The sequence below is a fragment of the Colletes latitarsis genome, chromosome 10, assembly GCF_051014445.1.
Source record: "Colletes latitarsis isolate SP2378_abdomen chromosome 10, iyColLati1, whole genome shotgun sequence".
In the NCBI taxonomy this organism is placed as follows: domain Eukaryota; kingdom Metazoa; phylum Arthropoda; class Insecta; order Hymenoptera; family Colletidae; genus Colletes; species Colletes latitarsis.
In genome coordinates this window covers 27,648,769-27,872,313 of record NC_135143.1, presented here as the reverse complement: position 1 = coordinate 27,872,313, position 223,545 = coordinate 27,648,769, and the positions used below count along the sequence as shown (strand labels likewise).

At 39.4% G+C, this 223,545-nt stretch overlaps 9 protein-coding genes and 1 long non-coding RNA gene across 33 annotated transcripts; 4 read left to right on the top strand and 6 right to left on the bottom strand.

Annotated features, from left to right (window-relative positions):
* The first annotated feature begins 60,416 nt into the window (after positions 1-60,416).
* On the top strand, positions 60,417-170,429 carry LOC143346874 (fibroblast growth factor receptor homolog 1). Of its 3 annotated transcripts, none has more exons than XM_076775465.1 (11): positions 60,417-61,018; positions 140,786-140,927; positions 161,737-162,093; positions 162,341-162,733; positions 165,803-165,990; positions 166,639-166,774; positions 166,848-167,333; positions 167,685-168,183; positions 168,254-168,394; positions 168,467-168,572; positions 168,641-170,429. In XM_076775465.1, the coding sequence occupies exons 2-11, from the start codon at positions 140,843-140,845 to the stop codon at positions 168,746-168,748; spliced, it is 2,499 nt and encodes an 832-aa protein (XP_076631580.1). In that variant the 5' UTR covers positions 60,417-61,018; positions 140,786-140,842; the 3' UTR covers positions 168,749-170,429. The 3 variants fall into 3 exon arrangements, with proteins under 3 accessions (XP_076631580.1, XP_076631581.1, XP_076631582.1); XM_076775466.1 differs by lacking the exon at positions 60,417-61,018 and adding an exon at positions 113,217-113,667; XM_076775467.1 differs by lacking the exons at positions 60,417-61,018; positions 140,786-140,927 and adding an exon at positions 159,468-159,489.
* LOC143346896 (uncharacterized) lies at positions 141,957-175,050 on the bottom strand. The gene is made up of 3 exons (XR_013080524.1): positions 174,773-175,050; positions 174,593-174,676; positions 141,957-142,043 (listed from the first exon to the last, which is right to left on the bottom strand). It is a non-coding gene; the product is annotated as an uncharacterized LOC143346896 (long non-coding RNA).
* L(3)73ah (polycomb group ring finger 3-like lethal (3) 73Ah) lies at positions 171,436-174,062 on the top strand. 2 transcript variants are annotated; one of them, XM_076774072.1, is made up of 5 exons: positions 171,436-171,554; positions 171,967-172,260; positions 172,331-172,476; positions 172,552-172,695; positions 172,759-174,062. In XM_076774072.1, exons 2-5 carry the CDS (start codon positions 171,984-171,986, stop codon positions 172,882-172,884), a joined length of 693 nt encoding a protein of 230 aa, XP_076630187.1. In that variant the 5' UTR covers positions 171,436-171,554; positions 171,967-171,983; the 3' UTR covers positions 172,885-174,062. The 2 variants fall into 2 exon arrangements, with proteins under 2 accessions (XP_076630187.1, XP_076630186.1); XM_076774071.1 differs by having other exon boundaries at positions 171,440-171,632.
* Positions 174,931-183,996, top strand: LOC143346880 (uncharacterized). Of its 3 annotated transcripts, XM_076775481.1 has the most exons (8): positions 174,931-175,151; positions 178,958-179,104; positions 180,798-180,925; positions 181,009-181,132; positions 181,199-182,126; positions 182,199-182,439; positions 182,510-182,746; positions 182,905-183,996. In XM_076775481.1, the coding sequence occupies exons 1-8, from the start codon at positions 175,072-175,074 to the stop codon at positions 182,967-182,969; spliced, it is 1,950 nt and encodes a 649-aa protein (XP_076631596.1). In that variant the 5' UTR covers positions 174,931-175,071; the 3' UTR covers positions 182,970-183,996. The 3 variants fall into 3 exon arrangements, with proteins under 3 accessions (XP_076631596.1, XP_076631597.1, XP_076631598.1); XM_076775482.1 differs by lacking the exons at positions 174,931-175,151; positions 178,958-179,104 and adding an exon at positions 179,115-179,523; XM_076775483.1 differs by lacking the exons at positions 174,931-175,151; positions 178,958-179,104 and adding an exon at positions 179,541-180,753 and having other exon boundaries at positions 180,823-180,925.
* Positions 183,989-187,050, bottom strand: Srp72 (signal recognition particle 72). Its single transcript, XM_076775480.1, has 8 exons — positions 186,759-187,050; positions 186,529-186,646; positions 186,181-186,436; positions 185,629-186,108; positions 185,184-185,546; positions 184,781-185,085; positions 184,479-184,691; positions 183,989-184,397 (listed from the first exon to the last, which is right to left on the bottom strand). Exons 1-8 carry the CDS (start codon positions 186,856-186,858, stop codon positions 184,262-184,264), a joined length of 1,971 nt encoding a protein of 656 aa, XP_076631595.1. The 5' UTR covers positions 186,859-187,050; the 3' UTR covers positions 183,989-184,261.
* A 1,043-nt stretch (positions 187,051-188,093) lies between these two features.
* Positions 188,094-191,284, bottom strand: LOC143346773 (general odorant-binding protein 56a-like). Its single transcript, XM_076775238.1, has 5 exons — positions 191,126-191,284; positions 188,934-189,012; positions 188,772-188,863; positions 188,392-188,497; positions 188,094-188,315 (listed from the first exon to the last, which is right to left on the bottom strand). Exons 1-5 carry the CDS (start codon positions 191,171-191,173, stop codon positions 188,236-188,238), a joined length of 405 nt encoding a protein of 134 aa, XP_076631353.1. The 5' UTR covers positions 191,174-191,284; the 3' UTR covers positions 188,094-188,235.
* A 2,751-nt stretch (positions 191,285-194,035) lies between these two features.
* Positions 194,036-208,921, top strand: Mgat2 (alpha-1,6-mannosyl-glycoprotein 2-beta-N-acetylglucosaminyltransferase). 11 transcript variants are annotated; one of them, XM_076775490.1, is made up of 9 exons: positions 194,074-194,379; positions 194,936-195,040; positions 201,004-201,287; positions 201,567-201,750; positions 202,003-202,425; positions 203,812-204,121; positions 204,939-205,217; positions 206,229-206,479; positions 206,728-208,921. In XM_076775490.1, exons 3-9 carry the CDS (start codon positions 201,281-201,283, stop codon positions 206,954-206,956), a joined length of 1,683 nt encoding a protein of 560 aa, XP_076631605.1. In that variant the 5' UTR covers positions 194,074-194,379; positions 194,936-195,040; positions 201,004-201,280; the 3' UTR covers positions 206,957-208,921. The 11 variants fall into 11 exon arrangements, with proteins under 11 accessions (XP_076631613.1, XP_076631605.1, XP_076631603.1 ...); XM_076775488.1 differs by having other exon boundaries at positions 194,925-195,040; XM_076775491.1 differs by having other exon boundaries at positions 194,074-194,391.
* Positions 208,922-209,061: 140 nt separating this feature from the next.
* On the bottom strand, positions 209,062-210,500 carry LOC143346891 (protein D2). The gene is made up of 5 exons (XM_076775520.1): positions 210,424-210,500; positions 210,236-210,345; positions 210,004-210,124; positions 209,432-209,645; positions 209,062-209,230 (listed from the first exon to the last, which is right to left on the bottom strand). Exons 1-5 carry the CDS (start codon positions 210,440-210,442, stop codon positions 209,092-209,094), a joined length of 603 nt encoding a protein of 200 aa, XP_076631635.1. The 5' UTR covers positions 210,443-210,500; the 3' UTR covers positions 209,062-209,091.
* A 623-nt stretch (positions 210,501-211,123) lies between these two features.
* On the bottom strand, positions 211,124-212,353 carry LOC143346132 (protein D2). Of its 8 annotated transcripts, none has more exons than XM_076773930.1 (3): positions 212,204-212,353; positions 211,622-211,873; positions 211,124-211,542 (listed from the first exon to the last, which is right to left on the bottom strand). In XM_076773930.1, exons 2-3 carry the CDS (start codon positions 211,815-211,817, stop codon positions 211,190-211,192), a joined length of 549 nt encoding a protein of 182 aa, XP_076630045.1. In that variant the 5' UTR covers positions 211,818-211,873; positions 212,204-212,353; the 3' UTR covers positions 211,124-211,189. The 8 variants fall into 8 exon arrangements, with proteins under 8 accessions (XP_076630045.1, XP_076630040.1, XP_076630042.1 ...); XM_076773925.1 differs by having other exon boundaries at positions 212,200-212,326; XM_076773927.1 differs by having other exon boundaries at positions 212,036-212,297.
* Positions 212,354-214,432: 2,079 nt separating this feature from the next.
* On the bottom strand, positions 214,433-220,521 carry LOC143346124 (M-phase inducer phosphatase). Of its 2 annotated transcripts, none has more exons than XM_076773905.1 (3): positions 220,093-220,521; positions 218,815-219,001; positions 214,433-216,981 (listed from the first exon to the last, which is right to left on the bottom strand). In XM_076773905.1, exons 1-3 carry the CDS (start codon positions 220,140-220,142, stop codon positions 215,431-215,433), a joined length of 1,788 nt encoding a protein of 595 aa, XP_076630020.1. In that variant the 5' UTR covers positions 220,143-220,521; the 3' UTR covers positions 214,433-215,430. The 2 variants fall into 2 exon arrangements, with proteins under 2 accessions (XP_076630020.1, XP_076630021.1); XM_076773906.1 differs by lacking the exon at positions 220,093-220,521 and adding an exon at positions 219,078-219,214.
* Between the last annotated feature and the right edge of the window lie 3,024 nt (positions 220,522-223,545).

The following is a 223,545-nucleotide window of genomic DNA, read 5'->3' as shown; positions in this document are numbered from 1 at the left end:
GGTTTATCGTTCGAGGGTTTTAGATTAGGCTTCGATATAAAAGATAGTTGATAAGATTGTACGGTTTCTTGCGTCGAAACCAATAGATTTTTGCCAACGAAACGCGTACGGAATCCTATTATGGTGAAATGAGATTGGCGATCGTATAATACGATGTTTTGTCGAGCATCCTGTGCAAACGCGAGACCCTCTTGCGGTTATTGATAAACCTACACCGCGTTGGATTTTTGAACGCAGTTATTGCGGTCGACAATTTTTCTCGAACAGGAATGCGGATTCATAAAGATTCAGAAATATATTCGATTACGGGAGATTGAAATCTGTTGATTCTCGTAGAACGGTTTACTGCGCACGTACCTTGCGCAGCGTCCGAGCGACACTCCCCTGGCGGCGCCACCGGTCATCAACGACCGCCACTGCACCGTACATTGTAACGCTTCGACAAACTGACACGTGGAGACGCGACAATCGTGGGTAACAATTTCCACGACAGAAACGTAATGAGATGGGAATAAACAGTGCGTCGAATCGACTGTTTCCAGCGATACCACGGTGCAATCAGCCGTGATGCACCGTGATTATCCGTCGCTCGAGATCGCAGATAATCCGCGAAGCACGCCATAGTAATTCCGCGGGGAAAATAATTAAGCGACGGAGGGGGCGTTCTGGACGCGAAACGATTGACGGGAAACGGCGTCTACGTGTATGAATCGCGTTCCCGTGTCAAGTTCTTCCCTGAAACGACCGTGAAACGTTAAGCGAGAAAGCTGGACGTTCCCATCGAACGATTATGCCCTTCGTTTCGTCTTTTTCTTTTTTTGCTTTTTTTAATTTTCTTTTCGTGTTGCAAAATTATCCGTTGCCTTTCACGACGCGAGAGACGCTACATCGAGGATCGCCGATCGCCGTAAAGACGCTTCGAGATGGGGGAGTCCAGAGTCTGTTTAAGTTGCAAGCAAAATGAAGTCTATTAAGAATGATAATTTTAAACGGGCCTATTAAGTTAAGTAGGGAAAATGGGAATGCACGAGGAGGATAGGCGAATAAATTACGGATCGTGCTGTCTACTGGTGGATGGACCAAGATGGAGGTGGAAAAAGACAGATGGCGCGTCAAGAGCGACTTTTTGGTCGCGGAAAATTTTACACCTTCTCGAATTTTTTTCTCGAAAATGAGCACGATTTCAGGGATATGTCTATTCACCAAAAATGATTGTAATTGACCCCCGCAACCGAAAATAATTTTTCCAAAACGATTTAAAATTTTTTTTTTCGACGAAAAATTTAGGCACCTACCCCCTGTCGATTTTTCATAAGAGTTTGTTTTTCATTTTTGATCAATTTGTTTGACACTGTACGGAAATGTTGTCTAATACTTTTTTGTAGGTATTCGTAAGCTCTACTTCGAGGCTAAATTTCAATGAAATCCATTAACTATTGTAGGAGTTATGGTCGTTTGAAAATTGGATCATTTTTATGGGGGTTTTCCCACTTTACGGGGTTAAGGAGCAACTTTTCGGATATTTTTTTAATTTTCACACTTTCTGTATCAAAATACGCGTTGTTTGCCTTTTGAAACTTTAAAATCCTCCAATACGTTCAGGAGTTATGAGATTTTAAAGATTCGCATGAAATTTCAGGGGTGCATTTCTGGCCTCACATTAGATTTTCGGTAAACAATTTTTTTCTCGAAAATGCGTAGGATTTCGAGGGTATGTCTATTCACCAAAAATGATTGTAATTGACCCCTTCAACTAAAAATAATTTTCTTAGGACGATTTGAAACTTTTCAATTTTGTTGAAAAATTTGTCTACCTACTCGAATTTTTTTCTCGAAAATGCGTAGGATTTCGAGGGTATGTCTATTCACCAAAAATGATTGTAATTGACGCCTTCAACTAAAAATAATTTTCTTAGGACGATTTGAAACTTTTCAATTTTGTTGAAAAATTTGTCTACCTACTCGAATTTTTTTCTCGAAAATGCGTAGGATTTCGGGAGTATGTCTATTCACCAAAAATGATTGTAATTGACTCCTGCAACCGAAAATAATTTTTTCAGGACGATTTGAAATTTTTGAATTTAATTGTTAATAACTTTTTAATGAAGCCTCCATCGACAAATTGATATTCTTGGTTTTCGTCTTATTTTGGTCTCTAGAATCCCGCATTAAAATTTTTCCCAGGGGTGGCCGAACACCCTGTATTAGAAATTGAATTGCCCGCCAAATCTGTTGTACACCAAAATGGCGGAGGAGTCAAATTAAGTGCGTTAATAGCGATATTTTGAAATAGATCTTGAAGAGAAAATAGGAAAGCGTAAAATGGATGGTTAGATTACAAATTATATTGCCTGCTAAGGCCATTGTATACCAAAATGGCGAACCAGAGATGGTACGTCGACTTTATAGCGAATTACTGACCGCTACTAAGATGGCTGAAGATAGTTATGGGGGAGTTAAGGAGATTATATGTATAAGTTGTAAGCAAAGCGGAGTTCATTAAGAATGATAATTTTAAACAGAGCTATTAGATTAAATAGGGGAAAGTAAGCGTGCATGAAGAGGATAGTCGACTAAATTACACGCTATATTGCACACGTCTTGCATGGACCAAAATGGCGGAGGAAAAGGGCAACTGAGATTGCACAGATCGTGGCTCATTACGATCGATACTGGCGAGCAAACATTTAAGTAGGAACGACGAGAACCACCTGTCACGTTAAAATTACTGCAAAATGGCGAGGAAAACCATCGAATGACATACGAGGATCGCGTGTCTCGCGTTGAAGGCGGAAAAATTGACGGGGAGAGGAGTCGAGTGGTACAACAAGTCTTCCGCCAAGTATAAAATAACAGTGTTTAAACTCCATAACGAAATCGAAGAGTCAACATCACAGTTAAAGGAGAAAAATAGTTTATCGAATAATATACTTTCATAAAAGTGAACAGTTTCGTTGGAGCCGCGTTCGTAAGTTACGCTAAAACGATATTAAATTTCTCGAGAGCACTTTGGGGTTCGATAATTCCAGGAATTTCAGACGACCGCGCGTATGACTAAATTGACATCGATAACGTTCGATAAACAACGATTGGAAGGGGTTTTTTTTAATCGGGACTCCCCTAATGGACCCGCGTGGATCATACTCGCGGTATCGCAGGAAACGACCGCCCCGTGGGACGTATCGCGTCACGAAGACACCATGATTGCAAATTCCGCGCGTGCCATTAATGTACACAGAGCAATTCGTGCGTGATTCCTTTTCACCGTGGCCGTTTCCAGCCATACGGGAAGCATAATTCCGCAGGGCGGGACAATTTTCTAGCGCGCTGGCCCGAACACCGGAACACGCTCCGTATATTCATCGAGCTGGCTAGGGTACAAGCCTGCTAGACGCGTACAAGATGGTGGAAATTACTGTTCGCCTCGTAAATCGATGCAACGTGCAATTTACACCGCGAAACCGACGCTCCTCGCGGTCATAAAGACCCATTACCGCGTTCTAAGAGTCGGCAGACATTAATGCAGGATCCTTCCTGGGGCGTACTGTACTCGATTACGCCATTTTGAAACCCCTAGTCTTCTACAACTTCCCCAACTTCATCCAAAACCCTTTCGAATCGATTTCTTCTTTCTGAATGTCTAATTTTTCGATCAATTCCAAGTTTCAATCGTATCTGCAACTTGTGAGGCAGGTAGATGGAATTTTATTTGTTTATTTTATTTGTAAAACATCAAATTACATTCCGATTACTTCTATAGAGGTGTTTGGCCACCCATGGGAGATTCTGGAGGCCAAAATAAGACGAGAAACAAGAATATTCTTGATTGAGGCTTCGTGAAAAAGTTATTAAAAAATTAAATTAAAAAATTTCAAATCGTTCTGGAAAAATTATTTTCGGTTATGGGGGTAAATAACCAACATTTTTGGTCATTAGACATACCCTCGAAATTCTACCCACTTTCAAGAAAAAAATTCGAGGTGTGAAATTTTTCAACAAAATTAAAAAATTACGAATCGTTCTGGAAAAATTATTTTCGGTTATGGAGGTTAGTTACAAACATTTTTGGTGAATAGATATATCTCCAAATTCCTACGCACTTTCGAGAAAAAAAATCAGGAAGGTAGACAAATTTTTCGAGGAAATTGAAAAGTTTCAAATCGTTCTAGAAAAATTATTTTTGGTTGCGGGGGTCAATTACAATTACTTTTGGTCATTAGACATACCCTCGAAATCCTAACCACTTTCGAGAAAAAAATTCAAGAAGTTGCCTAAATTTTTCGACAAAAAAGAAAAATTTCAAATCGTTCTGGAAAAATTATTTCCTGTTGCGGGGGTCAATTACAATTATTTTTGGTCATTAGACATACCCTCGAAATCCTAACCAGTTTCGAGAAAAAAATTCGAGAAGGTGCCTAAATTTTTCGACAAAAAAGAAAAATTTCAAATCGTTCTGGAAAAATTATTTCCTGTTGCGGGGGTCAATTACAATCATTTTTGGTCATTAGACATACCCTCGAAATCCTAACCAGTTTCGACAAAAAAATTCGAGAAGGTGCCTAAATTTTTCGACAAAAAAGAAAAATTTCAAATCGTTCTGGAAAAATTATTTCCTGTTGCGGGGGTCAATTACAATCACTTTTGGTCATTAGACATACCCCCGAAATCCTAACTAGTTTCGAGAAAAAAATTCGAGAAGGTGCCTAAATTTTTCGACAAAAAAGAAAAATTTCAAATCGTTCTGGAAAAATTATTTCCTGTTGCGGGGGTCAATTACAATTATTTTTGGTCATTAGACATACCCCCGAAATCCTAACCACTTTCGAGAAAAAAATTCAAGTTGCCTAAATTTTTCGACAAAAAAGAAAAATTTCAAATCGTTCTGGAAAAATTATTTCCTGTTGCGGGGGTCAATTACAATCATTTTTGGTCATTAGACATACCCTCGAAATCCTAACCACTTTCGAGAAAAAAATTCAAGAAGTTGCCTAAATTTTTCGACAAAAAGGAAAAATTTCAAATCGTTCTGGAAAAATTATTTCCTGTTGCGGGGGTCAATTACAATTATTTTTGATCATTAGACATACCCCCGAAATCCTACGTGCTTTCAAGAAAAAAATTCTTTATCGAAAATATACCGTGTGGCCAGAAATGTATCCTCGAAATTCCATGCGTATGTTAAAAAAATCACAACTTCTGGCCGGATCGAAGTATTTTAGTGATTCAAAATGCAAATAATATGTATTAATGGAGCTCTAGAGCCCCATAAAAATATTTGCAACTTGAAAAGTAGGTGGATAAAATTTCCATATTTTACGAATAAATTGCACAAATAAAACGAAGCAATTTATTTCATAGCTGTTTCCAACATCGTTTTTGCAATCACGCCGCTTCCGATTAAACTACACATTTGACAGCTCGACGATGTTATCTAATTAATAAAATCGCATAAACGAAACTATGTACGATGTACCGACAATTTCGCTCAGATTGTATCTCCGTAAAAGTCGCTCGATTCAAGGTTTCTGTCCTTTTACGACTATACGCCTAGTAACTACAAGCTGGATCAACTCTAATTGCAACTGCAGGCTACGCTAATTACACTTGCAATCGGGATATATTCTAATTATACCTGAAATCAAAAGCGAAACAACTGCACATCGCGGCAATTATACTTTCAATCATAAGTCGGGATGACCGTCAGTTGGGACTATCCGTAATAACAACCCCGAGTTGAATTAATTACGTCTGCGAGCCTGAATTACATTAATTATACTCGCGATAATACCTAAAACGACCGCGAAACTAAACGCGGTTGCAACCATGCGCAAAATTAACGCGACGTAACCAGCAAATATCCCAGGTTATATATATCCGTATTACCGTTAAAATAATCGAACGTCAATAACAACGCGAGCATTACCGTGGAACGTGTTGCTGGAATTAAATTTTAAATCCCGCAGAAATTGTGCAACATTTGACGCCGTTCCCGTAACTCAAAATTTTATGGACGCTTATCTGCCGTGACCGAACCGCCAAGCAAAACCGATACGATTCTTTACGGGAACCGTAAAATCTAATTCTGTTTAATTTATCGATCAACTTGGTATCTACGATCGAGTCGAGCCAACGCGACCGATTTAATCTCCGCTGACACTGCCATAACCTGAAATCCCATGAAGCTTATCCGGTGGCTGTGATCGAGTCAATTTTTATCCATTTTGTATGCTGCTGCTATTACGTAACAATTTGCAAATGACGGATTTTTAGTTGCTTTCGTCGAACGCAGAAAACTAGATACGCCACTGTCCCGAATTCCGAATGGCGGGAGATTCAAACGCATCAGACGAGGGGGGGTGAGGAGTCAGCGGAGGATCGAACCGCTGACGCGCCGCGGGCCATTTTTATAAATAATTCATACCGTCGCCCGTTAATCCGACTTCTCGCGTAAAAATACGGAGATAATTAAAGAGTCGTTAAAGAGTATCGACGGTAAATACCCGATGATTAATCGGAAATTACTTAAGTGATGGTTATCGATGGGAGGCAGAGAGTGCCGCTTACGAGGTGTTCTCGCGTAATTCAGGCACCCATCATTTCCTTAAAGGGGCACGATAATACGATACCGGTATTACGGATCTCGTGCTCGTATCGATCGAGACTCGCCAATTCCGCTCCCTCGACCATTCCTGGCTAATAAAAACGAACGTAACTTTCGCCTTTGCAAAATTGAAAGCGAATTATCGTGAAGTAAAACCTTCCACTTGCGAGCGTGGGGCAAATTTTGTAAAGTTTTGGCTCTGTTAACGATCACACCGTATTAAGTTCGTCCCCCTGGCGCGCTGTCGTTAAACCTAACCTCAATTACCGTGGCGCTGTTCTCGCGACGAAAATAATTTTGCTAACTCGGTGAATCGGAACATCTATATCTGAATTCTAATTACGCGAACTGAGATTGTCTGGCCTCGACTGTACGAACACGAGAATACGAGTGCAATAAAAAATATAAGGTTGAGAGATAATTGCACATTGTAGCAAATATGTTTTACAAATTAGGCGAATCGGTGTTCGCGCGTTCTCGATCTGATATCAGCACACGGAGAACTACCACACGAAATTTGCAACGCAGACCGGATTACGTGGCTCTAATTAGTCGTTAATTTTTGTTTGTTTTTTTTTTTTGCAACACCGGAATGGAACAAACTGCAAACGTTGGGTCTTTGCAAAGCTGACGGAACTAATTTCGCAAATTGAGCAAATTAGCGTTACCGAATTCGCGACGTCAGTAAAACTGATAGGTCGTACGAATCACGAATTTATAAGCAGCGGGAAAGTAATTATATAGACCAGGCGAATTATCGTTCACGGGGTTTCCAAAGCTGGCGGAACTAATTCCGCGCGTTAGATAAATTAACGCTCCAAACTTGCAGCGCCGGGCAGAACTGACTCGACAGATCGGACAAATTGGTTTGACTTCGGCTCGACTGGGAACGGAGCTCGTTGCTATGGATTTCGCGGAAATTAGTACGGCACGCGTTCTAGTTTCTTCGCTACGGATTTCTTCTTTCGACGCTGAACGAAATTCACAGAAAGTTTCGAAATGAGATTCTTACCTTCAAAGCGGTGGCTTGCACGATTAAAAAAAAACAAGTTTGCGATGGGAGACTTGAAATTGGCACTTGAGGACGCACGAGACACTTAATTTATTAAAATAATTAAACACTTTGAAAGTCTGCAACATACTAGGGATTATTTTTTTGAATAGAAGAAGGAATGGTTGGAATTGCGAAGGAAGCAGAGGTTAGGTATGCATGGTATAATAGGAAGATCGGAACTAATAGAGACTAGACTAGAAACTAACATTAGAAATTGACACTTGACGATGTACGAGACGTTTTTAAATTCTTAAAATAACTAAACACTTTGAAAGTTTGCAACGTAGTAGGAATTAATTTATCGAATAGAAGAATCCATGGTTGAAATTGTGAAGGAAGCTGAGGTTTGGTCTGCGTGTTACGACAGAAAGATCGGAACTAATAGAGACTAGACTAGAAACTAACATTAGAAATTGACACTTGACAACACACGAGAGACTAAATTTATTAAAATAATTATTATATAACACGTTGAAACTTTGCAATGCATTTCTAATTAATTTACTGAATAAAAGAAGTAATAATTGAAATTGTGAAGGAAGCAGAGGTTAGGTATGCATGGTATAATAGGAAGATCGGAACTAATAGAGACTAGACTAGAAACTAACATTAGAAATTGACACTTGACGATGTACGAGACGTTTTTAAATTCTTAAAATAACTAAACACTTTGAAAGTTTGCAACGTATTAGGAATTAATTTTTCGTATAGAAGAACCCATGGTTGAAAATGTGAAGGAAGCAGAGGTTAGGTCTGCGTCTTACGACAGAAAGATCGGATCTAATAGAGACTAGACTAGAAACTAACATTAGAAATTGACACTTGACAACACACGAGAGACTAAATTTATTAAAATAATTATTATATAACACGTTGAAACTTTGCAATGCATTTCTAATTAATTTACTGAATAAAAGAAGCAATGGTTGAAATTGTGAAGGAAGCAGAGGTTAGGTATGCACGGTACAATAGGAAGATCGGAACTAATAAGAGACTAGACTAGAAACTAACATTAGAAATTGACACTTGACGATGTACGAGACGTTTTTAATTTCTTAAAATAACTAAACACTTTGAAAGTTTGCAACGTACTAGGAATTAATTTATCGAATAGAAGAAACCATGGTTGAAATTGTGAAGGAAGCTGAGGTTAGGTCTGCGTGTTACGACAGAAAGATCGGAACTAATAGAGACTAGACTAGAAACTAACATTAGAAATTGACACTTGACAACACACGAGAGACTAAATTTATTAAAATAATTATTATATAACACGTTGAAACTTTGCAAGGCATTTCTAATTAATTTACTGAATAAAAGAAGCAATGGTTGAAATTGTGAAGGAAGCAGAGGTTAGGTTTGCGTGTTACGACAGGAAAACTGAAACTAATAATTAAAATTTGGCACTTGACGACACACGAGAGACTAAATTTATTAAAATAACTAAACGCTTTGAAACTTTGTAACATACTAGGTATTATTTTTTTGAATAGACGCAATGGTTGGAATTGTGAAGGAAGCAGAGGTTAGGTAAGCACGGTACGATAAAAAGATCGAAACTAATAGAGACTAGACTAGAAACTAACCTTAGAAATTGGCACTTGACGACGTACGAGACGTTTTTAATTTCTTAAAATAACTGAACACTTTGAAAGTTTGCAATGTACTAGGAATTAATTTGTAGAAACCATAGAAGAAACCATGGTCGAAATTGTGCAGGAAGCAGAGGTTAGATATGAAGGTTGAAACTAACAATTAAAATTTGACACTTGAATATACACGAGACACTAGATTTATTACAATACCTAAACACTTTGAATGTTTGCAACGTACTAGGAATTAATTTGTCGAATAGAAGAAGCCATGGTCGAAATTATGAAGGAAGCAGAGGTTTGGTCTGCGTGTTACGACAGAAAGATCGGAACTAATAGAGACTAGACTAGAAACTAACATTAGAAATTGACACTTGACAACACACGAGAGACTAAATTTATTAAAATAATTATTATATAACACGTTGAAACTTTGCAAGGCATTTCTAATTAATTTACTGAATAAAAGAAGCAATGGTTGAAATTGTCAAGGAAGCAGAGGTTAGGTTTGCGAGTTACGACAGGAAAACTGAAACTAATAATTAAAATTTGGCACTTGACGACACACGAGAGACTAAATTTATTAAAATAACTAAACGCTTTGAAACTTTGTAACATACTAGGTATTATTTTTTTGAATAGACGCAATGGTTGGAATTGTGAAGGAAGCAGAGGTTAGGTATGCACGGTACGATAAAAAGATCGAAACTAATAGAGACTAGACTAGAAACTAACCTTAGAAATTGGCACTTGACGACGTACGAGACGTTTTTAATTTCTTAAAATAACTGAACACTTTGAAAGTTTGCAATGTACTAGGAATTAATTTGTAGAAACCACAGAAGAAACCATGGTCGAAATTGTGCAGGAAGTAGAGGTTAGATATGAAGGTTGAAACTAACAATTAAAATTTGACACTTGAATATACACGAGACACTAGATTTATTACAATACCTAAACACTTTGAATGTTTGCAACGTACTAGGAATTAATTTTTCATATAATAGGAATCATGGTTGAAATTGTGAAGGAAGCAGAGGTTAGGTATGCATGATACAACATGAAGATCGAATCTAACAATTAAAATTTGGCACTTGACGACATACGGGAGACTAGATTTATTAAAATAATTAAACACGTTGAAAGTTTGCAACGCATTTCTAATTAATTTACTGAATAAAAGAAGTAATAGTTGAAATTGTGAAGGAAGCTGAGGTTAGGTGTGCACGATACGACAGGAAGGTCGAAACTAACAAACTAGACTAGAAACTACCATTAAAAATTGGCACTTGACGACACACGAGACACTAAATTTATTAAAATAACACTTTGAAAGTTTGCAACGTACTAGGAATTAATTTGTCGAATAGAAGAAACCAAGGTCGAAATTGTGCAGGAAGCAGAGGTTAGGTGTACACGGTACGACAAGAAAGTCGAAACTAACATTAGTAATTGCCACTTGACGAAGTACGAGACACTATATTTATTAAAATAACACTTTGAAAGTTTGCAACTTACTAGGAATTAATTTTTCGAATAGAAGAAGCCATGGTTGAAATTGTGCAGGAAGCAGAGGTTAGGTGTGCACGGTATGACATGAAAGTCGAAACTAACAGAGTCTAGACTAGAAACTAACCTTAGAAATTTGCACATGACGACGTACGAGACACTATATTTATTAAAATAACACTTTGAAAGTTTGCAACTTACTAGGAATCAATTTGTCGAATAGAAGAAACCATAATCGAAATTGTGAGGGAAGCAGAGGTTAGGTGTGCACGGTATGACAAGAAAGTCGAAACTAACACAGACTAGACTAGAAACTAACCTTAGAAATTTGCAAATGACGACGTACGAGACACTAAATTTATTAAAATAACACTTTGAAAGTTTGCAACTTACTAGGAATCAATTTCTTGAATAGAAGAAGCCATGGTCGAAATTATGAAGAAAGCAGAGGTTAGGTTTGCATGTTACGACAGGAAAACTGAAACTAACAATTAAAATTTAGCACTTGACGACACACGAGAGACTAGATTTATTAAAATAACTAAACACGTTGAAAGTTTGTAACGCATTTCTAATTAATTTACTGAATAAAAGAAGCAATGGTAGAAATTGTGAAGGAAACAGAGGTTAGGTGTGCACGGTATATCAGGAACACTTTGAAAATTTGCAACGTACTAGGAATTAATTTTTCATATAATAGGAATCATGGTTGAAATTGTGGAGGAAGCAGAGGTTAGGTATGCATGATACAACATGAAGATCGAATCTAACAATTAGAATTTGGCACTTCACGACACACGAGACACTAAATTTATTAAAATAACACTTTGAATGTTTGCAAACTTACTAGGAATTAATTTTTTGAATAGAAGAAGCCATGGTCGAAATTGTGAAGGATGCAGAGGTTAGGTGTGCACGGTACGACAAGAAAGTCGAAATTAACATTAGAAATTGGCACTTGACGACGTACGAGACACTAAATTTATTAAATTAACACTCTGAAAGTTTGCAACGTACTAGGAATTAATATTTCGTATAAAAGAAGCCATGGTCGAAATTGTGGAGGAATCAGAGGTTAGGTATGCACGGTATGACAAGAAAGTCGAAACTAACAGAGACTAGACTAGAAACTAACATTAGAAATTGGCCCTTGACGACGTACGAGACACTAAATTTATTAAAATAACACTTTGAATGTTTGCAAACTTACTAGGAATTAATTTTTTGAATAGAAGAAGCCATGGTCGAAATTGTGAAGGATGCAGAGGTTATGTGTGCACGGTACGACAAGAAAGTCGAAACTAACATTAGAAATTGGCACTTGACGACGTACGAGACACTAAATTTATTAAAATAACACTTTGAAAGTTTGCAACTTACCAGGAATTAATTTTTCGTATAAAAGAAGCCATTCTTGAAATTGTGAAGGCAGCAGAGGTTAGGTGTGCACGGTATAACAGGAGGGTCGAAACTAACAGAGACTAGACTAGAAACTAACATTAGAAATTGACCCTTAACAACGTACGAGACACTAAATTTATTAAAATAACACTTTGAAAGTTTGCAACTTACCAGGAATTAATTTTTCGTATAAAAGAAGCCATGCTTGAAATTGTGAAGGCAGCAGAGGTTAGGTGTGCACGGTATAACAGGAGGGTCGAAACTAACAGAGACTAGACTAGAAACTAACATTAGAAATTGACCCTTAACAACGTACGAGACACTAAATTTATTAAAATAACACTTTGAAAGTTTGCAACTTACCAGGAATTAATTTTTCGTATAAAAGATGCCATGCTTGAAATTGTGACGGAAGCAGAGGTTAGGTGTGCACGGTACAACATGAAGATCGAAACTAACAATTAGAATTTGGCACTTGACGACACACTAGAGACTAGATTTATTAAAATAATTAAACACTTTAAAAGTTTTTAACGTACTAGGAAGTAATTTGTCGAATAGAAGAAGCCATTGTTGAAATTGTGACGGAAGCAGAGGTTAGGTGTGCACGGTACGACAAGAAAGTCGAAACTAACATTAGAAATTGGCACTAGACAACGTACGAGACACTAAATTTATTAAAATAACACTTTGAAAGTTTGCAACTTACCAGGAATTAATTTTTCGTATAAAAGAAGCCATGCTTGAAATTGTGAAGGCAGCAGAGGTTAGGTGTGCACGGTATAACAGGAGGGTCGAAACTAACAGAGACTAGACTAGAAACTAACATTAGAAATTGACCCTTAACAACGTACGAGACACTAAATTTATTAAAATAACACTTTGAAAGTTTGCAACTTACCAGGAATTAATTTTTCGTATAAAAGATGCCATGCTTGAAATTGTGACGGAAGCAGAGGTTAGGTGTGCACGGTACAACATGAAGATCGAAACTAACAATTAGAATTTGGCACTTGACGACACACTAGAGACTAGATTTATTAAAATAATTAAACACTTTAAAAGTTTTTAACGTACTAGGAAGTAATTTGTCGAATAGAAGAAGCCATTGTTGAAATTGTGACGGAAGCAGAGGTTAGGTGTGCACGGTACGACAAGAAAGTCGAAACTAACATTAGAAATTGGCACTAGACAACGTACGAGACACTAAATTTATTAAAATAACACTTTGAAAGTTTGCAACTTACCAGGAATTAATTTTTCGTATAAAAGAAGCCATGCTTGAAATTGTGAAGGCAGCAGAGGTTAGGTGTGCACGGTATAACAGGAGGGTCGAAACTAACAGAGACTAGACTAGAAACTAACATTAGAAATTGACCCTTAACAACGTACGAGACACTAAATTTATTAAAATAACACTTTGAATGTTCGCAAACTTACTAGGAATTAATTTTTTGAATAGAAGAAGCCATGGTCGAAATTGTGAAGGATGCAGAGGTTAGGTGTGCACGGTACGACAAGAAAGTCGAAACTAACAGAGACTAGACTAGAAACTAACATTAGAAATTGGCCCTTGACGACGTACGAGACACTAAATTTATTAAAATAATACTTTGAAAGTTTGCAACTTACCAGGAATTAATTTTTCGTATAAAAGAAGCCATGCTTGAAATTGTGAAGGAAGCAGAGGTTAGGTATGCACGGTACAACATGAAGATCGAAACTAACAATTAGAATTTGGCACTTGACGACACACTAGAGACTAGATTTATTAAAATAATTAAACACTTTAAAAATTTGCAACGTACTAGGAATTAATTTACCAAATAGAAGAAGCAATGATTGAAATTGTGACGGAAGCAGAGGTTAGGTGTGCACGGTACGACAGGAAGGTCGAGACTAACAGTTACGGGTTACGGAATGAATCTTTGTGTAAACGTTCATCAAACGTTCGCGGAAGGCGAGGCGTGTATCAACAAACAAACCTAACCTTCGCCAGTAATTCCTATTTCTGAGAAGAATGTTATGGTCGACGCTCACTTTAGCTTCCTCGAGGGGACAAGTGTTGCAATCGAAGATCCTTTACATTCTCTATTAACAAACCAATTGTTTTCCATTGATAAAATTATTAACAATATTCTACTCTAAACTGTTATATTGTCAATGTATTTTACAATAAAATTAATATACCCCAATCGTACAGTGACATCAGTATAAAAAAATGCTAAGAATAAGACAAAAACAATGAATTGTTTTCTAGGGGAATAACTAAATAGCGATGCATCATAGCTTGCAAGTATTTTCAACGACCTTAAAGGCGCAACTGTTACACGAATCGCCCGATAGTGTTACACAAAATCTCGCGCGAGGAGTAAATTACCGTCAGTGTATATTTTACGGGCATGTTCAGTGGGCCGTCCCACGACAACTACCGCAAATTTACGATGACATTACGTATCCACATTTTTTGTTTCGCGCGAAACATGCCGCGATACGTGTTCTTGCAACCTTACAATCCAATTTTTCTACAAACACTTTCCCCGAGTAGAACAACCTCCTTAATCCCCTTGTAAATTTACACTTTTTCTTTTTCTACTCCACGGTTGCATCATACTACGAAATTACACTTTAGTTACATGTGGGTAAAATTTTATCACTTATCCGTTCTAAAAATTCTATCTAGGGATTACTGTTATTTTTCCATTACTCTTGAAGCTTCCTAAAAAACACTCTCGACTAAAAATAAAATGATTCGTGATGAGTTTGAGCGCCACTGATCCGGGCCACGTAATTTTAGTCCCTCTTCAATCTTTCAACGCAAAATTTCTCGTCCCCCTAAGCGAAACTAGAAGACCCAGCCTCGACCCAAAAACCCCGAGCTCCGGTGCTTTTCTAGACTCCCGCATCCGCCATTTTATTCGAGGAACCGTTGCTAGCGATGGCCCTGTTACGCGATCCGCGTCAGTGGCGACTCACCGGCGTTATTTCTGCAATTACTGGTCGCAGGAACGGTGTCCACCGCGGTCCACGAATTCGCTGGCGATAAATTCCCGTCAGGTTGTATTTTATCGAGCCTGCGGGCCGCGAAATTTACGAGCGTCCGTGCACCGGCCGCATTTTTGTCACGCCCCCGACGTTTACGCGCAACCGGCCTCCGAGACGAACACCCGGGTTCCTCTTTCGATCGCAAATCATTCGCTGTTGCTTTAATCGTCATTGTTTTACGGCAAACGCGCAACGCTCACCCCAAACGCCACGAGTGACGCGAGCAATAACTTAGTCCGCGTATTTGCGGAGTCGAGGAAAGACTGGTGCTGCCGCCATACGATGCGCGCGCACCTGGGAACTCCCGACAAACGCCGTGCGTGCGCAGCAACCTTTCATTTCACTAATTCTATCTTTATTACAGAGTTCCAGATTGTTTTGTATCAATAAAAATACGGAACCACGTGTAATTTTTAACAACGAGAGGTGAAAGACTGATTAAAATTGTGACAGAAGATATACACGATTTTTTCGTTCGAAACGATATATTATAACTATCGAGGAATAGATCGAGAGGCACAGACGACGTACTCGCGAGCGACAGAATCCCAGAATCTTCATTTCCATTCATAAGTCACTCAGGGTGATCGAATGAAGACATTCTCGTGCGGTAATAGCCATTGAACAGAGAGATAATACGCCTTCGGAGCACGCCGCTTCCTTTACGATTCCAAGAATCGCAATAAACGATTATTACTTCATCCCTACACTTGTAAGGAATGAGAATCGCTCGGCGGCGCTTCGTGTGTGGCGGTGAATCGATTCGTGTCTCCCTCGAAGCTATTAAAATTACACGAACGAAACGCATATCGTAACGAACAATTACAAAGAGATTTCTGGTGCTCTATCGAAGTTGTTTTCTAGCTATAAAACTCGACAATCGCTTGCACTTTGCTCTACAGGGTGTTCGAGCAACACTGGGAAAAATTTTAATAGGGGATTCTAGGGGCCAAAATAAGACGAAAATCAAGAATACCAATTTGTCGATGGAGGCTCCCTTAAAAAGTTATTAACAATTAAATTCAAAAATTTCAAATCGTTCTGGAAAAATTATTTTTTGTTGCAAGGGTCAATTATAAGCATTTTTGGTGAATAGACATACCCCCGAAATCCTACGCATTTTCGAGAAAAAAATTTTTTACCGAAAATCTAATGTAAGGCCAGAAATGCTTCCCTAAAATTTCATGCGAATCTTTAAAATGTCATAATTCCTGAATGGATTGGACGATTTTAATGTTTAAAAAAGCAAACTACGCGTATTTTGGTGGAGAATATGTAGAAATTACAAAAATATTTGAAAAGTTGACCCCGTAAAATAAGAAAAACCCTATAAAAATGGTCTAATTTTCAAACAGCCATAACTCCTACAATAGTGAATATATTTCAATGAAACTTTTTTCTGAGGTAGAGCTCATGAGTACCTACAAAAAAGTATTACACAACTTTTCTGTAGAGTGCCAAATAAAATTACTAGAAATCAGAAACGAATTTTTAAGAAATATCGACAGGAGGCAGGTGCCTAAATTTTTCGACGAAATTAAAAAATTTCAAATCGTTCTGGAAAAATTATTTTTTGTTGCAGGGGTCAATTATAAGCATTTTTTATGAATAGACATACCCCCGAAATCCTACGCATTTTCGAGAAAAAAATTTTTTACCGAAAATCTAATGTAAGGCCAGAAATGCTTCCCTAAAATTTCATGCGAATCTTTAAAATGTCATAACTCCTGAATGGATTGGACGATTTTAATGTTTAAAAAAGCAAACTACGCGTATTTTGGTGGAGAATATGTAGAAATTACAAAAATATTCGAAAAGTTGACCCCGTAAAATGAGAAAAACCCTATAAAAATGGTCCAATTTTCAAACAGCCATAACTCCTACAATAGTGAATATATTTCAATGAAACTTTTTTCTCAGGTAGAGCTCATGAGTACCTACAAAAAAGTATTACACAACTTTTCTGTAGGGTGCCAAATAAAATTACTAGAAATCAGAAACGAATTTTTAAGAAAAATCGACAGGAGGCAGGTGCCTAAATTTTTCGACGAAATTAAAAAATTTCAAATCGTTCTGGAAAAATTATTTTTTGTTGCAAGGGTCAATTATAAGCATTTTTGGTGAATAGACATACCCCCGAAATCCTACGCATTTTCGAGAAAAAAATTTTTTACCGAAAATCTAATGTAAGGCCAGAAATGCTTCCCTAAAATTTCATGCGAATCTTTAAAATCTCATAACTCCTGAACGGATTGGACGATTTTAATGTTTAAAAAAGCAAACTACGCGTATTTTGGTGGAGAATATGTAGAAATTACAAAAATATTCGAAAAGTTGACCCCGTAAAATAAGAAAAACCCTATAAAAATGGTCTAATTTTCAAACAGCCATAACTCCTACAATAGTGAATATATTTCAATGAAACTTTTTTCTAAGGTAGAGCTCATGAGTACCTACAAAAAAGTATTACACAACTTTTCTGTAGGGTGCCAAATAAAATTACTAGAAATCAGAAACGAATTTTTAAGAAAAATCGACAGGAGGCAGGTGCCTAAATTTTTCGACGAAATTAAAAAATTTCAAATCGTTCTGGAAAAATTATTTTTTGTTGCAGGGGTCAATTATAAGCATTTTTGGTGAATAGACATACCCCCGAAATCCTACGCATTTTCGAGAAAAAAATTTTTTACCGAAAATCTAATGTAAGGCCAGAAATGCTTCCCTAAAATTTCATGCGAATCTTTAAAATGTCATAATTCCTGAATGGATTGGACGATTTTAATGTTTAAAAAAGCAAATTACGCGTATTTTGGTGGAGAATATGTAGAAATTACAAAAATATTCGAAAAGTTGACCCCGTAAAATGAGAAAAACCCTATAAAAATGGTCCAATTTTCAAACAGCCATAACTCCTACAATAGTGAATATATTTCAATGAAACTTTTTTCTCAGGTAGAGCTCATGAGTACCTACAAAAAAGTATTACACAACTTTTCTGTAGGGTGCCAAATAAAATTACTAGAAATCAGAAACGAATTTTTAAGAAAAATCGACAGGGGGCAGGTGCCTAAATTTTTCGACGAAATTAAAAAATTTCAAATCATACTAAAAAAATTATATTTAGTTACAGGGGTCAATTATAAGCATTTTTGGTGAATAGACATACCCCCGAAATCCTACCCACTTTCTAGAGAAAAATTCAGTACTGGTGGAACTTTAAACGTTAATAACTTTTTAACGAAGTCTCCATCAACAAATTAGTACTCTTGATTTTCATCTTATTTCGGCCTTTAGAATCTCCCATTAAAATTTTTCCCAGGGGGTGGCCGAACACCTTGTATTTTATTGCTCTAGAACACCGCTAGAGTTCGAACGTCGCTATAAAAATGAACTGGAACTCTATTCGACGTTGAATATAGTAAACGCCCCAAACAATCCAAGTCTCTGCTATCGTGTTTTCTCGTAGAATAATTAACCGAATCTTTCGAACGAAAATCTCACAATTTTAATGGGCAACCACCATTTCTACGATATCAGATAGCTAACTACGATTGGATCGACGATTGGAACAGGATTTGTCCTCGAACCGATGCGTCTGGAATATCTCGAGCACTTGGAAGCGTTTCCAACGAGCTCCTCGAACCGATGTGACGTTTCAGTGGACATCTACCGGTTGGTTAACTTATTCATACGAGACGTGAGATATTGCAACATCGAATTGACGTTTGGAACAAGCTATGTCCCCCAAGAGAGACGCGATCAAAACACGACTAATCGATTTGTCTCAATCCCTTTCGAAAATTTCACGTCTCGACTATTAACGCAAGACTCCGCTGCTCTATAAATCTATTTTTCTCAACGTGCTATATCCATCAACCCGCGTAATATTAAAATCTCTTCTTGTCAGATCTTATCGAAGTTGTATAATACTTGCCCTTGCACGAGATTCACGATCGATTAACGAGATAATACTGTGCCATTGCGAACCGACATTAAATCAACAAAGAACGACGAATGGTTTCTTTCGCGACGCGTCGATCTCTCGATAGCCTATAATTTCAACTCGCGCTGGCATGAGAATCGATGTGACTCGCCGCGTTTATTCATCGGCCAGACCGAGAAATCCATCCAGGGGCGGGGTGCGCGGTCGTTTTAAAAAATCGAATCGCCGCGACGTTAATTCGAATCCGCAAACGGAACGATCTATATAGCAACGCTGGGGCGAGATTTGCATTTAATCGCCGGTATTGCGTCGACGCTCGACGCTATTACCGATCCCCGTCTCGAAGACTGCGAACGTCATTAATTACCGTCGGTGGTGATGCGGTGGACGCGTATTAATTGCCACCGCAGGCTATATACACAGCACTAATCCCGGGCGTGTAATTAGTAACACTTCGATTGTAATGCATCGCGGCTCCTAGAGCTATCGTCCTTAGATAACCATCGTCCCATAAAGTACTCGCTGTGGCGAGCCAACCTAACCGATAATCTATATTCACGGCGTGGCGTGCCCTGACGAGCGTAGGTGACAATTACACGGGCGAAAATTTCATCCGCCAGCGAGGCGTAATGTTCCACCTGAACGTTTCACTTCCGATTTTTACCGTTTCCTAACTACCAGGCTAGGCTGCCGCTAGGAATCTGATACGGTGGGTCGAACAGGATTATACGCTCGCCTAATGTTCCATTCTTTCGATATACTCTAATTCATGGGCTCTCATAGCGGTCCACTTGCAGAATTCTACAGAATTGCATGGAATTTTGTTTTTAAACGGTGACTTGATAACTGATATTCGAAAACTGACGGTGAAGGAGTAGTTATACTTCCTATTAGTTGGCAAGATTGTTGCCTCAATAAGATATACTCTAACAATTTAAAGGCATGGGGGAAAGAACTTGTGCTCAAATCGAGTCTGAATGGCGCTATAGAAACGAACTGGTGCTCTAATGGGGGTACAATGTAACTATAGATGTGGTCTAGTGCTCTATGGGAGGCTCACTGTTGCTATAGGAACGACTGGTACTCTGCTATAGTTTTAATGGGGCTATAGAAATGTTCTAGTGCTCTATTAGACATTGAATGGTGCTATAAAAACGAAACACTGCTCTTTCGTACTATAAATGTTGCTATAGCAAGGAACTAGTACTCTATGAGAGTCTCACTGAGGTTATAGGAACGACTGGTACTCTGCTATAGTTTTAATGTGGCTATAGAAATGTTCTAGTGCTCTATTAGACACTGAATGGTGCTATAAAAACGAAACACTGCTCTTTCGTACTATAAATGTTGCTATAGCAAGGAACTAGTACTCTATGAGAGTCTCACTGAGGCTATAGGAACGACTGATACTTTGCTATAGTTTTAATGTAGCTATAGAAATGTTCTAGTGCTCTATTATACACTGAATGGTGCTACAAAAATGAAGCAATGCTCCACCAAAGTTAGAGTGCTGATAGAGGTACTTCTATCAGAGTATTCATATGAATATGTAACTCTAGTAACTATAAAACTGGGCTACTGCTGTACTACATTTCAAGTAGTGCTATAGAAATGAATTTGTACTCTGCTACAGTTTTAATGTGGCTATAGAAATGTTCTAGTGCTCTATTAGACACTGAATAGTGCTATAAAAACGAAACACTGCTCTTTCGTACTATAAATGTTACTATAGCAAGGAACTAGTACTCTATAGAAGTCTCACTATTGGTATAGGAACGACTGATACTCTGCTATAGTTTCAATGTGGCTATAGAAGTGTACTAGTACTCTAATAAGACGTTGAATTGTTGCTATAAAAATGAAGCAATGCTCTACCAAAGTTAGAGTGCTGATAGAGGTATTTCTACCGGGGTATTAACACTAAGTTTACGGTACGCCTCAATTTGACGCATTCAGATTCTAAACTTAACGTTATAGGACTCATAAATATTATTTGTTAGCAATTTATGTCGAATTGAATTGATATAATGATATGGATGTATCCTCTAATTAAAAGAAAAACTGCATTTTAACGCAACTGTTAGCGTAGTGAATTATAATAAAAATATGTGCAGCAAGTGTCCGTAAACCTAGTGTTAATATGAATGTGTAACTCCAGCGACTATAGAACTGAGCTACTGCTGTACTACACTTCAAGTAGTGCTATAGAAATGAACTTGTACTCTGCTATAGTTTTAATGTGGCTATAGAAATGTTCCAGTGCTCTATTAGACACTGAATGGTGCTATAAAAACGAAACACTGCTCTTTCGTACTAAAAATATTGCTATAGCAAGGAACTAGTACTCTATGGGAGTCTCACTGAGGCTATAGAAACGAACTAGTACTCTGCTATAGTTACAATGTTGCTATAGAACCAAAGTACTACTCTCCATGACTTTACAACCGACATTACTCGACAACTGAGGCTGGTGGAGTAATTATAGACACTTCCTATCACCTGGTAAGATTATTAGAAGCTAAGATTGTCGCATCGAGCCTCTTCTCGAGATCCTGAGGCATTACTAAAACTACCAAGCTAAGGCGAGTTTCTGATATACTAGTAGACTGAACTAGTCTTGCCAGTTGCTAAGATAAGCTTAGGAAGACCTGGATCAGCCATCCTGCAGGTAGATTCTCTTCCCCGTTCTCACGCTCGAGTATCTCAAGTACGCAATAGGTGATGGAAAAAGATCCTAGGTAGGCTCTTCTCGACTATACAGCTGACATTAGTAAAATTGACAAGTTGTCAGGACGTGGGAGCCTCCGTGCCCTCGGGCGGGCTCGATGCCTTTTGCAGAGCGGACTAAGTCCACCTCGTTAATTGCGACTTTAATTAGTTACGCCGTGGCGAGGTGTAACGAGCGGTTTCTGAGGGACGCGTCGCAAAAAGGCGGGTATTTGCATAAAAGCGTACGCGTCGTTGCCGGGTGTAGGATTCCGTGGGGTGCAATTATGGTGAATTTATTAGGGAAGTGGTCGCCGGGCGTGCGCGTAATGGCCGTTTTCTAAATATAGGACGGCGGAGCAACGAGGACGGCCGCCCGTGGCAGGAAGAGGTGTACGACGAACGTGTCGTAGGAAGGCTTCCTGCAATTCACGGCCCGGAATGAGGTATTCGTATGACGGGACATGTGTCTGCCCTTCCATTGTGATCGACACTACCGCCCCCCCAGCCCGCCACCGGTCGTGAGAATCGATCGACCGGTTAATTAAAGGATTTACTTTCGCCACGAGCCGCCATTCATAATCTGGAAGACGTGCTACGGGATCGTGATTCCGGTGCTCACCTGCTTTGGTAATTGAAAGAGGAAACTGGTTGGGGTTTTGGCAGTTTGTTGAGGCTGCTTCCTCTATGGTCGAGTGTCGTGAAAATTAACCGAACGATGGCCTCGAATGGTTCAATTGTTATTCTATCGGGGGAGTTTCTTGTATTACAAGTTTCTAAATTAATATCTGCTAGACGTGCACCGAAGTTGTGATTAGGCTATGCTTGTTCCATGTTGTATTTTTGGGGGAACATGATATTTTGGGTATCTTACAGAATACACAATTCTTGAATTTGGAGGAATTATTTTGTGGCGGAAAACGAGGAAGATCGTAGGAGGTAGGAGGACACTGACTGATCAGTCGAGGAGCGTATACAGGGTGTTCGGCCACTCTTGGGAAAAATTTTAATGGGGGATTCTAGAAGCCAAAATAAAACGAAAATCAAGAATACCAATTTGTTGATGGAGGCTTTGTTAAAAAGTTATTAACGTTTAAAGTTCCGCCAGTTCCGAATTTTTTTCTCGAAAATGCGCAGGATTTCGGGGGTATGTCTATTTACCAAAAATTATTGCAATTGACCCCCGCAACCGAAAATAATTTTTCCAGAACGATTTGAAAATTTTTTTCCCCGTCGAAAAATTTCACACCTTCTCGAATTTTTTTCTAGAAAGTGGGTAGAATTTCGAGGGTATGTCTATTCACCAAAAATGATTGTAATTAACCCCCGTAACCGAAAATAATTTTTCGAAAATGATTTGAAATTCTTTTTTTTCGTAGTCATCTAATTAGATTTTCGGTAAGGAATTTTTTTCTCGAAAGTGCGTAGGAATTCGGGGGTATGTGTAATGACCAAAAATGCTTGTAATTGACCCCTGTAATTAAATATAATTTTTTTAGAACGATATGAAAATTTTTTCCCCCGTCGAAAAATTTCACACTTTCTCGAATTTTTTTCTAGAAAGTGGGTAGAATTTCGAGGGTATGCCTATTCACCAAAAATTATTCTAATTGACCCTCGCAACCGAAAATAATTTTTCCAGGACGATTTGAAATTTTTGAATGTAATTGTTAATAACTTTTTAACGAAGCCTCCATCAACAAATTGGTATTCTTGATTTTCGTTTTATTTTGGCCTTTAGAGTCCACCATTAAAATTTTTCCCAAGGGTGGCCGAACACCCTGTATATAGCAACGGAGGGGTCGCTCGAGCGCTTGCGAGAGAAACAAGAGCGTAGCCCTCTAGTGGCGAGTACGAGAGGTGACGCCACAACTGGTATGGCAAGTTAATTTCACAGTTAATGCTTAAGGATTTTTTTAGTGGAACACTGATGTTATGGGAGATAAAAGATGCTTTCAGCATCCTCATTCTGAAGGATGAAAGCTAATTTCTAGACCCTCAGTGTTTAGACCTTTGATTTAAGTTCCTAGATTAATATCTAGGGAACTGGCACCGAGGTGGCAGCTATTTTTTTCTGAACGAAAAGAAAGGATACCGGCAGATGGCCATGCAATTAGAATGTGTTTCGAAATCTGCAGTCCGGGCCAACCACTCACGCGCAACGAAGAGAGTCGCCGCGTACGCGTGGAATAATTAATTAGCGGCGTTCGTTTCGGCAATCGAAAACAAAGATGGACGTTTGTATCCGTCGACTGGCGAGGGCGTCCCGTGCATCTCAATTGCCACCTTCCTGTATCGAAACATTAACTAAAATCATCGTAACTATATCACATCGTACGCATAAATCCATCAACGTCCACCGACGACGCGTGAGGAAAATTTTTCACGAATCTCTGTACGCAAAGTGTTCGAAGAATTTCTAGGAACTAAGTAAAATTAAAATGTCGAATCGAAGATTGCAAAAATTGGTACTTAGGGGGAGAAATAAGAACTGGAAGCCACGCGTACCGCCCCTCCGCCGGCCAAACAAGCGAAAATGGCCGCGCATCCGGCACGACTGATTCCGAATTCCGCGCGATCGTCAGTCGCACGTTGACATCTTGATTTTCGAGTGGCCCTCCGACCCTTTCCACGAACCGATGAATCCTGATTTCCAATTCGAAGGGGTTGACCGTCCGTCGACGTGAGAATCCTGCCGATCTCGTCGAGATCTCCGCGAGATCGTTCTTCTCCATCGCGAGCCAACTGCGAGCAAAGAATGCCCCAAGGACGAATTATATTTAGCCGCCGCGGAGACACTGCATCCTACGATGTGATTCATATTGATGCATCGTATTTAATTTCGCCTACACCCACCGTCCAAATCGATTTGGACATTTAACTTTTCTTCCTTCGAGAAGAAGTAGTCGTGTGGAAGGTTAAATGGAAGATGTTTCACGTTTCTTCAAAATGAAACACTGCTCTTTGATACTACAAGTGTTGCTATAGAAAGGAAATGGTACTCTATAGGAGTCTGTAGCTATAGAGTAGCTCCCAATGTTTGAATGTCGCTATAGATATGTACTAGTGCTATATTAGACATGGAACGTTGCTATAAAAGTGGAACACTGCTCTACTAACGTTAGAGTACCGATATAGGTACCTTTAACAGAGTATTAATATGAATGTATAACTCTAGCGACTATAGAAATAGGTTACTGCTCTATTATACTTCAGGTACTGCTATAGAAACGAACAGTTGCTCTACTAAAGTTTGAATTTAGCTCTAGAATGGAACTAGTTCCCACTCACGATTCTCTAAAATACATAATAATAATAATCTCTTCTTCCTTCGAAAAGAAGTAGTCGTGTGGAAGGTTAAATGGAAGATGTTTCACGTTTCTTCAAAATGAAACACTGCTCTTTGATACTACAAGTGTTGCTATAGAAAGGAAATGGTACTCTATAGGAGTCTGTAGCTATAGAGTAGCTCCCAATGTTTGAATGTCGCTATAGATATGTACTAGTGCTATATTAGACATGGAACGTTGCTATAAAAGTGGAACACTGCTCTACTAACGTTAGAGTCCCGATATAGGTACCTCTATCAGAGTATTAATATGAATGTATAACTCTAGCAACTATAGAAATGGGTTACTGCTCTATTATACTTCAGGTACTGCTATAGAAACGAACAGTTGCTCTACTAAAGTTCGAATTTAGCTCTAGAATGGAACTAGTTCCCATTTACGATTCTCTAAAATATATAATAATAATAATCTCTTCTTCCTTCGAAAAGAAGTAGTCGTGTGGAAGGTTAAATGGAAGATGTTTCACGTTTCTTCAAAATGAAACACTGCTCTTTGATACTATAAGTGTTGCTATAGAAAGGAAATGGTACTTTATAGGAGTCTGTAGCTCTATAGTAGCTCCCAATGTTTGAATGTCGCTATAGATATGTACTAGTGCTATATTAGACATGGAACGTTGCTATAAATGTGGAACACTGCTCTACTAACGTTAGAGTACCGATATAGGTACCTTTAACAGATTATTAATATGAATTTATAACTCTAGCGACTATAGAAATGGGTTACTGCTCTATTATACTTCAGGTACTGCTATAGAAACGAACAGTTGCTCTACTAAAGTTCGAATTTAGCTCTAGAATGGAACTAGTTCCCACTCACGATTCTCTATGTTGGATTTCCTAACCGTCTTGTTATGTTACAAAAATCATCTCCAGTGACGATTGTATATGTCTGGAGTTTCCTTCAGTTTTGGCCATGGGTTCTACGAACTCATGGTGTTTATTATACGAAGATAAGAGTTCGTCGCTAGGGCGAACTGCGCTTCACTCTCGTCTTTCTTCTGCGGGTGAAGTCACAGTCTCGAAACAGATCTCATAGAGAACGGTTCAAAACTCTGAGATATACCTTAGCGTATTTAATAAAAGCATTAATAAATTTACCAGTAATCATTGTCGTTTTAATCAATCATACGTCCCACAACCCTACCTATTCCAATACTCTAAAATAGTAAAAATTCTTCCTTCGAAAAGAAGTAGTCGTGTGGAAGGTTAAATGGAAGATGTTTCACGTTTCTTCAAAATGAAACACTGCTCTTTGATACTATAAGTGTTACTATAGAAAGAAAATGGTACTCTATGGGAGCCTGTAGCTATAGAGTAGCTCTACAGTAGCTCTCAATATTTGAAGTCGCTATAGAAATGTACTAGTGCTATATCAGACATCGAACGTTGCTATAAAAGTGGACCACTGCTCTACTAACGTTAGAGTCCCGATATAGGTACCTCTATCAGAGTATTAATACGAATGTATAACTCTAGCGACTATAGAAATGGGCTACTGCTCTATTGCACTTCAAGTAGTGCTATAGAAACGAACGGTTGCTATACTAAAGTTTGAACGTAGCTGCAGAATGGAACTGGTTCCCATTCACGATTCTCTGCAATACATAATAATAATAATCCATTCTGTCCACTTCGTCCAAATCGATTTGGACATTTAACTTTTCTTCCTTCGAAATGAAGTAGTGTGGTAAGATTAAATGGAAGATGTTTCACGTTTCTTAAGTATTACGGAGTCCCATAATTTGAAATACGACTCCTTTAAAAAGAACGTTTTTGCTCCCGGTCCTTTATGATCGAGAAACTAATATTTCTTGTTTAATGTTTTCTGTCTCGTATTCATTCACAGCGCCAGGAGGGATGTTTGAGAATAATTGAAACGCTGCTCGTTTATGGACTCCTGCTGGACTCATTAAACGAAATTAAATAGGAATTCCTGTGGCAAGGAATGGTAACCTGGGTCAATGATTGAAATTGCCCGGTTAATATCACGGTACTTACACTCACTGGGACGTGTAATAAATAATAAACGCCCTGGTCCAGGATCCTACAGGACGTTTCAGAACTAAAGACACTAACTTAAGGAATTTCTCAATATTTTCTAAAGTATTTTTCCCCCATTGTTTCTACAATGTTAAATGATGAATAGAGAGTATGGAGAAGCATAAATATTGCGTTTAATAATCTTATCAATTTCTCGGCGTTGCCTGGGCTATCTTAAGTACCATTAGTTTCCCCTGTCAGACTTTTCAAACATTTCGACACGCACCTTTGACAAGCTAATAATGACTCGACCGACTAAGGAGACTCTCTGTTCATGAATCAACTTAGGTTCGCAGGTTTTATCGCGATTATCTTCCAGGAAGTACCGAACAACGGGTGAAAAATCGACGTGGGCAGTCATCGCTCGCAATAATTATCGCCCTCGCCATTCTATTTCCGTGGTCCTTCTTCCTTCCTTCAGAGAGGCCCTTCCCGAAGGATTTCGGCGTGGGCGGCGCGAGATTTACGACGTATAACGACCTGTCACGATCTTTTAAGGCGCAGCGCGCCTTCGATGCCCGAAACGTTGGAATAAATTCTAAATCTGGCGCGATTCGAGACGTCCTTGGCCCGAGGATCGAGAAAAAATCGCGCGGGCAGACGCCATTGAACAGGGGCAGCGTTGGACATATTTTATTTACACGTTGGAACGTCCATTTAAGACATTTTTGATTCGAAAATGAATTTTTAAATTTCAAAATTATTTTCAGATACGTACAATGTTACGTTATGTTGATCATAATTTTTTTTTATATACGCGTTGAAACCTCCATTTAAGACATTTTTGATTCGAAAATGAATTTCTAAATTTCAAAATTATTTTCAGATACGTACAATGTTACGGTATGTTGATCATAATTTTTTTTTATTTATGCGCTGGAACCTCCATTTAAGAAATTTTTGATTCGAAAATGAATTTTTAAATTTCAAAATTATTTTCAGATACGTACAATGTTACGTTATGTTGATCATAATTTTTTTTTATTTATGCGCTGGAACCTCCATTTAAGAAATGTTTGAATCGAAAATGAATTTCTAAATTTCAAAATTATTTTTAGATACGTACAATGTTACGTTATGTTGATCATAATTTTTTTTTATTTATGCGTTGGAACCTCCATTTAAGAAATTTTTGATTCGAAAATGAATTTTTAAATTTCAAAATTATTTTCAGATACGTATCATGTTACGTTATGTTGATCATAATTTTTTTTTATTTATGCGCTGGAACCTCCATTTAAGAAATGTTTGATTCGAAAATGAATTTTTAAATTTCAAAATTATTTTCAGATACGTATCATGTTACGTTATGTTGATCATAATTTTTTTTTATTTATGCGCTGGAACCTCCATTTAAGAAATGTTTGAATCAAAAATGAATTTTTAAATTTCAAAATTATTTTTAGATACGTTATGTTAATCATAATTTCTTGTGACTGATAGAATTTATCGAGAAAATGATCGGGAGAAATGCATTAATGTCGGTGAATAAAAATACTGTTTGGAATTTTTGCATTGACGAAATAGGAAATTCTATGTAAGATTAAATGGAAGATGTTCCACGTTCCTTAAGAATGAAACACAGCTCTTTCATGCTATACATGTTGCTATAGAAAGGAACTAGTACTCCGCTACAGTTTCAATGTGGCTATAGAAATGAAGTACTGTTCTAGAGAAATCTACTAGTGCTCTATTGGTCGTTGAATGTTTCTATAAAAATGGATTACTGCTCTACTGAAGCTAGAGTGACAATAGAAGTACTTCAACCAGAGCATTAACATGAGTGTGCGACTCTAGTGACTGTAGAAATGGGCTACTGCTCTGTTACACTTCAAGTAGTGCTATAGAAATGAACTAGTACTCTATAGAAGTCTCTTAGTAGCTATAGAAGTGAACTAGTACTCTATAAAAGTCTCTTAGTAGCTGTAGAAATGAACTAGTACTGTATAGAAGTCTCTTAGTAGCTATAGAAGTGTACTAGTACTCCATCAAACGTTAAACGCCGCTATAAACATGGAACACTGCTTTATTAAAATTAAAGTACCGATACAGGTACTTCTACCAGAGTATTAACATGAGTGTGCAACTCTAGTGACTGTAGAAATGGACTACTACTCTATTACGCTTCAAGTAGTGCTATAGAAATGAACTAGTACTCTATAGGAGTCTCTTAGTAGCTCTAGAAACGAACTGGTACTCTGCTATAGTTTCAATGTAGCTATAGAAGTGTACTAGTGTTCTATCAGACGTTTAATGTTGCTAGAAACATGGAACACTGCTCTATTAAAGTCAGAATGCCAATACAGGTACTTCTATCAGAGTATTAACATAAGTGTGCAGCTCTAATGACTATAGAAATGGACTACTACTCTATTACGTTTCAAGTAGTGCTATAGAAATGAACTAGTACCCTATAGAAGTCTCTTAGTAGCTATAGAAACGAACTGGTACTCTGCTATAGTTTCAATGTAGCTATAGAAGTGTACTAGTGTTCTATCAGACGTTTAATGTTGCTAGAAACATGGAACACTGCTCTATTAAAGTCAGAATGCCAATACAGGTACTTCTATCAGAGTATTAACATAAGTGTGCAGCTCTAGTGACTATAGAAATGGACTACTACTCTATTACGCTTCAAGTAGTGCTATAGAAATGAACTAGTACTCTATAGAAGTCTCTTAGTAGCTATAAAAACGAACTGGTACTCTGTCTTATTTCTCAATGTGGCTATAGAAATGTACTAATGCTCTAAGAAACGTTGAATGCTGCTATAGACATGGAATACTGCTCTACTGAAGCTAGAGTGTCGATAGAGGTACTTCTATCAGAGTATTAATATCTATGTGTAAGTTTAATGACTATAGAAATGGTCTACGAGTGCTATATTGGACGTTGAATGTTGCTATAAAAATGGAACACTGCTCTTTAATACTATAAGTGTTACTATAGAAAGAAAATGGTACTCTATAGGAGCCTGTAGCTCTAGAGTAGCTCTACAGTAGCTCCCAATGTTTGAATGTCGCTATAGAAGTGTACTACTGCTCTATCAGACGTTGAACGTTGCTATAAAAATGGAATACTGCTCTACCAAAGTTAGAGCAGCGATACAGGTACCTCTATCAGAGTATTAATATTAATGTATGATACATTCGATGTTAAGTTACAGTAATTGTCATTTGTTGCGATTAATAGAGTTTAGATCCAGAAGAATGTTTTAATATTACTGAATAAAAACACTGTTCGGAATTTTTGCGTTGATAAAATAAGAAATTATCTCTCAATTGTCAATATTGGTCGCGTTCCAATGGAGGTCCCAGACGCGTCGCGGTCCCAAGACGAAAATTACAATGGTAAATGGCTTTGAATACAATGAAGAGTCTATGAAAACTTTCAAAATGGCCGACCATCCCGTAATGGAACAGCGAAGACGCCTCCCGACGATCTTAATTTCGATCGTCATGAATTTAAATCGCCCCTAACGTCGACTCCTTAAATAAAAACGATCGCGAAAACGTCTGGTCTTTTACGATTTGCGTTTCGAGTCGTTAGGACCTAATCCTTCCCTCGGTCGTTTAGAGAAGCGCTAAGAAAGCCTCGTTTCGCTTGAAATCGTCTCTCGAGCTGATTTATTCCGCTCGTCGAAAGGAATGACCAAGCGTTTTATCGCGAGGAATTCTTCCTGGACTTCTTAGTGGTCTTGGCTCGGGTTAGGTAATTTAGATTTCAATGTCGAGCATCGTCGGTATGAAACATGAACGCTTCAACGACGTCAGTGGCTAATCTATTTACATAATATCAAATTAATGCGAACATCGAACGAAAGTGTAAGATCAGGTGTAAAATTAAACGCGTTAAGAGATTAAACTAACAATTTACTTTTTTCGATTCGCAATCGTCCGGATTTTTCCAGCGAATCGGTAATCGATTTAATACCGATCGTTTAAATTACACACTTGTCCAATTTTCTGATTACATTTAATAACGATAATTCATCGTACAAACCGAGATTAACGTGAGATAAGATTTCCATTAACTCGAACGTACCTGAGCACACGTATCGTTTAATAAAAGACTCATTATCCTTGAACTTAATTTTACCTTAAGGCGCCACCATGATTGCGATTTATCGAGTGGTTTCGGTCACCGAGACGCGAAAATTCGTCTTAACTCAATGACTGGTGGCACTGATTCCTCGTTAAGCAAATGCAACGATTATCGTTGGGGATCGTTCCTAAAGCTGCTTTCTAATTACAATTTATTATGTTGGTCGCGGTTTATGCGCCGGCTAAATTTCAACGGGAGTTATCCTTGAAATTAAACACCCGGCCACCGAGCCGGCTTTCTAATTACGATTTATTATGTAATTCCCATTAACACGACGCGAAACTACACGAAGCTCATTGGTTTACACGATTGGTACACGGGCTGGCCGGGTGTCCGTTGCTACGCTTCCGGTTCGGTTCAGAATCGTAGGTGGCTTCCCCGGCGTGCCTCGTCGTCGCTTTTACCAACGGCTTATTTATAAGCGAATGAGAAATGGTCCTTTTTCAAACGTGAAACTAGTTAACGAATAAATTATTATACCCTTATAGTCGCAGGCACATTACAACAATAAATAATACGATAATAACTGCTTTCGCGAGGATCGGAAATCGATAAACTCTCCATAATTGAGCTAGCTAAATAACGTATATCGAACAATTAACGTTTCCGAGTATTTAATTACTACACGCGATTAAAAAACAAATACTATCCCTAGTAAATATATTCAGATCGCGATTGCGGTTCTAATTACTTTATTCTGTGTCAATGGTTTTATTTACTGCAACGAATAATACATGATAGATGGGTATCCGTACTTGTCAAGTTAGAATCTTGCTATACAAATGTAGTGGAACTCTATTAGACTTTGAGTGATGCTATAAAACTCAATTATAGCTTGCACTTTGCTATATGAATGGCTCGGAACTGTATTTTATTGCTATAGAATGCCAATAGAGTTCGAACGTCGCTATAAAATTGAACTGGAACACTATTAGACTTCGAGTACTGCTATAAAACTCAATTATAGCTTGCACTTTGCTATATAAATGACTTGGAACTGTATGTTATTGTCCTAGAACGCCAGTAGAGTTCGAATATCGCTATAAAAGTGAAGTGGAACTCTATTCGACTTCGAGTGCTGCTATAAAACTCAATTATAGCTTGCACTTTGCTATATAAACGACGTGAAACTATATTTTATTGCTCTAGAACGTCAGTAGAGTTCGAACATCGCTATAAAAGTGAACTGGAACTCTATTCGACTTCAAGTGCTGGTATAAAACTGAACTGATGCTCTATCAAAGGTGCTCTCTAGCTATAAAACTCGACAATTGCTTGCACTTTGCTATATAAACGACGTGGAGCTATATTTTATTGCTGTAGAATACCGCTAGAGTTCAAACGTCGCTATAAAAGTGAACTGGAACGCTATTCGACTACGAGTGCTGCTACAAAACTCAATCATAGCTTGCACTTTGCTATATAAATGACTTGGAACTGTATATTACTGCTGTAAAACGCCAGTAGACTTCGAACGTCGCTATAAAAATGAACTGAAAGTTTATTCGACTTTGAGTGATGCTAGAAAACTGAACTGATGCACTGTTGAATTTGCTCTCTAGCTATAAAACTCAATCATAGCTTACACTTTGCTATATAAATGACGTGGACCTATATTTTATTGCTGTAGAATACCACTAGAGTTCGAACGTCGCTATAAAAGTGAACTGGAACTCCATTAGACTTCGAGTACTGCTATAAAACTCAATCACAGCTTGCACTTTGCTATATAAATGACTTGGAACTATATTTTATTGCTCTAGGACGCCAGTAGAGTTCGAACATCGCTATAAAAGTGAACTGGAACTCTATTCGACTTCGAGTGCTGCTGCAAAACTCAATCACAACTTGCACTCTGCTATATGAATGACTTGGAACTGTATTTTATTGCTTTAAAACGCCAGTAGAGTTCGAACTTCGCTATAAAAGTGAACTGCAACTCTATTAGACTTCGAGTACTGTGATAAAACTCAATCACAGCTTGCACTTTGCTATATAAATGACTTGGAACTGTATTTTATCGCTCTAGAACGCCAGTAGAGTTCTAACGTCGCTATAAAAGTGAACTGGAACTCTATTCGACTACGAGTGCTGCTATAAAACTGAACTAGTGCTCTATCGAAGTTGTTCTCTAGCTATAAAACTCGACAATAGCTTGCACTTTGCTATATAAACGTCGTGGAACTATATTTTATTGCTCTAGAACGCCAATAGAGTTCGAATATTGCTATAAAAGTGAACTGGAACGCTATTCGACTTCGAGTGCTGCTATAAAACTCAATCATCTCTTGCACTCTGCTATATGAATGACTTGGAACTGTATTTTATTGCTCTAGAACGCCAGTAGAGTTCGAACATCGCTATAAAAGTGAACTAAAAGTCTATTTGACTTCGAGTGCTGCTATAAAACTGAACTGATGCTCTATCGAAGTTGCTCTCTAGCTATAAAACTCGACAATAGCTTGCACTTCGCTATATAAACGACGTGAAACTATATTTTATTGTCCTAGAACGCCAGTAGAGTTCGAATATTGCTATAAAAGTGAACTGGAACGCTATTCGACTTCGAGTGCTGCTATAAAACTCAATCATCTCTTGCACTCTGCTATATGAATGACTTGGAACTGTATTTTATTGCTCTAGAACGCCAGTAGAGTTCGAACATCGCTATAAAAGTGAACTAAAAGTCTATTTGACTTCGAGTGCTGCTATAAAACTGAACTGATGCTCTATCGAAGTTGTTCTCTAGCTATAAAACTCGACAATAGCTTGCACTTCGCTATATAAACGACGTGGAACTACATTTTATTGCTCTAGGGCGCCAGTAGAGCTGGAAAGTCGCTATAAAAGTGAACTGGAACTCTATTAGACTTCGAGTACTGTTATGAAACTCAATCATAGCTTGCATTTTGCTATATAAATGACGTGAAACTATATTTTATTGCTCTAGAACGCCAGTAGAGCTGGAAAGTCGCTATAAAGTGAACTGGAACTCTATTAGACTTCGAGTACTGTTATAAAACTCAATCATAGCTTGCATTTTGCTATATAAATGACGTGAAACTATATTTTATTGCTCCAGTACGCCAGTAGAGTTCCAACGTCGCTATAAAAGTGAACTAAAAGTCTATTCGACTACGAGTACTGCTATAAAACTGAACTGATGCTCTATCGAAGTTGCTCTCTAGCTATAAAACTCGACAATAGCTTGCACTTCGCTATATAAACGACGTGGAACTATATTTTATTGCTCTAGGGCGCCAGTAGAGCTGGAAAGTCGGTATAAAAATGAAACTCCACTCGACTTTGAATATGATAAACGTCAGAAACAATTCGAGTCTCTGTTTATCGTGTTTTCTCGTCGAATAATTAACCGAACCTTACATGTCATTTAATAAATATTCAATGGACGAAAACATGAATAATGTTAATTTATCGCTGAAGTATTCGACGACCGTGTACCTAATAAGGAATCGAATATATAATGAGCGTGTCGCGGTGCAGCGAGAACACGCGAGGAGTTTGTACGGTAACGCGATCGCCTCGGAAACGATCGGAAGTATAAAAATCCGCGCGGACAGGCGATTCTCCCATCTAATTTATCGCGCCACGCGAATCCTTCGCTGAACGTTTACGTTCGTACGCGGACGATTACGCGATAAAGCCGAACCGTTGAATTAAAATAAGCACCTCATTGACAGCGCGCGGCAGACACACGGCCGGCCATAACCAACACAATGATTACACATTACCGTCGGTGCCGTAAATCAGGAGAAATTGCAACCTGTTGATCGCGGCGTTCCATCAGCTTGTACTGCGCCTTATTTGTAAGAAACGCGGCCTGACGCGCCGTCTCGAGACAATCCGCGAGCGAAAATTGCGTCCTGTCCGTGGACGGAACGTGGGAAAATACGAAACGACCAATCCGGCCGCGCGGCGTCGCGATCGATCGACCCTCGCGTCGACTGGTCGTTCCACGTATCGATACTCGAAACAGCCACGCTATTCGATGCATCGATAGTTACGATCTCGCAACGTTTCTAACCTGCGAACGTGGAACTTTTCCAGATCGCGGACTGGACGAAATGAATAGCTCGATTCTACTGAAATATCTTTCACTTAGATCTTATTTACCATCTACTAAATACGCCTTATCGCGAGATCTCGTTACGTTTGAAACGAGAAGAGTCAATCGTATCTGTATCTACGATCGTTTTCGATGTAACGTTACTTTTATCCATTCGATATCAGCGATCCAAGTGACCAGCTACATCCACCATTCTTTGCAGCAACGTTCTGTTTGACATGGCGATATTGTTGCAACCGTTACGAATCACTTAACCGTACTGTCCGTGTCTATTACTGTCAGTCGACGGGTTGCTAGGTTGATTTATAAACGCAAGAAACAGGAAGACTTGGAAGCTTTCACTCCGGGACTGCAGTTAGTCTAGACGCTCGCGATGGAACAAGTTGTGGTATATACTTGATCGATGGATCGTGTTTCTTAAATTTTATCGATCCTACGGCGCTAAATACGATGCAAAGAACTGAACAACTTGTCCAGTTGGACGTTACGTATTGCCAGGAAGTGGTACAACGACTAGTCGATCATAATATTTACTCTGAGCGAGTCTTCATCTTTTATTCACGATTTATACGCTCTTTCCGTACGACATTATTCTGCAAATTTAGTACTGTAAATATACGAACGTCGAACAAAATTAAAGTCACATGAGGCAACCAGGAATTTATTATAGAGGCAAGGAAAAATGAATTGGTGCCCGAATGGAGTCTGAATTTGTTATAGAAATTAACTGGTACTCTAATACAGGTTCAATGTAACTATAGAAATAGACTACTGTCTCTTTCATGATATAAATGTTGCTATAGAAATGAATTAGTACTCTGCTATAGTTTCAATGTGGCTATAGAAATGTACTAGTGCTCTAATAGATGTTGAATGTTGCTATAAAAATGAAACACTGCTCTTTCATACTATAAATGTTGCTATAGAAAGGTACTAGTACTCTATTGGAGTCTCATTGTAGCTATAGAAATGAATTAGTACTCTGCTGTAGTTTCAATGTGGCTATAGAAATGTACTAGTGCTCTAATATGGCTCTAAAATGGAATACTGCTCTACCAAAGTTAGAGCGTCAATAGAGGTGCTTCACAGAAGTAGCTACAGAAACGAACTGGTACTCTGCTATAGTTTTAATGTAGCTATAGAAGTGTACTAGTGCTCCAATAGAATGTTGAATGTTGCCATAAAAAAGAAGCAATGCTCCACCAAAGTTAGAGTGTTGATAGAGGTACTTCTACCTGAGTATTAACATGAATATGTAATTCTAGCGACTACAGAAATGGACTACTGTTGCATTACACTTCAAGTAGTGCTATAGAAATGAACTAGTACTCTATAGAAGTCTCTTAGTAGCTATAGAAGTAAACTAATACTCTATAGAAGTCTCTTAGTAGCTACAGAAATGCACTAGTACTCTATTGGAGTCTCATTGTAGCTATAGAAATGAATTAGTACTCTGCTGTAGTTTCAATGTGGCTATAGAAATGTACTAGTACTCTAATATGGCTCTAAAATGGAATACTGCTCTACCAAAGTTAGAGCGTCAATAGAGGTGGTTCACAGAAGTAGCTATAGGAATGCAATTGGTACTCTGCTATAATTTCCATCTGGCTATAGAAGTGTATTAGTGCTCTAATAAGACGTGGAATGTTGCTATAAAAGTGAAGCAATGCTCTACCAGAGTTAGAGTGCTGATAGAGGTACATCTACCTGAGTATTAACATGAATGTGTAATTCTACCGTCTACAGAAATGGACTACTGTTGTATTACACTTCAAGTAGTGCTATAGAAATGAACTAGTACTCTATAGAAGTCTCTTAGTAGCTATAGAAATGAACTAGTACCCTATAGAAGTCTCTTTGTAGCTATAGAAATGAACTGGTACTCTGCTATAGTTTCAATGTAGCTATAGAAGTGTACTAGTGCTCTATGAGACGTTGAACGACGCTATAAAAATGGAAAACTGCTCTACTAAAGTTAGAGCACCGATAGAGGTACTTTTGTCACAGTATTAATATGAATACACAACTCTAGCAGCTATAGAAACGAACTGGTACTCTGATATAGTTTCAATGTGGCTATAGAAGTGTACTAATGCTCTATGAGACGTTGAACGACGCTATACAAATGGAATACTGCTCTACTAAAATTAGAGCACCGATGGAGGTACTTTTGTCACAGTATTAATGTGAATACACAACTCTAGCAGCTATAGAAACGAACTGGTACTCTGTTATAGTTTCAATGTAGCTACTGAAGTGTACTAGTGCTTCATCAGACGTTGAACAATGCTATAAAAATGGAAAACTGCTCTACTAAAGTTAGAGCACCGATAGAGGCACTTCTATCAGAGTATTAATGTGAATATACAACTCTAGCAGCTATAGAAACGAACTCTACTGAAACATGAACGTAACTCTAGAATGCAACAGGTTCCCATTCACGATTCCCTACGATCCATAATACTTTCTAGCTTATCCCTTCGTGTCAAGCTGTATTTTATCATCCCGTCTCGCCTCTAAGTTACATTACAAGTGTAGGATTACTCTGCAGAGCTTCGCTTTGCCCTCTCACCTTGCACTCTCTATCAATGTCCCTTGGACTCGTATTTTTTTATCTCCTCGTGAGATCCTGGGGATCGGATGGGGAAAAAGTGACGAATAAACGGATAAATGCTCACCTACGATTCGAAAAGAATTCCGCACAATCGAGTTGTCCCGTTCCAGCTCGTAATCCGCCATTTTCGTACTCCCCTCGCGAACTGGAACAAAGAAGGGTCGTGTGAACTGGGTTAGAGGGTCGCGCCCACGGGTTTCGTCCCCGAGAAAGGATTCCGTCGATATCCCTGAAAGCAACAACCGACTCGACGTATACGTATCGCGCCCAGCTAACGAAGGACGAGCCTTTCGAGAGTTTCCATTATTCGCGCGGAAGGCAGATGGTCCTTCGAGGACGGAAAAAAAGGAGAACCTGTCCCTGGTCGAGGGCTAGTGAAGAGGCGACTAAACCCGGCAACAGCCCCAGCGATTAATCGACAGGAAACGGACACGACCGTGTACAAATTGAATCTCATAATCAGCGGAAGAAATATCGCGAAAAAGCGTGACCGGCGCGAGCAGCGAAGCCCAGCGGTTGTTGGAAATTTTTAATCGGTCCGTGTACAAGTTGTCTCGTATGTTTCGACTGCCATCGCGATTATTAACACGTTCCGCGCATTTTAAGATCCCTCGCGAACCAGAGGCGTTTCAAAGTAAATAAACGATAAACAAGTCCCGGATAGGTGTCGAGATTATCACGGTTTATTCTTTATTTCTGTTAATACCTGCTTTAAACGGACGTTCAACGATTAATAGAGTACTGGCTTTCATATCTAAGCTCTATTCGAGTGCTAGAGCGATTGCTCGTGTCTATAGTAGCAATGGAACTCGAATAGAGCACCGGTATATTTTTATAGCAACGTTCTAACTATAGCAAGGTAAACCTACACCGTTTTAGAGTATTTGTTCATTTTTATAGCAGCAATGGAACTCCAATAGAGGACCAATTATACTCTATAGAGGACTCCTCTTTAATATTCAAGCTCTAGTCGACTATTAGAGCGATTCTTCCTGTCTATAGCAGCAATGGAACTCGAATAGAGCATCAGCTAGCGCACTTTTCTGTCGTTAACGATGCTTCTTACAGGCTCGATGAAAGTTTAAAAGCCTCTCTATGATTCCATCGAACTTCGACGTGAATTTGGTTTAGTAAAACGCGCGTGTAACGAGTGCCGAGAGACGGCGGAATAAAATTTCGGTACGATTCCGATCTTGATTAACAATTAAGGGGGAGAGCGTTGATAGTGACTGAAACGTTGAGGCGACCCCGTCCATCTCGCCGGTCGACGAGTATGGTTATCTGGTGCGATCATCGTGCCGGCGTCCCCGACGATGAAAGTGAAGCCGTGTTTCACGATACCACCGGCCGTAATCGGCGTTGGTTAACGCTAATTAACAGTGAACTTGACACTGGCGCAGGAGGTCAGCCGGTTGCTCACCAAAGGTAAACGCGCACGACGTAATCGCACGCGCGTAATTGCACGTGCGTAATTGCGAGCGCACGCGAGCACTCCTCGGCTGACGTACGTTCCGAGCACCGCGCGGTTTCTGTTTCGTTGGCCAAGGTATGCCTCGTACGGTGCGGCATCCTCGACCATGACGCGATAATTACTCCTGCACGCTCGTCCCTCCGCGTTCCTCGTACGAGCCACCCGTTAGACGACGGATCGAACAATTTCGTTGCATCGTATGCCAACCAGTCGACCAACGGGGCAGTGACTGGAAGGAAAAGATCAAAGTCCGCGTTGTTAATTACCAGACCCATTCACCTGCCGGGCCTGTCGGAGAAAATGCAACAAATCTTGATGGAGAATTTTAACAAAATTCAAACAGTATTCACCAGCTTTCCTTGTTAGTTCCACTGTTATGGACTTTGTTGTGAACTACTGCTCTATTACGCTTCAAGTAGTGCTATAGAAATGAACTAGTACTCTATAGAAGCCTCGCTAGAGCTATAGGAACGAAATTGGTACTCTGCTATAATTTCAATCTGGCTATAGAAGTGTACTACTGCTCTATTAGATATTGAATGTTGCTATAAAAGTGAAGCAATGCTCTACGAAAGTTAGAGTGCTGATAGAGGTACTTCTACCAGAGTATTAACATGAATGTGTAATTCTAGCGTTTACAGAAATAAACTACTGTTATATTACACTTCAAGTAGTGCTATAGAAATGAACTGATACTCTATGAGAGTCTCACTGAGGCTATAGGAACGACTGATACTTTGCTATAGTTTTAATGTGGCTATAGAAATGTTCTAGTGCTCTATTAGACTCTGAATGGTGCTATAAAAACGAAACACTGCTCTTTCGTACTATAAATGTTGCTATAGCAAGGAACTAGTACTCTATGGGAGTCTTACTGAGGCTATAGGAACGACTGGTACTCTACTATAGTTTTAATGGGGCTATAGAAATGTTCTAGTGCTCTATTAGACACTGAATGGTGCTATAGAAGTGAAGCAATGCTCTACCAAAGTTAGAATGCTGATAGAGGTACTTCTATCAGATTATTAATATGAATGTGTAACTCTAGTGACTATACAACTGGGCTACTGCTATACTACACTTCAAGTAGTGCTATAGAAATGAACTTGTACTCTGCTACAGTTTTAATGTGGCTATAGAAATGTTCCAGTGCTCTATTAGACACTGAATGGTGCTATAAAAACGAAACACTGCTCTTTCGTACTATAAATGTTGCTATAGCAAGGAGCTAGTACTCTATTGGAGTCTCACTGTAGCTATAGAAATGTACTACTGCTCTATTAGATGTTGAATGTTGCTATAAAAATTAAACACTGCTCTTTCATACTGTAAATATTGCTATAGAAAGGTACTAGTACTCTATTAGACTCTCACTGTAGTTATAGAAATGAACTAGTACTCTGCTACAGTTTCAATCTGGCTATAGAAATGTACTAGTGCTCTATTAGATGTTGAATGTTGCTATACAAATGAAACACTACTCTTTCATACTATAAATGTTGCTATAGAAAGGTACTAGTACTCTATTAGACTCTCACTGGAGCTATAGGAACGCAATTGGTACTCTGCTATAATTTCAATCTGGCTATAGAAGTGTATTACTGCACTATTAGATGTTGAATATTGCTATAAAAGTGAAGCAATGCTCTACCAAAGCTAGAGTGCTGATAGAGGTACTTCTACCAGAATATTAATATGAATGTGTAACTCTAGCGGCTACAGAAATGGACTACTGTTATATTACACTTCAAGTAGTGTTATAGAAATAAACTAGTACTCTATAGAAGCCTCACTAGAGCTATAGAAACGAACTGGTACTCTATAGAAGTCTCCTAGTAGTTTTAGAAATGAACTAGTACTCTATAGAAGTCTCTTAGTAGCTATAGAAATGAACTGGTACACTATAGAAGCCTCACTAGAGCTATAGAAACGAACTGGTACTCTACAGAAGTCTCTTAGTAGCTATAGAAGTGTACTAGTGCTCCATCAGACGTTGAACGACGCTATAAAAATGGAAAACTGCTCTACTAAAGTTGGAGCACCGATAGAGGTACTTTTGTCACAGTATTAATGTGAATACACAACTCTAGCAGTTATAGAAACGAACTGGTACTCTATAGAAGTCTCCTAGTAGCTATAGAAATGCACTAGTACTCTATAGAAGTCTCTTAGTAGCTATAGAAATGAACTAGTACTCTATAGAAGTCTGTTAGTAGCTATAGAAGTGTACTAGTGCTCTATGAGACGTTGAACGCGGCTATAAAAATGGAATACTGCTCTATCAGAGTTAGAGCGTCGATAGAGGTGGTTCTACCAGAGTATTAGTACGAATGTGTAACTCTAGTAGCTATAGAGACGAGGTATAGGTATAGGTAGGAATAGAATTTCGTTCGAACGAATTCCGACGCGTGATAAAACCATAAATTATTCGTTCGGCAACGAATAACTCGAAACACTCTGAAGTAAGTTGCGATCTCCGGCTTCCGTTCGCATGTTTTACAAATATTACACATTTCCTCCGCAACCCGCAGCCTTCTGATCCGAGCACGCTGATTAACCATTTTGCTTCGCCTGTGCAACGAAAGTGAGCAGCGTATTCAATGGCTGCACGCAAAAAAGCTTTAATTGCACGGAAGTGAAATTTAAAAATTCATTAAAGAGTAATCGTACAAATCGCTGGCCGGTCGCTGGTTGAAATTAACGCTGCTCGTCTACGCGGGCTACGAATGCCTGTCGCCATCTTGAATGTTTCGCTAAATTCGTTTCTTCGCGAGCTAACGAAAATATATCGCGTTAAGAAGAATAATACTATTCGTAGAGTATTTGGTAGAGTATTTCGTAGAGTACAGAAGTAATGTTTATCCCTTTTGGAATAAAGTATTTTTTATTTTGACATTTTTTAAAGACGTTCTAATAATTTTGAAAACTGTAAATTCTAGCTGGAGGAAGCTTCGTATCGTTTCGAGGCGCGAAAGAAGAAATACGACACTGACGGGTGGTTCCGACGATCTAGAGAGAAACTAAGAGGGGAAGAGGTTGGTACGACTGCAACGAGCTCGAACGAAATGTATCCAAGCGATGACAACGAGCTGACGAGCGCCACGCTGCGACAGCTTTACACTTTCGTCGTGTTTTCCCTCGCTCCTCACGACCGATTTCCGATTTCTATAAATTATTCGATAAGCGTTCCACCTTCTGGGACAACACCGCGCGAAGAATAATATTTTCCTTGCCTGCTACCGAGCTACACGGTGCCCTTCTTTCGTCGCGATGACATGTATTAGGATAGGTTCGTTATTGTGAATAATACAATGGTAAATGCATAGAAGGAAGACAGATTCTTAACAAAATTAATCTTGCACTTTCCTTTGTATAATTCTGAATTAATTATTAGCGAAAGGAATCCTTTATTGAGGTTAAGAAAAATATCGAATTAAATATTAATATTATATAGACTGTTCGGCCACACCTGGGAAAAATTTTAATGGGGGATTCTAGAGGCCAAAATAAGACGAACATCAAGAATATCAATTTGTCGATGGAGGCTTCGTTAAAAAGTTATTAACAATTAAATTTTAAATATTTTTAAAAAATTTCAAATCGTTCTGGAAAAAATATTTTCGGTTGCGGGGGTCAATTACAATCATTTTTGGTGAATACACATACCTCCGAAATCCTAACCATTTTCGAGAAAAAAATTCGAGTAGGTACTGAAATTTTTAGACGAAATTAAAAAATTTCAAATCATACTAAAAAAATTATACTTAGTTGCAGAGGTCAATTACAATCATTTTTGGTCATTACACATACCCCCGAAATCCTACGCACTTTCTAGAAAAAAATTCGAGAAGGTGTGAAATTTTTCGATGGAAAAAAAAAATTTCAAATCGTTTTGAAAAAATTATTTTCCGTTGCGGAGGTCAATTACAATCATTTTTGGTGAATAGACATACCTCCGAAATCCTAACCATTTTCGAGAAAAAAATTCGAGTAGGTACTGAAATTTTTAGACGAAATTAAAAAATTTCAAATCATACTAAAAAAATTATATTTAGTTGCAGAGGTCAATTACAATCATTTTTGGTCATTACACATACCCCCGAAATCTTACGCACTTTTTAGAAAAAAATTCGAGAAGGTGTGAAATTTTTCGACGGAAAAAAAAAAATTTCAAATCGTTTTGAAAAAATTATTTTCGGTTGCGGGGGTCGATTACAATCATTTTTGGTCAACAGACATACCCCCGAAATCCTACCCATTTTCGAGAAAAAAATTTAGTATTGGCGGAACTTTAAATGTTAATAACTTTTTAACGAAGCCTCCATCAACAAATTGGTATTCTTGATTTTCGTCTTATTTTGGCCTCTAGAATCGCCCATTAAAATTTTTCCCAGCGATGTGAAGTGGTGATCGGTGTTTCTCACATTTTATTTTCCTTTTCGTTAAAGGGGGAGTAAAATGGTCATCGATCGGTGGAACCCCAGTCGTCTGATACTTTTTTCGTCGTTGGGACACGGAGGACATTTTTTTGTGAAAGGACCACGAGGCCAGAGGACGTTTTCCGGCCCGGTGCAGAATCCAAGTCGACAGTTGGACCAGTGTAAAGCTCCCGCTGTGACTTTTATGGGAAAGATCTTCTTCCGGTGCATTTCCGCGCGGAAGAATGCGACACGCCCACGGAATCCCACGCTACACATCGTAGAAATTAGGCGAGACTCTCTAGAAATTGTTATTCTTCGAAATAAACTCCGTTACTTCAAACTAAATTCAATTCTTAAGTTTTACAATTTACCTACTAAAATATAGATAATTGTAAATACTCGAACCAGAGTTAACCGATGAATTAAAGATGGCGTACAAACTTTGCAACGAGAGAAATAGCTGATCGTTTTATGCTCGACGTTATCAACGCGTGTGAGTCATCTTTTATTCATAAACTATTTTTAAATTAAATATTTCCAATTTTAACATTAACATTTTAAATTGAAAAATCTTCGTTCAAAAATGATTTTTCAGTTTAAAAAAAAAACTGTATAATCTGAACAAGAAAACCGTGAAATTAATGCAACGCGCATTAAAATATGGAGATACGAATGTTACGAAGGTTTCGTAAAACGTTTTCGTAAGTGTTTCGAAAGTATAAAGTAATAAACGAATATTCCAATAAATTCCTTTATCTAATTACTTTTCGACCGAAGGAAGTAAACTAAAGGGGGAGATTTTATAAAACCCTTTTTTAATTATCCTAAACATTAATTCACTATTTATACAAATACAATGTACCGAGGAAACATACAAATCAGGCAAGTTGTGACAGAAACCTCCACGCTAAATTATACGTCAATTAAAAAAGAGGAAGTATACGATTAAGCCTAGCTTCGAAGAAACTGTTAATTAAGTCTCACTATCTAATTAAACCGAAAATAAATTTTCCACGGTTCTGTGGCCGCAGAAACTAATTTTTACCTATATCGTAAATAAATATTTATCAAAATGCACTGCACATTGCGGTACCACAAGTACGATGAACCGAAATTGCACCAAGTTACGTAAATTGAATTTCAGAAGAACGGTCTTCCTTGTTTTTCTTTGTCATTGTTGCTAATTGCAACGAACCAGTGTTATCAGAACAGATAAATGGATTATTCTTTCGATAAATTTTTATTTGTAGATTCATGGGTTTTCAAAAAACGATACTATTTTAAAAAATTTTTTAAAGGGTTGCTTTCTCCCTTAAAATAAATATGGGACACGAACTAATTATGTTTAAATTTTCGAGTGTTTGTTCAAAGTTTCGCATAAACAATTATTGCTTTAGGGTTTAGTTTTTCGAGTTCTCGTTTTAATTTCATTAATTTTACGATAGATTCGCCCCTGGTTGCATCCTCGTAGGACGCCTGGTCTCCTCAAGAGTATCCTCACGAAGTCCCAAGGACACTCTTTGGCTATCCTCGATCGAGACAACACGAGGAGCCTAGCAGGAGAGTCTCCAACCGGAAGCGATGTATCTCCGCGGATATGACTGCTGCATCGCAATCAGACAGAAATTTCGACTCTCCCCCATGGGCCACGGCCCCTCGAGGGTTGAATTCGAAATTCGTCGGGACACTTTCGGTCTTCTCACGTACCTTTATCGTTTCGTTAACCCTGGGACAAGCATGTCGAGCTCAAATTGTCCCCCGTCTCAATTCCCACTTCGTCCCCATGTTTTACATAATTCTCTATTTCGTAAATATAACGTGCACACGTAAAAATATACACCAAATCTTACTTATTTCGAGTTATTTCGTTGCGTCCATTAAAAACCGCCATTCCAGACTTAATGGAAGTCTTCAAATCCTAGTAGAATCGTTTCCTCCGAGGAAAAAAAAAACGTCCAACCCAGCCGACAATTTCACGCAAGAGTAAATCTCTAAAAAATGAAAATTACCGCAAAGATCTAGTCGGTAGTATTTTTAAGATAGCGTACATGGTCGAAGGTGTTGATCACGAGGTCCGTACCGTGAAATCGTTTCCGGTTCGAGGCTGCTGGACCAGTAACGCGGCTGGACATGTGCTCGCGGTTGGCACGGTTTTCCCATGGGGCTCTTATGGGATCCACCTGACCGAGGTGTCCGCTAAGCACGGGGACAGGTCATTAGCGATGGAAGGAAGCAACGAGGATGACCGGAAACCACGCACGGAGATGTGACTTGCGCGGCTGGGGCCTTCTATCGACAGGGCCGCCCATCGCCGTGCAACGGTCAACAACCGAAGATGCCGCGTGCCCCTCTATTACGACTTCTTTTCCCGTCGATACAACTCCATCGATACCTCGATCCCCTTTGCCCGTCACCTATCGATCGCCAATCACCAATTTCGACATATTTATTTCATCTATCCATCGACTCATTCGTTCACTCACTCGTTCGAGTGTTTGTTTGTTTATTATTTTACTATTTATTATTCTAGGATCGACAATCTCCCCTTCTCTCTACAGTATACTTGACTACTAATGTTTCATACTGTAAATGTTGCTATAGAAAGGTACTAGTACTCTATTGGAGTCTCACTGTAGCTATAGAAATGTACTACTGCTCTATTAGATGTTGAATGTTGCTATAAAAATTAAACACTGCTCTTTCATACTGTAAATATTGCTATAGAAAGGTACTAGTACTCTATTGGAGTCTCACTGTAGCTATAGAAATGAACTAGTACTCTGCTATAGTTTCAAAGTGGCTATAGAAATGTACTACTGCTTTATTAGATATTGAATGTTGCTATACAAATGAAACGCTACTCTTTCATACTATAAATGTTGCTATAGAAAGGTACTAGTACTCTATTAGACTCTCACTGTAGCTATAGAAATGAATTTGTACTCTGCTATAGTTTCAAAGTGGCTATAGAAATGTACTACTGCTTTATTAGATATTGAATGTTGCTATACAAATGATGAAACGCTACTCTTTCATACTATAAATGTTGCTATAGAAAGGTACTAGTACTCTATTAGACTCTCACTGTAGCTATAGAAATGAATTTGTACTCTGCTATAGTTTCAATGTGGCTATAGAAATGTACTACTGCTTTATTAGATGTTGAATATTACTACAAAAATGAAACACTGCTCTACCAAAGTTAGAGAGCTGATAGAGGTACTTCTACCAGAGTATTAACATGAGGCCACACGAGGCAATCAGAAATTTATGGTATTATAGAGGCAAGGACAAATGAATTGGTGCCCGAATGGAGTCTGAATTTGTTATAGAAAGGTACTAGTACTCTATTAGACTCTCACTGTAGCTATAGAAATGAATTTGTACTCTGCTATAGTTTCAAAGTGGCTATAGAAATGTACTACTGCTTTATTAGATGTTGAATATTACTATAAAAATGAAACACTGCTCTACCAAAGATAGAAAGCTGATAGAGGTACTTCTACCAGAGTATTAACATGAGGCCACACGAGGCAATCAGAAATTTATGATATTATAGAGGCAAGGAAAAATGAATTGGTGCCCGAATGGAGTCTGAATTTATTATAGAAATTAACTGGTACTCTAATACAGGTTCAATGTAGCTATAGAAATGAATTAGTACTCTGCTATAGTTTCAATGTGGCTATAGAAATAAAGTATTTCTCTCACAACGTTTGAACACCACTATAGAAATGTACTATTGCCCTATTAGATGTTGAATGTTGCTATACAAATGAAACACTACTCTTTCATACTATAAATGTTGCTATAGAAAGGTACTAGTACTCTATTGGAGACTCACTGTAGCTGTAGAAATGAATTAATACTCTGCTATAGTTTCAATGTGACTATAGAAATCTATTACTGCTCTATTAGATGTTCAATGTTGCTATAAAAATGAAACACTGCTCCTTCATACTGTAAATATTGCTATGGAAAGGTACTAGTACTCTATTGAAGTCTCTCTGTAGCTATAGAAATGAATTAGTACTCTGCTATAGTTTCAATGTGGCTATAGAAATAAAGTACTGCTCCCACAACGTTTGAACACCACTATAGAAATGTACTAGTGCTCTATCAGACATTACACGTTGCTATAAAAATGAAACACTGCTCTACTAAAGTTAGAGTATCCATAGAGGTACTTCTACCAGAATATCAATATGAATATGCAACTCTAGTAGCTATAGAAACGAATAATTACTCTACAAAATTTTGAACATAGCTCTAGAATAAAACTGGTTCCCATTCACAATTCCCTAGAGTCCATAATACCTTCTAGCAAGTCTAGAATTATTTAACAATGCTTTGGTTCGCCCTTTCACTCGCTCCTGTGTTTATTTATTTATTATTATACTATCTGTTATTCTAGAATAGAAAAGTTGAAGAATTTTCCGTTTTCTATAATATATACTCGTTTGTGAAAATAATTTCTATACAATCTATAGGTATATTACATGGATCCAAGAAACCCCGATTCGTTTTCGGCCAAATCGACTCCATATTGCGGCGCCAACAGGCCAATGAAACGCAACGATTGTTTTCGCAAGTCGGAACATTCGAATCGCTTCCCTGCAGTCGTCTGGGGAGTTTCGGCGGTCAAACGGGCATTTCTCGGAAAACTGGAGGCGTATTATGACAGCGTTTAACGCGTGCGGGTTAAAAAGAGTCCGCGAGACCGGGCTTTTTCACCAGCCCGAATACCTGGAACCGCTGTTTAGTCTGTTATGGCTCTGCTCTCTTCAAAGGGGTATATGTCTCAATTCGAAAGAGTTAATAATAAACGCGTCTGTGCGCTGAATCCGCCGGAAGGCTCGCTTACGTTCATGCACGCTCTTTTGGAAAAATTATTTCGACGAGTACCGTTTCGTTGCGCAACGCGTTACCTAACCTCTTGGCACACGATTTCATTCCACGTAATTTTTCAAACGCATACTATTTAATTTCGTTTAAAAGAATAGATTTGTTTTGCAAGTACCTCGTGAATGTAAAAATGTGTCGACGACGAGCGAGTATAGCCTGATGATTGTGAAACTTTACAACAAGAACTCGCGACGAGTCAGACTCACGAATCACATCCTATAAATGGAGGATTTGCTAACGCCACCCGTGGAGAAACATCGAAATAGAACTACTATGGACGTTCAGTCCCGCGAGAAAAAGAACATTTTAAAAAATTTATTGTAAACAAACCGCTCGATGGTTTAATTCTTGTTTTGTTGGGAAAGGGACGTCTGTATACACAGTACGATGTTTTTGATCCGATTCCAAATTGCAACTCAGTAGCCCGTCGCTAGAAATTCTCGTACGCTTCCTACGATTGTTCCTGAATCCCGTCTAGTCGCCTCAATTACGTACGTAGTGTCGTCGGCCAGCAACGAGCCACGATTTCGCGGCTCATTAAATCGCAGCCGACAGTATAATCATTGTCGTTCTCTATTACTCGCCTCGGACACGTGTGCCGATCAATCCCGCGAAAATAGCCAACAGTGTCCGGCTGTTTCCACAGACCAACCGAGAATCCGATTCTAGGGATTTTCGATTCTACATAAACGTTTCTTTCTCTGAATTTTATCAATTAATAAATAGTACACAAAGCCTGAAACGCAATGTCGTTATTCTTAGTTTTCAACCTGAATTGTGCCCCGTCGCCAAGCAACCAAGTAAACAACAAAGATGGACGCCTCCTAATTCTGTTTTCCGTCGCAAGAGGGCCACGATTCCCTCCGTTTCGCATCGTACGTTCCACCAGGCGAAATCGTGGGCGATTTTTCAACATCCGTCAAAACAGTCGCTGTTCAACGGTGACTTTTACGTCGTATTTATGAAGAATGAACGTCCAGAGTCGAATTTATCGAGAACACGAACACTGGCGTGCAAATACCCACCGACTCGTAACTTTGGTCGAGTGCATTTCGAAGGGGCGTCGTTTGTTGGATTAGGTATGGCCGGATTTAGGTGGCTCGCGACGGAATTCGCCCGCCGAGCGAAAAACAATGTTCTAAATTTACGCGTGGATCTCGCGATCGACCGTTGCAACCTTCGATTTTATCGCGTGGCCATTTTCGTCCCAGGAGCGAGGCGAGGTTAGGAATGCTCAATTATTATCGTTTTGATGGACTCTTTGACGATCGGGATGGCGCCACCTGTCTCTACAGACATAATTCTGAATAATTTATTGTTTCAAACCATACGCAGCGATGATAATTATATTCCAACTTCGCTCGTTCCATTCTTCTGCGCTTCTACCACAATTTTTTTCCTAAATTTATCTTCATTTTCTTTGATCATATTCCCTACGTGTATCGTAGAATTTAATAATATTCTAAAAACTCTCGCGACTTTTTTCTAGTATTTAATTTCAGATATCGTGCAATATTAGGCCATAACTTTAATTATTACCAGTATTCCGGTTGTAAGAACTAGCAATTAGCGAGCAGCAATCAGATGAACGAATATAGATTAAATCATGCTGAAATTCATGGCGAAAGATATCACGGTTTCCGTAACACTCGAGCGGAACGTCAAGTTAATTTAATATTAACATCGAGCCCTGATGGTATGCACGCCAGGAATTGTTAATTAATATCTCCCGCTGCCTTTAAGGTCCCGCAAAAATATTTATCGGGAGAAATATCGTCACGAAGCGGCGCGCGGACCTAATCAACACGATCGCGAGTAATTAAAAGCGAAAGCAACCTGTTTTCCGTGGTCTTAATCACGAACCCTTTATCGTTGACTTGGTCGAAAATAAACAATAACTGCCGGGGTGTTGATTTTTAATGGAAATTGACAAATCGATAATTAATAGTGACTTAATTGCATATCAAGCGGCGTTATCTGCTCCGTCGAGCAATTGAAAGTATTTAAATCCCCTTTTTATTCCATTTTCTTTTCAACTGTCCAGACAATTTACGCGACGAAGATTTATATAACCGCAATTGATTATTCGTGTAAATTATACTTTCGTCAGAGTGTGTTTCCTCCTTCAGTACGCTATACGATAATTATTCTTCACTTGGGAATTACTAATTTGTCAACGTAAATTTTAATGATTAAAATTTAACCACCCCTGGGAAAAATTTTAATGGGGGATTCTAGAGGCCAAAATAAGACGAAAATCAAGAATATCAATTTGTTGATGGAGGCTTCATTAAAAAGTTATTAACAATTAAATTCAAAAATTTCAAATCGTTTTGAAAAAATTATTTTTGGTTGCGGGGGTCAATTACAATCATTTTTGGTGAATAGACATATCCTCGAAATCCTACGCGTTTTCGAAAAAAAAATTCGAGAAGGTGCCTAAATTTTTCGGTGAAAAAAAAAATTTCGAATCGTTCTAAAAAAATTATTTTCGGTTGCCGGGGTCAATTACAATCATTTTTGGTGAATAGACATACCCCCGAAATCCTGCGCATTTTCGAGAAAAAAATTCAGAACGGGCGGAGCTTTAAACGTTAATAACTTTTAAAGGAAGTCTCCATCGACAAATTGATATTCTTGATTTTCGTCTTGTTTTGGCCTCTAGAATCCCCCATTAAAATTTTTCCCAGGTCTGGCCGAACACCCTGTATACATTCTGTGTGTTTGTGCTATCCTTATAACATCTACTATTTTTGTTCGATCTGGATGTAATTTTGTTTACATGTTCTTTGTGTTACAACGAAAACTATAGGCTACATAATTTGCGAAAGTATTAGCAATAATTAACCTACTCGAAAATATTCCAAGAGTGTATATGAAGTTCAAAAAATCGTACATCTCTCGTTTAAAGATGAATGAAGAGGCTCGACGATTTGAGGGAATAATATAGTGACGTTTTAATTTTTATAGGGAATTTGATGGAAATCGTAATGGTAAATGCGTTTCATCGACAGGGGGGACTCTCGGTTCGCGTATTGCAAATGTAATGAGTAATCAGAGCACAGATGGACACTGCATAGGTTCAGGGGAATTCGTTTTGCAGCGTGTTCCTTGAAGCGATCGCAGGATGCAATTAACAGCGGATGTTGAGCCACTTGAACCGCGAATGGAAAAAGAACCGTGCTGGAAATACAACCGCGAAGTGGCCACTTTGCGTCCCCTCTTCGATAATCGTTTAACATCGAGCCTACCATTAAACTTTAGAGAAACAGTTTCGACCCGTCCGTGAATCTTTCTTGCGTGGAAACAGTACGATTGTACCAACCGCCTAGCCCCATAGGGAATTCTAAGCGCCCAGAAGAAAAGTTCCTAAACGAGAAATACGAACGAAATTTGTAAACATACGTGTTGTATCTAAAAGAATTATTTTCCCAACAATTAATGTAGAATAATTATAACAACGATCGTTATAAACTTTCTGCGACGAGTTTCTAACAAATTCGAATTTAAACTAAATTTAACTATTATCAGCCACGCAGCGAAATTCCGTTGTTTATAACATTAAACGTAGAATCGACTTTGGGTGTGGCGTGCAATACGTTCGAGAACGTCGAGTTCCTTGAAAACTTCCGCCATTGCTTCGCCAAACAATCGATCGTTACAATTTACCTTGGACTTTAAATACAATTACAACACTGGTGTTCTGTTTCCAGTTGCCTGCTTTCTATTTCTAAACCTAACCCCACATGCATCCAAAACTTTTACATTTCCAAGTTCAAACTGTATACAAGTGTACGAAAATACATGCTTTTGGTTAAGATGTGAATATTCAGATGATCACAAAAATCTTTCAATTGGAAACTTGTATAATAAACTTGTGTTATTTATATAATACACACAATACTAAATGTGTATGTCTGTTAGTGGAATAAATAGTAATTTTAAGTTCAAACTGTACTAAATTACATGCTTTTGATTAACATGTGAATATTCAGATGATCACAAAAATCATTCAATTGGAAACTTGTATAATAAACTGAGTCGTTCATAAAAAAATACAATTAAATATGTATGTCTGTTAGTGGAATAAATAGTAGTAATTTTAAGTCCAAACTGTACAAAAACACATGCTTTTGGTTAAGATGTGAATATTCAGAAGATCACAAAAATCTTTCTACTGAAATTCAATACTAAATGTTTGTGTCTGTTAGTGGAATAAATAGTAGTAATTTTAAGTTCAAACTGTACAAAAATACATGCTTTTGATTAACATGTGAATATTCAGATGATCACACAAATCTTTTACTTTTAAACTTGTGTAATAAACTGTGTTGTTTATATAATAAACACAATACTAAATATGTATGTCTGTTACTGGAATAAATAGTAGTAATTTTAAGTCCAAAATATACAAAAACACATGCTTTTGATTAACATGTGAATATTCAGATGATCACACAAATCTTTCAATTGGAAACTTGTATAATAAACTTGTGTTATTTATATAATAACCACAATACTAAATGTGTATCAGTTAGTGGAATAAATAGTAGTAATTTTAAGTTCAAACTGTACAAAAACACATGCTTTTGGTTAACATGTGAATATTCAGATGATCACAAAAATCTTTTACTTTTAAACTTGTGTAATAAACTGTGTTGTTTATATAATAAACACAATACTAAATGTGTATCTGTTAGTGGAATAAATAGTAGTAGTTTTAAGTTCAATCTGTACGAAAACACATACTTTTGGTTAAGATGTGAATATTCAGATGATCACACAAATCTTTCAGTTGGAAACTTGTATAATAAACTTGTGTTATTTATATAATAACCACAATACTAAATGTGTATCAGTTATTGGAATAAATAGTAGTAATTTTAAGTTCAAACTGTACAAAAACACATGCTTTTGGTTAAGATGTGAATATTCAGATGATCACACAAATCTTTTACTTTTAAACTTGTGTAATAAACTGTGTTGCTTATATAATAAACACAATACTAAATGTGTATCTGTTAGTGGAATAAATAGTAGTAGTTTTAAGTTCAATCTGTACAAAAACACATGCTCTTGGTTAAGATGTGAATATTCAGAAGATCACAAAAATCTTTCAATTGGAAACTTGTATAATAAACTTGTGTTATTTATATAATAATCACAATACTAAATGTGTATCAGTTAGTGGAATAAATAGTAGTAATTTTAAGTTCAAACTGTACAAAAACACATGCTTTTGATTAAGCTGTGAACATGTAGATGATTACAAAAATCTTTCAATTTTAAACTTGTACAATAAACTGAGTCGTTCATATAATAAATCCAATACTAAATGTGTGTGTCTGTTAATAGAATAAATAGTAATAATAATTTTCTTAATAGAATATAGATAAATGAAAAACCTCCTTGTGGCGATGGATGACAAAGTGTGATGCCTTATAAGGGATCCATGGGGTTCCATGAAGTGTCCCAATGGCGGACGGTGCCCCGTGGCTGGTCCAACGACCACGTTGATCGTCGCAACGAGGATTCATTCGAAACGTGCGTGGGCGTACGTACAGATTCTTCAAACCGCAGCCTCTTTCCGTCCCTTGGAAAAATAAGAATCGGAGGATGTCGCGGGAAGAAACGAGCACCGTGCTCCCAGGAGCGTGAGACAATTCATGGTCGTCGCTCGACGACAGCCCCAAGTGCCACCGAGAGTCCCACTGAAAGATTTTCCCTCCCTTCCATCCCGAAACCCGTGACTCCCGCCTCTCCCTTCCCCTCCCACCGCGGATTCTTCGAACCAATTTCGTTTTCGAACTTCGAGAAACCGACAAGAAATTCAGTACACGAACCGCTGCCCTGAGGTTAGGTTAATTCGTCAACAAAATATTCTTCTGTACAGAAAGAAATTATTCCTTTAACGAACAAATAGACATCGATGCAAACCCAGTAACAATAATTAAAACGCTCAGGAAACTTCTTGCAATCATAACCTCTAATATGTACATCAAACTCACAAAAATCAAAAGTCAAATGCTACTGTTTACCATCGTATAAATATTTGTAAATAGACACGGATAATAAAGGGAAATTGAGAAAAAATTTAAGGTTACTTCGGAAAAAAATTTTAACTCGTTAATAAAAATGTATAATACGTATCACGTTATTCGTACCCGAATGCAATGGCGTCGATGCAGACGGTCTCGATCGAAATTGTTTTAAAATGGCGATTAGAGAAATCTCGCGGCTTATTCGTCTCTGTCAATTCGAAATAAAAGTATCGTCGGAGAAGATGCATTCGCGCGATGCTGTTCGGTGTCACGTGTCTCGAGGAGTCGCAGCGTTACTATTTATACCGGGCGGCTAATTCGTTCCTGGTCGTCGACGAAACGGATTTTAAGGTGTTCCCGATCAGCGACGACGGACGAACCGTCGACGTTGACGGAGAGTGGCTTTATATCAGCTGTTCTTTACCCTCGACGTATACTAATTAGTGGGATACGCCGATGTTGGTGATAATCTTCTTTTCAGATCGCGCGGGGACACGTGGATGGGGCATAAGAAGGACCCTGAAGCCTCTGGGGTATATTTGTTTTCTTTATGAAAATATTTTTAATCATTTTGACAGCTTATGGTTTCGATTGCAATTAGAGACGTGGAAGTAAAAAATTAATAAAACGTCTAGATACTGTAAAAACAGATGAATATCATACGCGGTTAATTAAATTGCTAAAGATATCGAGTATAATTACTGATGCGACGTTTCATTGATCGAGAATTTTTACATTTATAATTTACTTTCCCATGTTGCAAGGCGCAGTTCATAACCTCTTCGAGGACACCGCAGTACGATTCAGATTTAAAACTACTTTAATTGCTATAATATTGAAATAGCCAATAAAATAACGAAAAAATACACACAATTAAATATTCCAATTATATCGCTGAAAGATTCAATTATAAATATTTCTTCACAATGTTAATCGTTGGTTTCATATTACAATAATTAAAACAGCTGTAAAATTAATCATACCATTATCCTTGAAGGGGATAAGAAAATTTCAATTAATGAAACTCTGAATAGCATAGTAATCGTTGGTTCCATATTACAATAATTAAAACAGCTATAATTAAGTACCATAAACATTTTACAGTGATATAATAGAATATTGTGAAAGGACTACAAGGCACCTTGGGTCAGTATTAGCTCAAAGCATTCCACAAAATAATTTTCACGTCTTGCAAAAATTATTGTAACATAAAAAAAGCTTGTTTCTGTTCCCCAAATATTTGTTCCGATACTTTTGTTTCAAAATATCCGTGGACCCAGTGGATCTAAAGTTTCACCAGTTAGAAAATTCCAGAAGATTTGGGTCAGGACTAGAAGAGGAAGAAGGTGGAGATTTTTGGCACCTTCTTTTTTTCGCAGGACTCTTAAAACCAGCTGGAAGTCATAAGATGGCGGTCAAACAGTATCGAGTGACGCTTAGGTCAGAAGGATCGCCCTTTTGGCGATTTTTTTAGGTCAACTTTCACCTAATTTATGTTCCCTGGGACTTCCGGTCGAAATCGTTGCCCTTGGCTCTACGAGCACGCCCTTGACCCATCGAGAGATTTCACAATTTTTATTCCATTTTTCGTTCCACGTTCTTTGCTAGCCAATTTAACGATTACAATTTATTAAAAATCGTTGAAAAAATATTTCTAAAGACCGAAGTTTTTCAGCTCGAGGAAATCGGTGAAAATAGCGTGAAATGAGTCGACGGGGGAAAAAACGTGACTCGATTCGTGATTTTTAACGACACGTTTACATCGACGCGGCGAACGCCGATGGAAACTGTTTTCCTCGCGATTCGTCGTGGTCGTAATCGATTCATCGTGGCTCGGCGCAGATTCCACAGACGATTACGGGACGATCGAGGAAACGGGATCGGTAAAAATCAAAAGAACGAGAAAAAGATGGCAGGGACGCGACCTGGTTGATTAAAGGGTTAATATTCCAATTGGGTCGATTATCGTTTATCCTAACCTCCGTTCTTTGGATCACAAAGGTCCTGTGAAACGACGGGATAAATCAAAAGGTAGAAAAAGGGGTTCGAGACTGGACGCCACTCGATTTCCCCGGTGGCTCGAATCGCGCTAATGGCGCCCCCTCGATGAAATACGACCGAAATAATCCAGCGATCGCGCTGCCTTTTAAAACCTACGGGCCCCCGGGTACTTTGAATTAATGCCTCTATCGCGGGGGCATTAGAAAACTCCCTTTTTTCTTCCCCCCCACCGGCGGCCGTAAAGCAAATTCTTCGGCCGGTTACCTCGTAACGCGGAGCAATTTCTTTCTACGCGCCTATACGAGACGCCCATAAAGATTCGTTCCGAGTATTTCTGTTCGAAATAGACGTACGAAGTGTTCTACTTAAAAAGAAATAACTCGGGAGCTGTTACCAACTGGTGCCACGATTATATCGACTTACGGAACAAAGATAATTTGAATCGAAAGGGCTTATACATTAACAGTAATAGTTATGCAAATAACGGTGTTCTCGATGGGAATCATTTTAAGCGAACGTGGCAACGATACGCGAAGGTAGATTAAGATTTCTCGCCCCGGACGTTAAATATTTTGCAAGACGATCGCCGGAGTAACGTCTCATCTGTTCGTGCAAAGCCGGCAATTTGGGCTCCATAGTAATCGATACGCGAGCGATCGTCGTCGAAAAGAAGCGAGTTACGATGTAAACAGCTTAGCAACGATCAATGAATCAAAAGATCGTCCGAGCAAAAAGGCGGGAGAATTTCTCCGGGAGCCTAATAATAGGCGTACGTCGAGTCCACAAGTCATCGCGATTAAACCAGTCATCGTTTCTTTCTATAAATAACCCCACGCGGGGAGACACCGGGCACGGTGTGGCAAAAGGGAAGGCGGCTCGCTTGTGGATCTCCAAGGGACTCGTTCGCGGCGTTGCGCGTCTTCCCGTGGCACCGAGCGTCTCTCGAGGGGGACGAGAACCGAAACGGTGGTCGTTGCAACACATGTCCGGAGCGTGTTTCGCCGACGTTGGAAACGCTTCCAGCCGAGCGAGAAAAATAGGGGTTGTTGCGTGCCGGAGGATTCTGGAATTACCTGCTCGCGGCGCGGCGTCGCGAGTTCCACTGTTCCGTTCGCGGAATATTCTATGGACGATCGATCATGGGAAATTAATTTAACGGTACGCCGGTATTTCAATTTTACCAGTGGGACCAACCTACATTTCGTACCGAGACAAATTATCTACCGAATACCAAAAATAGAATTGCAGATATTTATTTTGCCGCGAGTAAATAGTAAACGTTGGATTCTGCGAATTACCGTCGCCGAGCCGTTGGGTTATCTGCGTTACCGACACCATTGTAATTATACCACATTCTGGAATGGCTCGAACCTTGGAGAAGGTGTCTTATTTCAGAGAACACGAGACAAGGGGCACGGGCTCAGACACGATCGATAATCGAGCAAGCGAGACGAGTCAGCAAACGTAAACAAATGTGACCCTGAATGCGACTCGTGTCCTGCGGCAGCCAACGGCTGCAGCCGCGATATCGCACGAACGCTTCGTTTTTTCCCCACTGACTCGTTTCGTCGATCCAAATATAGCCAACGAACCAAAAATCTCGAAATATACTTATCTTCGTTAATCTGTGACCATTTATTTTATTCCTTTCCCGAATCGCCGGATCATTCTCGCCAAAGTATAGAAATATTATTCCAGCAATGCTGTTTAACCAGTTAAGTGTGTTTTACGACTATATCCGTCATGGAGATGTGGCAGAATTTTGCGTAATGCGTAAGATTTTGTTACAATTTGATATTTAAATTGTAATTCTGGCGAAAACTAAATTATATTCGTAAATTTTAATACGTTCAAAACGTTTAGAGATCAAGACGAAATGAAAATTATAAATAATTTGAGTTGGATTCATAACTTCCTGAGAGCTAACTCGTAAGCGGTGCAGTAACACTGAATCTTTGATTATCCCGATTTTTATCTTGATGTATCAAAAAAGTATATTAGATTCTCCATCTGCGGTGATTTTTAACTTCTATAAATATTTGATTTTTTTTTCTAAGTTTTCCATTCATTATACATAAATATATGTTCATGTGAGCGACTGTGTAAATATTACTAATAAAAGTGTTCATTTTCTAAAATAAAGTCGTTTTTTTGACCCAATATTTCAACAGTGCCACTTACTCTGTGTTTGACGACTACACCCATCATCGCTTGATTATCGCGACACACATTGGTGGACGCTTTGCAAAGAGATCGCCACAGTTAACTGGTTAAATATTGTTATTTGGTTAAAATTGTTCGATTTGTTGTACGTCGTTGCGAGTCGAGCGTGGTTTCGCGGCAAAACAATATGGCCGATCAATCCCGTTATTACGCGGAGTCAGTAACCGTGCCGCCAGCGAAACACGAAGCAGTTTTCAAATGATAGGCACCAATAGACACCGACGATGATTGAATAACGACGGTGTTCTCCTACTCGGGCAACAGAACACCATACAATTTTCTAACTTTCCCCGATAATTCACAGTGGAATCTCAATAACCGATTGCTCTTCTGCCGCTTCTCTTTATGGTCGGGACATTGATGTTCCCTCATACGGAATCTCGAGTAGAGCCATCCCTAGCCTCAGTACTTTTCCTTGGAATCCATTTTTTCTGATACAATCCAAGTTTAACTAGTTAAAAAGTCCATTTTAAATACCTCATCAAACAATAAGATACTCTTCAAACATCCCTGGTACTAGTAATCTAGTTAATAATTTATCATCAAACACAAAAATTCTTCCCATTCGAGTATTACAAATCAAAAAACAAGTGCCTTTCTGATACGATCCAAGTCTATCTTACATACCTCGTCAAACAATAAGTTCTTCTTCAAAGGTCCCTAGTATCAGTAGCCCATCTCATGATGCATCGGCGGACGCAAGAATTTCACCCATTCGGACGTTGCAAATCGATAGGGAACGCGCAGTCGGTTATTTGATCCTATCTCAGCTTCCTCGATCTTCCAATTCCAGGGATTCCACGGCAACCCCCTGCTCAAACATTCCCTCGAACAATATTTCCATATCCCATTACCGTCGGGTCCCGGGACGACCGTGAACGCTCGCGACGAGCGAATCCGGGCGTCTCGTTCCGCAGCGCGTCCGCGGCGAACGACTTTCTTATTACAACATTTCCATTTCCCATTAGCGGCGTAATAAATTCCGCGGAGCGTATCCGTGGCGAGCCGGCCGGCCGGCGGGCCGTGTGGCGCGAAAAGCCCGCGACGGTCCACGCACGTGCGCGCACGGGCACGTACCACACCGACCAGCGACAACGAGAGAGGGAGAGCGACGGGGGTCCGGTCGCGTCGAGCGACAGAGTAGGAGAGGTTTCGCCGGCCGCGAGGGTGGCGAGAGTGGGGTACGAGTTTCGCTCGCGTGGTGGGGAGAGGAACTACGTGAGCGGCCAACGGGGGTTGGCGGAGGGAGCCCGCGGACGAGCGGTTATTTCAAGCGACGACTCTTCTGGCACTTCGCCCCGAGCTTTCCTCGAGCGCATCCTCTCGCCTCGAAGCGCGTAGTTGTGTCAGTGTAGCCGCGACGGTAGCCACAGTCAGTCGTCGGACAGTAAAACGCACGCAATCGGTGCCAGGGTTGCGCGCGAGCATCTATCGAGGTTCGAGGGTCCTGGATATACAACCCGCGGAACAGTGATTAATAGCTAGAGGGAACCTTTTGGTCAGTGATCACGAGTGTTTCAGTGTGAAGGGGGACCGTCAGGGGGTTGGACAGGTGCTTCTGGTGGTGTTGACACGTGAGCTGGCCCGCGGGTAACAGGTATCACGAGCGTCGTCGGCGCGCCTAGGATGGGACCGGGGAGGATTTTATAGCGACGCCTGAAATAACAAGGAGGAATGCGCGCCCGGTGAATCAGCTTCCTCCCGCGCCAGTGAATTTTCCCTGACAGCGGCCACGCGGTGGATATTTCTTTTATTCCCGCGGCGTATCGCTTCGGCCTGTTCCCTCGCGCGCGCGTCCGCCGCAGGGGGATTGAGAAAAGCCAGAGCCGCCAGAAACCCGCACGCGGACCGAACGGGGGCTTCCCGACACGCCGCGAGGCGCTTTTCTCGGAAAGGAGATCGCGACTGGTGAGTACTGGCAACCGTTGTTAAGCTAAAACCGCGGATGTTTGTTGACCGCGCGCGGAACAACTTTGCCTCGCGCGACGCCGGACCCTTTTCGTTTCACTTTCGACGCGATCAAAGTAGCCAAACACGTCGTTCAACGCCGGGGTTAGCCCCGTCTTCCGTCAGCGTTATTAGCTACATTTATTTTACTTTGGTGGTCGAACGGTGTACAATGCAAGTTCGTTGACTGGAAGATCCTTCAACTTTTACGCGAGAACGATATTTTCTTCTTAAAACAAGCAGAAGCTTAATTTAACATTTTTTTTTTGCAACCTCCTCGAAGTCGAGACGAGTTTCCGATCCCTTGTTTAAAGCTACAGATGGAAGTAGGATTCTTTTGGTTAATTTAACTCGTAGGAGATTCTAGACTGCCGGGGATGGGTTGTTCTACCAATATGGTTGTGTCTACGAAGGCGTTGATTCACCGAGGAATCCTTATTGTTGATGATTTGTAGGCTGTAGACGTTCCCTACTAGGAATGTTAGATTTAACGACGGACATCAAGATTAGTTCGAAATCAGAGAATGATTTCGATGTAACCAACGTTCAAACATTTGAATTCTCGATCATTAGGAAATTATAGCTATACTATGTTAGAACCAGTAAAAAATATATCAAAAAGCTACAGGAGCCCGGAATTTTCAGAGATTAAGATTCCCGATTTCCGATAAAAATACCGAATTTTTATACTAGTCGCCGAGCACCTCGACCCTCTTATCGCCAAAGATTCGATGTTTCGATAGTCGAGGCATCGATCGATTAATCATTGTGCACGAGTTCTGGGGTTCGAAATCCAAAAGCAACGATGACTTTCCAATAATCGTAGAATTAAAGTCTCATTAGAGATACGCGTGAGAATCGATAATTTTCGAAGCAACTCCGACGGCAAGATTTCCCTAAGCATCGGAGGAGACATCGACGCCGCGTAGAGCGCGTTTCCGGTCCCTGGCCGACCGCTTCCTGTCATCGGATGCGATAACTCGACGAGTTGGGCAAATTTTATTCACGGAATAACGAATACAAATTTCAGATTCGTTCCGTTAAATGACTTCCCCTCGCGTTTTATTTGTAAATCAGAATTATAGAGAAATCATCTATGCATCATAGTAACATTCAGGTGTCGATAGTAGGTCTGTGTCGGCCATTTTTCAAAATTCTTTGATCAAAAATTAAAGTTTCCTTTTTATTTTTTTCTCATAAAGTATTATAAGTTTTATCGGACTCTTAACCTTACCTAACTCGTAAACTATACGAAAATATTTTCTTTGTCCATTTATTATTAACCATAGTTGGTGTACAGTTGTGATGTTAACTACTATTTAATAAAAAATGTATAAAAAATATATCTTCGTATAGTTTAAGGATCTTTCTTCGTGTCCCTAGAACTTTCAATTCTTCGCGAAAAAAAATGAAAAAGAAGTATTTTGGCAAATCTTTACATTCGATAAGGTCTTGGTGGATAGTGTAATTGTTAATGCGACATACGCAATGTTTTCGATCGTAATCCTGCAGTTTACACCGACGGGTTTGATCAGTCGACGAACGAATCTAAAGTTTGCGTTCGTCGGTTTGGAATGAAATTTGTGCGCCGTTTCCGACAGCGAAACGTACTTAAACTGGCCAACGTTTGACTTAATCTTAAATCTCCGTGCGACGTATCGGTTTTGCGAGGCAAATGGTTCGCGGTACCGAGAGCACTTGGCGAGCAAACACTTTGTCATTAATCAATTTCAGATGAATACGCGTCGCCAGATATCCTGTTTTTCTTTATATCAGTGCGCCGGGGTTTCTGTAGTAACGAGAAGACGACGTTCAATCGGTAATCTGATTTGACGCGTACTTAACATGCAAAGTATTCTTTGCAGATACTTGGAAAGGTTCGTTGACGCTCGGTTCGACGCGAGCGCCGTCGGTGAAAAAAGGAAAGAGGGAACAGAGCTACGGGGCACTTTTGCAGAAACGTATCTTGATCGATGGCATTGATATAGCGTTCATGTCATCCTAAAAAACTGAACCGCTTCGAGTTACTCTTACTTCCATAATGCGAGTAAATATTTATAAATCTCGGAATGATTTATCGCCCGTGTAATAAAATTAATAATACTTTCGCTTAGAAAATTTTCAATTTCTTCTTTGGCTCGTATGAACTCGTAAGAATATTCTGAACCGTGTCTCTTGGAAAAATTGATTCCACGTTTCTGTTCTCCGAGTACAGGGTGACCCAGAAATATATGGCCAATCTTTCATAGGTTATGTTATCGTCGGTATTTATTTTCTATTTTTGCAAGACTACTTTATCTCCTTCGTCGAACATTCCAGCTCTGTTTCGCAAAAATAGACACAAGCCTCAAGAATCTTCTGTAAATTCTCTTTCTTACGGGTCTCCGTTCGCGTTCCTCGTCTGCAGCGCCAGTCAACGAAACGGCCGTCCCATAAACGACCCTATATTATAGTCGAGCTTACGATCTTAAGACCACCGACCGCGCACTCTACGATCTAGATGCTCCAGTTTCGAGAATTCGAGATGTCTAATCCGAAATTACTGTTCCGAACTGTTTTCGATCTCGCCCACCACCCCTTCACAGTCCTCGATTTCGACGGTGAAAAATAATCGAATTCGACGGCACGGAGGATTAGAACAAACAAATTTCGGCCTCTCGAGCATTCGCTTTCTCGATCTAGAATCTGGATTAAAGAAGCTTAGCGAGTCGCGTCGTCGAGACGGGAGGGAAGAGATTAAATAAAGCCGGAATAAATTATCCTTCCCCCACTTTTCCACCCTCTTCGATCTTTTTCACCGCTTGCTTCTCCCCTTGCGCTTCGATTCTGGCGAACAGTTACGAGAATTTGGGGTAATTTCGACGAACTTTTCTTCTGCGTCTGTTTCTACTCTGTTTCGGTACTTATCTTACAATTTCATTGCAAACAATTATTCTACGGTTTTTTAAGTTTCAATAACTCGTTTACTGTTGTATCTGGAAGATATTCATTTTAGGATTATGTATATCTAGTGAATGTTTTTTAGGTTATATTTGACCTGTGTTTTGTAGGTTATGTGGTCTGTGTTTTTTTTAAGATTCAATAATTCGTTTACAGTTGTATCTGAAAGATATTCATTCTACGATTGTGTATATCTAGTGACGGTTTCTAGGTTGTATTTCACATGTATTGTTTAGGTTATGTGGTCTGTGTATTTCTTTAAGATTCAATAATTCGTTTACAATTGTATCTGAAAGATATTCATTCTACGATTGTGCATATCTAGTGAATGTTTTCTAGGTTATATTTGACTTGTATTTTGTAGGTTATGTGGTCTGTGTAGTTCTTTAAGATTCAATAATTCGTTTACAGTTGTATCTGAAAGATATTCATTCTACGATTGTATATCCACTGAATGTGTTCTAGGTTATATTTGACCTGTGTTTTTTAGGTTATGTGGTCTGTGTATTTCTTTAAGATTCAATAATTCGTTTACAATTGTATCTAAAAGATATTCATTCTACGATTGTGTATATCTAGTGAATGTTTCCTAGGTTATATTTAATCTGAGTTTTTTAGGTTATGTGGTCTGTGTATTTCTTTAAGATTCAATAATTCATTTACAATTGTATCTGAAAGATATTCATTCTACGATTGTGTATATCTAGTGAATGTTTTTTAAGTTATATTTGACCTGTGTTTTTTAGGTTATGTGGTCTGTGTATTTCTTTAAGATTCAATAATTCGTTTACAATTGTATCTGAAAGATATTCATTCTACGATTGTGTATATCTAGTGAATGTTTTCTACATTATATTGGACCTGTGTTTTTTAGGTTATGTGTTCTGTGTATTTCTTTAACCCTTAACGCTTATGACCGAGTCTGACTGCTTTGAGAAACGATACTTGTTTAATTCAACAGTTTAAGGGATAACAATACTTGTTTTCCTTCAAATTATACATTAGATAGAACATTGTAATTAACAAAAACCGCATTTTTATGTAGCTTAGAAACAAGTCCAATACAGAAAACTGATCATTCTTGGAAAAATATAAGCCTTAAGGGGTTAAGATTCAATAATTCGTTTACAGTTGTATCTGAAAGATATTCATTCCACGACTGTATATCCACTGAATGTGTTCTAGGTTATATTCAATGCGTGTGTTTTAGGTTATGTGGCCTGTGTATTTCTTTAAGATTCAATAATTCGTTTACAATTGTATCTGAAAGATATTCATTCTACGATTGTGTATATCTAGTGAATGTTTTCTAGATTATATTTGACATGAGTTTTTTAGGTTATGTGGTCTGTGTATTTCTTTAAGGTTCAATAATTCGTTTACAGTTCTATCTAAAAGACATTAATTCCCCAACTGTATATTCAGTGAATATGTTTTATATAGTTTTCTAGGTTAAATAATCTGTATTCAAACTTACCTATCACGTAACATAACCGCAACACGAAGAATCAAGTGTACCCCGACAAAATAGAATAATTCTACCAACACTCTTCTTTTCTCCAACAATGCACGAAAGATTTAGCAGATCCAAACAGAAAATATTTCCACCGCGATTTAATTTCGAGATGCGTAAAACCGACGTCACGTCGCCGTTGGCGATACCACAGACGAACGTCACGGACCGAAGGTTAGGTTGTTCTCGAACGCAGTAACAGCCGGTCGTTGTTGAAAATAGCACGAGTCAAAATTCGATTGTAAACGTGTCCGTGGTCCTCGACGTGTCCCCAAGGTGTCCGAAACGATCTCGCAATTGTTTCACGGGAATGGCGACGGGAACGATGCGTCGCTTCCGGTGTTTACAGGAGCAGAACGCGCAGCGGGGACGGCCCGGGACCGCGCAAATGATAATATACACGCGAGATGAATTACGCGTACGTTTTCTTCGTACCTAGGGTGCGCCAGTGATCGCGTGGATCGTAGGTTTCGTTGCTTCCGGTAATACGCGACGGCGACTCGCGCTGCATGAGAGATTAAAGACACGTAGACACCGCGGTGAAAAACCCGCACGAAAACATAAATCACGACCATAATGAAGTGCGACTTTTTTGCGCCCTTTTGTTTGCTCCAATGAGATTAGGTAGCCTGCAATTTCAACGTCTCTCTCTCTCCCCCACCTCCGTTTCGCGCGAGGTAAAAAGCTCTAACGACGACGAGGTTTCTCGCTCGCTGTTACGCTGATTGTATTTATCGTTTAGCGTCACCTGCAACACCCGAGTATCAATTTTTAATTCGAATAACGCTCGACGCTATTTATAGATTTCTTTTTTTTTATTCGAACAACATATTTGCAAAAATTTTAAAAAGATAGCGTGCCCCTGCTTTGCGCCGAGAAATATTACTATATTAATTTACGAAATCTGCATACGTTCCGCATGATGTTTCCTTATTAGCATATACCATGAGAGCCTGGTCCGAGACTTTTAATTTAAATATTAAATTACCCCCGCGATTGAATTTTGCCGTAATGAGAGGAGCACGTCCGGACTTAATTAGACACTTTAATTCAGAGTCGATGCAAATGTTTCAATATGTATTTTTAGACCAAGGATTCGATGATTATAATAATGATACTTCTAGAATGGAAGTTTTGGTATAGTCTGGGCCAAACTATAGCGAGGTCGAAAGCTAAACTCTCGAGGGTTGGGACCGACTACTGCTGCGGCACTTAGGGCCGTACATGACATCTTGCTTGAGGGTGCCTTTCTGAATGTTTTACCGCGTCCGTAACTGCACTATCTTTTTTCATTTTCTACATGCATATACAGGATGTTCACCCACCCCTGGGAAAAATTTTAATGGAAGATTCTGTAGGCCAAAATAAGACGAAAATCAAGAATACCAATTTGTTGATGGTGGATTCGTTAAGAAGTTATTAACGTTTAAAGTTCCGCCAGTACTGAATTTTTTTCTCGAAAATGGTTAGGATTTCGGGGGTATGTCCATTGACCAAAAATGCTTGCAATTGATCCCTGCAACTAAAAGTAATTTTTCTAGAAATTAAGAATAAAAATACAATGGGGGATATCTACATACAGGGTGTTCGGCCACCCCTGGGAAAAATTTAAATGGGAGATTTTAGAGATCAAAATAAGACGAAAATCAAGGATACCAAATTGTTGATGGAGGCTTCGTTAAAAAGTTATTAACGTTTAAAGTTCCGCTCGTTCTGAATTTTTTTCTCGAAAATGCGCAGGATTTCGGGGATATGTCTATTCACCAAAAATGATTGTAATTGACCTCTGCAATCAAAAATAATTTTTTTAGAACGATTTGAAATTTTTTTTTTTCACCGAAAAATTTGTCCACCTTCCGGAATTTTTTTCTCGAAAGTGCGTAGGAATTCAGGGGTATGTCTATTCACCAAAAATGATTAAAATTCACTCCCGTAACTAAATATAATTTTTTTAGAACGATTAGAAATTTTTCAATTTCGTCGAAAAATTTGACCACCTTCCGGAATTTTTTTCTCGAAAGTGCGTAGAATTTCGGGGGTATGTGTAATGACCAAAAATGATTGTAATTGACCCCCGTAACCGAAAATAATTTTTCCAGAACGATTTGAAATTTTTGAATTTAATTGTTAATAACTTTTTAACGAAGCCTCCATCAAGAAATTGGTATCCTTGGTTTTCGTCTTATTTTGGCCTCTAGAATCCCTCATTAAAATTTTTCCCACGGTTGGCCGAACACCCTGTATATTTAAACAAACAACTAATACTATTTATTTTTTTTTAAATTAACGACGTTTCAGTCTTCATATTCTTCTAACCCCCGTTTAAATTGTTAGATCATTGGGCAGATCGTAGTCACAATAAGTTGAAAGTATTTTTTATTAATAAGATTTGGTCACCTCATTAATTGCACGTAGCCTCGATAATAGCACGCGCCTCCATACCTGCGCTTTTTTCGGTGAAAAAAAAAATTTCGAATCGTTCTAAAAAAATTATTTTCGGTTGCGGGGGTCAATTACAATCATTTTTGGTGAATAGACATACCCCCGAAATCCTGCGCATTTTCGAGAAAAAAATTCAGAACAGGCGGAACTTTAAACGTTAATAACTTTTAAAGGAAGCCTCCATCAACAAATTGATATTCTTGATTTTCGTCTTATTTTGGCCTCTAGAATCCCTCATTAAAATTTTTCCCAGGGGTGGCCGAACACCCTGTATGTACCTATCGGATTCTTGTTCGTTGATTCACCGCCAGGCGTCCGTTGGTCCTCCGCGGGACCGCCATTGGCGAAACGGTGTTTCTGATCGAAGCCAGGGGACGCACAGTGGAACGCATTGTGCGCCTATTTCCCGCGAGCTTCTCTGGATCTTCTTAAATCTCGAGTCCCCGGAGCCGTCCAAGACAAATCTCTCGCTGTGTCTGGCTCCGTGGCGGAGTGTTATTTCACGAACGGGTGCCCCGTGGAAGGAGTAACAGAGACGAAATCGAGCTCGATCGCGGGGAGTGGGTGGGGAGAGGAGACGGTAAGTAAGCTCGTAAGAAACGAGCTACGATTTATTTGACAGATCGCGCCGACCGCGGCCGCTAGAGTGGTTTATTTTATAAGGCCAGATTGCCGGCCTCACTTCGTCGGAATAGAATAATGGACGTTTCTATCCCTCCTTCCACCACCCCGCTATCCCCTCCTCCTTCCTTCTTTCTGGCCTTCGTCTCGAAAGTCAAGTGCAGTTAAGGACCACTTTTCGTCGGACATGCTGCACCAGAAGCCTCAGGTCCACGTCTGGTCCACGCTAAAAGGTGATCTTTCGTGGGAACAATTGCCCCCCGTCCAACGATTCCTCTCATTCCAAAAGAAAAGTAGTAGTTCCTACGGCTTTGACCCGCTTAAAATCGAGAGTTAGGTGTTCTTTGTTCGCCCATCCCCTCCAACTCTAATCCCATTCGTTGACGACGGACCGCCCCTCCCCAGCCACGCCTACCCCCGTTCCTAACAACGAACCAGCTACCCAAGCATCTATCGAGGTTGTACTCTTCCAAGTTCCAATTCCGAGTCGACAATACGATACCTCCGCGATAGTTATCGCGAGTGGAATGCACGTCTGGGGCAGAGCTTGCAGCCACGACGCGGACAAAAAAGTCCTCGTTCTCTTAATTGATCACGTTCGTTGACACCTCGCCCCTCGAGCCCTCGTTGGCTTCCTCTATCCGAGCGATTCTCTTTCTGGCTGTGCGCGCGAGAGGCTGCCTCGTGCCGCGATAAATTACGCCGCTCTCTCCTGACAATTACCGGCGTGGTTAAGCAGCATTAGTGTCGCGTCGATTTGCATTCGTGCTCGTCGGTTTTCCACCGTGGCAGAACGCATGCGCGCGCCGCGAGAACAAGCGTCGTGTTGCCATTCCAGCGAGATGATCTAGGAACCCGACTAGCCGCCGTTCCACGGCCGATTAATTAAACGGAAAAATTCCGATTCCGTACCAGCGCTCCCAACCGACGAGGAAACGAACTACTCGTTCGTGCCACCAGCGAATTTGAAATCACGTTAACGGTTTACGGACACTCGTGCATATTTTTATTATAATTCGCTACGTTGACAGTTGCATTGAAATGCAGTTTTTTCTTTTAATTAGAGTATACATCCGTATCATTACATCAATTAAATCCAACATAAATTGTTAATAAATAATATTTATGAGTTCTGTACCGTAAACGTAGTGTTAAAGTGGAGTTATTATATTTAATTTGAATTTTGGTCGAAACCTTTTGGTGCACGTTCGAAATATAAAACAACTTTGTTTGTAACAACTGTATTTTATCCTTTTCAATTGGAATATTTTGCCCAACATCTGTAGCCTTTTGCAATCGATTTCGATATTATCGAAACATCTTGAGAATTGCTACCATCGTATTACGGAAATCTTTACGCTAAAAATAATTCGGTTTACGTATCGAGACACGAATGTAAACAAAAAATTCATGGCTCCCGCTAACGAACCAACGTTAAATAAAAACGATACTTTCCTTCCTCCATTTCATTAATGACCCGAAAAAATAAAACGGCGAAATTCATCTGTTCTAGCGATAAATCAATGAAAAGTAACAGCAAAAACCCGTTCCATTCCGGTAATAAGCTAATGAAAAATAAAAACAAGAGATCGTTCTATCTCGGCAATAATCGTCTCGAGTACTTTCTTCTCTTTTATCCGATGCATTATGGATTCCTCGTGCGAATGGCGCGCGGTCGATTTGCAAAACTGCCCGCGGTAGTATGAAATCATGCAAAAAAATTCGTTTGGTAAAAAAGCACGTGTAAAATAGAAGAAATGAAACGACGAACAAAACGTTCGATCATACTTGAAACGAACGAAACGATTAAAGAAAACTCAACCGTCCCGAACGTCTTAATTAACTCTTACAACGCACAGGCGGGCCCCGTTTCCCATTAACAACTCGCCCCAGCGATCGTTCTTTCGATCCAGTAACACTTCATCGATTATTATATGCGTTATCATTGGTCTCCGACTCCGGTTCCACGCTCACAAAGGGTTGGGGATTAGTAATAGTGTTACGAGAGGAACGAGAACGTCTCTCTCGACGCGCTTTAATCGATCATCGTTTCTTCCATTTTCTCCCTTTTCGAAATCCGCGAATAGTATCGCCAAGGTCGTCCAGACGCTAACGAAAAAAAAAAAAAATAATTCCTCAGCGGAAAACCATCGATAACGAAGATGTCGATCGAGCCCGGCAATTAATTTCCCCAAGAATTATCGATGGATTTAATTTATCGATGTCGCGACGATCGTGACACGGTGTTAATATGTATCATTACTTTGTAGCCTTCGTGACTTCCATTACTGTGCTCGCGCTGGCTGGGCATTCTCGCGGCCGCTCTCACGTCTACGTGACTTCATTAGTTGCGTACGAATCTTGGTGACTGAAGAAAAATTTGATTTTACTATCAGATGGTAATTTAACATTGTCACGACCGCTGTCACGTATATGTGATTATGTACAAATCCTGGTGACTGAAGACAAATTTGATTTTACTATCAGATGGTAATTTAACATTGTCACGACCGCTGTCACGTATATGTGACTTCACTATTTATATACAAACCCTGGTGACTGAAGACAAATTTGATGATACTATCAGATGGTAATTTAACGTTGTCACGGCCGCTCTCACATATATGTGATTTTATTATTTTCGAACGGACCTTGGTAACTGAAGACATTTGATTTTACTATCAAATGGTAATTTAACATTGTCACGGCAGCTGTCACGTATATGTGACTTCACTATTTATGTACAAACCCTGGTGACTGAAGAAAAATTTGATTATACTATCAGATGGTAATTTAACATTGTCAAGGCCACTGTCACATATACGTGATAGAGGCTTCGTTAAAAAGTTATTAACGTTTAAAGCTCCGCCCGTTCTGAATTTTTTTCTCGAAAATGCGCAAAATTTCGGGGGTATGTCTATTCACCAAAAATGATTGTAACTGACCCCCAGAGCTAACAATATTTTTTTCAGAACGATTTGAAATATTTTAATTTCGTCTAAAAATTTCACACCTTCTCGAATTTTTTTCTAGAAAGTGGATAGGATTTCGGGGGTATGCGTAATGACCAAAAATGATTGTAATTGACCTTTGCAACTAAATATAATTTTTTTAGTATGATTTGAAATTTTTTAATTTCGTCTAAAAATTTCAGTACCTACTCGAATTTTTTTCTCGAAAATGGGTAGGATTTCAGGGATATGTGTATTCACCAAAAATGATTGTAATTGACCCCCGCAACCGAAAATAATTTTTCCAAAACGATTTCAAATTTTTTTTTCTGTCGAAAAATTTCACACTTTCTCGAATTTTTTTCTAGAAAGTGGATAGGATTTCGGGGGTATGCGTAATGACCAAAAATGATTGTAATTGACCTCTGCAACTAAATATAATTTTTTTAGTATGATTTGTAATTTTTTAATTTCGTCTAAAAATTTCAATACCTACTCGAATTTTTTTCTCGAAAGTGGATAGGATTTCAGGGATATGTGTATTCACCAAAAATGATTGTAATTGACCCCCGCAACCGAAAATAATTTTTCTAGAACGATTTGAAATTCTTGAATTTAATTGTTAATAACTTTTTAACGAAGCCTCCATCAACAAATTGGTATTCTTGATTTTCGTCTTATTTTGGCCTCTAGAATCCCCCATTAAAATATTTCCCAGGGGTGGCCAGATTCGCTGTGTGTACTATCAAATGATAATTTAACGTTGTCACGGCCGTAGTCACGTATATGTGACTTCACTATTTTCGTACGAACCTTGATAACTAAAGAAAAATTTGATTATATGTACTTACAAATGATAATTTAACATTGTCACGGCCGCTGTCACGTATATGTGACTTCACTATTTTCGTACGAAACTCGATAACTAATACAAAATTTGATTATACTACCAAATGGTAACTTAACGTTGTCACGGCTGCTGTCACGTATATGTGACTTCACTATTTTCGTACGAAACTCGATAACTAATACAAAATTTCATTATACTACCAAATGGTAATTTAACGTTGTCACGGCCGTAGTCACGTATATGTGATTTCTCTATTTTCGAACGAGTGGGGGTTTAACCGAGAAAAAATTTGATTATACGATAACAATATAACACTCGATTCGCGTTGTCCGGTTAATAGAGTTTCCCCATACATAAAAGATTTATCGCGATGGTAGGTACGAGCAATTATTTCTCGTTAAAAAGCGAGCCACGACGACGTCTAATTGATTCTGGTCTGGGCGGAAAGATCATTCTCCTGTTAGCATGCGCGGTTTAATCGGTCCGCGTGTTATTAACATGGTTTCCGGAAGGAAAGAGAATCCGGTTCTTTCGCGACGTTATAATGGCCTGAAACTGGCGTAATGAACTTATTATCGTGGAATCGATTCGATGCGTGGGCTAATATTTATCTAGAAACGCACGTGTGCTGTCTGCTTCCGCGTGCGTAACGACATGGGTATTGGGATGAAATACGAAGATGCTAATCGTCGCTGGAGATCGGTTGTATCGATTGCAGAGCAAATTGGATCCGACGAGGAGACGGCTGATTTAAAAGTACAAGGCTGCCCGACGAGTCCCCGGTATGAAAAACTAGTGTAAACAAGGGATTTATACTGCTGTTGGGTCGGTCAAGTTCCCAACGGACGATCGAGGATGCATTGATCTCTTTGGTCAACGGGCAACAAAAATATTCGTCCCGTACTACGAGTTATTTTTCAATTAATTTTACGCAACTCAAAATTACGAAATGTAATTGAACTTTTAATTTAATTTCGTACGATTGAATTTGCACCTCGAGCCTGTGAAAACATCGACTTCGAAGCTTGCGTGGTTGAATTTTATTTTTCTTAATTAATACGAGCACCTCGATCTGTTTTTATTCGGAATTAATCCGTGCGTGATAAATTATATGCAACGTTATTTCAGCAGTCTGTGCACGCTTGTTCTCGAGACCGCCATCTTTCTTATTTGTTCTCTCGTTCTTCCATACATCGCGGAACGATGATTGGTTTTATAATTACGAACAGAAATTAATCACGAAGGTCGATTTATAAACAAATTTCGTTTTAAAATCCTGTCGAGCACACGAAATCGAACCGATTTGTACGATCCATTTTGTCGAAGAAATAATTATTTTAAATTGCATTTCAAACGACCGAGTACATGTTACAATACCTGTATGTATGGTTGTGATTTGTTTCATGGGGGTTTGTGAACGTTATTATTATTCTCACGAGGCGTTTAAAACTTTAATAATTTAATACGTGCAAAAACATCTCGTATTTTGTATATTATTGAAAACTTGCACGGAATCGAGATGAAACATTTGGACAATGTTGCTTAATTTATATATGTCATGAAGTTTACTGCACCTTACTAGTTATGAGTCATAGTGTACTTAAATCAAAAACAAATGATTATGTAACCGTTTGTACATATTGCCTATTAAGGACAAGATATGGAGGAGATATTGACACTATTCGACGGTTAACTTGCAGATAACGTCATCGTTGCATCGACAGTCATCGCGGTATTAAGGTTAGAATGCTGAAAAATTGGAATCACCTAGATTAACTGCTGATAAAAAATACCGATAAGTCTACTACGTGCAACTCGAAGGAGTACGTGTAAACAAACACACGTGACTCTGACTGTACATCGAATAGAACTAGTGGAATAGCTGTTTGCGAGTGAAACATTATTAACGTTCGTTTTAGCGATTTTTAAATCATTGTTAGAGAAATATAAAAGCAACAGGAACTCATCAAGACCTTCAAATAAATTAGAATCCTTCCAATTATTATTGTTCATAGTTACAGACTCCCCACTTAACCAGTTACCTGTGGCGCCACCTATGCAGAGTGTTAGGCCACCCTAGGGAAAAATTTTAATGGAGGACTCTAGAGGCCAAAATAAGACGAAAATCAAGAATACCAATTTGTTGATGGAGGCTTTGTTAAAAAGTTATTAACAAAATTATTAATAAAGTTTGTCCACCTACTCGAATTTTTTTCTCGAAACTGAGTAGGATTTCGAAGGTATATCTATTCACTAAAAATGCTCGTAATTGACTCCTGGAACTAAAAACATTTTTTCCAGAACGATTCGAAAATTTTTTTTTTCGTCGAGAAATTTCACACATTCTCGAATTTTTTTCTCGAAATTGGGTAGGAATTTGGGGGTACATCTATTCACCAAAAATGATTGTAATTGACTCCTGCAACCGAAAATAATTTTTCCAAAACGATTTGAAATATTTTCATTTCGTCGAAAACTTTCACACCTTCCCGAATTTTTTTCTCGAAAGTGGACAGGATTTTGGGGGTATGTCTATTCACCAAAAAATCATGACACAAAATCCTGCCACTTCTCCACGACGAGTATACTCGTCAGTCATAGCTAACTGGTTAATAAAGAAAAAATCCCCAAACGAGGTTAATCGTGAAACGTTTATAGTTTGAGAAGAGTCGATTGTTTCGTACAAAAAGAAAAAGAAAAAAATGGCGTTGCAGTGGAGGCACGCAGAGGTTAAGGATCCAGAAGAGAGGCATTCACCAGTCTGGCTCAGGGTTATCCGAGCAGATCGTGGTCGAGAGTGAATCGCGTTCACAGCGGGGTCGATCGGATTGGTCGCGGTTAATGAAAACGCGCGACACCCATGGTCCGGGTGAACACCGTGGATCGCGTGGGCAGGCTTTTTCTTAACCGTGCGCCCGTATCTCTGGCGCGGACGCACAGTGGCTTCGGTACTCGTAAATGCATAAACACGCGCGCGTGTACGCTGGTTATTAATAAATTTCACGGCACCGGCCGTTTATTTTCGACGCTACAAATCTCGCGACGACGCGGTTAATTAAAAAGCCCTCGTTCCCGGTTCGTCGCGCGCTAAAAACTGGCCTTAATTGATACCCGACGAGGTGCTACCAAGACGGATGGCCCTCGCGCCTGACGATCGACTGCTCGAATTTTCGGGGAACCCGGTGATTCAAACGTCAAACACAGTTGTAAAATTAAATTTGTCGATCGCCTTAACGATATTACCGATACATCGTCCGTAACGTTTCGATGTTATCGACACATCCAATCGACCGTAACGTTTCGATGGTATCGATGGCGGCGCCACTGGTGTCCGTGCGGAAAAATCGAGCACTAATCGAAGCTCGCGTAACCGAAACGTCTGTTGGCGATAAAATCGAGACCCGCGGGGCGCGCTTTCGCGTCAACGGTGACCTTATCGTCTCGAAACGAGCACCGTTGCCCGAAAAGATTTCAATAAAGGATAAGCTATCTGGCCGCAGGATCGGGAACGAATTCGCGTTATCTTGATCCAGAGCAGAGCGGCTCCGGCTTTACCAGACCGCGAAACGAGAAAATTGTTAAATTAAATCGGCTCGAATTAACGATTCGTCACGGGGATTACCTTGCCAATCAGAAGCGTATTTTTAGTAATTCCCTTCTCAAAAATTCGATCACCCACTGCACGTTTCTTACTACCGTAGAATTATATTTTAAAGCACTATCGTCGACATAAATTCGACACTTCTAGATAAAATATGGCCGTTGCTCGTACCGAACTTTGCCCTTGACGAAGCGACTCGATCGTTGTTTTGGCAATGTTTTCGAGCGCTGTCCTTGATAAATAGTTGGAGTTATCGGTTCTGTATTCGCGCGAAGGCTTTATATCGCTGTTTTCTCGATTAAGTAAATCGACACGATCGCCAAGTGTTTGCATTTCCCTATTTTATTTTTCTCTCGTCGGGTTAGGTCTGCCGTTCCCACCGGGGATTAAGCGAATATACTCGCGTGATACCGTTGGCAAAAGAAGCAACGCGTGGTCTGCTCACTTTGTAGACACGTTTTAAAAATATTGATCTTATCGACGCTACAAATTACGCGGTTGCTACATTTAGTCGACATTTCCATATTAAGGAAAAACAACCATTCATTACGTTATCTTTTTATCAGTCTGCCCTCGGTTGAATATAATTACCGTCGTGTATGCCGTGTGTCCTCGACAATGAGTAAAATAACATTCGTACTACCCGGTTTACGAAATAATTGTGGCAAATTTCTCTTTCTCTGTTTATTAAATCTGGAATCTGGTTTGATGGCTTTATTTTGCGTTCTTCAAGGTCGATTGAAAGTGAAAAAAGATTCAACGGGACACGTGATCGCGAGACGAGTCAAGGTCTTTTTTCAATTTAACCGGACATCGAAGATATCCCTATGTATCTTTCTATCTCTAACAATATGCTAATACAACCTGAAACGTATCTGAATTCATCCTTCGAACACAGAATCCCTTTATACGACCAGTGGCTATCGGACCGTTTTTAAAGCAGAGATAATACTCGTCGCCATCTTGCCTCCAGTCTAGCTGGATGCTCGAATGCTAATTCAACATCGATCGTTTTAACGAGCCGAATATTGCCAGAACTTTTTAGGTTAAAACCGTGTTATCGACGATAAACGCTTCTGGATAACCCTTTCGAATACTGCGGATTAGGTTTCGAGATTTTCGCGAATCTGGTATCAAGTCTTTGTCGTATTTTAAAATTTAATTAGTCATTAGAATGACCACCTAATAATCATACGATATTTATTATATTAGATTATTGCTTAATTATTTACGTGGCAAACATTTACTACAGGTGACATTTATTCAAATATACTGAATCTTCAGAGCCTAACAATGAGAACAAGTTTACTATAATTATTTGTAACATTTCTACATTTACATTTCTGCAATTTCGTTTGGAGGTTAGGTCACGTGACACAAAATGGCTGCCTAACAATAAGACGAAGTTTACTATAATTATTTGTAACATTTCTACGTTCACGTTTCTGCAATTTCGTTTGGAGGTTAGGTTACGTGACACAAAATGGTCGCCTAACGATAAGACGAAGTTTACTATAATTACGTGTAACATTTCTACGTGCACGTTTCTGCAATTTCGTTTGGAGGTTAGGTCACGTGACACAAAATGGTCGCTTAACGATAAAACGAAGTTTACTATAATTACTTGTAACATTTCTACGTTCACGTTTCTGCAATTTCGTTTGGAGGTTCGATCACGTGACACAAAATGGTTGCCTATCGATAAGACGAAGTTTACTACAATTATGTGTAACATTTCTACATTTACGTTTCTGCAATTTCGTTTGGAGGTTAGGTCACGTGACACAAAATGGTCGCCTAACGATAAAACGAAGTTTACTATAATTACGTGTGACATTTCTACATTTACGTTTCTGCAATTTCGTTTGGAGGTTAGGTCACATAACAGTGTACATAACGTGACACAAAATGGCTGCCTAGCGTCCTGACTGTTACAAAAGAAACAAAAGCACATGCGGTATTCTAAAATTTATTGACTGCTTCAAAGGCGATAACAGAATTCACCATCGTTAAATGCAACATTTCTAAGTCTCTAGCGTAGCAACCGCACGTGAAGCTAAACTGATAGAATCTCTAGACGGAAGACCACGTGATACATAAAATATGCCACCTAATGTGCCTCCGATCATCGGACCATGAAGATCCTCTTCGCGAGGAACACACGCGGAGCCGCGATAAAACGAATACGACACGTTTTTCGAAATTTAATAAATCTTTCAAAGATGGTAACGGAATTCGACCACCGTGGCGCAACGTCTCTTAGATGCAATCTGAACGTAATATAAAAATACCCATCCAATGTTTCTCGGCTCATCAGACCTTGAAGAACGCGCAACGTCCTCGAAGATACTATCTTTTCTAACATATTTCTTTAACTTGCCAAGACAAGTGCAATCGATAATGTGTCGAGCCTCTCCGGAACAAAACTTCATCGTTGCAACGTCCTCGAAAATGTATCAACCCTCCACAGCAACGCCAACAGCGATAGAATCTCGAGTAAACGGTAGACTTCACGTTGCAAAAATGGCCATCCAACGTTCCCTCGTCCCATCAACCTTCCATGTTCTTTTTTCCACGAACTTATTGCAACGACGGGTAAACGTGAACGTCCTCGAAAATTTATCGAACCTCCGCGCAATTCGCGAGAAGGCCACTTCCCTAGCAGAGTTGCATAGATACGATCTCCTGTGCACGCTAGGCCTACGGAAAAATGGCCGTCCAATATTCCTCGACCCATCAGTCTCTCCAGATCTCTTTTCCATCATATTGTTTGCACAGACGCTTTAATGTCCTCGAAAATTGATTGCGCCTTTACGGGGTAGCAGATACGATCTTCCTAGGTAGGACACGTGGTATGAAAATTATTATTACAACGATCTCATAATTTTATTATAACTTCATACGAGTGCAATTCTCTGTAAAGAATGCTACCAGTGGTCCTAGCTGTGTTGCAGCGATATTATCACACGTAGACTTTAGATCTTCTGATATAAAAATGGCCACTCGATGTTCTCCAAGTCATACTTCTATGCATCGATATAATATGGAGGCCTAGCAATCTAAAAATAGCTACCCAGTGAAGACCTAACCGTAAAGAATGCTACCAGTGGTCCTACCTGTGTTGCAGCGATATTATCACACGTAGACTTTAGATCTTCTGATATAAAAATGGCCACTCGATGTTCTCCAAGTCATACTTCTATGCATCGATATAATATGGAGGCCTAGCAATCTAAAAATAGCTACCCAGTGAAGACCTAACCGTAAAGAATGCTACCAGTGGTCCTAGCTGTGTTGCAGCAATCTAAAGATGGCTACCCACTACTCTTCGTCTCATTAACCTTCGAAGACTCTAAGCGGCAGCGTGCTTTAAAATTTATCGGTCCCTCCAAGAGGAATGTTGCAGCGCTCGATACAATCTCGCGTAGACGGTGGACCACATAATAAAAAAATCATCATGCAATGCTTCATCAGCCTTCGGAAGTTTTTCATCGCGAGCGTATTGCAACGTCCTCGAATATTCATCGAGACATCCAGTGCTTTTAGCAGAGTTGCATCGATAACGATATAATCTCGCGTTGAGGGTAGACCTCGCGATATAAAAAAAAAATGGCCGTCCAATATACCTTGGTAGCCTTCGGAGACCTTTTTGAGGAACATTGTGCAACGATGCACAACGTCGTTTAAAATTTATCGGTACCCCGAATGGTAAACCATGCGACAAAGAAACTCCTGAATATTTCTCGCCTTGTCAACCTTCGAGGAATTTTGCGGGGAACGTGTTGCAACGATGCGAGTCTTTTAAAATTTATCGAATAAAATGTTAATGAAACGCAATATCAGGTATTGCCTGTCGATTTTTGATTTTGTTAGACGCTGTACGGAAATGTTATCTAACACTTTCTTGTAGGTATCCATGAGCCCTACTTCAGAAATGAATTTCATTGAAATATGGTCACTATTGTAGGAGTTATGGTCGTTTGAAAACTGGACCATTTTTATGGGGATTTTCTCATTTTATGGGGTTAAGGAACAACTTTTTCAATATTGTGAAAATTTCTATATATTCTTCGCTAAAACACACGTTCTTTGAGTTTTGAAACATTGAAATCCTCCAATTCGTTCAGAAGTTATGACGTTTCAAATATACGCGCCAAATTTTGACATTTCTGGCCAGATATTATATTTTTAGTAAAGAATTTTTTTCTCGAAAATGCGTAGGATTTCGGGGGTATATGTATTCACCGAAAATGATTGTAATTGACCCCTACAATCAAAAATAATTTTTTTAGAACGATTTGAAACTTTTCAATTTTCCCGAAAAATTTGTCCATCTTCCTGAATTTTTTTCTCGAAATTGGGTAGGAATTTGTGGATATGTCTATTCACCAAAAATGCTTGTAATTAACTCCCACAACCGAAAATAATTTTTTTAGAACGACTTGAAAGTTTTTAATTTTGTTGAAAAATTTGTCCATCTATTCGAATTTTTTTCTCGAAAATGCGTAGGATTTCGAGGGTATATGTATTCACCGAAAATGATTGTAATTGACCCCTACAATCAAAAATAATTTTTTTAGAACGATTTGAAACTTTTCAATTTTCCCGAAAAATTTGTCCATCTTCCTGAATTTTTTTCTCGAAATTGGGTAGGAATTTGGGGATATGTCTATTCACCAAAAATGTTTGTAATTGACCCCCACAACCGAAAATAATTTTTTTAGAACGACTTGAAAGTTTTTAAATTTGTTGAAAAATTTGTCCATCTATTCGAATTTTTTTCTCGAAAATGCGTAGGATTTCGGGGGTATGTATATTCACCGAAAATGATTGTAATTGACCCCTACAATCAAAAATAATTTTTTTAGAACGATTTGAAACTTTTCAATTTTCCCGAAAAATTTGTCCATCTTCCTGAATTTTTTTGTCGAAATTGGGTAGGAATTTGTGGATATGTCTATTCACCAAAAATGCTTGTAATTAACTCCCACAACCGAAAATAATTTTTTTAGAACGACTTGAAAGTTTTTAATTTTGTTGAAAAATTTGTCCATCTATTCGAATTTTTTTCTCGAAAATGCGTAGGATTTCGGGGGTATATGTATTCACCGAAAATGATTGTAATTGACCCCTGCAATCAAAAATAATTTTTTTAGAACAATTTGAAACTTTTCAATTTTCCCGAAAAATTTGTCCATATTCCTGAATTTTTTTCTCGAAATTGGGTAGGAATTTGGGGGTATGTCTATTCACCAAAAATGTTTGTAATTGACCCCCACAACCGAAAATAATTTTTTTAGAACGACTTGAAAGTTTTTAATTTTGTTGAAAAATTTGTCCATCTATTCGAATTTTTTTCTCGAAAATGCGTAGGATTTCGGGGGTATGTTTAATGACCAAAAATGCTTGTAATTGACCCCTCTAACTAAATATAATTTTTCATTACAACAAGAGTATTTCCATTAGATCGAATGGACGTGTGGCGAGTGCAACGTCCTCGAAAATTGATGGTGTCTTCGAAGTCGTTCGAGAAGGGTGCCTACAACGCCCTAGCGTGGTCCCATCGACGCGATGTTGTATGCAGGGTGGACAGGTTGATATAAAGCGACGTCATGACGCTCTTATTATCATTAGGCAGCATAGAGAATCCTGGTGAATCCGTTAGGACGTAACAGACGTGTGCAACGTCTCGGTAAATTTATCGAAGGTTCCAACTGGTCCGCGAGCGCATCGGTGCATGATCTCGTATGCATGGTAGACCGCGTAATGCAAAGTGGTCGCATAAGGCTCGACGTAAGCGTAGACAGATGACTTCTGAATTGGACGCCGCGTCCACGGGACGTTTTAATTCCCTGACAAACGACTGTCCGTTTTCCTCTCGCCTGCTGTTGGCGATTAATAGACACGTCGCGCGAAAACGTCCAGCTGGTCGGCTCCAGCCGCGTCGTCGCCTTCTTTTTCGCTCCCCCCTGATGATTAACGACGTCGATCGACGGTGACAATTACTTTTTCAACCGTCATCGGACTATGTTTCGTTCCACGACTATATTTACCGTCGTTCAGTATGCCTTTGCGCGACACCGACGCTTTGTCCATCGCGTTTGAATAGCGTTTGCGCGTTTTGAATGGTAACACGGCTAATAGGAACGAACCGCTATAATTCTTTCATTGATTAGCAAATGGCGTGCTCGTTCATCGCGTGACGTTTCCCGCCGCGGGGAGAAGAGAAACCGTACCCGTCTCGGCGGCAGCTTCCTACGAACGATCCGCTCGACCGTTGATCAAACGCTATATCGCCTTTTGTCTTGCGTAAAAATGGATTTAAGCACGCTCAAGATACGATATATTATGTTGGGAAGAGTAGTTACTTGATTCGTAATGTTCGTACCCTGGTCGATCGAAGCAACTATTTTGAGGACCCGGTCCAAAATTTTGAAAAAAAATCCATTTTTCGTTTTTTGCATCTTCGGAAAACTCTAGGCCCAAAGAGTGTATATCGTCAAACGGATCGTCGAAATTCGAAAAATTGGCTGAGTTATGCGAGCTCGAAGTGGAATCTTCCTATGCTTTAACACGGAGCGCCCAGACTTCGTAGACGTTTTTCTCGGAACAGTATTTTTCGAAGCAGTAAGCTAGATATCTCGAGATCCGGCTGACCGATTTGCTTTAAATTTTGCATACATTGCAAGTATACGTGCCCCTACCGTATTCTTGTAATTGTTTTCAAAATGGCGTCCCAGTAGCCAATGCTATTCCTGACTAACAGCAATCGATAATATTTCTCTTGCCATCCTTTAGTCGAGGATTATTTTTGCTTTCGAATAACAGTTAGAGCGAGATCGATGGCGAACAATTCTTCTCTTTATTGTTTCAAGAGGAGTCATCTTTCCAAGAATAACCCAGTGGAAAAGGAACGGCCACTGAATTGACGCGCAGATGTTTGTCTTCTTTTTCCAGCCTCTTAAGGACGACCACGAAAACAAATTCTTCTTAATTTCTGGTTTCGTGGGAGTGGCGTGAAGGGGGGTCTGAATTTCTCAATCTCGAGAAACGTTCCCCAATATTTACAATGCGTCCTGTATATTTTCAAAGTTTAAAAATTGTTTACTACCTAATTTAAAATCGTCTAATCAGTAAGAGGATTCATGGGAGTGGTGTAAAGGAGGCCCTGAATTACGTAGAATTTTATCGAATGAAGTAATCTCAAGAAACGTCCCCCAATATTTGCAATACGTTCTGTATATTTTCAAAGTTTCAAAATTGTTTACTACATAATTTAAAATCGTCTAATTAGTAAGAGGATTCGTGGGGGTGGTGTAAAAGGGGCCCTCTCGAGAAACGTTCGCCAATATTTACAATATGTCCTGTATATTTTCAAAGTTTCAAAATTGTTTACTACCTAATTTAAAATCGTCTAATCAGTAAGAGGATTCATGGGAGTGGTGTAAAGGAGGCCCTGAATTACGTAGAATTTTATCGAACGAATTAATCTCGAGAAACGTTCCCCAATATTTACAATATGTCTTGTATATTTTCAAAGTTTCAAAATTGTTTACTACCTAATTTAAAATCGTCTAATTAGTAAGAGGATTCGTGGGGGTGGTGTAAAAGGGGCCCTCTCGAGAAACGTTCCCCAATATTTACAATATGTCTTGTATATTTTCAAAGTTTCAAAATTGTTTACTACCTAATTTAAAATCGTCTAATCAGTAAGAGGATTCATGGGAGTGGTGTAAAGGAGGCCCTGAATTACGTAGAATTTTATCGAATGAAGTAATCTCAAGAAACGTTCCCCAATATTTGCAATACGTTCTGTATATTTTCAAAGTTTCAAAATTGTTTACTACATAATTTAAAATCGTCTAATTAGTAAGAGGATTCGTGGGGGTGGTGTAAAAGGGGACCCTCTCGAGAAACGTTCCCCAATATTTACAATATGTCCTGTATATTTTCAAAGTTTAAAAATTGTTTGCTACCTAATTTAAAATCGTCTAATCAGTAAGAGGATTCATGGGAGTGGTGTAAAGGAGGCCCTGAATTACGTAGAATTTTATGGAATGAAGTAATCTCAAGAAACGTTCCCCAATATTTGCAATACGTTCTGTATATTTTCAAAGTTTCAAAATTGTTTACTACATAATTTAAAATCGTCTAATTAGTAAGAGGATTCGTGGGGGTGGTGTAAAAGGGGCCCTCTCGAGAAACGTTCCCCAATATTTACAATATGTCTTGTATATTTTCAAAGTTTCAAAATTGTTTGCTACCTAATTTAAAATCGTCTAATCAGTAATAGGATTCATGGGAGTGGTGTAAAGGAGGCCCTGAATTACGTAGAATTTTATCGAATGAAGTAATCTCAAGAAACGTTCCCCAATATTTGCAATACGTTCTGTATATTTTCAAAGTTTCAAAATTGTTTACTACATAATTTAAAATCGTCTAATTAGTAAGAGGATTCGTGGGGGTGGTGTAAAAGGGGCCCTCTCGAGAAACGTTCCCCAATATTTACAATACGTCTTGTATATTTTCAAAGTTTAAAAATTGTTTGCTACCTAATTTAAAATCGTCTAATCAGTAAGAGGATTCATGGGAGTGGTGTAAAGGAGGCCCTGAATTACGTAGAATTTTATCGAACGAATTAATCTCGAGAAACGTTCCCCAATATTTACAATATGTCTTGTATATTTTCAAAGTTTCAAAATTGTTTACTACGTAATTTAAAATTGTCTAATTAGTAAGAGGATTCGTGGGGGTGGTGTAAAAGGGGCCCTCTCGAGAAACGTTCCCCAATATTTACAATATGTCCTGTATATTTTCAAAGTTTCAAAATTGTTTACTACCTAATTTAAAATCGTCTAATCAGTAAGAGGATTCATGGGAGTGGTGTAAAGGAGGCCCTGAATTACGTAGAATTTTATCGAACGAATTAATCTCGAGAAACGTTCCCCAATATTTACAATATGTCTTGTATATTTTCAAAGTTTCAAAGTTGTTTACTACGTAATTTAAAATTGTCTTAAGAGGATTTGTCTTGTCGATCCACGGTGGTTCTGAACGTAGAGTAAGGCCGTGGGCGAACAGATTTCCGGAGCCGCGAGTGCGCGCGCAGCCACGCAAGCGTAGACGCGGCGCGGTTTAATTTATCGGTTAAAATCTGAATTCGCTAATTGCCGCGCTGGCTGCGCACCAGACGCGTGCGTGCGAGACAAAGCGAGACGGGCAACTGGGAACGAAACGGACCGGCTACCCAGATGCCCAATAAATAATAGAAATAACAAGGAGAACGCTTCCATCGAAAAATACGCACCACCTTCGATTTGAATTTGGCGCAAATATTCGAATCGCGAAGAAACGTTCCGGTCATCGAGTCGATGTCAGATTATTTCTGAAATTAATTAAAAAAATAATAGAAATGACTAGAAGAACGCTTCCATCGAAAAATACGCACCACCTTTGATTTGAATTTGGCGCGAATATTCGAATCGCGAAGAAACGTTCCGGTCATCGAGTCGATATCAGAGTATGTAAAAATTTCGATCGTAAACCAAGTGTTTACACGCTGTTGGAAGCAACAAAATTGCAACTCTAATCCGTGGCTTCTATTAATTTTAGAAATTAATTAAAGAAATAATAGAAATGACAAGGAGAACGTTTCCAATCGAAAAATACGCACCACCTTCGATTTGAATTTGGCGCGAATATTCGAATCGCGAAGAAACGTTCCGATCAATGAGTCGATGTCAGAGTACGTAAAAATTTCGATCGTAAACCAGGTGTTTACACGCTGTTAGAATCAACAAAATCGCAAATCTAATCCCGGGGGCATCAATCTTTAATTAATTCGATAACGACCGGCAATTATTCGTTCCTGGATAAAATTGTTTAGTCATTACCAGATTAATTGGGTTTATTAGGCCCGCAAATTGCCTACGATAATTCCAGCGATCGTTATCTCCGATTAATTCGACCGTGTTCGCCGCGGAAGATTCGTGTTCGAGAGCAGCTTGGACTTGGACACGACTTTGTACTTGACTCGTTCAGATCCTGAGCCAGTGATCGCGAGAATCTCTTACATAAATATATCGTCCAATCTTGGGGCCTGTTATCGTTCACTGGCGTTGTTAAGTTAAGTTTATGGGCGATAATTGTTCGACTAAAAGAAGTTTATTGGTTGTTCGGTGGATTAATTCGAGGGGGCCGTGGAAGGTAGATGTCCCGGGGCCCGTTTGAGATCGAAAGGGGCCCCGACCTAGAGCAATCGGGAGCCCGTCGGCGCGGGGAACGCGTTAAAGCGTGTTAGGAGGCTGTTCGCGGCGTGTTCTCCGCTACATTTCGTCGCCAGGTGGGCCTCGTCACGCGTGCCTTTCGGCGCGTGCCGCGAGACGAGTAACCTCCCATCGTTCAACCCTTCGAGGGTCGTTTTATGAAGCTCCCGGGCCGACCTACTGCCACCACCAAACAAACCAACTTGTTTCCGCTCACGTCCTATCTTCGGGGGATACCCGGATTTGTTTGGACAAGTATTATCGTTCGCGAGCTTCAACGAGCCAAAGTGCATCTTCGAACACCGACAAACTTGGAACAGTTCTCTGTTTCGTCTGCAGATTTCAATATTTTATATATACTGAAGATACTGAAATACAGAGTGTTCGGCCATTCCTGGGAAAAATTTTAATGGGGGATTCTAGAGGCCAAAATAAGACGAAAATCAAATCAAATCGTTATTAACGTTTAAAGTTCCGCCAGTACTGAATTTTTTTCTCGAAAATGCACAGGATTTCGGGAGTATGTCTATTCACCAAAAATGATTGCCAATATTTTCGAGAATTATGTAGCCTATAGTTTTCGTTGTAACACAAAGAACATGTAAACAAAATTACATCCAGATCGAACAAAAATAGTAGATGTTATAAGGAAAGCACAAACACACAGAATGTATACAGGGTGTTCGGACAACCGTGGGAAAAATTTTAATGGGGGATTCTAGAGGCCAAAATGAGACGAAAATCAAGAATACTAATTTGTTGATTGAGGCTTCGTTAATAAGTTATTAACGTTTAAAGTTCCGCGCGTACTGAATTTTTTTCTAGGAACTGGATAGGATTTCGGGGGTAGGTCTATTCACCAAAAATGATTGTAAGTGACCCCCGCAACCGAAAATAATTTTTCCAAAACGATTTGAAATTTTTTAATTTTGTCGAAAAATTTCACACCTTCTCGATTTTTTTTCTCAAAAGTGGGTGGGATTTCGGGGGTATGTCTAATGACCAAAAATGATTGCAATTGACCCGCGCAACCGAAAATAATTTTTCCAGAATGATTTGAAACTTTTGTTGATGTTTCGATACTCGTTAAATAATAATTGAAATTTTGATGATGGAACGAAATATTTTCTAATGAAGATACAAAATCTCAGTTTATTCACAAGGTGGGCCTAGTATTTTTAATTTTAAATAAGAATCTGTAATGAATGTGCCACGAATTTTCGAACGAGGTGGATAAATTTGAGTTCGATTGGAGTGTATTTTGAGATTCGCATCAGTGTGTGTCGTGTGGTGCGGTTCCACTGGTTGGTCCCGGTTGATCCTGTCGCCGCGTTACACCATGTAACTGATTTCGCGTACACGAGGCCGCAGACGGCTTTTAAAAATACAACCCGGCCACCGAGTAACGAGAGGAAGTACTTAGGCTCGCATGCTGCGTGTTGATTTAATCGTCGATTTTATTTTTTCCCCGCTCAGGATCCCCCTTTTCCTTTCGCCAAGAACAGTCTCTCCTCTGTTGACTGTGTATCATTTCGCCAAACAACAGGCCCCAGAATATTATTATCGTTCCTGTCCCAAACGACGTCTTTGTTGCACTTTGGACTGAAAATTCAAGGTCACATGTTCTCTAACAATACAGGGTGTTCGGCCACCACTGGGAAACATTTTAATAGGGGATTCTAGAGGCCAAAATAAGACGAAAATCAAGAATACCAATTTGTCGATGGAGGCTTCGTTAAAAAGTTATTAACAATTAAATTCAAAAATTTCAAATCGTTCTGGAAAAATTATTTTTAGTTGCAGGGGTCAATTGCAATCATTTTTGGTCATTATATATACCCCCGAAATCCTACCCACTTTCCAGAAAAAAATTCGAGTAGGTACTGAAATTTTTAAACGAAATTAAAAAATTTCAAATCATATCAAAAAAATTATATTTAGCTGCAGGGGTCAATTGCAAGCATTTTTGGTCAACAGACATAACCCCGAAATCCTACTCAGTTTCGCGAAAAAAAATCGGGTAGGTGTTGAAATTTTTCAGCAAAAAAAAAATTTTCTAAATCGTTTTAAAAAAATTATTTTCGGTTGCGGGAATCGATTACAATCACTTTTCGTCATTACACATACCCCCGAAATCCTACGCATTTTCGAGAAAAAAATTCAGTACTGTCGGAACTTTAAACGTTAATAACTGTTTAACGAAGCCTTCATCAACAAATTAGTATTCTTGATTTTCGTCTTATTTTGGCCTCTAGAAACACCTATTAAAATTTTTCCCATGGGTGGCCTAACACCCTGTATATTTGACTCGTAATAATTTATTATTAACGCGAAGGTATAAAGAATTCATATGAAAAGTTTCGTGTAGGAAGAACGAGAAAACAATGGAGGAAACGCGCGATTGTACGACGAAGAAATTTCTCCAGCGATAGATCATCAATATTTATAGTTGTCGGCCACGAGGAACGCCTTATGAAGCTATTTGCGGGTAACGATAATACCGGTCCTTAATAGTCCGATTGCATAATAATGCTGACCGCAGCTGCGGCGTACCGCAAATAAGAGACGCCTCGATGAATTCTCGACGACTCCTTTCCCTCTCGTTCCGTGCCTTTCTCTCCCTAATGATCTTCGATTCTCGCCAAGTTGATTTTTAATCGATTCTCACTCGAACTGGGCTCGATTCCATTCGAAAAGAATCGAATTTTATCAAAAATCGCGATACAAATCGATAATCAAACAAAGAAGATCGATTCGCTCGAATAGAGTCGATTGTATAGAAAATAGCGTCTCGATACGGACAGTCGATTGAAAAAGATCGATTTTTCATGAAGTCGCGATACAAATCGATAGTCGAACGAAGAAGATCGATTCGCTTGAATAGAATCGATTGTACAAAAAATGGCGTCTCGATACGGACAGTCGATTGAAAAAGATCGATTTTTCATGAAGTCGCGATACAAATCGATAGTCGAACGAAGAAGATCGATTCGCTCGAATAGAATCGATTGTACAAAAAATGGCGTCTCGATACGGACAGTCGATTGAAAAAGATCGATTTTTCATGAAGTCGCGATACAAATCGATAGTCAAACAAAGAAGATCGATTCGCTCGAATAGAGTCGATTGTATAGAAAATGGCGTCTCGATACGGACAGTCGATTGAAAAAGATCGATTTTTCATGAAGTTGCGATACAAATCAATAGTCAAACAAAGAAGATCGATTCGCTCGAATAGAATCGATTGTACAAAAAATGGCGTCTCGATACGGACAGTCGATTGAAAAAGATCGATTTTTCATGAAGTCGCGATACAAATCGATAGTCGAACGAAGAAGATCGATTCGCTCGAATAGAATCGATTGTACAAAAAATGGCGTCTCGATACGGACAGTCGATTGAAAAAGATCGATTTTTCATGAAGTCGCGATACAAATCGATAGACAAACAAAGAAGATCGATTCGCTCGAATAGAGTCGATTGTATAGAAAATAGCGTCTCGATACGGACAGTCGATTGAAAAAGATCGATTTTTCATGAAGTCGCGATACAAATCGATAGTCGAACGAAGAAGATCGATTCACTCGAAAAGAATTGTACAAAAAATGGCATCTAGATAGGGACAGTCGATTGAAAAAGATCGATTTTGTCGAAAGTCTGTCGAGAATCGTCTGTGGTTTCTCGTCTGTTGTTGGGCGCTGAAATGCGCCGGCTGGCGCATCGCCGATGCCAAAACTGCGTCCCGCGAACGCGGAGAAATGAGAAATCTAAAGGGGGAATCTCGAAATCACTATGCTCGTTATTTTTGTATACACTGGCTCGAGTAACGACGGAACGCTGTTACGTGTTGTCAAGGTATTTGTTTTTGAAGTCTGCCGGTACCGGTCATTACGAGGAGACAAATACAAATGGCTGACAAGATATCCCGCCATTAGGTCCGCCGAACGAACTGATATTCTCTTGGTATTTACACCTTATTCTCTATTTTCCGCTACAACTATAATTTGTTTCAAGCGTAATGCGTCCCGTCCGCAAACGAATAAAAATACTCGGTGCACCGTCTAAACTAAATCGAGCCAAGCGCGTTAACTGTTTTTGGCTGCGGGGAAATTTGTTATTGCAAAACTCTGTTGCACTTTCTTGATACACTTCATTGAAAATAAACGTGACGATTCACCGTTCGAGCTGACTAGAACCGTTAGTTTTAATGTTATTGGAATACGGTCCCCTTTCGTAAATAAAAAAACGAAGAAAAAATTCATTTATCGGAAAGACGATACGCTGAAACGGTAGATCGGTTAGGGTGACCCTGGAGGATCGTTCAAGGGTCAATTCACGGAACAAACGGAATCGCGAGGCAATTACTCGATCGTCGGATCAGCAGAGGCGAAGTTGAAGGCTCGAAGGAACCTTACGAAGAGAGAGACTGACCAATCACTCGACCTCGTTGCGCTCATTCCGCCAATTACTCGACGACGATGCGTGCTGGATCATGCGCAGAGGACAAAAGGATCCGTATTAGTCGAGAACAAAGGGAAAGATTTGACTCCGCGATTTTTCGACAGTCCAATTCGCATCTGAGCGATTTCTAGCTTAGGTTAACATCGTTCGAATCACGAGACGATTAAAAGAGATTAAAAGAGAGAGAATAAGGTTGATCGCAACCTAACCGAAACTCTACCCAGACACGTGGATCGTAAACGCACAGATTTGAAATTTTATATGAATAATAAGAAGCAGTAAGAAACGGTGTCCCATCTAGACTGGCGATAAAGGAACTAGAATCCCCGTGGAACGGCTTTTAAGTGAAATTCCAAGCGGCGAAGCGCCGATAAACATGCCCCGCGTCGTTAAAATAACGATTAAGCTATTTGCCAGTTCCGAAAGATGCAAAAGCAATCCCAAACAGAGCAAGAGAACGCCTCCATCTCTCGCTTCGAAAGTTACGCTCGGAATTTCACGCACTTAATCCTGCGGAGTTAACCGCGCTAACTAGTTTTGCATCAACAACTTTGTAGAATACTGATGAAGGAGTGGAAGGATCCCCCGACTGATCGTACGGGGATTTAATTCAACTATCGGGAACTGGTTAGTTACGCGTTGGAGGTGTTAGAATCCCGTTAAGGAATCGAAGATACCCCGAACCGGGTCGACTTTGGAATCCTCTTCCTGGTAAATTAATTCGTTTGCGCTTGGAGAAAAGTGGAATCCGCGTATAATGTCAACGAGTGATCGTGCAAGTAGCATTTGGGAGATTATACTCCTTGATTCGACGTAACTCCCGCAATTTTTAGTATATTTGCACGAAAAAAATTGTGGATACTCTCGAAATATAGGGCTGGAAGTATAGATTCTAATTGAATGGAGGAGAAAAATATTTTGTTTTGAGAAAAATTTGCAAGGAAGGGAAGATTGACGTCTGGAATGTTCGTCCCAGTTAGATTGGAGATTATACTCTTTGATTCGACGTAACTCCTACAATTTTTAATATTTGTGTTCGAAAAAAATTGTGCACACTCTTGAAACATAGAGCTAGAAGTATGAATGCAAATTCAATTGAGAGGAAAAATATTTACTATTGAGAAAAATTAGCAAAAAAGGGAGAATTAAGATCTAGAATGCTTGTCCAAGTTAGATTGGAGATTATAATCTTTGATTCGACATAACTCCCGCAATTTTTAGTATATTTGCACGAAAAAAATTGTGGATACTCTCGAAATATAGGGCTGAAAGTATGGATTCTAATTGAATGGGGGAGAAAAATATTTTGTTTTGAGAAAAATTTGTAAGAAAGGGGGGATTGAGGTCTAGAATGCTCGTCCAAGTTAGATTGGAGATTATACTCTATGATTCGACGTAACTCCTACAATTTTTAATATTTGTGTACGAAAAAAATTGTGCACACTCTTGAAACATAGAGCTAGAAGTATGAATGCAAATTCAATTGAGAGGAAAAATATTTACTATCGAGAAAAATTAGCAAAAAAGGAAAGATTGAGGTCTGGAATGCTCGTTCAAGTTAGACTAGAGATTATACTGTTTGATTCGACATAACTCCCGCAATTTTTAATATATTTACATGAAAAAAATTGCGGATACTCTCGAAACATAGAGCTAAAAATATGGATCCAAATTGAATAGGGAGGGAAAATATTTACTATCGAGAAAAATTTGCAAGAAAGGGAAGATTGAGATCTGGAATGCTTGTCGAAGTTAAACTAGAGATTGTACACTTTGATTCGACGTAACTCCTAGAATTTTCAATATATTTGCACGAAAAAAATTGTGGATAATCTCTAAACATAGAGCTAGAAGTATGGATCCAAATTGAATGGGGAGGAAAAATATTTACTATCGAGAAAAATTTGCAAGAAAGGGAAGATTGAGATCTGGAATGCTTGTCGAAGTTAAACTAGAGATTATACACTTTGATTCGACGTAACTCCTAGAATTTTTAATATTTGTGCACAAAAAAAATTGTGGATACTCTCGAAATATAGGACTGGAAGTATAGATTCAAATTTGAATGGGGGGAAAAGTATTTCCTTTCGAGAAAAATTTGCAAAAAAGGGAAGATCGAGGTCTAGAATTCTCGTCCAAATTAGACTAGAGATTGTACACTTTGATTCGACGTAACTCCTAGAATTTTCAATATATTTGCACGAAAAAAATTGTGGATAATCTCTAAACATAGAGCTAGAAGTATGGATTCAAATTGAATAGGGGGGAAAAATATTTACTATGGAGAAAAATTAGCAAGAATGGGAAGTTTGAGGTCTGGAATGCTCGTTCAAGTTGGACTAGAGATTGTACTCTTTGATTCGACGTAACTCCCGCAATTTTCAATATATTTACACGAAAAAAATTGTGGACACTCTCGAAATATAGAGCTAGAAGTATGAATGCAAATTGAATGGGGGAGAAACATATTTTGTTTTGAGAAAAATTTACAAAAATGGAAAGATTGAGGTCTAGAATGCTCATCCAAGTTGGACTAGAGATTGTACTCTTTAATTCGACGTAACTCCTGCAATTTTTAATATCGTTTCATGAAAAAAATTGTGGATACTCTCGAAACATAGAGCTAGAAGTATGGATCCAAATTGAATGGGGGAGAAACATATTTTGTTTTGAGAAAAATTTGCAAAAAAGGAAAGATTGAGGTCTAGAATTCTCGTCCAAATTGAACTAAAGATTATACTCTTTGATTTGACGTAACTTCCGCAATTTTTAATATATTTACATGAAAAAATTGTGCACACTCTCGAAATACAGAACTGGAAGTATGGATTCCAATTGAATGGGGGAGAAACATATTTTGTTTTGAGAAAAATTTACAAAAATGGAAAGATTGAGGTCTAGAATGCTCATCCAAGTTGGACTAGAGATTATACTCTTTGATTCGACGTAACTCCCGCAATTTTTAATATATTTTCATGAAAAAAATTGTGAATACTCTCGAAGTATGAATTCTAATTGAATGGGGAGGAAATTTTGTAAGAAAGGGTTATAAAAAATTTGTAAAAAAGGGAGAATTGAGGTCTAGAATTCTCATCCAAGTTGAACTAGAGACTATACTCTTTGATTCGACGTAACTCCCACAATTTTTAATATTTGTGCACGAAAAAAATTGTGCACACTCTCGAAATACAGAGCTAGAAGCATGGATCCAAATTGAGTGGGAGGAACAAAAATATTTTCTTTGTAAGAAAGGGAAGATTGAGATCTGGAATGCTCAGTTAAATACAAATATGGCGGATAAACGAGTGATTCTAGGGGGCAATATTTCACAGCGTAGATTAGAGGAGGATCCGTGTCAGTTTATTATTAACGGATACGGTTATTAGTTGGACCAAGGATATTTCTTTGGATGAAGCATGGTCGCGAGTCGTTGCGCAGCGGAGCCGCGGTGATAGAAGGCCTGGCGTTCCTGGAGGGTGCGCACGGGCGACATAAAAAGATAGGTAACAACGTTGCGTTTCCCTGTTCCCCATTAGCATATCCGATTACAGCTCGCAATGCCCGCTGGAACGAGATAATTAGAAAAGATTGCGAGCGTGTATTGCCTTGCGCCGTGTCTGGACAACCACCGCCTCGACCGACGCTTCCTCCGCGAACAAGTGAATTATGATCGACAGATACATCTGCACCTACGAAAGGGAAACGTTACTGCGTCGTTTTTCATCGTTGGATCCATTTTTCACTCGTGCAACCTTCCTTTCCTGCCTGACCATCGATTTTTATTTATTTATTTATTTGACGGGTAAACAAATAAAAGGAACGCAATCATGAACAAACTTATACACGAGGATACATTGTTCTACGTCATAAGTATGCAAAAGAAGAGACTATTTCAAGACGAAGTTATTTTTTAATTTTATCAGCGTTGAAATTAAAGTTACATTCTACTAGAGTTTTAGGAACACGAATAAGAGCCTTGAACTATACGAAAATATTTTTTTAGTCCATTTTTTATTATGCTTTATTAAATGGTAGTTGAGTCTTTTAATCCTATCCGACGATGTAAGTTGGGTGTACCATACCATAGTAAAAAAATATTTTCGTATAGTCTGAGGGTCTTTCTTCTTGTTCCTAAAAATCTAGTACAATAGAACTTTTAATTCTTCGCAAAGAAAATTAAAAATGAGGGGTGATTCTAGAGGCCACAATAAGACGAAAATCAACCTCAATTAACGAATTACTACTCTCGATTTTCGCCTCATTTTGACCTCTAGAATCATCCCTTAAATTTGGTGGTGAACTTGTAACTTGAAAGTGTTGGAAATAAAGCGCCATTTGTATCTGCGCCATCTAGAGTTAATCCGACTTATCTTTTTAGTTCGTAACCGTGTGTCTTTTGTCTGTAACAAAGCCTCGGGCTAATTAAATGTATTTTGCCGAGAGTAAGCCGACTTTTGCTCACTTGCATCCCCAAAATTCCCACAGAAAGATGCTCTAAAATAAATGTCGACTAAATCACCAACACCCTTGTAAGCCATAAAAAAAAAATAAAAATTGTTTAAAGCTACCTGGACTACCAAGGATAGAGTCTTATTCGACCCAATGAATTCGTCCAATCTGATCGATGGTTAATCGTTTGGAATAGACAACAAGTCCCACCGAATACCTCCCAGAAAGTGGTGGCCCCGTGTTTTTGTCGGTTCCGGCGATAAAATCTCGCGCTAGGAGAGTGTTGTCGTTTGGAAAAGGTAAAAAGTTATCCAACACCGAACACGGAAAATATGCCTGGTAGCCGTGGCACGTTATTCGATGCCGATCGAGATTAAGGAGGCGCACGATCTACGACGCAGAACGGTCTCATTATTTCGTGGCAGCGACTTCCACCCTATGCCAGCGGCTTTAATGATGATTAATGCAAGCCCGGCTACTTGTTTCATCGTTTTAGAGAACAATCCAAGGATAACGAGGAATGCTCGCGCGGCTTCCTCCGTAAAAGCGTGCCACGCCGAGCGTATTATCGAGATTCTTCGACCGGGGTCTTGGAAGTTTAACTCCTCGTCGGTGCAATCTGCATACGCGATTTTTCATCTCGGAATCTCCGCCGCGGAATTTTTACCGCGCTTTGCCAGTGTTTTACGACGCCGCTGATAAAACCGATTACCAGAGATCGCGCGTGTCAGGCACCGTGACTGAGCTCTCACCGCGCATCTCAAACGCTCTCAACCCTATTCCTACGCTTCAGACATTTAATCTCGATAGTCTTAATTTTTTATCATACAAACATTCTGATTTATACCGCGTCGAGAGCGTGTATTTACGTTTGAGGTCCTTTGGAAACACTTCTTAAATCTCTGGGATCCATCGTCTCCCGTACTTGCCACCAGAGGGCCACGCTCTTGACTCTCTCACAAGCACTCGATCGACTACCCTCTCTCATCGATAGACCCCCAGAGATCTGACTTTGAGACGATGTCTAGGTGCTACGCTTCAGATATCTAATCTCGATAGTCTTAATTTTTTATGATACAAACATTCTGATTTATACCGCGTCGAGGGCGTGTATTTACATTTGAGGTCCTTTGGAAACACTTCTTAAATCTCTGGGATCCATCGTTTTCCGTACTCGCCACCAGAGGGCCACGCTCTTGACTCTCTCACAAGCACTCGATCGACTACCCTCTCTCATCGATAGATCCCCACAGATTGACTTTAAGACGATGTCTAGGTGCTTCAGACGACTAATCTCAATAGTCTTAATTTTTTATCATACAAAAATTCTGATTTATACTGCGTCGAGAGTATGTATTTACATTTAAGATCCTGTGGGAACAGTATTCTTAAATCTCTGGGATCCATCGTCTCCCGTAATTGCCACCAGAGGACCACGCTCTTGACTCTCTCGCAAGTACTCGATCGACTACCCTCTCTCATCGATAGATCCCCACAGATCTGACTTTAAGACGATGTCTAGGTGCTTCAGACGACTAATCTCAATAGTCTTAATTTTTTATGATACAAAAATTCTGATTTATACCGCGTCGAGGGCGTGTATTTATGTTTGAGGTCCTTTGGAAACACTTCTTAAATCTCTGGGATCCATCGTCTCCTGTACTCGCCACCAGAGGGCCACGCTCTTGACTCTCTCGTAAGCACTCGATCGACTACCCTCTCTCATCGATAGATCCCCAGAGATCTGACTTTGAGACGATGTCTAGGTGCTACGCTTCAGATATCTAATCTCAATAGTCTTAATTTTTTATCATACAAAAATTCTGATTTATACCGCGTCGAGGGTATGTATTTACATTTAAGATCCTTTGGGAACAGTATTTTTAAATCTCTGGGATCCATCGTTTTCCGTACTCGCCACCAGAGGGCCACGCTCTTGACTCTCTCGCAAGCACTCGATCGACTACCCTCTCTCATCGATAGATCCCCGCAGATCTGACTTTAAGACGATGTCTAGGTGCTTCAGATATATAATCTCAATAGTCTTAATTTTTTATGATACAAAAATTCTGATTTATACCTTGTCGAGGGTATGTATTTACATTTGAAGTCCTTTGGAAACACTTCTTAAATCTCTGGGATCCATCGTCTCCCGTACTTGCCACCAGAGGGCCACGCTCTTGACTCTCTCGCAAGCACTCGATCGACTACCCTCTCTCATCGATAGATCCCCACAGATCTGACTTTGAAACGATGCCTAGGTGTCACCTGATCAACTAGTTTAACCCCTTAACGTTCATGCCCGAGTCTGACTGCTTTGAAAAACGACATTTGTTTAATCTAATGGTTTAAAGGATGATAATATTCATTTTCTTTCAAATTATACGTTGGATACAACATTGTAAACCACATTTTTAGAAACAAATCCAATAAAGAAAACTGATTATTCTTGGTTAACCCGAAAAATATGAGCGTTAACAACGACAAGGTTCTCGAAGACATTACGATAATTCCCCAGGACTCCTCTAAATAAAAGCAAAAGACCTCGGCTACTCCTCGCGTTAAAAATGATTTTGGAATAATGAAGCAATCGGTTGGATGCTCGCTGATTGCGTTCTCCAGGTCGAGTACCAGAACCGCGACGATAATTGTACCCGAATGATTACGGATAAGCCGTGAGGAGGTGGTCGTCCTTTTTTCCATTCCAGAGTAACGTGGCGTTATCGCGTAACGGCGTGACGTTTCTCGTGTACAGCTTCCATTGATAAGATCCAGCTTGGTACCGAAACTTGTTGTACGCGCGGTGTGTATCGACGCCGGTCACCTTATCGCCGTACACGAGCTGCCCTTCGCGAGATTACATTGTGGCGGGCATGTACCATGTTTGATTGAAACTGGTTAGCTCCGCTTCGGACCAACCTCCTTTCCGAGACCGACCCTCTCTGCACCTGACTTTCAGAATAATTGCTCTTGAAAAGATACGATCTACGATCGTTGATCGATCGTGTCTGGGAGGCTTGCTATTTCCTTTTCTATTGGGGGCCCCGATGATCCGTCCGAGTCGAAGAAACGGCTGCGGTTCGAAGCCGTTCACCTCGACATTGACGGTTTCGCCTGTTGCAATAACGAATCAGCGACACGGGGGAATATTCATGGGGACGTTTACGCCGCGCTAAAGACCCGACAAACTAATATCGTACGCGATACAATTACGTTCAAAGGATCGTGACTGGCGAAAGGACCGTGTACCCTTCGCGGGGACTGACAGGGACCGACGTGGTTTTCGTTCTCGCGTATAGTAATCCCCCCCCGTCTTTGATACGCTCCGCAGAAACGTTACAAGCTCTCCGATTTCGCGCCACTCCGCGCGAATACCGTAATCGCGACGCGACAACGAACAAAACAAATCGCCAGTCGATGTACAACGCAGATACCATCTAAGGGGACTTAAACCCGTCAGCGGCGTTGCTCACTCCTCGAGATCTTTTACGTCTAGCCGGAAATCCGTGCATAATCGTATGATCCTCTCGCCTTACTTCCCCCCCTCGGTATGTTTGTTGATCATTTTTATTGGGGAACGATCGTGATTTCTCCTTTTGCAATACGACCCATTCGCAACGGACCATGCTTGTAATGGGATTTGCACCGAACATTCGGTTCCAATTTACATATGTGCATATATAGAGAAACGTTCGAATATGACTGGAAGGCTTACGGAGTCTCGAGAGATCGGTGTGGCTAGGTTGTTGCTCCTTCGTTTGGGCAATATGGCGTCCAGATAGCATCTTCGCCTTTACGGACAGCTCGCTTGACAACCAGTGCATAAGTTCACGTCCACTATTCGTGTGCTTCATGCTCCGGACTGCTGAATCATCTGCATGAAAGTTTTACTCGGTTATAGACTATTACTTCTGCCGGGACGATAGGATCTGATCAGGGATTGTTTGAAAACATGGTGTACATTTATTTCTAACTGGGTTCTTAGTAGCTTGGATGTAGTACTTTGTAGCTTTTGGTCAGTTCCTTGAGATTCGCGATATTTAATTTCAAGTTAAGTGTGCTTTCAGAGCTTTGATAGCAGTAATTTTTAGATGGAATCTCAAGAACTGAGAGTGGTGCAAATTTCAAGTTGAAGTTGCAGGAATCATATCAATGGGGCTGAAACTAGTATTAATTTCTAGTTGAAGTTACAGGGATTATATCAATGGGGCTAAGACTAATACTAATTTCAAGTTAGAGTTTAAAGTGGAGTGTTATAACTCCTGTAAAAGAGATAATGTTAAGATACAATCTCAAGAAAATGGTGGATAGAGGGATCCTAATGACAGAGATGAAACTAGTACTAATTTTAAGTTATAGTTTAAAGTGGAGTGTTATAACTCCTGTAAAAGAGATAATGTTAAGATACAATCTCAAGAAAATGGTGGATAGAGGGATCCTAATGACAGAGATGAGACTAGTACTAATTTCAAGTTGAAATTATAAGGATTATATCAATGGGGCTGAGACTAGTACTTATTTCAGGTTAGAGTTTAAAGAGGAGTATTATAACTCCTTTAAAAGAGATAATGTTAAGATAGAATCTCAAGAAAATGGTGGATAGAGGGATCCTAATGACAGTACTGAAACTAGTACTAATTTTAAGTTGAAGTTGTGTGTTTTGATACCTTTGATAGGAATAATATTGAGATAGAATCCCAAGAGCTGATACTAATGCTAATTACAAGTTAAAAGTGGTGTGTTTTGACAACTTTGATAGCAATAATGTTGAGATACAATCACCAGGAAATGGAGGTTAGAGGCTGGTAACATTTACACTGTGACTAGAACTAATTTCATAGTTAAAGTAAGAGGGATCATAGCAATGGTACTGAGACTAGTGCTAATTTTAAGTTGAAGCTTAAAGTGATATGTTTTAGCACCTTTGATAATATCAATATTGAGACAGAATCCCACTAGGAAATGGAGGTTAGAGGATGATAATGATGTACTGAGGTACTGAGACTAGACTAATTTCAAGTTAAACTTTAAAATGGTGTGTTTTGGCATCGTTGATAGGAAGAATATTGAGATAGAATCACTAAGAAATGGAGGTTAGAGGATGGTAGCAATGACACTGAGACTAGAACTAATTTCAAATTAAAGTTTAAAGTGCTGTGTTTTGGCACCTTTGATAGGAACAATATTGAGATAGAATCACTAGGAAATAGAGGTTAGAGGATGGTAGCAATGACACTGAGACTAGAACTAATTTCAATTTAGAGTTTAAAGTGGAAGTGGAATAATATTAAGATAGAATCCCAAGAGCTGAGACTAATACTAATTACAAGTTAAAAGTGGTGTGTTTTGACAACTTTGATAGGATCAATATTGAGATAGAATCACCAGGAAATGGAGGTTAAGTTAGAAGATGATAACAATGTACTGAGGTACAGAGACTAGACTAATTTCAAGTTAAACTTCAAAATAGTGTGTTTTGGCATCTTTGATACGAATAATATTGAGATAGAATCCCAAGAGCTGATACTAATATTAATTTCAAGTTAAACTTTAAATGATATGTTTTGACACGTATGATAGAAGTAATGTTCAGATAGAATTCCCAAGGAAATAGTGATGTATCAGTAAAGAGGGGGCTGAGAGTAGTGCAATTAAGCGGTTCGTAGGGGCAGCCAATCCTGGCCTTGGAGTTTTCGCGATTGAATCGTGCCGCCTCTGCCCCCGGTACCTTTAATGCGGACACGTGAAACCGGTACGTCCTCGCGTGTCGTCTTTACTCATTCAGAGAGAAACCAGTTTTCGTCGCGGTGGTCCGGCTGACACGGTTGATCATGGTGCAGATAAATAAGCCCTCGTTACGGAGAGGTGACGCGTCCACGTTGCTCCGCGACCCACCGGGAACCGGCGAAATTCTTTTGCCCCGCGTGCCGGATGCTGATTGGACGGGATCGCGAATAGGAAAAGAACGCGATACGCCGGATTTCTTTCCGTTGCGTTTAATCCGTACGACGCGAAAACAGTGACGGGACGCGCGTATTTAATCGGCTACTTAAGCGACCGGCTACTCGCCTGCTAATGGAGTTATCGAGAATCGAACGAAATGAAAAGTGCTATCGGAATGCGGCTCGTGCCGATTACAGTCTACTTTTTGCCACGTCCCGTTCCAACACCTTTTTATTTTACTATTCGACGGTGCTGAACGGACGATTACGCTTCTCTGGATTCTAAAAAATCACCACCATTTTGTTCTTTTATTCCAACTATGTATGCTCTTTCTATTTTTGGAGTTATTATATTTCTTCTCTTTTTTTAACACGTTGACTGCCATGGTGGTCACCGGTGACCGGCGTAAATGAACCTTGGTACTTATACAGGGTGTTCGGTCACTCCTGGGAAAAATTTTAATGAGAGATTCTGGAGGCCAAAATAAGACGAAAATCAAGAATAGCAATTTGTTGATGGAGGCTTTGTTAAAAAGTTATTAACAATTAAATTCAAAAATTTCAAATCGTTCTGGAAAAATTATTTTCTGTTGCCGGGGTCAATTACAACCATTTTTGGTGAATAGACATACCCCCGAAATCCTATCCACTTTCGAGAAAAAAATTCGGGAAGGTGTGAAATTTTTCGACGAAATGAAAATATTTCAAATCGTTTTGGAAAAATTATTTTCGGTTGCCGGGGTCAATTACAATCATTTTCGGTCATTACACATACCCCCGAAATCCTACGCACTTTCGAGAAAAAAATTCGAGAAGGTGTGAAATTTTTCAACAAAATTGAAAAATTTCAAATCGTTCTGGAAAAAATATTTTTAGTTCCAGGGGCCAATTAGAAGCATTTTTAGTGAATAGATATACCTTCGAAATCCTACTCAGTTTCGAGAAAAAAATTCGAGTAAACGTTGAAAGTTTTGGGTGAGAAAAAAGAATTTCGAATCGTCTTGGAAAAATTATTTTTAGTTGCAGGGGTCAATTACAAGCATTTTTGGTCAAAAAACATACCTTCGAAATCCTACTCAGTTTCGAGAAAAAAATTCGAATAGGTGGACAAACTTCAACACTAAATTTTATTTCATGCATGTAATAATACTTGACCAAAAAATAACACAAAACAGCTGATTAATTGCCAATAAAATCCTCAAAGTAAATCTGATCCGCAATAGTTTTCATTTCCCAAATGGCGACTGCCTACGTAACACGTAAGGTTTTCTTTCCGGTGGTAAAACGAGTATCCATGAGCCACTTACCAATTTTACAGTTCCAAAAACACCGAAGACTTATTTCCTCAACCGTACGTTGTCGATTCGATCGATTACGTTGCGCGTAACTGGATAAACAACCGAATATTCGAACCGCGATTTCGGATGTTGATACGATTAATCGCGCAATAATTTCATAACCTAAAATTCGAATTCGCGTTTCGTTTGGATATTTTGATACTTCTCCGGGCACGGGTGATATTTATCGATCCCGTTTCCCGGCGATTTCGCGGAAACGAACGCGCAGGTTCTCTAAATATTTTCTCACGTGCAGCTGTGTGTCCGTTTCTCGCCACGAATTGGCCGCTTGTTCATTGTGCCCGAGCGCCAAACAAGCGAGTATTGTCGCGCGTACTATGACCGTGAATCGGTCATTGTGCGACGTTACGTCGAGAACCACGGTGCTTATGTCACATGTGGGTTCATTCTAATGTAAAAGACTGATTTTACGGTTCATTGTCGCGCGATGAGAAAACGAGCCACTGGAACGAGGTCGATTCAACGAGTCGAGACTCCTGGTGCACGGGACAGGACTTTGTTCTCGCGGATTACCAAAATTTCTATAAAATTCAACTCTATTCCCACTTTTTTTTTATCTTCAAAAAAGCACGTTTCTACAGCGCGCTGTTCACACGATTCGAATTAGTCTCCTTCAGGAGGGGATAGATGTGTCGTTGAACAATGGGGGATAATTTTTAAAGAAATCTATCAAAAAGTCGTATGACATTCAAAATTCTACATTTCTGTGACAGATTTTCTTCATTTTTAAAAATTAAAATATTGGTGGAAGACTGAAATTCTAGTACTGATAGCGACATCTATCGTGTTCGTATATTAATACTGCCCTAGTGGGCATTTACATTGTTTAAGGTTTATTGTCTTACCGATCACGTGTGTTAATATACAGGGTGAGTCTCGTAACATGACGACTTCAAATAACTCATAAATTATTGTTGTGTAAAACAATTATTATAATATAAAAATTGTCATAAATTGTCATAAAATTGTTTTTAGAGGGACATGTATTGCTGTAATCAGTATACAGACACTTTTACTTTATTAAATGGAGTGGTTAATAGTTTTTCTCGAATCTAGATAAAACTTTAAAAATTCTATATAAAAATTATATCAAATAAAGTAAAAATAACATTAATCGATTACAGTACTATACAGAGTGTTCGGCCACACCTGTGAAAAATTTTAATGGAAGATTCTAGTGGCCAAAATAAGTCAAAAATCAAGAATACTAATTTGTTGATGGAGGCTTCGTTACAAAATTATTAACATTTAAAGTTCCGCCCCAACTGAATTTTTTTCTCGAAAGTGGTTAGGATTTCGGGGGTAGGTCTATTGACCAAAAATAATTGTAATTGACCTCCTCAACCGAAAATAATTTTTCCAGAACGATTTGAAATTTTTCAATTTTGTCGAAAAATTTCACACCTTCTCGAATTTTTTTCTCGAAAGTGGGTAGGATTTCGGGGGTAGGTCTACTCACCAAAAATTATCGTAATTGACCTCCGGAACCGAAAATAATTTTTCTAGAACGATTTGAAATTTTTTAATTTTGTCGAAAAATTTCACACCTTCTCGAATTTTTTTCTCGAAAGTGCGTAGGATTTCGGGGGTATGTGTAATGACCGAAAATGATTGTAATTGAGCCCCGGAACCGAAAATAATTTTTCCAGAACGATTTGAAATTTTTTAATTTTGTCGAAAAATTATAAACCTTCTCGAATTTTTTTCTCGAAAGTGGGTAGGATTTCGAGGGTAGGTCTACTCACCAAAAATTATCGTAATTGACCTCCGGAACCGAAAATAATTTTTCTAGAACGATTTGAAATTTTTTAATTTTGTCGAAAAATTATAAACCTTCTCGAATTTTTTTCTCGAAAGTGAGTAGGATTTCGAGAGTATGTCTAATGACCAAAAATTATTGTAATTAACCCCCGGAACAGAAAACAATTTTTCCAGAACGATTTGAAATTTTTTAATTTTGTCGAAAAATTATAAACCTTCTCGAATTTTTTTCTCGAAAGCGGGTAGAATTTCGAAGGTATGTCTAATGACCAAAAATAATTGTAATTGACCCCTAGAACCGAAAATAATTTTTTCAGAACGATTTGAAATTTTTTAATTTTGTCAACAAATTTCACACCTTCTCGAATTTTTTTCTCGAAAGTGGGTAGGATTTCGAGGGTATGTCTAATGACCAAAAATGATTGTAGTGGACCCCCACAGCTAACAATATTTTTTTCAGAACGATTTGAAATTTTTTAATTTAATTTTTTAATAACTTTTTCCCAAAGCCTCAATCAAAAAAATCGAAGTTGGAAAATTGGGATCCTCGTAAGTTACGATTGTACTGAGGATGTTTTTGTATTTATAAGAAATTTTAATTCTAAAAAAACTATAGAATGCAATTATTATATTTAAAGGTTCGAGAGAATCCTCCACAAAGCTCTCAACTAATTCTATTAATAAAAATTTGCAAAAAAATTATAGTTACGATTTTCACATTCGATCTAGTGAAGCGAAGTACCAATTTTTAACATCAATTTTATCTATTTTCGAACACGACGAGTGACTGAGATAGCGGATGACCGGAACCAGCGAGACGAAAAGCGTCCGAGAGCGAACGGGGACAGTATTATCGTCGAAACAAAAGCCCATTACGGTAAACCGGGACGGCGATCGTTGGCGAAATCGCTGGTGGCATTAAATCACAGGTAATGCACGAGCTAGGCGATCGCGAGGCAGCGTTTGACAGCGTTAGAAAGATCGCCGCGACAAATGATCCCCGTCCCAGGGCAGCTATCTCCTCGGCGAGGCTACCAACGTTCGTTTCCTCCGCTTGTAAACGGCTTGTCATCCGCTGACAACAGTATTTGTCTCTGCAGCCCCGATCGGGGAGATTTATACTCGTCGGGCGAAGACATGGCCAGCCGTATACAGGGTGTTCGTTAACGCGCGGATGGTCTCTCGCAGAGTGTGTACACACCAAGGGGACAAGGAAGAGAGTTCACGAGAGCAGGGCTCTTAAATCACTCTGCCTAGCATCGATTTATAGCGTGTCTTGTCCCGTACCACCAGACGAAATAGTCGAAATTACCACTTTCGGTTCGTGTGGGTGACCGAACGTGGGTGGCTGTTGGTCGAGACACGATTAAAAATCTCGACTAAGCTCGCCCCAAGTTCGTTTGTCGTTGGCTTGCCCGTGAAACGTCGGATCGAACGTCCAAAAATCAGGTCGGTCATTCGATTATTTTCAATAGGATCGAGGGTGGGCAGGATACCAGGCACGCGGAAGGTCGTAACTAACGTTTCGAAAGAGTGCAGCAGACCTGCCGGCAACCCAGTTCATTACTGTCGTGTATACAGTTGTTTAAGATGTTGCACTTTCTAGTTTAGATAGTACAACATGTACCTCGCTTCATTGGAGTTCGAACTGGGAGCAACGAGTTTCGTCATCCCGTGGAACCGGTAGGACCTGGAGTACCAGTCGTTGGCAATTATCGGTCGATTGAGTTCTCTGGACTATCATTTATGAGGATAAGATTTGTCCTTTGAGCAACATCCTTTCCTTGGGGAAGTCTCATAAATCTAGAGATTGTCAGAAATCTTGGATGGGTCCCCGTTTATTAAGGGTTATTTAGATTTATACCCTGGCTGGAGGTAGCAACGATAACTGCTTTTTTCGAAAATAAACCAACGCTGATACAGACAGGATTGGACTTGGGCCAAAAAAGTGTAAAGATTTCATCCTCTGTACTTTGATGTTAAACGAATTTTATAGATATATACAAGGATCGTGGATAAAGTAACTTGAACTATAATTCAATCTTAGTTCTCCATTTCACGAGGTATATCTGACTTTCAAAGCGTTTCTGCAGCGACTGACTGAACTCAACCCAACTCTAGACTCCCAAACTCTTGTCTGGTTCTTGTATAAACATTCATTCACATTATAGATTAATTTTTGCCCCGGTACATTTACTTTTCAATTCAATGTTCCGATTTATTAAATAATAATTGACCAACAAAGGTGCTAAGGTTGTCTCGTTCTAAAAGTGATCCAATAGTTCCTAGTAGAGGGGACTTTAGAATCGAGCAAGGCTCTCTTTGGCATTCTCCGTAGCAGTAACCAATGGGCCCAGAATCCCATAAAATATGAAGTACCCTATAGGCGACAACATTGTCCAAGGCGATAGTAGCGAAAACGAACAGGGGGTTTCATCGTGGAGCGGCGATAATGCTCGCGCGCGAGTGAAAGCCGGATCGTGTCGGTCCATTGTGGCGGGATTTTTAGTTTCGGCGGGTCCTTTCGACGCGAAACTCTCCGGTTGATTAGCATAAAACGCCCACCGTTCGCTCCACCGAGCGTTTATCGCGTGCCGAACCCTCGTTCGTGAAGTCACGGCTCGATTAAGCGTCCTTTCCTTCACCCCACCTTCTCGCGCCACGATTATCCGCCGTCGCGACGATCACAACAGAATTATGTTCGCCCGCTTGTCCGGGGTTAGGTCTGTTTACGATACTCTCGAAACACGGTGAAAGCGGTCACACGATCACCTAACACGGAAAATCGCTGTTACAAATACGTACGATCGAATACACTTTTGTATTTACTAGGAGCTATTTCACTAATATATTGTTCGAGAAGAGATGAAAAGATCGATGTTCACCTTTTTTAGACATAAATTTAAGTATAAAGTACAGTGCTCGCTTTCAAGTGACCCTATGGTGGTCGACAATTTGCTTGAAAGCGGATTAAGTAGCGATTTTTAATCGATGATTGGGTTCATACTATCTATGCCTAAATGTGATAGTTTTGTTACTAGAATCCGGGGTAAAAATTGTCACTTGAAAGCGGGCATTACTGTACTTTCAAGCGTTTATCTACAGTACCCGCTTTGAAGTGAAATAATAGTGGCTGAGAATTTGCTTGAAAGCGGGTTAAGTAGCGATTTTTAATCGATGATTGGGTTCGTACTATCTATGCCTAAATGTGATAGTTTTGTTACTTGAATCCGGGGTAAAAATTGTCTCGTGTCTTCTACGAAATACTCTGTTTATCGACAGTGCCCGCTTTCAAGTGACACTATGGTGGTCGACAATTTGTTTGAAAGCGGGTTAAGTAGCGATTTTTAATCGATGATTGGGTTCATACTATCTATGCCTAAATGTGATAGTTTTGTTACTAGAATCCGGGGTAAAAATTGTCACTTGTAAGCGGGCATTACTGTAGTTTCAAGCGTTTATCTACAGTACCCGCTTTGAAGTGAAATAATAGTGGTCGACAATTTGCTTGAAAGTGGGTTAAGTAGCGATTTTTAATCGATGATTGGGTTCGTACTATCTATGCCTAAATGTGATAGTTTTGTTACTTGAATCCGGGGTAAAAATTGTCTCGTGTCTTCTACGAAATACTCTGTTTATCGACAGTGCCCGCTTTCAAGTGACACTATGGTGGTCGACAATTTGTTTGAAAGCGGGTTAAGTAGCGATTTTTAATTGATGACTGGGCTTATACTATCTACGCGTAACTGTAGAGGTAATAGTTTTGTTACTAGAATCCGAGGTAAAAATTGTCACTTGAAAGCGGGCATTATAGTACTTGAAGCGTTTTGCTTAAAAATTCTATACATTTGTTTGGTTTTAATAAATCTAGTCTCGTGTCTTCTACGAAATATTCCGTTTATCGACAGTGCCCGCTTTCAAGTGACACTATGATGGTCAACAATTTGCTTGAAAGCGGGTTAAGTAGCGATTTTTAATCGATGACTGGGCTTATACTATCTACGCGTAACTGTAGAGGTAATAGTTTTGTTACTAGAATCCGAGGTAAAAATTGTCACTTGAAAGCGGGCATTATTGTACTTCAAGCGTTTTGCTTAAAAATTCTATACATTTGTTTGGTTTTAATAAATCTAGTCCCGTGTCTTCTATGAAATATTCTATTTATCTTCAGTGCCCGCTTTCAAGTGACACTATAGTGGCCAAGAATTTGCTTGAAAGCGGGTTAAGCAGCGATTTTTAATCGATGACTGGGCTTATACTATCTAAATGCAGAGATGATACTTTTGTTACTAGAATCCGAGGTAAAAATTGTTACTTGAAAGCGGGCATTATAGTACTTGAAGCGTTTTGCTTAAAAATTCTATACATTCGTTTGGTTTTAATAAATCTAGTCTCGTGTCTTCTATGAAATATTCTATTTATCTACAGTGCCCGCTTTCAAGTGAAATAATACTGGCCAACAATTTGCTTAATAGCGGGATTGGTAGCGATCGATAGTGATAAGACCAACTCTTATTTAAATCTCTAATATAAACACTCGGTTTCTAAAACCTACGACCAGGCATACAGCAAGCTAGAATACATTTAAAAATTGATTTTTCTATCGAAGTTACTTTGCATGGAATTCAACAATATCAGTTTATAGTTGTCTAAACGGGCAGGTTTACGGGATTCCTGACGATAAATACCAGAGAAGAAACGAAAGTAGCCTGTTATCGTACGCGAATGTTCTATAGACTAGGTTAGGGTAGCGAGTCGTTAAAATGGCATAATAAATATTATTTTATATCGACTGTAATAAAAGGCTCGTAAATACGCCGTTGTCAGAATTACTCGAGCTCGTTGGGAAGCAACTTTAATAATCCTATTCCGTGTTTCCTCGATCCCGTTTGCAGCCATAACCGCCCAGGGATTGCTTCGAAGTGCCGGAGAACACAGATTCGTTGCGACGCGAAACAAAGTAGCGCGACTGGCGGTTAACTTTCGAATTAATTCAGATCGTATCGTACTAACCCGCGCAAAAGTGTTTGGATCGAGCTGCCATTAACGAACGCATCAAGAGGACTATATTTCGATATCTGATAGTCTCTCGTGAGCTTCCATCGTCGGGTAATTCGAGATAAAGGTCGTAAGAGACGAATACCGGGCATCTGCTGCGCATTATTCGAGAGTCGGTTCGTTAGAGGACTTCCTCCGCGACCAGGGAGGGCCACGTGACACCCGTGAGTTTTCGGTAATGGCGGCTCAGTTCCCTTTCGAACCACCGCCGTTCCAGGAACTTCACCGATTACAGTAAAATAATACACGCTTTGTGGAAAATCCAAAGCCGCTCGTGGATTTTATTACCCTTTCGGGTTCCTTTTTCTCGAGACTTTTGTGGGCTGCGAGGCTCGTAAAGCTTTGGGCGAGACTTTACAATTTTTCAATGGGAACATTCATTGTCTTAGTCGACGTATTTACTGAAAATTTCCCAATGGAATCTATTGTATATTTAATGATGTGAAAAAAGACACATACATTGTGTTTTGCAAATTTTAAATTAAGGATAAATTAACACTTTTGCTGGTACGTCATCCACATATGGGTGAATTTTATACTGTGGAACCAAAACAATTAATTCTCAGGCTGAAACGTTGATCCTTTGCACTCCGAGAATATTTACTAATATGAACGATAAGCAATACCAAATTAAATTTTGCAATGTGATATTTTTCTTTCCACATATATTTATCGAATTCAATTTGTGTTATCATAAATGAGCCATGGCGGAATGCAAAGAGTTAAAGGAAAATAAGTGCCAAAACAAATTTTAATTTGCGTGGTTTACGATTGCATAAAGTCAAAGTTTTGGTCTCCCAAAACATTGTGCGGTTAAAGAAAATTCTGAATGGAAAGTTTTCTGATAAATGGCGCGAGAAGCAACCGGCTAGGAGGCGGTTAGGATCGGCCAGTTTATCTGATCGATTCGAACGGAACTCGCGGAACAACGTTTTCAAAGGGAGTTAAATGAAACCCGGGTGGCGCAAAGCGGCGTACGTTTATCGTCGGCTGATCTCCGCGTGGCATTGTAAATGTGTTCACGTAATTCAAAAAAGTGCGTGTCCGTTTCGTGTCGGGCATATCTCGGCAGTCGGGAGCATGGCCGAGCCGAATGCATCCAACGGAAGTACCTCGTGATTTGCCTGCTACGCCGGAAACGGCGCACGTGCGTCGTCGTTTTTTCTAATTCATTCAGCCGCGTTCCGGGAACCCCGTTCCCGCTGATGCTGGATAATTTTTCTAACAGTAAAACGCCAAAAAACCTAAAAAAAAACGTTAATTTTTCCATGAATCCAAAATAAAATGGCGATGGGAGGGATGTCGCGTGTCCAAAACGGTTGGAAAAAGAAAAACACCGTTCCTGGTGATGGTGGATAATATTTCTAACAATAAAACGTCAAAAAACCTAAGAAAAAATGTTAATTTTTCTATGAATTGATGATCGAACAAGAGGAACCAAAATAAAATGGCGATGGAAGGGATGTTGTGTGTCCAAAGCGGTTGGAAAAGAGAAAGGATCTAATCTAACCTAACCTAACCTAACCTTGTTCCTAGTGATGGTGGATAATTTTTGTAACAGTAAAACGCCAAAAAACCTAAAAAAAAACGTTAATTTTTCCATGAATCCAAAATAAAATGGCGATGGGAGGGATGTCGCGTGTCCAAAACGGTTGGAAAAAGAAAAACACCGTTCCTGGTGATGGTGGATAATTTTTCTAACAATAAAACGTCAAAAAACCTAAGAAAAAATGTTAATTTTTCTATGAATTGATGATCGAACGAGAGGAACCAAAATAAAATGGCGATCGAAGGGATGTCGCGTGTCCAAAGCGTTTGGAAAAGAGAAAGGATCTAACCTAACCTAACCTAACCTTGTTCCTAGTGATGGTGGATAATTTTTGTAACAGTAAAATGTCAAAAAACCTAAGAAAAAATGTTAATTTTTCTATGAATTGATGATCGAACAAGAGGAACCAAAATAAAATGGCGATCGAAGAGACGTCGCGTGTCCAAAGCGTTTGGAAAAGAGATAGGATCTAACCTAACCTAACCTTGTTCCTAGTGATGGTGGATAATTTTTCTAACAATAAAACGTCAAAAAACCTAAGAAAAAATGTTAATTTTTTTATGAATCGACGATCGAACGAGAGGAACCAAAATAAAATGGCGATCGAAGGGATATCGCGTGTCCAAAGCAGTTGAAAAAGGAAAGGGCCTAACCTAACCTAATCTAACCCCATCCCTAGTAGTAATGGATAATTTTTCTAACAATAAAACGTCAAAAAACCTAAGAAAAAATGTTAATTTTTCTAAGAATCGACGATTGAAGGAGAGGAGCCAAAATAAAATGGCGATCGAAGGGATGTCGCGTGTCCAAGACGGTTGGAAAAAGAAAGGATTGTTTGCAGATAATTGCGTGGTTAAGACGTTAAAGGTTCGTTCACCGATTCGTTGCATTGTTCAGCTAGGTCAAGAAGAACGCCAACGCAAGTATTGACACTTGGCACCTTTCGCAAGACGACAATACAACTGGTCGTACAACGCGTGTAATCGCGTTTCACAAACGCGGCTAGGTAGCGTTGGTGACGATCGTTGCGACAGAAATTGTCCGTGCATCTCCATAAACGTGGACATTCTGTAAACGAAGCGTCGATCGGAAACAATTCTTGGTAAACGCGAACAGTTTTCCATCCTGCTTGCTATTTTTCATTTTTATGCAAGTTGGTTCTTTGTTTTCGAATAGTCTGTTCCGTTTTGTTAAAATATTCGATTTGACAACGTTACTTATTCTTAGAACTACGGTATCGATGTTGTAGCCTCGTGGCAGTATCCTCTATCTTAGAGAAATGGAAAAGAATCACGGTAAACATTGGTTCGTAAACTGATTATTTTTCAGATACAGTCACTTTTTCATCGAAGAATTACTTCGTACAGCAGGTGCGAAACGAACGGATACTGCAGAACGTGGAAGTATATAGAAACAGCACTTCACTAACTGATTCGATAAACTAATATTACGAATACGCGTATCTATTTGCATTAGGCGAGAGAAGGTCAGATAAAGTTGTTGCTTGGTATACTCAGGGTGTTTTCTATATATCGGAAATAAGAGAAAAATGTCAAAGCAGATCCATAAATGTTTGGTTAAAAAATTGCAACGAAGATATGAACTCCGAAGGAAACTGTAACTAAATTATTGCCATTAGGGTGCTGGGCAAAATAGGTCAAACGGTGTTTATCTAATTCTTTTAGACGAGCAGTATTTACTACGAGAAATCGCGATCAACGTAACGTATATTAATCATCTACTATTAATACTTCAAAACGTCGTTCGTTCTTATCAATACAAGACCGATATCGCTAAAGAGCCGAATGTATTATCGTACAAATTTCATATTGATTTTGTTTCGTCCAAACGAATGCAATATTAATTCTTTGCGTGCGTGCTCGGTATTAGTATCGATTAGATAAACGTCGTCGACCTAATTCTACTCTGTATTGCACAGGAAGAACGAGTTTGTTACTCTTTTGCTATTTCCATATTTCTCTCGTTTCTACTCTTGAAACTTACACGATAGAAAATTCGTCATAAGTTTGTATAACAGAGCAACTATGAACGTACATCAGACTCGATCCCTACAAACTCGGTAAATAAACTATAAGTGTACAGCAAAATGAATAAAATAGTGTATACCTGACAATTAAGCAGGCAACAGCTGGTAACGAAGTCACGTAGACGCGACAATGGCTGTTCGAGGGTTTTTAACCATCGTGCGTCGTAATGCATTCCTCCCCCACTCTGCGAAACGCACACGAAGCGCGTCCGCGATGAACTGCGACGTCTGGAACGACGCACGTGAACCGAACCGCGTGTAGGGCCGATGAATGGAGAGCCAATCACCGATCGGTGGGCGCCAATACCGCGCATGCGCTGAACCAGGTACGACACGCGGCGGGCCTCGGGCTGTCAGACGAAAACGTGCCGTCGGCAAACAAACATCGCGCGATCCTCTCGACACTACGGGCCTCGTGTATCGGTGGCATTCGTGGCTTCCTCGAGACCCAGGGGTCAAGAGACCGTGTTCTCGGTTCGTCTGTGTCCGTCCCGTCCTGTGTCGTGTCTTCTTCTTTCCCCTCGTTCGCATTTATCCACGGTCGTTCGTGCTCTGTTCTCTCTGCACGTCAATGGACACGCGGATTACGCGTCTGCTCGGTGGCTCGTACGACCACCGTCTGCCCAGGAAACCGTCCATTACGGGGATCGGCGAACGCATGTAGCGGCTAACAGACTGACGGACCGAATCGGGGAAACGTTCTTGTGTGTCTATCCCTTCGCGTCGAGTGTTCCAACTGCAGATAACGACAACTCGGAACAATGCACCGGGAGCCGCCGCGGAAAGTCGATAATCGAGATCGGTGAGTAGATCGATCGTTCCAGCCTTTCTTGAACGTGTCAATGTCAAAGGCTTTACTTAAATTTAATTATGATTTTTACGGATATAATATTTAATTTTGTTTACATTTGCTCTCGTACGTGAAATGATCGCGAAAGGGAACTTTTAATATATGTGTAAGACTTCTTCGTAACGAGTGGGAGTCATTGTGAAACTTGACATAGAGAACTTATAATAGCATCATCAGTTTTCTCTATTTTTACTTCTCAACTTGTAAGTGCTTCTGATTAAAACTTTAGAACGTTGCAATTGCATGAAAAATTAGAATCATTTGTTGAAACATCATGGATATTCGAGCTTTTTGTCTTATGTCACCGTCCAATTAGCTTTGGCTTTCTCGCTCACAGTCGAAATTATATGCCTTGCTGCAGGAATGTCAAACACACAGTCCCCTCTAATTAGAGTTTGCGACCCGCTTGGTAGTTTCGTTTTCTATTTTCCTTTATTATGCAAAGTTTTCTCGCTTGTACAACCCCCGTGTGCATTTTCAGTGCATGTTTATGCAAACAGCCGCATCGAACAGTGAAAAACAAAACGCTTGAAAATTGATAAAGCCTACAATTTTGACTCAAACAATATTGAAAACAATATTGACTCAAGATTTTACATCAAATTTTTGTATTTTGGTGCTTGTACTTAAAAAATTGAATGTAAAATTGTAAATACATGGAATTAATATGCAATTATATTGCATACTGTGTTTACTATTATAAAAAATAATAAAAGAAAACCCTGTTCTACATTTTCAACATTTTTTTTAATGGAATACTTGTCACTTTGTACTATTTTCAAGGTATTGAAAAATTGACAAGTATTGTTATACGATTGATGACTACCAATGTCAGTCAACGTACTAAACTCGTAGACAACCGAAGGTATAATTGCATACGGCTCTATAGACGGTCGTATTTCATGAAATTTAAGTATGTGTCATTGTGTTAAGATTTGCAGCTATGGCGCGCGACGCGAAACGGTACAGGCGTACCATTCGAAGCGAAACTGTTGGAAGTTACAGTTACTCGCGCAGGATGAGAAGTTCTCGTGGAAAAGTGTGACTTAATTCAACGGCACTCCCTGGGTTTTCTCGCGCCACTTGATAGTTTCTTATCGTATAACTGGTCACAAGAGGCGAGCAATAAGAACACTTAATAAAACACGCTTGACGCGAGGGGGAATATCGAGACGTTCGACTGAATTCTCACTCGTCGGATCAATCAAATAAATCGATTTCACACCGGTCGCGTTAAATAACTGGTTTTCCATTCTCACATATTTTCGTTTAGAAGAAAGCCAACGAGACCGTCGCGTTCCACTTTCCGACGTTAGAAAAACTCATTGGCCTGGTATTAATTAATTCCTTACGTCTGGACGATTTTTGCAATTCCTACGCGCGGGAAGACGAACGCGACAATCGTGAAACGGGACAAAAAGATATCACCCGTATTCCGTGCCCTATATACGGCTTGTCGTTAATGAGCCCGAGAAGTATAAATTTTCGTCGGTAACGAAGTGATTTGTATTATTTTTTCTTTTTTTTTTTTTCTAATGGGTCCCCGAGACATAAGGCGGCCTCTGTTCCGACATTGGGAAAAAATGTATCTAGTCGAGCAGATGTTTCTGGGGCGACGGGGGGAGGGGGTCCCAGTCACAAAGGCACTTCCCTGAAGAAGGGCCCACGAGGCGCCGCGCCGCTGGCGCGTAAAATGAATTTCAGAACGGGAACGCGAATAGGCACCCAGCGCAAAAAGACGATCGTTGCTTCCTAACCCAGACGACGAATATAGAAACACTAGGGTAGAATTCTAATGGAGGATTCTAGAGGCCAAAATAAGACGAAAATCAAGAATACCAATTTGTTGATGGAGGCTTCGTTAAAAAGTTATTAACGTTTAAAGTTCCGCCCGTAATGAATTTTTTTCTCGAAAATGCGCAAGATTTCGGGGGTATGTCTAATGACCGAAAATAATTGTAATTGACCTCCTTAACCGAAAATAATTTTTCCAGCACGATTTGACATTTTTTAATTTCGTCGAAAAATTTCACACCTTCTGGAATTTTTTTCTCGAAAGTGGGTAGGATTTCGAGAGTATGTCTAATGACCAAAAATAATTGTAATTGACCCCCGGAACCGAAAATAATTTTTCCAAAGCGATTTGAAATTTTTTTTTTCCGTCGAAAAATTTCACACCTCGAATTTTTTTCTCGAAAGTGGGTAGGATTTCGAGAGTATGTCTAATGACCAAAAATAATTGTAATTGACCTCCTTAACCGAAAATAATTTTTCCAGCACGATTTGACATTTTTTAATTTCGTCGAAAAATTTCACACCTTCTGGAATTTTTTTCTCGAAAGTGGGTAGGATTTCGAGAGTATGTCTAATGACCGAAAATAATTGTAATTGACCCCCGGAACCGAAAATAATTTTTCCAAAGCGATTTGAAATTTTTTTTTTCCGTCGAAAAATTTCACACCTCGAATTTTTTTCTCGAGAATGGATAGGATTTCGAGGGTATGTCTAATGACCAAAAATAATTGTAATTGACCTCCTTAACCGAAAATAATTTTTCCAGAACGATTTGAAATTTTTTAATTTTGTCGAAAAATTTCACACCTTCTGGAATTTTTTTCTCGAAAGTGGGTAGGATTTCGAGAGTATGTCTAATGACCAAAAATAATTGTAATTGACCTCCTTAACCGAAAATAATTTTTCCAAAGCGATTTGAAATTTTTTTTTTCCGTCGAAAAATTTCACACCTCGAATTTTTTTCTCGAGAATGGATAGGATTTCGAGGGTGTGTCTAATGACCAAATATAATTGTAATTGACCTCCTTAACCGAAAATAATTTTTCCAGAACGATTTGAAATTTTTTAATTTTGTCGAAAAATTTCACACCTTCTCGAATTTTTTTCTCGAAAGTGGGTAGGATTTTGAGGGTATGTCTAATGACCAAAAATAATTGTAATTGACCCCTGCAACCGAAAATAATTTTTCCAGAACGATTTGAAATTTTTTTTTTCGCCGAAAAATTTCAGCAGCTACCCTCTGTTGATTTTTCTTAAAAATTTGTGTGACATTCTACAGAAAAGTTGTCTAATACTTTTTTGTAGCTATCCATGAGCTCTGCTTCAAAAAAAATTTCAATGAGATATCTTTACTATTTTAGGAGTTACAGCCGTTTGAAAATTGGGCCAGTTTTAGGGGTTTTTTTTCATTTTACGGTGTTGAGGAACAACTTTTCCAATATTGTTAGAATTTCTAAATATTCTCAACTAAAATACGCGTTGTTTGCATTTTTGAAAATTAAAATCCTCCAATCCGTTCAGGAGTTATGACATTTTAAAGATTCGCATGAGCATTTCTGGCCTCACATTAGATTTTCGGTAAAGAATTTTTTTTCTCGAAAGTGCGTAGGATTTCGGCGTAGGTCCATTCACCAAAAATGCTTGTAATTGACCCCTGTAACCACATATAATTTTTTCAATATGATTTGAAATTTTTTAATTTCGTCTAAAAATTTCAATATCTTCTCGAATTTTTTTCTCGAAAGTGGATAGGATTTCGGGGGTATATCTATTTATAAAAAATGATCGTTATTGACCCCCGAAACCAAAAATAATTTTTCCAGAACGATTTGAAATTTTTTAATTTTGTCGAAAAATTTCACACCTTCTGGAATTTTTTTCTCGAAAATGCGTAGGATTTCGGGGGTATATCTATTCACCAAAAATGATTGTAATTGACCCCCACAATCGAAAATAATTTTTCCAGAACGATTTGAAATTTTTGAATTTAATTGTTAATATCTTTTTAACGAAGCCTCCATTAACAAGTTAGTATTCTTGATTTTCGTCTTAATTTGGCCTCTAGAATCCCTCATTAAAATTTTTCCCAAGGTTGTCCGAACACCCTCTACACAGGGTGACTAACGGATTCGGTTTGTCCGTATTTCCATCGCTGTTCGCTGAAAATCGCAAATCTCGTTTGGTAAAAGTTAAAACGGGGTCAGCATTTTTAAACTGGATTGTCGACCCGTAAATGTAACGCGATTATCATGAGTGGAATGTAATTATTGCGTCTCGTTAACAGACACAGTTGGTTCGTCGTAAGCTAACTTTCAAATTTCGCAAGTTGCATCTATGGCGGTGAAATTTCGAAACACGTTAAGTGGACGCCAAATATTTTGGCCACTCAAGGTCATAGACACGATGATAATAATAATTTGTAATCTATAATTTTAAAGTTACGATTTATTATTGTTGGAAGATTACTTTTGTTCCCACAATTATGTACTATGAAACTATTTATTTACCGTTTACTAATTAAAATAGTATTTCACCCAGCTCTGACTATGAGTGTAACGCGTCTCGAGGCAGCTGAGACTCCGTTGAGAGGAGACGTGGGAATAGGGGGAGCGTCCTTGAGCAGCCAAAATATTTGGCCGTGACCTAGCGCGTTTAATAGCCCGCGCCGACACCGAACGGGTTAATTTTCTCGAGTAAAATCGCGCCAGGAGTGGTTTGCCGCGCTTGAACTTGAACTTCCGAAGAACCAGCGGTGCAAGGGCCACGGCAACGTTCTTGTGCTAGGCCGATAACGCTATCAGACGTTATCTAGTCGCTGAACTCGCACGATCTAAGCGTACCTGCAACCGTGAGGTACTCCGTTGCCTCCGATAACGCCACGACGATAAACCATGCTTGAGTAAACCAAACGAAGAGAATTTGATAAAAACGTTTCGTCTCGTTATCGTTCAGCCGTGTAAATCCCTCTGGAAACATGGAACCTTCGCGACCATGCAACGTTGCACGTAACACTGCGTTTATTCGCGTTTGCAAAACGTTGATGGTCCCTTTTCTTTGTTATTAATCTTCTAAAACTAGCGATCCAGTTGAAAATTCGACTATTTCGATCCAGCGATCGGTGTGTTGATATTCACATGGCGCCTGGGAGGCACACGGGACGCCATTGACCCAGGATCGTCACTGCGCTGGACAGAAGAGACCCAAGAGACGTATGTGTCCATCCGTTTTAATTCGCCGGTGAATTCATCGCGCGATCGCGTTGAGGATCGTGAGCTTGGAATGAATATTCCACTATCACGTGGCGCACTTCCCTGTTCACCGATCCCTTCGATCTCTTTCGGACGCGACGCACGTTCCACGAGCCTTTTGTTATTCACGCTGGTGTGCCCGGAGCGTCCCTTTTTAGCTACCCAGCCACAGCTAAACTACCCACCGACGCGTTCCTCCTTTTTCTCTCCTCGTTGCACATCGAAATAAGATATTTCGGGGATACACCTCGTTCTACGAACGTCTCCACGCGCTCCACCACCCCCCAGGATATCTGTTTAGGAATTTTTATCGCCCTTGGAGCAGTCGATTGCAGTCCCAAACCGAGATATTAGTCGAGATTCCGGGTAGGTTGATACTAGCGAGCGTGGGAAGTTGGCGAGGCTTTCGCGCGTAATGGAAAAATGGTTGTGGTTGGAGGTAGTCCAGGCGCTTATGGCGTGGTTGGATTGTTTCTGAGGAACATTTATTTGCTAAATAAATACGACTGAGTTTCGACCCAAGTATGCATTTGATTAATGTAGTTTTATAAAACTAAAATGCTCTTCTTAGTTCGATGGTTTTCTGCTAACTGAGCTGGAACCTCGAACGAAAAGAAACGAGACGCTCAGGGGTTGCAATAAACGAGTGACCTCCTCAGGTAGTACTGACCTTAGCAAGGGAGGGCATCAATGAAAATTGAATGTATATTAGTTTATCATGAACCATAGTAAAATTACTATTAAATACTTAATTGTACAAAAAAAAAAATTATTAAATAATAAAATAAAAATTATTCGATTTTCAATTGTTTTTGTGCTAACTGAGCTTGGGTGCGATAAACGAGTGACCTCCTCAGGTAGTACTGACCTTAGCAAGGGAGGGGATCAATGAAACTTGAATGTATATTAGTTTATCATGAACCATAGTAAAATTACTATGAATTACTTAATTGTACAACAAAAAAGTTATTAAATAATATAATAGAAATTATTCGATTTTCAATTGATCAATGAAAATTTATCAATGGACACAAATTTTCATTAAAAATACATGCATAATATAATCTAATTATAGAAACAGTCAATTATCGAAATACATATATACAAAGAAGAAGAATACAACAGAATGTTTCGAAAAGAGTTTCATAAACCCACTTACAATTTCGCTAGTTCTACTTTGTTGACACTCTCGTTTCGTCCCCTTCGAACGTCAGTAGGTTTGGTAATATCACTGAAACCAGCTTTATCTAAATTTCAAAAGCGTACAGATTTAGACGTGGATCCCATGCTTGCCCAAAATGGAACTCGCCGCGTACAGATTGGAAATACGTTTTCAAATCCCTCGAGAAAGGCAGAAAAATTTATAATCGTATTGGGCATTGAAAATTTATCCAACTATGGGAGAATTCCCTCTCAAAATTATTTCTGTGAAATGTATGCGCGCAAGATTAGGAAAATTTGAGATCGATCGTGTTTTCGCTGGTGTTTAACGCGTTGTAGGATTGTAAACCGCGGGCATTCCGTTCGCGATATAAATATTCCAGGTACATACGTGGCTCGGTGCGTTCCCTTTGCTTCTCGCGAGGCTCGGCACGTTCCCGAAACGTATCGCTATGCGCATCACGGGATTTTCTATCGTCGCCCGATGATCGCGAGAAGCGCCGAAGATGGCGAGCATCGGACGCCCGAACAAGGCGAATCCCTCGCGGCCGACTGGACTTCCAAACAACCGCCGACCGTTTTAAACCCTTTTGCGCAGGCGCCGTTACCCAACGCCCATTCGGCGAACCGCGTCGAAAATGGCCGAATTTCATTCACGAACGTAACCATAAAACATCGTAGATTCATTCGTCCACTAAATAATCCTCTGTAACAGTCAGTAGAATGCCTTTATTTTTACTTTTGAACGCGCATGAATTCATTAAAAATCCTCGAACGTAACTCAAAATGTCGTTTCAGTATAAAATACCCAACACCCGTTCGGCGAACCGCGTCGAAAATGGCCGAATTTCATTCGCGAACGTAACCATAAAACATCGTAGATTCATTCGTCCACTAAATAATCCTCTGTAACAGTCAGTAGAATGCCTTTATTTTTACTTTTGAACGCGCATGAATTCATTAAAAATCCTCGAACATCATTCAAAATGTCGTTTCAGTATAAAATACGCAATACCCGTTTGGCGAACCGCGTCGAAAATGGCCGAATTTCATTCGCGAACGTAACCATAAAACATCGTAGATTCATTCGTCCACTAAATAATCCTCTGTAATAGTCAGCAGAACGCTTTTATTTTTACTTTTGAACGCGCATGAATTCGTTAAAAATCCTCGAACATAACTCAAAATGTCGTTTCAGTATAAAATACCCAACACCCGTTTGGCGAACCGCGTCGAAAATGGCCGAATTTCATTCGCGAACTTAACGATAAAACATCGTAGATTCATTCATCGACTAAATAATCCTCTGTAATAGTCAGCAGAATACTTTTATTTTTACTTTTGAACGCGCATGAATTCATTGAAAATCCTCGAACTTAACTCAAAATGTCGTTTCGGTATAAAATACCCAACACCCGTTTGGCGAACCGCGTCGAAAATGGCCGAATTTCATTCGCGAACGTAACCATAAAACACCGTAGATTCCTTCGTCGACTAAATAATCTTCTGCAACAGTCAGCAGAATGCTTTTATTTTTACTTTTGAACGCGCATGAATTCATTGAAAATCCTCGAACATCATTCAAAATGTCGTTTCAGTATAAAATACTATTGCAAATTGTTTGGAAGGCGCTGCTTATTCGTGAAAACGTTGCCACCAAAAGGTGGGACGTTTATATGAAACTGAAGAAACATGTTGACTTTGGAGCAACAAAAATCACATGTTTCTGTCGTTGTAATGGTCAAATTTGAGAATTGTTGACCTTGGAAGTGACAAAAATCATACATTTCTGTCGTTGTAATGGTCAAATTTGAAAATGGTTGACTTTGGAGCAACAAAAACCACATGTTTCTGTCGTTGTAATGGTCAAATTTGAGAATGGTTGACTTTGAAGTAACAAAAACCACATGTTTCTGTTTTTGTAATGGTCAAATTTGAGAATTGTTGACTTTGAAGTGACAAAAATCACACGTTTCTGTCGTTGTAATGGTCAAATTTGGGAATTGTTGACTTTGGAGCAACAAAAATCACATGTTTCTGTCGTTGTAATGGTCAAATTTGAGAATTGTTGACCTTGGAAGTGATAAAAATCACACGTTTCTGTCGTTGTAATGGCCAAATTTGGAACATGTTGACTTTGAAGTAACAAAAATCACGTTTCTGTCGTTGTAATGGTCAAATTTGAGAATTTTTGACCTTGAAGTGACAAAAATCACACCTTTATGTCGTTGTAATGGCCAAATTTGGAACATGTTGCCTTTAAAGTAACAAAAACCACATGTTTCTGTCATTATAGTGACCAAATTTGGAACATGCTGACTTTGAAGTAACAAAAATCACGTTTCTGTCGTCGTAATGGTCAAATTTGAAAATTGTTGACTTTCAAGTAACAAAAATCACACGTTTCTGTGATTGTAGTGACAAAATTTGGAACATGTTGACTTTGAAGTGACAAAAATCACACGTTTCTGTCGTTTTAATAGTCAAATTTGAGAATTGTTGAGCGTGATTTGTTTCGACTCGTAATTCTTCGCGCCATTTTGAGCGTTCACGCACCGGGGCGCCTCGTCCGAGTCTGGCTCCCTAATTTAATGCCGGTATTTAGTCTACGGAGGCGAGCACGCGCCGGAAAAGAAATTCTGACCTTATCCGTGGGCCGAAATTTAAAGGCGAGCGTGAAACGACCGTGAACTTAACACCGTTTGTAAGCTGGCCGCCGGAGTAGGTTACGTTGCTCTTGTTTTCTTAAGAAGCTTTGTTTCTCCAAAGCGTACCGTGAAATTTCGATCCACGCGGCGTTCCCCACGTCCGCGATCGAATTTTTATTAGATTGCATTCCAGGACGAGCTAAATTCTTACGTGGATGTAAATTTAGAACTAATCTAAAAGTTCTACGTTTTAGAGGCAATTAAATGGACATTTTAGATAAACGATACCGCAGAAACGGGTCACCTAAAAGCCACCGGGTGACTCACGGAAGGCCGAAACAAATTTTCTACCGGTTACCAACGACTCCTATCGCGAGATACAAACAGAATCCGCCGTTAATTTCCAGCATAAAAGCGCTGGTATCGCGAAGGCTTAGAAATACAACTCTGCCTCCCTTTTTACGACCCGAACTCCGCTATTTCCCTTTATTTTATTTAGTTTTTTCCTCGCGTATTTTACAAGCCACGGGTTAAAAGCATCGTCTAAAACTCGCGCGAGAAGCAAAACGCGATCGTCTGTGAAATTCTTGCGGCTCGAAAGCCTCTTAACAGCGTCCATGTTATTTCTTTGTTCCTCCACCCTTTCCATCTAATATTATATTAGATGTTGGCATCGCGGAATATCCACTTTAAATTCCATCAAAATAAAAATCATTCTCCACGGAAACACTTCCGGTACTCGAGTATATACAGGGTGTTCGGCCAACCCTGGGAAAAATTTTAATGGGGGATTCTAGAGACGAAAATCAATTCAAATCGTTCTGAAAAAATTATGTTCGGTTGCAGGGGTTAATTATAAGCATTTTTGGTGAATAGACATATCCTTGAAATCCTACCCACTTTCGAGAAAAAAATTTACGAAGATAAGAAATTTTTCAATGGGAAAAAAAAAATTTCAAATCGTTCTAAAAAAATTATTTTTAGTTACAAGGGTCAATTACAATAATTTTTGGTCATTAGACATACCCTGGAAATCCAACCCACTTTCGAGAAAAAAATTTGCGAAAGTGTGAAATTTTTCGACAAAATTAAAAAATTTCAAATCGTCCTGGAAAAATTATTTTCGGTTGCGGGGGTCAATTACAATAATTTTTTATGAATAGACCCACCCCCGAAATCCTACCCACTTTCTTGAAAAAAATTCATTACGGGCGGAGCTTTAAACGTTAATAACTTTTTAACGAAATCTCTATCAACAAATTGGTATTCTTGATTTTCGTCTTATTTTGGCATCTAGAATCCCCCATTAAAATTTTTCCCAGTGTTGCCCGAACACCCTGTATATCTAATTTGAAAGCTATTTCAAGATTATAGTTTACGAGGTCGTTGAACTCGTCTTAACGACAGCTACAGCACAGAGAAGGTGAAGATGGCTCCATTTAAAAAAGTCAAAAGCGTCCTTCGTTTATTATAGAAAACTATTCTTTTTTAAATTTGTTAAAATGATGAACCAACTTTCGATTCTCGCCCAAATATTGAACGATCGATTTCGCGTTTCTGTTCTTTTTTTCGAACGATTTCTGTGGTTAGATTTCCACGAACGCCCCTGGCCGCGCATTCCGTCGTTAAGTGCACGGTAAATAGGCAACCGCGCCACAGTAAACACCACATCGATGACCATATGGGGTCACTGGAACGCCAAGTTTTATTGTTGCGTTCAGCGCTGGGTGGAAAAGTTAACGCCAAAGGATAATTTAGTGGCTCGTTAAAGCTCGGCTGAACAAAACGTGTGGATCCATGGTGATACGTGACGATGTTTACACTGAACGCCCTTTATCCGGACAAGCACGACGCAGAAAGTATTTGAAACGCGCGTTTAGTCGAAAAGTTCGCCATTAATGAAATTGAGCTAGCTTTGGTTACATTGTCAAATTGTTTATTATTTAACGACTGGATCGAGAAGCGAGACGAAACTCGGTTACGAGCCGAAAAAGGCATTTATTTTTTTTTCTCAGTGAAATCGAGGGAACGTCGGGACCACCCACGCCTCGGATGCTGCGAGTTTCTCCCATAGAATCCCCATGGGGTTAAAAACGGATATCCCCGGTAAGCGGATTACTTTAAGGATCGACACCCTTCCGGGTATTTTCGGACCAACCTGCGTCAACCTGTTCCCCAAAGCTAATTTGTCGCGACGATCGGTTACCATTTCCGAATATATTGACTCGACAAGTAGAAAAGGACGCTCATTATATGCTAACGATATTGCTGTTTGCTATCTTACGATGCGAGCTCTCCTAATGCGGCAGCCTTTAGCTTCCGACGTTAAACACCGCGATAAATCTCGTTTACGAGCCAACGAGACAGTAACGTAACAGTAAATTTAACGCTCGAAAGTATAAATAATGCAAATTGCACATCGGTATTTTTCGACACTATATTTCGAACACAAATACGTCGCCATTTTTCAATTATACGAACGAAAGCAAAGTTATAGAAACTATTTCTATATAATTTTTTCTTGAAATTGAAATTGCAAATATATTAGTAACAAGCCACTTGGAATGAAAAACTACTAACTTTAATGCTAAATATCTGATAAACTTTTGATCGTGGGCCCCATTGTCTTCAAATTCTAAAAATCACAATGCTGAAACCGATTAAAAAAGATCATCATTGCACATGGTGGCCATTTTTCAATGATACGAACGAAAGCAAAATTATGGAAGCTCGTATTTCTATTTAAATTCTTTTGAAATTGCAAATATATTAGTAACAAGCCACTTGGAATGAAAAACTAGTAACTTTAATGCTAAATATCTGATAAACTTTTGATCGTGGGCCTCATTGTCTTCAAGTTCTAAAGATCACAGCTGAAATTGATTAAAAAATAGTCAGCGTTGCACCTGGTGGCCATTTTTCAATGATACGAACGAAAGTAAAATTATGGAAGCTCGTATTTCTATTTAATTTGTTTGGAATTGCAAATATATTAATAACAAGCCACTTGCAATAAATACTCCCCAACTTTAACGTTAAATATCTAATAAACTTTTGATCGTGGTTACCATTGTCTCCAAATTCTAAAGATCACAATGCTGAAACCGATTAAAAAAGATCATCATTGCACATGGTGGCCATTTTTCAATGATACGAACGAAAGTAAAATTATGGAAGCTCGTATTTCTATTTAATTCTTTTGAAATTGCAAATATATTAGTAACAAGCCATTTGCAATAAATACTCCCCAACTTTAATGTTAATTATCTAATAAAATTTTGATCGTGGGCCTCATTGTCTTCAAATTCTAAAGATCACAATGCTGGAACCGATTAAAAAAGATCAGCGTTGCAGCTGGTGGCCATTTTTCAATGATACGAACGAAAGTAAAATTATGGAAACTCGTATTTCTATTTAATTTGTTTGGAATTGCAAATATATTAGTAACAAGCCACTTGCAATAAATACTCCCCAACTTTAATGTTAAATATCTAATAAACTTTTGATCGTGTGCCCCATTGTCTTCAAATTCTAAAGATCATCATTGCACATGGTGGCCATTTTTCAATGATACGAACGAAAGCAAAATTATGGAAGCTCGTATTTCTATTTAATTCTTTTGAAATTGCAAATATATTAGTAACCAGCCACTTGCAATAAATACTCCCCAACTTTAATGTTAAATATCTAATAAACTTTTGATCGTGGTTACCATTGTCTTCAAATTCTAAAGATCACAATGCTGAAACCGATTAAAAAAGATCAGCGTTGCACCTGGTGGCCATTTTTCAATGATACGAACGAAAGCAAAATTATGGAAGCTCGTATTTCTATTTAAATTCTTTTGAAATTGCAAATATATTAGTAACCAGCCACTTGCAATAAATACTCCCCAACTTTAATGTTAAATATCTAATAAAATTTTGATCGTGTGCCCCATTGTCTTCAAGTTCTAAAGATCATCATTGCACATGGTGGCCATTTTTCAATGATACGAACGAAAGCAAAATTATGGAAGCTCATATTTCTATTTAAATTCTTTTGAAATTGCAAATATATTAGTAACCAGCCACTTGCAATAAATACTCCCCAACTTTAATGTTAATTATCTAATAAAATTTTGATCGTGGGCCTCATTGTCTTCAAATTCTAAAGATCACAATGCTGAAACCGATTAAAAAAGATCATCATTGCACATGGTGGCCATTTTTCAATGATACGAACGAAAGCAAAATTATGGAAGCTCGTATTTCTATTTAATTTGTTTGGAATTGCAAATATATTAGTAACAAGCCATTTGCAATAAATACTCCCAAACTTTAATGTTAAATATCTAATAAACTTTTGATCGTGTGCCCCATTGTCTTCAAATTCTAAAGATCACAATGCTGAAATTGATTAAAAAATAGTCAGCGTTGCACCTGGTGGCCATTTTTCAATGATACGAACAAAAGCAAAATTATGGAAACTCGTATTTTTATTTAATTTGTTTGGAATTGCAAATATATTAGTAACAAGCCACTTGCAATAAAACACTCCCCAACTTTAATGTTAAATATCTAATAAACTTTTGATCGTGTGCCCCATTGTCTTCAAATTCTAAAGATCATCATTGCACCTGGTGGCCATTTTTCAATGATACGAACGAAAGCAAAATTATGGAAGCTCGTATTTCTATTTAATTTGTTTGGAATTGCAAATATATTAGTAACAAGCCACTTGCAATAAAACACTCCCCAACTTTAATGTTAAATATCTAATAAAATTTTGATCGTGGGCCTCATTGTCTTCAAGTTCTAAAGATCACAATGCTGGAACCGATTAAAAAAAGAGTCAGAGTTGCACCTGGCGGCCATTCCTCGTGTTCGTTGAATGGTAACTAGACATTCAAAAATTTTTTCCCGCCATGGCGGAAATCCCCTGGCGCGGTCACGGTGTGTCTGGGCTGAGAAGTTGCTCTCTAAAGCCACGGAGGAGCGAAAACACACGCACAAAAGGCCCCGGAGAGGACACACCTACGGTCGGAACCTAACCGCGGAATCGTCGTAAGAAAAGATTCGCTAATCGCGGGCGAGCGTTGGCGTGAAATAGTTGACGCGAGCCAGCACGTGCTTCCGGTTTACCGTTCGCCCCGTTCCCCACGGTTTACGGTGCACGATTTATGGGCCAGTGGGCCCTTCCAGAAAACCAGACTTCTCCATTCCGCTCGTTTCCCTTCGTTTTTGGGGCCCCTTTGATCCTGGGACCGACGCGAAATGCCAAACCGACTTCGATCGGATTCTCAAGGGTTGGGACTCAGCGAAGGAACAATAGAATCGGGACTGAAGCAACCAGCAGGAAAATAAGGGCATCACGGAGCTTTTGTATACACGATCTAAGGCCCAGAAAAGTAATTAGATATTATGTTACGAGTCAAATCAGACTGATGATGTGTTGTAAGCTATTGATGATTTCGCGTTTTAATTTTCTTGAGAATGTTTTGAAATGCTAATATTATTTAAAAATTTTTAAGTATCAGGGATCTTTCGTAGTAAGTGTTCGAAAGGAAGGTTAAGAGAATAAAAATACAAGAATAAATTATGGAGTTCGAGGACGCTGGGGGATTGAAAATAAAAAAATGAGACGATCCTGATCCGAGGCGTGGGTAATTTTAATTTCTCGACACGTTCTTTTCAAGTATCGTCGATAAAATGTACCTTTATATGGACATCGTTTTCACCTCGTCTGAGCGTTTGGAGAGGTAGAACACGTCCGAGGTGGTACTAGAATTTTAATTCGACGACGATAGTTCCAAAGAACGACGGGGAGAAGTAACGCCGGAGTAAAAAACGTAGGGGATTCGTAAGCGGCCAACTACCAATTTCTATCCTAGCTACCAATAACATGGAAACGAAGAAAGACGTGCAAGATTACTATAATCTCAGAGTGTGTTGGCTTTCTTTGTCAGGAAAATTCAAAGTCGGAGGATTTGGTGATTCAATTTAATTTGAAACTTTGCACACAAAATGAAATGGATGATCCTGGTTGGTGAATAGATTTCGTTTAAATGTAACCTTAATAAATACCACGAGAGACGAGAAGTGTCGGCGTCGATCCTGAAATTACTACCTCGACGCCATCAAAACTCCCCGACCTACGTCACGATAATTACCGGGTGGTCGAAGACGAACAGGTTGAAGCAGTTTCATTCAATTTGTCTAGCCCCGAGTATACGCCTTGTCCTAACAGTTGGTCGCTTAGAACCTCGGAGATATCGAAAGGGGCGGGTTTCCTTGGAACGATTTCTCGTGTAGAAATGGCCGCCCGTACAACGTAAATCACGCATTTTAGTCGAATCGGTGGAGGAGTCGCGTGAAAGTCGATTTAACGGGCTCGTTTCATTCGTTCCGTCGTGCTATCGGTGTCTCGGGGGTCGTTTACACGAAAAGAGCATTAGCTTCATTGTTTCGTTAATTGTGGACGCGGGGTTGAAGCTGATAACGCTGCTAATTGCGCCACTATTGGGGCGAAATCTGTTTTGGGTGCTTGTCGACCAGGATGTCCCGTGGATCGAGCTTAAATCGATCGTATATCGGTGGCTCCGGACACTTTAGTGGCGACAGACAGTCGTTTTAGTGACAAAATGGCGTCTTTGTCTAGCTCGCGAGGACTTCGATCGAGGAAACGAATATTTTGGGATTGTCTTATCTTGTTTTGTCGAGCTTAAATCGATCCTGTGTCGGTGGTTCGAACATTTTAATGGCGACAGACTGTCGCTTTACTGATTCTCTGAAGAAAATGGCGTCCGTAAGGGACCTTAAGAATATGCTAATCAAATATTAAGATTCGTAAAAATGGAATATCGTTTTATCGAAGTATCTTTGACTCACCCAGGTGGGGCATCATTGAAAAAAGGATTGGTTGTCCGACGTGGATCATGGTTAAAATTATAACGTACGTTGTTCGGTTTGCAGTAGATAACTATAGTCTTGGTACCAGAGACTGAACACGAGTTCGAGAACGACCCTTTCCGATGTGAAACACGATTCTCTGTTCCGATAATGTAAATGATCTTCTGTTTGCAACATGCTGAACGATCTGGTTGACTACATGCAGTGGATGGAAAATATAAATGACCCTATTATGTGGACCAGTGGTTCTTAACCTTTTCTTACCGCGAACCCCCCCCTAACAGAGCACGTGTGGATCCTTTCTCGAAACGACCTTCTTAAATATTAACGTTCGGAGCGTTCGATGAAATGATTCCTATTAACTATTAAAAGGGATTAAATGTAATATATTTGTGTGCAATCTGAGCTCGTTGGGGGTCCGTGGACCGCAAGTTAAGAACCACTGAAGCGATCGTGTGTCAGCGCCTGCCTTTGCCTTACTACTAGTTCCGCGCGATTATGCTTCGAACAGAAACATAATCGGGGATTCGATGTACATACGTTTCTCCAAGTGTTGGAATGAAAAGTTTGTTACTGATATTGGTCTATTACTGCAAAATGGCAAACACGGTCCCGGTCGATCAACTTTTTTTTGCATCAATCTGGTCTCTCGAGTCGTTTAGTATGTCACGGATGGTAGAGTCGCGCCACTTATTCTAATATATTCGCCCGTCAAACGTAATGGACGACCAAAGTTTAATACACTGGCATGGGGGTCACCGGTGACCGACACTGTAAACCTTTTATAAATATTATTTACAGTGAGAGAACCGTAAAATTGAATGGTGTAAGATAATAAGTATACTATAGAATTGTGAAATAATTCGCCCGTCACCGTAATGGACGACCAAGATCGCCTTTAACATGGGGGTCACCGGTGACCGGCACTGTAAACCTTTTATAAATATTATTTACAGTGAAAGAATTGTAAAATTGAATGGTGTAAGATAATAAGTATACTATAGAATTGTGAAATAGTTCACCCGTCACCGTAATGGACAACCAAGTTCGCGTTTAACATGGGGGTCACCAGTGACCGGCACTGTAAACCTTTTTTAAATATTATTTACAGTGAAAGAACCGTAAAATTGGTAAAATTGAATACTGTAAGATGATAAGTATACTACTGAATTGTGAAATATTTCGCTCGTCAGCGTAATGGACGACCAAGATCGCCTTTAACATGGGGGTCACCGGTGACCGGCACTGTAAACCTTTTGTAAATATTATTTACAGTGAAAGAACCGTAAAATTGAATGGTGTAAGATAATAAGTATACTATAGAATTGTGAAATAGTTCACCCGTCACCGTAATGGACAACCAAGTTCGCGTTTAACATGGGGGTCACCAGTGACCGGCACTGTAAACCTTTTTTAAATATTATTTACAGTGAAAGAACCGTAAAATTGGTAAAATTGAATACTGTAAGATGATAAGTATACTACTGAATTGTGAAATATTTCGCTCGTCAGCGTAATGGACGACCAAGATCGCCTTTAACATGGGGGTCACCGGTGACCGGCACTGTAAACCTTTTGTAAATATTATTTACAGTGAAAGAACTGTAAAATTGAATGGTGTAAGATAATAAGTATACTATAGAATTGTGAAATAGTTCACCCGTCACCGTAATGGACGACCAAGTTCGCGTTTAACATGGGGGTCACCGGTGACCGGCACTGTAAACCTTTTATAAATATTATTTACAGTGAAAGGACCGTAAAATTTGTAAAATTGAATACTGTAAGATGATAAGTATACTATTGAATTGTGAAATATTACGCCAGTCACCGTAATGGACGACCAAGTTCGCGTTTAACATGGGGGTCATCGGTGACCGGCACTGTAAACCTTTTTTAAATATTATTTACAGTGAAAGAACTGTAAAATTGAATGGTGTAAGATAATAAGTATACTATAGAATTGTGAAATAGTTCACCCGTCACCGTAATGGACGACCAAGTTCGCGTTTAACATGGGGGTCACCGGTGACCGGCACTGTAAACCTTTTATAAATATTATTTACAGTGAAAGAACTGTAAAATTGAATGGTGTAAGATAATAAGTATACTATAGAATTATTAAATATTTCTATTTCACGCTATCGTTTGAACGAATGTCGAGTAAACGTGTTGAGTTTGGAAGGATACATCGAAGAACGGTTCTTCGATCATTTCCACGGCCTAATAGTTGTTGTTTCCTGCAACCCCGCCCATATTTCGAAAAAGCTGATCTCCAGCCGCGCTTTGGCCGTGAGCCAGGCCCGAAAACGCGTCCGACGAGGACAGGGAACGGCCACGGTCGTGCCAAATTGAATTACGGCCCTGAGGTACGGCTTTACGCACGTGCTGCTCAAGAGGGAACAACGGCATAATGCGCCACGAAGACGTCATAAATTTTTATAGACCATAGGCGTGTCGATCGATCGTATATCATTCCTCTCTGCCCGATCTCGTAGAATGAGTTGTTGGATTTCGATCCACAGTGCCCCGATCGAACCTTCCAAACGAATTCTCAACGATCTTAAGTCGAAGGTGGGTCGATTCTGACCCATATATATGGTAGTCTTTCTCGTCAAATTCCTAAATTGTTTCGATTTTGTACATTTTTTGGGCATTCATTCAAAAACTGTATTTAATCTCTTTTAACATTTTGTCCTTTCGTTGTTTATATAATTTGCAATCTTATTTCGATTATCATGTTTTACTATCTTGTGCACTAACGGGTCTTCTCGTTTATTGAGTAAATAAAATAATGCAAACAATCGTTTTCTGACCGTACAATAAACGATAAGTTTGTAGAACAATACAAGAATTGGTACAGTGGTCTTCGTAAAAATTGAAACGAAATTAAAGATAAGTAGTTATATAGAATAAGTTTCCGTGGGATTAATTGATAGCAAGTTGAAGAATATTTGTTGCAACCCCTCTCGAGGATCCTGCCGTGTTAAGATTTATTTTTTCGTCGCCTGACGATCTTTTCGTAAAATCCAGCGTCCACGGGGCCTTCTGGCAGATTGTTTTCTTTGAACGATCCTAACGACGCTCGAAGGTGCGCCCTGTCGAGCCCTCCGCGCCCTAAGAAAATACACCGACGCGAGAGACCGGGGGAAATTATGAATTCACCAGACGATTAATAACGTTCGTCGGGCAGGGGCCGTGAAAAGTCTCACGAATTTTCGAGGAGGTGAGAAACTCCCAGTCACCTGCTCGAACGCGTACATTTTGCGTCTGGTTCTCCTTCATTTTTTTTTTCGGGAAAAAATTCTCTGGAGGTTAGGGGTGCCAGGGAAAAGGATCCAGGACGAAGGGGAGGAGTCCGATTTCAGCGTTCGTGGGTCTTCGTGGAAAATATGGTCGCCAGATTGCCCCGAAGCAACGCTTACTTTTCGTTTCTTGGCTAATTTCATCGTCAATCTCTCCTATTCTTCAACCCTTATTATTTAACGCCAGAACTACCTATGGTGTATTTATTTACACGCGGAGAAATGTATTTTTTGTTTCAAAAAATTCAGTCGAGCAAATTCTTTACAAATTTTATTAGAAGTTACTAATGGTGATTCTAGAATTAATATCCCAAACTATGTATTCACCAGTATACTGATCGTGTGATTATCTCAGTGAACGTATCTACTAAAAATTCCCCATCAGAAATTGTTTTTCATTGATCGTAAAATTGTAAATAATAAAAAAAGGAATGTTTTGTGTATCGAGTAAACAAAAATTCCAAATTAGAAATTATTATGTACGACATTGAACTCTAAATTTTTTAAATATTCAGTGATTTAGGGAAGATCTGGCGATGGTTTTGTGTTAGTTGAATATATTTACTAAAAATTCCCCAACAGAATGGATCGTAAAATTGTAAATAATAAAAAAATGAATATTTTGTGTATCGAGTAAACTAAAATTCCAAATTGGAAATTATTATGTACGATATTGAACTCTAAATTTTTTAAATATTCAGTGATTTAGGGAAGATCTGGTGATGGTTTTGTGTTAGTTGAATATATTTACTAAAAATTCCCCAACAGAATGGATCGTAAAATTGTAAATAATAAAAAAATGAATATTTTGTGTATCGAGTAAACTAAAATTCCAAATTAGAAATTATTGTGTACGATATTGAACTCTAAATTTTTTAAATATTCAGTGATTTAGGGAAGATCTGGCGATGGTTTTGTGTTAGTTGAATGGCGATCGACGCGTTTTTCATGGGTTGTTGCCCAGTCGATTACACGTCCTTTCAATTTGTCCGCGCCCGGAGCCTCTATCGAAACGACGCGTGATAAATTCCCGTGGTCGTTAATTGTTGCACAAGGGTGGAATATATTCACGGACGGGCGCTTTGATGCGACTGGCTGCGTAAATCAGCCGATTTCCTTCGACAAATCTCGGGAAGAGGACCAGCCCATCCCCGAAATTTATGCTAAGCGAACCCCTCGGGTGGTCCCCGCTTAAGATCAGCCACTAAATTTGAATTCCTTAAGGGATGACCATCCTATCGTATTGTACAACGTCTAAAGATAGCGTTCTTACGACGCTCGATGCTCTACTTCGAACAACTTTATTTACACGACGTTCGTTTAACGAAATTAAATACAGGAAATTAATATGGCTTAGAAAACTTTTCATAGAAAAAATTTGAGAACTTTCTCGTTCGTCACTAAAATGTGCACCTTGCTCTTCTTCGATAAGGTATTTACCACGTGGAATTATGTAATTTAACTAGAAAAATCTGCGTCGAGTAAAAATTTCGAAGTGTAGAGTGAAAATTGCATAATATTTTACGACTGAAGCCCATTATTTACAATGCTTCTTATATTTTCTTAGAATTTTTTTATAAATTATAATAATCACTGTTTGCAGTACAGTAGTGACCAGGAAGTAATCGCAATTTATATTCGTAATGCGACCTTACTATTATCGTTATTAAGATTCAAAACGTTAAAATGGGGAATTAAAATTCTGTTCGAGTCTGTTTGGCCCGCGATAATAGAGTCACGGATATAGAATATTTCGGGTCGCTTTATCGAGCGTTAAACTTTCGGGTGTCGAATACCTGTACGTAAATAAGATAATGTATTTGATCCTGTCGTACAACGCCGTACTCCATCCATTCCTATCTGATAAGATTAAAGACCTATTCACGATTCGTAACGTTGATCTAACGCGCAACGAACGATCTACGCCTCGCTCCTTTCACCTGTTTGATCGGAGAATCATTGCCCCGGAGTATCTTTAACTAACTGGCCCGAATAAATTTACCTCGTGACTTTTCCACTGCTAATTTTAGGCTACTATTAGGCTCTTTGAACGCGACAAATTAATTATACAATCTTATCTGGGCGAGGAATATATTTTTACGCGGACGTCTTCATCAGAAACGATCGAGGAATTTTCATTTTTTTAATTAAACAACATTTCGAGTTATTTTATTGGGATAAAATATATTAGAATGTTCGTCGACCCTTCTTCCGTAGAATGTGTATTTTTTTAAGTCGATACACTGTTGGAAAATGTGATTAAAAAATTGTTCTCAATATTGCAGTCTTCTGAATATACTGATTTTTTCTTTTTAATTAAACAACGTTTCGAGTTATTTTATTGGAATAAAATATATTAGGATATTCGTCGACCCTTCTTCCGTAGAATGTGTATTTTTTTAAGTCGATACACTGTTGGAAAATGTGATTAAAAAATTATTTTCAATATTGCAGTCTTCTGAATATACTGATTTTTTCTTTTTAATTAAACAACATTTCGAGTTATTTTATTGGGATAAAAAATATTAGAATGTTCGTCGACCTTTTCTTCGTAGAATGTGTATTTTTTTAAGTCGATACACTGTTGGAAAATGTGATTAAAAAATTATTTTCAATATTGCAGTCTTCTGAATATACTGATTTTTTTTTTTTAATTAAACAACATTTCGAGTTATTTTATTGGGATAAAATATATTAGGATATTCGTCGACCCTTCTTCCGTAGAATGTGTATTTTTTTAAGTCGACACACTGTTGGAAAATGTGATTAAAAAATTATTTTCAATATTGCAGTCTTCTGAATATACTGATTTTTTCTTTTTAATTAAACAACGTTTCGAGTTATTTTATTGGGATAAAATATATTAGGATATTCGTCGACCCTTCTTCCATAGAATGTGTATTTTTTTAAGTCGATACACTGTTGGAAAATGTGATTAAAAAATTGTTCTCAATATTGTAGTCTTCTGAATATACTGATTTTTTTTTTTTAATTAAACAACATTTCGAGTTATTTTATTGGGATAAAAAATATTAGAATGTTCGTCGACCTTTTCTTCGTAGAATGTGTATTTTTTTAAGTCGATACACTGTTGGAAAATGTGATTAAAAAATTGTTCTCAATATTGCAGTCTTCTGGATATACTGATTTTTTCTTTTTAATTGAGCGACACTTCCAGCAATTTTATTATAATAAAAAATATTAGAATGTTCGTCGACCTTCTCTTCGTAGAATGTGTATTTTTTTAAGTCGATACACTGTTGAAAAATGTGATTAAAAAATTGTTCTCAATATTGCAGTCTTCTGGATATACTGATTTTTTCTTTTTAATTGAGCGACACTTCCAGCAATTTTATTATAATAAAAAATATTAGAATGTTTGTCGACCTTTTCTTCGAAGAATGTGTATTTTTTTAAGTCGAACCACTGTTGGAAAATGTGATTAAAAAATTGTTCTCAATATTGCAGTCTTCTGAATATACTGATTAATTTTCCCTTTCGATCGAACGATATTCCATTAAATAATGAAAATCGTATAAATAAAAAATTACGATAAGTGGAAATAGGGAGTATGAAAGGGTAAAAGTCCCCCCAATATCGAACTCAACTTCGATAAGAGCGGAATTTCGTTTCGTATCTCGTCGATATATTTACCCGCGTAAATATTTCACCGTTCGAAGGAAAAATTTCCCCCGAAATAAATTGGCTGTTGAATACGTTGGCGAGATCGAGATTCGAGAGAAGTTTCGTTCGATTTTTAAACGCCTCGAGCGTCAATGACTCAGGCGGCCTGTTCCATAAATTATTATAACGTTACGAAGCATTTTATCCGTGTCGCTTATTATTTACTTTGTCTCTTTTCGCGTTACCGTTCGTTTTGCACGCTAACGATCTGGTCCGAGAACGAAAGGTTGCCTCGCTATCGAAATATTTATTCTGGAATGAAAATTATGAGAAACGAGGCTGCCGTATTAAAATCAGAAACGTTGGTTGCAGTCATAACAAGCCATTTATTATTTCTATATATAAACCGGAGAGTTTGCCGTCTCGCATCGATCTATTCATAGATTTCGATCGTTCGATAAAAAACAAATATACAGGGTGTTCAGACAACACTGGGAGAAATTTTAATGGGAGATTCTGGAGGCCAAAATAACACGAAAATCAAGAATACTAATTTGTTGATAAAAGCTTCGTTCAAAAGTTATTGACAAAATTATTAATAAAATTTGTTCGCCTACTCGAATTTTTTTCTCGAAAGTGAGTAGAATTTCGAGGGTATGTCTAATGACCAAAAATTACTGTAATTAACTCCCGCAACTGAAAATAATTTTTGTAGAACGATTTGAAATTTTTTAATTTTGCCAAAAATTTAAGCACCTATTCGAATTTTTTTCTCGAAACTGCGTAAGATTTCGGGGGTATGTCTATTCACCAAAAATTATTATAATTAACCCCTGCAGTCGAAAATAATTTTTCCGGAACGATTTGAAATTTTTTAATTCAATTTTTTAATGATTTTTTAACGAATCAAGAAAGAAATTGATATTCTTGATTTTCGACTTATTTAGAAAAATTAAAATTTTTCCCAGGGATGACCGAACACCCTGTATATGCGTCTAAATATAGCTGGTAAAATTAACCCACGGTACGATACGAAATTATTTATTATTTAATAAAAGAAGCATTTATCGTCGCTATTTCATATATCACAATTACGAAACCTGAAAGGGACGTTGGAGAAACAATAGAACATACGGGTTTTGATATACGTTTCACGGTTCTGCTATGAAAGTTCTCCGCGCTGTGTACCATTTTTAGGCAGTTCAACGTCCACAATTTGCGCGACAGAAATTTACACGCCCATTGAAAACGCTTCGGGCGTACGGTGTAACCGATCCTCCGTGCCCCCGAGTAGATCTCTTTTCGGTGCTCGGCGCCGAGTAAATGTTGGCTTTATGCGTTTCCGGCGTCGTTAATGCAATCTTTATGGAGCCGTTTCAAGGATGATATTATTACGCCGCAATTTTCGTCGCCACCGGGCGAATTTGACTCCCGCAATAATTTTCAATCAGCCTTCGAACTAAAAATGAACTAGACTGGTTTACTCTGTTGATAATACCGATACGTTGCAGTCGCCATACACGTTGTACTAACGAGCACTGGTGAATTGTAACTCGTCGATTAAATGTTCCCAGACGCAGCATAGATCGTTCTACACGAAAAAATTCACGTTCAAAATTTATTTAGATCGTCTAATAAGCTTCGAAACCAATCATAATTCAAAGTAGAGGAATATTTTAGGAGAAACGAAAAATAGAATCGGCGCGTTCTATTTAAATGTCGCGAAATATGTATATCGGGGACGATCGACGAAACCCCAAGCGAGCAGCGTGGATCTTTATAAATAGAGGCGTTTAAAAGTAACCACCGGGACCGGTTTACAAGGGTTACCATAAAGTAACATCAGAATCGCGCTGGTTCCCGTCGTTTCTTTTTTCGCCCTGTCCGTGAATCGTCATAAATCGGATCGAAAACGAGCCATCGGGCCACGGGACGGCGTAGAATATTTTATGCCGTGTACTATCCGGGCAAAGCGACGATCCTCGGTCCCCATAAAGAATAATAGACGGCCCTAGAAAACACATGGCCGGCACTTGGTCCCGTACCAGACCCGAATCCGTGCACCAGAACACGTCCGGTGCATCCTCGCGACTCACTCGACCCCCATAGATCACGGTGCACCATAACCCGCGTGTCCTCTTTGAGCCCATCCTCGTCAGGATCCTCTTACCGAGCATTCAGATTGCATTTAACATTGTACAGACGCGCTGCAAACTCTCTATTCCTGATAAACTCAGGTTGAACGAAACTAATATGGCGTAGCAAAATTACTGTCGATAGAAATTATATTTTTTTCTAATTTATTTGTTAATATTTACTGGGTCTTTTTCAACCAGTGCAGTTTATAATGTACATTGCACTGCAGAGTCTCCATTTACGATAAACTCGAGATGAATAAAGCTAGTAAAAACTAATATGGCGTAGCAAAATGGGTGTCGATAGAAATTATATTTTTTTCTAATTTATTTGTTAATATTTACTGGGTCTTTTTCAACCAGTGCAGTTTATAATATACATTGCACTGCAGAGTCTCCATTTGCGATAAAATCGAGATGAACGAAGCTAGTAAAAACTAATATGGCGTAGCAAAATGGGTGTCGATAGAAATTATATTTTTTTCTAATTTATTTGTTAATATTTACTGGGCTTTTTCAACTAGTGCAGTTTATACTATACAGGTGCACCGCAGAGTCTCCATTTACGATAAACTCGAGATGAATAAAGCTAGTAAAAACTAATATGGCGTAGCAAAATGGGTGTCGATCGAAATTATAATTTTTTCTAATTTATTTGTTAATATTTACTGGGTCTTTTTCAACCAGTGCAGTTTATACTATACAGGTGCACCGCAGAGTCTCCATTTACGATAAACTCGAGATGAATAAAGCTAGTAAAAACTAATATGGCGTAGCAAAATGGGTGTCGATAGAAATTATATTTTTTTCTAATTTATTTGTTAATATTTACTGGGTCTTTTTCAACCAGTGCAGTTTATAATGTACATTGCACTGCAGAGTCTCCATTTACGATAAACTCGAGATGAATAAAGCTAGTAAAAACTAATATGGCGTAGCAAAATGGGTGTCGATAGAAATTATATTTTTCTTTAATTAATTTGTTAATATTTACCGAGTCCATTTCAACCAGTGCAATTTATTAGAGGCAAAAATAAGACGAAAATCAAGAATACCAATTTGTTGATGGAGGCTTCGTTAAAAAGTTACTAACAATTAAATTCAAATATTTCGAATCGTTCTGGAAAAATTATTTTCGGTTGCGGGGGTCAATTACAATCATTTTTGGTGAATACACAAACCCTTGAAATCTTACCCACTTTCGAGAAAAAAATTCGAGTAGATAATGGAATTTTTAAACGAAATTAAAAAATTTCAAATCATATTGAAAAAATTATATGTAGTTACAGGGGGCAATTACAAGCATTTTTTATGAATGGACCTACCCCGAAATCCTACGCACTTTCGAGAAAAAAATTCCTTAACGAAAATCTATTAATTAAGTACCTAAATTTTTCGACGAAATTAAAATATTTCAAATCGTTCTGAAAAAAATATTGTTGGCTGTGGGGGTCAATTACAATCATTTTTGGTGAATAGACATAACCCCGAAATCTTGCTCATTTTCGAGAAAAAAATTCAGTACAGGCGGAACTTTAAACATTAATAACTTTTTAACGAGGCCTTTATCGACAAATAAGTATTCTTGATTTTCATCTTATTTTGGCCTCTAGAATCCGCCATTAAAATTTTTCCCAGGGGTGGTCGAACACCCTGTATAAGTGCACTGCAGAGTCTCCATTTTCGATAAACTCGAGATGAACGAAGCTAGTAAAGACCAATATGGCGTAGCAAAATCGCTGTCGATCGAAATTATATTCTTTTCAAGTTAATTTGTTAATATTTACTGAGTCCTTTTCAATCAGTGCAGTTTATAATATACATTGCACTGTAGAGTCTCCATTTTCGATAAACTCGAGATGAACGGAGCTAGTAAAGACCAATATGGCGTAGCAAAATCGCTGTCGATCGAAATTATATTCTTTTCAAGTTAATTTGTTAATATTTACCAAGTTCTTTTCAATCAGTGCAGTTTATAATATACATTGCACTGCAGAGTCTCCATTTTCGATAAACTCGAGGTAAACGGAGCTAGTAAAGACCAATATGGCGTAGCAAAATCGGTGTCGATAGAAATGCAATTTACATTTTTGCAATTAGTTTGTTCCAAAGCAAACAGAAATTATTCGAGTTTGATACGAGATGGGTTTCAGCCGTTGAAAGGTGCGGGAGTTAATATTTACCGGGTCCTTTTTAACCAGCTCAACGGTCCCTTTTCACGCGACAGCCATTGAATAAACAAACCGTTCTTGGCTTCTGTTTCAGAATGTCACTCATGCCGCGCTACTAGCTAACCCGGTACCTGTCGTCGAAGAAGTCGGGATGGCGATCGCAAAATGTCTCATCGTTGGGATACTCCTTATCCTGGAGATCGATCGATCTATCCAAGGGCAGCTGGTTCGACTAGGTAAGAAGCAAAATCTAGTTTTTAGCGTTCAAATGCTATTTCAAAACTATCGTGTAAAATTAATACCAGAATAATATTTAAAAAAAAATGTACAATTTCGTTATACAAGTCCTCGTCAGGAGGACCCATTTATATTTATAAATCGTGGAAAAATACTTTCCCTTAATGAATAACGCAAAAGCTGAAAGGTAAACAAAGCATTAGATTATTCTAATAAATTCCAACATTGATTGTTGGATTTAAAAACATTTAAAAATTAGAATTACCGTGATAAATATAAACTGAACTTGATTCTGTTAGAATTTGTTAGAACTTGTAATCGTTCTTCCAAATAAATAACAGGTACCAAATATACACAATATTATATTATCCTAATAAATTCCAACATTAATTGTTGGATTTAAAACCATTTAAAAATTAGAATTACCGTCATAAATATAAACTAGAGTTGATTCTGTTAAAACGAAGAACTTGTAATCGTTGTTCCAAGTAAACGACGAGTTTCTCGGGCGACAGGAACCCAGGAGCAAAATGGCGGCAGAATTAGAATCGTCGGAACAGATCGTCGTGATTTCTCCCGGCGAGAAAAAGTGAAAAGACAAAAAGTAACGAAGCAACGAACTCGACGAACCTTTTTTTAACCGAACTTTCGGCGGTGTCTTCCTCGTCCGTTCTCCCGGTACTAAATTTTTCGAGATTCTCGTCGTTCGCGAGCGAGTAAATGGCGCGCGAAGTTCAAGGAAACGGAAGGGAAACGACGGAGACGGAGATAGACGTTGGATTTCGCACGTGGTCCGAGCATAGATTCGCGAGGGATATTTTCGTGGGCAAAAAAGCAGAGGCATATCGCGCGAAAGCGAAAGTTACGAGCGCGGAATGGATGGAACGTGGAAAAAAATATGGCCCCAAGGGCGGGAAAAGCTTGGGAAGATTCGAGAGTGATAAACAATGACTCGATCGCGAGGAATCCTGTCGTTATACTTCGCGGGAGTATTTTTAATTTCGATCCTCACTCACCGACACGATGAACTCGCACGTGAAAAAGAAACTTCCGTAGTTGAGCGAGTGTTTTCTCCTCTTGACGCCATTTTTTATACGTTGAACTGAACAGGAACGCTGGAACAGATGCAAATTCGTAATTTCATTAATAGAATTAATTAAATGGGAACTTCGTAGACGGTATCTCAACCCCTAAATACAATAAATCTTATATCTTTGCAAAGTGGATTCTATAGTTTTCTGAAAATTTCAATTTCTCATAAATGCATAAATAAACCTGATCAAAACTTTGTTCCAAATTAAACAACTGCAAGTTTAGTCGTAGATGAAAATGATTGAATGGAGTTTGAGAAAAATAGAAACCTGTTTTCTCAGGGGGAGTAAAATTCTCGAGTGTCCCCTTGGGCGCCTAATCGACGTTTCGACGTTGGCTCTAGCTGTAAATTACGTGATTGGAAAAAAGCCAAGATTCGTAGGTGAGTAAAGAAACTGGAGGAGTGGGGGTTGTTCTGGGGGTCCGATCGTTGGCATTTTAAGGCGTAAATTTCTCGAAATTCCGCCACGTAGCAGCGAGGACACTTATGCGAAACGAGTTCTCGTTGTCTTTCACCGCGTTCCAACAATCGGAAAGTCTGTCGACGGAGAAACGAGCCGGACAGAAACGTGTCGTTAAAAGAAACGCTCGAGGATAATTGCCAACCCCTGCGGTTTCCTTCTCCTTTCAGTCTTTCTGAAACTCCGAGGACTTTCTGTCTCTAATGAGAAGATTATTTCAACTCTCGCAATAACATTTAATCCTTCAAATTATTGCCTCTCTCTATTATTATATTCAATTATTTACGATTAATGATTAATAGACTGCGGATGTTTATGCATTCATGGGAAATTTTAATTCTCAAGAAACTACAGAATGCACTTGAAATGCAAAAATATAAGACTTTAAGATGCGAATTATTATACTGGGAAAAATTTTAATGGGGGATTCTAGAGGCCAAAATAAGAGGAAAATCAAGAATATTAATTTATTGATGAAGGCTTCGTTAAGGAGTTAGTAACAATTAAATTTAAAAATTTCAAATCGTTCTGGAAAAATTATTTTTTGTTCCGGGGGTCAATTACAATAATTTTTGGTCATTAGACATACCCTCGAAATCCTACCAACTTTCTAGAAAAAAATTCAAGGTGTGGAAGTTTTCGACAAAATTAAAAAATTTCAAATCGTTTTGGAAAAAATATTGTTAGCTGTGAGGGTCAGTTACAATCATTTTTGGTCATTAGACATACCCTCGAAATCCTACCCACTTTCGAGAAAAAAATTCGAGAAGGTGTGAAATTTTTCGACGAAATTAAAATATTTCAAATCGTTCTGAAAAAAATATTGTTAGCTGTGAGGGTCAATTACAATCATTTTTGGTCATTAGACATACCCTCGAAATCCTACCCACTTTTTAGAAAAAAATTCGAGAAGGTAAGGAATTTTTCGACAAAATTAAAAAATTTCAAATCGTTTTGGAAAAAATATTGTTAGCTGTGAGGGTCAGTTACAATCATTTTTGGTCATTAGACATACCCTCGAAATCCTACCCACTTTCGAGAAAAAAATTCGAAAAGGTGTGAAATTTTTCGACAAAATTAAAATATTTCAAATCGTTCTGAAAAAAACATTGTTAGCTGTGAGGGTCAATTACAATCATTTTTGGTGAATAGACATACCCTCGAAATCCTACCCACTTTCGAGAAAAAAATTCGGGAAGGTGTGAAATTTTTCGGCGAAATTAAAATATTTTAAATCGCTCTGAAAAAAATATTGTTAGCTGTGGGGGCCAGTTATAATCATTTTTGGTCATTAAACATACCCTCGAAATCCTACCCACTTTCGAGAAAAAAATTCGAGAAGGTGTGAAATTTTTCGACAAAATTGAAAAATTCCAAATCGTTCTGAAAAAAATATTGTTAGCTCTGGGGGCCAGTTACAATCATTTTTGGTCATTAAACATACCCCCGAAATCTTAGCCACTTTCTAGAAAAAAATTCGATAAGGTGTGGAATTTTTCGACAAAATTGAAAAATTTCAAATCGTTCTGAAAAAAATATTGTTAGCTGTGGGGGCCAGTTATAATCATTTTTGGTCATTAGACATACCCTCGAAATCCTAGCCACTTTCTAGAAAAAAATTCGATAAGGTGTGGAATTTTTCGACAAAATTGAAAAATTCCAAATCGTTCTGAAAAAAATATTGTTAGCTCTGGGGGCCAGTTACAATCATTTTTGGTCATTAGACATACCCCCGAAATCCTGCGCATTTTCGAGAAAAAAATTCAGTATGGGCGGAACTTTAAATGTTAATAACTTTTTAGCGAAGCCTTTATCGACAAATTGATATTCTTGATTTTCGTCTTATTTTGGTCTCTAGAATCCTTCATTAAAATTTTTCCCAGGGATGGCCAAACACTCTGTATTTGGGGGTTGAAACAACGATCTATGTATAAAGCTCCCATTTCATCAATGATCGCTGTTTGGGATCCACGAGCATCGATGGACCGAGAAGATTTCTCGATGCTCAGAAGTGTCCGTCGCGCCTTTAATCGTTAGACAGACGATTCGTGAGCGAATCGAGTATTTTTAAAACTCGTACAAAGCCGAAGGATAGAAGCCAGACAGAAATAAAAGAGATGCCTTTTGGGGAGTCCCGATGAGAAATTCCATTTATGAAATGTTGCCTCCAGAGAAAAATCGTGCTCCTCTATAGGAAATACTTCGAAACGTAAAAACACAAATGTATAAAAATTATTTGATTATCATTTCAACATCGTTTCCTGTCTCAACGTAGGTCGTTAGTCATAGCAAGAAATTCGATTTATTGTCGATCGATGGGTCTTGAATCAAAATTCGAAATCCCTCGTTAAAATTCAACATCCGACTATCTAATCTCTCGCTTTTCCTCTGAAACATCGAAACCATATCTTGATCGATGCGAAATCACAAAATGAATTCGTTTTACGCAGAATTGTTTACTTCGCAATTAGGAACTAAATTGCTTATCTTGTGAAATGCAATTAATTTGTCTGCGTCTTACGTTGTCTTTTATCAACTGTTCAGTGCCACCTTTTTTGGAATATTATTTAAAACAATTCAGATATCGATTTTCGGTGAAATTAATCGAAATATTTATCGATTGGTTCGTTGATTTCACCTTTGTGTTAAAGCATGCATAAAAATTCTTAAGGAAAGATACGATATTAAAATCGATCGGGAGGCTAACGATTCCATCGAGAAGCTGTCGAAGGACAAGGAAAACGCGTTGCGTCAGCTTCCACCGCCATTACCAATTCCATTAAGGTTTCCACGGACAATGGAAATACGGGTTTTCCAGGAAGACGGTCAAAGTCGAATTTTACGAGACGAACCGATGGAAAACGTTGGGCTAACATCTGGCGAACAGATTCGGGCCTTGTATTAAACGCTTTCTCTAAACGGTATTTCGCTGGATGCCTGCGCGGCGTTCCGTTTGGAATTTCCGGCAATTGCACACGTGCGTCTGCTGTAGCCAAAGTGTACAAACAGCAGAAACCAGCCATTGTGCTCGAAACGGGCCGCCATATAAACTACCTGAGCGTCTTATAATCCCTAAATCGCATAAATCACGTACTCCACGTGTTTCCTACGACTATCAGCTAACCGTGCAAATCCTCTGCAGCACTTAATCCTCCAGACAATCTTCGAACCTCCCATTCTTCCCATCCTTCGATCAATTTCTATTCATTGACACGTAAACTGCCACAATTTTGACTTTAGACAATCCGTAAACTATATTCGCTAAAACTTGTTCTAGTTTTCATTTTCGTAACCTCGTTAAAATTCATGCATCTTACTCAAAATTTGAGAATTTTAGTTCTATACTTGAAGATCTTTTCAAAGCGTTCAAGCGGGAAAATTTTAGAACTTAAAAAATATCGATTATCAATCGATTGTAGGAGAAGTTTCGTTGAAATCGATATGATTCGGGGTTCGACGATTATTTTCGTAATAATTCGCGCGTGTTCGATCGCAAGATCATCGGCTCCTGACGAAATCTTGGTGCTACGGCGAATACGCGTTCCCCCCTGGGCAAATCGCGCTCCGCTGCCATCTCTTTCATTGTCCAATTGGTAATATCAGCCGCTATTACCCTGTTGAATACATTTAATAGACAAAAGATTGGCAGAGGCTCTCATTTGAGCGTGTGATCGCGGCCACGGGGACCGCGGCGTGGAAACGCGGTCGCCGAGGTTGAGAATATCATCGACGGTTTGCTAATAACGGGCGAGCCCGGCTGTACATATGGCATTCAATGACCTGGCAATTGGACAATTGAGCTCAATCATAATAATACACATATATCGTCGCAACGCTGGCATTTCGGCCTGTTATCAATAAATTTATTTGCCGTAAAGTAAATTCGACCATCGTCCATCGCGATTTCAACAATTTTCCACCGATTTTCCAACGTCTCTACGAGCCAACCTCCCTTTCACCGTTTCCGTAAACTATTTTAACAAACAACGATGTAAATAATCAATCGCGATACATCGATGTCGTTATAACACACCACGACATAACGATATTAATACATCGATGTAAACTTTGCGATATAACGACATCGATATATCGATACAATACAGGGTGTTCGGTCACCCATGGGAAATATTTTAAAAAGTTTTTAACAATTAAATTCAAAAATTTTTAATCGTTCTGGAAAAATTATTTTCAGTTCCAGGGGTCAATTGCAATAATTTTTGGTCATTAGACATACCCTCGAAATCTTACGCACTTTCGAGAAAAAAATTCGAATAGGTGCCTAAATTTTTCGGTGAAAATGAAAAAGTTCAAATCATTCTGGAAAAATTATTTTCGGTTGCGGGGGTCAATTGCAATCATTTTTGGTGAATAGACATACCCACGAAATCTTACGCAGTTACGAGAAAAAAATTCGAATAGATACCTAAATTTTTCGACGAAAAAAAAATTTTTCAAATCATTCTAGAAAAATTATTTTTGGTTGCGGGGGTCAATTATAATCATTTTTGGTCATTAGACATACCCTCGAAATCTTACGCACTTTCGAGAAAAAAATTCGAATAGGTGCCTAAATTTTTCGGTGAAAATGAAAAAGTTCAAATCATTCTGGAAAAATTATTTTCGGTTGCGGGGGTCAATTGCAATCATTTTTGGTGAATAGACATACCCACGAAATCTTACGCAGTTACGAGAAAAAAATTCGAATAGATACCTAAATTTTTCGACGGAAAAAAAATTTTTCAAATCATTCTAGAAAAATTATTTTTGGTTGCGGGGGTCAATTACAATAATTTTTGGTCATTAGACATACCCTCGAAATCTTACGCACTTTCGAGAAAAAAATTCGAATAGGTGCCTAAATTTTTCGGTGAAAATGAAAAAGTTAAAATCATTCTGGAAAAATTATTTTCGGTTGCGGGGGTCAATTGCAATCATTTTTGGTCAATAGACATACCCCCGTAATCCTATGCATTTTCGAGAAAAAAATTCCTTACCGAAAATCTAATATGAAGCCAGAAATGCTTCCCTGAAATTTCATGCATATCTTTAAAACGTCGTCATTTCTGAACAGATTGAAGGATTTTAATGTTTAAAAAAGCAATCAATGCGTATTTTAATAGAGAATATGTAGAAATTCTAAAAATATTGGAAAAGTTGCTCATTGAGCCCGTAAAATGTGAAAAACCCCATAAAAGTAGTCTAATTTCTAAACGGCGATAACTCTTACAATAGTAAAGGTATCTCATTGAAATTTTTTTCTGAAACAGAGCCCATGGGCACCTACAAAAAAGTATTAAACAATTTTTCTGTAAAGAGTCAAACAAAATTATTAACAACTAAAAACGAATATTTAAGAAAAATCGACAGGTGCCTAAATTTTTCGGCGAAAAAAAAAATTTCAAATCGTCCTGGAAAAATTATATTTAGTTACAGGGGTTAATTACAATCATTTTTGGTCATTACACATACACCCGAAATCCTACGCACTTTCGAGAAAAAAATTCATTACTGAAAATCTAGGTGCCTAAATTTTTCGACGAAAAAAAAAAATTTCAAATCGTTCTGGAAAAATTATTTTCGGTTGTGGGGGTCAATTACAATCATTTTTGGTGAATAGACATAACCCCGAAATCCTACCCACTTTCTAGAAAAAAATTCAGTACGATCGGAACTTTAAGCTTTAATAACTTTTTAATGAAGCCTCCATCAACAAATTAGAATTCTTGATTTTCGTCTTATTTTGGCCTCTAGAATCCTCTATTAAAAGTTTTCCCATCGGTGGCCGAACACCCGGTATATCGACGTGATTATCGCAAATAATACCATCGATGCATCAATGCTGCTATTCGAACCGAACGATATTAATGCAACGATACAATAATTACATTTTAACGATGCCGGTGCATCAATATAATTGCAATATTCGATGTCGATCGATCGATGGAATAATTAAAACAGCACGACCTCGATAGATCGATGTAACCTGTATCTTTGTAACGACATCTATTGCTCGATAATTATTATTCGTTGCAATTTATAAACGTCGTTAATGGATTGATGAAACAATCATGATACAACGACGGTAGTAGACTGGATATATATGTTAATAAGGGCGTCGATACACCGATATCGCGAATCTGACCATCATTATTCTCTGTCTTTCCTCTCTTCGACTCTAGCTACTCGCGCCATTATTCTCCAGTTGTTAAATTATGAAATGCAAAGCTAAACAAACCCTCCCATCATCAAAGTTTCACGTATCTCTTAATTGTGAATTTATTTCGCATTTCAGAAGAGAAATTTTATTATTTTGACTAAAACACTGCACTTGTGAAAGATTTGTGCGACTCTATAAGGATAGAATTAGCCAACCTATCTCATCTTATGGTCATAGTCGTGCTTGCGGACCAAAGTAGACATCAGTTTTGTTCCATCGAGTTCATCTTCGATATCGCGGACTTTATTAGAGTCGTATCTCAGCTTCCAGGAATAAGTAACACGCACAGTTGACCTCGTGGAAAGCTGTTGAAGCTTAATTACGATTGTCTGGCATCGAGCGGAGGCAGCCAGGCGAACCGTGGCTCCATACGCTCATTAAGATAGCAGCCGGTCTTAAGCACTGTCCCTTAATCTCCCCAAAGGGATCATCCTTTTTAAGGTATAATTATGCAGGCGGTAGCGCGTGGGTCGTTTTGTACCTGAGTTGAATCTCCCGCCGTCAAATCGCTGAACGTTTCTATCTGTCAGTCCTCGCGTATCCCTTCGGCCTTCTTCTTTTCTACCCCGCGTTGCAGTTGTTTTATATCAAACAACGAACCCTTCGACTGGAATCTTAATTAGAACGTCCGAGAAACGGGACACACGAAGACGCGTCTCTATCTCTGGCTGCTAATAGATGCATCCAGCCGCCCTGGGAACGTTCGCCAAGCCACCTAATCCAAAACCACGCGATAAAAGGGCCAACCATAACGGGACACCCGTGCACTTTCGACGCTTTTGTTTCCTCAAACCACTCGATATCTCACTCTCATCGAACGTTATCGAACGTTCATTGTTCTTAAACGCGTCACGCGTGACTCAACGTCTATCGAGTTCCAGGATTATTTAAATAAGAACGTTGCTCGAGTAATCGCTCTTAATCCAACTCGCCTGTTGAACATAATATATCATTCGACGCGTCGAAGTGCGGACAATAATTTTATCGATGGGATAAGCAACCGATCTTGATCCGCGAACCGCGACAAAGCGAAGATTGTAAAGTCGAGCTTTCGCGTTGTCGTATTAATGCAGGCATTAGAATTTCTTAATCCACTTAAATTCGAAGAGTCTGTCGCGGATCATCCCGTCGAAACGCAGAAAAAGAGATGGCTAATTTCCTTGGCCTCTGCCAGACATAGACTTTAAATTGTAGCAGGGTAATATTAAAAAGAGAACTATAATTTCCGGATTGCAAAATCGATACGCCATTCGTAATTAAGCCGGAAGTTAGGATTAGTACTGAATACGTGGACAATTATTTCGTCAGAGAGTTAAGTTACCGATCTCGATCCGCTAAGAAAGACAAAACCGCTTTTAATATCGTGTTCCCGCTTTGTAGACCCGATACGGGGCTTTGTAATCCAGCCGGTGGCTCGAGTAATCCTCGATCCTGGACTCGAACGCGTCGTATCGAAGCGTAGGAAATTATTTCGTCAGAACGATAAGCGACGAGTGATTCCCTTGTCGCTCGATGGAGAGAACACAGCCGCGAAAGGGTTTCGTGGTATCGAGTTTCCACTTTGTAGAATTAATACCCTGCATTCAAGTCCGGTACACTGGCTAGCCGAACGCGAGATCTCTGGATCGGATCGTCGGATTAAGAGTCAAAAATCAAGATCTAACCGCGTGGGATCGGCGTAATACGAAACCACGCGGGCCCCGTCGAATTCCGTTGTTCCCCTTTGTCTCCGAAGTCGAGGTGAAAAATAGCGTGAAACGAAGACGAATTAATCTAAATACTATACGCTGTACAAAGTCGGCAACTGTGAATTTGTCTGAAAGCAAACTGTCGAGAAATGATTTCGTATATTTTAAACAGATGTTAATAACTAATATTTCCGTTGAAATTTATTAAATATGCTAAACTGGATTTGTTTAAACGAGAGCTACGCATTGGAAATATATCGTGGCAGAAGCATCTGTTCGTAGTATGTAGATCGATGCAACGCGTGCTGTGTATTTCGGAGACTTCAACGCGCGACTTCTGCACAAGCGATGACTTCTCACTGCAGGTCATTTTTTCCTCGTAACTTTCGAGCGTTTCTTTCCCTCTTTTAACCCGTTTGCGTCCATTGGCTCGTGCACAAGGTGTTCAGGCGGATTCTATGACTCGAAGGGAAACGAAGGTGCTTGGCGAGATACGTTTCTGATGAATCTCCGGGAATATTCTTTAAAAATCCTAGCCTCGTTACCCGATGATAAATACCATGATCAGAAATACCCAGCAAGATTAAAGCCTCCAGTCGATGGCTAATTACGTTAGGGCGGTATATTCTGTGAGAAACACGTTCGAAGAATCGAAGAAGGAACGTTTTTATCCGCTGTAATTGAACTGATTTACTTTCTCTCTTTTGTAATTAAAATCTCTTGTTGGTACTGATACTGTTTCAGGTTTCTCGAGTTCGAGGACGCGTATTCAGAATTTGAATTTGCTTTTTATTACTTTTAATTGTTGCACTGGTCCAAGACTCAAACTGAATGCACGAAATTTTCAAACTGTAGAATAGTATTCGTTCCAACAGCAAATTCAACAATTTGATAGCAACGAATGGACACGATTTCAAGTTAGGCAACTCGCGCAAGTATTAACTCAGGCAGAGTCAGACTCGTCGAAGAATCAGGAGCCAAAGATAAAAGGCTACCTTCTGGCTAGGTGCTAAAGGGGTACGCAATTAAAAGGACATAAATCACCGGGCTGTCCTCTAAGTACCTCTCCGATAGGCTCGTTATAATCTCGACTGGTGGCTATTTCCAGAGTCAACCATCTTCGACACAACCTGGTTCGTTCCGTCATGAATAGCCTAACGAACCGAGAACTTGCAACGTTTACTCGCGCGTTTGTTTCTTTGCAATCCTCGTCGATTCCGGAAGCGTTCGGTTCCCAAACGAGCGAGAAAATCGTCATTCGGGTAAATTATTTGCGCGACCAATTAACACTTTGGCAAAGAAAGAGGAAAACCGAGTCGAGGCTACGTAGTCGAGGAAGCAATTCGTTCTTGGAGCTTGTTGATGTTGGGAATATTTTTGGAGGGCTGTTTATAAAGGCGAATGAATGCTACTTGCAAGCAGAAATGGGGAAAAATTCTTATTCGACGGTAAAACTATCGAACCAGTCAAAACAACCCATTCGTAATTTCTAATAAAATTAAAACTAAAAGTTGAAGAAGACATGAAAGTGCAACATTTTTATGTAACTCGAAAGTAAAACGGATTTTTCGCGATAAGGTAGCCAAGTAATAAGTCTTGCTACTTTATGGCGTACATTTCCTTTTCGTTTTCGTAACGATGGTAATAATTTTTCGCGTTGAATCTCCCCAACGTTTGATTAAAAAATACGTAACAAAAGAACGTTTGAAAGATATTTGGATAGAAATAGCGAAGATTAGAATTTCAGCCAAGTTACGTCGTAAACTCGCATTGTAAACTTGAGGAACCGTGAAGCAGATCGCCAGGAAGGAGGCAGCCGATAGGAAAGGAGGAATCTCGTTTCAGAAATAGATGCGTTTCTGGTAAACACAGGTTACGGTTCCCGCGTCGGTTCACGGTGTATTTGAAGAGATTAACGCCAGCTTGGCTAGACCTGGCTAGGCCAGCGGATTAAAACGGTTCGTCACGGCGCGTCGACGAAAATGGATTCGTCGTTCGACGCGAACGATCGCTCCGGCCATCGGTTCTCATTACTCGGAGGGAAACGTCAGCGGCGCAAAAAGGACGACGCCGTTTCGCACCGTTTCCCGTGTTTCGTGATTAATGGGAAGCTTAATGGCGCAAACTCGCCGAATTGGACGCAGCTCCGACTTTATTAATCCACCGAACACTCGATTATTGTCTTCGGTTCTACAAAGTGGGCCGAGAATACGTTCCGAGTTGTTCTAACTCCATTAAAACAGCTCCCTCCGGTGTACACCGGGTCGAAAAGAGCGGAACGAAATGCTACGCCGTTTCTAAAGATAGCGTAGAGTGCCTGGGAATCGTAGGTTCAGCGTAAACTGTATCGATTTTGATTGTTTCTTTTACGCTTAGCGCCGATCTGCGTAGCATTTCGACCAGTTTTCCATTCCGAATCCCCGCAACGCGCTCGAAATTCTTTTTGTTCGCCGGGTTTCGTAACGACGCCAGCCAACTTCCAGGTTTCTGGCTTCGATTCGAGCCACCCATATTTGTACGCTCGTTATAACAAGGTTTCTGGGTGGCGCAAGGACGTGAGTAATGAGCCCCGCTAAACTGTTCAGGACTGCGTTTAAAACAGTTTTGCATTCTAGTCCTTTTTGTCGTTGGATGATTCTTGAAACCAGCTTCCAGGTTTCTAGCTTCGCAAAGCGACGATGCTCGGTTCGAAGGCGATCTCGACGTTCGTGATAAATAGCGGGGATCCGTGCAACCAGTTGCACAATTCTGCATACCGATTTGACCAAGTTTCCGTTTGAACTTTCCACTATAAATCGATGGCTAAGCTCCGTGGAGCGTTCGAGTCTCTTTTTATCCGTCGCGTTTCGCGACGATGGCAGATATTAGAAACCAACTTTCAGATTTGTAGCTCGGTCCCCGCCGACCAGATTCGTACACTCGTTCGTACAAGCTTCCACGCGAAGTACACGGACACGAGCAATAAATAATGGAGATCTGTGCAACTACATAGTTAGACAGTGGTGGCCGACACGTGTACCACGATTGTTGAGAACGATTACGAATGGCCGGCGCGTAGGAATATTTTTGGCACGTTCCGCGCCACGGTTCTACCGAGGTAATCCATCTTACGTGCTTCTGCACCTGCAGTTCTCCGGTTTTCGCTTCCACGATTCAACTTTTGTTTCTCTATTTATCCTAATCAAACACGCGAAAGAAATCCTCGTCCCCTAAACTCGAGGAAGGCGTACAAAATGGCCAAGGCCCGATCTAAATATATAATTTGTTTTCCATTTCCATTTCACGCCCGATTCGAGCCAATTTGTCCCGTCGCGGATTTTCGCGCGTCCGGACAGCTCTAACAGAGTGTCCCGGCACTTTCCTATCAGAGAACATTTAAAAAACTGCCACTTTCGATCAGATAATGTGCGAGTCTATCGTCGCGGTTCATACATTCGCGCAAATTTATGCCACCGATTACGTTACCCGGTCATATCTCTCCTATCACTTTCCTCGGTTGATGGACTCCGTTCGGTCTAATCTGCGCGTTTCTACGGTCGTTAAATATTACAAATACGTAGAAGAAATGAAATAAACGGAATAAATAAATCGGCGATATTTCACATCGAAAACTAGTATCGCTTTATGGCGTACAGATAATAACGCATGAATATGTAAACGGTTACAAATTGATACGATCGCGACCGTTTCCGTTTTGATCCCGCGTTGGTTTATTAGTGAAATTCACGGTTTCCGTGGTACTTGGGAGTACCGTTCCTTCTACGCGAATTTTCCAAGATAACTCCGTTCTAAATTGGACGCGGTCTCTGGCGTCGAAAAATATTTTGAGAACCGGTCACGACCGCCTCGCGTAAGCGTACCCCGGGTAGCCGTGCGAAAACTTTGAAATTAATTTACGATCGGCGCGTGCTGTTCCCGATAAACACGGTCCCGAAACGGTTTTTCAGACGATCGAGAGATTTATTGGACGGAATTAATGCCCCGTGCGATCGTTCCGACGCGCCACAATGTTATCGACCGGCATTCTCACCCGCGGGTTAGATAATTATATCGAACAATTCATCGTGCATTATGGCCGCGTAATGCTTCTGCTAAATATGGTGAAAACTGCAGCTCGTAAATTACTACGGTAACTGTCCCGCTACGATACGCCTACCTCGCAATGGGAATTAATTGGACTGGGAGGATTTTTATTCTACCTTTTATTATTTTTTTCTTTAATACCGCGTTGTACGTAAATCATTAATAATAGCGGAGAACTTAAGCCTCGTCAATTTCTTTTCCGACCATGCCACATAACGTGTTTTACAACTAGGCGATATGCACACTGTTCTCTCTGTAACAGAGATTGCTGGCTGGAGTGTGTTCGAGACTAAGAATATATCTTCCAGAAGAGGGACCAAATGTAGAAAACGTAAAGATACATTCTCAGATAATTGTGGATGGAGAATTTCACGCAATTATGAATACCAAATTTCTTGAGAAAATTAAAAAATTTCTAATCATTCTAGAAAAATTAGTTTTAGTTGCAGGGGTTTATTACAATCATTTTTGGTCAATAGACATACCCACGAAATCCTACGCATTTTTGAGAAAAAAATTCACAATGGTGGGCAAATTTCTCGGCGAAAAAAAAAAATTTCAAATCGTTTTGAAAAAATTATATTTGACTGCAGAGGTCAATTACAATCCTTTTTAGTGAATAGATATACCCCCGAAATCCTACGCATTTTCGAGAAAAAAATTCAGGAAGGTAGGCAAATTTCTCGGCAAAATTAAAAAATTTCAAATCATTCTAGAAAAATTATTTTTAGTTCCAGGGGTTAATTACAATCATTTTTGGTCAATAGATATACCTTCGAAATCCTACGCACTTTCGAGAAAAAAATTCAGGAAGGTGCCTAAATTTTTCGGCAAAAAGGAAAAATTTCTAATCATTCTAGAAAAATTATTTTTAGTTGCAGGTGTTAATTACAATCATTTTTGATCAATAGACATACCCACGAAATCCTATGCATTTTTCAGAAAAAAATTCATAATGGTGGGCAAATTTCTCGGCGAAAAAAAAAAATTTCAAATCGTTTTGAAAAAATTATATTTGACTACAGGGATCAGTTACAATCATTTTTGGTGAATAGACATATCCCCGAAATCCTACGCATTTTCGAGAAAAAAATTCAGGAATGTGGGCAAATTTCTCGGCGAAACTAAAATATTTAAAATCGTTCTGAAAAAAATATTGTTAGCTGTGGGGGTCAGTTGCAATCATTTTTGGTGAATAGACATATCCCCGAAATGCTACGCATTTTCGAGAAAAAAATTCAGAAAGGTAGTCAAATTTCTCGGCAAAATTAAAAAATTTCAAATCATTCTAGAAAAATTATTTTTAGTTGCAGGGGTTAATTACAATCATTTTTGGTCAATAGATATACCTTCGAAATCCTACGCACTTTCGAGAAAAAAATTCAGGAAGGTGCCTAAATTTTTCGGCAAAAAGGAAAAATTTCTAATCATTCTAGAAAAATTATTTTTAGTTGCAGGGGTTAATTACAATCATTTTTGGTCAATAGATATACCTTCGAAATCCTACGCACTTTCGAGAAAAAAATTCAGGAAGGTGCCTAAATTTTTCGGCAAAAAGGAAAAATTTCTAATCATTCTAGAAAAATTATTTTTAGTTGCAGGGGTTAATTACAATCATTTTTGGTCAACAGACATATCACCAAAATGCTACGCATTTTCGAGAAAAAAAAACATCATTCATGCGTATGTTTAAAAAGTCGCGTCTCCTGAACAAACTGGAGGATTTTAATGTTTCAAAATGCAAACAACGCGTATTTTGTCGCAGAATATGTAAAAATTCCGTCTTTCCATTCCTTGTAAACATCACGTGGTCCACGTGGCAAAAATTGCGTCTTAAAGATGGTCTCGTTTCAAAAAGGGCTAGAAAAGATCTGTTTTTATTATTGCCAGCCTATTTTAATCCGCTTGGACTTCCTGGTCGAAGTAATAACTGTTTAAAATTAATTGCATGATAATACAGGAAGCGTCGTACGGTCTAAAACCAAATAGCGCAAAAGAGGACGTGAGAATGCACGGTCGTTTCGTTCGGGGAGCATTAGCCATTAGCTAATGGCGGGTACATGAATCTCCCTCGTTTGACAACGCGACCGAGCTTCCACGTTTATTTACTCGTGTCTCGGTCGGGACGTGCATCTTTCTTTTTACCGTGCCATTCTGTGGTGGGTCGACTTTCCCTCCTATTTTCTCTTTGTAGTCGCGATCAAAGCGTCTACACGCATAGGGGAACGGAACGCGTTTTAGGATAGTATTCTAGCTATTTACGCGATGCACACGAGATCTGTCGAAGCTCGGACTGGTCTCCTAACACTCCACCAATAGGAGCTGCAGCCATTTTGATTTCCATCGAAAGAATGTACAGGGCGAGTAAATAAGTAAATAAATTCTATAATTTTAGCGTTATCACCGTGCGAATTCAACGAAGAAATGATAGTTGATATTTTCGTTGTAAAAATATAGATTGCCACGCGATACCTCCGAATATATCTTGATTATTATTTCGGTATTCCCGGGCAGCTGGATCATGGCAGATGGCCCACGTGATGTCATACTCAGAAATCGAACTTGAAGCTTCGATACTTGGAGTATCGTCGTTCGACGACGAATTTATCTCTACAAATTTCGAATACCGAATAAGGGATGAACTTTGTTCGTTGGTTTATTTGTTTAACCGTGTTGGCGTGACTCTCGATCGAAAAGTGTCGGGGGGATCGCGGAGCCACGTGGCGAGGCTAGCCCCGAAAAAAGAGAAGCGAGAACGGAACTCGCGGCAAGAGACAATAAACTCGATCGACTTCCGTCGAGAGAGCTCTCGGGACAATCGGACATTTGTGCACGCGAACTTGAGGATGTTTAAAGACGGGGGAAAAGAGAGCAAAATACCGAGGGAGACCAAGATGGAATTAAAGCTCGCGGTCTTCGCGAGGATTTCGCCGGGGAATCACCGAGACCAGGAAATTGTGGGCGACGTGGAATTCGCTCCGATTGGATGGCACGCTTGGTATACTTGCTGCAATAGTTACAGAAAACTGCGAATTCTAGACTCCGTGACGATTCAGACGGTTTATCATCTCGTTGGAATTTGTTTTTTTGTTATTTAAATTCTCAAGATATTTGTATTTTTAAGAGTCCTGGTGCATCTTTTCAGATTCAGATATATTCACGCGTAACATCAAATTTCCTTTTACATTTCAATACTTATGCCTAATTTACAACCACTTAATTTTGAAACTATTACTTGGTTTGAGATATACTATTCTAGAGGCCAAAATGAGACGAAAATCAAGAATACCAATTTGTTGATGGAGGCTTCGTTAAAAAGTTATTAATAATTAAATTAAAAAATTTCAAATCGTTCTGGAAAAATTATTTTCGGTTGCCGGGGTCAATTACAATCATTTTTGGTGAATAGCTATACCCTCAAATTCCTACCCACTTTGGAGAAAAAAATTCGAGAAAGTGTGAAATTTTTCGACGGAAAAAAAATATTTTAAATCGTTCTGAAAAAAATATTGTTAGCTGTGGGGGTCAGTTACAATCATTTTTGGTGAATACACATACCTCCAAAATCCTATTCACTTTCGAGAAAAAAATTCGAGAAGGTGTGAAATTTTTCAACGAAATTAAAAAATTTCAAATTATATTGAAAAAATTATATGTAGTTACAGGGGTCAATTACAAGTATTTTTGGTGAATGGACCCACCCCGAAATCCTACTCAGTTTCGAGAAAAAAATTCGTGTAGGCGAACAAATTTTATTAATAATTTTGTAAATAACTTTTGAACGAAGCTTTTATCAACAAATTGGTATTCTTGATTTTCGTCTTATTTTGGCCTCTAGAATCCTCCATTAAAATTTTTCCCAGGGTTGACCGATCACTCTGTATAAAAAATATTGACCTAAATCTACAGATCGTGGATCTTAAAGAACGCAGTTAAATGTGCGATTGTGACTGACAATACCTGAATTCTACGGAGAAAAATTATAACCCAGGCCTCCTAACGAAAATGTTTTATTATTCAAAGATTCCCCCGTGCAGCCACGTGACCCCATTAATTTTTCTAATGGAGTCTGTGGATCGTAGGTTTTCGATAATATCGGATATCCGTGTAATATCAGGAGATTGTGAAAGGTAGAGGCTTTCGAAGCGTAATGACGGGGCGAGCCATAAGCAGACGAGAGAAGACACCCTCGACGGGCCTCTAAATTTAGTTCGGGCGCATTCTGGGGACGGGGAAGAACCGAATCGACCAAGATGATTCCAGATGGAACGTCAAAAGGGACAGTGTCGCGATGCGTTTTTGGCCGTCGTCCAAACGACACCTCCGAAACAGACTTTCATGAATGGACGGAAAACGAGTTTCCTTGGTCGAACGAGAGCCATTTTCCCGAAAGGAAGAACCGACGACACGCCGGCGAACGGAGCCAAGCGTCGTGTTTTCGTTTCTCTGGATCGACTACCGCCTTGATCTTCAAGGTCGAGTCGCAGTATCGGGATCGTTCGATCCAAGCACCAGTGTGTTTTGATAAAATGGAAGCGATTGCTGTCGGTGCTCGAGGCTTTCCTCGAAACGAGGATAAAATTATCGCGGGGATTCGCTTAATGTGTAAATTTAACTCTTTCGACGACGAGCTTTGAACCGTGCACGGAGGAATCACAAACACACAGATTTTGATTATTCTTTCGAATTATCTGGTCAACGACAGCGAACGAAATCGATTTTATTATTAATCTTGCTCGAAATCCGAGTCGCGAAAAACTAAATCGTGGCACGCGTTTCTTTGCGCAATCTTGCGAGCGGTATCCTAAGTGCGATTCGCGGAAGAATCGAATTAGAAGGTGCAAACACTTGCCAAGGTACAGCTAGTTCAATTTATCTTCGTAAAGCCCGTGCTCGGGAAACGCGTAATAAATTATTGTACTGCGTCGCTGGCGGATAAAAATTCGGAGAAGCAATTCTGTGTAACGTGAAATCCATTAAAGCCGCGGAGAAATTCTATTTCGAATTATCCACGAAGGTATTCAATCTTTGCAGCGTAAAATACTTTACGAGAACTTCTCGTCTAGAAGCCTTACGAATCTTAACAAATTCGTTTTGTAGAAATAATTTTTCAAACGTATACTATTTAATTTAGTTTAAATTTGTTTTACGAATATCTCGTAAATGTAAAACTGGGTCAATTTTAATTTATAAGACTCGATGACAAATTAATCAAATTAAATATACAGGGTGTTCGGCCAGCCCTGGAAAAAATTTTAATGGGAGATTCTAGAGGACAAAATATGACGAAAATCAAGAATACTAATTTGTTGATTAAGGCTTCATTAAAAAGTTATTAACGTTTAAAGTTCCACCCTTACTGAATTTTTTTCTCGAAAATGCGCAAGATTTCGGGGGTATATCTATTCACCAAAAATGATTGTAATTGACCCCCACAGGTAACAGTATTTTTTTCAGAACGATTTGAAATATTTTAATTTCGTCGAAAAAAGCACCTCGTTAGATTTTCGGTAAGGATTTTTTTTCTCGAAAATGCGTAGGAATTCAGGGGTATGTCTATTCACCAAAAATGATTGTAACTGGCCCCCACAGCTAACAATATTTTTTTCAGAACGATTTGAAATATTTTAATTTCGTCGAAAAAAGCACCTCATTAGATTTTCGGTAAGGATTTTTTTTCTCGAAAATGCGTAGGAATTCGGGGGTATGTCTAATGACCAAAAATGATTGTAACTGACCCCCACAGCTAACAATATTTTTTTCAGAACGATTTCAAATATTTTAATTTCGTCGAAAAAAGCACCTCATTAGATTTTCGGTAAGGATTTTTTTTCTCGAAAATGCGTAGGAATTCGGGGGTATGTCTAATGACCAAAAATGATTATAACTGGTCCCCACAGCTAACAATATTTTTTTCAGAACGATTTTAAATATTTTAATTTCGTCGAAAAAAGCACCTCATTAGATTTTCGGTAAGGATTTTTTTTCTCGAAAATGCGTAGGAATTCGGGGGTATGTCTAATGACCAAAAATGATTGTAACTGCCCCCCACAGCTAACAATATTTTTTTCAGAACGATTTTAAATATTTTAATTTCGTCGAAAAAAGCACCTCATTAGATTTTCGGTAAGGATTTTTTTTCTCGAAAATGCGTAGGAATTCGGGGGTATGTCTAATGACCAAAAATGATTGTAACTGGCCCCCGCAGCTAACAATATTTTTTTCAGAACGATTTGATATATTTTAATTTCGTCGAAAAATTTCACACCTTTCTGAATTTTTTTCTCGAAGGAGGATAGGATTTCGAGGATATGTCTAATGACCAAAAATTATTGTAATTGACCCCCACAACCGAAAATAATTTTTCCAGAACGATTTAAAATTTTTTGTTTCGGCGAAAAATTTAGGCACCTACCCCCTGTCGATTTTTCATAAGAATTTGTTTTTCATTTTTAATCAATTTGTTTGACGCTGTACGGAAATGTTGTCTATTACTTTTTTGTAGGTATTCGTAAGCTTTACTTCGAGGCTAAATTTCAATGAAATCCATTAACTATTGTAGGAGTTATGGTCGTTTGAAAATTGGACCATTTTTCATGGGGGTTTTCCCACTTTACGGGGTTAAGGAGCAACTTTTCGAATATTTTTGCAATTTCTACATATTCTACATTAAAATACGCGTAGTTTGCTTTTTTAAACATGAAAATCCTCCAATACGTTCAGTAGTTATGAGATTTTAAAGATTCGCATGAAATTTCGGGGTTGCATTTCTGGCCTCACATTAGATTTTCGGTAAACAATTTTTTTCTCGAAAATGCGTAGGATTTCGGAGGTATGTCCAATCACCAAAAATGATTGTAATTGACCCCTTCAACTAAAAATAATTTTCTTAGGACGATTTGTAACTTTTCAATTTTGTTGAAAAATTTGTCTACCTACTCGAATTTTTTTCTCGAAAATGCGTAAGATTTTGGGGGTATGTCTATTCACCAGAAATGATTGTAATTGATCCCTTCAACTAAAAATCATTTTTCCAAAACGATTTGAAATTTTTGAATTTAATTGTTAATAACTTTTTAACGGAGCCTCCATCGACAAATTGGTATTCTTGATTTTCGCCTTATTTTGGCCTCTAGAATCCCACATTAAAATTTTTCTGAGGGATGGCGGAACACCCTGTATATTTTTTTTATGGATTGCTTTGGCAGTCTAAGATTGTTCTTGTGATAGTTTGTAAAGATCGAAAGATGCATTTTGGTTACAGATCTAAATCATCCTGAGGCGGTGGTGGTGTCGGTCGGCGAGAAGCTCATTTTACGATGCTCATCGAGCTCCAACGGAGAAACGACCTGGTACAAGGATGACGAAACGTTCCAACCGTCGTCGCCCAGAATACGGCTGATGAAGCAGTCCCTGAGATTCAAGTATATCGAACCCGAAGACGCCAGCACGTACGGTTGTCTGTTCAAATCGAACACGACGGCCGAATGGAGGAACGTCACGATACGAATCGACACGTTGCAAAACGACGGCTACCAGCACGAAGTCGACAAGCTGGGAAGCACACTTGGGGCCCATCGAGCCGAGGAAGAGACGAACGAATTGGAAATCGAAGGGAGAAGTCAGTAATCGAATACTTTTCCAAGATCAGACTCAACGGGAACAGTATGACCCGGTTAACTGAGGTTACGGTTCGATACGTCGCTGTTCAGTTATACGGGAAACCCGAAATTCCCAATAAAATCATTTCTAATAAAAGTCGTTCGATGTATCCGGTTAGTAATCCTTTCAGTTAACCGGGTGGTAATGTGTAAACTTTCTTGTTTATCGAAAGCTCTCTAAATGGTTTCGAAACGTTTCGTTGGCAGATTTGCCGGAGATCCGATCGCTACACCTGGACAGCGAGACCGTGGACAGTGACTTGGACAACGAGAAAAGCGACAACGAGACGGCCGGCGAGCACAACAATACCGCGCCGGAACGCGCGCCATCGTTCAATAAGAGCATCGAGATGCCGAACGTGGTGGTGAAGCCGGCCGGGAACATGCTCCGTTTAAGGTGTCCGAGCCTTGGTAATCCAAGGCCAAACATCACCTGGCTGAAGAACAACGAGGAACCGAAGAGAATGCTCGGTACGTTTCTGACCAGCAAGTGGACCTTCAGGCTGGAGGACCTCGTCCCCGAAGACAGCGGGAATTATACCTGCGTGGTCTGCAATTACCTAGGATGCATCAACCGCACCACCAAGGTCGAGATTATCGGTGAGTGGAGCGCCATATCGACTATGGTGGGGCAGTAACTATTAGCACCTCAGATATCTTGGAAACTATAAGTTTCACAGAAATGTTTGCTAAAGTAAATTGCACAGTACGAAGGGCGCTATTGGGTGGCGATAATAGTTTTTTTGCAGCTGGAGGTACTTCGGACATTTCAAGGTCACATCCATTTTTTTAAATGGATCGGTATGTTTTTGCTTCCGTATCACGATAGAGGATCTTAAAACGAGTACAACGACCTATTACACAAGGTCATCGAAGGTCATAGAAAGTAGAGTAAGGCGATAATACTTACGGTTTTGGTAGTAAATGAAACATGTTTATAGTAGGTGTTCGAAATGATGACCATCACTGTCAATGCACCGTTGGATTCTTTTTACGATTGATTGACTTGCAAGTCTTACAGCGTCAGAACTTATTGATGCACAGGCTGCAATAATTCGCTGTTGCATATCGTGAGATGTAGTTGCTACTTTTTTGTACACTTTTTCTTTCAGTGTTCCCCACAGAAAGAAATCTAAAGGTGTTATGTCCGGTGAACGAGCTGCCCACGATATTGGATTCGAAATTTTTCATCGAGTTCCCTTCGCGCAATCGATGAATAATGTGCTGGGCATCCATCATGTTGATACCACATGGTTTGTCGTGTAAATAAAGGTAACTCTTCTAGCAAAAGACCCAATGTATCCTTAATAAAATTAGCATAGACGTTGCCATTCAAATTTCCATTGATAAAAAAAGGTCCAATAATTTGATCACCTATGATACCGCACCATACATTCACAGACCATTGTTTTTGATGTTCAACCTGTCGCAGCCAATGTGGATTTTCCGCTGCCCATAAATGCACGTTATGCAAATTAACATTCCCGTGATTTGTGAATGTTGCTTGATCAGTAAATAAGACGGTATTAAAAAAAAGCTCATTGTTTTGAATCTGACGTATAGCCCATCGAGAAAACTCAACGCGATTCGTGAAGTCGTTCCCATGCAATTCTTAGTGAAGACTAACGTGATGTGACGGTGCAAAATGCGAAGTACGCTCCTCCTACTAATGCCAGATTCGCGTTCAATTTGTCGCCAATTAATATGAGAATTTCTAGACACACTAGCGAGCACACCGATTTTCATTTCTTCGTTAATTACTCGTTTCTGGCGTTCACTTTTACGAACACTTAAACTACCGGTTTGCCTAAGTTTATCGTACACATTTTTAAATGTTTGACGCGAAGGCTGAGACCGATGTGGATATCGTTCAGCATACAAGTTTGTAGCCCTTACAGAATTTTGTTGGCATTCGCCATAAATAAGAAGCATATCAACCTGCTCTTCAAACGGATACATCGTGCCGGATTGACCGATTTATCGATACTAATCTTATGATGTTTATCTTACTCTGCAAACTATTAAAGTGTCCTTCAAGCAGTGTTTATTCTCAGTGAAGTAAACGGTAAGCATTACGCATTCCTCTACTGTTGACAATACGTATGTTTCATTTACTACCAAAACCATAAGTATTACCGCCTTTCTCTACTTTCTACGACCTTCGATGACCTTGTGTAATAGGTCGTTGAACTCGTTTTAAGATCCTCTATCGTGATACGGAAGCAAAAACATACCGATCCATTTAAAAAAATGGATGTGACCTTGAAATGTCCGAAGTACCTCCACCTGCAAAAAACCTATTATCGCCACCCAATAGCGCCCTTCGTACTGTGCAATTTACTTTAGCAAATATTTCTGTGAAACTTATAGTTTCCAAGATATCTGAGGTGCTAATAGTTACTGCCCCACCCTGTATAATCCGAAAAAATAATCAACCGTGTCCCGAACGATCCTTAACGAAAAGGTTCTCGAGGAGAATCGTGCGAAGATTTAATTTGTAAACGATAGAAAGGTGCTGGGTCGCAACATACAACATTTCTTTAAACAAATATCCTTGTAAAACAGTACTTTTGCTCGTTCTGTGCCTTTTGTGCGTTACGACCCAGCGCTTTGCGACATCACTGGGCAATTCCTTGTCCGTAAGCGTTCATCGACGGTGTCAGAGGTGCATTAAAACCCCGTGACTTAATGAATCTGTAGAACGTTACCCACACAAGCCGTACATCAAGGAGGAGTTCCCGAAGAACGTGACAGCGTTGCTGAACAGCACGGTGACCTTCACGTGTCCGATCGTGTCTGATCTCGAGCCGTATATGCAGTGGCTCAAGGTGTCCGAGTACCCAGGTGACAAGGAGAAGTCCCCGAAAGGGATTTTGGTCCAGGTACAGGCGGCTCGTAACCGCTAGGTGGTGGAGATTCCTCACGACGGATTGTCTTCTCTGGGCGCACTCGATCCGCTAACCAAAAGAGCATTCTAGCCGTAGACTATTTAGACGAAGGACTCTGGTGACTTCTGGCCGCTTCTCTCGGTTAAATATCCTAGTGACTAACGATGGTGGAGGAGCTGACGCCTGGAACCCGCTTCCCTGTATCTTAGAACGTTTCAGGTTGCCTGCTCCGGGCCTATGCGCGTTCATTTTATTGTTTTCAGTAACATTCGTTCATCCCGACCGGTGTATTTAACTTGTCTGTTTTTTTAATGATCCTCCCAGGTGCGGGTTTCCTTAGAATTCTCTCGGAGGTCTCTTGGGATCAGATTCATTCCGATAACGTTCACGGTTCAACCCTCTGCCTCGAAAAATACGACAAACCGCGTTACTGCGCAATAGTTGGTGCTTTTTGAAGAATCAATTTTTGAAGCTTTCTTCTAATGGTTCCGTTGGCGTCTAGCCAATTGGCAGACTCAGATCGAGCTGGTCTTCCGGCGCTTGAGAAAGCGTCTCTGGCACCGCACACTTTCAAACTGAATCGCGAGGCAAGGGGTTGATGAGATCCCTGAAGCAGCCCAAAGGCTTTTTAGACTGTAAGCCTAATTTTGAAGGAGCAAACGAGCCCCAGGGATCTCATTTGATCGGGGGGTGAACGAATATGGTACCAAGCGACGTCTCTTTTTACTTCCTTTTCTGGAGTCTGGTTAAGAAACGGTGGTTGGGTTTATTTTTCCTGTAGAGAGCGTGAAACACCGTCCGATACTGACCAGGGCACCGAGAAACATGACCGTTCTGATCGGAGGCAACGCAACCATGAACTGCGAGGTGCTCTCGGACGCGCATCGTCACCTCGAATGGTATCACGGTTATCACACTTCTTTCGACACTGTCAACAAAACCAATCACAGTTTCCGGGTGGAGGTCAAGGTGGGCACGTAGAACTATTTCACACCGCATGATACGATTCTTCTCTACACTTCTCAGAGCTTTCGCTGTTTACGCCTATTCTCTTGTCCGTTGAACACCATTTTCCTTTGCGTTTTAAATACGGTAGACTTCCCAGACACCTTGCTTTTACTTGGGACCTTGATTCCAATATGAATCTTTGTCTAGACGATTGCCTAGATAAAGCTATTTTATCTAGACAAATTGTCCGCATGATCGTTACTTGTTACACCCAACAATTGTTTGCATAATCGATTAATTAGTTGCTCAAATGTTATCTTATGCGTTCCGATTAATCGAAATCTACCGTATTGCCATTAAACTCGATTAGCTACTCCCACTGTTACGCCGTATCAGTTTGTATTTCCGTTTGACGAACAGAGAGCGTGTGCTTGCGAGTGGAGAGCAATTTCTCGTGCATGTCCTCGAGTGGCCAGTCGATATTGTTTTAGATTAGCCTGTCTAAGCTTGTACGTTATTTGTTTTTCTTTGTGAAAACGTATCTTACACCGCATAGTATCTTACGTTGCATCAGTTTTCAAATATTGGAATGTTTAATTTAAAAAATGGGCAGGTTTGGGTTCGTTTGTTGTTTTCCAATGTTCTCGACGGGCGATGTTTCTGCCACAGGATGGAACGAACGTCCAAAACCCGGAAGTGCTCAAGCTGTACAACGTGACCGAAAAGGACGAGGGTTGGTACACCTGTATCGCCCAAAACACGTTGGGGGAAACGTTCAGCAGCGCCTATTTGCGAGTAGTCGAATGTAAGTACCCGAAGAGTTTGCCTTACGAGAAGATGTTCGAGAATTTCGAATTTTCAATAAATATTTCGATCAGCCCTGGACGACAGAGTGCCCATCCCCGCGAAGCCGCAGATTCTCGTGAACGTTCTGGCCGCGGTTCTCTTCATCTTCTTTGCCGTGGGCGTCGTGGTGGTCATCTACATTTTCCACCGGCTGAAGCGCGAGAAAATGAAGAAACTACTAGCAATCGAGACCGCGCGTGCCGCGGTGGTCACGCAATGGACCAAGAAGGTGATCGTCGAGAAGCAGAATCTGGTCAACGCCCAGAACGTTCAGGAGCCGTTGCTGATGCCGGTGGTCAAGATCGAGAAACAAAAGTCGACTGTGGCCGCAGAGGACAGCAACGGCGGCAGCATATCGGAGTACGAGCTTCCGGTGGACAGCGCCTGGGAGTTGCCCAGGGAACACCTGAGTCTCGGGAACACCCTCGGCGAGGGAGCCTTTGGAAAAGTCGTTAGAGCACAGACCAACACTGGGAAACCTGGTATTCCCAACGTGGTGGCTGTAAAAATGTTGAAAGGTACGTTCTACCGCCTTGGAATGTCTCCAAACGTCGTCAAACCACAGACTAGGTATACGAGCAGACCTTTCACCTTATGGACTGACTAAATCGTTTTAAAAAAAATTATTTTGTGTTGGAGGGGAGGTCAATTACAATCATTTCAGGTGGATACACATACCCTCGAAATTGTACGCACTTCCGAGAAAAAAGTTTCTAATCGAAAATATCTTTCATTTCCTCTTATGTTCATTCGTGTAACCTGTTGAGCATTGGATGTGAGGTCTGCTCGTCATCAAACATTGTCAAACATATTATAATCGAGCGTTTCGATGCTTAAACCCACGTTCCGGATTGATAATTTGTTTGCAGAGGGTCACACGGACGCAGAGATGATGGACTTGGTGTCCGAGATGGAAATGATGAAGATGATCGGCAAGCACGTGAACATTATAAATCTGTTGGGCGCGTGCACGCAAGGAGGACCGCTGTACGTGGTCGTGGAGTTCGCTCCTCACGGAAATCTGAGGGATTTCCTTCGAGACCACAGACCGTCCTCTGGATACGAGCCAACGATCGGCCAAGAGCCCAAGGAGAAGAAAACCCTGACGCAAAAGGATTTAGTGTCGTTCGCGTACCAAGTGGCCAGGGGGATGGAGTATCTGGCGAGCAGGCGATGCATCCACAGGGATCTGGCCGCCAGGAACGTCCTAGTCAGCGACGAATACGTCCTGAAAATCGCTGACTTCGGTCTTGCCAGGGACATTCATTGTCACGACTACTACAGGAAAACGACGGACGGACGGTTGCCAGTTAAATGGATGGCGCCGGAGGCTCTGTTCCATCGGGTTTACACCACTCAGTCCGACGTGTAAGTGTCTTTGATTCTTCCTTCAAGAACGAAGACGTCAAAGAGCGTTTCTTTTTTTCTGATGTTTCAGATGGTCGTACGGAATTCTGTTGTGGGAGATCATGACGCTGGGTGGCACCCCCTATCCGTCCGTACCGTCCGTGGAGAAATTGTTCCAGTTACTGAGAACTGGTCATCGAATGGAAAAGCCACCATGTTGTTCCATCGAAATGTAAGGAGATTTAATCGAAATTCCTGTATCGTTATTCGATTGCTATGTCGTTATCAAAATAATACGTCACAGATACATGCTGATGAGGGACTGCTGGAGCTATCAGCCCAACGAGAGGCCGATGTTCGGGGAACTGGTCGAAGACCTGGATAGGATACTAACGATCACCGCGAACGAGGTGAGAAATCGTTAAAACGATTATTTAAATTATTAAATGTTCTATCGTCTAACTTCGAACGATTTCAGGAGTACCTGGACCTTGGTCTTCCGCAATTGGACACACCGCCTTCCAGCCAGGAATCGAGCGAAGCCTCGGACGACGAGGGCGAGGAAAAATTCCCCTACTTGCTGTGAACTTCTTAGCCCCGAGCGATTGGGCTTCACCGAAGAATGTGTACGATTTTTATTACGACACGAACGTCCATGAGGAACGACGAACGAAAACGAAAGAGGGTCGAGGAAGAACGAAGAAAGTAATTCAGGAACGCTGGTGTACGAAGGTCGATCGACTGACCCAGCGAACACGCCAAATAATATAAATCAGTATTGACCTGTTAGCGCGTATTCTGTAGAATTAAGGGACAAAGGCGAAGAAATAACTGTCGATCGAACAAAAGCAACTCCGGCCTTCGAGGAGACTGAATTTTTTTTTTTCTTTTTTTTTTCTTAACGAGAGAAAACACTGTATTTATTTTCCTGTGTCGTTAATACCCTGGGAGACCGAGGTTTTCAGAAACAATTGCCGATTCGTCGTCGACGCGACGAGATCCCTCAGTATTGGAACGTTTATTGTTCCCACGGATATTTTTGTACGTTTCTCAGGTTTCGTGGCTTGTTCGAACAAGGAACGAACGCCTCGATGAGGTGTGAAAGTGTCCTTTTACGTCGTCCGATTTTGTACATGTTATCATCGTGCCATTGATAAGTGCCTTGGGGTGAAGAGAACGGGAGCTCGGAGTTTCGGCGCCAGGGCCTTCTTGTAAAAAGAATCGAAAAAAAAGAGGGGAAATATGGGGGCGAAGGAAACGGGACGGATTTATTCTCGATGCAAACGTGTTTATAACTAGTCAATTGATGAAACATTGTACGTTTCACTGTAACATAGTTAAACGATAAATATGTGTATGTTAGCGTTTTCTACGTGAACGAACTTGAATGGACAACGACCGCGTATTTTCTAGGATTATTTTTATCTCGTAGAAGGAGCGAACAGTTAGATTCTAAGAGACGGTCGCGAGTCGCGGATTCGTTTGGCGTTCTAACGACGCCAGACGGTCCGATTGGACGTTCCTCGCGTCTAATTGGCACCGTCGATGCTCCAATGACACGCGCGCTCGTTGGAGATAGGCGGGCTGACGAAGAACGTATGTACAGTCGGGAGCACGAGAGATCTGACCTGGGTGGGCGGAGCCTCGTCGGCTAGATAGTTCGCCAGTGTAAAATTTGCAATAACGCGAGACCTGTAAACGACCGTCACCTACTGGCCAGACAGAATCGACGAGAATACTCGTGCTCCCAATACAATTCGAATAATCGTATCGAAATGACGTGTAATTTTGTACCGAGGCATTTTGCACACGAACAAATTCGATCACATCGTCCACGTTGATGTACAAGCAACGGATGTATAAATGGTGCATGCGAAAGAGGTGCTTAGCAGTAGATAATTTATTTCCTGTATATTGTTACTTAGGACGTATTTTAGGATCCTTTCTTTTGTATACCTTCAGACCTAGAAACTCGAATGAAATCGTCGACAATTGTGTAAAATATATATGTGCGATACGTTGGTAGAGAGGAGTGTAATAAACAAACAAAAAAAAAAGGAAACGTGCGCCAACCAGAGATTTTTGTATATAGCACCGACTTGTTTATTTAAAAGTTTCATTTTCTTTTTGTTACCCAGCACCTAAAGGTAGCCAGTAAACCAGCATTTACCAAGGTAGAATGTATGTATAGTTTCTGCGTAAATATTGGATTATTATTGTAACGTGAGTTTCATCTCGAATAAACCATTCGAACTGTACCCACATCATTTAACGTCTGTTGTTTTTTCTATTTTTATTCCCTGCAGTTTTCGATGGGGAGCTTTTAAAATTTTCTTATTTCACAAGTTAGAAAAAGATCTGCTTCGGCGACTTCAATAACCTTAAAACATGTCAAGGTCAATGTTTTGAGTATTTTCAGTTTCAGAGGTAAAAATACTTTCATCTATAGCCCCGAAACTAAGGTCAAGCAATTATTTATATTAGCGTATGCCTCGTCAGTGACCTTGACCTTGACCTTAACCTTGACATATATTATACAAGTAAAAGTTCCAAACCTTTTAAACTCGAATCTATCGATAACCTTTCTCGGACATTAAAAGTATGAAATATACATTTTGTTTGCATAAGTGAAAAATTCAGAACGTTGACCTTGACAACACGCATCCAGGTCATTAAAGTCGGTGAAGTGGAACCTTTCATAACCATATTAAAAGATATGCTAATCTAATAATAAACCTCTTAATTTTAGATCTTTTACATAATAATGGATTTTTTTTTTATTTACCAATTTCTAAACAATTTATTCAATTAGAAATAACTTTATTACATACTTGTGAAAAGAATCTAAAAACGAGTGCTTCTATGTACTAATCGTAAGTTATCAAATACACATATACCTTTTCCTTGCAATCAAATTTCACAAACAACTTTGACAGAATTGACATTTGTATACGCTTGGTAAATACTTGACTTTTTATTCTTTTTAAACTGTGTGACCAAGAGTTATATCTAGATAACATCGACGTGACATCGAGTCCTTGAATAATCTAATTATTACCATCGCACTAAATACCATAAATCGAAGTCAATTAAGTGCTAATGTAAAAAAGGAGGTACACAGCGTATTAAATGAACATAAATGATTAAACAAGCCTACTTAAGAGTATGATTGATCGAAAGAGGATGTCAACCCCCCCGCTCCCTTCCCATTACACAGAACCGCGTGTCCACAGAAAAGTTGACTAAACAGCAACCGATGGCGCTGGGATCAGTTCGTTTTGTTGTCATCAGCCACATTTACACTAAGTTGTTTTTACCAGGTTTTTAGTGGAACGTTTAATTTTCTATTCTTCCATTTAGCTTCGATTCAACGACAGAAGATGCGAAGGATGGTGCGTACCATTTACACGAAATTTCCTGGCGAATAGCACCAGTGACAGTTGCCGTTGCGTGCTACATTCGACGTTCAGGTTAGAATTCGATAACCCACTTTTTCTGACGGACCGAATCTGTTTCTTCCTGCCAATCGTCGGTCACTGTATTTTGTTTCGTTCCCCAACGATCAAAAGTTGCGTCAGACAGCGTGACAGTACGAAGGGTTTTTATCGAATTCGACTGTTAGAGGGCTTTGACCCTTTTCTGCAATACTGCTCTATCACTACACTTTTGTTATTAGTCGTCTAACAATTTTCGCAAACGAAAACGCTGCGGAATTATCGTGCGTGCTCCGAGTTACAATGTGGAATAATTTCGAAGTAATTTCGCGCCTCTGTAATACAATAGTATTTATGTGGGTTGTCATAGGTAACGACATTTATTAAATGGTGATTACCAGTGCCATGGAGAGAAGAATCAAGTTGAAAACACTGAATAGTCACATAACATGCAAGATATGCAGAGGCTATTTGATAGATGCCACTACTGTCACGGAATGTTTACACACATTTTGCAAAAGCTGCCTAGTGAAACATTTGGAAGAGAAACACACATGCCCGACATGCCAAATAGTGATACATCAATCGCATCCTCTTCAGTATATAAGCTTCGACAGAACTATGCAAGATATCGTATACAAATTGGTTCCTGACCTTCAAGAGAGTTAGTAACTTTATTTTTAGCAAGAATGACAAAGCTTGAGAAACATATAACCGAGCGTACTTTGTTTCAGATGAAATTAAAAGGGAAAGGGAATTTTATAGAGCGAGAGGTTTACCTTGCCCGAAAGACATCTTACCGAATGCAGGGGAAGTCGAGGAAGATAAAGCAAGCGCGGACGCGCATGCAGAATCTGACTATCACCGAGCAGACGAACAGGTACAAATACTTGAAATACTGCCTTTGCATTTAAACTATTTTTTCGCGGTATTAATTGGTAAACGTTTCTTACAGGTTAACGTCTGTTTGGAATGTGTAAATACAAATTTAAAGACGTTGAAACGAAGATTCATTCGATGTTCTGCCCAAGCAACTATTACGCATTTGAAAAAGTTTATTGCCAAGAAAGTCCTAAACGGGATGGAAAGATATCGAGATGTAAGTAAAGCCCACAGAGTAGTATAAAAACTTATGACTAATTCGTTAACGCGTTTGTTACAGATTGATATGTTGTGCAATGACGAACTTTTAGGTAAGGACCATACGTTAAAATTTGTTTATGTAACGAGATGGAGGTTCCGGGACCCACCTTTGAGGCTACAATATAGACCACGAATAGACATTTAAGACTAATATTTCTGTGTTCGATACGCGATGAAAAATCACAAAGAATCTGTACCTACTTTATACGTTTCCTAGTTCTATTCATATATTGCCCGTTGTAGTACTTATTTCTGTGTTCGCAGCAAGAACTTGAGATTGAATTTCGAAGTAGAGATTGGCTTCTCGCGACAAGAAAAAAAAAAAAATGAAAATGGCTTTAGACTTACATCTTTCTACCGTATCGTCTTAATCAGAATACCAATAGTCATTAGCACAACGTATGTGTAAAAATAGGGATTCCATCATTATACACTTGATTATATTTTCTTTCTATTCATAGCTAGGGTTCCGAATCGTTTGCATACCGTATCATGTGAGTTACATTAACTCGACTCTTCGAATTCGGTGCGTTACTTTTTACGAGTATAGATTTCTCTAACGAATAGCGTAAGTAGTCCAAGAACGCAATGCGACACTATCAGAAAACGAGGACGTTTCTGTTTAACTCTAGTGTCGCACAACGTGTTTGTGAACATTTCATTTGCAATGTTGCATCTCGTGACCGTGACGTGATACACCTTGCGTGTTCTTATATCCAATTTGAGTAAATATTTCAAGCATTCTTTGTTACAAAATACAAGAATGCCGGTTAGTGTCTTTTGCGGATGAAGGTTTATTAGTTTTTCGTAATCGACAACGGGATAAAGTCGCCCTTCTATTCGTAATCCTAAGACGTGAATTGTTTTGATACGTACCCTGATTGTATATAGAATATTTTTGACAGAATTCTGATAACATTGCGCATGGACGCAGCTTTGTATTAGACGAATGAAAGAAAAAAAAAAGAAAGAGAAACTGGGTCTAGACACGAGGGTCTAGGCCTCTTTAACTTTGTATGTTTACGCACTGTACACATTCTAATTCGGCCCCGAATTTCTCTCAATACCGGGCTACAAAAGAATTTTATCAGATGTGACATATTTTCTCGAGGGATTTGATAAGGACAACGACGTGTTGAGCGGAACGCGGGGCATTTATCGCTTGTAGTAAATGAACTTGTTTCATCAGACAGTGTAAAGCGAAAAACCGTGTGATTGTATATAAATATTCTAGGGAAATGAAATGAAATCGACTTTACAAAGTAGCAGCATTTCATGAATGCTAGGGCTTGTACGTTGTACACTATGTGTGTATCTCCATAAATTATTAAATAAATATGTTTTGTACAGTATTAATCCAATTTCATTATTCGTATAAAAAAAATAATTATAACGAAACTACTGCTCACTGTGATTTAAAAATTACCGCGCTCTTTCGAAACTTCTAGAATCCATGTCTCAGAAATAATCGATATCGATATCAGTGCCTCGCAAATGCTGCATACTTCGCTTAGATGGTATTTACCGACAGTTGAATATTTAAGTATTATAGAAAATTCATTAAACAATGTATCGAACCTACGAATTTTCTTTGGTCAATTTTACGAAACATTGGTCATCGAATAGACTTGCTCTTTTATGACTATACAAGGAAATACAAATTCGTAGAACGTTGGTAGATTATCTAACTGTACGTGGTCACCAAATTAATGGCGGGTCATCGACAGAATATTAATTTCGATCAAATGACTGAAGGAAACCTTATCGCGTAATACCAAATTAAAAAACGTAACCGGTACAGATAAATTTTCGTTTCAACGTTCTTAAAAGTACAATTAATGAACAATACTCACTCGTATGTGACAAAATGTACTCCCGCCCTGACGAAATGTGCCGCTCAAATTTCGATTTTCCAAATAGTCGTGTATCTCGCGTACCTTGAGAGAAAGAGTTTCAAATATGTATTAAACGAATAGCTTACAACCTCGTAAAAACGATAAATAAGCAACAGTAGTTGAAATAGGTAAACTTACATTAATTTTCCTGATAAATTCGCAAAAAGCACGAGGTTCAGCGTCGCACACAAAATTTCGTACCGAGCACGTTCACCGTTTGAAACACTGCGCATGCGCCAGCATGGAACAAGTTGAAACTTGTCCACGCATGCGCAGTGGACGCTGAAATAGTTAATGGTCAATGCGTGATTACTAGAGACCGTTGCTGCTGTCCAGCAGCACGGCAAGTGCAATTTAGCCGTTTAATTTTCAATGAATTTGATTTGACGAGCCAGTGTTTTCTCATATGTGTGTATTACGTGCAACTTCGCGATTAAATGAGCTTGCAAGACAGCCTTTTTTCCGAAGAGGTGGAGCACGACGTGACTCTGTTTTCAAGGGATAAAAAACGGAAAAGGTAAGAGCTAAACGATCACGTTTCCTAAAGCAACGACGCGCCTTTAAAGGTTAGATCAGCAGTTTATAACGTGTCTTCGAACGTTATTTGCTGCTTTCGGTTTCTGCCAATGTTTACGACGATGTAAACCGGAAAGCTTTCCCGCAGAAGTCACTGAACTTGCAATTGTAAAAATGTAAGTCTAAATTATTTGACGTCTGTCATTGGTCTACAAAATAAGATAGCACTCGTCGTTAATTTGATAATTCGCGATCTTTCTTAGTCACGCTGAACGTTACACGGCGTGGATGACTTAGGTTAAATATATCTGCATCTTTGACATGTAATTATTTGAGTGTTCCAAGACAAATAATGCTGCCTTTAGGTTTTCGAATAATAGATAAGACGATGCCATACAACCGCCAAAGAACGTGTAACGTGTTATCGACTTCTTTCACGACCTCTGAGTTGCACCGTTATAAATATCTCGGTCCGACGCTAAATGACTAATATCATCGTTTTCCAGACTACGATCGTTGACTCGTGCGTATTTCCGAAGATAGTTCCGTTACGTTACTGGATTCTACGGTTTCTTCGTTTTCGACGTGATCCGCGTACTTCGAATGCCAACGCTTCTTTTTTATTCATCGTTGAACCTTTCTATTTTTAGCGAACTGCATAACATTTTGAAAAACATAAAAGAACCGCAAGCCCACTGGCACCTTGCCTGAAGAAAATAAAGAAACATTTCGCGCGTTGATACGTTATCTAATATTACCTTACGAATGCACAAAGTGTAATATCAATAAGGTAAACGTGCGTCCATCGTTGAACGATTAAAGAAAATTTGCACGGAATCCAAAGTTCGATAGAACGTATTATCTTTCAGCGACGACAAAAGTTAGAATTCCAGTGAAAATATTGTGCAATAATGCTGCGGTGTTCGCAGTTTCTTATTTCTTCAATGCGACAGTGAGCGATTTACGTGCACTGAATACGCTTTCCGATTGTAATTCCTTTCGTAATCTCTAATATACAAATTTCATAACCGTGAATAACGGAACAAATTTTTGCAGGTGTTTTCTGTTTTACGTATACAGATAGGACGCAATTGATGTAAATAAGCTTGAAAGCTGCGTTGTTGCGTGCGATATTGCATAATTACTGAAATCACGCACGAGGGAAACCAGTTGGTCCGTTTTTGAACAGGTCTTCTGCAACGATGATTGTTAATCTACTGGCTGCGCTACCCGCTTAGCGTATGTCGTTCACGTATACGCGTGATTACGTGAACCACGCAACGCTTACACGATCGCGGTCTCTTTTTTTCTTTGTAGTTCAAGGCTCGTTCGTTTGGTCATCGTTGGACGTAATTAATAAATCGAACTTACGACTCAACGATTCCTTTAACCGTGTCCACGTTGTTGGTCGTTTTTGCTTGTCCCGGCGAGTCGATTTCTTTTTCTTCCCAGCTTTCATCTGGGCAAGGGGATGGGTGAAGGGGAAGGATAGAACCGATTTATCGCGCTACACGCTTCGTTCCACCTGAACGGTTAGCATGTAATTTAACTATCGCGTAACGTGGAACATCGGTAAAGGTGAAAATGTATCTCCGGTAATACGAGATCGAACAAATTTTTCTTATAAATATATCTTAACGATTCAAATCTTTAAGATACTATAAAATATTCTGGTAAAATTTGAAAAATTAACAGTGTTATAGGTAGGTTTAAAAAAATTCAAGAGAAATGTACTCCTGACGCTGTTAAACTTTAATTATTATTATTATAGAAATTAGCTTTGGGTCGTACCGCGGTTTAAAACGTTAAAACCGGGGGTTGAAACAGTTATGGAACTTTTTTAATATGCTCCATTGAAAGAGTCGAAACGGAACTTGTATAATAAAAGTTCTTACACAGGGTGATCGGCCACCCCTGGGAAAAATTTTAATAGGGGATTCTAGAGGCCAAAATAAGACGAAAATCAAGAATACCAATTTGTTGATGGAGGCTTCGTTAAAAAGTTATTAACGTTTAAAGTTCCGCACGTACTGAATTTTTTTCTCGAAAATGCGCAAGATTTCGGGGTTATGTCTATTCACCAAAAATTATTGTAATTGACCCCCACAACCGAAAATAATTTTTCCAGAACGATTTGAAATTTTTTTTTTTCGTCGAAAAATTTAGGCACCTAGATTTTCAGTAATGAATTTTTTTCTCAAAAGTGCGTAGGATTTCGAGGGTATGTCTAATGACCAAAAATGATTGTAATTAACCCCTGTAACTAAATATAATTTTTTTAGTGTGATTTGAAATTTTTTAATTTCGTCTAAAAATTTCAGTATCTACTCGAATTTTTTTCTCGAAAGTGCGTAGGATTTCGGGGGTATGTCTAATGACCAAAAATGATTGTAATTAACCCCTGTAACTAAATATAATTTTTTTAGTATGATTTGAAATTTTTTAATTTCGTCTAAAAATTTTAGTATCTACTCGAATTTTTTTCTCGAAAGTGAATAGGATTTCGGAGGTATGTGTAATGACCAAAAATGATTGTAATTAACCCCTGTAACTAAATATAATTTTTTTGGTATGATTTAAAATTTTTTAATTTCGTCTAAAAATTTTAGTATCTACTCGAAATTTTTTCTCGAAAGTGCGTAGGATTTCGGAGGTATGTGTATTCACCAAAAATGATTGTAATTGACCCCTGCAAACGAAAATATTTTTTTTAGAACGATTTGAGTATTGCCTGAACACCCTCTATTGTAAACTACAATGAGAATAGATAAATAAAAATTCTAGGTTGAATAAAATTTGTAAGAAATAAATTCTTGTATAAGAGGAACGGTCGTTGCCTGTAGGTAATCTAGTACACCCCCTTATAACTCGTATTACAAATTAAAAATAAATAAAATCTGAGTTATTAAGTTTAAAGCAATGTGTATTGAACAATATATAAAAAAACATTTCGATTAATTGCTCTGTAATTTCGATCCCTTTAATTGGAATCTATTCATACGTGTAAAAAAGAAAAAAAACTTGTCTGTTCCATTCTTTTTCCTTGTTTGTCCTATCCACTTATGTACAGTCTTTTTCATGCCTCGCATAATATGCGTTTTTACTGCGCTATTTCCCGCTAGCCGTGAATAACGTTTTACCCGTTAAAAGTAACGGTCAGTTTCAGGTAGAATTGTTATGTAAAATTTGTTTAAATTTGATGGTAGCTTATATTTAGTAAAAATTTTACAAGTGTACTGGCCATATAAAGCAGTAATTTTCGATACTTACTCTATAAACATCGTTAAAAGACATTCTAATTGTTTTAAAACAGTGACGTAGTAAAAAATGCAGCTACAATGGCCGCCCAATGACTGCTTTCTATTGTGAGCATGACCGCCGGTGCCCTTAGTTTTCATTCTTGTTTTTTAGAAATGTCAACTACTGGTACATGCTCGACCAGTGCTTTCACCTTGAAAGCAATTACACATGACAAAGAATATGAAAGAAATATGTCCTTATTAACGTAATACCAAATCGAAAATTATAACCTATACGAATGTTACGTGAAATGGTAACGTGACCGTTATCCGGTCGGAATGCGGTCGAAACGCCGGTATTGGGACGCAAAGATAACTCTAAATTCGAGGAAACGAACGAAGGAGAAAGTAAATGTCGCGTTATGTAAAAGTTAGGCCAGCCGGCGTTCATTTGATACAGGATACTGCAGCGTGGCCCGGGGCAAGGCGGTTACGTTCACCGTCGACCGTCCTCAGTCCGGTCTCACTTTCAACGGCGATCGTAACGCGGTTCTTTTCACTTTTGCAGAGTACTCGTCTTTCCACCTGTAAACAACTATCGGAGGTTCATCATACACCAGCTAGTGCAGGATCGTTTCGACGATCTGCACACGTTCTCGATCGGCCAGGGTTCGGCGAGACGGACCGTCGTGTGCTACAAAAGTGACGTGATAAGGTATCGAGACTGTTGTACGTTTATTACGGTGACACTAGATCAAGGAAAATACAAAATAAAAGTTCATTCTTTTCCCGCTGATACGACCAATCTATCAGCTGTTCAGTGATCGCGACGTATTATGGAAAACCGGCAACACTGTACCGTGAATGTTCAGTAAGAGATCTAGGGAATTTTTATTTTTTCGTTATTAAAATTAATTTCGGTAATCTGTGCCCCAAGCTTCAACAATTAAGAATCTTTTGCTCGCTAGTATACTATTAAAATTAATTAATTACTAGGGTGAAGTGAAAGATATACATATTTCTAATTACAGTCTTTTTTTTATCTTTAACATTTAAATTCGTAATACTTGACCAGTAGCAAACTTGAGTGCCTTTTCTATGATGCGTCGGTATACAGTTAGGTGTGATTGTATGGTAAGTATATGTATATTTGTAAGCTTACAATTTGATTATTTAACACGTCTAAAGATTTACTGTAACATGTGGTTACGTGATAATATTGATACAAGTTCGATTAATTTGCTATCACTGTTTTAAACTTGTGATTATGAGCTCTGGAAGCTTGAGAATCATTGAACTATTGACTGCAAATCTGTTTTCTCGTCTGTCGATAATTCGCTAATGCATCGATAGAATTATGGCACTAGGCATTCGTGACTTTTTATACAACTACAAAGATGCACAGTGTATACTGTTAAATTGCTAAAAATGATTCTAAATATATATATTTTCTTTTTACGTAAAGCTGTTATCAATGATATCCTGTGGATAAAAAATATCTAGAATCTTCAAAGATTAAGAGAATCCCCAAACTATTCGTATTTAACACCTTTTTGTTTTCATACTATGATACAAATAAATGGACATCCCTAAACACGAAAAACTATCGTGGTAGTCAACGTGTTCATATACGAAGAACAAACTTTTTTATTCTGAAAACTTAGCAACTACAAATTTACTTTTTTCATTTTAATTTATTTTTATAACGAAGATTGTATGCTAAATTTATCATAAGAACAAATATCAGTCCTAACAGAATTTCGTATTTATACTGAATCGGACATTTTGATCAACCTTAATTATAAAATATATAAAATCAAGCACAGGAACACGAATTTCTTTGATCTGTTCTGGGTTAAATGTTTAATGTAATTTATTTGTCGTCTCGATCAAGTAAGATCGAACATAAATATATTTTATTTCCGATTTTTCTTCAAATGGGGATCTCCAGAATTTCATTTTGCGTTTTATAAAAACTAACGCGCCACTGGCGACTTAAGAACGATAAAGTGAATGGTTTTTACGTAATTACTGTGCACAATTTTTTAATTTCCTGTTATACTGCTTAGAATTTCTGGATCACTTTCGTTCGACTATTTTATATAAAATGTCGTTTTAGGATAATTTTCTTCTTCGTAAAGTTAAATCATAATTAACGTTAGAAACTTACGTAAGTAGAATAAATCGTCAAATATGTGTGAAATTCACAAACAGTCCTAATGAAACGAATTTACGATTACGAAATGAATTCACGGCGGTGGAATTCTTACGGCGTAGCAGCGGCAAACGAAAGTGAAACTGATCTGCTCAAGGTCACGTAGTGTACTATCCGGATATGTCGAGAAGACTGCCCAACATTATGAGGTATGCTCGCCTAATGTTAACCAGCGTATAAATTTTCTATTAAGGGATCCCAAATTGAATGGTGTGCAGTGTAAATCAAACGTGAAAGTCACTGATACGCTGCTTGAGATGGGCGTTGAAGGACGGCGTTCGCCCTCCGCTTCGCCAGAACGTGTACGAGCTCAGAGACAAGGTGATTGAAAGGCTACCAGAAGTTTTATTTCATCCAACAATGGAACAATCGTAGGAAATAAGCTGTTTCGTTTAATTGTTTAGTAAAGTCAGTGCCAACGGTTGAAATCTATAGACCACCAGCTGCTAGGAGGGCCAGAAATGAACTTCAGACAAATACGGACCAAGTTCAAGTGCATTCGACTATAGATTCATCTTCTACTGTGAAGTAAGATATTAAGTTTCCATTTTAATCGTGCAAAAATATTTCAACTAATTTGCTTGTTCCCCTTAGATCTGCTCGACAGAAAAGGCCTGATCGTGCAGTCTATGTCCCAAGGCACCGTAGGAGTTTAGAAACCGAAGGAAGTCCCCAGCCCATAGAATCCACTCGTACTAATCGTACGGTTAAAGACAATTTGAACTCCTCTGTTTCTCATGGGCAACCAAAGTCAAACTTAAGTCTCAAAGAAACAGAGTCTGATGTTCAGACAAACGCGGAATGCGTGAAAAAGAAATCGAATACGTGCTCTGACAAATGTCAGAACAATGTAGAGAATGAAACCAGTCAGCATCTTCAGACAGACTTGAAAGATATGATTTCTTCAAGTTCTACAGATGTACCTGTTATGGAAACTTGTAACGAAGGAAAATCTGAGCAGCCAGACAATGTAAACGAGGATGTGCCAAATGAATCTGACTGCAGTACTGCTCCTGACACGGAATGTGAAAATGAATTTCAATCACAGATTGTTGAAGAGGAAGAAATGTCTAATAATTCTAGCGAAGATAAGAATAGTTTAGATACAGTTGAAACGTATGTACATAGTGAAGTTGATGTTAATGAAGAAATAGAAAGGTCTGATAATTATAAGGATAATGTTGTTATAATATCAACGTCAAATAATAACAAGAAAAATGAGGAACTATTAAATAAAGATGAAATAACGAATAAAAAAAATACGCAAATGATACATAGCAATATGGTATCTGACGTTTTAATTATATCGGATACCGTAGAAAAAGAACCGCAACCTGTTAAAAAAGTCACTCCTGTTCCTGTAATACCGCCAGAGAAGAAGGCGAAAAAGATTGAGAGGTCAAAAAGCAAACCAGCGCCCCCACCTTCGCCGCCCATTAAAAAGATAAATAGGGACGAATGTGACTGGGATAGTTTGTTCGATGACAACGGTGATTGCTTGGATCCAACACTCATAGAGGAGGCAAGTATTTACGTAGATACGTTTAATTGAAGGTAAGAAGTGAAAATTGTTTTACAACAACTTCGTGTTTAGTTAACTTCGGCAGTGGGTGACGTTATGATAGAACAACCGAAAAGCGATTACAAATCGTTCACGAAGCACATCGAAGTATCCAGCGACGAATTTGCTCACGTTGTCGAAATATACAATTTCCCGTCAGAATTTAAGACCAGCGATTTAGCTGCTGTTTTCAGTTCATTCAAGAATGGTGGTTTCGAGTTGAAGTGGGTAGACGACACGCATTGTCTTGGAGTCTTCAGTAGCCCTCTTGTTGGTAATTAAAAACGCATCGAGCTTATGATCATGCCGTAATTAACAAACGCTCAAGGTTGGTGTGTTCTCAGCTGCCGAGGTGCTGGCGTCGGATCATCCGTTTGTAAAGACAAGGCCATTAAGCGAGGCCACAGCCTTGAGTAAAACGAAAGCAAGAAGAAGTGCAGAATTTCTGCAGCCTTACAGAAGTCGTCCAGAAACTTGCGCGGCATTGGCCAGACGATTGGTCACGGGTGCTTTGGGCGTGAAACTAGCCACAGCTAGGCAAGAACGCGAGCACGAGAAAAATGTATTGCGGGAAGCTAAAGGTAAAACACCATTTTATCATTTTTACTTTTTACGTCTACATACGGGATACAATCGAATAACATGTACAAGTTGACAACTATGGCCGATTGTATATATTATTTGATCCTAACCTGTATGCAAACAGTGATGAGAGCGTAAAGTAAACATTTTCTTATAGAAAAACGTCGATTAGCTAATAAACAACGAGAGGATGTCTGGGAAGGCATAATTCCTGAAAAGTAGCATTATCTGTTGGTAATGTAATGTCATTACATTGAATATTACTTACGTCATATGTAAGTGTTTCGCGACATTTACATGCATTTGTGCCTTACTCATCTATTTTTCATCTTTGACAAACGCATTTTGTCGAACTGATTTGGCTATTGGTTTTGGGAACACGAGATGACTTTGCCAATAGATGAGTGCGGCATAACGGAAATACCGTAATGGACATATTTGCTTAGGACTGATAAATGAGTTTTCAGCGCGTTTGTTTATTTTCTACATATATGCATATCACGATTGTCCAGACCAATTGAACGAGCGTGCCTGTTGCACTATTTTCTAACGAAAGGATATCGAGTATTTTAAGTGATATTCTAGATGAGGGCGATTTAGTCCCTAACACTAGAAAACCTACAAACGGAAGTAGAAAAACATTTTATGAATACGGTTATTCTTACCTCGACAGTTGCCTCTGTTATAAATTTATATATATGACGATGAACAATGCTGTGTTGTGCAATGATAATACGAGACAATAAATTTAGAATCGTAGAAAATAATAATACTCTTTACATACAAGCACGCGTGCGTGCACATACATCGATTTATTACAGTGATATGTAATCAAAACGTGTCTTCGCAGAGTGATAAATTCACGACGTGGAAACTGTATTAAAATATGATGTGGTATTTTATTATTGTCTGTGCAACATAAAATATCGTAGTTGTGAATTATGCCACGTATACATATATATATACAATATATATATATATATCTCTGTTATATGAATGTTAAAATCTGACGCACAATCACGATATCTACACGTATTACAGACTTACTAAGAAAAACAAAACTCAGAACTACAGATTGTATTTTTATATACAATTGTTACCAACAGAGGAATAAAGATATGTATCGCCAAATCCTAGTCAATGTACGCAAGAATTATGTTACCTATATTGTATGTTATATTGCAGAATTTTGTCACTAGTTGACAAAAAGAATTTGACGAAAATGAAAAGAATAAAAAATATTTTATGTACCATACTGTTCGCATATATTTTCAACCCACTTAGAATCCAATTACATGTTAAAACCTAATTCCAGAGATTAAAAATTTATATACTAATCGTAGCTTCTTTAAAAATGGCAGTATTGTGTGCTGCACATAAAAGGTACATGTATAATTGGAAAAATTACTTAGTTCGTTAAACAGATAGGTCGCTTGATTACTTACTATTATAGAAGTATAATATATATTTCATACAATAGTTTGTTCAAATGTAATACAAATATGAGTGACCGATTACCATTTTCCGCCCTTCTTTTTCTTTTTCTGTTGAACTTTGCGTTGTTGTTGCCGTGGTCCTGATGTTTCTATTGCCGAACTATGACGCGGATTGGGAGAAGGTTTTGCGTTCGTAGGCATTTTAGTGATATCGCTGTAATAATTTTAAATTCAGGTTAGATTTTTTACTTTTTACGATTAAATAGTAACTTGTACGTATAAATTTAATACGTACTAAAGATCGCTGGCTCCCGCGGCAGCACCTTGAGTACCCTTCATCGCAGCATCTCGATTCCTTCTATCGCGTTTCTTTCTAAAACCACTACGTTCGTGTCTAGGTAACCATCGTTCCGGATCAGGTGGAATATTTGGATCGTAATTTTTGGGCAGTTTTCCTTTGCGTTTTCGTTTCTTGCGTTTCTTTTGCGTTACGTCGATAGTAGGTTTGCTAAAGAATCGATTAGAATAATAGTTAAACTATTTTATAAATCAAATTTTTAATACGAAAAATTAGTTGTAAAGATGAAAGATACTTACCCAGGAGATGGTTCAATCTTTTTCTTGGCCACTTTGGTACCGATCACCCAGTTACTACTCTCTAAAGCGTCGATGTCAGTTGTTTCTGAAAGATCGTGGAGAGGCGGCAACCGTTTCGATAGAAGTTGCGCTTTTTCCGGACAGAACTGTACATATGCTACTACTAGTTGCGCCAATGTCTTGGTATCTGAAGGCGAAGCATCTACCATTTCTTGTAAAATGTCTGCTGCTACTTTAATTTCTCCTCCCCGTAAATAGAAATCAGCGGCCTGCCGCCACAACTCTCCCAAATTAGCAGTAGTCTCCTAAAAACGGGATCAATCGATATTAATCGTTTGATAATCATTTGGTAAAACGATAATCGTAAAAAATAGTACGATCTAATATGGCCGTCGTTGCTTACCTTATTTTTCTTATAATAATTTACAGCATTTTTGAGAGCAACAGATGCTTTTTCACGGTTATTGTTAGCCATATGTAGAGTTACAAGCGCACTAACAATGCCCGGTAACGATCTATCCCTTTCGTTCAAACTTTCAAGAATATCGATTGCCTCTTGTCTCTCGTCGTGGCTCAACAATAATTGTACGCAAACGAGTTTCATTGGTAGCTCTTTTTCGTCGATTGCGTGTTGCGTTAATAGTTTTGCTGCTTCCTTTGCTTTGCCTTCTTTACTAAGTTGCATTGCTTTAATGAACATCGCGTCTGCAGCTAGTACAGGATGTTCCTTGGCAAGTTTATTGCAAAGTGACTGACATTGTTCTGCCTATAAACATATGAAATATACATGTGATACAAACAATAGCAATATGGAAAAATATGCAAGTATCATTCAATCAAATTTATACCTGGTCAGTATATAATGCCAGTAAACACTGATTGTATGCAATGCTTCTCCTTTGCCTAGAAGTCAGTTTATGTTCTAAGCTATCGTGAGTAGCACTTTTCATTCTCTTCTTACTATCGAAAACGTTTTGATCCCTATTGAGGCACACGAGATTATTGCTTGCAACTGCTACTAAAGCTATGTCATCTGGTTTCACTTTTAAGGCAGAAGTATATAACGCTTGAGCTTCTTTCTCACGGCCTTGAAGCTGAAGACAGCATCCGAGCTGAACTCTAATAATCCCCAATTCATCCTCTATTTCTTCTTCCGCAACCCCATCTTCCTCTAATCCCTCTTTGCACATTTTCTCTGCTGTTTTAAGCTTTTTCTCTGCTTCCACTAACATAGTTTTGTCTTCTTTGCTACCTTGGGCGATTAAACGACATGCCGCGTTATACGTCAATTCGTACGTGTCTTCGCGCAATACAGGAACTTCTAATTTCTATCAAAACAATACGTAAGTGACAATTTTTTAATACGTTATTTGAATAACTGTTATTAATCGAGAACTTACAGAATCTTTGATCGTTAAATTCACAGTCACTGCTGCAAGGTTTGTTTCCCTTTCATCTTCGTATTCGTCGTGAGAATGTTTTATAATGTCTCTGTACACGGAGAAACATTGTTCGTATTTCTCAAGTCTATACAATATTTGTGCTTTCAGTTCTTTAAGTTTCAGTGAAGGATTTGGAACATTTTCAACTACTTTTAACGCTTCGGGCACTTGGTTCAGTCGATACAAGCAATAAGCTTTTTCAAAGTGTAAGTTACTGCAAAAAAGAAGAGTTAATTAATTTCTCGTGGATAAAGAAAAATTTGGTAGGACATCAGTATATAATAACATGGTAAGTGGCAATCATACGTTGCAAGTTTTGGGTTCTTAATAATGAATTGAAGCGCATCGTTGAACTTGGACAATTGTATGCAGCAAACAATTTTGCAATGGAAAGCAGCCTCCTCATCTTGAGAAGTGCCTAGAACTGAAATATTTTCTGTTTTAAGTACAGCGTAGTCTTTAGAATGTAGAAAATAGGTTATGTTGACTATACGTTCAGAAAAATCGATTCAATGCGTGGACTCGTAAAAACTCACTCTTATTTGCAGTTTTTAAGGCCCTTTCGTATTCTCCGTTTTGCCCAAATTTATTTAACTCTGCGTAAAGAGCAGGAAGATTGCTTTCTTTTGTGGCCATATTGCTTATCTTGCAAACATGTTCAACGTGGAACCGATTTGGTTATCGAACATGGAGCATTAGATGAACAATTCAAAAGAAATTACCGCCTACGTGTATGCACCACGACATACTTTTTCGTCATAGCTAAGCATTGACGTTGTTCGAACCATTTATTCATACAATAATTTATCATTCGCCCAAAGAAAAGCACTGTACGAAAATTAGTCGCATATCTTTAATAATTGTTGCTGCTTTCAATTTTAATAAGTCCCGAAAAAATTAGATTAATAAATATATAGACATAATTCGAGGTTAATAGACAATGTTAAAATGCCAAAAGAATATTCGAGTTTATTCAACGTGTTATACATTCTCAAACTTTTCAAAATTATACCCATATTTGTATTCTTATATTGTAACAATTTTTAATTTACATAAATCAACAGTTACAATAATGCTTAATAACAAGTATCGTATAAGTGATGATTATAAATATTTTTCATATGATATTCATTTTTTGGTAGATCAATTAATTGCTGACTCATCGACGCGGTTCTTCCCTATCGTCGCCCTTTCCTTTAGAAAGGCATAAAAATAGCTGTTGCTGTAGAAAATTTTCAGTCCACCCTGGACCACCCTAGATGTAAGAAGATTATGGAGTCAGGTCTACCTGTTGACCAGTTTAGGATAATCACTGGACATTCTACTACTTGCTGACCAATGGTGAGTAGCGACGACCAATGAAATCATTTTTATTTAACACAAATTTGTCCGTTTATTTTACTCTATTGTTTAAACTTCTCTACCCTATACTGGCTACGTCCCTCGTTTTTGGCCATACGATCGCATAACCTTTCTGTTCATTCTCGAAATGAGTAACATAACCTTCATAAATTTGGCTATTTACTCCACAAAGGTCTTGTATTCTTTATCTAACCCAGACCAATGGTGAGTAGCGACGACCAATGAAATCATTTTTATTTAACGCAAATTTATCCGTTTATTTTATTCTATTGTTTAAACTTAATTTAACTTCATTTAGTCGTTTAATAGTATTTATTTTATTAGTATGATTTATTCTCTCTACCCCATACTGGCTACGTCCCTCGTTTTTGGCCATACGATCGCATAACCTTTCTGTTTAGTCTCGAGATGAGTAACATAACCTTCATAAAGGCTACTACTCCACAAAGGTCTTGTATTCGACACAAACAGAATGGAATTTATAGTTAGGACAAATGAAGGTTTACAGATTATTGCGATTAAGTTGTTTATTGAATTTTAAAAATAAGTATAGGTAAATTAATTATGCCAATTAACGATGCCAATAAATCGACTATGCTTTGTATCGTTGACTCGTATATTTGCATAACCTTTTCGTCGCGTGTACGAAATTTAGCTCAAGATATTGAAGGTTTTGTTCTCCAAGAAACATTTCACCAAGTTGCCTGCTTTCTCGCAGTCAGTGGCGCCGGCTAAAATAACAATTAATTTTTAATAGAATCCGTTTCGATTGGATTCGCTAGCAATGGCTGACGCTTTCGTACTTACTGATGTCTTTGCATTTGTTTAAAACTTCTTCAATCTGCTCACTGGGAACATCAGTGGGGGCATTCTTTTTGACAACTTCTATGTTAATGGAACCATCCTGCTCCATCTAAAGCAGAATTAGAAATTTAACTTTTGCTATTCGATAGATTTCTTATTCGGCTCGGAATTTTTCGCCGTAAGTTTCGAAGTTTCTTTCGTCCCATCTCCCCTTATTATGTACAATATTTCCTCTTAGGTTGTCACAATGTCGTGATCGAGCTGCGACAACCTGAGAGGCGGGCAGGCGAAAATCTCTAAAATTTTCTGTGCAAACAAATCGCTATAAATTCAATGAAAGAATCGAGTGGATCATTTTGGTCTTAAATGATTTTCTAACTTACGATTCCAATCTTCTTCAGTATGCAAGCAGCGAAACATTGAAGTTTGTCCTCATTTTCCGTGCTATCACCAGCTAGTGCTTTGTGTATCATTTCTGAAAAATATGCCATAATTTGTGACCTATCCCTAACTGTTTGACTCGTGTCACGTTACTCTTTACTCACCAGAGTCGACTTTAGTATCCGCCATGCATTCATCTTTGAACTGTAATAGTTTCTCTTTCTGCTCATCCGTAATTCCCGCCTAAAATATACGAAAAAAGTCACTAGTTAAATATTTCGTAAAAATCAATTGAATATGTACATTATTTATTATTTATTCAACGTCTCTATTGTACAAACTGTACAAAGAAGCGCGGTGCAATTAAATGCAGGAACAAGTAAATTAAAATGCAATATATATTTGCATTCGTGGAATTCCCTCGCGTAATGCCTTGTATTTTTTAATAGATCAATCAATGTTAATTTTATGATCGTTATATAAGGTGTTCCAGTGTGTACAAACTATTTCAATGTTAATCCTGCAAAGTAATACCAGAGTCTGTCGATCATTAGCGTGACTCATTGGATGTTCATTTACTTGTTTTTAAATTTATACAGGATGTTCGGCCAGTCCTGGGAAAAATTTTAATGAAGGATTCTAGAGGCTAAAATAAGACGAAAATCAAGAATACCAATTTGTTGATGGAGGCTTCGATAACAAATTATTAACGTTTAAAGTTTCACCATTACTGAATTTTTTTCTCGAAAATGCGCAAGATTTCGGGATTATGTCTATTCACCAAAAATAATTGCAATTGACCCCCGCAACTGAAAATAATTTTTCCAAAACGATTTGAAATTTTTTTCTTTCGTCGAAAAATTTCACACCTTCTCGAATTTTTTTCTAGAAAGTGTGTAAGATTTCGAGGGTATGTGTAATGACCAAAAATGATTGTAATTGACTCCTGCAACAGAAAATAATTTTTCCAAAACGATTTGAAATTTTTTTTTTTATCGAAAAATTTCACACCTCGAATTTTTTTCTAGAAAGTGGGTAGGATTTCGGGGGTATGTGTAATGACCAAAAATGATTGTAATTGACTCCTGCAACAGAAAATAATTTTTCCAAAACGATTTGAAATTTTTTTTTTTCGTCGAAAAATTTCACACCTTCTCGAATTTTTTTCTAGAAAGTGTGTAGGATTTCGAGGGTATGTGTAATGACCAAAAATGATTGTAATTGACTCCTGCAACAGAAAATAATTTTTCCAAAACGATTTGAAATTTTTTTTTTTCGTCGAAAAGTTTCACACCTTCTCGAATTTTTTTCTAGAAAGTGTGTAGGATTTCGAGGGTATGTGTAATGACCAAAAATGATTGTAATTGACTCCTGCAACAGAAAATAATTTTTCCAAAACGATTTGAAATTTTTTTTTTTCGTCGAAAAATTTCACACCTTCTCGAATTTTTTTCTAGAAAGTGTGTAGGATTTCGAGGGTATGTGTAATGACCAAAAATGATTGTAATTGACTCCTGCAACAGAAAATAATTTTTCCAAAACGATTTGAAATTTTTTTTTTTCGTCGAAAAATTTCACACCTTCTCGAATTTTTTTCTAGAAAGTGGGTAGGATTTCGGGGGTATGTGTATTCACCAAAAATGATTGTAATTGACCTCCGCAACCGAAAATAATTTTTATGGAATGATTTGAAATTTTTTAATTTAATTGTTAATAGCTTTTTAACGAAGCCTCCATCAACAAATTGGTATTCTTGATTTCCGTTTCATTTTGGCCTCTAGAATCCCCCATTAAAATTTTTTCCAGGAGTGGCCGTACTCCCTGTATACTCGTTCAGACACGTCAACAAAAATATTTTTTTTATATTTAAAAATTAACCATTCCTTTTTGGACGTTTATTATGAATTAAAGAACATCCCACGGTAGTTAAAATGTTAAATATAGTATAATACAATGTACCATCTTGATCGCATGAATATTTTGATTTAGTATACTCTTTGGTTGAGTAATCGATGTACATAATTAAGCTAATTGGACGAGGTGGAAAATACGGAATAATGACTCATTATTGACTCAATAATTGCATAAATCTAAAAATTTAATTATCTGTTATTCGCCTAACACGAATTTTTCTTCTAACAATAAGTACTATTTTATGTTACGCAATACTGTTAGTAAAATATCTTAAAATAAAATTAAAAAACAAAATGTTCGTTCGTTTAAATTTAAATATCGTTTAAAAACCACACACTATCTTTGCAGTATTAATATTGTCAAAGAAATTCATACAAAAAGTGGAAAAGGAACAATGAAACAAATGGCGGAAAAATCGTTCCAAAAATTTTGAAAATGTTACCAGGGCGCTGGCGACGAAGAAGACGAAGAAGATGGCGACGGTCTTCATGGTTGCAACTTGACAGAGGAAGTAATGGCGTTCAGCTGGAACAAAGGACAGGTTCGAATGTTCACTGGTATTTGAATGCTCGTATCGTTTATCAAGAGTTTTTATACTTCGAAGTGCAATTGCAATTCCCGTTATCTCGACGCGTGTTCCTCGACTTCTCCTTCCATCGCGATTAACAATAATTACTTTTCCCTTCTTCAGGTAAAGATTTGCCTTCGTGTATCCTCGATGACAAATCACTATAATATTCGATAATTACGTAATAGCCAATAGTAGGATACAGACTAACCCCGTCAACCTTGTTCAATTTCCCATAATCTTTCTTTGTTTCTCCTAACCATCGAGGAAACGATCGGATTAGGGCCACTGTTGGGCAAAATGCAATTGGCAATCGATCGATTGTTTCGAAACTATAATCAATAAACACACCGTATCGAATTTTCAAATTTTTACAATTATTTTGTTTGCAAATATCTTACTCAATAAATTGGTACTAGCACTTCTTTCGTATTTGCAAAACACTTTTCATTTTTTCTGAATCTTAAAATTAAATATTGTTAAGGAAAATCGAAAACCAAAGGTCGAGTACGTACTAAATAAAATGTTCGTAACGAGCACTATGACTTGCAAACTTTGTTATGTTCATTTAATTTCTACCGCCTTGGGGGATTTTTGTTGACTGCGATCGTTGAAATAGTAATATTCGAATTAGCAATATTTTAATAAGAATATTCGAATAGTAACATTTGAGAAATAATAGTCGAATAATAATATTGATATTCGAATAATTATATTTTAATATATCCAAATAATCTTGGCCATAAGTCAAATGCAATTGTGGCGCTGGTGCAGGACAACTAAATTTTACTAGGCAGTCGTTAAAATTTTACGTCGGATATCGATTTTATACTCGTTCGAATTGAAAATTCATCATGAAAATGATCGATGGGACTATACTCCTTATCGTTAATCGTAAAGCCAACAATGGCGGAACGATTGTTAGTCTGACTCGTTAATATCGCCTGCAGAACTTTATCGTTTCGAGTGATAGAGTAAATTTTATAGGTTATTATAGAATCTACTGCTTTATTATAATCTTGCCCCTACATGTATATTTTATGTATTCATATGTATACTATCATTATGTATAGTTTATAATATATTTCTTGTGTTGTGAATAATTACTAAAAACATTTGTTTAAATTATAGTGTGAAACAGAAATATTTGATAATTTTTTAACTTGTTGCTTGCTATTCGAATAGATTTTAAATTGTCTAGAGTTACAATAGTCGCACAATAACGACGAATAAACAATTCTAAGTTTAAAACAAAATGTGATTACATAGATATTATATTTTCCTTGTGTACTTTGCTTCTCATTAGAGTGTCCCTATCGATAGGCAATACGACGTTCGCACGTGTATAACCTCACGGTCGTTTAGGCGTTGATTCTAATAGATTTATAACAATTCTATCTTGAAAATCAAGCGTGATCGACAATTATTTTTGGCATCAGAATCTACTGAAATATATTCCCATCCACGTTTATCAAAAGCATCGGAATCAATAAGCAACCTCTTTTTGCAATTATTCAGCAATCGGTAATGCAGTTCGCTGAACGATGGTAACGTAGATCGTAGACATAGGCTGACATCTTAGCCAAGGTTGTGGACTACACGATTGCAATTATCGATTGAGAAATCCTCCGTTGCCGTTGTCAATCAGGATAGCTACTTCTGCTTCAAGTAGTTTAAACAAGTAGTTAAAATTTCAACACCTACTCATTTTCTTTTTTTTTTTCTTCTTGCCTTCCAACGCCATTACAAATCAGGCTTCATGGCAGCCAATCTGAGCCAGTCTTTTACGTCACTTTTGGCATGTATTATTCTCCTAAGAAATAATGAAGACATCATTATGTCTGACTGACTTCAATGAAGACATAATGATGTCTTCATTACAGTCAGACTCAGTTATAACGAGCACGGAAGTCGTGTGATTATAGGAATAATGAGCAAACAATCTGATTATAATCTACTTGTATTTGCGTACGGTTCAGTGGCGTAACTAGTCGTGCGTGGAAGACAAACATCAGTCGATTCATATTAATTCGTCCTATAATTATCTTATCAGAGGCTTTCATTAAATAATTTATTATATTGAACGAATAGAAAATTTAGTCGATCAAAACCAATAAAAATGAAAAAATTTTCTCTTTAGGAGAGGGGTTCCTTCAAAAATGTTGGAAACCATAGCTTTAAAAGTGTCTGATACATTTTGTCCAGCATTTACTGGTTACATCGCTGACATAATTGATATAAAATGCCAATACGCAATGGTGATATTTGTACGCAATTAAACATGGTTATAACGAACACGGAAACAACGAGATCACGACTGTAACGAGCAAAAAGCCATAATGATCGTAATTTACACGTATTACCATACAGTTATTCACTTTCGTAACGATCCTGCTATACGGATGTACCGTACAGTTTTTGTTAAATTCTAGAGTTATCGAAGTGAAAAACTTCCGACACACAACGCTTTCTAAGAACATAAACGGCGGGGATTCCGGCATTTTATTAGATAACGCGTTCCACGAGGAATTACATTATACGAAATTAGTGGTTATAGTACGTCTGGTGTGTTATAGGAATCGTACGGAAGTGTACGATATTTCAACTCTACAGTGCCATTGCAAGCAGCCATTATCGGCCGAAGAATATTCCTTTTACCGACGGGCGACAGCAGCGCCACGAGCGGCGGACGACGAATGGAAAATTTCCGAGGGATGGCAGGCCGGGGAAGATCGATCGCCGCGAATGGAAATCGCAACCCCTGTGAACGCGTGGGGCGTGCAACGTGCAGCGTGGTTACTCGGGTGCGTGGTAAACGCGAAGGAAGCAGAGGGTGGGCGGGATCGTGTGCTCGCGCTCGGTTACGGTTGGAAGAACGCGCGATCGCAGTTTCGTCGGATGGTCACGCGAGTCGGTGAGCCAAACGCGTGAAGACAGAAGGCCGCACGGCACCGACGGAAGAAAATAGACGAGCGAACGTGCGGTAGCGATGACTCGTCGCTTCTCCCGCCCCGCGGTCCTCGCGAACTACCATGATACGCTCGCCGATACGTGATCAGTCGAGTCGAAGGACGTTTCGCGAACGCGGATTTGCCGATTCCATCAGAACATCCGGACGGTAGACCTGCGTAAGTAAACTCGTCATGCGTCCAAAGCATACACGACACCGCGAGCCACGAACCCTGCCTACGAGCTCGCGCCCCAGATCGATATTCCACCATCATCCCCGTCGTCCCTTTCTACCATTCGCCAGTTTCTTTCCGTGCAATCGCCCCTCTCAGCTGCGTGCAATTATTCCATTATTCCAATCGCATATATATCGTCTCGCATACCCCCCCGTTCCTCTGTCACGTACTTTCGCCCTCTCTGTCAATCCCCACCACCCTTTCCTCCTCCGTGGCTCCAGCCAACAAAAAATCACCGTGGTTCGAAATCACGAGGCAAATTTTTCGATTCCACCTTGAACACGATGCGTGACACGCGTCCCAGTCGTTCGCATTTGCGCGTCAAGCGAATTAACCGTCACACGATACGTAACGCGGCTACGCAAACGCTGGTTAGCGGTACGTTTCGCGGTCGATCAGGGACTCTCGGTGTTGTGCTGCTGTTTTACGGTTAGGTAACGAACCGCGCGATTTCGAACTGCTCTTTTACGCGAAATTTCCGCTAAAAGAATGCCCCTAGCCGGGTGGTGTTACCGACGCGGCGTGCCGAAGGAGGGATGGACGTAGAAGGGACGAAAACGAGACCGTCAAAGGACAGCGACGGACGAGAGGGAAAAGAAGGAAGGTTAGAGTTTGATGATTGCTCGCGGGGCTCCTTGTGCTCTCGAGTAGCCTTCCCCTCTTCTTTTCTGTGTCCCTGTTCCCTTGCTCCGCATACCGAGGATATCGCGGTTAGCTTGCTCACGGATATCCGCATTGTTTCGCGTCAACCAGCCAAGTCAGCTGACCTACATTGCACAGGCACACGGAGCAAAATGGTATATCGAGCCACTCGATGCTCGTCTACGGAAAACCACTCGCGATCCCGAGAGACCTTCTCGTCGATGTCGCCTCTTCTCTTCTCTTCTCTTCTCTTCTCCGATTCGTCATCCTACGCCGGGCAGCGTCTCCGCTACCCCTTCCATTCTTCGCTTTCGCGCGATCCTATGTGGACGTTTGTCGCGCGTGTTCCGCGTCGATCGGTCCGTCGGACTCGGAAACCAGAGTGGGTCTGCTTACTTGCGATAGTTCCGCGATACGAACTGGCGGGACATTCGACGTGTAATAAGTTGTGCTCGCGCGTTACGAATACTCTCCGCTCGCTTAGCGCGGCCGGTTGTCCCGTCGTCCAGTTGGAGGGCCGCACGCGGAGCCTACGTTCGTAACAGCCAAGATGATCGCCTCTGTGGAACCCTAAATCCGATCGAAACTAACAATACTGACCGGTACGGACGTATAGAAAGAATTTAATGATTGCAGCCGTTTTTCGTTCACGATCTACGATAACAGATGACCGACAAAACGACTAAGTTTGTTTGTTCACCGTGAATGTTTTATTAGTAACGAACAAACGGTTGTTTATCTTTTATTCGTTGGTCGAGCATTTTGTCTAGTGATAGTAGCTTCGAGACGTATGAATTTACCGAGTCACTGTGGTGTGTACAAGCTTATACAGGGTGTTCGACCACCCCAGGGAAAAATTTTAATGGGAGATTCTAGAGGCTAAAATAGGACGAAAATCAAGAATACCAATTTGTCGATGGAAGCTTCGTTAAAAAGTTATTAACGTTTAAAGTTCCACCCTTATTGAATTTTTTTCTCGAAACTGCGTAGGAATTCGAAGGTATGTCTATCCACCAAAAATGATTGTAATTGACACCCGCAATTAAAAATAATTTTTCCACAACGATCTGAAAATTTTTAATTTTGTCGAAAAATGTTAGCACCTACTTGAATTTTTTTCTCGAAACTGCATAGGAATTCGAAGGTATGTCTATTCACCAAAAATGATTGTAATTGACCCCCGCAGCCGAAAATAATTTTTCCACAACGATCTGAAAATTTTTAATTTTGTCGAAAAATGTTAGCACCTACTTGAATTTTTTTCTCGAAACTGCATAGGAATTCGAAGGTATGTCTATTCACTAAAAATGATTGTAATTGACCCCCGCAGCCGAAAATAATTTTTCTAGAACGATTTGAAATTTTTGAATTTAATTGTTAATAACTTTTTAACGAAGCCTCAGTCAAGAAATTGATATTCTTGATTTTCGTCTTATTTTGTCCTCTAGAAGCTCCTATTAAAATTTTTCCCAAGGGTGGCCGAACACCCTGTATACTTGCGTCGTTTTTGCTTCACGATAGTCAGGTGCGACGATTACCGGCGATCAGAAAAATTTTAGTCGAATAATTCACCACCGATAAAAGGGCTCATTCTATCGAACGATTAAAAGTTTGTTTACTGTAAAAATTTCATCTTGCAATTTAAAGTTTTATTTTTATTTAAACTGTAAACTGAACATTTATGTCTGGTGTTAGATGCATAAGGTTAATTATAATAACGTTAGCGTTGAATTGTTTATTTTGCGTGCAATCTATTTTTACGGGAACTAATATTTAGAATTGAGAAGTATATTAGCCAAGTCACTCTGTATATTTATGTGTTACCTATTTCTGGCAAGTAACTAAATAGGTAAGTAAATAAATTCCTGCACATCTGCGAGCCATGGAATCAATAAGTCGAATACCGTAAAACGATCAATACTAATTGCAAATTAATGGGTAGTAACTATTGTGCCCAATGATGTAAAACTTTAACTAGTCTGTTTGGTAAAGTAACAACTCTATTGATCGATTGTATTAATTCTACCTTTCGTCCTATATCGGAGGCCTACTTCAAGACTTATTCAAAGTTTAACATCATTCGTTTTCTGTAGCAGGAAATAGGTATTTCAATGTTTATTTCTAAAGGAAATTATGGAGTATTAGAACGTTTAATTTGTTATTTTCCTTTTCTTTCCGAATATTATCACAAATGGTATATTAATTATATTAAAATTCTTGGTCTATTATTGTATAATAATTCTTTATATTTACAAATTGCTTGAAATCAACGTTCCCAAGTGGGAATACTCTCTTAAAGATCTTGGAGAAAGAGTAGGAATGATAAGATTAGTCATGGTTTAAGAAGTTTCGTAGGATGCACAACGCAGAGCTCATAGGTTTCAGATAACACATTGTTTATAAACATAAGTGACACAACTCAAACATAGATTAGATAGATGCATTAAAGGAAACATCGACACAGACAGGCTGACTTACGATTACTTTTGAAACAAAACCAATTGTTAGATATTTACAATGTAAACAGTGTTGTTCGTGAATTAAGAACGCTGTGGGCTTAGAAAGTTTGGGAACCTCTGCTCTAGCCCATTGTTCTCGAGAGTCCAATCAATGTGCACTTTAGCGAAGCATAATGCTTAGCAATTTTTTCTGCTTATGAACGATTTTTTTAAGAGCAACCCGTCCTTTCAGCCCAAACATAGTTCAAACGACGTCGAACAGTGTGAAGATCGATTTCTAACTCGGTGTACAATAGCGAATCTGGAAGTTCCAAAAACGTGAAGGGAGCTAACAAAAAAATTGTGCAACAAATTCGAAACTCGTGCAAATTAAAAATAGAAATAGAAAAATCAAAGTTTTATCGATCGTTCAACGTTTGTCGATTTAAAATTTAGGTAATAGACTTTTTGGTTAATGGGAGGGGGGAGGGAGACTATTCTTGTATCCATCGTTATGTATATTTTTTTAAAACTGCAACTCTAGAGATTGTTTCGAATAAAATTCATCAAAAATGTGTGAAGATCGATTTCTAACTCGGTGTACAATAGCGAATCTGGAAGTTCGAAAAACGTGAAGGGAGCTAACAAAAAATTGTGCAACAAATTCGAAACTCGTGCAAATTAAAAATATTAATAGAAAAATCAAAGTTTTATCGATCGTTCAACGTTTGTCGATTTAAAATTTAAGTAATAGACTTTTTGGTTAATGGGAGGGGGGAGGGAGACTATTCTTGTATCCATCGTTATGTATATTTTTTTAAAACTGCAATTCTAGAGATTGTTTCGAATAAAATTCATCAAAAATGTGTGAAGATCGATTTCTAACTCGGTGTACAATAGCAAATCTGGAAGTTCGAAAAACGTGAAGGGAGCTAACAAAAAATTGTGCAACAAATTCGAAACTCGTGCAAATTAAAAATAGAAATAGAAAAATCAAAGTTTTAACGATCGTTCAACGTTTGTCGATTTAAAATTTAAGTAATAGACTTTTTGGTTAATGGGAGGGGGGAGGGAGACTGCTTGTATCCATCGTTATGTATATTTTTTTAAAACTGCAACTCTAGAGATTGTTTCGAATAAAATTCATCAAAAATGTGTGAAGATCGATTTCTAACTCGGTGTACAATAGCAAATCTGGAAGTTCGAAAAACGTGAAGGGAGCTAACAAAAAATTGTGCAACAAATTCGAAACTCGTGCAAATTAAAAATATTAATAGAAAAATCAAAGTTTTATCGATTGTTCAATGTTTGTCGATTTAAAATTTAGGTACTAGACTTTTTGGTTAATGGGAGGGGGGAGGGAGACACTGCTTGTATCCATCGTTATGTATATTTTTTTAAAACTGCAACTCTAGAGGTTGTTTCGAATAAGTTTCATCAAAAAATGGTCATACGAACGAACATCCAAAACGTCATATCTTACCTAGTATTAATTATTAACGAACTGCATTTCCTCGTATTGCGAAATAATTCAAAACGTTCCTGGTATTATCGAACGTGTTCCCCAATCGATGAGCGGAGGGTAAAAGGACGTATTACAATTGGCGATGGTCATTGTGTGCAATTATACATATAGTATATTAATATATACAGGATGTTCGGCCAGCCCTGGGAAAAATTTTAATGGGGGATTTTAGAAGCCAAAATAAGACAAAAATAAAAAATACCAATTTGTTGATGGAGGCTTCGTTAAAAAGTTATTAACGTTTAAAGTTCCGACCGTACTGAATTTTTTTCTCGAAAATGCACAAGATTTCGGGGGTATGTCTGTTGACCAAAAATGCTTGCAATTGATCCCTGCAACCGAAAATAATTTTTCCAAAACGATTTGAAAAATTTTTTCTTCGTCGAAAAATTTCACACCTTCTCGAATTTTTTTCTCGAAAGTGGATAGGATTTCGAAGGTATGTGTAATGACCAAAAATAATTGTAATTGACCCCCGCAGCCGAAAATAATTTTTCCAGAACGATTTGAAATTTTTGAATTTAATTGTTAATAACTTTTTAACGAAGCCTCCATCAACAAATTGGTATTCTTGATTTTCGTCTTATTTTGCCCTCTAGAATCCCCCGTTAAAATTTTTCCCTGGGGTGGCCGAACAGCCTGTATATAAAATTGTATAGTACTAATCTGTTATGATTAATTCGAAGTATATAAATAGCACAAGAAATTTACACGTGTCGCGAAGAATGCTTAGTCATACTGGATGCATTCGAGAAATGAAAATGAACGATCAAAATTTATTGTAAGCGTTTTTTACGTTACAATAGATTGAGACGATGACCATTAGCATCGGTGCAGAATTGCAGTCTTTGAACAGCTGCATCACATGCACGTTTTATAATTTCTGGATTCATTCCAGCACACACCGTAACGATCCTCCGTCTCGTATTATCCGGTGTCGTTGGTCTTTTTTCTTTCCGTTATCCTTCGATTTTCCATGCTCAGTCGTGTGAAAATATTCGAAAATGTATTCGATCTAAAAAATGTTCACTTTCAGTGACAATTAACGCTACCTAAAAAGTGACCTTTAACAACCTTATGTTATAATCGAAGTTGCTTTGGCGACTCTAGAGGGAAAATAAGCAGACGCGTATCGGTGTTTTTTCGCAGCGGACAATTCGCGGCGCGTCCTGGTAAGATAAAACGGAGACTTAAAAATAAAACCGTTTCTTTCGACCAGAACCACGAACGTCCACGAGTCTCCAGTTGGCCGAGACGGTGTCTCCGGCATCCTGGCCGTCCCTACCACCCCGATCGATGATGAGGAGAAACGTCGCGGTGATTGCGACCAACGATCGCCGATTAAGGTCAATCACATCGACCATCGGGACGTTTCGTGGTGGCTTTTCGTACAGTTTCGATTCAACGTCGCTCGACGACAACGCGACCGGTCGTTCTGTCCGTTTCTTCCTCCTACTCTCCCCTCTTCCGACTTCCTACAAGTCCGCGTGCCGTACTAAAAATAAGTTTAACGCCGAGGCAACGTGTTCCGCGGCTGCACAACGCGATGAAAGAAGAAAAACCCGTGAAAAGTAGCTTCCGTCGAGCGGATGCAGCCGATTTGCGCGAACCTGCCAGTACGGAACGCCAGAGGCACAGTCAGAGTTGCAAATGGCGGGCAGATATTTAGCAGAGGAAGGTTCGCATCGAACGATTAATAGAAACGGTATTTTACAAAATTTTATCAAAGAAACAAACGAATTCGAAGCTTCAGAAGTCTCTGTAAAATAAACGCGTTGAATAGTGATCTACAGACGAGAACCAATATTTGGTCGAAAATACCAAATAAGAAGTAACGGATGGAATGTTTTTTATACCGACCAATTAAACATAGTATTCGAAACGTTAAAGGTTAGGGAGATAAAGCTACCGGGAAAGCGGCAGCGCAACAACCTTGACAGCTGCGTTTATTTTTGTTCGCAGATTTCTCCGAAATGAAGGACCATCGCGTAATCTCGGAATCGAGGTAAGACGATCCGGCTTCCCTGCGATAGGACTCGACGCGACGCGACGGAACGCGTCGTGCGAGCCGCTCGTATTACGATCGAGAAACGATGGGCGCCGACAAGATCGTCGATCAACAGTTTCAACAGCTACGGATACGCATAAACGATCATTCCCCGGCAAATAAACTGGCAAGGGAGAAGCAACTTAACGCATTGTCAAACTTGTTTCAAAACGGTCGCGTAGGAATGTCAGGATGAGAGGTGAGTCGAGGGGATTTCGTAACTCCCGTTTAAGTTTGAAATCGGGACCGCCAGATGTCGCGCGGAGACGTTTGGGCCGCGGTTGTCTGCCCGTATTCGAATTAATCGCTCGAATTGGTTTATAACTTACGATTTAGTTCGTTACTGTGTGTATGTGTATGCACCACAGTCAGTCATAAACTCCTCTGAACTAAACTTTGCAAATTTCACTACCGACGGAATTGATCGTTGTCGGGAATTTGCTCGTTCGCGAGAAACTGCATCGTGAAACGTTTGCAGGAGTTGCGCTACTAGGAACGGTAAGATCGGTCCGTGGAACTTTTCTGAGAACGCTCGTTTTCGTCTTCCTGGCGACGTTTCTTTGGCTTCAGCTGCACGTGATCAGCCTGACGGGTCGAGACTCGGCTGGCCAGGCCTCGTCGAACGAAACGTTGTTCGCCCTCGTGCCGCAGGAATTGCACAGGTTAGTGAAAACCGTTGGAAGTTTCTCCAAGTACAGCGTCGCCCGGATAACTGAAACAAAATTGGGCCTTGGACGTTTCAGTTAACCGGGACGATTGGGTTTTCGATCCAGGAGTCGATCGTTAGTAATTATCGGCAATTTTTTAAGGTTTCGCCATTGTTGGGTATGATCGGCCTTCACCTGGATCCGCCCCGCGTTCCTCCCATCGGTCCATCGGTGCTCCAACTAACCTATTCGATTCGTTTGCTGCAGATTTCTCAAGGACCGTCGAAACGGTAGCTCGACGACGTCGAACTCGAGCACGGAGGCTCTGACGGAGTTCGAGATCGCGGAAATTCGACGCAACATCGAGAAATTAAATGCAGAGCAAAGGGTGTACAACGAGGAGGCGTTCGGACCCCTGGACATCGATGCTCCCGTGATAGTCGTCCAGGTGCACACGCGTCTCATCTACCTCAGGCACCTGATCGTGTCGTTGGCCCAGGCCAAAGGCATCGAGCAGACCCTCCTCGTCTTCAGCCACGACGTCTGGCATCCTGACATCAACTATCTCGTACAGAGCGTCGACTTTTGTCGCGTGATGCAAATATTCTACCCTCACAGCATACAGACGCATCCTCGGACCTTCCCTGGAGAAGACCCCAACGATTGTCCACGAAACATTCGCAAGGAACAGTGAGTATTTCATTTACTTTGTTCATTTATACCGTCGATATTGCGAGTCAATGAACGAATGGACGGTCGCATTGTTCATTCCGAAATTTTGTTTGAAACTATATAATAAGACACTTTTTCTTTTATACTAGATATTATTTAAAAAACTCCTTGAAGATCGAAAAATATATTGGCATTACTTGTGAGATGACCTGATAATAAACTATCGAGTAATTGGAGACTGCTCGAACGCGTAATAGCGTCACGTCTGAGGCAGGATCTGTTAGATCAGTGTTTCTCAAACTTCCCTTCCGTAAACCTTCCATAAATAAAAGAAAATTGTTTAGGTAGTCCTTAGAACCTAAATAAATTCTCGTTTTACAAATATAATTTAAAACTGTTTCTCCGAGGATAGCACTTCTGTTAAATACAGAAGTTATGTCAGTGCTTTCATTTGCATGAACAGGACTTTAAAGATCAAGGACGCTAAACGTGTATATCAAAGCCTTTCGTTTAACATATTTCCACAATGAATAATTGCTCTATGAAAAACATGCTCTTAGATTATTTGTAGCTCTCTGTAAGAAAACTTTGTCAGAAAAGTTTTTTGTAACAGAAAAGGTAATGCTCAGGAAGTCGCCGTTATTTCGTCACCAATTAAACGTTTTAACACTCATGTTCAAATTTTAACAGTCTGGTGAGAAACACTGCTGTAGATAAGCCTGACCGATCGGGTCAACTAACAGTGTTTTCCAAAGCGGGGGCGTAACCCTTAGGGAGTGGGCGTAATGCGATTCAAATGGGGTGTGAAAGAAAGTGTTTAATTTTTCCGTGGCGAGCGGCGAATTAAGAGAGCAACGCAACTTGATTCGATAAAGTTAAATAAAAAAAAAAGGTCGATAAAACTGCACCGTAAAATAACACGCGACCACAGCTCGCTGATCGATTTCCATTATGACCGCAACTTGCAGGTCGACTCAATTTTTCTCTACACTCGACTCTAACGCGTGCTAGCAAATGGACTCGTTCCTTGTTTGCCCGACTGACCCTCTATCAAGAATGGGCAAAAAAAGAAATCGCGAAATGTCTCATTGATAAATTAGAATCCATTGGCGACAAATGTTCATCGTAATAAGAAATTCTAATCTTTTAACGAGTAATCGTACCGTTCCTGGCACACCCTGTATATCGCGTGTAACGGGCCTCCTTATTAGATTACCTCGATCACCGCACGGACTTCGTTCGTTGCAGGAATGTACAGTCCCGTTTCTTTCGAAATAATCGCGATCCTAGCGTATATTCGCCGAATGCTAATAGGTGTTAAAACATACGTTCCACATTGGCGAACGCGGCGTACGCCTCTGGCCGCTAACAGCATCTAAACAGTTAAACTTACATTCTTGCCAGAGCATTGGACCTCGGATGCATAAACGCGAAACATCCGGATCTCTACGGGCACTACCGCGAGGCCAAGTTCACGCAGACGAAGCACCACTGGTGGTGGAAGGCCAATCGCGTGTTCGATCAGCTGTCGATCACGAGGAACCACACGGGTATGGTACTATTCCTCGAGGAGGATCATTACGTCGCCGAAGACTTTTTACACGTTCTCAGACTGATGGAACGGACCTGCAAGCACAGCTGCGAGCGATGCAACGTCCTGTCCCTGGGCACTTATCTCAAGACGTACAATTACTTCGCCGATTTTAGTCGAAAGGTGAGAATCGTGAATCGATATCGCGTCGCTCGGTCCACGATTTCGAGGCCGTAATCGAACGCGAGATTCGCCCATAGATTTATGTAATAGAACGGACGGTCCGTCGGACGCGTTGAATGCGACGTTTAAACAGCATTGTCGTGCTATCCTTCACCATCGATGCATTCAGTTTAGGGGACAGTAGGATAAACAGGGTCACCATTGGATTTCTTTATATAATCTTTATTGCAAAGAAAAATGTTAACATTCGTATTTATACTATCGTGCCTCGTTATTGCATTCGTAGAGTCAATCTCAACTCGTGTGGTTCGTCTGATGGGATAAAATCCAATGCTTTTCTCACTGTCCCGACCGTTATATTACCTGCAGCAGTATCTCTGTTCCTCAGTGTCGTAAACGTCCGCGTAAGAGCGCTCGTTCTACCTATATAACTCTATGGATTCTTCACGTCACGTCCCCACCGGTCGATATCTCGCCTCGATCGCGATCGAGATATATATATATATATTTCCATGCCTGTTCGTCGCCATTTTCCCACGTCGTTTCGCGGTTTCGACTCGAAAAATTGGCTCGTCGAGTCGTTGCGTCGGCGGCACGATCTCGTTTCATTATCGGTCGTAATTATAGGCAAATGGGTTGAATAATGGATCGAATCACGGGGTGGCATGCGAGAAGTCGATGGTTATCATGTCGCGTATAACGCGAGCGCGTGCGAATCGGTCGACGATAGGGTGCGTACCGTCCGTAACGAACAGTGGCTCCATCTCTGAGTGTGAATATCTGTGTGTCGATGTTTCACGCACGCCCCGTCCATTAGTTCCTTGGCGTCAACAGCGCCCTGCAAAAGGAGCTCCTGCGCGGATTAAAGAGGCGGGAAACATCGGGGCAGCAGCCTGCAAGGGCCGAGGGCATCGGCAGCGGAGCATTTCCTAGCAGCAGCGTCGCCACTGGCACGAGCACCGCCGGAAACTCCAGTGCGACCGGTACCGGCACTGGTGGCGCCATTTTAACCGCCAGTCGGAACGCGCTGACGGCGCAACCTGCTCCCGCATGGGCTTTCCAGCTCCTACCCGGTCTCTACAGTCATTATCAAAAGGTTGCCGACATCTTTCGACGATTCCTGTTCGAGAGAGTCACATATCGATCATTGAGACAATATATTTTTAGTAGAAGAGCGACGCAGCTCGTAAAAAGCAAATTCAACGACGTGTATAACGAAAGGGATTGTAGAAAATTTATGTATTTCGGTGCAACAACAATAAGGGCAGATATGTTTTGCGTGTGAATGCAATCTAGAGATAGGCTCATTACAGGCATTGTTATTATTGTTGAAGGGAAATGCAAAGATTCGTAGGGGGATTATACAGGGAAACTAAACTCACCGAGGATGGATTTATTATTCTATAGTTAATAATCGGTTCAGATATCATTCTTCTACGGTATAAATTGTTCTAGGGGGAAAGAAAGAAACGTACCCGATTAAGGGGAATGTGGTACTACAAGTAGAATGTGACAGCGTCGAGTTTACCTTACAAAGGCTGACTATAACGTCTGACCCAATACTACTTGCAAGGAAGGTCTTTCTTTCTCGTCAGCGTACACTATACATGGTATAATGGGCTCGATACAGGAGAGTAATCGCAATCTTGTCGTGAAATCGGCATTTCCAATAACTGCTAGACCAGTCGTAAAAACTTGCGTTGGATTCTTCCGACGAGGATCTAGTATTTCTTAGAATAATAATAAAGAAAAGTTGACGTCTTATGATTCGTCTCGCGAGATCAGTCCCTACCAATTCGCGCTCTCGCCGACCCAGCACCCTTCCGAAATTTTCGAAATTCGACAGCATGAAAAGTTGCCCGACCAAGCGACTCAATCACTACGATCGCGATCACGATCATCACCCACGTATCGATCGCTCCGCGAAATTATTCCCAATCCCCTCCATCGGAATTGGGCAATATGTATTCCAACGAACGATTTACAATTACATTGCAATCGCAAATTATTAATCGGATTACATATTGCCCGACTATGCCCCCTCTGCTCCCGTCGTGGTTCCCCAAGCAACGATAACAAAACTAGACTCGTCGTTTCCGCCCGACAGGCCGAGGTGATCCCTTGGATCTCGAGCAAACACAACATGGGCATGGCATTCAATCGCGTCACGTGGAACAAATTACGAAAGTGCGCCGCGCAGTTCTGCTCGTACGATGACTACAATTGGGACTGGAGTCTGCAACACATCGCGCAAACCTGCGTACCGCCGAGCAAAGGAGCCGGAATCGCGCCGCGCACCGAGTCCGGCTTGATCACGATGATGATGAGGGCGCCTAGGGTCTTCCACATCGGAGAATGGTAAGACGAGGCAATACCAAAATAATGAAACTGATTGGTTCAGGAATTATTAAGTTTAAAGTCTGAATAGCTAAAAACAATTCTGGCCCACTCTGGGACGCTCCAACTACCTGCCCAGAATAGTTCCTTTAATCGACGGGTAGGTGGCGTGTCGAGCTTCTTTCAAAGATGGCTACCTTCGTAATCCGTCAGCCCTATTAAACTGTATTCAGTGGTGATCGTAGATCTCATAGTGACAATCGTTTCAGTGGTGTTCACCATAAGAAGACCAACTGTGAATCGACCGCCACGATAGCAAAGGTCCAAAACGTACTGAAGGCCGCCCAGGATCATCTGTTTCCTACGCGGTTGACGCTCACCGTGGCCGGCACTGCAAAAAAGACGAAGCTCAGAAAAGGCAACGGCGGTTGGGGGGACGTCCGGGATCATCGACTCTGTTGGAACATTACCGTTTATCCGGATCTGGTTTTGCCTTGAACTCGTATTACGATCGGGTCGTGAGGATCCAGTGTCGTTCTTGGGACTCTCTACCACGGAAAAAGCCTCACCATGCCATACTACGCTACGTCTAACCTAACCTCGCCTCGCCTCGCCTCGCCACGCGTCGTCTCGCGTCTTGTTTCGTGTCTCGAACGAGATTCTCCTTTAACAAGTTCCTTAGTGTCGGCGTGAAACTCCGTCGCGTCGGTCGAAACGATTTTCTCGATCGCGCGCGAACGTCTAATCATTTTCACCGACAGTTTGTCCTTTGCCGCTTGTCGTGTCGCACGATACCCTTAGCATCTTGCAAGTTCACGTCCCTCGGCGTAAGTCTGACTAGTCAGTGAGATTTTCCACAGCAATAGAACTTTTAGTACCAAACACAGCATTTATTATTTACCCACCTGAAATCGAAGTTTCTTGGTCCTGACGATGGAAATAGTTTCCAAAGAAAGCGTAAGGTAGCTGCCCTTTACTGCGAGTTTCTGCTCAGTCCGGTGCTTTCTCTGATAATACATATTTCTTGCTTACACACTTTTTGTTATATGGCCATCCTGTTACTTACGTTTGAATATTGTAAATACTTTGTATTCTGTTGCTTTATTTTATGCTTATTTGCAGAATGAAGAGTTTAATGTATCAAGAATGATTAAAATTTAAGAAAATAGAGGACAGACATAAGTATAATAGAAACGTATATATATACACATACGAATAATACTACATTCACTTTTACAATTTTGCACAGTGTTCTGAATGGAGGCAGAGTGGAAAGACTAAGTTTTTATAAATGAGATCTTTATTTGACAGATATGCTCTCTATAAGGAGTCAAGCTGGAGCAACCTTTGACTTCCTCATGCTCTTGTTTATATTTAGTTGCCATCCATTTACAATACATACACATGCATACATGCTCCATGTGGACATGTGGCTTCTCGTTGGTAGCGTCGGCTGACCACTCAAGGATAATGTAGGTCCTTGATGATGCTTACAGTACCCAGACATTTCTGTCGCATGTATAAAATATATCTTCTACAATTTAATCTAGATGTATATCTTACGTAATATTTATGTACTTACGTGTACAGAAAATTCAGTTTTCTTATATTATTATGGTTTATTGCCAATTTTTACGACTCATAAGTATTAATTAGGTTTAATAATTACGAAAAAAAATTCAACTTTAATACTCACATAAAAACCTTTGTATGGTCTGAACGTGCCTTTCCTTTTATCATTCAGTGATGAAGAATTAGTAGATAATAATAATAATAGTAATGTTCAAACGTAAGTGATAGGTTGTATAATGAAAAAACAGAGAGAACAAGAGAAATATATATTTTCGAAAAAAAGCCTCGAAACAGGAAACCAAGGTTAGGGGTGCTTGTTAAGACTGTTTTGAAATCGTGTATTTCGACTCGAATACAAGAATCATTGCATCATCTATATTTTAGCAATTAACCGTATACCCACAAAGCCACAATCGCTGGCCTCGGTATGTCAAAGCTCTGTTATTGTACAAAATCTTACTGCCCCAGTGGAACGTGCGTCGAGGGATGTGTCCTTGTTAGTACTTACGGTCGTCTTCGTGCCAAGGTTATCGAACGATTCGCACGGCGACGACTCGATTTCGATCTCGCGAGTGTAACCGACTGGTTAGCGTCGCGATCGTCGCGGGGATCACGGTGAATCCTTGCTTAGCATATCGTATCGTACTCTAGTCGTCGCACCCAAAACGCGTACCAAGAGATACATCGGAGATTCGATTTTTCTACGGATCGATCGCGCGAGGCGAGCCACGGGACTCGTAGGCATCACTCGCACCGAGACGATTCGGACGAAGAAACGACTCGCGAAACAAAGCCATCCACGAGTCGCTTTCGAAATCTACATAGGGTACATTTTATATTTATAACGACACCAACGAAAAAAAATAAACGGAATCGACCGATTTTCTCGTATCTATCCACCATCCAAGTTTTTATTGTCCTGCTCCACCGCGTCTGTCCGGCAAACTGTACATACACAATGCGTTAATGGATATTTGCGTATCGCGTGCAGCAACTGCGTCTCGAGTCACCGTTCGTACCACCACCTGTATATAATAGAGTAAAACCAGCCAAGCGAGCCCTTAAAATCCCAGAAGCTTCGAGTACTTGGGTACGTTATCGTCGTATTCTGCAATCATAAAGTTTCCTGCTATCGGACCTTCCAGACTGTATTTCTCCGCGAACTTCTTTATGGAGAATCGCTTCCGTTGCGGACCGTCCCTGCAAACATGTTACCCCGTGAAATAAAATTTTTGTACTCGCGCGCAGGGCTGCCCCGCGCAACCGAAATAAGCTATAATCTCTAAAACGATAAAACTCGGATACCGTTGGTTTTAGTTCCTTAACATCTGCCACTGTGCAAAAAGTCACTTCTCTTTGTGAGACGTGCAAACAGTGGGTCGACGAGAGAAACACCTTTACCTGTTGCTCAGTCTTCTCTCGTCGAACGTGATGGATCCTTGATTCTGTTTGTAAACCAAGAAGACGTAACGATGTTTCCCAGATCCTTTCGGCGGTGCTGGCCCAACGTATTCCGCCAGCACCTCTCCTTTAGCAACGTTCTCCTCCGGTATGTTTCCGACTAACCAGTGCCGAAATTCTCGGTTGTAACCTTTTCTCGTGGGAGCGTCGGGATCTGCGTGCAAAGGTAACGAATCAATGACCGGCCACGAACCGCCGCGAAGATGGCCGTGCAAAAGAACAGGTTTCCTCGGAACAGACCGCGGGTGAAAGTCAACAGGCGAGTCGTGATGTAAATAAATGCGAAGATAAATTAAGGTCAAGTCCTACTCTCTAGTCGAAGCGACTCCGGAGACAGTGATGGGCTAAATTCTTATTCGGATAAAAATAGTCTAGCAACGAATGAAAATATGTTTCGTTATAGTTTTGTATATTGCATTCGTCGCAAACCCAAGGGATTCTTTTGGACAATACGATTCGTCATCCGTCGTTCAAATAAATTTTAACTATCTCTGACCTTTCTGGGAACTTACCAGTCATCACGAGAGTGTAGAGAACTCCGCCTTCGTGTTTGTAGTGGATCTCGGGGATCTGTTGCGTGTCTGACGGCGTTAGTTCATTTCCAAAGTCGACCACTTTGTCTCCGTACTTGACCTGAATCGTACATATTTGTCATTATGTTCGTACCCCGTTTTACGTATCGAACGCGAACGATCCTTTTCTGGAGCATCGAGCGTTTTCGACGATATCGTAGAATATCGGTACCTCAATTTTTTCGGTGGGCGCCGCGTCTATTATGTCCGAAACGATTTTTGCTCCCTCGAATGCCGATTTGACGTTCGCAGCCGCGATAACGTGGACACCGCAAATAAAAACTGAAATTAATCAAACACGTATTTAGTTCGCGGTGATGTCGAGACAAACGAAAATGTTAAAACGTAACATACACGCACCTATCGTAAAATACTTCATTTTCGTTTCGTTATTCGAAGCACGCTCGGGGGACAAGAAACTTCTGATTCGAGCGACAAGGGAGAACAGTTTTATTCTCTGATCTGTCCCCCTCCGTCAATAGTTTGAACATTCGCGACTCCCTCTTTCTCCTTTCTAATCTCTAGCTCTGACAGGGAATTGTTATACTGTAACCGGCACTCTAAGTGAAACCCATAGTAATGAAAACAAAACAGGTGTCAAACCTGTTAATAAATTCAATCCTATCATGGTATCAAGATTTATGGTTTCTGGATAATTGTAGGCGTCCGACTTCCGTAAATCGTCAACGTTTCAGCCTGCATTTTCAGGGCTAAGAAATACCGAAGCCTCACGGTTTCAGGAAGTGTTTTTATATGATCCATGGTCACCAATGATGCTTAGACACGCTAACCATCCGGAAGCCATGAATACTAACGCTAACTCCGGCCGTGAAAATCTCAAATCTCAAACACAAAACAGTAGTTGTAGAACAAAAGTTCCTCCTTGCTAGGAAAGATCTGCTAAATCTTCCCGAGACTCTCAAGGCCCTAAACAATTACTTTAAAAACGTAGAAACTAATTTGCAAACGAACTTGTACTTACAAGCTAAGACTTAAGTGCACTTTGATATACCAAGCGTACAAAAACAAGTTTTTAGGGTATAAAGAAAAGAAACAACTCGTTGGATAAACTAGAAATTTAATAAGACCATCCTTTACAAAAGCTTACATGTGTAATACTATTGTTTTAGGCACCCAGTTGTTTGTAGAGAAGAGGAACGTAATCGTCAAATTCTGCTTGGTACATGTTCCCAGCAATGGGATCGCCAAGATTGTATTTGGCAGCAAACTTTTTTATAGAAAACTTTGCTCGATCGTCGCCGCTTCGATTGGTAAGACGTTTCTCGTCAAAGGTAAGCTTCCCAGGCTGCTTATACAAGAGAAAGACGTAACGATGGAGCCCAGTGTCCTGGGGAGGTCCAGAACCAATGTATTCGGAGAGGACTTCTCCTTTAGAAACATCGGAGCCAGGAATGTTTCCTACCAACCAATGATGCCACTCGCGAAACGTTGGGGTTTTTCTACTCGGTGCATCAGGATCTAAAAGAACAGATTGTCTAAGTAACATTTTATCGATAGCTAGCACAAAAGTGTTTCTATTTTCGTTGAATGTACGTACCAGTCATGCAAAGAGTATAAAAGGCGTTTGCCTCTGCGGTCCAAGTGACAGTAGGTTGATCCTTGACCTGTGTCGGGGTCAGTACTTTACCAATTTCCACTGAGAGGTTATTAGGATACGTGACGCTTAACACATTTTGCGGTACTTTGTCGACAACGTCTGGCACTACGCCGTGAGTTTGAAGTGCTTGAGCCATGGAGGATGCGAGTCGTGTACCAATTTCTAACAGAGGTTTCTTCGCGATCAGTGCAGCTGAAAGCGATATGACAAATGAAAATAGCAGACAAGTACGATATTTCATATCGATATCGCACAAGTACCGAACGCAAAAACAAAATTATCGTGAACAGACGACACTCGAGACGTTTAATCGACGGAATCGCGACTATTCGACTGTTTCGCGTGATATCTTACGATCGAATGACGCAGCAAAGAGAAAGGAAAGAAAATCGGAACGAACGTGAGAAACAAGTTGCGTTGTACGGTAATTGTACTTATTGTGTATGTAACACACTATGCAATTATCCGGAAAACCAACGAACGAACGATGTGCGTTTCAACAGTTCAATTAGTATTACTTGCGTTTAACAAAAGCTGTGTCATATCTGAACACAATTAACTCGCGAATGCAACGCAGAGATGGTACGAACAAAACTAAGCGTAGCCTGCGTAGCACCACGAAGCCGGTATCCCCGGTATGTAATTTTTATCGCCGGTTCTACAAGGTGTCCCAAATTTTAACGATCAAACGAAAAACCATTGCATAAATATATGTAATCTGCAGCATTATTCGAAACTTACCAAGAGAAATACGAGATAGTAACGAAATAGTAATACTATGTAGGAATATGTGAATGGCTTGCACAGAGACTAGATGTAAATATTTATATTCAGTTTATCTTTATCTAACAAGGTGCAATCGTGATCGAGATAAGCGTTTTTTGGGTAGAATCAGGATGAAATCGTAAAGACTGATAGATTTTAAAGAAGTCTAAAATATTCAGTTGACCTTTCACAGTTTCTAAGATATTCGATTGGGTCGATTTAAATCGGGCACCCTGTATATGTACTACATATATAGAGTGTTCGACCACCACTGGGAAAAATTTTAATGGGAGATTCTAGAGGCCAAAATAAGACTAAAATCAAGAATTCCAATTTGTTGATGGAGGCTCCGTTAAAAAATTATTAACGTTTAAAGTTCCGCCAGTCCTGAATTTTTTTCTCGAAAGTGCGCAAGATTTCGGGGTTATGTCTATTCACCAAAAATGATTGTAATTGACCCCCGCAACCGAAAATAATTTTTCCAAAACGATTTGAAAATTTTTTTTCCGTCGAAAAATTACAAACCTTTTCGAATTTTTTTCTCGAAAGTGAGTAGGATTTCGAAGGTATGTCTAATGACCAAAAATTATTGTAATTGACCTCTGCAACCGAAAATAATTTTTCCAGAACGATTTGAAAGTTTTCTTTTTCGTCGAAAAATTTAGGCGCGTAATTAGATTTTCGGTAAGGAATTTTTTTCTTGAAAGTGGGTAGGATTTCGGGGGTATGTCTAATGACGAAAAATGATTGTAATTGACCTCTGCAACCGAAAATAATTTTTTTAGAACGATTTGAAAAATTTTTTTTTCGTCGAAAAATTGTGTTGGCCAAACACCTTGTATGGACATTTGTATCATTAATTCATGCCACTTGAGGGGACTCGAGGGGAACAATGTCCAATGTTACAGCCAATTCTAGTACTAACCATGCTGAACGAGAAACAGTAAAATGGCGGGAGTCTGATTTTGCAGTTGGTAGGAAGAGTATGCAGTATTTGTGCCTCTTTGTTTATCCAGTTTAAAATGGACTCTCGCAGCTTTACTGCTTCTCGTTCAGTATGGTTCGTACTGAAGTCGACTGTGCCAACATTTTGCTTTTCTAGAAATTTCTATAGTACGTTGCGTGATAAGATAAAGTTGTACGTAAACATCTTGTCGCGCGATCAAATTATTATTGGTTAATTATATCGACATGATACTCTCACCAAAGATGGCGCTGCAGGTCCCACGCAATGGTAAAAAGTTATAATAAAATTGTGCTTTCATTATCGCCTTATCAATACGAACGAAACCGAATCGAATTTATCTGGACATAAATTAAAGTTACGTAACCTCGTGTCATACAGTTATCAAGATTTAAATCTCACATTGGCAAAGGATTTATCGACGAATCAATAAATAAGAGGCATTCTGTTTTCATAAAATTGTTTTATTTAATGGCAGTTATAGTTTTTCTCTATCATCTAACATTTTTAAGTATAGATTCTTACACACGATATTGCGTACAATTTTTATAGGATTGTAATTTACTACGATAACTCATAACATACGAACGAAGATTTAAGGCAAAAGTATTACTTAATCGAAAGCAGATGCCTGAAAGTTCTTTCAGAGGTCATTTACCCTCATAATTTGGACTTTGTTCACCTCGCGTACGATAGATACTACTCTCCGTAACATCTTTCAAATTTGCGATGCTACAACCATTCAGCAGCATACAAACTAAAAATGACCACCGGAGATATGCAACCCGTTACGCACGTATGCTATCGATTGCTCTTTTCTTTAAACGCGAATATTTCCGGCCCCCTCTTTCCGTAAATAAATACATTAATGATTTATCAAATCAGTACGAATAATTACAAATTGCTCCAAACGATTTAAAGTTAACTTCTTCTTGTCACTCTGATCACGTATGCATATAACGAGTAATTTCTGGGTAACGGGCAGGCAGAGTTCGAATTGAAAGAACGAAGTAACGAGAAAAGAAAATTTGTTTCAACTGTACGGAAAGGTATATTACAGACTAAAGAGACATATAACGTACGACCATTTTTATAATACACACATGTATACGTACACACGTCGTTCATTCGTTTATTCATCTGTCATACATCCGTCCATCCATACATATACAAAATGAAATTTGCACATTTAGAATAATTTTAATTCTCTCCTTATAATTGATTTCCCCGCGTCGTATTTAATGTACACAGTCCAAAAATATTTTCTATAAACTTTGGCGATGCAATGCCTCGAAACGGCGGCGGCGATGCAAATAATGAAATTCAGCGCGTATAAGATTGCAAAAAACCGTTACTAACGATTCGTCTCATTCTTCGGCGATCTTGTTCGCGTTCGTTCCACCCCCGTCTCCATCGCCATCGCCGTTTACGTTCGTTGCGCGCGGACAGCGACGCGTAGCTACTCGACGATACCATTTACAGTATACTACTTCATTTATCCGAACTTTGCTTATCAGAACCAACGATTGTATATACAAATAACGTCGATGAATCTCTAGCACTCTTGAGCTGGAAATTATTTCATAATTTTAAAGACTATGGATACATTTTAGACGGACGTAGTTATTGTTGCATCCTGCAAGAAACGGTAACGAAAAGCTAGAAATCCAGTTACGCGAACAAATAGAATAGTGAGCTTTCAGTTCGGATAAATGGAATTCTGCTGTACATCTAAATTCTCATTTTGATGATCGTCCGTCCGCGCGCAAACCTTCGACGATACTCGACGAAAATAAGCGCTTTTCGTTTCCTTGTACTAGAATTTACTAAGAGAGTAAGCGTACTAGTGCCAGAGAAGCTATTTACAACGTAAAGATACAGGAACGATCGCACGAGTGCCACTGGCAGGACGAATACCTTCCGCTCGTCGTCCGTTCGCGATTGTTCTCGGCCATATAGGCGTCTCCCGACCGTCGACAATCGCGAAGAAACGAACGAAATCTCGAAACAAGACGTACGATCAAAAGCCTAAACGTTTCAAATTGGTTCGCGTCACGCTGGGTGTGATCCTCGATTTCTCGCCCTGCCAGCTTTTGCTTTTGCTTCGAAACTGTCTGAGATCCGCCTCGTTGTCGGGATGTCTCATCGGTCGGTAGCCTTGCGGCGTGCACAACGATTTCTGTTCCTTGTAAAACTGCTCGTACCCGCCGTGCAGCAGATAGAGCTCCGGATAATGCAGAGCAGGATAGTGTTCCTTGTTCCGTTGACGATCCAAGTTGCGCAGAAACCGGGACAGATTCGGCCCGCGCTCCCACGAGAACTCGCAATGGAACACCAAGATGTTTCTCTTGTTGGTGTCCGGTTGTATCGCGGGCGTGCTCTTTATCGGGTCCAGCAGGATCCGTTCGATGAGGTCCTTGCTGTAGAGGTTCTGGGCGCCTTGGATGTGGCCGGCGTCGAACTCGTACGGGTACCGACAGTCGACGATCTGGAACGAGCCGATTCGATCCTTGAACTCTCCGCGTATCAGAGCCGCGAGGGTGTCCGTGGAGATGGACTTGAGGTCGTCGTGTTGACCGGTAGCCAACGGTAGGACGCACGGTTTGCTGAAGTCCCCGGTCAGGTCCAGGTCGGTGGTGCTGCGATGAATGGCGGACTTGATCAGCGCGTGCGTTTCCGTTTTCGTCGCGATCGTCGCGGTTACGGTCTCGGACAGGCTTCTCTGCAGCGGAACGGCCGCGAACCTTGGATTCAAGGCCGGCGTGTCGGTGCTGCTGCATTCCCTGATCGCGTCTAGGAAGCTGGTGCTAGATCTCCTCAATCTTTTGACTAGTTTCGGACTATCGTCCATGGGCGGAGGGTCCGGCCGTTTGAACGTCCTGACGGACACCGGGAACATGGACAGAGCGCTGTTGATCGCGTTCTCGTCCCCGTAAGCGATTCGTCGACGACGATTCGCGGATATCGACATCGCCAACGGACTCCTCTCGCCCGGGCTCAGCTCCGTCGTCGACGAAGCCCCGTTGGGCGAGCGAAACAAACACGAACGTACTTTCGACAGCGACGAGTTCTTACGCGTCTCCGGCTTCTCGTTCTGAAACGATAGCGATCGCCTGAAGTTACCGGTGCGGTTTGTACGAGGGAATTCCGGCGTGCTCGGGCTGCTCGAGTCTATCTTGTAGCCAGACGCGTCGGTAAGCGTGACGTTACCGACGATATCGCCGCAGAGAAGAGTGGAGATGCCGTTCGGTAGCTGAGTGGTGTCGTCCAAAGCCTCCATGTCGATCAGATCGTTGAAACCGTCGTCCATGCTTTCGTAGCCGGACGAGAGGCTTCGAAAGAGGGACGGTCGCGTCATTCGTAATCGCTGTGGCGATGAACGAACCGGCGATTCCATCGGGCTACGCGATTCGATCGACATTCGACGCGGGGCAACGGCCAACGGCTCCAAAAACTGAAACCCATCTTGAGGCTTCTCTTCCTTGTCCGGATAGCTCGCCTCGTATCCGCTGTCCTGACTGTTCGGGTCGCAGTCTTCCAAGGGATAACGACATCTCTTTCCGACCACAGCCTGCATAGAACAATCGAAATGTTAGTAAAATTCTTTGCAACCGGTGATTTACATTATTTCTTTTTCGTAATACGATGTGATCGGTAGTTGAGGATTTGAACAATCACGTGGTACAAAGATAGTATATAGCTATATAGGGTGTTCAGCCATCCTTAAGAATACCCAAGAATATCAATTTGTTGATCGAGGCTTCGATGAAAATTTATTAACAAAATTATTAAAATTTGTCCATCTACACGAATTTTTTTCTCGAAATTGCGTAAGATTTCGTGGGTATATGTATTCACCAAAAATGATTGTAATTGACCCCCGCAACCGAAAATAATTTTTTTAGAACGTTTTGAAATTTTTTAATTTCAACGAAAAATTTCACACCTTCTCGAATTTTTTTCTCGAAAGTACGTAGGATTTCAAGGGTATGTCTATTCACCGAAAATGATTGTAATTGACCCCCGCAACCGAAAATAATTTTTTTAGAACGTTTTGAAATTTTTTAATTTCAACGAAAAATTTCACACCTTCTCGAATTTTTTTCTCGAAAGTACGTAGGATTTCAAGGGTATGTCTATTCACCAAAAATGATTGTAATTGACCCCCGCAACCGAAAATAATTTTTTTAGAACGTTTTGAAATTTTTTAATTTCAACGAAAAATTTCACACCTTCTCGAATTTTTTTCTCGAAAGTACGTAGGATTTCAAGGGTATGTCTATTCACCAAAAATGATTGTAATTGACCCCCGCAACCGAAAATAATTTTTTTAGAACGTTTTGAAATTTTTTAATTTCAACGAAAAATTTCACACCTTCTCGAATTTTTTTCTCGAAAGTACGTAGGATTTCGAGGGTATATCTATTCACCAAAAATGATTGTAATTGACCCTCGCAAGTGAAAATAATTTTTTTAGAACGTTTTGAAATTTTTTAATTTCAACGAAAAATTTCACACCTTCTCGAATTTTTTTCTCGAAAGTACGTAGGATTTCGAGGGTATGTCTATTCACCAAAAATGATTGTAATTGACCCTCGCAAGTGAAAATAATTTTTTTAGAACGATTTGAAATGTTTTAATTTCGCCGAAGTATTTTTCAGTCGTTATGGAACTTTAAACGTTAATAACTTTTTAACGAAGCCTCGATTAACAAATTGGTGTTCTTGATTTTAGTCTTATTTTGGTTTCTAGAATCTAACATTCAAATTTTTCCCAGAGGTGGCCGATCACCCTGTATGTTGTTGATGACCTAACCTTAAAAAATGTGCAATAAAAATGCAAACGAATAAATCTACAAAAAGAAAATAAAATGGCAGATGTGCGTGAAAAGCTGAAGCATAATGATCATCGATTTAAACATTTCAATGATGTATCCGGGTGGCGGAAATGCCACGACTTCCGGTGTCCTATCGCAACGGTACGACACTTGATTATGGAAAATTCGACTCGTCTCGAGTTCAGATCAATCGAAAGATTCGAATCGAACGAAAAACGCTGTATTTCGTCGCCTGTTTCGTTATCTTCGATCTCGTGAATGTCGGAAATAAACCGAATCGAAGAATAGAAAAACAGGTGTATCATTGGTTTGCTTCGTTTCGATGAGAAAAGAACAGAACACGAAATAACGAAAAATATAAAGTATCTACGTTTAATTTGAATAATAGATGACGTCTCTGTTTTGTTTTATTTATTTATTGCTGTTAAATGTGTGATACGAGACTATGTATATAATATAGATGATGTACCTACAATGCATAGTTTGTAAGGTAAGCAACAAGGGAGGAAACGAGTAGAATCAAATGATCGTGATTACACGAAATATCATACGAGTATGAGTACGTACCTTTTGCGGGCTGATACCCTGTGGACTGCAAGAGACATTACTGTTCTCTTTGTCGACAGATGGCGATGCTATCTCCGGACTAGTAGAAAAGCGTCGCGACGTCATGCCGAGAAGTCGTCGCGCCTTCGGTTTGGACTTCACCGTCTGTTCGGGTGTGTTTTTGAATTTGAACGCATTTTTGAAGAGCCTGTAACAACAGACAAGAATAAGTACGATCGAATTTGCAACATGGCTACGCGTACACGTGCTGCGATCAACCTAACCTCAAAAAGTTCGCGCGGGCACCGGGTACACAGAAGTGAAATTGCCTCTCGTCACGAGTCGCGATTCGGAACAGAAATCTTTCGCGAGAAACCGAAACGAACTGGACGCGTATATTTTCCGTATTTATTTTCAGAACCGTTCGATCACACAGGCTACATTATCGCGTCGTTTTCGTCGACCCGGAGGCAAACGTCGATTCACCAGTATACCAGTACGTTGACCATAGTCGTTACTTCGGCAAATAAGTTCTTACGCGACGATATCGAAGGTAAACCCACCACTACCATGAATTCCCCTGAAACTCGAGTCGATGTCGAATAGAGTCTACGAGCGTCAAGTGCTTTTGGCGCCAAAACGCCACTTCGCAAGCGACACGCGGTGCAGACTCGTGTTTCTGTCTGGCAAATACTCGTGAATGTGACTGTCGACTTGGGGCGCCTCGTTGCGTGTGCACGAGGAAACAGTGCGAGCGCGCCAACAGTCAGAGTTGGACAAATTTTATTTTCGAATAAAAAGAATAACCATTTTGCATCGTTGGAAGGTCAGGGGGGGAAAAAGATTTGCACTCGTATTCTGATTTACGAAGGAGTTACTAACAAAGCTATTTTCTGAATAAATCTACACAGTTTTACTCGTTCGAAAATATAATTTGCCTGCTTTGGGGGGGAATGGAGGGAAAACTTGGTTACGAAGTGTTCAGTGAAACGGTGCAACGTCTATTGCTGTTGTGCGATTCAAATACGATCGATCGTGAAACCTTTGGCTCGCGAGTCCGAGGAATTCGCCAAGCATCTCGACGTTATCGGTAGAAAAGCAGAAATTACTCTTGCATCGAACGACAAACGAGCTTTCACGGCTCACGGCCGCGACACAACACGTTTTCTTGATTTTACCACGCGAGTACAGACGTTGCGAGTCCGAATTTCACTGAATCACACAACACGTAGATCCTTGGGAGGGGAACAAAGTGTCTTAAACGAAAGCCGGGAAATGTACTCGTTCCCGCGTTAATACCTTGTACATTGGCACACTTCGCACGAATCCGTGACACTTTCCCAAAACATATCAGCGAGATCGTGTGCACGACGCGTCAACGAACGAAAGGAACGAACGGAACGGATTCGTTCCGCCAAATTTTTCTTTTGATAATGATTTTTTTTTTTATCGTCGCGTTCACACACGATCTCGTACGGGCGATGGTCGCCACGCGTCTGACCGAGCAGCGAACGAGGTCAGCGTACTTCCCGCTTGCCAAACTCGTACAAACTGCTCGATCTGGCGGGAAGAACTGTCTTTATACGAGGCAATGACGTATGGTGGGGAGAAGGGCCGGCCAATCAGCGAGTGAGAAAGGGCCCGCCTAAATCTTCTCAAGCCGGGTAGGGAGAACGGAACGCGGAATCCTCTCTTTAGGGCGCCCGCTATGGGGGGCCCTTTTCAGCCCCTCTGCCGCCGTCTATCGTTACGTCCGTCTCGTTTGTTCGTTCGTTCGCCGATTCGTACGTTCGCATATCCGCTAGGTGCATATAAAGTGCACGACACATCGCGAAGGTTAGGTTTTAATAACAGCGCTATTAGCTGCACCTAACCTCTCACGCACTTGCGTGCTCGTGTGGCTTTGTATTCATGTATCCGGTACCTGTACACTCGAGCAACAAAGACTTAAATAAATAAATCTAGCCGCGCTTGCTGTACGTCAGCCCCAGAACATGCGATGTATACGAGCATTCGGAACAAAATTTCGAACCCAGGCCCCTGATATCTTCCTTAAGAGGAACGCAAAGATGCATATGGCGGGAAAACAAGTTTCGTAATAACGAAATAGTTCTCTTAAGCTCCGTTTCTATCGAAACGTTCTCGAATACTTATTCGTCGAGCGTTCGGAGTGCGTAGATTGTATACTCAGGGCGTGACAAATGTTTCGCAAACAGGGTGTGTCTTATACCGAGAAGTCGTCCGCGATCAAAGGGGTAATTTATGAACCAGGCCTGAGAAAATTTCGATAAAAATGACTGGACTGTCGATTTATATGCAACGCAGGAAGCACGTTGATAAAATTGTTGTTTTCAGAGTTCTTTTGTGAAATAAGATGGCCGCGCGTCGAATAACGTTTAAATTATTATTGCTCGGAGAAACAAACACGGACGCGTATGTATTGCCGGAAGAAATATTTAAGTGCACGATCCTCCCCCCCCTCCGAGTCTGTCTGTTGCTGTCCGCCTGTCTCGCATACATGCGCGGTCATTCACTGACTACATAGCTCCTCGCTTTCGATACCAGAGCGGAAAAGGTTGCCGACCATAGGAGTTCCTCGCACTGAAAGGGCCCTGCTCCCGTCTCATTCGCTCTGTCAGCCTCTCCTCGTCCCGTCGGTTGATGCACCGACTGTTCCGAAGGATGCAGCGCTCTGGGCAGGTACGACTCGGTCCGTTTTTTCATTCTGCCGATCACAATGCTTCACCTGATCTTTGATACCACCCTCGCATTCTTCGGAGATTTTCACACGGCAGGTACACCACCCGCTCGTAAGACTAGAGCCTACAAGTGCTTTGGCGAGCCTCTCTATTCGATCGACCGGTATGGCGGCCATTTTTTATGACCTATCAAAATCTTTAAGTCTCTCGCTGACCAACCTTTCCCGCTCGAACGTCGATTTAAAAAATGAGAAACTTCAATTGGAAACGATACTTTGTAATCTGAAGTAATAGCGAAAATTTTGTTTAAATATTAGACGATGGGTATGATGAACTTACAGTCGGCTGATTTGTTAAATATTTAATTTTTTATTCTGGAATCAAGAGATTTAACACTAGCCAATTTGACTCATTTAGAATTTTGTTGCAATATACAGGGTGTTCGGCTAACCATGGGAAAAATTTTAATGGGGGATTTTAGAGGTCAAAATAAGATGAAAATCAAGAATACCAATAAGTTGATGGAGGCTTCGTTAAAAAGTTATTACAATTTAAAGTTCTGAGCATACTGAATTTTTTTATAGAAACTGGGTAGGATTTCGGGGATAGGTCTATTCACCAAAAATAATTGTAATTGACCTCCGGAGCCGAAAATAATTTTTCCAGAACGATTTGAAATTTTTGAATTTTGTCGAAAAATTTCACACCTTCTCGAATTTTTTTCTGGAAAGTGAGTAGGATTTCGAGGGTATGTCTGTTGACCAAAAATGCTTGCAATTGACCCCTGCAACTAAAAAGAATTTTTCCAAGACGATTTGAAATTTTTGAATTTTGTCGAAAAATTTCACACCTTCTTGAATTTTTTTCTCGAAAGTGAGTAGGATTTCGAGGATATGTCTGTTGACCAAAAATGCTTGCAATTGACCCCTGCAACTAAAAAGAATTTTTCCAAGACGATTTGAAATTTTTGAATTTTGTCGAAAAATTTCACACCTTCTTGAATTTTTTTCTCGAAAGTGAGTAGGATTTCGAGGATATGTCTGTTGACCAAAAATGCTTGCAATTGACCCCTGCAACTAAAAAGAATTTTTCCAAGACGATTTGAAATTTTTGAATTTTGTCGAAAAATTTCACACCTTCTCGAATTTTTTTCTGGAAAGTGAGTAGGATTTCGAGGCTATGTCTGTTGACCAAAAATGCTTGCAATTGACCCCTGCAACTAAAAAGAATTTTTCCAAGACGATTTGAAATTTTTGAATTTTGTCGAAAAATTTCACACCTTCTCGAATTTTTTTCTGGAAAGTAAGTAGGATTTCGGGGGTATGTCTATTCACCAAAAATGATTGTAATTGATCCCCGCATCTGAAAATAATTTTTCTAGAACGATTTGAAATTTTTTAATTTAATTGTTAATAACTTTTTAACGAAGCTTCCAAACCACAAATTGGTATTCTTCATTTTCGTCTTATTTTGGCCTCTAGAATCCCCCATTAAAATTTTTCCCATGGTTAGCCGAATACCCTGTATAATATAAAAAACTTGATTATTTTTTAATAACATATGTTGGTTTTTAATTCCGTAATGAATTATACATAAATATGAATTCCTCCCCTCGACTTACCCCCTCATTTCGTATTGTCGAATGTGGTATACCTATTTTTACGGTTGTGAGCCAATTTGACTCATAAAATGATTTAACAGTTAGTTGCTTTGCAAATGAAATGTCTGGCTTACATAAAGAATCAGAATTCTAACACCAATTATGCGTAAACATTCATGTTTAATCTTGTCAATTTATTAGTTAGTTGGGGTCAAAAAGTGTCTTATTTACCCACCTTTTTCATCATTCCGTTTTATACATCATGTGTAAACAGAGCGTTTTTAGTGAAATAATAGAATTTTATAAAATCAATTTTTTGCTGTAGGGTTCCCATCGTTGGAAAAAATCAGAAAAAATTTCTTTCGCTAAATGTATTTTAAAAACACAGTGTATACGTAAAAAATGTTTTCAATGAAATTTTTAATAATAAATCTTTCATTTAAATTGATTTGG

Excerpts from the sequence above, each read along its gene's own strand:
- LOC143346880 (XM_076775481.1), top strand. The coding sequence starts at position 175,072 with ATGAGCTTGCAAGACAGCCTTTTTTCCGAAGAGGTGGAGCACGACGTG. Across the intron at positions 181,133-181,198 it reads GATTCATCTTCTACTGTGAA|ATCTGCTCGACAGAAAAGGC; the intron begins GTAAGATATTAA and ends TGTTCCCCTTAG. Across the intron at positions 182,747-182,904 it reads TGTATTGCGGGAAGCTAAAG|AAAAACGTCGATTAGCTAAT; the intron begins GTAAAACACCAT and ends ATTTTCTTATAG.
- Mgat2 (XM_076775498.1), top strand. Across the intron at positions 201,751-202,002 it reads GTGCCGCAGGAATTGCACAG|ATTTCTCAAGGACCGTCGAA; the intron begins GTTAGTGAAAAC and ends CGTTTGCTGCAG. Across the intron at positions 205,218-206,228 it reads TCTACAGTCATTATCAAAAG|GCCGAGGTGATCCCTTGGAT; the intron begins GTTGCCGACATC and ends TCCGCCCGACAG.
- LOC143346891 (XM_076775520.1), bottom strand. Across the intron at positions 209,646-210,003 it reads CTACACTCTCGTGATGACTG|ATCCCGACGCTCCCACGAGA; the intron begins GTAAGTTCCCAG and ends CTTTGCACGCAG. Across the intron at positions 209,231-209,431 it reads GAGAGAAGACTGAGCAACAG|GGACGGTCCGCAACGGAAGC; the intron begins GTAAAGGTGTTT and ends ACATGTTTGCAG.
- LOC143346132 (XM_076773924.1), bottom strand. The coding sequence starts at position 211,922 with ATGAAATATCGTACTTGTCTGCTATTTTCATTTGTCATATCGCTTTCA. Across the intron at positions 211,543-211,621 it reads TTATACTCTTTGCATGACTG|ATCCTGATGCACCGAGTAGA; the intron begins GTACGTACATTC and ends CTGTTCTTTTAG.
- Srp72 (XM_076775480.1), bottom strand. The coding sequence starts at position 186,858 with ATGGCCACAAAAGAAAGCAATCTTCCTGCTCTTTACGCAGAGTTAAAT. Across the intron at positions 186,647-186,758 it reads CTTAAAAACTGCAAATAAGA|TTCTAGGCACTTCTCAAGAT; the intron begins GTGAGTTTTTAC and ends AAAATATTTCAG. Across the intron at positions 186,437-186,528 it reads AAGAACCCAAAACTTGCAAC|TAACTTACACTTTGAAAAAG; the intron begins GTATGATTGCCA and ends TCTTTTTTGCAG.
- LOC143346124 (XM_076773905.1), bottom strand. The coding sequence starts at position 220,142 with ATGTTTTGGGAAAGTGTCACGGATTCGTGCGAAGTGTGCCAATGTACA. Across the intron at positions 219,002-220,092 it reads GAAGTGTGCCAATGTACAAG|GCTCTTCAAAAATGCGTTCA; the intron begins GTATTAACGCGG and ends CTGTTGTTACAG. Across the intron at positions 216,982-218,814 it reads AGGGTATCAGCCCGCAAAAG|GCTGTGGTCGGAAAGAGATG; the intron begins GTACGTACTCAT and ends TGTTCTATGCAG.
- LOC143346773 (XM_076775238.1), bottom strand. The coding sequence starts at position 191,173 with ATGAAGACCGTCGCCATCTTCTTCGTCTTCTTCGTCGCCAGCGCCCTG. Across the intron at positions 189,013-191,125 it reads TCTTCGTCGCCAGCGCCCTG|GCGGGAATTACGGATGAGCA; the intron begins GTAACATTTTCA and ends CGTATATTTTAG. Across the intron at positions 188,498-188,771 it reads TACTGAAGAAGATTGGAATC|ATGGAGCAGGATGGTTCCAT; the intron begins GTAAGTTAGAAA and ends ATTCTGCTTTAG.
- LOC143346874 (XM_076775465.1), top strand. The coding sequence starts at position 140,843 with ATGGCGATCGCAAAATGTCTCATCGTTGGGATACTCCTTATCCTGGAG. Across the intron at positions 162,734-165,802 it reads CACCAAGGTCGAGATTATCG|AGAGCGTGAAACACCGTCCG; the intron begins GTGAGTGGAGCG and ends TTTTTCCTGTAG. Across the intron at positions 166,775-166,847 it reads CTATTTGCGAGTAGTCGAAT|CCCTGGACGACAGAGTGCCC; the intron begins GTAAGTACCCGA and ends TATTTCGATCAG.